At 39.3% G+C, this 249,850-nt stretch overlaps 19 protein-coding genes across 19 annotated transcripts; 10 read left to right on the top strand and 9 right to left on the bottom strand.

Annotated features, from left to right (window-relative positions):
* Positions 1 to 19,872: 19,872 nt before the first annotated feature.
* Positions 19,873 to 21,369, bottom strand: LOC128718322 (somatostatin receptor type 2-like). The gene has a single exon (XM_053811952.1). It carries the CDS (start codon positions 21,367 to 21,369, stop codon positions 19,873 to 19,875), a length of 1,497 nt encoding a protein of 498 aa, XP_053667927.1.
* Positions 21,370 to 38,176: 16,807 nt separating this feature from the next.
* On the bottom strand, positions 38,177 to 42,478 carry LOC128718323 (uncharacterized; the record flags this gene model as incomplete). The annotated part of the gene is made up of 3 exons (XM_053811953.1): positions 38,177 to 41,551; positions 41,625 to 41,887; positions 41,971 to 42,478. Coding segments are annotated over 3 exons (4,146 nt in total), but the record flags the coding sequence as incomplete, so codon positions are not given.
* Positions 42,479 to 52,566: 10,088 nt separating this feature from the next.
* Positions 52,567 to 53,644, bottom strand: LOC128706991 (2-methoxy-6-polyprenyl-1,4-benzoquinol methylase, mitochondrial). The gene is made up of 4 exons (XM_053801936.1): positions 53,196 to 53,644; positions 52,994 to 53,126; positions 52,841 to 52,929; positions 52,567 to 52,780 (listed from the first exon to the last, which is right to left on the bottom strand). The coding sequence occupies exons 1-4, from the start codon at positions 53,642 to 53,644 to the stop codon at positions 52,567 to 52,569; spliced, it is 885 nt and encodes a 294-aa protein (XP_053657911.1).
* A 3,497-nt stretch (positions 53,645 to 57,141) lies between these two features.
* LOC128708739 (uncharacterized) lies at positions 57,142 to 60,536 on the top strand. Its single transcript, XM_053803719.1, is given in 5 exon segments — positions 57,142 to 57,196; positions 57,199 to 57,380; positions 58,503 to 58,751; positions 58,845 to 58,866; positions 60,370 to 60,536. Coding segments are annotated over 5 exon segments (675 nt in total).
* LOC128708740 (general odorant-binding protein lush-like) lies at positions 59,209 to 60,003 on the top strand. The gene is made up of 5 exons (XM_053803720.1): positions 59,209 to 59,274; positions 59,339 to 59,414; positions 59,529 to 59,623; positions 59,720 to 59,834; positions 59,915 to 60,003. The coding sequence occupies exons 1-5, from the start codon at positions 59,209 to 59,211 to the stop codon at positions 60,001 to 60,003; spliced, it is 441 nt and encodes a 146-aa protein (XP_053659695.1).
* A 2,609-nt stretch (positions 60,537 to 63,145) lies between the features above and the next one.
* LOC128718324 (dmX-like protein 2) lies at positions 63,146 to 78,759 on the top strand. Its single transcript, XM_053811954.1, has 19 exons — positions 63,146 to 63,232; positions 64,328 to 64,545; positions 64,634 to 64,779; positions 64,856 to 65,059; positions 65,144 to 67,522; positions 67,583 to 69,531; positions 70,186 to 70,272; positions 71,343 to 71,462; positions 71,535 to 73,186; positions 73,217 to 75,159; positions 75,250 to 75,366; positions 75,520 to 76,087; positions 76,147 to 76,246; positions 77,527 to 77,796; positions 77,874 to 77,943; positions 78,035 to 78,109; positions 78,187 to 78,320; positions 78,384 to 78,467; positions 78,559 to 78,759. Exons 1-19 carry the CDS (start codon positions 63,146 to 63,148, stop codon positions 78,757 to 78,759), a joined length of 10,404 nt encoding a protein of 3,467 aa, XP_053667929.1.
* A 2,469-nt stretch (positions 78,760 to 81,228) lies between these two features.
* Positions 81,229 to 84,675, bottom strand: LOC128718325 (RNA cytidine acetyltransferase). Its single transcript, XM_053811955.1, has 6 exons — positions 84,473 to 84,675; positions 83,301 to 84,399; positions 82,713 to 83,234; positions 82,130 to 82,646; positions 81,427 to 81,982; positions 81,229 to 81,358 (listed from the first exon to the last, which is right to left on the bottom strand). Exons 1-6 carry the CDS (start codon positions 84,673 to 84,675, stop codon positions 81,229 to 81,231), a joined length of 3,027 nt encoding a protein of 1,008 aa, XP_053667930.1.
* Positions 84,676 to 84,914: 239 nt separating this feature from the next.
* Positions 84,915 to 86,971, top strand: LOC128707114 (asparagine synthetase domain-containing protein CG17486). Its single transcript, XM_053802060.1, has 6 exons — positions 84,915 to 84,974; positions 85,034 to 85,442; positions 85,511 to 85,707; positions 85,767 to 86,188; positions 86,253 to 86,433; positions 86,498 to 86,971. The coding sequence occupies exons 1-6, from the start codon at positions 84,915 to 84,917 to the stop codon at positions 86,969 to 86,971; spliced, it is 1,743 nt and encodes a 580-aa protein (XP_053658035.1).
* A 344-nt stretch (positions 86,972 to 87,315) lies between these two features.
* Positions 87,316 to 88,812, top strand: LOC128707055 (transcription initiation factor TFIID subunit 7). The gene is made up of 4 exons (XM_053802000.1): positions 87,316 to 87,399; positions 87,463 to 87,678; positions 87,746 to 88,681; positions 88,771 to 88,812. Exons 1-4 carry the CDS (start codon positions 87,316 to 87,318, stop codon positions 88,810 to 88,812), a joined length of 1,278 nt encoding a protein of 425 aa, XP_053657975.1.
* Positions 88,813 to 90,990: 2,178 nt separating this feature from the next.
* LOC128707345 (partitioning defective 6 homolog beta) lies at positions 90,991 to 92,932 on the bottom strand. The gene is made up of 5 exons (XM_053802297.1): positions 92,870 to 92,932; positions 92,536 to 92,761; positions 91,686 to 91,813; positions 91,521 to 91,618; positions 90,991 to 91,420 (listed from the first exon to the last, which is right to left on the bottom strand). The coding sequence occupies exons 1-5, from the start codon at positions 92,930 to 92,932 to the stop codon at positions 90,991 to 90,993; spliced, it is 945 nt and encodes a 314-aa protein (XP_053658272.1).
* An 840-nt stretch (positions 92,933 to 93,772) lies between these two features.
* Positions 93,773 to 94,692, top strand: LOC128719270 (serine/arginine-rich splicing factor 1A). The gene is made up of 4 exons (XM_053812895.1): positions 93,773 to 93,939; positions 94,031 to 94,400; positions 94,469 to 94,536; positions 94,602 to 94,692. The coding sequence occupies exons 1-4, from the start codon at positions 93,773 to 93,775 to the stop codon at positions 94,690 to 94,692; spliced, it is 696 nt and encodes a 231-aa protein (XP_053668870.1).
* Positions 94,693 to 97,448: 2,756 nt separating this feature from the next.
* On the top strand, positions 97,449 to 98,614 carry LOC128718326 (peroxisome assembly protein 12-A). The gene is made up of 4 exons (XM_053811956.1): positions 97,449 to 97,568; positions 97,628 to 98,121; positions 98,209 to 98,430; positions 98,494 to 98,614. The coding sequence occupies exons 1-4, from the start codon at positions 97,449 to 97,451 to the stop codon at positions 98,612 to 98,614; spliced, it is 957 nt and encodes a 318-aa protein (XP_053667931.1).
* Positions 98,615 to 99,045: 431 nt separating this feature from the next.
* On the top strand, positions 99,046 to 100,333 carry LOC128707848 (probable RNA 3'-terminal phosphate cyclase-like protein). Its single transcript, XM_053802807.1, has 2 exons — positions 99,046 to 99,855; positions 99,971 to 100,333. Exons 1-2 carry the CDS (start codon positions 99,046 to 99,048, stop codon positions 100,331 to 100,333), a joined length of 1,173 nt encoding a protein of 390 aa, XP_053658782.1.
* A 564-nt stretch (positions 100,334 to 100,897) lies between these two features.
* Positions 100,898 to 102,111, top strand: LOC128710367 (alcohol dehydrogenase class-3). The gene is made up of 2 exons (XM_053805420.1): positions 100,898 to 100,918; positions 100,999 to 102,111. The coding sequence occupies exons 1-2, from the start codon at positions 100,898 to 100,900 to the stop codon at positions 102,109 to 102,111; spliced, it is 1,134 nt and encodes a 377-aa protein (XP_053661395.1).
* A 244-nt stretch (positions 102,112 to 102,355) lies between these two features.
* Positions 102,356 to 104,429, bottom strand: LOC128708523 (zinc finger protein 569-like). The gene is made up of 2 exons (XM_053803502.1): positions 104,265 to 104,429; positions 102,356 to 104,197 (listed from the first exon to the last, which is right to left on the bottom strand). The coding sequence occupies exons 1-2, from the start codon at positions 104,427 to 104,429 to the stop codon at positions 102,356 to 102,358; spliced, it is 2,007 nt and encodes a 668-aa protein (XP_053659477.1).
* Positions 104,430 to 104,940: 511 nt separating this feature from the next.
* On the top strand, positions 104,941 to 106,790 carry LOC128718327 (endothelial zinc finger protein induced by tumor necrosis factor alpha-like). The gene is made up of 4 exons (XM_053811957.1): positions 104,941 to 105,102; positions 105,170 to 106,235; positions 106,299 to 106,418; positions 106,498 to 106,790. Exons 1-4 carry the CDS (start codon positions 104,941 to 104,943, stop codon positions 106,788 to 106,790), a joined length of 1,641 nt encoding a protein of 546 aa, XP_053667932.1.
* A 1,101-nt stretch (positions 106,791 to 107,891) lies between these two features.
* LOC128709343 (atherin-like) lies at positions 107,892 to 108,529 on the bottom strand. Its single transcript, XM_053804340.1, has 4 exons — positions 108,434 to 108,529; positions 108,284 to 108,361; positions 108,133 to 108,216; positions 107,892 to 108,032 (listed from the first exon to the last, which is right to left on the bottom strand). The coding sequence occupies exons 1-4, from the start codon at positions 108,527 to 108,529 to the stop codon at positions 107,892 to 107,894; spliced, it is 399 nt and encodes a 132-aa protein (XP_053660315.1).
* An 8,325-nt stretch (positions 108,530 to 116,854) lies between these two features.
* LOC128707756 (small conductance calcium-activated potassium channel protein) lies at positions 116,855 to 219,885 on the bottom strand. The gene is made up of 15 exons (XM_053802715.1): positions 218,983 to 219,885; positions 217,565 to 217,594; positions 216,373 to 216,450; positions 155,192 to 155,328; positions 154,793 to 155,021; positions 142,743 to 142,838; positions 141,258 to 141,574; positions 141,058 to 141,162; positions 128,533 to 128,668; positions 122,694 to 122,804; positions 118,783 to 118,910; positions 118,208 to 118,277; positions 118,032 to 118,133; positions 117,778 to 117,950; positions 116,855 to 117,188 (listed from the first exon to the last, which is right to left on the bottom strand). The coding sequence occupies exons 1-15, from the start codon at positions 219,883 to 219,885 to the stop codon at positions 116,855 to 116,857; spliced, it is 2,949 nt and encodes a 982-aa protein (XP_053658690.1).
* LOC128707757 (odorant receptor 67d-like) lies at positions 164,351 to 164,682 on the bottom strand. Its single transcript, XM_053802716.1, has 2 exons — positions 164,608 to 164,682; positions 164,351 to 164,539 (listed from the first exon to the last, which is right to left on the bottom strand). Exons 1-2 carry the CDS (start codon positions 164,680 to 164,682, stop codon positions 164,351 to 164,353), a joined length of 264 nt encoding a protein of 87 aa, XP_053658691.1.
* Positions 219,886 to 249,850: the final 29,965 nt, after the last annotated feature.

Consider the following 249,850-nt stretch of genomic DNA (forward strand, 5'->3'; position numbering starts at 1 on the left):
AAATATATAGTTATGCATTGATTTCTTTTTGTTTGTTGAGCCAATTTTTATGATTAGAAATATATAGGCTTAGTTCTCTACGTTGATCCGTTGTGGCTGCGAGACGAGACAAGACTGCTAGCACGACATCTAGGAGTTCCGTTGACTGCCTTTCCCACGGTACCATGCTGTTTGGTGACATTCTTAGAGCGTCAGGTTACATGCTGATATAACCAAGTAAGTATTATTTTTTATTATTATTTTCCATTGAGACGGCCTAAGGCCGTATGATCGACAGAGTTTGCCGAAATAATACGTTGCTTCAACCAACGTATCCAACGAATTTCATTTACTTCACATAATTGTACAGTTTTTATCTACTTGTAAAGAACGGCTAGGCCGTGTTACCAAATCCAATGGAATATTAACCTAAGGTATAATTCACTATAGTTCACAGTTTTAGTTTCGAGACATTTCCTTCTCTAAGCAGTGAAATTTTTATCCTTTATGCACGCAAAGTTATTAAAATAACTTTAATAATAATTGTTTTATCAAAAATTAATGACTCGAAGAATCTCGAAAGCTGTTGCTCGTAAACCGCAGTCTATGGAAGGGTAACCAGTAAATTAAACTTGGTTCATATGAAAACTAGAAAATAATATGTTTTGGTTTTATGTAGCACGCGACTTTCAAATTTCTTGTTCTTATTTGACTCTTACTCTTAGGCAGCCATTTGCTAGCGATGCCAATCTTCACACGACAGGACCTTTCTCATACGGACCAAACCCCATAGCAGCATGTACATAGCAGCGTAAATAAAGTCGAAGAAAGCCAGAAGTGACAGGCCTGGACAGCCTTTTCAGGTTGTCGTTGCCAGTAAAGATGAAGAAGATTTGACTCTTAAACTTCCTGCTATTTTAATTTTAACCCACTGACACACTGTTAAATCTGTTGCAAACTAAAACAACATAAACTTATATTATTGATAAATGTCCAATAGCCAGATTTTTAGTTTTACGTAGGAGAAGCACGTTTCAGAGCAGCCGAATTCGTAATAGTTTTTTTTGTACAACTGTACGCTACTTACTTACTTAGAAACCGTAAAACTTAAAATATGCAGAATCGTACATGAAATTAAATGATGCGTTTCAGTCGAGTATCGTTAGCTATATAATGCACTAACAGTATTGTCAGTGTAAGCAGAATGCAACTGAAACGACCCGTTGACATGTTCATTTGGCCCAATTAACTGATATCAACAAACGGTCAACACGTTTAGAGTTGGATCGCCGGATTAGTTCGGGCAAATAATACGAAAATTTATGTGTCTGGTAAAAGCATCAACATTCATGGCAATAATTCGTAACGATTATTGAACAAAGCTACGAAGGAGACTTACGTTAAATAATATTTAGAAAATATTTTTCTTGTTACTTTACGTATTATGTAGACTAACCTATACTTCGTTTAAAACAAAGATTTGTCGAAACTCGAAACTAAAACTAAACTGAACCATATATCATAAAAAAATATGGTGAAAAATTTTACACTACTTTTTTACCTTTACCTTCCTTTACACACACTTTTTTAACTTCTTTCGTATACAAAACCTATTAAACTATTTCATTTTTATCGTATGAAGATTGTAGTGATAGAAATGACCAGTATAATTGATGTTTAGTATTAGCGGAACATAAATCATGTAGGCTTAAAATGTAATTTACCACAGATTTTTCAGATAGGCATTTCTTTAGTTGAGTGGAAGAATGTGGGCAAAAAACAGAACATTCATATTCTAGCATCTTTCAATATGCTTTGTATTGCTTATATAGCAGAATCATCGATGCATCAAATTACGCTACCGATGCATAAAAACTCGAAACGAAAAATTCCTAACCGACTCTTCATCTAACGCCAGGATACGTGATCGAACGTGAGGGGAGATGTTGCTGTTGGCCTTGTAACAGACAGAAACAAAATCCTTGTGAGTTCTTCTGCAAGAGCAAAAACAACTTCACCGTCCGTATGCTTCCGTTCGTTTGCAACATTCCAATCAAGCTGATGTCGGAAGTATCCCATAGAAAGGAACACTTCTTGCGGTAGGTAGTTCGATGAGAGATAATTTCTTTCAGTCGGATACGGTTGTTATTTTGCTATTGACACTCTCTTCATCTGTTCAACGGTTTCCACCTGAGCGTGGCGGAACTATACGATATACGTATTGCTCCCATAGCGCTTATGCGAATAAACCCCAGTGATAAATAAAAGTCGCAAAAAAGAATCATTTGCTACGAGCTGAAAGACGTGCGCCGTTGGTTTTATACCCGTTCAATCATATCCAATACATCTGTGTTTCCAATTTGCTTATAGAAAGATAAATAATAACACACATGATGGATCTTAATGTCTTATGACCGTGCCGAGCGTAATGACAACCTACGTTTTCCTTCTATAATATATCATTCCATTGTTATAATTTTATGAGAAACAAAATTCCTCTGTGGAACGCAATACAATAACTTACAAGGGAGAAAAATAATTATTCATACAATGCCTAAACGTATTGAAAAAGCAAATATTGACGTTCGGAAAATCGAATCACAACAAAATGATATTAATTGCAGCGTGAACTTAGCCTATAATTAAATCCTATCCATCATTTGCAGGCATGCAATCAAATACGGTAAAGAAATGTTTTATACAAACAAATAAAACCTTTCGTCGCTCGTGTTGAAGACGGAAACAAATGTAGGATACAAATAGTTTCTCAGCCCAGTCTTCGTGTGGCGACTGTTGGCAAATTTACTCCGACTTAAGCTATCAACTTTGGCCACAAGCCAAACTGAGTTACGCTTTTCTATCGACTTGTATTGATTCGGCAAACAAGCACAGTTACAGCTAACGGTAGTCATCGGCATATGCGATACATTTGGTGAAATATGTACTTCATGTAAGCGGCAGAGAAATAATCTTCAAATTGAAGTTGTACGTTCCGCAGGGCATCCTACCCGCAGGGCTTATGCAGTGAAGCTAAACTGTAGCTCGAAAAGTCAAATGTATCTCTCATCGTGGATGTCGGTTTAAGCATCTGCTGTAAAGCATTACCCATGGTTTGAGAGGATTCGACCAACAGCGTAAACATACCATGCTTGCTTGCTATATGGAGAGCTGTTCTGCCGAAGAGCCACACACTTCAGCGAGGGAAGTTGCAAAATTTTCATCCAAAGCTCATGATATGTGAATGCTCTGCTCTCAGTGATTGTAATTTGTGAAGTTTCAATATGCATGGATGGTATTGGAACAAGTAGATTTCATCAAATACTTGGAATTTGGCAGCACATAGGAATATTTCATTCGAACTACAATTACTGATCTACATCCAAAGCCCGTTCACATTTCTATTTCTTGAAGTTTGATTGCTGTGTTGGCAAACGTTTCAACCTAAGCATACGAAGCCTAAATGTTGCAATTAATTTGCATTGATTTCATTAGGATATCATTGGGACGTTACAAATTATAAAATCCTTGTATTTATTTTGGATATTACATTCTGTTCGTAAATTTGATTTTCGTATCATTGATGACAGGGTATCTAAATGTAAATGATACCAGTGCTGCCTTTCGGTCGAAAATACAATCACGAAGTAGGTAAATTTATAATAAGATGTACAACCTATATAACTACATTGAGCGCTTTTATCATAAACAGAGATTAATGAAATGTCTTGTTCTAGGAATACATATGTCCATGATGTACATCATGAAATGCTTTGAAAATCGCTTTTATTCTATAACAATAACAATGAAAGAAGTATGATAGTAAATAATTATTTTATTATTTATTCAATAACTTAATGATAATAGTTAAAGCATAAAAATCCATGAACAAATTAACTTATAAATACAATTAACGCACAGATAATTTATACCGATAGTGTTACTGTAAAATGTATATAGTAATAAATGTAACAATGCTTGCGCATTTAGACGGTTTGTTTTGTAAAACACTAATCTTTTGAAAAGGTTCGGTAGTTTTTACTACTTACAAAAAGATTCCATTTGAATCTAGTTAAAAAGAAACAAAACCCTTTTAAAACATTTTGCAACAACTCAACCGTAAGCCTTTTTTATCTGTTTTATCCTTTAAACTGTGGAAAACTGAAATCTTCAAGTAATTTTGGGATAGAATACGTAGAACCTTGTGGATACTATTTAATGATAAGACAATCTTAACATCCTTTTCGAAGGATTTCTGGTTCACAGCTACATGAGAAGTTAAAAATCAGAAACATGTTTTCGACTTTTTGAAAAAGTTGGATTACCAATTTTACTTAAAAGTTTCGTTTTACTCCCGGCTAGGTTTAACATATCCGTTTCAAAGTGACTTCTAAATCTTAAGTTGGGCATTCTTGTTCCTTTGCATTGACCAAACACGTGGACACCGATCGATTCAACGGACATAGATTTGGAAAGTTTCCGCTTGGCCGAGAATATTGCCTGGTCACTATCCTTATCATTACACTTGGATACAGTTTAAGTTTCTTTCCACTTGTCACCGCTTTCGCAAACGAAAGGGAACTGGGCAAAACGCTTACCACCGTGTCGAAAGAACAAAATTAGGTCAACCCATGTGAGCTTTCCACAGTTGCGGAAACAATTTTACGATTATTACTACCGCTCCGTCCCAACGACCCTGAAAACCCCAGGCGTGCGAGCGCGATTTAAGTGCATCCTTGCAGGGTCATCGTTTTGGGAGCTGCATTTTCTATTTCTTCCATGCCCTGTCTGGGTAGAGCTTAAATTTTTACCGCTTAGCGCTTATTTTTCGTTGGTGTTGGCAGATGAAAGAATTTAACCACGTCCAGTACCACGTGGAAACCAGGTGCTGGTGGGGAGAGCTTTCAACAGCTCAACTTCCACGAAAAGAGAACCGTAAAATACGGCTGCCGGCAAACACTTTGGAACTGATCCGTAAATAATGCAGAACTACTGCATTCATCAGAACATCCGTTTCGTGGAGGGATGAGAATGGGCGAGAAAACATTTCACCATTCCTAGCAGCTTTCACCGAACGACGCATGGTTCCACGTGCAGATGGATGATATTTTCTCCCTTGGGAGAAATGTGCTTCACATAATAATTTCTTCACCTGTAGTATGAATGCGGTCCACCTACCGGCTGGACGTGGCAAACGATTATGCGAATCGTTAATGTACTACGAAATCAGCTCGGGATACAGATTTCGCTAAACAGTTGCTGCTGCTGACTTTTTCCAGTCGTTTCAAAATAAATACGAAGAAATTATGGCGCAGCGTTGAAAAATAGTAGAACAACAAAAGTTTTGCATTTCCGGCCTGGATTGATTCAGCAAGGTGTTTCGTATACAAAACTGGGCACTACTTGGAAATTCCATTACACTACATCAAGATTGTGATTGAAATAATGGTAAACAGGACGTGCTTCACAGATCAATATGATGCGTAACAAAATCGAAAATTCTACCAAGTTAGGTCAAACTAACTGATCTCTGGTTTCAAGTTCACTAGTCTAGGCAGTTAGTGTCCGATCTCACGACGAAATCAATCACTATTTTTTCTCAGTAGAATTTTTTCTCTATATTGAGAAACATTTCCCCTTGAACTGATAACTTGAAGTCATTCGTAAAGCAAGCACAATATAAAGCCTCCAAGCAAGCACAATACAATATCTAATCCCTTCGTGTTGGATCAACCGTAGTTGATGTTATCACTCTTATAGCTTTTTTTATCTTAAACAATATAACAAATTTTGATGAGATATTTTATATAGAGAGATTTTTTTAGAGATTTAGGTCTCCGTCAATTCTAAAATATAGCATAGGTTTAACGTTTCTTCACTGGAATGAATTTCATATTGTTTCACAGTTTTTATTAACGAAGTTAACATACAACATGATAAGACGTAAAGTTATCAGTTAGTCAATTATCGTAGAGTTAGTTAGACAAGAATGTATGGTTCAGATATATTACACCACATTACGTATAGTGTAGTTATAACAACTATATACTTTGGTCCGGGTCTCATGCCTTTCCGTTCAGTCAGTTAAACTGAAGGTTTTGTATTGAATTTTCAAAAGCCTTCGTAAAGATCCTTAAGCATAACAGGAGATGAAAACCTACAAGGCCTTCTAAATGAGATGAAAAGCTTGAAATCCAAAAACCTGGAAAAAATGAGTTTATGCGTTTTGTTTTAACTTGTTTAAAATTATTATTGGGTAGGGGCGGCCCGGTGGCATGATGGTAGCGGTCTTCACACGAACGAACCGGACCAAAATCCCATCCGGGCCAATCCCCCGTAGCAAGGACTGACTATCCGGCTACGTGGTAAAAAATAAGTCGATACGGGCAGGCCGTTCTAGCGAAAAAAAATATATATACATATATTATTGGGATACTCAGGATATATCTTATTCTACGAGCCACCGATGATTACCTCGAAGAAGTAAAAGTTCAGAGACTCTCTGGCTCACTCATACAGCCAGGACAATGATTTCGTGAACTTTAAATATGATTATTGCGTACAAAGGGTTCACAATCTACTCTGCTATTATTTTTTCTCTTAAATCAATACATCCCGAAAGTTCCTGTGCTTAATGATGATGCACAGTGTGCCACTCTTTCTATCTTTGTTATCAAATAAACGTCAAGCGCTTCATTTTCGTGACCAAACTTTGCATAAGGTTTCGAGGCGACACAAAATTGAAAAAACCTGAAAATTGATTCCCAAACTCGTTCGGTCGTAAACAATATCGAAACAGTTAATCTCTAGACGCAGCCCCTTTTTATCGACCGTACCATCTCAACGAAATCAGACACCGAACCGGTGCTCGTTACTCTAAATCAGATCATAAATTACCGTGCCCAAAATGACCCAAAACCAATCTGGGTCGCCATCCAGTGCCGCCTTGCAGTTTTCTGGCTTCGGTTGCGAAAACATAGTTCTTAATTCGCTTTTCCCCAGTGTCCATTAAATTACCATTTTGCTACTGCTTTGACCGGACGGGTCAAAAACGGAAATCAAACGCCGCCGGTTTCGGTGTCTCTGAGGGGGTCGATGCTTGTTGAAAATGTTGGCAGAACGTCAACTGATGGCCGACGAAAATGTTGTAAAAAAACAACTATCGTTAAACTCAAGAACCTCTTAAAGATTGCCTGGACACTCCACAAGTTGGTGGTTTCCGTTTGTCAGCCATCCGGAAAGTTATCGATTTAATGAATAAAAATGAAACAAACAGCCAGAATTGCTCTCTCCTAGAGATTACTTTCTCAAAGTAACGTTTTTATTTGCATAACGTCTCGCTGGTGAATCGTTTTCATAGAAGCGCACACATTCCATTCAATATGACGTTTTTTTAGATGAATCTTTAATACACACAAACACCCATACGTTGAAAAAGTGTAATTGAAAAAGGTACAATTCTGAAGAATTCTCCACAACTTTAGTGAGTGATTTATGGCCTGGCATTCAGGAAACAATCATTCAACAGATGAAAGATTTTAAAAATCTGTTTTTTTTTTGTTTAAGAACCAACCCCTAAACACAACTACTGCACTTGATGAACGTCCGCCTTTTCTAACGAAATTGGCAGGGCTATACCCGACACTGGACAAACATGACGAAAGGAAAACAATTACCAACTTTACTGAATGAAGCTTCGCAAAAATGACGTAAAACTTGATGGTACGGAGAAAATGAGAAATAGTTGATGGAGAATAATAAAAAGTTACTTTCGCAAGTGTTTGCCAGGAGAAGGAACTTGATTGAAATTTACTTCAAAATGATAATAATATCATTTGTTTTTTTGTCTTGCTAGTTCGGACGGAATTGTTAGAGTGTTTTCCAATGTAAGTGTGCAGTATTAAATTTTAGTGTTAACATACAATGTTTCTCCTTTCGTATCTTAATCATTAGTTCTATGTCAGTGAATCTCACAAACCTTAAAAATCATGTAGAAAAAATAATCGCATGGAAAGAAGCTGTTACAATCGCGCTATTTTTGTGTAAGGATTGTAAAGAATGTAAGTGGAACAACTTTAAGTGTAATAATAATTATATGAGGTATGCAAATAATAACAACACATTATCAAGCTATAACTAACGTTAGGCATATTCACGATGCGCTTGGTCGAATAGATACCCATTATCCTCGTGATTGATGTATTTTGGAAGAGTTTTTCATATGCCCAATTAAAAATAAATATTAATCATCGGCCTCATGAACGAAATTGCCTGGATAAAAACACAATTAGCTACTTCTTGAATGGTCACGCACATTTACTGCTTCACTCTTTCCATTTTCCCTTACCAGTGGTAATCAGACGGATAGTAACCGGTCTCCGTAAACAATTTATTTTTAAATGTTTCTCGCACTTTTTTTGTTTGCTTCTTCTTGCCTCGGTACCGTGGCTGGTAATACCGATGGTGGAATGTTTTACCAGTGCAAGACATGATGGTGGATTAATGTTAACCAAAACCATCACTGTCAGCGAACTGTACCAAATGAAATCCATCATCATCCCCAGCATAAGTACGCCTTCGCCTAGCGTCTTTCTGCTCGTGCTTGCATCGTTTTGCTATTCCCGCATTTGCAGAAGTACATGCGGCCCCCACGGACCAGGTCACCAGCACCCACTTGAACGGTGGCTACTCCGTTACAGTTACATTTCCCTGATCGATTTGTTCAGCTTCTCTCGGGTGGCGCTGACAGTGACGAATGATGAAGATGGTCTGAAAGATCCCCACATACATGCGTTGCATTTTGTTTGGTGGAAAACACCGTACGGTAACTAATCTACCGACAACGTGGCAATGTAATTTGTTTTGCTTCTGTGCCTTGCATCATACGGGTTGGATTCTTTGACGGTGGTTTGTAGTCAATCGAGTAGATTGAGTGAATTGACACTAGAAAAAAAGCGATTGTTTTACAATCGTAATCTAAGTTCACTAGTGATTGATACAAATAGTGACCAGAGACTGGTGTTAGTAGTATCACTGCACTAACACTATATAATCTTTTTTTAAATTGAATTATTTATTTGACGACGACGGCCCCTGTAATAGTAATTCAATTAATTAATTTTAATAATAATTACTTGTAGTTTGCCTTATCCAGGGCATACTCGTTTGAAACAAGATGAACATATCCGAAGTATAAAATGTTATAAAATTCTGTATGTTCTGTTTGAATTGATTTTTTTTCTCATATTCCCAACAGTATTTTATACCAGTATATACCGCAGAGCTTAGCAAATTGCTTACGGCATGTAAACAAACCACTTTCTAAGAGCCACATAATTAGCTAAATTCACTAAACCTTCAGCTAACATTAGATCGTAATCAGTCTTCTCTGTTTATCCAGCTGAGAATGTGGTTAATCGCTGGTTCGTTCGTAATTAGTGACCGCGACTTCAGCCATGCATACGCAGTTTTTTCTTCTAGTACACCGTTTTGATGTGAAATATTCCTGTATTGCGGAAATAGCACAACGTTGTGTATAATTTACATCAAGGGTTTCGGAGTATATTTCTACGCCAGATTTACTGTCGCTGTTACGATTCACAAAACTAATCTGTTTGATGTTGCAACCGATTTATTTTCCAAATGATGGTGCTTACGCCCATCGAACTTTGAATAATGTACGCTGACGTTTTATTTGGAAAGAACATTGACTAGATTTTTTCAACGAATCTATTCATCCGTTCACCGAAGTACGATTGGTCTAAACAACTTTTAGTGTGTTATTTATACCCAACTGAGGATAAAATCTCATCCGAGTATTGATGAGTATTCCAAAAGGGACTGCAACAATAGCAAAAAAAAAAGCGAACTGTTCAATAAAAACGAATGCTGAAAGCTTTGAAGTGGAAAAAACCGTCATGATCCGGTTGTGACCTTTGTCAGTGTGACAAATCGTTATGATATGCGTTTGTATGGCAGAAAAATGGCTAAGGATGTAATCATTTTTCACGACAGGTAAGAAATAACTTTCCAAGCAAAAAAAAAATAAAATGAATTGTCACGCATCATTCGCCGAAGCAGATGGACTGTGTTTTACGGTAACCGAATTTTCTTAACACCATTGAGGCTATTTAAGGCTTTTCTTATCTGTCGTTTATCACCACGTTGTCAATAATCTGTATCTGATTTGCTACACCACAGTTTCATTTCGATGAAAGTTTTTCAACTACACAACTGAATGTAAATGAACTGAAACTGAATGTAAATGAAACTGATTGTAAACAAAATTCGCATAACTTATTCATTGTTCACTGTTAATAGAGTTATCAATATTCTCATTTTACATAATTTTTATACATAACTTACTGTTATTTTATTAATTCACATAAAAAAAATTACACAAGAAAATAATATAGCCGGATGTGTTATGAATGGTTAAAACGTTGGTTTTCACACGACTGGAGCGGTAACAATTCCCAACCAGACTATTTCACAGTACGGAGAGCATTTACACATACGTAAAGTGGAGCGATAATTTTCAGTGTCATAGTATATGTAGTATATGACAAAATTTCTTTTCATTTATTATGCAACTCAAGAGCGAACGTTTGTTTCCATTATTGAAGGTGGCCTAAAGTATTTATAGTTTTTAATAAAGTAAGCTTCAAAGTCACGAAGAATTCCACTTATTACAATTCATATTACTTTGAATATATAATAGCTTTTAATTATTAAAAGTATGATAAAGTTCATCAAAACTACTACACAATCTTCCTTAAAGTTCTTTTTAACCTTACTATTCAACATTTTGTTTTATTATATAAAAAAACGTGTATCGGTATGTTATGTTACATCTGAGCAAAATGGCATGGCAGAAAACAGCATAACCAAAACGAAGAATAAGGAGATAAACAGCAATGCTACCGGCGGATATGCCGAAAAATCCGGACAAATGTTGATTTATTCAGAGGAGATGTTCAGATTGGTGATCTCATCTTGTAAGTCATCTAAAATACTATCTTTGCACTAAAGAAACGCCTATGGGTAACATTTGTTTTCTATAATCTGGATAAACTTCTACACTCAAACGCGATGCCCGATGTAGATGTGTCAGGCCGACTTTTCTAATAAGAATTTAAAAAAACGAATCGTCCGAGTACACCCGGGATCAGATGACCTTTCACTAGTTATAACCAATACGGGTTGGCCGTTCTTGTTTAATGGCTGGCGAAGGTGTATTTATATGAGCCTTTTGTAATAATCATATGCGGCCCAACAAATGCCTACATTCATGGAGGTTGGAGGAATCAATAAAATGACGAGTTCTATGATTTTTAAATGAATGTTATAATCAATCTAACAATCTTGCAGGAATTAATTGTGTATTAGACCCGTAATGTATCAATGGTCATGTCCATAAAATGATTACGAACGAAACAGCCTATAAATTATTATAAAGGCGTCTACATAGATTGAAGAGGCGTGGTAATTTTAAAAAGAGGGAGATTGATAACGTTGATGCGGGCGTGAGAAAGGATGGAACATTGGTTAGCAGGCATTGAGTGATTCTTTTTGCAGAGTACTGCTAAGCGGTTGTAGCATCCTATGATTCTTAATCATTGCAGAAAAAAGACTTGATTTACTTTTAGTCAGTTTTGTCATTGATTGCTCACGTTCAAACGCTTTTTAATAATTGTTTTGGATTGTAAAAACAAGATATTTGAAATACAGAATTCTATGCCAACCGGTACATACGATAACCACCATGCATGTAAGTGAATCCTGCATGCATGTATGTGAATGGCAGGTACATGCGATAGCGAAAGATCATATTTTACTTTACCCGACTCATCATTATAGATTTTGAGGAGTAAAACATGATATATTGTATTCGTAAAACATTGCAGGGTTTTAAGATACCATAAAACCGCGAGTTTTTGGAGAACAATTGATTAACTTGAAATGTTATATATTTATATAGGTTTTATTTAATTTGGCCTTGAAAATAAAAAAAAAAAACATTTAAATATGTTATAATGTAACATATCAAAGCAGTCAACACTTTTTTACGAAGATAACAATAATTTAAAGTATTGGTATTATCATATTTACCACGAGTTAAAACAACCCAATATTTAACATGTATTTTTATGAATAAAAGGAATTGAAAAATATTGATTGTATAACTTAAAATAAATATACAAACTAAAAGACTACACAAAAAAACTTAAACAAGTTTAATTTAATTCGCATCTATCTGACGAACGAAACAATAACACAGCCCAGATAATAGACAGCACGATAATAACCACTGGCAAAACTTTAACCTAACCCACCGCTATCAACAGCAAATTTTTCTTCGCTCAAGACAGTCTTTTGTAACTGAATTAATACCAAACAGATACATGCTGTCCAAGGTGGTGAAAACTTGGAAGCAAAATAATCGCTACTCTGTAAGAGAATTATTTTTTTTCTTTCCGGCCCTTATTCCATTAAAACCTTCACAATTCGAGGGGAGTTGGTTGATGGTATACTAAAGTCACCATGTTTTTTACATATTGCGAAAATCATTAAAATGCATAACATCTCGTTAAGGTGCAATGTGTTGCAATACCTGGCATATGCAAACGCAGCTATATAAAAGGAAAACCACTTTCCCGGTTTTTAAGTTTTTGCACTGCATTTTTTCTTCGCTTATGTTTAACTACTATGTATTTTCCACGTGTCCTTCTTCCTATGGCAAGGGCCAAGCATAGAAAAACCAGATTGCCGGCACCTTTTGCGACAAGCCTAAAGTACCTATTTACGACAAATGCCGTCCCGCTAAGAAAGCTTCACAAAAGGGTTTGCAAATTACACGAATAACGCTAAGCTTATCACCAGTTTTCATCCTGAGCATGTTTTGTGGTACAGCAACATGAAAAGGGAAAAAGCATACACAACAGGCGCACGGGTTACACAAAACATTTCCAGCGGTATTCGTGAGGTTTTGCCACAAATTTACTCACACGTTCGTCCGCTTGCAATGCGATAGTTTTTATGCCTTCCTGTTTTGATTCCCCGGCAATCCGCCGACTCTAGCGCCGTCTTCTAACTTGGTACGGATCAACGCGGCTGCATTGATATGCATCCCTGACAGCGATAATGAGAGTGGGTTGTGCTACCTTAATAATGCAAAACGGCCCCATTCATCAGGTTTCCGACGATGCACGGATACGATCTGAAATGTAGCTCAAACTCCCATCCGGACGACCATAACGTGTATGTCGGATGAGGTTGGATTTCACCTTGTTGCATCCGAACAGAACGTGAAGCGTTTACCAAAGGGACATGTCAAGCTAAGAAATATGCTTTTGGCAAAATAGCGTTTACTGTGTTTGAGAGTATGTTTTCAGTTTATAGAAATGTCTAGTGTTTAAATATCACTGATGATACACTGTTACCTCATCTTCAAGTAAATTAACTAGTAGTAACGTATGCTGTAAATAATTGTAATATAATTACATGTACTGATCATATTTATAATATGTTGATAAATCATTATACAGGAATTGTTACACCGTTCAGGTTAGATTGCTTAATGTGGCAAATCTCTCAAACTTGTTAAACATCACGTACGAAAGTTAGATTAACAATTGCTGCTTGTACTGTTCAACAGCGAAACAGTAGGATATCAATCTGAATGTAAATCTTACCCACATTCGTTTCAACCCGTTTACTCCCGACTTGCCGCCATTCTCCCTGTAAAGGTCTTACTCTGTTCTAGACAACGTGGGACATTCACTACCGGTCAGTAGTGCCATTGTTTTCTTATCGGATATCACTTTCGTTCGTTTTCCACTGTAGTATCCTGGTACGCTTTTGTAGAATGCGTTCCGAGGACGATTTACCCCCGACTGGAAACGCATCCAGTGCTGTTGTGCTACAGTTGGCAAGGAAACCTTTCGCTGTCGCCAATCCGCCCATGAGTTGGATAAACAGCTTTGACGCTTGCAAAAGTGGAACTGCCCGGTACACACCATGTCCGGGTACAGATGTGTATAGCAGATGAGTACAAAAGACAAAGTTAAAATACATCTGCAAACTCCCCAGATTTGTGCATTTGTTGATCTTCGTTCGTTTTCCACTGTTTTCCGTTGCCGTGCACTATGGGGCGTTTTGAAAACAACCGTAGTCATAAAAGTTTTAGTTGAACACTTACTTACCTGTCGAGCGCTATAACCAATTTGCCACCATGGTTTCCTGCAGAAGTCCGCTTATCCGGTCACGGTCGAATGTCGTCATCCGCCAATCTGTTTTCCCGGTCATTTTTTGAAAAGCATCAACATTTAATTTACACTAAATCTTCTTCATAAAAAACCGATGTTGTTCAGATATAAATATTATTAATAAATGACATCAACTTTTTTTAATTCAAATGAAATCTTTATACAGAACCACAGGAAATACCATAAAAATGGCTTACTGAAATGAGGTCGTTCTATTTAATTAGGTTGTAAAATTACTTGCTTAATAATATACTTAATTATTTGTGTCAGATCTTTTAATGACCTTTTTTTTATTTACCTTTACCTAGGTAGTCCACATTGCCCAGGCATGACTAGTTCGGATCGAATTATATGTCGGTTCTTCCGTGTGAAAAAGCAGAGTCTCCACCACCGAGCCGTTAGGAGCGCAAATAAAAATGGAAAAAAGGTTCGTATTAACTGGTACATTTACACAATACTTCACTACCTGATAGATCAAAAGAAGTTTTCATTGCAAATTTTTTTATAGGATCTTGTAATTTCTCTTCTTACGATAGGTTATGTATGTCAATATTTAAAAAGGAGGAATGGTAAGGTTTTGGAATTAGCCCTGTCGTTTGAAAGTGTCTCCATCAGCTACCGCACACAAAATATGTTAATTTTTCTTCATTATTTTATAGTTTGATTCTAAAAAGCTTGTAAACTTTACAATAATGTTCTTGAATCATTCTACAAATACTTCAATTTAGAAAAATAGTATCTCACGTGATTCTCACACTGTGACCACTGTGACCACACTGTGAAATTACAGACCTGAAAAGTGTTGTTATGACCGGGCTCATCCGATAGTGCATCATAGTATCCAACTGCTGAAAAAAATTCGACTGCATGTCGGTACAACTATCCTGCGGGTTTCTTTTGCAACACTTCCTGTTCGCTGTAGAAGAAAATCAATGACAAGCCAACGAAATAAAAGTATTGATCCTATCCAATTGGTTGAATCAATATTGCCTGCAATATCGGTGGCCATCGTCTCGGGGGGAAACTCTCATCGATGGTGCAGCAGTCCCTATTTCTACCACGTCCAGGCAACCGCATTCGTCGCATACGATGACAACCACGGTGACAACCGATGGTGACACACCGCACTATCACAGCGCCAGCAGGTTTAAGCTGCTACATACCCACTAGGCGCTTCTCGTCGGATTAATCCAATCAATTCGGTGTCGGTAGCGTCGTGTCAGAAAGATAAACACGTAAAGTTTGCAGAGGGGCAATTATTTCCAGCTGGCAAGGTTATTATGACTTTATTGACACACACTTGACACTTTTGGAAAACCCCCGGTCCAGATCCCAATGCAATGGAAAACCCCCGGTCCAGATCCCGGTGCCACTGCCACTGCATACCGCTATGGATCGGAATTAATTGGTCGGTTGGGCATATCGTACCGGCGGTCGGAGTCCGCCCTTCTGCCATCTGAATACTGAAACCGATGAAAAACTTTGCAGACTAATGGCATGCCATTTCGGGATGACGTTCTGGAGTAATACGATTGAGCTGTTGGATAGGTTTCGTAAAATAAATCATACATTGATTTCGTTGCACTTTTTCGTGTATTGTACTGCGAGGAAAAAATGTTTCTCCGAATAAGCTTTCGGAGTTGAATACGAGAGAAACCATTCTTGCTAACAATCAGTTCATGTTTTGCCAAAAAATATCCTATTACAACAAATATTATCGTTTGGACTTTTTATCACATATCACGATTTTCCTAGACAATTCCATTCATTGTATCTTGCACTAGGATTCAATTTAATAAATTGCGTATGACGCTTAATTGATGCGCCGTCGTTTACTTGATCTTTTGTGGAAATTGTGGGATTTTGTTCTTTTCATAAATCTGTTATGTAGGCTTACGTTAGCTGGATGAGTTAAATCAATAAAAAAGGAATAGAATCATTGAGCTGAATACTGCCCTTTATTCTTTCCTCGTGGTCCATTATTCCCAGGAACCTTGTTAATAATGCTTAGTTATGAAACTATGTGCATGCATATTGGACCTTTACCATTCTACTTGATGATCAATATGAATGATGGGAATAAATTTTACAACATGTTTATGACACGACCCCATGCGAGCTATACGTTCACTATGTTAACATTGCGTGACATTTCCCGTTGTGTTGAACATTAAGCGTAATTTGCAAAAAGGGTGTGCTTTGCTAGGTAAGCTTTCTCTTCATCCCATATGGCTTGCATGTGCGTTTGCCTATCCAATTTTGCACGTGACTAATCAACCTCTCAAATTGCTTGGCTTTGTTGTGCTATCGGCCACATTGCATCGAAACAATGCAATAATTCCTATTTGTTTTTTAAGTTGTAAAATATATCCTGCAAACACAAACAACAAATTGTTGGCAGTTTACATTTCTCATGAACTAAATGCTGGAAACAAACACAATAATTCAACCAGGGGATTTAGGTCACATGAACTATAAGAACCTTTAACCCAGATGCCTAAACAATTTACAAAATTCGGTTACACCATAACTTACGCACGCTATTTATCTTCCATCTAACGTGTAACGCTTTGATTGTGCTGGTGAAATAAGATTCGTGACATTCTTATCTCGAAAACGAGAGCGCAGATCTTCCTGCTTTTATGAAACTTCATCGGAATTAATCACACGCATGCTTTACAGTTCAGTTGGAATGCAAGCGTTTGGTGTACTATTTTCGGGGGTATCTAGGTTTTCGGGATGATCAATCGCCAAACTATGCGAGAGCGGTGAGCAGATCTCCGGGCACATGCCGTTACGAGTCAACGATCAAAGTTATTCGTTTAGTTTCATGCCATTCCACCACCATTGCCACATCCTTTGCAATGTATGTCGTCGGTTAATGCGAGCCGGTAATTTACGTGCAGAAGATAAATCGTCGCCCAATGGTAGCTGCAACTGGAACCGACCGGAAGCCAGTCGAGTAGAAACGGAGAATCGGAAGGGATTTTGTAGCCATCCAATTTATTTCAATCCTGTCTAGTGGAATGCTTCCGACGGAATACTGATAGTAATTAGTTAATTTCATGCCCTAATGGTTTCGTTTCGATCCTTTCCTTTAGCAAAGGATGTGAGAGAAACTTGTATGGGAACGAATCCAAATATTTCCGAGCAAAACATACGTCGCATACACGCAAATAATAAATATAATGCATTAACAATACTTTCCTAAGGTAATGAAGGTTTCGATGTCACACAAACTTCTTCATAACATTCTTCTGCGATAAAGTGAACAGAGTACTGAACAGCAAAGAAAAATTTCTAAATATTTATGTAATAACAACATTATATAGTTTTTTTATGTCAAAATCCTAACTTACCTGAACAGAGCTTCCAAAACAATGGTGAAAGAATACAGGACACCTTTTACGTCCTTATAATAGCTTTTATTCCATTCAATGAAATATTATTAAATTCGGTACAGACGTTTGATATTGTTTCCTTAAGAAGAGGAAATTTATTCCATTCGAATACAAGAGAACGACAATCGAACAATTCCGCTACCCGTTGCCCTGTACCTTTATACATCAATGGTGTGTGAATTACCTGTTATAGATTCGTTTCCTGTAGAAAAAACGCAATTTATTGTTTCAGCAGTGATTTGTTGTTGTTGTTTCCTATCTTTGGTTAACCTCCTTAAGGGAAAATAGCTGCATACATACACCGACGTTTTGTATCACCTTTCCGATAAAATGTGGATCACAATGTGCGAAGGTTTAGGTTTGATTTTTATCATTTAAAAAAATACTGCGTAAGATGTTCTAATTACCCACTAGCTTACGTTAGGTATGGCTTTGGTTTTATGAATTCTAAAAACCTATTCGTTGGGTTTCGACGCTCGCTAATTCGTAACACCATAGCGGGGAGGAAACTTTAGTTACTAAAAATTACATCTAATCCCCTGTCAACCATTAGCACTGATGCCGTACGTTTGGACAAAAGGAACAGGTTTGTTCTATCGATTCAAAAATCTCTTCGAATGCGCTCTATTACACCGCAAGCAACATCTTTCGAAATTGGCTCAACACCGACAAGTATGTTTTGTGTGTTTGATGAAGTATGATGATGCACCAGCTTAATTGATCTACCACCTCGCTAAACTATATCCGTTCGTTGATTAATATATTCTCCAACGCCCCATAAACATGCAAACCAAACGTTTCAACTGTCGATGTTCTACCTTCCTGCCTTCTCCTTCTCCGCTACACCGCTCTCTAATATTACACCGCTGTATTGGATGCTTCCAGCTGTAATCCATCCGAATAGCAAATGGGAAAAACTAATGTCTTCTTGTTGGTGAGGTTTCTGTCAGTCGGAATTCCACCCAAACAAAGCTCCATTAACCATGCGATGAATTCCGATGATGAATGCATTTGATCGAACCTGACGCCGGCACAACTCAATCAAATAATTTTAATCGAAACCTATCGAAACACCAATCGCACGCAAACATAACGAATCGGAAATGAATGGCAAAGTTCGATAGGCCATTTGAAGTTCGTAGTGTGAGGACAAGATGCGTTATGGAAAGCGAAATGTACACTCGCTCTCGCTCCCGTACACACACGGGAGGGGGAAAAATCTATCTCAATCAATAAATTAAACAAATCCGCATAGCTTAAACCCACTCGACCCCATTTATAAAAGCGATAAATATTTCACGTGCTACCAAGGCACTCAATGAACACCATCATCAACATCATCATCATCCCCGTAATCGTAGTCGTAATTTATGCCTGTAAGTGCTATAATTTTGAAAGATGTTGTTCTGTTTTTTAAGTATATGTGAAATAGTGTGTTTTGCTGAATCCTTCTTTCGATTCTGCCGCATGCCCAGCGTTTGGTACGGAATTCGTGAGCTCAAGTTTGTGTAACCGAATTCCGACCCGATCATCTAAAACGAAATGAATGTGTTTTGCTGTGATGCACGAGTTGCAACATGTCATCCATCATAAATGTTTCCCCATTTGCTACCGGTGCGGCAGAATCGAGGAAGAAAATTCCATCCTACATCTGACTCCATGCGATGCATGACCGACACGCACGACCTCTACTGCTATTACGTACGGCGCGTGTGCATTGGCTCGCTGCCATCGTTTCACACACGATCACGCACGATCGACAGCGACTGAACAAACTGTTGAACGCATCCAAAGAGATTGTAACGAAGCGATCATCGTTGGATCCTACAATCCCAGAAGGATCGGAAGGATCTGATCTGATGCTACCACAAAAACACATGTATTTTCCATGGTTTGTGACATCGTTAACATTAATTTATCACATAAATAAGTTTTCCTTACCACTTCTTCTCCTACAATTGCGTGCATCTTTGCATTTTCGGTATGTTTTCTTCATTTTGGCAATGTTTAGATAACAAGGTTTGTAAAATAACAAGTATTCGATTCTAGATTCGTTCGACTGCTAGTATAGCTGTTTCCTAGTGAAATCTGTTTCCCCGTGGATTGAATGTTTAACAAAACAAACATACTGTAACTACTGAATAAAATTTCGACGATGTCGGCTTTAAAAAAATCAAAATGTTCTAATCTCTCTTGGCGCGTACCATCCGGAGTAAGCCTTGCACGAGTTACGCTAGTTTGACAAGTTGCTCGTCCATACCGTTTCCACACGGAACGCTTAAATTTTGATTTGCATTGTAAGAACTGCTAGTATGATCACTCTTTCCACTGCTGGGATTGCCATTGTTTGTATTGGTGGCACTGATATCATTATTATTGTTATTGTTATGGTTGGTGTAAGTACTGTTACTACTACCATTGGTGGATGCACAGGCATGTGTACCAGGTACGGTAAGGAGATGATTATTTCGCTGCGGCAGAACAGGCGGGGGACTGGGATTTCTGGATGAAACACATGAAGCCGCCGTCGTGGTAGTAGTGGCGGTCGTCGTCGGTTCCACTAGCAACCGATGCTGCACTTTGGAACCGGTAGTTAACTGCGTCGTGTCGGAGTTGGTACGTGTGCGTGAGCGTTTCGGCATGACACTGTTCTCCAGCTTCAGCTGTGCGTTCACTTCAGCCCGTGCTGCACAGGTACAGGCCTTCAGGAAACTCTTCTTGAAGTTCTCACTCAGATATGCATACAGGATCGGATTGATGGCGGAGTTAATGTAGCCGAGACAACCCACTAGTAGGAACAGTATCAGATCCAACCTTGTGCTGCATGTTTCGAAGTCAGATGTGATCAGTGCCACCTGCGATATCCAGTAGGGTAGCCAGCAGAGGATGTACACGGTGATGACGGTCAGCACCAGTTTCGTTACCTTGCGATGCGACCGCCGTTTTCCGCGAGATTTACCCGTCGTTTTGGGACCCACATTCCGCAGCTTTCGTATCACCAAACAGTAGAAGGTCATGATGAAGCAAAGCGGAATTACAAACCCTAGTATCAGCGAGTATAGGGTAAACGTGTAACCCGGGAGATGCCCATGTGTTTCGGGCCATAGTATCTGACACGAGTAGGTGTTTGGTTTCTGTTCTATCACGTCGGCATAGATCATAATCGGTAGCATGATCAGAGCGGAAGCGAGCCACGCCAGCAATGACACTATTCGCGATACCAGCGGTGTACGATATTTGGGTGACGAGATGTGATGACAGATGGCAATGTACCGATCGGCGGACATGATGAACAGGAAAATCGATGATGTGAACTGCGTGACGGAAGTACTCACCATGTACGCTTTGCACATAGCACCGCCCAATGTCCAACGCTTCATATGCATGGTGGCAATAAGGAACGGAATGCCGATCAGGAAGCATTCGTCAGCGATCGCAAGGTTTAGTATATACATGTTGGTAACCGTTTGCATGTTGGAAAACCTGAGCACCACATAGATGACGAGCGTGTTGCCCAGCACGCCTACGAGGCAAACGACCGCGTACAGGAACATGAACAGATAGTAGGTCGTCGGCATGTCCGTCGGGGGACAGGTGAAGTTGCCAATGAACGTTTCGTTTAACTCACTATCCGCTAGGTAAATGCCGAATGCGGATACATTTCGGTCTGTTAATGAATCGTACTCTCCAAGGAGAAGGAATGACGTTGTATTTCCCTCCTCCATGGTGTTCTTTGTATGATCTACTGCGTTATTAAAACTTATCACCAATGTTTAAAGTTCCTATGCTTTTTTACGCCATTCCTAAACTGCCGTAATATTTATTTTCATTCGGTATCGTAGCGAGACCTAAGAGAAAAGTGAGAAAAGAAAAAGAATGTATTATTTTAAACATTTAATATTTAAGTTTTTTTGTGTGATAATGCTTACAAAAGAAAAACACTACCAAAAATGTTAATGACGAAACATCTTATGCAAAGATTCATCTCAAGGGAATTCATACCGTCGGAATCTCAAACCATCAGACATACGGTTAATGGTTTCTTAATTATTCTACGATAGAACCTCTAAAGCTTCCCAAGAATATGCGTAGGCGGGCAGCCTCTTTTGCATAATATTCATAATTGGGAAACCATAAGCTGATTGCTTTTTCAATCTTAAAGTGTTCCAATAAATTATTGGAATCGACACCCCATCGATATTAATAGGAGCCTATTGTTGCGGAAGTTCTGAAAGATTCTGATTATGAGTTGATTATTACCTACCATTAAATGATGCGCATGGTAGAGTTCTTTCATACCACAATTTGACGGTTTCCACAGAAAATACTTTGCTTGTGAAGGTTTAGGTGGTCCTTTCCTATCGGAACAATTGCTATTACCCATTGCGTCAGCTAAAGCATACGGTTGGGTAAAACCATTGTTTGTTGCTCGCAATTGCTACATCTTTTACCCATTCACCGGTTCAGTCATCGAAATTAATTAGTTTCTCGTTGTCTATCCCTTCTATGCGATTCACCGTTTTTCGCCACCTTTGGTACGACCCGGTTGGTATTGTGTGCGCCCGTAGCGACTTGAGGTTAATTGGGAGCCCTTTTCCTCGAAATCAATAGAACCGGACGTGTAGTCAGCCCCGTAACGTGAACGGGTTTGACGGCAAGCTTCCGTTCCAGTACAATTTGATATAATGTTCTGGTGAACTAGCGGAAACAATTTACTGGAAGCTAACAGCTGGAGTGCAAATAAACACCGCGTAATGTAATATCTCCTGTCTGACAAAGTGACTGCGAGGTGAAACTTTATTCATTTGCATCCAAGCGCAAGGGCTTGGTGGGTAATGTGGAATTGCTTTCAAATCGGATTAAGTTACAATTTGAATGACATTCTTCTAGCGAATTGCAACAAGAAGATACAATAAAGAATCGGTGGAGTCAATTAATGCAATTGTTTGTTGATTGATGGTGTACATACATGATTTTTCATTCTCTCGTTACGTGCAACTAGTGCGCATTGTTGATTATTACGGAGCTCGTATTTATCAACAATTTCTTTACCTTCTACTTTTTTTTTGCTCGCGGAAAAATATCTACTGCCATTTAATTTGTTCTTTGTTCTTAAAAATAGACCAAATCCCTGTGCTCAGTGTTTGCATGTGCTCCGTTTCTTCGACATCCTGAGCGTAAACAGTGTACGGCAGTGATAAACCTGACACAGTGGTTAGCCTGGTTCGCTCTCAAGCGCATAGGCGCGTGTACGCATATAGGCACGATGTACCGAACTCACCGTCATGATCGATCTAGCAAGAAACAAACAATTGGAACCACACCATCAAACTGATTCCGTTCGAAACGAGTCGCAAATGCGCACCGATTGCTAGCAAATACTGTCTGCATCGTTTTCGCTAAAAATAACGCCCACTTCCGATGGACGGATGATGACGGGGTTGCCATAAACGGTTCGGTCGGGATTTACATGCAATTTAAAATGATTACCGTTGCACATTAAATGGCCACTGGAAATGGTATTTCCAAACACGCAAGTATAATCAATCATAAATGGTAAATAATAGGTTAAGTTCGGTACACGGCTGGTGCTTTCATATCCTTCTCGTGGTCGTTCGATATTATCCCGATCCGTACGGCAAATGAGTACCGTGTATACATGATTGTGCGCATTAATGGGTCGTATGTAGGAGTGTGAGGGTACATGTAAGGGGGAGTGGGGGAAGGGGAGGGAAGTTAGGTGCCGTTGGTAACGATATGGTATTGCGATTTTTATTCCGCCTGTTCGACCATCTGGGCTAGAAGATAGTGTTACTGCCTGGTTTATGAGATACTGACACCCTCAACTCATTTGGTACCAAACATGTTCAGTTGCTCCAGTTTCTTATAGGAGTTTCTGATAAATTAGCATAGGCATAGGTTCTATTATCAACAGCAATAAGCGCAACAACATCACAAACTATTTCAATTATGTTAAGCAATTTTGTCGTAGTTTTGCAAATTGAATCAATGTTTTGATAAACTATTTTTATTGATTTACGTTACAAATATCTCAAAAATATATGTTATCATGTTTATTATGCTCCTCTTACTTAACATAAATGGCAAGGATAATAAACATCCAAGATGTATTGATTTTAGCTATAGCTTATTTAATCTACGATAAATAAGTACGATTCCAATTGGTTAAGAGACATTTTTTCTCGTAACAGTGAAAGGGCACCATATCCCGGATGTACTCGACCTAAATTAAGAACTAATTGTAAATTAAAATAATTGAAAAAAATTATTTAAATGTTGTTGAATACCTGAAACATATTAAAGGAAATATAGCAAAGCGAAAAAAAATAAAGAGAACAGTATCACACGTAGATAAGGAAGATCTGTATTGTTGAATTGAATAACACTATGGTCGGTGGATGGAGTATCAACATTAAGTAGTAGTAGTATTATTGATTACAATAATATTCTGTGTTATGGGTACACGGTTTTAGTTTTTGCCACGGCATAACGGGTTCGATATTGATACTCTCCTCATTGTTGTGTAACTAATTAGTCTGGCTGGTTTTTACAAAAATATACCTCGAACTATTTGTGATTTTTAATTAAACATTGTAAGTGAAAAAGTATACAAAAAACCTTTAATTATTTTAGTATCAACATTAAAAAAAATGCTTTTGCTTCCGTTTTTTATTACAACAGTGGACATAACTATTAGTGGCTCGTATAAAAAGTATTATCGTATATTTTTGGAAAGGAGCGGCCCCACACGACAGGACCGATACAAATTCCCTTTTGGATCGGGTATCCAGCTACGTGGAAAAATAAATCTCATAAATAAATGTAAAATGATAAGCACGAGCTAGCAGACCGTTACAATAAAAAGAAAAAAATAAATATTATATTTTTTTGTCATAACCAGTCCAATATGCTGACAGTTGTAGATCGGATATGTTTTAGAAATATGTCCAAAAGTAAATTTGGAAATAATTGCAATAAAATAACAAGCCAATATGCAATAATTGTATAAGTGTGATTTTTGTTTAAGAGATATTTATAAAATGGGATTGAATCTTGTTCATGCACTTTAGATTGATATTTCATTTAAAGTATGATAGTAGCTACGACCATTTTTAATTAATTGTAATCCTATCCATTTTCCGAAAAACTGAAATAGCGGGGTTGCATCAAATACCAAAGCGTACCGAAAACTAAACAGTCTTTTGGCAAACATAGCTCCACCGCCTTTGATTGCGAACATTATCAAGCAATCGAAAAGTGAGAAAACTTGTTTGTTTGCCTATCCATATTTGTCCAGGCTTTTAGTTGCCACTAATTTCGCCACCGTTCGCGTTTCGGGCCCTGAATCCAAACAGTGATTTTCCGAAATACCCTGCGGTGGACCGCCCGCATTCGCCGAAAAGGTCATTGTCATTTCAGCAATTCCAACATATTCCACAGAACAACCGTCGTGATTCAATAAATCGATTACAAACACGCAGATCGACTGACAGTCAATCGATTGTGACCAAAAGCATCACTAGCCAGCAAACAATGTAGATCTTCAAAACCACAGCACAAGTCTTAAGGTTTTTTGGAGTTGCCACAGTGCAGGATGAGGGGAAGAGTGAGAAATTCCATTTCCATTCGACATTCCATCGTAAGTTTGGAGAAATTTTCAAAAAGTAATAAAACGAGATTGCACAGCGCTAGAGATTGCAAAACTGGACTGCTGCTAGCTGCTGCTAAACGCGTCACAAATCAACTGTGACCAACGGTTTCGATAGCTCTTATATTTTTATTGCCTCGCGAGTAAAGTGGTTATTAAATATTTATGATATTTATGAGAAAATCGGGTTTGTTGCACGTATCAGAAACACAACAGCAAAACATAGAAGGATGCGTATACATTGAACTTATTGGAAAGTTTTATCGACTTGCAAACGAGAGAAAGAAAAAAATGACTGAAATTCTTCAAATCGTAGCGGCAAATAGAAACTTTCAATCGAGCCACTTAAGCGTGCTGCTTATCTCTGTTTTTTTTGGTGTCTAACCGTTTACAGCGAATTGGCGATAATAATTTGCAGAAAGTGGGTGGCTCGTTTGGAGAATAAACATAAATTGCGTTTCACGTGGTTACATTTCGGCGCTGGAAAACACTCGTTACGGACGCCTGTTTCAAGTGTCCGAGTGGGAGTTTTTTTCTAGCTTCTTTTTTTCTTCGTTTTGTCAGTCACGATAGAATTTAATGCTTCACCATAACACTGTTCGCTCGTTCAACGCTCGTATCATCCAAACAATATTTTTCCATTTGCTTGAAACAACGATGGATACAGAGAATAAAAAAATGCACGCACACACATATACACACCAGCATTTCCGCAATGTCCGTTACAACAAACTGGGTCACGTGCAATCGATCCATCCAGCGATGGTGACCGACCTACACCGATGATCCGGAATTGGCTTCCGGTAGGGCACGATTGTGCAACAGTCGCCTTATGTCACCCCGGGGCAAGATTTATGACACCGAACCTGTAAACCCGAGAAAATCCATAGTGCTGGCGTCACATTCTCTCCCCAGCCCCTTGCCGCGTTTCCCGATAGAACAGCAATGCAATGCTCATAATTTCCACCCGTTCCACCCACCCAGTCTGGGATACTTCGCCCGTACAAACCGTTATCAAGATTTGACTGGGGAATGGCTTTTTGTGGAGCCAAGCAACGCTTTCATTAAATTAAAACCGTAAAACCACCTGTTTTGGGATCAGCTTAGGAACTTTAATTTTATCTTCCGGCGAAGATAATACCGCGCGGACGTCGATCCAGAGATCGGAACTGATGTTTACCTTCGGGTCGCATAGCATGGCGCCAGTACTAATAGGTTTACCTTTGCGGAACAAACAATCTGTGCACACGGGCGATGTGGAAAGCTTAACGAATTAGTTCGCTTTCGACGCTGGTGGATCTGTTAATTAAAGGTTTTCCACACCTTGTTTCAGACGTTAGGTACATAGTACCAAAGAGACAATCGGAGTTGGTTTGTACATGTTGTACTACAGCGCTAGTTGGGGGAGAAAATACAACCCCTCCGATTGCTTTATGACCCTGACGGAACTCGGTAAGGTACAAATGATTTAGAAATTTTTATTAAATCTTCACGAGGCTATTAATCAAATCGCTTGCTTTTATGACCACGCTGTAAAAGATTGAAGCCCTTCGCACAATGCTCTTCAACTTAAGCCAGGCTCGCAACGGTACTGAATAAATTTTCAAGTGATTCTTAGATGATGCTCAATAAAACAGAGCTACCTAGACACGCTGTCCTGCAGGATTGTGATAGTGGTTTTCATGAGTGTAATGCTCAAAGTTCGTAGGTAAATTTTACCTGCTGCTTATCGATACTTGAAGCATTCAAATAAAACTCATGCTAAATTTTTAGTATCTTTCTCAAATCAATTTACTTTCGACATTTTCGACACTGTGCATAAACGAGCACATATTTTTGCCGCTTTATCTTCTCTTTCTCCGTCAATATTCGACTGACCTGCCAAAAGATGATTCTGATAGCCATGCCGTTACAACGTGTGGCACTTCGAATAAAATGCTGTCCGCGTTACTTAACTTCACGAATGGAAAATGGAAAATCTATTCTCAGATCCCCAACTGTCCCGACGTCCGTACCGGAGACGAAACGCTATCTCATTAGCATATAGAAAATAAACATTACAATAACCATCCCGTGGCCGCCACGCTGTCACCATTTGACAACTGTTCGACTGAGTGTGCACGGCGAAATGTTCACTTTTCCTCGCCAACACCGACGGGGGTGTGTACTCAAGCACGCATGTACAACGTGGGTAGGTTACACACGCAAAGGTGGGTAGCAGTGGAGATGGTCTTGTGATAGTACCGAAAAAACACACACTCTCCGCACCGCTCATACACACATGCAAGCAATCGCAGAAAAAAAAAATACATAACCGTCGGAAAATGTATCTCTCATCGCCGCAAACTGTGCATTGTCTGCGCAGGGTATGGAGAGTACTAGTTGAGTGATGTTCATTTGACGTTTTCACTATCCATCAATAGTGCCATGACGTACCATGGATGGAAAGACACACATATTAACGGACATTTCAATTTATGATTCGCTTACACCGATTCACGCGATTGCACACAACGCTTTAACACCACGGCCTACCCTGACTGGCCATTAGTTTTGGGCCATGATTTGGTAATGAAAAATAAACAGATGTGCACTTATGCTTCAAGGCAGTAGGTAAACAGAACTAAAAACTTACTGCCGTGCAAATATTGCAAAGCGCTATTGATAACGCTCTTCCGACACGCTTAGGCCATCCTTGTCCAACGCCAAACATTGTGCACCCAACTAGACAGCAAACAAAATGTTAATGAAAACCACCCACAGACCTTAATTACAGCGATTCCCCGAAATACATTGCTATTTCGTCGGAAAACACGGAACCGAGCGAAACAAACGCACCCCTCTTAGTTAGGTCCATTCTGGTGATCCTTTCTTATTTTTTGTTGCTCCAGCACGCTTTTGTTTGCCTTAGCCTGTTGATGATGATGATGATGTTTATTAGTAGCGCAGGTCCTAGCTTTTGTATTCTCTCCAAGGAAAAATGTGTCCGAAAACTTCATGCATAGCTGAGAAAAGATGGGTTACAACAATGCCAAGCCCTTTTGCAAACGCGGTATGCTTAGGTGTTTTTATTATTATTGAATTTCCATAGAGCTTCAGCAAATTGTTTGTGTACAGGTCAAAGTTAGTTCATGAAATATCGTCCACGATCAGCAGGTTTAACAATGCACGAAATATGCTATTTTCTGGTGGTTGGATGCCATGCTTCCCGGACGCGTTTTCGGTTCCTCGGTAAGGTGACTTTAATTGGCACTCATAAACGCATAGCTGTGCCATATTAAAGTTCATGTTTTTTAACTGTAGGTTTTTAGCTTATTGTATCATTTCGTTAATTCCACAGACTCAAATTGATGTTTATGAACTTGCTAGTAGGTTTGTTAAGTTTATTAGGTTTACAGCCTTACATAATTGATCAGTATTACAGTGTTACGAGTAAATTCAAGTTCTTTAACGTCTTTAACTTGAAATGCAACTCGCGTAGTGCACAGTTATGTGCGTGTAAATATGACATACACTTAATGTTCAACGGACCGAAAAGAAATAATTCAAATGTGATAGAACGAGATATTCTTGTTAAGTGTGTTTACTCTATCATAAAAAAGTGTTAACGAACCAATGCACAATATTCCATCTGTTCCATCAAACGGATCGGTTCGAAGTTTTGCTTGTTGTTTTAGGAACGCAGTAAAACCTGCATTCTACTATTCTCAAGTACTTTTGCCACTTTGTTATGATGATTGCTGCGCGCGTTCAAGTTTATATAGTGCGCCGATCGTTGCACATTCCCGTGTAACATTAGCAATAAAAGTTTAACAAGTCAAACACCTCGGTAAATCCAACAACAAACAACTGCCGAAATCTTGCTCTAGCCAACTCACAGCCAACGTTCACTAGAGCTTTCAATTATTCCATACATAAACAGCTTTGCAAACACATTCCAACTCGCATGAAGCACGGCCGAAACCCTTCGCCCTTCGAAATGGGTCATTGGGGATGTTTCTAAGCATAACACACAAAAAGAGAAACAAACAAAAAACAAAATTTACACCGGTGAGAATGTTGAATCTTGGTCATCTGCATCGCACGGGTAGAGTTTGTTGCATTTTGCGCTCATCTACGGTTTTGCTAAGTTTCCTTCGTTTTTGTACAACAAATGTTACCACCGGAAAAACTGTAAGCCAAAGTAAAGAAATGTTTTATCTGTGAAAGTGCTCTGCATAAATATAGCAAAACAAAATAACGAAAATTGTACAATGGATGGGCTTTATTTTAGACATTTTTTTTCCTTACAGTCAACAGTGGTCCCTAGTTTCGATTTACTTACAGCGTTGAAACTAACGAAACAATGCTTGTTCTTTTAATTTCGTTGCTTTCATTAATCGTTTATTCCAGCATTTTTATTCCCGTCTTAACTTATGGAACATTCTTAATTGTTTGTAATTTGGTTGACAAAACTAGAGTAAGAGAATGATATGGAAAAAGATGAATCAAACATATTTTATTAATTAAATTAATAAAACCAGTATAAACCTTACATATATCAGTGAAGAGCAACATTACCTGTTAGTAATGAAATGTCACTCTACTCGTTAGTGTTTCATAGATAGTTCAGTGGTATGGTATGTGGCAATAAAAACCAGACACAAAACCTCGTGATAAGCTGGGGAAAGTGTGTTCGCAGAGCGTCTGACATAAATTATGATTTATTGGTTCGTATTTCGGTCACTGCGATCAGTCTGTTTCTTTGTGCCGAGCGACTATTGAAAGCTCTTTTATTTTCTCTTAAAATCATCAACGACATCATCGAAAAACGTTACTTTTTTGTGCAATAGTACACAAGTGGGAACTTGCAATAACTATGACAAATTGATGTTGCCAAGAAATATGCATTCACTATTACTTACATTTTCATTGTTTGGCACTGGGCGGGAACGCACGAAGGCATAAATTCAGGTTGTGCCTGTTTTCCTTTGGCATTATCTTAGCATTGTGTTTTTCTATCGACTTTCGTGCATTCTCCAATTTCATTGTCCTTAGTTTACTTTCGCCAAACCGTGCTATTACGCTGGTTCAGATTCCGCCCGTATGGCACGAACCATGCACAAAGTTCTTGAAAACTTCCATTATGCTGTGAGCATCCTCATCATCAGAAGAAGCTAAAGTGCAAACCCATCAAAAGACAAGCTTTCTGGGCCTTTTTCCGATATTGTAAATAAAAAGCAGACTGCAGGAAGATATGTACAACTTTTGCTTGGCGTTTGAAGCCACACCTTAAAGAGCTTGTCGAGCATGTCGTTGGGCTGATCTGAAGAACATTCATTCGTTTGTTGTCCGTCCATACAAACGAATTGGTTCGTTGGTACGATGGAAGCTGCAAACATCATCATAGAACGTGTCACTATCTTTCGAAACAGTCCCATCTGCCACCGCTGCTGCTTCCGTTCCAAACTAGCCTGGTGCGCGTATCGTTCTTCGCCATTTGTTATTGTTATTTTTGTTTTTTATTCACAAAACAACCACTAGCAGGCTCGAGAGCCCATAAAGTAGATGTAACAGCATAAGGAGTTCATGTTGAATACATTTCCTTCTGAGCCATATTTCACTTTTTTGTTGTTCCCTGTGCCATTCGGAGTTCACTGGAGCAGTTTTTGGTTTGCTTCTGAGCACGTAGGCACAATAAAAAAATAGTTTGTAGTATGAGCAAAGAACCACAACAGCTAACGACTTTAGTAATAGTGTAATATAGTGTCGTTTTGTTTTTATGTTTATTTTCCAATGCGCCTTTATTGGACGAGAAAGCAAATTTGCATACAATGTTTTCTATTCAAAAGCCGATAAATAAAAATCGCATCCGATCGTAAAGGATGGCTGCCATGTCTATGAGCTAGCTGTCTAAGAAACAAAAAAAAATATCATGCTTTGATTTTATTATATACGCAGGTCACTGATACATAGTGAACAACGGGAGCTATTTGAAAATAACGAAGCACATAAATTCACATTAGTAAAACTTCGTTTTCCAATAGGCAGAATGAGCTGCTTCATTTCGAAAATGGGTAAAGCACAATTATCCTTGCCATTCCTTGTGCACAGCGTCCGATTTGAAGAGCTTGAAAATTCCGTAACCTCTTACAAATGACGGTCATTTGTACATGCAGCCAGCCCGTACTTGTCCTTGTGTTTCACACGCAAACGACACTCCCGAAGCACTTACTGTGATGACCCCAAAACAGCGAACGAAGCCACCATTCGGTCACGCCGGCAGCGAAAGTACGAAACAAACTTTAAATTTTCCATATGTTACCGAGTGGGTCGTGAACTAACTTTATCAGATGGGGCGAGATCACTCTTACCCCGATGAAGGAAGACTTTGCATGGTGGAGAGATGCTGGAAAACGTGCTAAAAGCTTTCGTTGGCAGTGGTACAATCCGTGTAATGCTGGCTAGCGCAATCGGGTGTAGCTCTAAAATCATCGGGACCAAGCGGCGGCGGCTCACTAGTGTCCCTCGTTGCACTTACGTCAAATGCACGGAGCGCTGGTGTTGCAACCGCCACATACAGTACGTCCAGTCTTCACGACCATATCCCTATTCGAAACCATTTTCCGCCCCAAAAACTATCTCGTAAGAAACAACTGGTAAGAAATTGGGTCACACTGTGTTTACGTTTACGGGGACTGGTACGGAAACAATTTTACGATTATTACCGCTAGCGCTGCGCACGAACGAGTTCCATCGGACGAACTCGGACCTGCACACATTTCAAGTGCATCTTCTCGGGTCACTCGGATATCTGACGATTGTGCTTGGTGTCGTCGGCCAGCTGGTCGGCCAGCTCATCCCGTTTCATCATCACCCACTCGCGGGAAAGAATTTGGATTAAAGAAAAGAATTCTTTCCAGCACAGGTGTAAACCATGCCTGCATCCATCGCGTACTCACACAAACACACACACACATACACTATGAAAGGTATGCTCGCCTTTTTGTCAGCACACGAAAAGTTGCTCGTGGAATGTGCCTTCGGTATTTGGCAGAAAGCAGCACGCGTCACTCACAGCAGCATTCACCGGAGGACATCTTAAAAGGTAAAATCGGTCTGGGATATTCTTTTCAACTTTTCCGCAGCATGCTCATCTTGGACAACCTTGCTAGTAAGCACCAGAAACGAACAACAAAAACATGTAAATGTAACCCGGTCGCTTAAGATGGAGGACAACAGAATAAAAAGAAGACACAAAAAAATATGTGCATGTGTTTTCGTGCTCGCGCTCGTGTCTTTGTGTGTATGTGTGAAGTGATGAAAATCTAAACAATTCCACACCCGTAGCACCTTTGCATGTTGCCGTTGAGATTTGTGATCGTTAGCGAAACAGCCAAACAACGTTGAACATCTTTCACATGGTGAAGGTGATGGAGCCGCCTGGTAGTTGATGATTTTTTAACGCAGCGAGCAAAAGTTAACATTTTTTTCGTATTGTTGTATTAAAATCAATGGCAAAAAAAATCACTATCAGTGCATTATGGTGAGTAGATTATTCGCGAGTAAAATTTTAATTAAAAGTACTGTATTGCAAAAAATATTTAAGTATGATTATATTACCTATAACCTTCTGTATGAGCAATAGTAACAGATAAAAAACGCATGTCCGTCACTTTTATTTTTCATTTCATCAAGAACGTCCAGGCCTACATTGCTACATTTTTAAATATTGAAACTTATTATGACTGCAATGAATAAAATATTGCTTCACATGGAGCCGCCTAGCAGTTTTGAATAAACCCAAACAACATTGAACAGTTGTACTTAAAGCTTTCTCTAGTACAACTAATCATCCAGACAAAAGTAAATTTAGAAGCATTTGCCGTATATTTTGCCCCATTGACAATCTTTCATTTTTTTCGATCCCTGTCGCAAATTTCACAATCGACAATGACGAAGGCTTTAGAAATCAACAATCATGAACAAATTTTCACTCGAAAAAAAATTGAAATCGTACTTTTTTGAGAATCTGTATAAGGATACCCCTATCCACACGCGAAACTAAATGAATGATGCAGTTTTTTCTTCTCATTTTTTCTTAAAGTATCCGTAAAGGACACCTTACAATCGAGAAATTGAGTGTATGGTTCTTTTCGTTCAAAAGATATAGCGTTTGATACCTTGTGCGGATGAGCACATCTCTGTTGAAGTGATTTGCTCACAACACAATAAATTATGCATGCAATAATTAGGCAATAAAAGTATAATCCTACGTAATGCCTTTAGTTTCATAAAGACGTAGTTTAAGTAAAATGTATTTTAAAATACACAAAACAACCAATTCGTCCAGCAACTGCTAAAGGCTATACTATTAGAATGGGCCAAACGGAGAAAATATTTGGAAGAACATGACCAATTCCATGCCTCGTATCAACAAGTGTTAATGAATGAAGAAAACAATATCAGGATCTAAAATCATGCTCAGATATGATATGAGTTATCCATACTCTTATTTAATAGTTTTGGGGAACCAAACAAGGATATTCGCTTCTAATCAAAAATTGTAAAACTGCTTTTATAACTACAAAAAAGTTCAAAAAAAAAGTTCGGCGGAAAAATGTAACAGAAATAGCCATTTAAGTAGAACAAAACGAAAATTGTCCTTAGGATTATTTTAGAAAAGCTATTTCTTTTAAACAAAATGAGCTAAACACTCAATTTCTCATGTTGTACGATGTCCTTAGTGGATACTGTAGGAAATATATTCGAGAAGAATAAATCTCTGTGTACATTTCACACATATCAACCTAAGTAGGAATTAAAAAATGACGGAAAACTGTAATCATGAAAATAAATAAACAAATTGGAAAAAATTAAATCTACTTTAAATATTAGCGCCATGAGCTAATTTCTTACTTTTATGCATAAACAATAATTAAACGATTATGGAAGAGCTTTTCTGCAGTGTGTTAAGAAGGCTTTTCAAAGTTCGCTACATGAATGTATTGCATGAAGTGTATCATGAAAATAATAAGCATATAATTTCCATTTCCAGGTTTACACAACAAAGGCAACATTTTCACAATATGGTATCTCTTACATGTTATATGTTAATGACATTACATTTGACCTTATCTAGTTTATAACTTGAAATATAATAAGAAATGATTATTTCAGTGCAAGCCGTCTCGGGTCATCATTGAAGATAGGTCGTTTCGTCCGTATTTCAGTTGATGGTATTTAAAGCAACTCAAATAAGTATTAATAAAACACTTTTCAAACATCAACTCGCTTCTGAAACGGACATAGCGCACCAAGCAACACCGTACTTGTGTTAATATCCACATCCGTAGCGCTCAATCAACTCAACATAATGCACGAAGATTATCACTCACAATCTTGGCAGATCTTCATCTACGGCAAAGGTAAAGTTGCCTACTGTGAGTCGGTCACTCAAAATTGCTCACTTATTTTTAAGCTACCGTCTGCTTCTTTCGCCACAATATGACACACCGCAACCATGTGCACGTGCTGAGGCGTGCGTTACGGCGACACACCTGTAGCAGCAGTAGCAACAGCAGCGCCAGTTTGTCCTTGCCTTTGTCTGTGCCTTGCGTAAATGTATGTTTCTCATCAGCACTGTATGTTCACTTCCTGTGGCGAACGGATTTCACCGATTTATGGCTGCCTAATGGCGATGACAACCGGCATCCGGTACAGGGAGGGTGGAGAGGGAAAGGGCTTCCCTTCCGGATGGCTTTTATAACTTTCCCGTCGAAGTATTCTTATCGATCAAATTGGAAATCGTGACACCCCCACTACCATCACCGCCGCGGCCTGCTGTTTCGAGTGGGTCCAGGGTTGGCATAACAAAAGGACTTTTGGAATGTTAACGCGCGTCACCGAGGATATCGTGACTTTCGCCGAAGGCTGCGTAGCAACGCAGTTTGCTTGCCGTTGCGAAAATATCTTTTACCGATTCACTCCCAAGAAGCACTGCCGTTACCCGTGTACTTCTCGTACGGAAGTCACTTTGTTTAGAGGCCTTGGGACACAGGCGACACCCTCCAGCATCAATCCCTCCCCCGCGGCACATATAGACTCACACACCCACCTTCTCCACCCGATCGGTTAAGCTCGTATCGTTTCGATTTAATTTCGCGTTTCTTTCCGCTGATACCGATTGCAAATTGGAATTTCTTCCGATATGATACGACAGCCAGCATCAAGTTTTTGGGCAAACGAGCGTGAAAAACTGGTTTCCCAGTGTCTTTGTGTGTCCATCCCTTTCTCGATTACTTCTAACGATCTTTCCTCTCCTTCCCCTGGAAAATTCAAGAAAAAGCGCCACCCAACCACCGAACCGTGAAGCACGATCACAAACGATTAGGCGCGCAGACTTGGCAGAAAAATATGCTGCTATCGTTAAAAACTCATAAATTTTCCATCGCCGGCACACATCGTAAATATTTTGCAAGAATACTCCCGTGATGGCTATTTATGTGTGTTATTGCGCTTGTTGTGTGTTTGTCGGTGTGTTTTTTGGCTTTGCTCCCTCCTTCCTTCGCTTTCTTTTCTCCCTACCCTTCTCAACTCAGCCGCTTTCTGGCTACATTCTACACTTACTGTTGGTGATTTCGTTGCCTTTTCACTTTCGACCCGCATCACTTGCGCTTTCCCATTTCGTGCACTCTGTTTTCTTGCTAGTGCATTTCCATTCAAACTGCATCCCCACGGCTCGTTTAGTGTTTATTTTTATTCCTGTGGTGCCACGGTTCACACGGTGGCAAACGATCACAAAATGGACTGCTATAGACGATGGATGGCGGCAACCAGTGACCCGGTGGTAAACCTTCACTACATTCGCCCAGGCGTAGGTGGCGCGGACGAACGGTGTGTTCGCGTCGCAGCTGCAGCGCACTTGCTAATTATCTCTTCATTTTCCGTTCACAACATATACGCACAGATGGGAGAGAAAAAAATATAGCGTAAACGACCCAACACCACATGTGTCTTCCAGCACATGCAAAGACACAAACACGAGCACCCACACACAAACACACGCTAAGCCGTAGCACTAACGCTGCGCGCAACGATCCCGACGGGACCTTGGATAACGGTCAATTACCATTCATTGTGTGAGCGGTTAGAGGAAAGAACTGAATGAAACTTCGCGGACGGAATGATACAGTGTTTTGTTTTCTGCGCTGCACCCACCACTATCCAGGCACCGGTAGCAGTAGTGGTCAGCGCGCACCACACATTCCGCTTGCTGCAGTTATGCTGGAATTCGAAACGCCTCACTAACGGTCGATGGATTTTCCACGCTACCGCACGATGTACGGAAGGCACCGGCTTCTGTTACGATCTACGTAATCGAAAATTCCACTTCCAATTCCGATTAAACACACTAACCGAGCACTATCTTTATCGACCTCTACACCTAGCACACACCGCTATTTCACAATCATCCGGAAGGAATGCACTCGGCAATAGTTCCATGCAAATATGCACCGTATGCAGTTTGTTCGAATATTCAGACGGAAAGTGTAATCGAAATCATTGCGTGCAACGAACTTTGGACGCACGCCTCGACTGGTTGGGCGATGAGCTGCTGGCTGCCAGTAGAACCGGTTCCGTTGACAATGGGAAATCGACTGCCCGTTCTAAATGTTATATTTGCCACCCAATTTCAACTACAGCACTCAGTTTAGCGAACGTGCACGAGTGATTCTGAGTGCTATTCGAGCGTCCGTTACAAATCGAGCGGATGCATTGTGGATTTCAAACGTATCTTTTATTGGAAAAGCCGTAGTAAAGATGTAAGTTTGTAACTTTCCAAAATAAAATTATACGTTTTTTCAGGTTTCACTTTTCTTTGTTTTATGTTTACAATTTGAATCTGAATGTAATCTAGCAAAAAAAAAATACAACCGTCTATATCGTAGCACTCATTTTCACGAACATGCACGAGTTTATGGTGGGTGCCTTCTCCCACAACCTGCTGATTCGAACTCACGCTTCACGTGTAAACGTAACTCCCTAACATTATGGTTTGAAACAAAATAAATGATACGGTTTGTTCTACTGTGGACAATGGCAAAAACATAGTTTAAATTTTATAGGAATAAATTATATTTAAATGTTATGGCACGAGCGTTTAAGACGCTCAAATGGTAATGGATAAATGGATGATGAACGCATTATGATGTGGTATACAGTAAAGTATCTAAAATTTAATATTGATACCAATTGTATCAAAATTACCCCTAAACCTTGTTAGTACGGATGAAAATGTGCAAGTCACTGTAGTTTTTATTCTACAGAATAGATTTTTTGTTTCGATCGAATGTATTTATTTATTTTTTATGGAACAATCAATGCAAAACAATCAATTTATACAACCACTTTTAAACGTTAAATTAATAACATATGACTTGATACTGCTAAATTTTAGTTCATAATTTTTTCCCACTCCATGTTTTTGACCCTGATTGACACGATAGAGTATGGCAAGTAAAGGTTCTTAACTGCCTCACAAGATGTTTATTTTTACCACGTATCCTGATAGGCACTTGTGGCTTCGGGCAAACGGTCCTGATGGATTTTGGTATCGATTCTGTCGCAGGAAAAACCGGCTCAACTGTAACGCATAATACATATTGGGTAATCACAATAAATGGTTAACAATTTTATTACAATAATTTTCTATTACATCTTGATATAAAATTTCAATACAATCAATCAATACAAAATTAAGATGTAGAGTAAACTATAATAGCGACCTATGTATTATTAAATAATCAGAATTGAATCATTCGGTAGGATAGCTTAATCAACGTCGAACATACAAATTATACAATTAAATACGATGGGTTCAATTACAATGCAACTTCCAAAGCTTTTACATCCATAGGCAGTATCTTAAGAACTGAAAAAGTAATCTGATTAAGGAGAAAAGATTTGCAAGAAACGTTATCTTCTACCGTGCTTGATGCAGAAATAGGGATCGACAACAAGATTTTAAACCTATCTAATGCCTTAATTTGTTCTTCATAGTACTTTTGATATCCTTCTTCTAACACTTGCAACGAACCATGACTGGTAAATTGTGCCTCTCGTTTTGACAAAATAAACCCGTTGATAAAACACATTTGAACTTCCAGCAACACTTGGTCCGAAAGTATCGGAAAAGTTGGCGGAGGAACATAATCTTCCTTACGATGCAAAATTAAGAGGTGCTCGTACAATGCACTTAATTGTTTAAATTTTGCACTACAGTGATCGCAATCGAATTTTACAATATGCGTTGCTACATGCAAGCCCATACTCAATTCGTCTTCACACTTTTCAGAACATGTACCACAAATGTATCTTATTATTTTGACCTCTTCATTATTAGGTACATTAAGCTTTTTCCCTAGTGACAATGCCCATTGAATGAATGCATCGTCAATGTGATCAAATGGAGATATATTCTTCAGGTCATTAGTATGGAACTGATGGAAATGATTGCTGAATTCTTTTTCATTCCCAGATCCGTTAAGATAAGCACAAAGACCACATTTGAAGGCGTTCCAATAGTCAAGGCATATGAATGTTTTTCCATCATGTTTTTTATCGTGATGCATTCTAAGCGCTGAGCATGTGTCTTGCTTATCACAGTAAAAGCAACGAGCAACACTAAACAACCGAAATCCCGTAAAGGATCCTATTATTGGACTTGTGTCGGCATTTGAGTCATATAGAAAATTTTTGCTTATAGTACCATGCACAATTCGAGAATGCATGTGCAGTGACTTATAGTGTTCAAAACTATTATCACAAAAGATGCAACCATATTTGGTACAGTCATTCCATCGGTATGTTACATCCTTTTTGACAGCAACTCGCTTAGACGCACGGCGCTCCATGGACAAAGCATTCATTACCGTGGTTGGAGACAAGCTTTGTTGTAGTTCCTGTTCTGTGGTTATTATGCCATCTTCTTGGACAGCAATATTGGTCAACACTACGTTGGCTTCTGATGAAACTGGGGAAGTATCTTCAACTGTAGCATCTACAGTGCTATCAATGTACGTTGTTTTTGTACAATTTTCAATTTTTACTTTCACATTAACGTGCTCAGCTTTTTCATTATTTTCTATTTTGGAATAGCTGTGTTCCCTTAACACCGACCATATAGGAAATAATTTCTGATCATTGTCCGCTCCTTTTTCGAATTCTGTATGCATATCTTCTTCATCTTCCGTATGATCACTTGACGAGGAAATTGAATATGAGTCTATAACATCGTCTATAATTTGTAAATCACTAGAAGCATCAGAATCCGTGTCTTCATTATTTGATGAATTTTCTATTTCTGTTTCGTGATACATTTCTATCATTACCACGTCCTGGTTTGAATGATTCTGCTTGAAATGTTTGATGCTTTCCTCTTTTGTCAACGTTCGAAAGTTGCACAATGAACACATGAAACGTTCTCCTGGCAAATCGTGAACGTTTTGCATGTGTTCCATAACAGTTTGTCTAAAGGGAGATTTCAATTGGCAGACGTTGCATTCCCACTGATCCGTTGATTCACGCAGCACGTTTATCTCACACTTCGGAGGATGCGACGCTGTCTTAATGTGCATTACAACGTTTTCAAACAAAAAGTGATAATATGGACAGCTCCCACAACCATACAAATTTTCTCCATGATAGTATAGGTGTTCGAAAATTTTTTCAGGGTTTTTGGTCCAATTTTTGTAAATTTTGTTGCAATGCGCACATAAGTAAACATTGCGTTTCTTATTTGGACATTCTTCTATCAGATGCTTTTGAAATGATAATTTACTAGTTTCAATAGTTTGACACAGTCCACATTTATACAACAGACTGTAGTGAGATTGTTTAGGATAAATCGAATTTTCTTCAGCATTCATTGTAGCACTATTATGCAATGGCATAGAAAACCTTTCAAATGTTGTGTTTGAATGTGTTTGGTTATTTCGGAAAAGTTGCTCCCCGCGGGTTATGGTTTCTTGGATGTATTTAAGTTTTTCATCTCTTGTAATTGCGGCGGGCATTACAATAATGATGTCAGATAGTAAATCCCTCCTTGCAGGATGTGCAAAAGATAGTTGTACCGAATTGCAGCCATGTTCCACGTTCATGTGGGTTGCGACAGTTGGGAGAAGAAAATGACTATAGCAGCAAAGAAAACAGGCATACTGATTGAGACTATGTACCGAAAGATGGTACATGTAATTAGTGACGTTGTTTACTTGAAGGGCACAGTGGGCACATACTATTGTTAGCGGTGTTTCTCTTGTTATTACACCATGACGAGTTTTCATGTGTTGAAAGAGTGCGTCATGATTTTCGAAACGAAGAGTACAAGCGCCTATTCCACACACAATGATATCCAGTGGTGTTATCTTTTTTTTGCTCAAATATATACTCAATTGTCGATAATATGTGTCTATATAAGACAGAAACCCCGCCAACCGGAAGCTTACTGGGTTTCCTTTTTTCCCTCTCTCAGAATAATGATTAGAAAAATTAACAGATTTATCGTGATCAGCAGAGGTCACAGCTTGTTCTAAAAAATTGAAACTTGCAGGGCTATTTTCACCAGAATTGGCTGCCATACTTAATGCCGTAAAGGACACAGCATCGTTTAAAGCTGCATATGTATTGTATTTTACGCCATAACTATCTGTAGCATATCCACTGCTTCTGGGTTGAACAGTTTTGATTGGGCGTTGTTTTTCACCAACATCACGGGTATTTGGCACATTGCTAAATGTTGGTAATGCTATAACGTCGGTTTGTATTGCATTGAAGGTTTTCGTTAAAGTTATATTGGAGTTTGCGTATAACTTTAGTACTGTAGGATCCAATCTTGCTCGTTTACCCGTGCCAATAGTAGTCGAATCTGCTGTTCGTTTTACGCTAATGGTAGGGCCAATGGTTACTTCCTCATTCGAAAATGACAATTTCGTACAGCGTGCTTCACTCGGTAATGTTTGTTTTGCAGCAAGAACTACCCCATTATCAGTGACTTTAATTCCACCTTGAACATCAACAATTTTTGGAATTTTTATATCGTTATTTGGAGCTTCATTTGCAATGACGCCTGGTTTAGGAATATTACTATTTTCATTTACGATAAAGGTTGTTTTTGGATTAGCTTTCAAATATTTCACATATTCAGCAGGAACCAAATCTCTTACATCTAGTAAATATTTCTTTTTTGGAAAATGCGCATCCTGTAAAAAATAAATGAAAACAAATAAGAGTTTAGTAAATTAGTTTTGTTCTGTAAATCAGTTTCAATCCTACCGTTACTTCGCGCCTTTTAGAACAAAACATTGGTTTAGTAGCATGAACATTGCCTAAATGTCTTTGCATCATTTGTTTGATATTGCAGGCGTAATCGCAATAAAGACATTCATACGTTCCAATATAATGAGTAAGCAAATGCGCAGCTGCATTATCCTTCATTATTTCCTTTCGACACCAACAACATGCCACGGACGTTCCAAAATGCACCAGATTTATATGTTGTATGTACGATGATATGGCCAGATATTGCTCGTGACATACTGAAAAAACGGAGACAATTATTACTGTTACTCATTACTAATTGTTCTATACAAAATGCCTTACTGTAATATTCCTTACATACCTGTGCATTTCAAGACCTTTTGTCGAACTTTCCCTTTAACAGCTGCACTCATATATTCAAGTCTAGGTATCTCGTGGTGTTCTGGAAGTTCAATGATGGATTGTTCAGCGCACCGTTCTTCTTTGTGATATAATTTTTGATGATTAAAAACGTTTGCGGAATCCAGTGAGCGATAGAAACAATAACTGCACTGATATCGACATTGTCCGTGTTCTATTTTAATGTGTGCAATTAGTTCATGTATCTCCTTAAACGTAGCAACACAGTAAGCACATTTTAAAATGTCAACAGAAGCTTCGTGTGCATGCAGATGGGATAACATGGCACTAGTATCGTTCGTATTGAAGCTACAATAACTTCCCATACACTTGTACAGTTTCTTTAGAGATTCTTCATCGAGCATTGAACTGCACCAATCCCAACATTTCGTCAACGATTCTTTCGTCCAGGGTTTCAGTATATTTTTAATGTGTGTCGTTTGTTTTGTTGACTTTTGCAACTCCATTGTAATTATTTAGTATTCTATTGCATTATCTGAAAAAAAACAAGTAAAAGGAATATTAAGTAATTTTAAAAATTAATGATTTTGTAAAACAAAATTTATATTTTTTATTTATATATAAGAATTGAAAATTTAAGAATTTTAAGAAATAGTAGTTCAACCAATGATTAGATATTCGGAAAATTATAGACAAAAATTGGATGCAGTTGTCTAGTCGAACTCGTAACCTCACAAAAACAGAAACAAACACCTCCACACAAACCAGAGTACAATATCAATAGAGCTGTCGACCCCGTTCAATTCTTGCTATATGATAAAACCTTAAGCGGTGAAATGTTGGAAGTAGGAGTGTTTCCTATAATAACCTACCTTATACCTATAAATACCTACCTAGAGAACAAATATCCTTTCATGCAATAAATCGAACAAACATTTATGACGTATTACTTTAAATGGGCAGATAAAAGGACAACAGCATTAATAATTTCGCGATGAAGTTAAATCGCAAATGAGTTTAAAAAAACTCTTTGTCATTATTCGAGTTAACTCACTCACTAAGAAGTTTTAATTCATTCATTCATTCTGACTCATTATGCACATCTCTATTAGCAGGACAACAAGGGAAATGGAGCAAAGTGGACTAAAATAACATTTCTAAAGCACTCTTGCCCAGTAGAACGAAACTGTGGAAGTCCACTGCTTGGGAAAGCCCGGATAGCTTGTGGTGACTTGAAGCTACTTTTTAAAATAGTTCGTCGTTCAGCATCTGGTTAAACGGTGTCCCACATCAAATTGCATCACCAAAAAACGGCGTAAAAATAACCATTAGGATTTTCTTTTGAAAATTGGAGTAAAATTGTACGTATGTATTGTAGTGTATTGAGTTAACTCAATACGTATGTAACAATTGTGGCGACCTGAGCGCCCTGCTTAGCTAGGACACGAAAAGCGCCATCTAGGTAGATTAGGGTGTACTAAACAAAATGATAGTTGGGAAGTCGTCAGGGCAACCATGAGAACAATAAGTTCCTTGTTTTTAGGTTGACCGAAACAAGGAACTCGGAAAAGTAGTACAAAAGGACAGGGATTTACGGAACGACTATTTCGCGGAACACACAACACAAAAGAACACATTCCAACACATACGAGGTAACAGATGGACAAACAATGGTATAAAAACGACACAATGTCCGTATTAAAAGTAGTTATCGTTCAGCACTCCGACGGGGAGTTTCCGTCCAATCGTCGATCGAACACCGACGTGGTAAAGCAGTGGTTCCGCTGGGCACGGTATCCATCAACTAGGAAGGGTCAATAAAAGAAGGATGCAACTCCGATTGGACACCCTAAAGAGTAATATAGTGTATTGTTTACATTGTTTTTTTTTTTTTTATCGATGCCAGTTTATAGAAATTAAAAAAATGTCGTTATCTTATCGGCACGAAAAGGTTTTTACAAACATGTGGAAAATCGTCACAGCGCCAGATGCTGACGAAACCTAAAGCACTCTTCTTATAGATTTTATTTGTTTATTTATTGTTCGCCTTTGAGACTGAACAATAATTAACTTATTTATCTAAAATCCTAACAAAAGAAGGGAAAACAAAAGAGAAAAAAACTAATTAAAAAAGTAATAGACAGCATGTAATGAAGATACAAACGAGAATAAGTTACATTACAAAAAAAAGTTCTATTGTAGGGAACTTAGAGAGAGGATAGGGATAAATGGAAATCAAACAAATGGGACGATGAAATAAAAGCACGCACCTCGCGTAGTAGTGGATCACTGCGACCAAAAGCGGTGCGACGATTAGAGATGCTTAAAGGGGACACATACGAATGAAACGAGAAGGAGCATAAAGTGGGATAGAGGCAAGAAGAGTAGGAGCATCGGTTTAACCGATCAGAAGGGAACCAATTAAGGAAGACTGGAACGAATAACAAATCTGGTGAACGATCTCTGCATCCGCTCAACACGATCAATTGTATACTCTAACCCAGGGGTCTCCAAACTTTTCAGCCCGCGGGCCGCATTGGTTAAAACTCTTATAGCGTGAGACCACTTACACATTACAGGGCTTTACATTAGAGAGGATATGGCGAATCCAACTTATCGAACACAAACAAATAGGATAAACATGATAGATATTCCCACAACAAACTTTACTGAATCGCTAGAACTGGATATGGTTAGTCAGTTAAGTATTTCTTTATTGCACAATTTGTTGATGTGACATCACGTTGTCAATTTAGGGTAATGGGTACGATTAATAATCTTTTCGCATTGATAAAATTTTTGCTTTAGCGTAACCAGGTGTTCTGTTTTTATAATTAATGTTTGGACTTGAAAATGTGAGAAAAATCATTTGCAAAAAAACTCACGTGCAGAAAAAAAATACTAAATTAACTTACATCTACAGAAAACCTCATTTTCCTACATTAACTAAACCTACTAATTTTGTAGAAATGAATTTGTACTAATCTGGCATTTGTTGAACGAGATATATACGAGAAATATGGTCGATATAATTAACAATAAGAAGGGAGTTTGTTTTCTGTGCAGATCAATGGTGCGATACCATGGTGGTACATTTAAGATAATTTTTAGTAATTTGTTTTGACAATTTTGTAACTTCTTTAAGTTAGTTTTGGCACAACTCTTCCATACAGGAGCAGCGAATAGAACTGGATATGGTATCGGGTACACTGGTATGGTATTTAGTGAATGTCAAATCCGGCCGGACTGTTTACGTACAAGCTGATTCAAGAGTTGTACTTCAAAATTAAGTAGGAAATTAATCATAAATAATATCATCATCAAACATAATTTTTAATCGACATTTTAATCAAGCCTCGTGTAAAATTTCGTACATTAATTTTATAAACTTTATCTCAACTTTTGAATCCGGCAGGTACGTAAACAGTCCGGCCGGATTTGACATTCATTAAATTGTGCCCCCGAAGCACTAAAACTATAAATTTTACCGAACGTAAGGTAGCCGGACACGCTAGCTACAAGTAGCCAGCTACATTTGACAGCCAGCGATTTTCCTTTAGTCTTCAACGGGGTTCATTGACGTAGGTGCAGCTACACGTAGCTAACCCAAGGGAAACATTTAGACCTAGCGCCAAACAGAACTTAGAAGTGCTCGATCTAACTGCTATTTTTCTCCCGCTTGCATCCGAACGGAATGCTAACGCTCATCGATGGGTCGACCGTTTTAAGAGAATTCTCTCACGCTGTGCACTTCTTCTCCCTCATTCTCTCACACTTGTACACGTAGCGCACATCGGTCTTGTAAGTATAGGTGGGTTTAATGAATGTGTCTTCCTTGCACATGTCTTTCTTCTCCGTCACACATAGGCGAATCGTCCAGCTGAGCGTTTTGGGACTATGAATTAGTTTGTGACCCCATCTGATAATGCATTAGCTCCACACGATTTGCCTTGTTTCAACCCAACTTTTTGATCGTGGATTAGCCTGCACCAATGCATCGCTAACAACAAATATTTGAAACTATGCAGTGCAGTTAGAAACGGATCATGCACTACGCAAACTAATCGATCCTGGAGGCCTCGAGGTGCAAGGGGCTCCGAGCATCAATAATACCAATACCTGTGACAACTAATTTCCAAAGAGCATGATCTGCTATAGAGTGTAATTTTGCTCACTTAATGCACTTAAGCTTTTCACGCATAGTGCGAAACTGTGCGTATCAGCCCTTATCCGTCCGCACGTTTTTGTTTCCTCTTGGTCCTTCATTGCCCAGTACAAAATGCTGACACTTCTTGAATAGTGGGCTTCTTTCTAGCACACAACAGTAAAATGTATAGTGCTGGAAGTATTGCGTTGGGCACTGCGCGTGACTCATTGGAATTTATACAGTTCAAGTAGCAGATGCGCGTAAGGAACTGGACATACAAGAGACTTAAACAAGGAACGGGAAGGATATGCATCCCTACGAGTCTGACCGTACAGGCCATAAGCCTTCAGCTGCAGCCTTCAGTCCCAATAAGGATAGATCATGCAATAGATCACCACTTATATCTGTGCGCTATTATCATTAAACCGATGGTTTTCTCTCAACTCCACATTGGTGTCACTGGTGCTGTCATTGGTGATGCCATGGCCAGAGGATGGTTGAAGCATTTTACGTCTTTACAGGTTACATGTTACAGTTACAGGTACAGGTACAAACAGTCAAACAAATCAAATGTAACTTCTAGTGTTGTGTAAACAGGTTTGTTCTCACCTGCTGACTTTTACATATTTCAAGTTCGATGTGTTTAAATGTAATGGTTAATGCATACTGTAAAATATTCAGAAAACTAACTATACAAAGCATACTATATGCAGGTTAAGCATACTGCCTGTAGCTATAGAACAGTACTCCAGTAGTGTACAACAGTAGTGTAGAGAAGTGTATAAAATAGGTAGGGGAAAGGTAGAGCAGAGAAACATATATTTTTTTGTTCTCTCTCCCTGCGCAGGGGAAAAACGCTCCAAAGTCCAAACGAAGGAGATATCCGTCGTAAATTTGAGTAATAAGTCCCAAAAACGGCTCACTCAACTCATGAGTCCATAAAATTTGGGTTCCTCGATGGCCCAAACTGCTGCAAACCGGAACTATTCGGGACCACATTTCGGAGAACCAAACTTTATTGAGAATAGTTCCCAAACTCCGGATTTTGTTCTCTTAGGTAACATTGTTGGCCCTTCTGCGGTCGCTGCCGCTGTGGATGTCAATCGTCGGCCAAGCGACATGTCGGTGTGTTTATGTCGTGAAAGTTGATGGATCCGATGACGTCTTCAATAATAACGAATTCTTCATTTTAACAAACTATTAACACTTAGTTATACAAGTTGTAATTACTATTTACTTTCGAATCTATTAAATTTTGAAGAAAACATTCTTGTTTAGACGAACACAGTTATCTGATGTGTATACAAGTTTCCGTAGTACGCGATTATGTTAATATGTAATGTTTTGTTTCATCTAGCGACTTTACCAGGTTAGAAATACAATTAACGAGGAAATTCTTTACATGTAATTTCTTTCAATGTTCAAAGGTAAACAGTGCTCTGCGCTAACCAAGTGTATTATTTACGAAATTACTTCCACGCAATAATTTCCCATATAAAACATGCAAGAATTGGTTGGTAAACTGTAGTGTGGCCTTGAAATGCATCGGCAGCGTTTGTGTGTATACTGTGTTTAACAAATAACATACATTCAATAATACTCGCCGTGATGCTCCTGTTAAATCATAACAATTGGAAAATCATAACAATGTTTGGTTTCAAAACACCGGTTTCAACGGCGGAAATTCAAATCCGCGAATTATCTTCTCACCGAACATGCATCAACTCGTTAACCCGACTAGTATAACCTTTGCGGTCGCTGAGCTGTCAGCTGCGTCGCTGGCTCGTATTCCGCATATCTGGGATACAAGCCGGCGACGAAAGAACAAAGGAAAGCTGTAGACGTCAAATGTAGCTGGCTACTTGTAGCTAGCCTAGCCGGACACGTAGGATTGACACCTGTAGGATTGACTATCCAGCTACGGGTAAATAAAGTCACAGAAAGCCATAAATGGCAGGCCTACTTGAGACCTCTTGAATAGTGTTGGGCAATGAACAGCTGAGGGCCTCACTGTGGGTGAGTGAGTGTGCATTTCTCTCTCTGTTGGATGAGGTACCTCTTTGAAGTCATATTTTTATGCCGAGAATAGTCAAGCTGTTCACATTTGTTAATGCTAGATAACAAAGATTATTAGAACAAAGCTTCTAGCTAGCAAGTGATCGACAACCAACGCACGACTTGGTGTGGTCTACTCGTAAACCAGTAGACAAATTTGGCCTTGTGTTAGTGCTCTGAGTAATACTAAAAAACAGGACTCACAAGCCTCATCAGAAAAAGGGACCTCACGAAAGAGCCTCACAACTGAGCTTCAGAGCAAATGAAGCAACTCATGATACCACCTCACTCAATGACCTCAATACCAGCTCTCAAATGAGCCTCACTAAAGCACAGGCAGCAGACGACACCACCTCACTCAATGAGCAAAAGAGGGCCCTCTTTTTCTCAGTTCTCAAATGAGCCTCAAAAATGAGCCTCACTAAAGCACAGACAGCTTACGACACCACCTCACACAGTGAGCAAAAGAGGGACCTTATTTCTCAGCTCATTCAATAGAGTATTTTGCTCAGCTCTGCTCATCAAAATGAGGTAGTTGGTCACAACACTACTCTTGAGATTGTTGTACCGGAAAAGAAGAAGAGGAAGAAATTGTGCCAGTGACTCCATATCCAGCTTTTGCGGTTCAGTAAAATGTGTTGTGTTTCACTATCAATCGCCCCGTTCATCTTATAAGCTTACGCGATTCATTAAGTTGGACTCGTCATTTTCTATCTGTTGTAAAACCTTATATCTTGCGGGTAAGTTATACAGATGTTGCGCTCGAGATGGTTTTTTCACATTTTATAGTATTAAATGCTACTAACTATCACAGTACTTAATATTTGAACAGTTAAAAAATATTACGACTTTCCTATTCCTTGTATAATTAGACATTTTCATTAAAATGGTAACATCAGCAATAGCGTAGCGGGCCGCACTGGAGACTCTCGAGGGCCGCATGCGGTCCGCAGGCCGTAGTTTGGAGACCCCTGCTTTATACGGTGCGTATTCAGTAGACTTCTCGTAAATCACAAATAATGCACATCAATTACTCAAGTAATGTTGAGTTCTCATACGTCAAATGCTTTTTAGACACTAAGCTTGTGAGTTTCCAATCACAGTTCTGTTTCGGATCAAATGAAAAACTAAACCGTGCATCTACACCTAGCGGTCTTCCCAGGTGCGATTGCCAACGTACATGTCATTTACCATGAGGCTGGGTACGCTACCAGGTATGTTGAGAGCTTCCCATGTTTTGAGGGAGACCAAAATGACAGGTACGTTGGCCTTCGTACATGGGAAGACCGTTTTGGGTGTAGATGCACGGTAAGGCATCTTTTGAACACAATATTATGTAGTACAGTCTTTTCCCGAGTTTCGCGTAACTCGTATTTCCTTAATTATGTCGTTTATAGTTTAATATCCAGTGATAGATTTCTTCTTTATACGTTACGAAGCACATTAACAATTGATATTTTTACGTTTATTTCGACAATTAGAGTAAAGTTTTACCAAAATTAACGTTTAAATACAAAATGTTTTTACATCAAAATGTAGCGCATTTTTGGGAAAATTTGAAATTTGATAAATACAAACTTCAGTTCCACATACAAAAACACTCGAATTGTCAAAATTTTGGTATTCGCGTATCTCGAATTCGCGTAACTGAGTGTCGCGTAACTCGGGAAAAAAACTGTATTACAAAATATGTCAAAATAACTTAAAACTACCCTATTTGACAGAAAAACACCACACACCATGTGCAATAGCAATCAGTTGGTGTTTTTCTCTGCTCCACTCACATCATAGTGTATAGGAGCGTCCAGACTGTAGACCATAACAGTTATACATAACAACATTTTGTTAAAGAGCGTCCAGACTGTAGACCATAACAGTTATACATAACAACATTTTGTTATGTTATACTTGTTATGCGCAACAAAAACAGAATAGCGAAATGTTGAATCTGTACCATAACATATGCTCGAATTTGGCATATTCGAGTTGTTTTGCAATGGAGGCAAGTTTTAAACGTTGGCGATTCAAATAAGCACAGAATTAAACTTTTTTTCATGGTCTGGGTGTGTACTACCTCGAATCTCGGGGGAAGCCTGTACATACTGAATTCTTTTTACCATACCTTGGTAGAATCTATCTAACCGATTTTGACATATTCCACCATGGAAAACCCACACAATACTGCATAATGTAATCGGGGCTTTACGATGGTATCCAAAAAATACAGCCGATTACGCGAATAGTGTTCACAATTGGTTTTTTTCCGACACGATGAGAGAAAAGATGCTCAATGTGTAGGTACAGCATGGTTTTAAACCTCATATTAAATCGAAAGAAAAGTGTTGTACCGTGCTGCATCAAAATACAGACAGCTTAAAATTCCGGAGATTCTTCACTTTTAGCTGAATATGTTCATACCTAAATTACAACCTTATTAATATTAATCATTAGCTATTAATTTTACATGATTGCCATAATATTATGGAATCAATTTTTTAAGTTTTTGGCATCTTTTGGGCAATAATTTTGGAATAAATAAATGTTTTCCATCGATCGCTACCGCTCAGTTCACCTCTGAAGGTTTTCTTAGCAGTTCTGCTTGAAATAGACTCGACTCGATAGAATCGATAATTAACAATGAGCAAAATGTGATAATCTATAGTTTTACTCTCTGAATTCCACAAAACATCCTTTTTAATTTTGCCCACAATTCGAATCACCATTTTTTATCTTATTTTTTATTCCGGACATTCAAAGAAAATTGTAATTACATACAGACTCCCAGAAGAAAATCACTATAGTAGGCGTAGGAATGTCACCGCGAGGAGTTTTGCTTTGTTTACAAGATTGAACAGAAGGAACAATAATGTGACCAAAATCGCGGACAGGCATGTCTCTTTATGTCTATTGGACGGTGACAAGTTAAAATCGAGATAGTTGTGCTTTTTTTTAGCACATCAAATGAGTGATTTATGAACCCTATTGACGAAGTTTCGATGCTGTTCGCAATATGAATCGAAACGTCCGTAATATGAAATATAGCATCAAAAGTGTCCGTTTTTCGAACCAAAACAACGTTGCAATTTCATAATTTTTTCAAACATTTCGAGCTATTTGATTGGAAATTCTCATTTTTTTTTCTTAACTAAGAAGGTATTGTCAAATCGGATTGTGCTAAGATGTGACAAATTTGATTTGTATTTACTACATAATATTATGTGCAAAACTTGCCTTAATTGTCCGTAATTGGATGCAATACGGTACCTGAGTTAATTATTCGTTTACTTTGCTCAAAAAAGAATTTTATCATTTTCAATCGTAAAAAATGACTAGCTCTGCTAAGCATTAGATGGATTGCAAACCACTGTATTCATCGCCTGCGGTTGAAATGTCAAACCCTTCGAGTACATGAAAAAATGACAGACCTTGAATGACGTTCTACAATTGATTGCCCCTCTTATAGTTGCCTTCAGTTTCATAACATACCTGTTTAGTGCGGAAAAACACTTCCAGCAAATACACTTCACTATTATCTAATGATTAATCTTTTCTCGAAGCACAATATCACTTGATAGCTTTTATTTGCAATATTATTACGCCGTCTACTAGCGGGAACCGGAGCAGCTACAGAGCGTGCACATCTGCGTCTCTCAATTATTGTAATGACAACAAATGTCAATCCGTTGACGTTCGTGCTTTCCTCCAAGGAAAAGTTTGGCTGAGTACTTTTTATTTTTCATTTTTTAAATTCACGTTTGATATTAACAATTTTAGTAATTTTTATTATCGTTTATTTTATTTTTTTTTCGCGTAGATCTGTATTGCTATTGCGGCCAAAATAAATCGTGTGTCGAACATCAACATACTGGCTATAGATAGTGTAGATTTTATTTGTAATAAAACTGTTGAAGCGTTGTACCTTTTGATGACAGTGATGACATATAAGGTACAGGCAGATTCTTTCGGAAAATGCAATTTTTTTTAAATATGCCCCGTTCTAAAGACTTTCCTTCAAGCATAAATGAATGCCATATGGTACAACAATTACTTGGAATGTGATCAAAACAAAACTGGACGGAGCTGTTTTATACGTAAGAATGACTATATGACCATACTTAAAGTTAAAAATATCCTGACAGATATTACTAACAAAATGACGTGTTGAAAGCAAAATGAAATTGTTTTTATTACTTAGAAACATAGTACGATTTTGTACGGATTCATGCGATTGCTGCTTAACTTTTCAGAAAGATACGCGTTTTTAATCTGTTAACCTTTAATGTATCATTAAAGTATGCGTAGAAATCTATCTACACATTTCAGTCAACACTATACATTTATTTATTAAACTAGATATATTTCATTGTGATTTTTGTGTCGCATCCCACATTAGTCTCATAATTTAAAACCTGAGTGTATTGCAACTACACCAAAGGTCAAATTTTCGAATTGAACACATTTGAAACCAGCGTTTTCAATCATTTTTTTGAATTCGTTTTGTAAGGGAAACTTTCGGATGCTCTCTACCAAGTACTGGTATGGTTGCCATTGGTTGGCTAATATTTGACCCATTGGGGGTATTACTTGAAAAGAATATTGATCATATGCCCTAAAATATAATAAAAACATTAATATTCAATGTGTAACTTAACTATCGTATTAGTATTACCATTTCAGATATTCGTTGTTGACATGACTGAATTCAAGACACATAAAACGACCTCCCGGTTGAAGCACACGATATGCTTCAGCAAGAACCTAATGCAATACAAAAGTGTATGATTAGAAGCAGCATTCATATTAATAAGTTCGTAATACATACTCGATCTATATGAGTACAATTTCTGATACCAAATGCAATAGTATAAACACTGAATGATGAATCGTCGAAAGGCAATTTCTCGGCATCTGCACAGACCCATTCAATGGTATCGCCGGCAGTTGGCAGATTCAGTCTACAAAAAGAAGGTATTATTTTTTCATTATTGTGACCCTTTAACTATTTATATCATTATGTCACATACTTCTCCCAACGTTTTTGTCCCACATCGAGCATATTTTGATTAATATCACAAACCGTGACATGGCTCGATTTTCGATCGATCGCTGGAAGCTTTTGTAAATATTTCATGTACCGTAACGATATGTCTCCGGTTCCTCCAGCCATATCAAGCAGCCGAATTCCATTTCCGATGGGTGATAACCGTTCTATGAAAATATCTTTCCATATTCGATGAACACCCATAGACATAGCATCGTTCATCAAATCGTACGATGCGGCAACCTCTTCGAAGACTTTGTGTACTTTTCTCCATTTATCACTTTCTTTTACCGTTTGGAAGCCAAAGTGCGTGTCCGAATCGTTGTGCTTTAAGCTGTCTTTGGTTTTTAGTTCCTCGACAATGCTAGAATATTGAACCAATTGTGGCCTGCTTATTCGGCTATGGAGCGCAAACCTTCGTAACAGCGACATTATGCAGATTTATTTTACCTATGCTATGATCACGGTATGTTTATTTTGGAAACTGTCATTCGACGTATCTTATTATGGTGCGTCTACACGTATCAATAATGCGACATTTTGACAATTGTGACAGCTGAGTGACAACCTCCCCGGTATTTAAAATACGCTTCAAAAACGCTTAACCATCTTGATCCCAACTAATTTTTAATGTGGCTATGTAATGCAGGAAATGTAATGTAAAGGAACATGTGGATTACACGAGTACAACAAATTGAGGGCGAAAAATGAAGTGGAAGGATGATGAATTAAGTATAAAAGCGAACATCGTGTACATGGAGTTACACGAATGGAATTACGAAATGTACACGTGAGGGTATCTTTGTCACCAGATGGAGTGCGACAAGTAAGAATTACAGTGGAACGGCGATTATCCGTGATCATCGGGACTCGTAGGATCGCAAATAACCAACCTAATTAAAATTGAAGTATTCTACTGCTTACAGACTGCTTAAAGAAAAATCGAACCGTGAGAGAATTTAAGGGTTATTTAAACCGCACACGGTACATGTTCCAACTTTGAGGCTTCTTATTGGTCGGTTAGTGGTTCGCAATGGAATTATGCGGTTTGTTAAGAAGCACACGGTACTCGATAGAATTTTGTTTACAAGCTGATAGCACTACTGTTAAACGCCGGGTCTGCAAAACGGGAACGGGATTCGTTTCGGGAAGTTATAAGTGATAATTAAAGGGTTTTAATCCGAATCAAGGTCAATCCAGACAGAAACGTGCTGGATATAACAAAGAATACCCAAGGGGACAATATAAAAATTATATCGAAAATTAATAGCAATGCAGTCTTTTCCCGAGTTACGCGACACTCGAGTTACGCGAATTTGAGATACGCGAATCCCAAAATCTTGACAATTCGTGTAATTTTGTATGTGGAATTGAAGTTTGTATTTGTCAAATTCCAAATTTTCCCAAAAATGCGTTACATTTTCATATTAAAAACATTAATTTTGATAAAAAATTACTCTAATTGTCGAAATAAACGTAAAAATATCAATTATTAATGTGCTTCGTAACGTGAAAAGCAGAAATCGATCAATAAATACTAACTATAAACGATATTGTTAAGGAAATGCGAGTTACGTGAATTTCTCTGGCACGCATTATTCGCGTAACTCGGGGATGACTGTTTGTTTTCTGTTTGACACAAAAGTTTGTTTTTATGAGTTACGATTACAGTTTGCATTTTCAGGCTGCTGGCATGAATTGATGATCATCAATATGTGCCCGGCAAGCTCTATACCGTCCATACCCGAGATACGCGGATAATGCGTTCCAGCGAAATCCGCGTATCTCGAGTTTCTTCTAAAACATAGTTTATATGTCGTATTAAGGGGTCGACTTCTTTTCCCACGTTACGAAACACATTCAAAACTGATATTTATACGTTTATTTCAAGAATTAGAATGAAATGTTATGAAAGTTAATTTTTATAATGATGAAATTTAACGTATTTTAGAAATTAGCAATTTAAAAATTGAATTCTGCATGCAAAACTCCATGAAATGTCAAATTTTTAAAATCCGGACATCCTCGAATCCGCGTATATCGAGAACCGCGTAACTCGGATATTGACTGTACAAGGAGTCAATCCATAGCTGCGTCCGATCTTTGGCATGCTGAGCCCCGGTTGATCTAACTTGCTAAGTTACACTACGCATCGAGCCGAAGCTAGGGCTTACGGTGGTGTTTCTCCTCATGTGCTCTAGTCATCGTATCCTTCCGTTCGCGAGGTTTTCTACTCCGGCAACCTAGGTAGTAGTGGGTTCTGCTCCGCAATTAAGGTTCACAAACTTCGCCAAAGTTAGTTAGTAGCACCCGCCGGTCGAAGGAGGCAACAAGTGGGATTCGTTTTTTAGGTGTGTTTTATGCGTTACTGAATAATAAAAGGTCGATTTAACGTTGCTTAAAAATATATACACAATTACCGCCAACTACTATCTACCTATAACTACTATCTTTACCAATTAGATATTGAAAATGTGGGGCGGTCCGGTGGCATGATGGTAGCGGCGCCGGTCTTCGCACGAACGGACCGGACCAAAATCCCATCCGGACCAATCCCCCGTAGCAAGGATTGACTATCCGGCTACGTGGTAAAATAAGTCGATACGGCCAGGCCGTTCTAACGAAAAAAAAAAAAAAAAAAGATATTGAAAATGCCATATTTCTCATATTAGTTAACTATGTTGTACATTCACATATTCCAATTTGGACGTACTTTTTTTTTCGTTAGAACGGCCTGGCCGTATCGATTTATTTTACCACGTAGCCGGTTAGTCAGTCCTTGCTACGGGGGATTGGTCCGGATGGGATTTTGGTCCGGTTCGTTCGTGTGAAGACCGGCGCCGCTACCATCATGCCACCGGGCCGCCCCAATTTGGACGTACTATATCTTTAAAAAAATCAGCTTGACAATCAATGTTTTAAAATATATGTGTATTATAGATTTTGGTTAAACAATGTATAATGTAAGCTGCTTTCTCTCTCTTTATCATTTTTAGTACCATCAAGCTAGCTTTCTATATTTTACATAAATGAAGAAAATACAACCTCACTAACATGCAATGCTTTTATTGAAGGATCGCACGAAGATAGTGCTTTTCCAAGCGTGGCGTAGAGTTGTAATGCGCAAGTGGAGCTTTTTTAATATCTTACAAAGGCATACCATACGTACCTGAACACGGCGTCCTAAGTTCCCTCCAAAAAGCTCTCTTGTTTATCGAATTTCCCCATTCGTCCTTCAAACGAGTGGAAAGCGTTCCACAAGCTGGGTGGTTGGCTGCCTGGTATCAAGTGTTTTCGTTTTCCACAGACATCTCCAGGGAAGAGAATGCTCGAGAGATACGCTGGCTAACGAGTAGCGCGGTTCTCGGATATGGGAGCGAGAGAAAAATCTGTATTTAGTGGCAATTGAGCGTCCCATGCTCTGGTTATGCGTTAAATGTATCACAGCTAGTCGGCCAGAATATTCGTCGCGAGTAGTCGTAGTGCTAAATTGCGTGCAGCTTAAACACAATTTGTAGTGTGTTTTAATCGTGTATTCACAGTCACAGGGTGGTTTTGGTGTACAGTGAAGCTAGGCCTAGACATTTTAACAGTCAAACGAGTACAATATTTATACGCAAGGGATAACTTTTAGCCTAGCGATAGCGCGGATTGCAGCAGCCAACCACAGGAACGGAAAAGCGGGGCCTAAATCGACGAAGGATTGCCAGTGCGTTCCTGCAATCCTGCCAATACTGATTTGTGTTGAGAGGTGAGAGCGCTGACACGCGATGATTTTCAATCAGATAAGAAAATTGATTTTTGTAATTGAATGAGTGAGTATTGAGCCAAAAATAGACCTAGGCTAGGGATGTTTATCTTAAAACTTGGTATGTAGCCTGTGACAAAACTTAATGTTCCCAGCCAGTGAAAAGAGAGCCAGTTTGCACATGATAGCAGAGATAAGCAAGCCCAAGAGCGTTAAAGTGGTAGATAATCTGGCCCACTGACGGCATAGAGGTTGCCAGTTGTGCACAAATCGGTTTCTCACACGCTAGTGCTACAAGCCAATTGTTGGCTACGCGCATCAAGTGCATCGTACTCACACGATTTACGCCAGCAGAAATCGGCATGAAACGGGGCGCACGGAACTAGTGGTGGTACACACAAAAATGAACAGGTAGCTCGTGTGAGTGTAGAACGAAGAGCATCATTGTGTACTTCAGACGCAGTTGCTACTCACGACTGGTTGGTTGTTTAACGAACTAAAAATGCACACGAGAGGAAACGTGAACGAGGCAGCAATAGCAATTTCGTATGTATCGAAAAGAGGAGGAAGGGAAAAGAGCTGGAAACCAAAACAAATGCACGGTCGCTATCTACATTACCTGGCGCATATGAGCAATCAGCCCGAGAGCCCATCTGTTGGATACATCAGCTCGGTCTACTGACCAGCGACCGACTGTGTTGAGGCAGTGGCTGGATAATGAAACCGGTCCAAGCTAACGGAAGTCTCCGGCCAGGGGCTTGGAGCGAAATGAGATAATTTCTCCCTCGTGCCTACCAGGAACCAAGATATCCCACACGTTGCCATAGCTAGTGGGCACACACTTGAAATACACTGGAATACACCAAGATTTTTTTAGCAAAACACGACAGCATGCTTCCAAAGCAAAAGTTTACCCTAGGTCAAGGACAATTCGAAATGTGCGTATGTGGCGGCTATGCTGTGGCAAAGATGCTTCCAATGTAAAGACGATGTTGCATTAGACATGTTGTGTACATCTTTCACATATAATATTTAATGAAGCATCATTTTAAAGGATTGTGAGATTGTTTTTATGTCATATTTATGATGTAAGTAATAAAGCATCATGAATGCACATAGTTTAATGTGTTTTTTTATTGTGGCACGGCTTATTGGGTCTTCACACAAGTCAGAGGAAAGAACCCATCCGGACCGTTCTCTCGTGATACCGCTACGTGATAAATCAAGTCCATGCGGCCTCTAACCTCCATTCTAACAAAAAGGATTTCTTTACCTGTAAATGATAGATAAATTATACATTAACAAAGCATGTAACATCGCTACATCACGGCACGGAACTCTATTGTAATATAAAACAGACAAACTGCTACAAATATTACACCAGCGCTAAACAATGTATGTGAGATGTTTGTAGTTTTCCGCCCTGGAGGAATTTTAATTGATGAATTCAATTTTCTGGATAGTACCTATATCAAAAGCATAGCTAGTGTATATTTAAGATTTCACGTTTGGCCATCGTTCTCATCTTTCCCCACTTATCAGACGTATCAACGTGTGCTAGAAAACCAGCGATTCATTCATTTTAACTCAATCAGGGCTACAGCAAGTAACTATTCCGTCACAATGCGCGTGGAAATGAATCTCGACGTACAGCACTGTCATGATGATATTGACACCAGAATAGCAGAATTCAAGCAAGATTCAGACAAAATGAACGAGCTGAATCTGTTCCTCGACAACGTACTGGAAGAGGCCCAGAAAAATGCGGAAATAAAGCTACAAACCAAGCTGGTAAGCTTCAATGGCGCTTGATGTTATTAATCGATTAATAGGCATAAGCATTCGCTCACAATGATATTTCTTTTTTGCCCTTTTTTCATTTAGGAGGAAGAACGACCTAAAAATGGTAAGTAATGCTTTTATTTGTCCACTGCAATACATGTTAAACGACGCGTTAGCTTACCGCCGATGTTCTGGGTGCATTTATGACACTCAAAATCTAATCAGAGCTGCTCAGTATCAGTTTAATTACCATGTCTTACTGCTGTTAATGTACAACTTTTAATTTGTGATTCGACGTTTGCTTTGACAACGCGATATTATTCCGTATAATCGGGAAATTCTATCGTAGTACTGTTCACTGTCGGTATAAAAGCGATAGCTCAACGGTGTGACAAAGTTTTCTGATGCGAATCATGCTCGATAGACACTGGATCGTGTTTGACCGGTGAACAATGCATTTTGTAGCATGAACAAGGTGGCGATTGTGGTGACATTTTGTGCTCAGTTTTTAGTCCAACATGCTAACGGAGCTGTAAGTATTTCGAACATTCGTAACACGAACGGATTAGTAATGGTCATGTTTGTTTCTCATCCAGATGACTATGAAACAGCTAACCAACTCGATGGATATGATGCGTTCCGCATGTGCTCCCAAGTTTAAAATTGAGGAAGGTAATGATAAGTGGTTTTCATGTCTGTTAACTAGTAACTACAACTGTGTTCTGATGTAGTGTTTGTTATTTTTGTTTCATGAACCTGATCTTTTCGGATGCTTACGCTTTAAAGCGGAGCTACACGGTTTAAGGAAATCAGTTTTTCCTGCCGATCCTGATAAAGAACTTAAATGCTACACCATGTGCATAGCACAAATGGCGGGAACTGTAAGTATACCATCATATTTGTTGCAAGACTCAGCAATTTACTGTTTGCAATCGATATCAATAACAATCATTTCTACGCTTTCTAAATTTGGTTAGATGACAAAGAAAGGCGAAATTAGCTTTTCCAAAACAATGGCTCAAATTGAAGCAATGCTTCCACCAGAGCTGAAAACTATGGCAAAGGAAGCATTAAGCCATTGCAAAGACACACGTACGTATAAAAAATTCCCTTTAAGCCTATTGGGAACGTGGTCCGCTGCGAGTTGTAAATATTTCTCTTATGCTTTACAGAAGCTGCCTACAAGGATCCCTGCGATAAGGCATACTTCTCTGCAAAGTGTGCTGCAGATTTCACCCCGGACACTTTCATGTTCCCCTGAAAATGACGCCATGGGTTTGATTCCACGAATACTGGAAATGATAAACTTTTAATCCAGTATAATATTCCTCTGTTTTGGACTCTAATTGATCAATTTATTGTGATAAAAATAATCTTTGTGTTTAGTTTGCACACAGCACACCAGTCTAGACTTACATTTTTTGTAAGATTAGAAGACAAATATATAATCTTGAGGAATGTTTTGTTGTGTTCGTGTTGTTATTATAAGTGAAATAAGTGTAAGATTATGCTACTAAAAACATGCTTATCGATTAAAATTACATTGTCACAATGATTTGAGCTTATAAGTGTAGCAAATGTGAAGTTGTTATATATTGTTAATAGTTTCTCCATTCTACCATCGCAGGTAACAAACTTCTTAGTGGCATCAAGCAACACAGAATGGTGACACGCACAAGGGGAATAGTTTTACGAATCTTCGAGGCTATTTGCAACTGTACGAACTCCGCCACCATTCCTGGCCAACGGCCAACAACAGCACCGGCAAACGTTGGATCCACTTCCAAAAACTAAACATCCGCATGTATCGTCTGACTGTCTACCTATTTATACATCTACTACAACAAAAGAGCTGATGGCTTTGAATGCCGATATGCATGTTTTATATTATGTTGTAATAGCGAGGAAATTGATAGCTATGGGATTTTATTGGTACCAAATCAAACTATATTGACGCCGTTCGTCGAGCATTATTTTGTATCAATTTTTTTTTCAAAATATACAAATACAATATTAACCTGATCGTAAACCAATGTTCATACATTTGAGCAAGGTGACTGTTGCATATACTAACCTTTGCGATAAAGTGTGTATAAACATACCATTTACATGATCAACGCCATATCCTTTTTGATATGGATTCTTAGCGCGAATCAAAACGTATACATGAACTACAAATCCCACCAGATCATTATATTCCCCACCAAAGAATCTCTGGCCTTGCAATATTCCAATCTATTCGACTTACACTCTATTTTTTAACAATTTCTGATGAAAGGTTTCAATAACAAAGCGTCTTTTTTAACGAGAAACAGAACAAAAATTAATCACAATCCTGAGAAAAACAAAAGCGCGGGCAATATTGACACCAGTTTGAAAAACATGCATGTCACTAGATGGATTATCGTATGTTATCGACTACAAAAAAATCGCCCAAAAAGTTTCTGTCTTAACCGCCACAGAAATAGTTCGAAAAGAATTGGCTATGGCTATCGTATTCGAATCGTACCATTTTTCCGGTTTACAAAAATCTGCACCATAACACTACTAATGTATATGATGTAGTTCGGTATGATGTTGGGTAACGTTACAAACAAGTATATATATTTAAATCATCATTAATTTTACACTTATTGAAACAAGTGTTCATAGACTTAACTTTCAACTTCATACGATTTTCTTTATCATTTAACATGGTTGACAATCAAAATTGTGAGCAATATTTTCATGTTAAAGAAACAAGATCTTCATTGGAGCAGTTGCGTAAAATTCATTGAATGCTTGTTTAGTGTATTTGAGTTAAAATAGTGTGTTGTTCAACAAATAATGAAAAAACAAGGACTCTTTCGGATTTGTAATGCAGTAGAGTCATGTATGTGTAGTGGAACAATAATAAAGTATGTATAAACAATAAATTGGGAAAAGAAACAACAATAAAATTATTAATTTTCAGTTGAATTCAAATTTCCTATTTTCTTTAAGCTTAGTTTTTAATTGAACATGATCTTGATGAATCATGATGCTGCTGTTACACTTGATTCAGGTAATGTACAATGATTGAGAAATAGTAATTAGCTGCTTAAAAAAGGAAAGTGTTGCTAAATGTTGCTACTAGCAGGACAACTTAATTGAGACGTTCTGCCAGTAACAGACCTCTTTTCTATTTTTTCCCAGAGCAATGAGCAGAAATTATACGCGTGCCAATTGCAGGAAAGCAATAGACATACGCTTATGGCACGATGACTTTTGGCTGGTAATTGTGTGTAAACATCCACTGTTTGGTGTGGGAATCATCGTCGTCCTCAGGCCGATCATTTCAACAGTGATGTTTCGTTCAATTAGATATGAATAAACCATGGTTTTTGTTTTAGAAATAAATTAATGACAAAAAAACATTTGTGGGCCAGGCTCAATGTATTACACGGCCCAGGTGGAACGTTGCGTTAAAGTGCGTTTTGACAGAAAATAACCAGCCAAAAAGCCCTCGTGTAATACGGGTTTTATGGCATCCAAGCAACCGCTTAGAAAATCGTGCTTAGCAACCGTGTGTGTAGACGGTTATCATTTTGATTTGTGTTCTTATGATAAATGAAATAAAATCTCAATTGATGCATGAGAAAATGTGCATCAAATAATATACAAAATGTTATATAGCGTGTTTCTATTTACATCCAAAACAGTTGTGGTGGAAGCGCAGCCTTTGTGCGAGACCGCCTCCATCTCAGCTTTCGAGGGAGTATGAGAGCCAGGTACCCGCACGGATCCTTCCTCGTTCCTTCCTCCTTACTTTCACACTCCCTCGATGGGCCGTACAATTCTGCTATCCGGCCCGTTATCCGGCCCAAAAACCGCCAATCTTTCGCTCCGTGCCAAATTCAATACTGCTTCCAGGGTAACCGTGGAATTCCGTTGAATGCTACAGGGTGTCTATGCACTTTTATTTGCTACCAATTCGTTTCTACTAAAATGTTATAATCTATTGTTTTTTTTGTTGTTGTGTGTCTTGGTTCAAATATTTAGATAGTTAATCTTTGAATACTTGTACAAATAAAGGTTTATGCTGGAGATTTTCTTTGAATAAAAAATAAATGTCGTCTTGGTAGTTTCATAGACCACCACCTTATATTTCGAAAACGTTTTGTTGTTCGAACTTCGCAGCTTCTTGTTTTGCGTTTATACTTTTACGAATCGAGCTTAGCTCTTCATTTTTTTTCGGGGTAAAAAACGCAAACCCACGGAAGAGAAAGAATCCCAACACTCGGTGTTAGTGGTGTAGTGTGAAAAATCGTCCGTACTCATTGCTTTTGGGCTAATAAAATTGTGTCCGTGATGAAAATTACACCCACGCGGGTGATTTGTAGTTAAAATATGTACAGTTATTACAAAACCAACCAAAGAAGAAAATGAATTGTCATCAAATTCTCAGTGGTGCTTGCAATGCTGGCGATCGTTGTTTTGCTGTTGGATCCGTCGAAGGAGTTCCTTTCACAGTACGTGCCTCAGAAGTCGGGGTTTGATTAGCATAAAGGGCACACTGGCCACGAAAACCCCGTGATCGGCGATGGTGTTTCACGGTCAGCACGAAGGACTACGATATAAACCTTCTGGTCAAGTGATACGCTGTATGTTGTAATGTGATATGAACTGTGCGATAGCAGTTGGCAACCAGGATTAAGTGTGGCTGTGTAAATAAACTAAATGACGGACTAATCTCTTTCATATAGGCAAACTAAAATACGCAATTCCCTATCGATATCCTGGTGGTACAGTTCTAGGAAGGCTAGATGGTTACCCTACGTGTGGGGATGTCCAAACTACACCTTTTGTCATGTGCAGAAATAATCGTAAAACGTGATGAAATCCATATGGGTGACAAAATAAGTTCAGTTGTTTGTGTCGTAAATTCTTTCAATCGTAAAATGTTGATTCATTGCCAAAATATACCCTATTTTCAAGTGGAAAGAGTGGAATAATCGAAAAATGGAAAAACGGTGACGTTTGATAGTCACTTGACTGATAATTTTTCACTCTCTCGGTTGTTAACGCTCTCCCAATATTCTCATCGATATACGCACGCACACGCGCACATACTTTATGTGAGCCCACTTACGCGAAATAACAACGATCAACATAAAGGGGTTGAGCAGGGGATGGCAGAACAGTGCCATTATCTCCATATGATATCAATCTTTTGATTACAGCGAATAGTAGGTTCTGTTCGATTTTTTTTCTACCCGTGAAACGAACTTTTTCGTAGCTGATTAGCGAATTAGGAGATGCTGTAGCTGTTCATTTCGCACAATAGATAGCTATTCAACATGCTCCGCACGTGAATCATTGTTTGTGTTGATATCGCGCGATATGTATGTTTGTTAAAAGAAGTTCGCCATGATAACCCATGGTGGATGAAATGACTGCGAGACCATGGCCTGTCTGTTTTGTTTATTCATCTCGTTACCGTCTATCGTTCGGGGTTGTTTGTTGTGTCACTTCGCGTCGTGAGGAAAAGAAATTTGAATTTCATCGGGTTGGTTTGCTGCTGCCTATCTGATACGTTCTTACCTTTTTCCGTGACCTTTGTTTAGGCGTACGCGGCAGGATGCAATATCGTGGTGCTAGCAAGCAACTTTGAGCGTGTCCAAATTATACCCGGAGCGGTGCACAATTATATTCGCATCTCGGCACTCGATGCCAGTACAGACACCGGAAAGATAGCGGCCGCTTACGAGGACAAGGTATGCATCTTCGAACCGACACCGCTAATCCATACAGAAAGGGCGTCAACTCACGGATTGGAATACAAGTAAGTTGAGCTGGCAGTTTGTTAGGGGTTATCAGTCAGTTCACAACCAAAAAGAATCGTTTATCATTTATTGTTATCTTTTTTCCAGATGGGTCCAAACTGGAAGCTTGCAAGCATCGTCGCATATCAGTTCGCTTTCGTGGAACCTCGAGGGAACACGATTGCTGACCGGTGGGACGGTGCTTCAGCTGTGGCACGAACGTTTATCCAAGCAGGATGATGATGAACCAAGCTGTATGTGAACGAACAAACAATCGAACCGTCGTTTATGATTTTTAAAGCTATTGATTCGTTTTTCTGTTTTTTCCAGCGGTTAAATTCGAAATCGGAGGAGAACGCGATCCGAAAACGCCTACCGGTGAAGAAGAATCCGACAGCAGCTCATGGGATTGCGTATGGAAATGCCACACAGCAACACCCGTTCATCATATGGCGTTTAGTCCCGATGGTACATTGTTCGCAACGTCTGGTAAAAGCGATCGTTTGGTTAAAGTGTGGTACGAGAACAAATACAGTAAGTATACAGCCCGTTTTCAGCGACGTTCGACAAATATTAATTTCTATTAATATTAATATTAATATTAATATTTTTTTCTAGCCCTTTTCCCAAATAAGAGCTTCGATCAGTCCCAATCGCAACAAAGCTTCGTTGGTGCGCCGGAAATTAGTTATGGATTCGTTTACGTTGCTCACCCTCGCGCCGTCACGCATCTGTCGTGGCGCAAGACGAGCAAGTATATGCCAAAGGGATCTGTGTCTAACATGCTGGTGACATCTTGCCTGGACAACATCTGTAGAATTTGGGTAGAAACCGTGCTACCGGAAGATGGGTTGGTGAACATGAATCAGTTCGATCCGTTGGCATCACAGAACCCAAAGTTTCGTACCCATCGCCATAAGCATAGGTTCATGCAACGTTTGAAGCACATGAAAACATGTTTCCATATTCGGCGGCACGCGAAACATAGCGGCACAGCAGGAGCGAATGGACTGAATGGGATGGGTCCCGGGTTCGGAGGACCTGGAGCCAGTTCAGGGTTTGGTAATGCACCCATTCCAACTCTACCATCGACTTACAGTGTGCACGATTTCCATTCGTACGGATATCACGGTACTGGGATGAGGTCTGGATTGCACTTTCATCTTGCTGCTTCGATTAACGCCGAGACTGATATACCGTTGGTACCGTCAATGCATACGACCGACCCTTCAGCACAGCCCAACTTTATACTGCATTGGCTGAACAACAAAGAGATGCACTTTACACTTCAAGCAGAAGGGATATTACAAGAGATGACACGCAAGGTGATCGAAAAGGAGGAAATGCAAAATGTCTCCGGAAGCAATAGTGAAGGTGGTGGAGGAGTTGGTGCAAACGACCCTGGTGGAAGTCTACTGCTGGAAGAAGGTTCTTTAACTGAGCACCATCGAAAGGGGCAACTGAAAAGCACACTTTCTCAGGAGGAAAGTAACAGTAGTGAAGAACATCCACCATTGCACTCGCAGCACCGTTCACATTCGATTGGAGCGGGCTCGCACGTCGGGTTGCCCAGTCATCATTCGTTATCGAACACTACGTCCATCAATTCTTTAGCGAACGACGGTAATTTACACGTAACGGATTCGCTAGACATGAAGATCGACTGTTTGTTACGAGACTGGCAACACAGCCCGGACCTGCTGTTTTCCATTCATCCAATTGACGGCAGCTATCTTATTTGGGTGGTAGAGTGGTTGGACGAGTATCATCCTGGTTCGTACCGCCAGGCACAGGTTTCATTTTCCACCCGCATTCCGTCGGCTTTCCCGCTGGGCGATGCTATGTCGATGTCGACGACTGTTGCGCTGTACAACACTGGCGGAAATCTAGGTTTCCGTGATATGATCATGCGCGGTCCCAAATCTTCGTGTTCTACCGGTGGACAAAACATGGTCGGCGCACAATTAGATGTCATTAGTGATTGTGTAACGTCTCTTCCGAGCGTTATGGAGGAGAATGAAGCTAACGAAGAAGATAATGCTGAACAAGCGAGCAATGCGGAAACCAAAGATCCCGGTGGTGAAGGAACAGGTGATCATACATCCAAAAAAGACCACGCAGCAGGAGCAGAAGGTGGTCCACTGGAGCAAGCCGACATTCTAACTGCACCACCCTCACCCACCATCTCAATGGTAACAAAACATTCAAATGGAACACTTAATCTGTGGCAATTAACATTTGCCGATCGAAGCAAGTTTTCGCAAGTGCTCAGTATCGGTCACGCCTCACGCGCCTCCGGACATCGGTTCCGCGTAAATGATATAACGTGTCATCCAGTACTGCCGCTGCTGCTAACTACGTCCCATCACAATCTACCGGACATCCCGGCTGGTGACAAACCACAGTCCGGTAACGGCATTGATAATCGTTCCTTGGGAATGCATCGCTCAAAGGATGTATGTGCTCCATCTGGATTCTGCTCCGAGCTGATATTGTGGCGGGTGGATGCTGTTGGACCGTTGTCGCAGTCCGGAGGTGTTAGCGAGCTGGCTCGCATTAATTCGCCAGAAATTTCCGCTTTCAGTAACGTTGCATGGATACCGACTTTACTGCCCAGTACGACGCTTGGCAATCTTAGCAACTCTCCATCTGCCTGCTTCGTCGCAAGTGACGGTGAATGTCTACGGGTGTATCAGGCGGTCATTGACGCACGCACATTACTGGCGGAGATATCAAGCTCCGAACGACGGTGTCGAAGAATGGACTCGTTGATGTCACTATCTACCGAGTCGTCGGAGAATGCAGGAATGTTGCCACCTATATTACACGATAAGATTAAAATCGTGTCTCAGCAATCCACCGCACGTCCTGGTTGCATTATTCAGCTCGATGCGATCGATGACGCAACACACGATTGGCAGAATACACAATTTTTGCACGTGTTTCAGGAACAATTGATCACGGGAGAACGAACGGAACCTTCTATAGATCCCTTCGGTGCTTCAAGTACTGCCTTTACTATCGGAACCGGTGTTGACGCAGATGGTTTAATTCCAGACCTTAAACCTACTATCGGCCTGATGGATGGCGGTATGGGAGCAATGGTGGATTTGCAGCGCAACTCTCAGTTTGAGCAACCGTTCTATCTGGTAGTGTTGGAACGTACTCAAAATGGCACCACTTTGCACATGTGGCGTATTGTAATCGCTTCCCAGCCTGCTGCCTCCGACGAAATGAGTAGCAGTATGATGTACGTACCCGATAGCAACCTTGTGCAGGATTTGGATGATCCGGAGAATGTTCACCGCCCATCAGTTGTGCCAGAGGATATACCCAAGAGTTCTGCCCATAATCGTGCTCCGTTGGATCATGCCTCACATGTAAATATATCCACGACTAAAGTGTGCACGCAAGAGCTACCGCTTCCGGATGGAGTGGATGTGATTCATGCTGCACCAGCTGCCGGTCATTTAAGTTCTTCTTCAATTTATCCTGCCTGCTTTGCACCTTATATAATCGTTACGGCGTGTTCTGATTCAACGGTGCGCTTTTGGAAGTGTAAAAGCATCCAGCGTAAAGAAGGCAAACTTGGTAGTGAAGATGGTAGTAATCAAGTCCCTCGGTACGAGTGGTGCGAGTGGGAAATGATCCGCAAGGATCAAGAATCGACAATCGATGTAAGTGGACAACTGTTGCATATTAGTGCGGCGTACTCGGGACGAATAGCTTGCGCATACAAGTACGGTAAATCCTTTACTCGGCCCACGAAGAGCAGCGATCCAGAGACACGTTTCGTGAACTTGAGTGTGGCTATTTATGAGTGCGAGTCGACTGGTGGTAGTGAATGGGTTCTAGAAGATACAATACACCTGAAAAATATTCACCTTCCACGCATACAGGCGGATCATAACTTGGATTTAAGCTACCTGTATGACACACGTACGCTTCAGAAAAAGCAACGGCTAAATCAAGTGCTTCATACGCTCTCACACGACGATGCTAGATCTCCGCGCTCTGTGAATGGAGATGTAACGCCTGAGGCTCTAGCAAAACCGGGAACGGGCCTGTTGGCTGTCCCAAGCTTCAGCACTCTGCAATCATTGCGTAAAAGCATCACTGAGCATGGCAACACATGCCCTATTACGCAGAAACATCTGGTACAGTTGGACTGGGTATCCAAGGAAGATGGTTCACACATTCTTACCGTTGCGGTCGGTAGTAAAATCCTTCTGTTCACGCCTGTGTGTAGCGATTTGGCACAGTCTAACATGAAAGCGATGAAAGAATCCCAATCAACGAACCGTCCTCTGCTACGTAAAGCTAGCTCGTTGGCGCAACCACATTTTAATGACGAAATTCGCTGGATGAAACTGCGCCAAATAGAGCTTACTACAGCCGATGGTTTACCACCATTGCCGATGCAGATCTCCTGGGTAAGGGACGGCATATTCGTGGCTGGAATGGACTCCGAGATGCATGTGTACTCACAGTGGAAGCCACAGAGCAATAGTTTGTACAACGTGAATCACCAGCTAGACATTGACGATATGTATGATACGCGTAACTTAAAGGATGAAGATCTTCGCTCGATGGCGCAGGATAGCACCCAACGTCGGCTAGCAAATGTGTCCTCAATGCCCGTACTATCACGCGTTAGCTCCATCAATCTTAATCAGATGCTTTCGTCTGCTGACGCTAACAAGAAGAAAAAACCTCTTGGTGCGGCAAGCACCGGACAGATTGGAGCCGTGGCAGCTGCCGCAATGGCTGCCGATCAACAGCAATCTCCTGGGCATCACGATTACATGACCGATTATGGATTATTCGAGGCTTCCCGGATTGCCTGCCCGGTACTTCCACAGTATCACCCTAAACAGTTGATGGAACTGTTGAACTCTGGTAAAATCCGCTGGGTGAAGGCGATTCTAGCACATCTCGTCCGTTGCATCAGTGGTTCGTATACCGTGCGCGGTTGTGGAGGAGACGAAGAAAGTCTTAACCGACAGGTATGCTTGATTGGTCGATAATTCAATCGATTAATTTACTACACTTCCAAATTCCCTATTGTATCGTATTACTACACTCCTGGCGTGTGCAGTCATATTTCATTACACGTCTCTGCGATAGTGCGGAGCAATAGCACTTGACAGATACTTGGCACCCACCGACGGAACAGTGTGCGCGTGTGTTTGTGTTTGTGTATGTCGCTAATATTTACCTTGTGTTGCTAATCTTCTAGTGCAATTATTATCATCCTCAGTTCGTTCGATCAAGATGCTCGTGATAGTAATAACAGTAGCAGCAGCATTCGTTGAAATCATCGTTGAAAGCATACTTTGGACCATTTGCACCAACTATCGTCATTCATAAATTACTATCTGCAACAATCGCTTCTTCTGACTGGCATGATTGATCGATCGATCGTTCACGCATTTGAGATGGTAGATCTAGGTCTTCAGGTCATACTTACTTTGACATTAAGCGAATCTTCGAGCATAGCTCAAGTCGTCATCTCATCAAAATTTTACGTTTTATTTCATTCTTGCACTTTTTCATACGTATTTTTCAACTGCACGTAATCGCTTCCTATCTCCTCACTCTACCACTTTTCATATATTTCCATTATCTTTTCTTTATTTGTTTTATATGTGTGTTTCCAGCGTGGTTGGTCTAGAACTCGCACTCTTTCCATTAGCTGTCCGGCAGGCACCGTTAGTCCTCTTGAACCAAGAGGATCGACGACACAGGTGCGGTTTTTCATTATTTTAACTCTTTCTCTCACTTTTCTACATTTCGGCTGCTCAAATTCAATATGTTTCACTTTTTTGTGTAATCCGGATTGTTTTGATTTATCTACTTGGGGCTTTTGATCTATTTTTTGCTTTCTACCTGTGGTATGGTATTGAATAATTCTCACATATCCCTACTTTTTGCTGTTTTATTTGCAAACAAATGTTTCGTTAGCTTTTAAGACCTGTTTACCTAAAATTAGGTTTCTAAAAGAGAGAGTATCATGAAAAGGTGTTTTTTTTTTATTTTCATTCTAAACTGATTGTGTTTGGATGTTCTATATGCTAAGATAAACCAAAAGAAAGCGAACAACATTCACCAAAAATATTGCGATTATCGTAATCCCTGTAATTTCAATGAAAAAAATCAACACTGTTCATTTTATATTTTGTAATTCACGTTTCGTCGAGATTATGAGCAAGAATTTCATTTGTTCTGCTCATGTATTGTTCCTTTATTCTGCTTTACAATTAATGTAAAGCTGCAACCTTCATTATTATCTCATATTTATGTAAGTTCGGTGGAAACAAGAATGGTACTCCAAATTTATGTTTTATCATTTGGTTTATTCATCATCCCTTTATATATCACATTGGGTTTTAATCTTATCTAACTTTATGTACTTTTGTTTCCTGTATCTGTGAGTCTTACTTCATCTGTCTTTCTTCCTCCGAGGGGTAGTGTTTTCACCTTCCATTGTTGGCTTTACAGTGAAACCTACACAAGTATATGTAAGAAAACTTATGCTTTCTCGGATCAACTTAGAAATCATTGTTCCATCCAAATAAGTCACTAATGTAATAGCAAACTGTAGTAGGATAAAGTGGTTGCAATCAATTTCCTATCCTGGTTAATGTTATAGATAAGTAGAGTATCTAATCTGTTGTAATAGATGTAACGTTCGAAAAAGCAGCACGACCGATACTATATTTTATAACGGTTTGTTTTATAGAGTTAAAAAAAGAGCTTTGCTAATACATTATAACACAATGAATTACAAATTAAAATGCTTCAAAAACTGTAACAGATCCCAGAGGAACTTACGCTTGACTATGCGGAAATCACATCTATTCCTCCCTTGCCGTTGTGGACTCTTCTTGCTGCAGATAAGGAATCGACTAGTAGTAATTTGCAGCAAAATGACGAAGTAAAGGTACGTCGCTTAAATTTAAATTATTCTGACAAGATTAATCAGTATATCTCTGCTATAACTTTTCAGGATTACAATGAACTATTCGAAAGCAACACGGCAGACGAATCGCTCGATGACTTGTTAGATGATGAGAGCGGTGGTGGCGAAATGAACCGACATACTGACCGAAGATCGTCGCTTCCGGAAAAACATTACCTCTCGCATTTTGGACCCCGTCAAGGACAGCTACTTTCGCGTCTACTGACGCACACTCATCTCCCAGGACTTTCGTCATTGGATCAGATGCACTTACTTGCGTTAGCCGATACGGTGTCGACATGCAATATAGACTTCGCCGAGCGTTTTGCTATCGATGCAGCCAAAACGGCAATAGCGAAAGAAAATTTGACCGGTGTACCAAATACGGAAAATGTTTCAACCGATTCATTAGATGACTGTGGGCTGCGATTCCTGCTGGCAATGAAGCACTATAACTATTTGCTGCGTTGTCTTCCCATTTCACAACGCCACTCGTTCCAGAAGCAGGGTGTCGGTACGTCGAATATCGTGTGGGCATTCCATTCGGAGAGCGAGGAAGAGCTGCTTAATCTGATACCGTCGTATGTGAAAGGGCAACCAAAGTGGCACGTGCTGAAAGAGCTTGGTGTTGGATGGTGGCTTCGCAATAACAACTTACTTCGCCAATGCATCGAGCGCCTGGCAAAGGCATCGTTCCAGGCAAATCAGGATCCGCTTGATGCGGCGATCTACTACATGGCGATGAAGAAAAAGTCAGTTGTTTGGGGGTTATATCGGTCGAAAAAAGACGAAAAGATGACGTCGTTCTTCGCAAACAATTTCTCTGAGGATCGCTGGCGGAAAGCGGCATTGAAAAACGCGTTTGCACTGCTGGGAAAACAGCGTTTTGAGCACGCCGTTGCCTTCTTCCTTCTTGCAAACTCGCTAAATGACGCACTAGAAGTTTGTTTGACAAAGCTGGAAGATTTGCAACTAGCCCTGGTTATTACAAGATTGTACGAAGGAGAGCACGATCCGACACCACCTAGCTTCAAGAAACTGCTGTACGAGGAGGTGTTGGGTTGCGATAAAAATGGTGAAAATCAGGACCTTAGCCGTGCTCACCCAGATCCGTTCCTTCGTTCCATGGCACTGTGGATTTTGAAAGACTATACGGGTAGTTTGAGTACGTTGTTGGACAGTCAGATTGGTAGCATGCATCCTCTATTCGATGACGAAAGTGCCGCCCTCGGTAATGTATCCCATCATGACGCTAGTCACTCAACGAACCCCAATGTGTTCAATTTTTACGTGTACTTGCGCACACATCCACTGCTCATAAGGCAACACATTGCCTCGTCAGCACAGGACAAGAAGCGAGCACAAGTCGTGATTGCCGGTTTCAGCTATGGTGCTGCTGACACTAGCACAACTTCCGGTGGACTAACGACGGACAAACAAATTCAGTTAGAGGACTCCATTACCCCACTCGAACGACAACTTTATTTTACCACTGCACATGCGCACTTCAAAGCGGGATGCCCAGCCTTGGCGCTGGAAGTGTTGAGTAAACTGCCGACCAAGGTAATCGATCAAGAAACGAGCAACGCGCAAAGCCCAGCTAGTGGACCGGATATAAAAATACAGGATCAAAGTACGCTCATTGCAACGGGTACTTTAGATTGGAGTAGCCAAACCAGTGGTAAAGAAACAGCCACATCGTTCGATTGGGGTAGCAGCATGGGTAACAGTACGACCATGGACTGGGGCGCACCAGTGTCCTCTCAAGTAAACGGAGAAGATGATTTTAAGATCGTATGGGACGACGATGGTGCAGCAGCGGAAGATGAAAGTAGTGATGACGATGGAGGTATACAGATAAAGAAAAAATCGGAACCAGAGAGCCTTCCGCTCAATAAAAATGCTGAAACAGCATTAGGAGACGAGGAATCCGTTACCGGTGGAAGCCTAGACATAATGGCCCAGCAGTTAAAGTTTATTGCATGTTTAAAGATTCTTATGGAGGAGCTATCGACACTTGCCACGGGCTTCGAAGTCGACGGAGGTCAGCTACGATATCAACTATACGTATGGTTAGAGCGTGAGGTGGAAGCTTTGAAGCAACTGTGCAATTATAGCACCGGTGACTCGGAAAATACCGCCATTGAGGATACCACGACGGCTGAGGCAGTGGATCGCGATACACCCGTACTGGCGAACAAATTCCCACACGATAAACCGACGTTACATGAAATTCTAATTCAGGAGAAGCAAGATTTCGAAGCCAAAGTGCAAAGAGCAGCAAGACGCAAACGGTGGTTAAAGGCCAACGAAACACTGCTTCGTACTTTGCTAAGCTACTGTTCATTGCACGGCGCTAGTGGAGGTGGTTTGGCGTCCGTACGCATGGAATTAGTGCTGTTGTTGCAAGAGTTGCAACAAGAAAAAACGCAACAGCAGTTGCTGAGTCCGTTACCGTTCCCGACTACTTTGCCACTGTTGAGTGCTTGCGTTGCTGGTAACAAAACAGTGATCGCAGACCCACTACGCTATCTGCAATCGCACACGCACGACATGCTGCAAACGATGGTTAACATGCGTACACCGCCGCATATGAACCGTGCGTACACGTTCCCGAGTGGTATCTTCGTCCTGCGTGACCTTGCTGTGGCGCTTTCGGCCTGCATCTACCAGTCTCTGTGCGACTCGGACACGTTCAGTGTGAAGCAGTCATCCTCGTCAATCGACGGTGGCAGTCAGGGTTGCCACAGTCCTGGCATGGAGACTATCGCAAAACTAAACGCGAGTTGCCAGAGTACGCATTTGATGGCTAACGCGGCTGCTCACCAGCGACGCCGCAAGTACTCAACCGATGAACCACTGGCAGTCAGTACACCGCCCTCCAAATGGCCCGGTGTGACCAATCTGCGAGCGTTGCTGGCACGAGAGAAGGACGAAGATACTCCACGGTTAAATGTACTGCTGTGCGAATCATTCGTGGCCGCATACATGGCCTTGTTCGTGTACGCTCTGACCACTTGCGACAGTCATATTCTGTATCGCCTAGCCGGGCAGAACTTCTCCGACAGCTCCTGGTCGACATTGTTCGGCGGTGGTGTAAAGAAGTTGTTGCGTAAGGCTACCTCGCATGCACAAACAGCGCAAGCAGTACAAGCACAGCTGCAGCAGGAAAGCATGGAGGCCGCGGGCGAGACAGGAACCAGTGCAGAAGGTAGCGTTTGGGGAGCGGTAACATCGCTGACCAAGCACCGTGTGAAGCTAAACATGAAATTGCTGGGACCGTTCGCCGGCCCACAGGGTGCGTCCAACATGAAGGAAGACAAACCAACCTACCGGGAACAGTTTGTACCACCAGAAATGTCCATGGTGTCATACTTCCTCACAAAACCAATTCCGAAGGGCCTGGGAACGGACGAAGAGGAGTACGATTCGGCAGATTCCGCAGTGTCTGATCTAGATGATGAAGACGAGGACGAAGATGTGTTCAACGATCCGCTGAACAATGATCCCAAAGCTTCACAAGTATCGGCTGCCGTCAGAAGACATCGACTCGAAAACACTGAACACTCCAATCCGAATTCCTATTCTTGGTGTATTATGCGTTACGCTTTAATCCGCGTGGCGCAGAATCAATTGCAGTCGTACATTGCTATCGCTGGGATTGAAATGCAAGGCAGGTTTAGCTTAGTTTCTATTGTTAAATGTCCGGGACAATTGTCGAACAAAAACTAATATGAATATTCTGCAATATTTTACATTTTAGAGCTTCCTGTCAGCAGTCCATTAGTGCATGGGATATTGCGAACACTGTCATCATGGCAAGATCTGCTCAAAGAGGAGTTAGAAAACCGTGGCCCCGCATCAGTTGATTACATTCCAGGTAAGTAACATTTGCCGTTGTCATAATAAGAGAATAATATTTATTCGAAACCTTCCTTCATTTTTTACTTTCTTTATGCAATAGGTTTGAATAGAGGCTTTTGATTGTGTAGCAATATTAACATATTTTAACTCTTTTTTATGTTTTCTCTAGGGTGCTTCATTGAAACCGAAGCGAAAGGCCCAGCGATTCACAAGTATCGTTCACTACTTGAACGTTCAAATACCCCATTCAGCCCTTGTTTATCTGCATCAGCACCGGCTAGACGGCTATGGAACTATTTGGTGCGCATTGAATCCGTGCAGGAAATTTTCATTCGGGCTGTGTTTGGCAAGAAAAAATCGACTGCTAACGCGTTCGAATCTACTATGGGTGGTGGATCGGCTTCAGCTTCGATCAACGATTCCGGAACACCAATCGGTCATGAAAATAATGGAAACGTAGCTGGACCTCACCAGCAACATAATCAAAACATTCCAGAACCAGTACGGATCATACACAAGGACCAAGAACAAATATCTGCCTTCTGCCTCAATATGGTAAATCCTGGTTTGCTCGCACTTGCAACACCGAGAGAAGTGCAAGAAATGGATATATCACTACTCCTTGAATCGCCCAATTGGATGGAAGACGAGTGTGAGATGGACATTATGAACCTGTCCAAGGATATAGAATCACTTGCTTCAAGCAGTTTCTTGGTCATACAAACTTCAACAGATAAGTAAGTAAAATGCAACTTATATGGTGCAGAGTTCGTTATTGATTGTACGTATATTTTAGACATCTGCTTAACCAAAACATCAGCAGTGCTCAAAACTACGGGGCCCCTTCAAGTCCTCAACCTGGAATTGCTGGACAATCAGGCCGTGGAGCATCAGTGGTATGTATAGCTCTGTGACAATTATATAACTTTTGTCCAAAGTTCACTGTACCACTGTGAAATAACTGTAGCTACAGTGCGTGTGTGCGCATTTCATCCAAAAGCTTTAATATGGAGCAAAACTTATGTCTGAGACTTGTACAAAATACTTCGACAATGTGTGCGTTTTTATGAGTAACAATTGCTTTGTGTTTTACGTCTTGCTCTAACCATATTCATGTTCAGCATTTTCAGTCTCTTTTAGTGCTCTTTAAAAAACTAGTCATTTGGATTCCCAGAACTCAGCTGAAGGGAACTAATTGATTTTTTTAGCAAATGAGCAACATTTACGTAAACATAACTACGTTACTAATCGATGTTTTATATTACAAAATTTTAAAGGTTAACCGGTAGATAATTGTCTAATATAATAATATTAGACATCAATTCTTCAAATTAAACAGACATTTGATAAACCGTTCTAATTTTTAATGATTACTTTTCATTTTGCCAACTAAAATGTTCTGCTGTCTAATATATTTTTGTAGTACCAAGTTACGTAACTACTTTACTCTTTTCTCTTCATTCTACTTATAATGCAAAATCACGGATTTATGTCGATTATATACCATGCCTATCTGCCTAACACATCATATTTAATAAAAATACAATCTAACATGGAATATTTGTCATAATACATCGTGCTACACTAACATTATCGTTGGAAAAATTATGAAATACGTGCAGATCAAAGGAGCAACATTCCCCGGTAGTCAGTGCCCACGGTTCTGCAAGCTGGTTATCGATCGTTCCAAACATTTATTGAAACCGGTACATTAATTTGTCGAGTAATCATAATTAGTGCTAGGCATTTGAACAGTTGCACTTTACCTGTACTCGTTGGTTTTTGTTGTTGTAATAATTATTCAATACATTGTGGCACCTCTTTTTTTACACTTACACCACCTTCTTTGTTTATTGAAGCCTTTCCATGTTAAAGCAGCTTAACATCGGCTAACTAGTATAGTGATTGTTATTTTAGTGTTTTATTGTTTTGTGTTATAAAGATTCGATCATTTGTCATCATTTCAAGTGCGTAGTTAAATATGAATTACTGCAGGGTAATCGTTCATGGTTTAATCACCGCATGCATTTCGTGGACGTTGATTGAATATTGCATTTATTTGCTTTCATTTGTTGCGTTTTATTGTTCCGTATTCTGCACGTATGTGTGAATCATGTACAAATGTTGGATTTGAGTAGAAATAATGTGTACTCTTCTGTTTCATTCGCAATCAAAGGTGCTGAAACATAAAGTGGATAATATTAAACGTATGAGTGCACATCCGTTGATGCCATTGTATCTTACTGGCGGACAGGACGGTTCGGTACAGATGTGGGAATGGGGCCACCAACAAGTTGTGTGTACACCGCGTTCGCCGGGGACGTTCGCAAAAGTTACTCGCTGTCGGTTTTCACAGCACGGCAATAAGTTCGGTATTGCAGATGGTGATGGCAACCTAAGCCTCTGGCAAGTGGGTCTTGCAAGCCAAAGCAATCGTCCCTTCTTCGTAAGTAAACATAATTCACGATCGTTTTCAACAAAATTAATTTTTAATGGTAAACCTTCTTATTTTTAAATACGCAGACGTATCAATGCCATAATAAAGGAATCACAGATTTCGTATTTCTCGGATCATGCAGTTTGGTGGCAACGGGTATGCTTTTTCTTTTTTATTTAGGAAAAATGCAAAAAAAATGCATATGTTCTAACTCTTTTATTTTTATAACACATACTTCATAACACAGCTGGTCACAGTTCGGAAAGCAAAAACGTAGCTATATGGGATACACTTTTGCCGCAAAAGAAAGCTCTGGTAGCCGGTAAGTGTTAGGTCGTGTGGATTGATTGATCGCTTTTCGTGTTAGTAATATGAAACTTTTTCCATCAAACTTTATAGCCTTTACATGTCACGATCAAGGTGCTTCTAGTCTAGCGTATGCACCTCAGCATCAGTTACTTATTTCAGCTGGCAAGAAAGGTGATGTTAGCATTTTTGATGTTCGTCAACGTATTCTACGACACCGGTTCCAGGTAATTATAGATTTTTTCTCCATTATCCATTAGCCTATATCGATGAAATTGGATTTTTTTAAGGCACATGACCATCCAATTAAATGCTTGGCAATTGATCCAAATGAGGAACAATTTGTAACCGGCTCGGCTGATGGTGATATTAAGGTAATTAACGGTTCTTTACGCTTGCATAAAGCTGCGAAATCAATTATTAAGACTAAGATTTTTTCTTTTTACCACAATGCATAAACAAAAGGTTTGGGGTCTATCAGTCCATACCCAGCTGTACAGTTTCATGGGAGAGCATGCCCGGAGCAGCTTTTTCAAGCACATTGGCCAGGGCGTTACTCAGCTGCAAATAGACCAAGGAGGACGATTATTTTCCTGTGGCGCAGATGGTTCGATGAAAGTGCGACAGCTACCTGATCGTGAATCGATTGTTCATTCGTTGTATTAAGAGAGGTACATTCTTCGACCCCAAAATTCTCAAAGACCCAAGGCTGGCTTACGTAAAGACAAAAAAAAGAAAACAGGAATAGAAACGAAAAAAAAAACTTTAAACAGTAGAAAGAGACGAACTGTAGAAATTCATTACGAGTATTAAAAAAATACAAGGGCAGACAAAGAAGTTGATCAGGTAATCCTGGTCGAATGATTGGTTTTGAACCGTATTAACCAAAACCATAATTGGGCTGTTTACATACATGAATCATTATTCGAACCACCTCAGTGTAGAAGAGTTAAGAACGGTTTATATGATGTTGTTTTATTCCGAAAGCTTTTAACTAATTTTGCTCTATATCTGAGATTTGTTCTTAGCTTGGTTCACCTGTTTTCGTTAAACACAACTATTTAAGGTTTATTTTGCTTTACCGTTGTTATCCGCATGTAGCATAAACATTTAACTTAAAGGTAAATGAAGAAGAATGTGACTGACATGCGAGGAAGCGTTGGTGATGAAATTGAATAAAACAAACCGAAAGCATTACTTTAGATGATTCAAGTGAGATGCGTACGCTCCCATGCATTGAATGATTGCAATCGTTGTGAGAGAATGCTTCGGAACAATAATGAATGAGGCATAGGATTTAAAACAACAAGAATTGCAACACACCGCAGACAATACCGCTATTGAGAGATGATAATGTTATACCAAAAAAAATGGATCCATATTAAATTAAAATTAACTGCAGTCCGCGTACAATTTAATCGAACACGTAGGAAACGAAAAGCTCAGAACGCTTTTCGGAAATTTATAAACAGTATAACGGACCTGTAGTATTCATACAATCGAATGGCTAAGCAGAAATGTAGTTAAGCATAAAGTCGCGATCGTGTTACATTCGTACTATTGTGCTGTTATGATAAAGGTCAGATAGAGCATGAAATCTAACTATACGCAATGAAAGGGTATGTAAAATGTTAAGCTTAATAGTTAGCACTGATAATCGACTAGTATTAAGCAATTAGTTGCAATTCCTTGGAGTATTGTGTACGTCAACATTATTCCTGCTATGATTTTATCGTTGATACTTCTATATTAGCATGTTATTTTGGAATCGTCCATAGCTATTTTCTGTTGGAAATATTTATATTCGTCGCTACCTATCAGATAAACTGGATTTGCGTTGTTTGAAACTATGCTGGATAGTTAATTCACTGTTGATTTTATGCCACGATGTTTATTCCTTCTTTCGCAAATTAGTTTGCTATATTTCCTGGTTTAAATGATACCTAAGCTAGTTCCATCATCGAATGTTTTAACGGTAGCGATAAATAGGCACGAACTGCTATCAAACCAATAACTGTTTGAATAACTGATGCTCCAAATGAATTTCAAAAAAAAAGTTACATAATTGCCGCACGCGCACTTGAGCGGTACATTGTTAAACATAAACTCTATTGTTACTCTTTATCTATCCTAAACTAAAGAAATATTGAATGTAACTGGTACAACAGGCAGACATGATATACAATGCAAGAGCCGGTAAAACTCTCGTTCGACACGACACTAAAAGTAAAATAAAACTACATATACACGATATGATACACACGAAAACCGAACAACGTAATGATGTCCCACATATGGTTGGAAATGCAAATGGAAGAACATGTTAGTACATTTTAATTGGAAACTGGATATAGGGGTTTTGGGATTGGAATCCTGTATCGTAAATAAATCACTTAGCAGCAGAATGCAACAGATACCCAGACCGTAGGATTCAATAGTATTGACCAGATTATGTTAACTGATGTGTATGATATGGTACAACCAAATCAGAACTAACTACTTTTTCTTCATCTACTTTATGTATGTCGTATTCCACCAAGTTGGATAAAGCCTACATAAGCTGCAACATATACTCCTGATTTGTTTTACAGTATGTATAATATCCTTTAAAGCTTTTGCAGACTTAATAGATTTTATGCAAAACACTTGCTAAATTAGTGTGGTCATACATTCATCTGGCATTAATCATCAATTCATTTTTTTTTACAGAATGTTGGAAACCATGTGCAATCGATGTAGTAATCCTTTCTTCTATAAATTTGCGCCTAACTAAGCACAATGTCATATTCAAAATGCAACTCATAATACATAAGGATCACACAGAGATAATGCATGAAATGATTGATGTAAGATTATATTTTAAGCAATTGTTGTTTTTTTGTTTTGGTTTATGTAGTGATGTTGATCTATACATCTGGTTTATTGATTTATTTATTTTATTGACAATAAACGTTATTATATGGTAGCTAAATAATTGATATATAATTTTCTCTCTTCGTTACGTACGAGTTTCGCATGTTTTTATAAATCACACAAATTAACTTAAAATGTACCATATGTTTCATATATTTTGTTGAACTTAGTACCTTAGCTTAGAAGCGCCAAACCCGCGGTGTCTGTTGTGAGGTGAAATGGTTAGTCTTTGCTATTGCGAGACTTTTGCTTCTTGCCGAATTTTGCTTTTTTCTTTTGAAATGCGGAAACGTCCCCACCACCGGATGACATATTGGTATCATCAGTAGTTTCTTTAAGCCGCTTTTCTCCACTGTAAATGTATGAAAAATACAAAATCTCTTACTACGTATTATGGCAGGGTTAATTTTTTCTGTTTACCTTTTAATAGACACTATCGTGGATTTGGTGTTAGATAGCACTTTGTTCCATTCATCGTCCGTTCCCTTGATTGCGTATTGATCAAGGTTAAGCTTTTTCAGCTTGGCCAACTCCTGCTTTTGCTGCTTCTCTAAGGTTTTTACATCTTCAGCAAACTCTTCACCAAGGCTCTGCTTCAATGGTATCAAATTTTCTCCCATATTTAACTCGCTTGGCTTTGCCATAGTTCTCTCAATCGTATTTTCCATCGTTTGCAACATGTAGTTTGTTAGCTTCTTAATGCAATCCGCAAACTTTGCCAGTATCTGATTGCTGGGCATATTCAATTCTTCCATCATCTGATCGATCGACTTATTCTGCAATCCACACCCGAGTAAAATTGCTTTATGTAGCGTCTCAAGACGAGCTCCGGCCATCTTGTCTTGAAAGTACAGAGACGCAAGATCGGTAGTCAAATCCCAGATCAGCTTGTATTCAACTTGACTGTTTATATACATTTCCAGTCGTTGTACATCGTGCGGAAGAAATATTTCATCGATTGTCGTTTGCGTCAATGCTAGAATAAACAACCATAAGTTATTGTTATTTAACCTTTTCAACGCCGTTTCAAAATCCTGCAAGGCGATTTCCACAGAGCATCATCCGATGTCGATTCCGGTGATGTGGTACTGAACATGTTAAGTAGTAGCACACATTAACCTACCTTTGCCTTCCATCTTAACTGCCCGATTTTCGAGTAAAGAAAGCGCCATACTGGTGGGGAATTTGTTAAACGACTTTCCAAGCAGTTTTAGTATACGTCGACGGAAATCGTAAAAGTAATGATTCAACCATTCGTTAGTTTCTACCCGCTCAACGTTGGAGTTGATCGGACTGAGCATGATGCACGAGTGCTCTCCTGTAAGATCATTTTCCTTCTGGCTTAGGTATACGGGAACAAACTTTTGACTCTTCCAGAAGCGCAACAATTCGCCGGTCAGACCATACGATGTTCCAAGGTAATCCAGCAACTCTGGTTTCCGTTCAGTGAGCGATTTCAGCAATGTTGGAATTTTCTTTCTCGGCACAATTACTTCTTTCAGCAAATCTACGTCCTCATCATCAATTGTTTCGATACCGTTGTCGTTTCCTTGCTCATCATCGATTCCATCCGTTTCGATGGGGAACCTTCCTTCGTAATAAAGCTTCAGCTGATTTAGAGCGCGTTTTCCATACCCCATCTGTAAAATAGTTACGTTCCGTGAGTCAACTTCTCTCAACAATGTTGTATTCATTGTATAACTTACACGTTGATAGTTAGGATGTGTTGCTATGCGTACAATTCGCGCTCCGGACAATTTTGGGAACTCATGATCACCAAACTGTTCCGCTATATTCCACGGAATTAAATCACCGGACGCTTTCATACCGCGCACGAGCGAGTTTTGCATTGTACGGGAAGATATTTCTCCCTCTAAACACACCTGAATCACGACCAGGATTTCTGGCAATTGATTCTTTTTTACGATCGGACCTAGAAGGCAAAAAAGATGATGTGATGGAGCGTCACTCATCATCTGCAAATCATTTGGACTGTTCTTATAATGTGACGATACGCAAATTGATACAATCCTCTGAAGGAATGTTTCCGCCGCCCGGTGGTAGGAAAACAGTGCGTCTCTGTTCACATAATAAAGCTGACACTCGTCCGGTGGCGGACAGCCGGAATTCAAATTCTGCACAATTGTAGCGTCGAGACATAACAGTGACGTAAGCCATGATTCGACGGGATCGCCTGGACTGTAGCGAATCGATTCATCAAGCTTAATCTGTGGAAATGAACAATAAACGGAACAGTGAGAAAAAGACAAGCGCAAAACTACGATTACGCTTACCGGTAGTGGAGCATTGTTTTCCTTTTGTAATTGCGATAATAGCTTCAAGCTAAGGGATCGCCCAGTTCCCTCATATCCATTGATTGTAGAAGCCATAAATACCAGATACGAACCCAACATTGCTTTAACCATTGGCAACGGGATAGCTGCTGCTTCGTCAATGATCAGTAAATCAGCGGCGTTTAGCAGATGTGCATCCGTCGGGGAAATGTACTGAATCGTTTGCCGGTTGTTTCGTGTTACGTTGATGCGAATGATCGCTTTGTTGAAGTTTGGGTTCGTCGAGCGTATGATCGTATAGTCCGTGTGCTCCTGGTACTCCAAAACGTCGAATCCTTTGAGTATGAATTCGAATAGAGTGATCAAATTTTCCGGCGATGGCGACGTTACGTACACATTTACGTAGCCAAATGCTATCGAACCAGCAATAGCAAGACCCATGGCGGCAGATTTTCCACGTCCGCGACCGGCAGTTAGGGAAGTTGGAGGTTTCAGTTGCTTTTCAGCCAGCGCATCGATAAACTGAGCTACAGCTTTCGCCTGATCATACGTTCGGCACAAACTCACCAATGGTCCCGCTGGTGGTGCATCTGCCAAACTTTCCTTCAGTTCTGCAAGTTGCTCACTATGACTGGTTTCGATCGAAGCAATATCGATCGGTTTTACGTCAGCCGTGCGAGAAGATAATGGGAGCACGGTTAAATCATCATTCACCAGCAAACAACGGGAACAGTCGGCTAGCGATAGAATCAAACGTTCGTTGAAGCGACACGTTACGTTCTGGTGTGCTTCCGTCCGGTAGCGCTTGTGCACATCCATGCTCATAGTGTAAATCTGCTTGAGGGACGAGATCGTTTTAAGCAGCAAAATGATCAAACCACCCCCCTCAACAGTTTCGACAGTACGTGCCAAAAGGTTTGGCGTAAGGGCTTCGAAATCTTGCAGTACGCACACACCATACGTTTTACCAAGAATGGTATGCGTATCCTTATAGTAACGGCCATGGATCGTAGTAGCTACCCGAAATGCATCGAATAGATCCGACTCGTTGATGTCGATCTTGCCGGCTTGTATCTTTTTCGCTCGCTTTTTACCATGACTGAAAGGAAAAGGCATGGGTGTGTTCGTTAGTAATCATGCAACCAGTAAGAAAAGCTATGCCAAACAATTACTTTGAAATTGCTTCGTCCTTATTCTTGTAGCACCACAGCACCGTAGGTCGCGCTTTAACAGATGCCTTAGTCAGGATATCGTAGAGTATGGGCACCTGATCTCGGGCTTTATTGCCAACTATAACGAACATTGTACGGTGACCCATCTTGACACCATTTTCGATCATCACACGGATACGGTTGTCTATCTTTTTCTTTACCATTTTATCGAAAAATGCTTCAATTTGTTAGTAGCTCGAAGACCGGTTTCACGTGGGACGTCCTGAACAAAACAAATGCGGTTTTCAAAGTGACATATACAGGGTGTCTCACAGAAATGTGTGAAAAGTGTTTAATCGATTATTTGAAAACGCCAAATTAGACATTGGTAGAACGATTCGACGAATTAGCAAAGAGTGTAAACAATCTGGAACGTGTTGGACCTAAATCACCGGTTTTCGCGATGTGCGGAATATTTAGCTACATCTGCACTAATAACAACTCGACTGAGGCCGAGGAAATGGTAGGCATTGTTTTGCAATGACATTCAAACATGTGTAGATGCGTTCTATTGATTTTCAGCTCGAATCATGTAGAAACATCCTCAAAAACCGTGGCCCCAACTATGAGTCTACATTGTGGTATGATGCAATGGTATTGTTTTATGGATCGGTGCTATGGCATCAGGGAGTATCGTTATCCCAACAACCGATGGAAAGTGATCAAACGGTTCTGATGTTTAATGGGGATATTTTCCAAAAGCGAGAAGATATGAGCCGGAGTGACACAATGTGGCTGTTGGAAAGAATTGAAGCTTGTGCGGACGAAACTGACCTTATCAACCTTTTCGCCAGCTTGCATGGTCCGTTTAGTGTTATTTTTCTCAGAAAGGAAGAAAATAGAATTTACTTCGCCCGTGACTCTATTGGAAGAAACAGTTTGCTCATCGGAAGGGGACACAATGGAAACACTTTTATTTCAAGTGTTGGAGGTAATATTCTGCCGGTAATAAACAAACTGTAACGAAATGTACAAACAAATTTGTTAATATCATTACAGGAAACGTTGGGTCCTATGTCGTCCACGAACTTCCTCCCTACGGTCTATATTTTATCGATTTAGAGCGCGTGAATGAATCTAATTCGGTTACTTTGCTGCCATGGACAGATGATTGTACCCAGTTACAGCCGATCAATCCAATAACAATACAACCAGCGGTTCAATTAAAAATCCCACAAGCTTTAAACATAACACCGGTAAGTTATCTAACTGTAATCTTATTTATGATAGAAATATTACTTACATCTCTTTTTAGTACAATTTTAATTTTTATACCTTACTAGAAGATGAAATACCTTTAGGCGGAGACGTTTTCGACTGTCTGTTTAAATACCCAGAGATAAACAATGTTTGCAATCAGCTTCTTGGTACTTTACGCAATGCAGTGGAGGAGCGTATCACCAACACCATTCTGTACTGCAAAATGTGTTTAGAACGGCAATCAGAATGCATTCATCCAAAGGTTGGAATTTTATTTTCGGGCGGAATAGATTGTACGATTCTAGCTTTTTTAGCAGATGAATTCGTGCCAACGAATTGTCCGATTGATTTGATGAATGTAGCCTTTGAAAAAGTCAGACGTACGAATGTAAAGCCAGCGCAAATGGAATGGAACGTACCGGATAGAGTGACTGGACAGGCTTCGCTGGATGAGTTGCGCCGTTTAAGGCCTAATCGGTAATGATAACAACAATCGTGGTTGGCTAAAATAGTAATTTTTTTTTTTTTGTTAAAATGTTAGTACGTGGAATTTTGTAGAGATAAATGTTTCTCGATGCGAACTAAATGAGAAAAGAAAAGTCATTTCTAATCTTGTGTTTCCTCTACGAAATGTGTTGGACGAATCGTTGGGTGCCGCACTTTGGTTCGCTTCTAATGGAGTTGGGCAGATAAATGGACGCACTTATACCAGTACCTGTCGAGTAAGTAGCTTAGAGAGGTCAATACACAATGATGTATCGCTGAAATACGGATTTGTTTTTACAGGTACTGCTGTTAGGTTCCGGTGCCGATGAATTGTTTGGTGGGTACACCCGACACAAAACTGCATTCGAACGAAATTTTGGCGGTTACAGTGAAAAATGTTCATCTGACCTTAGGTCACACGCGTACCAGAAAGCATATGAAGCACTGGAGGAAGAATTGAATTTAGATTGGAGGCGCTTGCCAAGTCGAAATTTGGCACGTGATGACAGAGTAATCAGTGACAATGGTGTAACACCTAGAACTCCTTATCTGCAAGAAGATTTCATCGCGTTGGTTCGTTCCTTGAAAGCTTCCCAACGGTGTTATCATCCTCTGGGACTCGGGATTGGGGACAAGCTTATATTACGCTTATGTGCCTATAAACTCGGGTTAACACAAGCATGCATGCAAAGAAAACGTGCATTACAGTTCGGTTCCAGGATAGCAGACCGAAAACAAAATGCATCCGACCGTTCAACGTACCTGGAAAATTAATATTTAATATTACCTCGGAAAATACCCTGTAACAAACAATTTAACGTTTGCTCATAAATAAAATCGTACAGTTAAAGTAATGAAGATATGACCAACTCTGTAGTCACCAAACTATAAATGCAGATCAATTTACATGCTATCAATTCACATATTAGACTTTTTCATTTTTTCTAACTTTGTCTTCCACGCGATTGTTCAAGATTTACCAACTCGATATTGAATTTAAATCGAGCACAGCTTTGGCTATACACCTTGGTTGTGGTGGCATTTGTAAATAAAGAAAAAAAAAATAATATTTTTCTGGGGTATATACGCGTTTGCAGGTTGCAACAAAATAGTTAAAAATGCCCGATAAACCCGCGAAACAAGACAGCAAGAAGGACGATGGTGCAGAGTTAGAAACGCAGATTATTATGCGAATGCCCAAGGTAGTGTTTCAGTGAAAGATCCTAGTGTAATGAGTACGTTAAATTGAGCCTATTCATTCACAGGAACCTGCAGCTGCTCTACGCGAAGCGATACAGAACGGTGCCAACAATCTGAAAGATCGACTTTTCATTCGTTTGGAGAATGAATTGCGCTATGGCGAAGTTCGGTTTGATCATTGGTTACTGCACGCGAAAGTGGTTGATCTTCCCACGATAATCGAATCGTTGAAAACGATCGACTCGAAGAATTTCTACAAAACCGCGGACATATGTCAGATGGTATTAGACTTTTCCAAAATCTGTAGAACTTCGTGTTATGGACCTTTATCAATTTTTCTGCTTTTAGATGATATGCAGGGAGGAGCCCGAACAGCAGTCAGCCGAAGAGGAATCTCCGAACAAAAATAAGAAAAAAGATCCTAACAAAGTAGACAAAAAGTTTCTTTGGCCGCACGGAGTGACACCACCATGCAAGAATATACGGAAGCGTCGTTTTCGTAAAACTCTTAAGAAAAAATATGTCGAAGCACCGGAGATAGAAAAGGAAGTAAAACGTTTGTTACGGGTCGACAATGAGGCGGTTAATGTAAAGTGGGAACTGATCACTGAAGATGAGGATCCAAACAAACCCTCGCCAGGGTCGGGTACGGAATCGGGCGCACCTAATAAAAGCCCATCGAAGAATACGAAAAAAGGTGACCATAACAAGGACGTAGGAGAGCATGATATCTTCGGAGAAGAAGTGTCCGATTCGGACGAGGAAGATAATCCGATCAACAAAAATATCGACATTGATGAGAGCAGTCGGTTGTCGGCGGAAGCCGATGATAGCCGCTTGTCCGATTCCAGCTCTTACCAGGGTACGCAGCAGACGGAGCGAAACCCTGCACTGGAGTTCAATAAAAGCATGTTTAGCGGTGCTGGTTCGAGCAGTGGTTACCGGGCAGCCAGAAGACCCGAAACGGGAGCTAGCAGTGCTGGCGGATCTAAGTCCATGTCCTACTTTCAAGGTGACAGTTCCCGGTTGGATTCCGATAACGATTCATCAGACATGCCACACGGTGGGTTTGGTAATAGTCAGAACAGTAACGCCAATAGTGCAACCGCTAGCACGAATAATAACGCCCGTGCTTACGAGCTGCAGCGCCAAATAAGCGATCTTAAAACGCAGCGTAATCAAAAGGAACAGGAAATTCGCACGATCGAAAATCAAACCTTGCGTCAGCGTTTACAAGATAAGCTGGACAGCTTGCTGATGGAAATACAGGACAAGGAGAAAGAGGTAAGTTACGAATAGACGAAAGATAGGAACCTTTTGCTTACCTGTTGTACCTGTTTACCTGTGCTTACCTTACCTGTGTGACTTTTCAGATACACGATCTTCAATCGGGAGAAAAATATAATCTGGACTAAAGTACAGTATTGCGAAGGAATACAGCAGATAACCCAGCTATATTAAAGTAACGATACTACTCCTAGTTCATCTGTCCAAATCGGTAGGAAAACGCCAAGGACTAGAGTAGAAAGACAAATGCTTACTTACCTACTTTGCCGGCGCTAAACCGCTCGCGGTCGAGGGCTTTCGTCTGCCAATCCATTATCTCGGCCTTTTTGTCGGACGCATCAACGCCATCACTCCATCTCAATTTGGACAGAAAGACAAATGCACTTTCCGCAAATTTCATCCATAAAAAGTTTATAATATATATATTTTTTCTTTGTAAACAATTTGTAAGACCTTAACGTTTTATCTACGACTGTGTACGGAATGTGTGTTTGAAAGAACGGGAATGTTTAAGTATATGGTCCTATGTTTATTTCCTTTTTCAAACGACTCAGGACGTATTTCGTTTGTAAGGCATTCGGGTATTTGTTTTTCTCGACGATGACTACGTACACACGCCCGATCACGTGAGAGGAAACGCCATGACACGATAGTGTGTGCCGATCGAACATGTGTATGCTAAACTATGCCTAGTGAGTATAAGTCACAAAACGTGGGTGATCCTCTTATTTTGAATACCGAAAAGTGGTGTTTGTTTTGCGTTCCACTATCGTTCTATTTTTTATTCTATAACTAAGCGAATAATAACAAAAAAATACTGTGTAATAATGTTCGCACATATGAAGGTGGAGCAATACTCTGGAAAAAATGGGTGAGGGATGAAAACAAGACGAATTGCTTAGGACAGTCTAGTTGAAAGAAAACACCAGCTGGGTATACCAGAGATCGTGACTCGTGTTCTCACAGTGAGGGTTGGTAAAAATGTAGTAACGGCTATATTATCGTTGCATCACGCCTTGCATGTTTTCTTTTCTACCAGCAGCCAAAAATTATGAACATTTCCAGTTTTGCATTGCATACGTGAATGTGTATGCACCGTTGTCGGTGTACGTGACTTTTTCGATTTTCCTTTCGTCAATAATAGCATAACTGTTTCCTTGTTTTCCATTGTAACAGTGGTGTTTGCATAACTACGCAATGTTAAACCATGCATCTTCAAGATACATTAAATACAATTTGCCACGACTCTGTTCACTCCTTTTAATATTTGGTATTGCATAGCAGTTATCTGTTGTTAGTTTTGTTTTGTTATGATAACCAAACTGCTGATATTTACTCGTGAGTACTTATTGCAGCTTCATTTCAGATCTTTGACGAGCAAAAGTTTCGTTTATAGGAAAATCAACACTACTGTCCAGAATATGATCGAGAAACGTGAAAATGTTTTTAGACTGCCATTCTAGTCAATTGTGTAATTCCCATTCCCAACAGCAATACTGTTTGGGTTTGTATGTAAGTACTGTTTGTTAATTTTTTTTTAAATCTCGAAGTACATCGGTTGAATTAAAGCAAAATTGCTTTTGATTGAGTCGTAAGCTCTCTGTGTATGTGCTTATATGTTATTTCCTATGCCGATTCGCTTAAGCAACAATACGGGGACATCCGAGGCTGGGCAAATCTCTGTCTTGTATATCAATCGCTTATGCAGACAGACAATTTAGGAAGGCACGGTTTGCATACAATAACTTCAAATATACTGTTAAAATTTGTTTCTCTTTGCTGTTATTTTTCTTTACGCTTCTATCACAACGGATCGACGATCCACGTTCGCTAGCCATTAGTGAACGAGAATGAAAACCTTCCAAATGTCTTTTTACCCTTGGCATGTAGATATAAAATTGCATGCTGATTTTAGACCATAAATTAGAATGTGTTTTTGTTCCGCACATGTCTGTTTGTTGCATTAAGTAACGATTTTAATTAAGTAGCACCTTCCAAACATGTACACATTCAATAAAACTCCTATAAAAGGAATTGACTTCAACGTCGGATGACAACTGCCAGGCACTTTCTGTAGTTTCCATTCGCTAAAATACAGTGTAGCACGCATAACTGAACACACAAAACTTCAACAAATGCAATTATGAATAGCAACTGCTCTTTGTGTGTGATTGTGTGCGTTTGTTTTTTTAAACGTTCCGCCCACTAGTAATATTCTTTTTGGAGAATGCCTGATTTGGAGAAGACATGACGAACGCACCCTAACAAACAGATTTGCAAATGTTATCGTAGATAAACAATTGAGCCTACAAATGCAGCACACCATCTTTTTGGGAGATGAGATTGCTCTCCTCTAGCGTGACCGCTTCGATTAGGTCCACTACCTCATCCTGATCGTCTTGATCATTTTCGTCCGAACCCGTCGTATGGTGCGACTGGTGCGACCCACCAGAAAGCTGACTATTGCGTGAAAATGATCCGCGCCGGGGCGGTGCAAGGGTTCGCTGGTTGGCGGGTTTTACAGTGATGATAAGATTAGAGCTGTTGGCCACCATCATGTCCGTCACTTGATCCAGCGTTTTGCCTAGCACCTCTATACCGTTTACCTCCAGCACCTCATCATTGACCGCCAACAGACCGGTACTTTCAGCTAATCCGCCAGGCACGAGACGAGAAATGAAGATGCCAGGTAGCTTTTCTAGCCCTTTAGCGGTAACTCGCACTGATGTACCATCACTAACAGGAAGTTAGTTGAATCACATGAAAAAAGGATGTTATTTAACGTTCGAAAAAAAAGCTACATTCTACAACTAGTCCGCCCAATTCGAATGCTTACCGAATGTAGAATCCTAAAGGTTTTTCACTGCCATGTTTCAGCAGACGTACTCGTCGGCATGTTTCGGGCACAATATCGACATCGATGATAGCGGATACCTAAAGATATGAATTAGCATTGGTGAATAGTGAAATCACTGGAAGAAGAAACAGTTTTAGTGCATACCTGTCTAAAATCGTGCGGATTTGATATCGCCAAAGCTTTCGGCTTCACCGGTGTTTGTCCCAGAATGCTGCTGATGAGATTTCTGGGTCGAATCGTACCATATCCCGTTCGCTCTTCAATACTGTCACCTGTTTGATTGACAAAATATATTAATATTTTTTCGTTTGAATACGTTAATAACGATGTCCATTGGTTCATGTCGACGATATTTTTATTTTATTTTAAATGAGACTATAAGCGTTACCAAGTTACTGATCAACGATATCCTATTATGATCACGACACTGACTTACGCTTTCAGAGCGTAATTTTGTGGATCACAATCTTTCACGAAACCGCAATGGGAAGCGAGAGAAGCAAAATTAATTAAGAAAAATAATAGCGGGATCATTGGCAGACCCAAAACGGTGGACGAGAGAGTATTTTTCTACTGAAACGTACGAATCATTTCGATTTACGATCTCTGCAATCTGACCTCGATCGATAGCAAGCTCATCGATGTGGTTGTATGGGCAGATGGTACGCACAGTGAACTATACTGTATACTGTACTATACTGATAATCATCCCAACTTATACCCCACCCTGGAATTCAATCAATCAACCAGCTTCATTATCCACTATATGCTAACGCTAACGGTGCACTTGCCGTAAACGGAGTAGTCATACGCATACCCGCCCGACGGTATGAATCATTTGGGACGGTATTGCAACTAGCCATCGTTAGAAGGGCGTTCTTATCCGTACAAGTGTGTAGTGTGACATTTGCTAGGGTTGCAATTGTACGTCGATAGCTACATTGAAGTGGAATTCATTTTTTTCCGGTCGTCTCCATCCTTCTCATCCGCTTACCTTTCTTCTGTATGATTACGCGCAGCAGGGGTCGCGCCGTCGTCAAAGCCCTTCCAAAGTTGTCGTCATTGTTGATCGGTAGCAAATCGTTATCCCGCGGATCGATGTAGGAAACGAGTAGCTGGGAGCGGTCGAGCTTGTGCAGTCGTTCGATTAATGACTGGAACTCTTCGAAGGAATGTTGTTCGGAACGTTTTACTGACCATCGTCGAAATTCAGCATCGAACTGAGAATTAGTGTACAAAAAGGGGGATATAATGCAAGACGCACAGATAGGAGAATTAAGAGGGCTGGAACATCTTCGAAACAGTTAAAATTGTTATACTGGGTTTACCTTTGACTTAATTTCTACACGATCGCTGTCGATTTTCGGATGCGCTGTTTTGCTTTTCGACATTCTTCACTTATTTACAATCATTTAAATCGCACAATGAATAACTTAAAAACTTTACACTATTCACAACGGACAAAACGGAACTGGGCAATGCGAACAATACTATGTGGGCCACAGTACTATTTCCTTTCGGTCACGATCATGTATTTCGATTTCTATTGCAAGGTGTACTTGGCCATGCGAAAATTTCACTCTTTACTCCGATTTGGCCCCGGAAACGATGCTGGACAAAATCACGTATAAAACTCAATCCGGATTTTTCGTAGATATCACGAGACACAACTTACACGATGGTGAAACTTTTGCAAAGCGGATTGTTGGTCGGATTTTCCTTGCCTTAGTACCTTTCCCGTTGCCAAACACGGTGCCACACGATAATGGGAACAGAGTGATGTTACTCACAATCGCCGGGGGAACACTTTCGCATCTCGAGTGCAGCGAGCACACACAAATCTAGACATATATTATCACAGTATCACCTCGCTAGACAGGCGGCCACTCGGATGGAAAGGGGTTAAAGCACGTTCATAAGCGGAGCAGCTAAAAAATAATAAACGAAAAACAATTTTTTCACCGATAGAAAACACATACGCGCTACTGCTGCTTCATTACACGGACCTCCGTCGCCTTTTCTCCTTTACTTCGAGCAAGCTGGACCACGAAAGTCATACTTTTAACGAAAACGTCAAAAGCACCCTTTTTAACGATATGTCATCCATCTTCTTTTAACGAAGAGAATGTCAAAGCAAGCCGATACCGTGAGGCGTTCTTTGTGAAAACAGAATAATCGAAGCCATAGCAATTTTTGTGGGAATAAAGCGGAAGATCCTGTAACTTGTAATAATGTCTCATGGACGTAACGAGTGTCGTATATACGTCGGTAATCTTCCACCGGACATCCGGACGAAGGATATTCAGGATCTTTTCCACAAGTTCGGTAAAGTGACGTTCGTGGATCTGAAAAACCGCCGTGGGCCGCCATTTGCTTTTGTAGAGTTCGAGGATGCACGGTACAGCTTCACTTGATGCAAATATGCACTATGGAAGGAACAATGAGTTAACTAGTTTGATCGTTTGTTATTGTTTTTTTTTTTTTTACAGCGATGCTGATGACGCAGTTAAGGCTCGCGATGGATACGACTACGACGGATATCGATTGCGTGTCGAGTTCCCACGGGGTGGGGGTCCCGGCAGTTACCGGGGTAGCCGTCAAGGGAACAGTGACCGTAGCAGTAGAGGCGATCGTGGAAACCGTGGTCCGCCGGCACGCCGTTCTCAGTTCCGGGTAATGGTAACAGGGTTACCATCATCCGGATCGTGGCAGGACCTGAAGGATCATATGCGAGAAGCCGGCGATGTGTGTTTTGCGGATGTTTATAAAGACGGCACAGGAGTGGTGGAGTTCCTACGACATGAAGACATGAAATACGCGATCAAAAAGCTTGACGATTCACGCTTTCGTTCCCATGAGGTAAAACAATTTTCATGTAGACAGTATCAAAGACTATAATTTTGCCCATAAACTCTTACATGCTGCAGGGTGAAGTTGCTTATATTCATGTACGGGAAGATTCTGGAAATGACGAAAAACGTGAATACAGGGACAGGTATTTGCTTAGATACTCAGATCAGGTTTGAAAAATGTTTATTGTATCGTTTCTTCCTGTCGTAGATCATATTCGCCACGTCGTCGTAGGGGAACACCGACCTATTCACCAGTGAAGCGGAGCTTTTCACGATCACGTTCCCGTTCCTACAATTGAGCCGGCGGGAGGGCTGTCCTCCATGAAGACTAAAGTAAATAATTCGCTAAATCTACTTCTTTCTTCAGTTTTACACAAATGAACACTCAGAACGCCTTGACTGCAGTGTCCGGCAGAAGAACAATTGGCCATTCACGATTGAGTTTAGTTTAAACATTCGTTTTAACTCGCATTTTTTTTTTAAAGACACGCCCGAATCTTTCGGAAGTGTTCATCTTCAACCTTCGATCCCTAACGATTGCTTTCACAATCAATAGTGTAAGAATAATTTGTCTGAAATATGACATCAGTAGTGTAAAATCATCCTGGTAAAGTTTAGTATAGAAGCTAAGACGGATTTAGTTGCATCTGTACCCATCACAGAACCACAACAAGCAATTCAATAGGCTTAAAACAAACGAAGGACGCATGGCAGAAAGTGTAAACAACATTCCTTAAAACAAGGAAATTGAGCTCTGCCTAGAGACGTAAGCAAATACTTTACTATAATCAGGGACGGAATCGAAATGACGACAGCAGATGCGATTGCGAGGGTGCTTCATCTAAAGGCAATATTGTGCGTATTCATGAGATTGTGTGTGTGTGTGTGTATCGGTAGAACTGTTTAGTGCATGCAACAGCGTCTTAATTATATCGTGATTAGTTATATTGCCGTGCTACCACTGCACATCATTACTTATCCAGCATTCAAAAGAACATCATCCACCGTATTACGATAATAATGGGTGATGGTCCAAAACGACTATGTCGAATTTTATTCTACAGAAAAGCATAAGGCGAGAGACAGTCGCAAAAAGGAAGGGGAAACACCTGGGATAAACGACGGCTTTGATCATATTTACATTGAATAGCAAAATCGATAAATATTCAATATGATAAGAAGATATATTAGCTTCATTTGTAACAGAGTAAAATTTAACATGCTATTTTGTTTTTTTTTCTGACAGGGTCTAAGAGGATTGATAGAATGTGATAAATTTGAAATGAGCGCAGCACAGGATAATAATGTACGAGGTGCAATTGCGCGCTATCTCATCGATAACGACGGGAGTCATATCGATTAGTGCTGCGGCTTGATAATTGTTCACCTATTGCACAGGTCACCAGCGGGATGAGGATGAGCCTGGTTCGTATGCACAATGTGATCATATGATCTCACTTATTGTGCGGAATAATGGACGGTTCGTTCATAAAAAAATAATACGATTGTTTTCTCAGTTGCACGATGTGAAGCATTAGTACCGATTGCTTTCCATGCTTTGACAGCCCAGTACAATAGGCGATTGGCCATGAGAATTCGTATTCGTTTACACCACATTTTATTGATTTGCAGACTTCCTCATCGGTACGGATGTATATTAGTACCGGTAGCATAACTTGTCAACAAACACCTCTCTGGGAATTCACCTTACCCTATTTAACTTTTTTTTTGACACGGTATATTTTAATATCGTATGCTTGCTCTAGCGACACTCGTTTATTGCTTTGGAGGCAAGAAAAACGAAATCGCATCGATGATGTAGACAGACGATGAGATGATGGATTCAGGACATCGTGGGACTGACTATGCACAGAAAGGAATGGAAGCGTATATTTGAAAGCACTGGAATATTCGTGGAGGCTGGATTTGGATTTAATTTTGCATGGTGATTTGGATTGATTGGATTCGGATGGATCGCCGTTGGAGAAAGGAGATTTCAAGGATAAGGCTGTGTTGGTTCTGGAATTCGTTGTGCACTGCTGCAACATTCTCATCATCCATACCGCACTGGGCAATCTGTTTTCCCAACGCTGGACGACGAGGGAGGTGGATAATAGGATTGATCACAATATTCCGGATCGTCGTATCCAAGTTTTGATAGGTACCGTTTGTATCTGTAACGAGTGGATTGACAATGTATCCTTGGACGCATCTGCTGCGCTTGTGCCAACATTAAAAGCGGGAAAGTCATTTGGATTATCCTTGTCCAAGGTTGGATCGACGTTGGAAATGGAATGTGCAATCATTCGGTAAACACAAATAGTTTTTTTTCTCTCAATTAACACGTTTTACCTTCCTGTAGCATTTAACCAAATTTCTTAACTGTTTCTATGTTAAACCCTCTGGAATACCTTTCGCTGTATACTTCCTTATTCACAGCTTTATACCAGAGGATTTAGACGGGATAAATGATCTTTCCACCTTTCTGTTCGCCTTCCTTCAAAATGTACAAACATGTTTCGTTCTCCCATGTCCATCGTGTTTGATGATTTGGACAATTAATATCCACTGTATTAACACTCTTTTAAATTTGCCCCTTAAACGATTCAAACGGAAGTGTACGGAAATAATCCATCATTTTAGCAGCATACACGTTTAGGATGATTTTGATGGTAAGATTTGTTGTGTGACAATATTTTCGAACACTGGATAATGATGCAGATGGGATCGGCACCCGGTGAATGGAAAATCGTAAAAAAATGCCACAATAGTGAGTAAACGCACGCGAGCAGAAACACACCACAGCAGCAATACGGTCAACTATACTGGATGATCAGGCACTTAATGTTTATGTGAAGAAATATACAACATATTAAAGGCAATAGTATGGACAATGCTGTTTGTGTGCTGGTTACGCCAATAAAGTAGCGAATGAGTATGATTTTAACAAATCTAAAATGTCTACTTTTTTGAGTGAGAATGTTTACTGAACAAATAGCTACAACAACTGCATTGACAGCTAGTCGCAACGTCGGAAAATCGTAAACAATCAGCAATGGCAGCAAGAGGTGCACACATAACACCGAATGTGGAGGTAAACCCATCCTTGTTTGAGGTTTTAGCGGCAGATTCATTAAATGGTACTTTCTATCCTGCAATTAAACGTGTTGTCGATGTAGGTAAATACAAATCTTGCATTACCGTGTCCTTGTGTCTAATTAGCAATTGTATTAGTTTTTAGCTACAGTGAAACCTACGGTCTTCGGAGTCTTAGTTCGTTATTATGACGAATTCTATTTGATGTTCAATAGTTTCGTCCAAGGGTACTATTTGCAACGCTATGGAGGATCGCTAGCAGAAATATTTTATGGACTAACTAGAACATCGCTGCGAAGTAAAACATTCAGCATGAAGGATCGCAATTGGTCGTTCGTCGTGCTGGTGCTGGTACCGTACGCTATGCGTAAACTAGAAAAAGCATGCGACCGGTGGAAAGAGGACTATGAAAACGCGAAACATTTACCGGCAAATCGGAAGCTTCTATTCCGTTTGCTACCGTATATAAAGGCTTGCTACGAAAGTGTGAAACTTATTCATTACGTGTCGTATCTGGCCAATGTTACCCAAACCCACGCGCCGTCTTTGCGAATTTTAGGCCTGGGTTTGACTTATCTTCCTGAAGAGGAGGATAGTTGGTCATTTAAGGACCTGTTACACGGAAAAGTAAGGTGAGTAACGAATTGGTTTTTGTTTTTGTCTCGCTAATATTCTTTACCGGATGCTGTTAACGTGCTCCTAATGCATTGCTCTTGAAGGGTTGCAACGATGCTCAGTACCGCTCTTTTGCGTTGGTTGGAATTGTCTGCATTCTTTCTACAATTCATCGAATGGTGGCAAACGGAAGCCAATATTGGAGATCTCTCAAAGCTGCCAATTCCCGACGCTCCCGAACAGGATGCCAATGCAGAAAAGTACGCTAATATATGCCCTATCTGTCTGCAAAAGCACATAATTCCAACGGCGATTTCCGTGTCTGGGTAAGATTTGTTTTAGTCACATGGTTTTTACAAGTTGTTAAAGTCTTGTTATTTTTGGTGCAGGTATGTTTATTGCTATCGTTGCATCGCTACTCATCTTCAAACGGAAAGCAGGTGCCCTGTCACCAAATATCCGGCCACCATTAACGATTTGATCGGAATTTTTAGCGGAGACGATGCTTGACACGTTATATTAATTGGTTAGGTTGGTTCTAGCATTGTATTTTATGTAACAAAGGGTGGGTTTAGTAGGTTAGAGAAAGAATTTCGGGTACATGCGGGTTATAAAACTTTAGGAACACGTTCGTTGCCTAGAACGTGGATAACAAGTTTCTAGTTGTTTGTGAAAGATCAATAAATTAAAATTTCAACCTCTATAATAGTCACAACGGCGAAAATATATAATTTCTTGTTAGGCTCTTATTCAAAAGGAATTTGTTGATCAAATGTACGACATTATTTTTTCTTTCAACATGGCAGATAGTGGAACCCGTGCTTTAGCATCTTCGAAGCAAATCGTCATCCAAAACAACAACCGTCTGACAGTTCCCCTAACAACAGAAAACGTGCTCCGCTAATTTACCAACGGTGCTCACTCTTAGTTTTCTCTCGAAGATGACCTGTGTTGGGAAAGAAAACGGTTGCCTTATATACCATGGAAGTAATTTTCTTAAACAACGCCTATTGCTATCTACACTGAGTGGAAAATCAATCGAAATACGAGAAATACGACCACACCGCGAAACCAACCCGGGCCTGCAGGAGTACGAAACGAATCTGCTTGAGCTGCTGGACAAACTTACAAATGGCACGATTACAAGAGTGGATCGCGATGGATGTTCGTTTGTGTATCAACCAGGGCTGTTGTACGGTGGAATAATTCATCATGATTGCAGCACAGAACGCGGAATTGGATATTATCTTGACATGTTGGTAGCGCTAGGGCCTTTCTGCAAGAAGCCGCTACAGGTTACACTGACCGGTGTAACGAACAGCAAGGAAAGTCCTTCGGTAGATCACATAAAGGCATCCGCATTGCCAGCTCTGAAGCGGTTCCTGGTTGTAGACGAGGGTCTTGAATTGAAAATACTGAAACGGGGTATGATGCCGGGAGGAGGTGGTGTAATAACATTCCGCTGTCCAGTGCGTAAGTCACTAAAACCTATTCAATGTACGAAGCAAACGATGATTAAGCGCATACGAGGTACAGCATACTGCTGTAAAGTCAGCCCTGCAATGGCCAATCGTGCCGTGGAACACGCGAAAGGCGTGATGCTAAACTTCCTGCCCGATGTGTACATTAACACAGACCAGCATAAGGGTAAACGGTCGGGAAATAGTCCTGGATACGGAATCAATCTTGTGGCAGAAACAACTGACGGCACAATGTTTTCTGCGGAAGCTATCTGCAAATCTATGGATGAGGTAATTTATATGCGGGTCATGTTGGAAGCTTTATAATAATTCTGAAAGCTTTACAATAATTCTGTTTTTTGGTTTGGTTGGAAAACCAAACACCAAATTTGGTTAACTTTTGCAGCAACAAGGTAATCCATCTATCCCAGAAGATGTTGGCCGGGAAGCAGGAATGAAGCTGTTGGATGAGGTGTTCCGAGGCGGTTGCGTCGAGTCTGCGTTCCAGTGGCTGGTCGTTCTGTACATGGCGTTAGCACAGAAGGATGTTTCCAAGTTTCTAATAGGCCCGCTTTCCCAATATACCATCCATTTCCTTCAGCATTTACGGGAATTTTTCGGCATTACATTTAAGTTGGAAAATGCAAACGGAGATGAAAATGACAGTACCGATGACCGAGAAAATGAAGATCAGTTGTCTGGATCTAACAAAGTGATGCTAACTTGTGTTGGCGTTGGATACAGTAATTTTAGCAAACGTGTCAACTGATCTGTTTATGCTTTATATCTGTTGATCGTGGATGTTAAGAGAAATAAAAAAATCGCTATGGCGCTTTGATATAGTTGTTAAATATTATGCTTATACATCAATGTGAAAAAGAGTTCGATATCCATCGACCATTTGTTCTGTAGTACCTCTAGCCATGGGTGAAGAAGTGTTCAACTTCACCCTGTTTCGGTCACAGTAATTTTCCAGCCAACTCTGAAGTGAACAGTGATTTCGATGTGAGTATTATTTAAAGCAAAATATAATTCTGCGCTTGTATAATGAGCCATTCAACAGAAATAAACTTCATGGTGTCAAATTTATTCAAAACGCCGCTATTTTACGGAAATCTAGATTATTTTACTATTTACGTGTTTAAAATGTCCGTGTGTCGTACTACGATGCAGTGCAAATATCACTGTGTCAACGTCAAGTGATATTTGTTCTTTGGCCATTTTTCGACAAAGAAGAATAATTAAAAACCGGCTTATCACCGCTTTCAAGGTTGATAACAGATTTTTCTACCAACTGATTCTCATTTGGAGTTTGTTCGGATAGACAGTAAAGATGGCTTCAACCGTTGGTCTGGTAATATAAAGCATTTTCCTACTACATCCTTTGCAAAATTATGCCTGCGTACTAACGAAACCAATCGTTTCTTGTTGCAGGTGATCAAGTGCAAGGCAGCCGTTGCATGGGAACCAAAGAAACCGCTCGTGATCGAAACCATTGAGGTTGCACCTCCCAAGACAGGCGAGGTTCGCATTAAAGTGGCAGCATCTGGTGTGTGCCATACGGATGCGTACACGCTAGGTGGGTTAGACTCGGAAGGACTCTTTCCGGTGATTCTTGGGCACGAAGGTGCTGGGGTTGTAGAGAGTGTGGGCGAGGGTGTAACTAAATTTCAACCGGGTGACCATGTAATACCGTTGTACATTCCGCAATGTTTCGATTGTCGGTTCTGTAAGAGCTCGAAAACGAACCTCTGTCCGAAGGTACGCGCTACTCAGGGGAAGGGTGTTATGCCTGACGGTACGACACGGTTTACTTGCAACGGAAAACCAATTTACCATTTCATGGGGACGTCAACGTTCTCCGAGTACACCGTGGTAGCTGAAGTATCGCTGGCGAAAATTGACGCCAGCGCTGCGTTGGAGAAGGTGTGTTTGCTTGGCTGCGGTATACCTACCGGTTACGGAGCCGCGCTTAACACGGCGAAAGTCGAGCCTGGCAGTTCCTGTGCTGTATGGGGTCTGGGTGCAGTTGGTCTGGCGGTCGTGATGGGCTGTAAAGCGGCTGGAGCAAGCCGAATTATTGGAGTCGACATTAATCCGGCCAAGTTTGAGGTTGCGAAACATTTCGGCTGCACCGAGTTTGTCAATCCGAACGACTTCGAAGAACCCATTCAACAAGTGTTGGTCGCGAAAACTGATGGTGGATTAGATTACACGTTTGAGTGTGTTGGCAACGTTAATACGATGCGTGCTGCATTGGAGTCATGTACCCGTGGCTGGGGTGTTTCGGTGATCGTTGGCGTTGCCGAGGCTGGCAAGGAAATTGCTACGCGTCCGTTCCAGCTAGTCACCGGACGTACCTGGAAGGGAACGGCTTTTGGTGGATGGAAAAGCGTAGAAAGTGTGCCGAAGCTGGTCGATCAGTATCTGCAGAAGCAGCTGAAGGTGGATGAATTTATCACACACAATATGGGGCTGGACAAGATCAACGACGCATTTACGCTGATGCATGAAGGCAAAAGCATTCGCTCCGTGGTGAACATGTAACAAATACTTTTTTTAACTAACCACGTTAAGCTCAGGAAACATTGCACAACATGGCCCAGTCAAATATTACCCAATCGAATTTTTAAAATTTCGCAAAAGATGCAAAGGGGGGAAATAAATGGTTTGTAATGAATCGCTTTTATTCTTTTATTTATCAACATGATCGTCAATGTAGGTAGCAAACTTTTACTAATATTTTTATTAAATGTCTTCTTTCTTAATATCTTGCTCACGGTCCTGCCGTTCACGGAGAGGGTTTGGTTCGCTTCCCAGGTTTAGAAGCAGTACCGGAACTACGAGGCTTAAAGTGAATTTTTTGATGCGTTATGAGGTGCTGCTTGCGCGAGAACGATTTGTTACAAATCTTGCATTGATACGGCTTCTCACCGGTGTGCAATCGTACGTGCCCAGCCAGGATACGTTTAGCTTTGAACATCTTGTGGCATACATTGCACTCGAACTTATTTACATCCTCGTGTGTGGACGTGTGATCACGGAGGTGACTGTTCGTGCGAAATTTTTTATCACACAATTTGCACGCGTACGGTCGATCGTCTGTGTGAATACGGCAGTGATTGGTAAGATCACTCTTCTGACCGAAACTTTTATTGCATTCCGTGCATACGTACTTACGCGAGCGGTAATGGTTCTTCAGATGGTTCTTTAATGTGTCGGCACTGGAGAGGGTTTTTTCGCATTGTGTGCACTGATAGTTCTCATCTTGTGCTTTCGCATCTTCAACGATGCTGGTTTCCGTAACTTCGCGGCATTGCATGTGCTTTTTTTCAAAGTGGCGGGTCATGCGCAGGAAGCTGGCGAAGATCATGCCACAATCAAAAATGCAAATGAACGAGTCCTGATGGAAGTACAGATGCTGTCGTATGTAGGTTGCATCCGGAAACTGAGCATTGCATATCCCACAGATGTGTATCTTGTCGAGATGATTACTTTTCCAAAGCATATGGACGTCATCGGTTTTATCGTCCTCTGTTTCGTGGATAAGGAAATGTTGGCACATTGCTTCGAAACCGTTCGTTGTATATTTTGTGCATCGGCCACAATGATATTTGTTCGAAATTTTTTTGAATGTTTTCAACCTTGGTACACATACATCCAGCCCGTTAAGATAAAACGTTTCATGCCTTTGAAGATCGGAGTGGTAAACGTATTCTTCAGATGATATAGGTTTGCAGCTAGCACAAAAGTGTTCGATAAAGTGCATTTGAGATAAAAACACCGCAAAGCAATCGGAGCATCGGATATAATGTATCGACTCTAGACAAAGCTCAAATGTGGCTTTGTGAATTTGAAAGTGTTGTTCCAGCACTGCCGGACGACCGGACCAGTTGCAGTAGATGCAATTTACTTGTTCGGTTTTTGATCGGCGAGAAACTCTTTTTTGCTCACAATCAATGGTAGACTTAGGCATTAAGCTGCCTTGTTTGAGGCGTTTAAGTTGCTTGCTTGGGATGGTCTCGATAATCAGTTTCTTTTTGCAATCCGTCTTTACGGGGCGAAGTGTGAAACATTCTTCCTCATTCGATGCATTTGCTAGTAAGACCATTTCATACTTGTTCTCATCGGCATCGTCATCATCATCATGATCACCAAAATCCATTAATGTGCATTCAATGGAACTTTCGCGAAGTGGATCAGTTTCTTGGGATGATGCCTCTTCATACTCTTTTGCAGTTATCGGAGTTATTGCTCCTTCATCAATTTTGATTCTTTTACTGGTGGATTCTTGAACATTTAACTTTTCCGGTTCAGGTAACACATCTGTTTGGCAAGCAATTTCGACAGTCTCATTGGCACATTGCGTTCCGATCTCGTTCATTTTTAAAGGTTTCGGGAATGTAGCAATCGCCGGATCGAGTTTGATCTTTTCTTCCAATGCTTCCGTTTGACTTCCGGTATGCTTAATGTCATTTTTTCGCGCATTTACAGGATTCGATGGTTTAATGGCGAATATTTCGTACAGCAGTTTGTTCGATTTTTGCGCCGTGCCGATAAACAGAAATAGCTCTCGTAGCTTTCCTTTACACTCCGGACATACATTGTTTGGAAGTTTGTCATGTTTAACAAGCTGAAATAGTGTAATGCAATGATTAGACTGTTACCAGGGTAATTAAATAGTTCGCTAGTTCGCCTACTTGTTCTCCGACCACCAACTCCAACACGCTTGGGAACGGTACGATGCGCCCATCCAAAATTTCATTACAAAATATCGGTTTAAGCTGCGTTTGATCGACCGCAGCCAGACAGGTGCGGCATATCTCCTCGGCAGAGATGCTAAGTTCCAGATCTTGTGTGTCCATCGAGCTACTAATATTAGTAGTTTCTACTTGTATGAAACAATGCCACAGGACAAAATGACCGATATAAGTAGAAAATGTAAAAGATTTCGCTTTTGTTACGTTTGTTTCTTGTACCTGTGAAGACTAGCACTGATTCAGCCTAATGTTGCGTGGTTATAGTACCGCGCTCAAAAGTCCGTTTCTTATGAATGTCTCCAAAATGAAATCAATGAAATCAATCAATTTTCGTGACCATCGTAGTTTATTGTGTATTGATAAATGGTTGAGAAAGAGTTTTTTTTTAATTTTATAAACATTTTACGCAATTTTTTTTTACAAACATCACTTGTAGTAGAAATAAACGAACTAAAAGTCGCATCAGCATACGGCAATGAGTTGGCTGGATGCATCTACATGCATAGAGCCATTTGACAGTGTGAATTGTAGCAAATTGTAAACAAATCAGTACGAGCAGCGTTTTAATTTAAAAAGTTTATAGATTTAGAAAAGGTACAACGTTAGCAGAAGCAAAATGAGTGAAATTTGTTTGGACATTGATTTGTACAAAGTTTGTAGAATCTGTTTATCGCAAACAGATATGAACCATCCTCTTTTTAGCATATTTACGGACGCAATAGTAGATGGCATGTTTGTGACTGTTTTCGAAGTGATGGAGGACTGTATCGGGATACGGGCAAGTATTCCAACTAAAATAAGTCTGAACAAAGCCGAATTAACGTTTTGGGGTATCTTTTCCACAGATAAAACACTCTGCGGAGGTGCCGGACAAAATATGTCAGACATGCAAAACTACCATATTTCAATTTTATGTGTTTAAACAAAAATGTCATCGTTCAGAAAATTTATTACGATCGATGTTGGAACATCGGCTATCACTTGCCAGTGCTGAAAGAGCGAACGATAATGATTCGGAAGAAAATGATATTGCCGAAGCGGAAAGAATGAGTAAACCGTGTATCAATCAGGAACTTCCCCCGTCGGTGGAATATGTGGAAGAAACAATCGAAGAAGAAGTTATGGGGGTTATAAGTAATGATAACGAAACTTTAATTCCTCACCGGTGGGAAAATGTTGTTGCCTTGTCACCAGATATATTCCGCATGTCCAAAGTTCCTAATATTCATATTCTTAATCAAGTAGCGTCATCTTCCTTAATTTGTGAACAAAATTCGCATTCTGATACAGTTTCTAAATCATCCAACTTTGAAACAGAATCATCAAAATTTGAACCTGTAATGGATACAAGTTCAAAAACAATCGCAACAATCAACCGTAATGTTTGTGACATATGTGGAAAAGTAGCAATCTCCAGATCACGTCTGACCAAGCATATGAAGCTTCACAATGATTCTAAAATTGTAGTAGATCATATGCGGTTTTTTTCTTGCACCTTTTGTGAATATGTGTTTCTTCGGGAAGAAAATTTTAATGACCACAATATTCGGTGCACTGGAAGATTGACGATTACTCTAAAGGATAATGATGCAAGTCACGTGGGACAAAGTTTAGAGCGCACTAAGTGCAACGTCGGCAGCGGTGTATGTGGTATCTGTGATGCGAGGTATGAGAATATGCTACATCTGAAACAGCACATAATTTTCCATCTGGACAAATTTACATGCCCCTTAGAAGCATGTGGGTGTGAATATGCGTCACTGGCGAGATTAAACATTCATATTAGCACCCAACATGTGGAATACCTTTCGCCAAATTGTCCCCACTGCAAGGAAGAAATCGATCGGATCGATATCAGACAACATGTGCGACTGTTTTGTAAAGCCAAACAATATGAATGCAACCATTGTGGTAAGTTATTTATAATAAGCATAATTTAATGTGCTTAATAATAGTCTTGAATGTCGGTTCCAGATAGGAAATTTCTTTCGTGGAAATCTTTATCGCAGCATTTGAAAAAATTACAACAAAGCTTCCAATGCACACAGTGTGATAAATCATTTTCCTCACAGGCATCATTGAAACTGCACGAGCGTAAGTACCGATACACGAACAGTATAGGAAGATATTCGGAATTTGTAATGGAATGTGAAATGTTGTCGCTTCTTTTCAGGTACGCATACCGGAGAGCGCCCATATGTATGCACGATTTGCAATAAAACGTATAAAACACCAGGCATGCGAACAGCGCACATGGATACGCATATTGAAGGAAAAACGTTCAAATGTGACATGTGTGGTAAATGTCTTCAAACGCGTGCCTGTTATCGAAACCATATGAAACGACATTTAGAGCAGCGTAATCACGAATGTTTCGTGTGTGGGAAGAAATTTTTCCAAAAATGTACACTCCGTGTACACTTGAAGATGGTGCACAGAGTGTCACGTGATGAGATGAATGAGTAATAAATCAATGATACGTAAGTATTTCAAACATATCTTGCGCTGCGATGGGGAATTATTTAGCATACCGAAAGATTATTTCCATGTTCATTTGCAAGTAACGTTTTGCTAATAATTTATCTTAATTTTAAAATAGTTTGGGCTAGTTTGATGCAGTTATAGAAAACGGTGAAAATTTACAATTCGAATTGGGGTAACATTTTTAAATGTAATCTAGTAAAAGGTTTGTATAATAATACTGCATGATATTATAGTTGATCCAACAAGATTACTGACTAGTTCGACTTGCAGAAACGGAAAATAAAGCATTGAACAGATCATTATCGCGTGGTAGATCACGCAGGAGAAAGCGGAACAACAACTGCACTTTCATCGCTTTCAGCGGAACAACGTATTCATTTCATTTCTCTAATCACATATCACAGCATATTGAAGTTGAAAATATGACTAAAAGTGTTATTTTTCAATTTTTTTCTATTAAACATGATAATTAAAATTGGGGTTACCCGTTTATGTATGGTGGTGTTGGTGTCAGTCTTCACTCGACAGGGCCGGTTTAAAATCCCATCCGGACCAATCTTCCGTACGCGGGACTGACTATCCTGGTATAGGTAAATAAAATCAAAACGTCATAAATGGCGGGCCCTAGACCTTTCGAATTCGGTGAACGGTTGGAGCGGGTTTCCTTTGCATATTTGATACCTGGGGGAGGAATGTTAGCATTCCAATTTCTCTAGAGACCCCTTATGTTACACTTCGAGGGCACGCTGGCATACTTCATACACTTTTTCTACTAAACAGCTTTTCCGTGTCTCCCTAAACGGCGACCCTACCGCTCCGCATGCTAGAGGGCCAAATATAGAATTGATTATTCTCCCTGATGATTCTTGACAGGAAATCTCCCCCCCCCCCCCCCACTAGAATTTCAGGTCGTTTTATCTTGTTTGCTTGCATGTTAATTTATTTGATTGTAGTACATATGGATATACTATTTGTCACCCCTCTATATTATATTATGCATTACGGGTACTTTGGAACGTATCACCAGCAGGCCAAGTACAGAGGACAAAGTTGAGTCCCACTTGAACGGTAATGCAATTCTTCCTATCCAGCCTTACTGGGAAGCTTTCCTCCGGTTCCCTTGGCGGCTCGTTTTTCCCGTGCCATCGATATGTACGATATTGATTGTAATGTCGGCAGAGTGTTTGTCATTTCGTTCGATGTTCTTGCGTTTCGACGGGATCTCTGTAAAACAAATGCCAAAAAGGAGGAAATGTGTGTTTGGATAGGACATAAGATGAGGGTTCGGAAAAGAGTGTACATTGCCGTGGGTAAAGAATCAAACCGTCTGTGGCATTTGAGGCGGTGGGGGTGGCGGGGGAGGAAACTGATCTTGTCCGGGAATTTCAGGTGGAGCTTGACGTGATACCTGTGAGAGATAGCAGTATGAAGCTCAAGGCACCAGTTGTTTGATTGAATAATGCATTCCGACTTACCCGACTGTGCAGCATACCGGGTGGCTTTGGAATGTCACCAGGCCCCGGGAAGTTAGGTATTTGCGATGCATCCGAAGGCTACCAAACGAATGAACAACGATTGTTTCAATGGTTGATAGAAATAGTGAACACTTACATAAGCCAACTTACCGTCTGAATTTCACTTGGCAAGGCTAATACTGCAGTATGATGGATCAGACAAACTAGTCCAGCGAAAAGTGCTGCATGTATAGTGAAGCGAGCCATGTTGCGGGGGTTTCTGTTAGAATGAGGGTGTTGAATCCGGGTTTTTATAGTACAAATGTTACCAACGCCATTGAGATTCCCACTTACGATTTGATCAATTAGAGGCTTATTAACGAGTGTAAATCATCCTTTGCGTGTCAACGGTTGTTGAGCTGTGGACAGAATTCGTTCCGATCTCGATCACACGTCTCGTTGACCGGATGGAAAACATGTTACTTACGGTATGTTTATTTTTTTCTCCCAAAAGAAAGGTCGTGATTGTATGTTTGTGACTGTTTGTTGGCTGCCACTTGATTGGAAGATTTAACGTAGCGGGAACTTGTCAAAAGTGTAATCTATAATTTTCCGTAACCTTCCCGGGTGATAATCACCATTCTGTGGTGCCTTGTACTGTAAGCATGATTTAATCTATTTCTCACACATTTCATACGTACCTATTGTATACTCAGTTGCATGACAATTGACACAATAATGAGACATTCACGCTGGAAGTCTATTTAAATTTTATAATAATTTATTTAGTTTTTCTCTTTATTAGAACTATTTAACAATATATACAGTAGGCAATAAAAATCATGAAATGTATCTTTCTATATTCTGGCAACGTAGTGAAGTGAACGTGAATTGAAAGTAGAACATAAAGCACTAAACCATAAGATTAAGACATCTAACTCCACTATGAGTATGTCGGATCGATGTTTTGTCATTTTTGCATCGCATTCTTTATGGTTATTGATATATGTTTATGCTATTTTTGTTTTTCGGTTGCTTTTTTAGATTGTACAAGTATTGTGAATGGGGCATGGCATGGTATTCAATTGTTTTGTTTTTAGTTTTGTAGAGACTTATTTATTATTAAAGAGCTTATGTTTTCTTTTCGTATGCATCGCCTCCTCTACACACTTTTATTATGTGTTCTTAAACAATAAAAACAAATAGAAAATTAAACATGCCTTTTCTAGTATCTACCGCTAATGCTTTGGATTTTAGTTTGCAGATTTTAGGCTTTAATTAGACTGGTTTCACACTAAAATCTACATTTTTGTTTTGTTTTCCGAATTGTTTTTTTTTTGTTTTATTTTCATTACTTGTTTTAAATACTATTCCTAGAAGTGTCTTTATTTGTTTTGCTATATTTTGAATTTATTTTCGTTTAGTGTACCACGCCGTATGGGCATTTATCGAGTGGAATTTTCTCTTTTTTCTACTCTCATTCCGGCTCGCAGCACGTTTTCGCACTGTACTCGCAAAAAAGTGTAAGATGTTATTCGATTTGCAGGCGCTTTGATTTGCCTTTTCGCGGTCAATCCGTAATGTTGCCACTATTTCCTAAACACCCTACTGATGTTCCTTTTGAGTAGTTTATTTTCGTACCGTAGTGTTCGTTTTGATTGCTTTGTGTGCGTGTCGTTGCTGCAGTTTTGGAAACGGATGAGACGACAGCCCACAAAACGTTTCTAAAATGTAAACGCGAATGAACAAACTACACTGGTCCTAGGTAACTAAACTAATTTATCTAAACCTAATGTGTTGAGTATGAAATTAGAAAAGAACGATGAATACTACTATCGGCATAACTGGCAAATATTTGAATACAAAAACTTATGCTATACAGAGATATATCAAACATTTCCTGCTATTGCTGCAGCTGCTACAGATCCGTTATTAGAAATTGGTCATTTCGTTTCCTTCATTGGTATTTGGTAAATTTGGGTTTTATCGTTTAACTTGTAATGCCGTCTTCGATTTATGTTCTTCGTTTGGCATTCCTTTCATTTTTGTTCCATTTTCTGTTTATCCTGGTTTAATGCATGCGTAACGCGAGAGGGCGATGAATACGGTACTGCAGAGCAGTGTTCATGCATGTGATACATCTCCACTGTGCACTGCATTCCTTTACGTGTGTGGCGTCATTCATAAGGACCTCTTTGTGTATGGTACACATCTGTGTGTTTGTGTGTGTCAGGGCCATATGCTTTACTTTATCAATGTATGGAGTAAGTTAGTTGTATGGATTCTTTTTACGGCAATTTGCATGCCATTTGGTTGTTGTTTGTTTTCCTTACATTTTCAGTACAGTACATGGTGTGCTATGCTAATGTTGTTTGAAGAAGATTAACTTGGAAAAGGGTATAGGTGTGTATAAAGATGTATCTATGTAGGTAAGTAGATATAGGTATAATGCTCATAGGTAGGTTTTTAGGTAGGTAGGTAGGTAGGTAGGTAGGAGCAAATGGTGAAGAAACACTCCCAATTGGTGTAGTAACACGATGACACAAGTAATTCGAAGATGGCTAAAATGTCCACAATTGCCAACGGTACAGAGCTTCTTTTCTTAAGTTTTCACATTTCTGGCTCTAATAGATAAATGTGTGTCGTTAATTTCCATAAACATGGATCACCTACGTTATACGCTCTAATGATCATCAGATGTGGAACATCGAATCTGTTCTTTTGTTCGAAAGAGTCTGTTTAAGATTAACAAAATAACAGCATTTACAAACAGGATAAAGGGGATAACAACTCGCATTATAGTTTATACCACGCTTTGAATGTGCAACAATTATCGACATGAAGATTGGGAGCATATGCACGATCAAGTTCAGTTTTATATCCTTTCGATGGATGATTCTTCTTTTATGCTACTTGAGCCGGTTCTATCGAACTGTGATAATCATCAACGATCATCGTAACATGCATGACATTTGTATTCGTTAATTTTTTTTTCTCAGGCCCTCCGGTCTACCGAGTTGGGACCTTTTATATTGTTCTTACATGTAGCTACACGCAATAAATGTGTTAAAAATGGTGTATATGCTTTAAAATTTGAGTATTGTTTTTAACAGCTTTTATTTTCTGTTTAATTTTTTCCTTTTTTATTTTTATTTACTAGGTTGCAGCTAAAAACTGAATAAATAAATTATTAAAGAAACAGTTCGATACGCTTATGTGTCACGCCTAAACACCACCAGCAACCCATCTCTAGCAGCATTTTTTTTTATTTTGCCCGCACATGATTTTTAGGGCGACGATCATAAGATAGTTGATATTATTCCCATGCGAAGAATCGAACTATCATCACGTGTTTTGGGTTTAAAGGGTTTAAATATTTGCTTTACTGTATTCGCAAACATTAAGGCTATTTCAATGTACTTTTAGCAAGAGAACCGCTACTCGATACATAATCTCCTACGATCACTAATAGCAAAGGTGGCAAATGCTTAACTGGATTCGGGTACTTTGTAATCTTCCGTCTCTTGTGTTATTCACGTGATTCATAATTCTTCTAGTCGCAAACTCTTACCTGCCCACGATTAGCAGCTAGTTGGTGCGTGTGATGTGTGTAGTGTGTTTAATGTGTTAAAGTGGTTCAATGTGAAACGAATTTTAGATTTCCTTAACGAGGGTGTCGTTTCATAGCACGAGTTTATCGGTCACATTTTAGAAACATGATCAACCGATTCCTGAAACCAGAACTGAAGCTTACGCAACTTAATCTCTTGTTAAGAGGTCATAAAAATGATCGTTCTTATACGTGTTTCTCTGCCGCTATTTCCGCAGTTGTACTTGCCCATTGTTCATATTATTTGCACTGCTTTGGCAATTGTTCCGCGGTACGTGGACAACATGGACTTTGATAAGAGTATTTGCTATCGCGATGTTACAGTTCGGTTCTGTAATTGACATGTACACATGTATAGCTTAATGTAAACGCTTGGTTCCATAGTCAGCTGTATGATGGTACGATTATTTGAGTGACACACAGTTTTCGCAGCGGCGTTGTCAACGGGAACGGGTTTTTTGTGTACATCTGACGGATAGCATACGTTTATAAGATCGTATTGCATCAAAACTTGTGGTGCCGCCTTTGGTGTAAGGTTATGTGGTTCGCATTTTCGCTTGCCGAAACATACTTTTGAATTGTGGGCTATAATTGGTTGTCTCTATCTTAAACGTAACCTTATGAATGTAAAATCTTTTTTCTCAGGAACGACCTAGGGTTTTGGTTTTCTGTGTATCTATATGTTAAATTACCGCACTTTTGAAAACAAACCATACCGAAGAGCATTTGGCACAAACACACGCAAAATACTATTAACAGTATGAACATAATATGCAAATTGGAAAAATGATTAATTGCACGTAACCAAACTGTATGAAGAGCAAAGTTTATTGATTAAATTATTACGGTTATTAACAATGTGACAAATGATAAGTACAAAAATTTCAGATAACAAAACTTCTGCTTTATCGGCACAACAACCTCAAGAGGTCTAGGTCTGTCATTTCGCCTTTGACATTATTTACTCCCGATGGTCACTCCTGCGTACCGAGGATTGGTTCGGGTGGGATTTTGGACCGGCCCTGTCGTGTGAAGACCGGCTCCGCTACCAATACACCATCGGGCCACCCCATAACACAAGGACTACGGAGTAACACGTAGGACTTGAAATCGGTAAAAACGTTATGCATTTGTGCCGGCTTTATACACTCTGGTATACTGTCTTCAAAATGGGTAAATTGATTCCTCCGTTACATTAGTTAAAGCAATATTACCAAGACATTCTTGTTGTCGACTTATATTTAACTATTTCGTGTATTTGTTTTACTTTGACTAATATGTAGCATTGGAGCATTTGGTTTAATGCATAGAAAGAGCCTAATGGGGGATCCATTTAACAGTTGGGTGTTGGGTGTATGATTCACAGCGTTTCTTCGGCTCAATCACACAAACTTCCTTCGCAGTGGGTTCCGCTTTCATCAGGAAACCGACTAGTTACTTCTAGTGGATGAAAAGATCCATCGGAAAAATAAATAACTATCGCAATCTACTGCAGCATTTCCTTGCTAGTTAAGTTATTCGTTGAAGTTAAAGCGTTTGAATGGTGGACATATATTGTTCACATTGAAGGTGGTCTTTTACAGCTATGGTCGGTTTATCGTTTTGTTCTGCATGCTCTGCTTATTTTTTATATGCTGTTGCAAGGCGGCAGAGAGAGCTACCATTATGAAAAGCTTTCGTGATCCGTTCATTTTGAAATGAGTAAAAGTACATCAGTTTTTCAAACTATTTGTAAATTTTAAGTCGAATTTGGTGATGGTTTTTTTTTCTCTTTTTCGAAACTTGACACACTCTGTGTCCCTACCCGTTTAAGCTACATTTCAATACAGTTGCATACGCCTTTTGGGAGTTTTCTCAAACCAATCGCAATCGAGTAGATCATCGCGTAAGTGTTGGTCATGAAAGTTAAGCTATCATTTACTCGACGAAGCTAAAGCTTTTTTTACTTCCTTGTGCACAGCCTGCAATGGGTTATCTTGAACCATAGAAATTGATTATTCCTTTATTAAAAGTACCAGAAAAAGCGTGAAGCAACAACTGAACAAAAATTTGAACGATTCGATTAGGCGTCATAACAATGAATGTCAAAACATTCATGTTTTGCTTGAACTTCAAGCGAGGCACTTAAATAAGAAAGGATGCAAAGTATAACAGAAACTTGAACGTATCAAATAATCGAATAACTTTTACAATCGTTAGAATAACAGTAATGAACTATGTAAAAACACAGTAAAACATTAATAACGAAGTACATTGTTAGCAATTGGCTGTATCATTCACTTGTGATATACTAAGAATTGGAAAACCGTTTCTCTAATATTTATATTATCAAACTTGCTCTAGGCGAACGCATCGATCGTGGGTATCTGTCCGTTCATTGGACTGTAATGCCGTTGAACATATAGCAAAATATACGATTAAAATAAGATGCGCTATTTGATGCGCATTCTTTTGCTACGAATTTCTACATCATTTATCACATTACGCATGGTGTGTACAACGACGGACTAAAAACGTTCTCCAGCACTCTGCCTTACTTGAAGTGCAAAGAGTATTATGCATTTTACAGTAACTCATGCTAAAGCTTTGTGGGTATGTTTTGAGTTTCATTTTGTTCATCTGGTGTAATGTCATCGTGATACTCCTGTATACAAGTCCCTCTTTCGCAGCGACACAAACTTGGAGTACAATGCAATCCTAGTAATTTTTTCCGGCTCAGATATCGCAAGATAATGAGCTGGATTGTGTAGCATTTTTCAATAGTTGAAAAAATGTGTGTTCACTTCTAATAACATTTTTAATGATCAGTTAAAGCTGTTTGGTTTGAAGAATAATGAATGAATGGCATCTAGAACCTTTTCGCAATATTATATTAAGGTTCACATTACTCAATACAACAAAGTTTGAGAACAAAATGCCTAGAATAGTCAGAAAAGATGTGTTAAGAGAATCATGACAAATCGATATAGATGTGCCAATGAAACCATTTGCCCATTCGATTTAGACCTCCCTAGATGATCTTCGTTGTAAAACGTCGGACTAATCGGACTAATCGGAAGATCAGATACAACAGACAAATTGTTCGTTGCTAGTTATGCGAAACAATAACGCTACACTTGCTTCTGTTACAAGTTTATAGCTAGCGTTGTGCCATGTAACTCAATTGGTTTAGTTGAACTATCTCGTGCTCGTCGTTTTACCTTGGAGTCAGTGGAGGCTTATTCAGTGTAGTATGCACTGCTTTAATGCGTACGCACTGTACTAATTCAAATTCGCTAATCAGCAGCTCCCAAATGTTCGAACTCGAATTATCTCAATGGTTGCTCGCGCGAGTTAGTTCACCTGCGACACTTAGCTCGCACTCATTTGTTCACTTCGGTAGTCTGAGATTTCGAGCTAGCTCAGCAGTCCATGACACAATGCTATATATAACTTTTAAATATGTAGCAAATTAGCTGAAATCTATCGATACTCTGGATGCAAGGCTCATTTATTGGACAATCCGAAGCCAGCAGTTGGAATCCGTTGGATATCATAATTGCTGGTTGTTTCAGAATTGTTTTTTTAACGTTTTTTTTTACCATCCAGAGCTATATTTGATTACTTAAGCCTAAGAGCTATGGGATTCTATCATATTCGTTCGAGAGAATTAAACAAACATTGTCTGAACCATCGTAACAAGCCGATGTAACTAACACAACGGTTCAAACCTGAATAGCTTATTTCATACACTATTGAGATGGGTGATTACTATTGAGATGCTGTCTTTTGCATGTCTTAATGTGCTAAGTTTTTCCTATTGCAACTACAGCTTGTTGTCCGATGAAATCATGCTACTCGAAACCGTTTCAGGGTGGTTTAGTGAGATGATCGGTGTTTTTGAGTTTTGTGCTGTTTTGCATTATTAGTGTTTTCTGCATCTCATACATACTTTCAACCGGTGCGAACAATGATCCAATGATCAACCGGTGCGACCAATCAATAATGATCGGTAAATTCGTTACTTATCCCGAAACTCATGTACATTAACGGTTTAAGTGGAGCGAGGGGAGTATTTGTTTTATTTTGTTTGTTTTTTGTTTTTGTTTTTGCACTTTAAGGCAACACAAATGTTATCCGCAGGGTTTATTATTTCGTCTACAGAATGATAGATATTTTTAACTACTTCTTCCGGCAAGCAAACCGGTTAGGTGCCGTTCTCGATGCGTCAGGTAAGGTTCGTGTGTACTCGATAGTATCATTCTGCTAGTTTTGCAGTTTTTTTGAATTCCATAATGGAAATTCTGCAATGCTACTTCGACTTGAACGATAGAATGAAACTTAGCCGAAGATCGGTACTACTGTATTATTTTTTTTCCTTGCATTAACTTTGTGTTAACGCAGTTTTCCTCTTCATTTTTATCGGTTGTAATGTTTGTTTCTGTTGGCAGCCACCTTCTCCGTTTTGCTCCATGCGTTTCCTGCCCACAGTTCCTACATCGTCGATTTAAACGCTATGTTAGTAATGGATTAATAATGCACCTCTATTAGTTGCTGTTCTACGACGGGCCCCGTAAAGCAGAATCCCGGAACTGATAGGTTGCCCGTATTGGTTCTAATTCTAAAGTATTCGTTTACATCACTAAGTAGTCTTTTTCCTTTTTAAGTGGCGTTCGCGGTTGGTCAGCTCCAGTCCTATCCACGCTGCAAACACCTGAACTACAACCACCGTACCATCGCAGTATTCAGTGTGGCTATCATTGGTCAGCCCAGCCAGTGCTACCCGGTGCACTGCGTACCGCCGGATACTAGAATCGAGAAGCACGTTCCCGCTGTTTAGTGAACTTGCTGCCCGTTCCGGCCACCGGTCCCGAGGCGAGCGAAGGAGTGACATAGCAGCTGGTCGAGCTGCCGGAGGAAGATAGGAACAGGTCGGAATGGAAGGACTCGGATGCGATCGGCGGTGGTGGGTGTGGGGGACGGTTGGGATCGGGTAGCTCGATTCAGCTGCTTGTCCGATGGCTGCCCATATGCGTGTCGCCGGTGGATGACTGTGCGTTGTTGTGCGCAACATAGGAAGGTGCCGTTGTGTTGCCGTATGCCGACTGTGTGCCGATGTTGTTGGTGAACGAAGCATTCGCCGTCGCAGGTACGAGCGCCATCGACGAGGACGAGGCGGACGTTGCGTGTCCAACGGTCGAGGCACTCGTCGTCGACGGTGGCAACAGTGTTTCCGGTACGAGATGGGGTGTCCTGCTCGAGATGGGCGGCAGGATCGGGCTGGCTGGCCATGGATAGGCCGGTGTCGAGGTCGACGGAACGCTCCTAAAAGAGAAACTGGTTTACGAAAGATGATGAGCAACACAAACACACCGAACATCGACTTGGAAGTGAACTAGAAGCCGTTGCCGTTGAGTTGATTCGGTTGTTGGAGGTTTAATTGTTGGTTGTTTCTAAATGGTGGTAGCAGGAGTGATAGTACTGGAAGTGGTGGGTGTGATGATTAGTAGTAGTAGTAGTAGTAGTAGTTTCTGTTGTTGCTGATGTTATTGCAGTTTAGGTGGATGTAATGGTAGTGTTGGTAGTTGGTTAGTATTTGCTTTTCACGAAGTGTTCCGAGAGTTGCGCGAGGCAAATACCATTTTGCGATTCCACCGTTGAATAGGGCGGATATTATTTTTTTTGTCAAATAGGCAGCTGTTTCGGTTCTGTTTCGTACTTCCAAACCGGTATTCGGTCCAGACGATCTGCGCCATGCGCCATGCTGATGCATACTGGTTGGTTAGTTGATTGGTTGGTTGGTTGGTTGGTTGGTTTTGTTTTGTCGGGTGGAGGTGGGATGGTTTGAGCGAGCAACATTTGGACACTTTGGACGCTGGTGGAACTTTATGAAAATAGGAAATTTTTGCGGCATGCTTCACGGTACCTGGAGTGCGGCAGCATCAGTGGCGAGCCAAGGGGTGGCGCCGGCGTAGGCAAGCCGGACGATGAACCCGTGGCCGCTGCATCCGGGTGCAGGAAGTTACGGCGCTGATCCACCCGCTCCTGATGCTGCGTTAGGCATCGCGTTAACACTTCCGGAAGATTTTCGATTTGTGTCTAAATGCAGAAAGAAAGAGCGAGCATTATGGTACCATGTTTGGCAAAACTGTTCTCTTGGTCGTAAGCTATGATTTTTACCTGTAAGGATGTTAACTTGTCCTCTAGACTGGTGATACGTTCTTCCAGAGCATCCTGTCTGGTTGACATATCCGATACGATCTCGTACACGGTATTTTGCGTCTAGATGAATATAACCATATATACATAAGCCATCCATATCAACACGTGAAATGTATTTAAAAAAATTTAATTACCTTTGCCATGTCGGTGATGGTGTTTGCATTGTCCATCAATTTGCGCTGATCCATTTTTACTTTTCGAAGCCTGGAAATGGAAAATGGAAAAAAGGAGTACGTGTCCATTAATATCATATTGGAAAACATGCATCAGACCTTTTATTATCACTTCAAAATTCGCCACACTCTTGACATCATTTGTTGGTATCATTTAATGGATAAATGATGAACTGAAATGAACTTCGGGAAGGCAATTTGTCTCAAATTGGTAAAGGCTGTGTCTTAATTAAAATTTAATCAAAAGACTTTTTTGTGGCTTGTGACAACAGACAACTGTTTACGGTTTGGTGTAGAAATGTAAGGAAGTTTGAACCCTTGCGGCTATGTGTTTGTTTCGTATCTAATCATCCATTCTAGTGTCAATTGATGATGAGATACTTTAGCTGATATTGCAGAGAATCAATACTATAAAAAGCAATAGTAATGGTTAAACTTCTTATTGCGGGTGCCATACGACTTAACTAGGTGATCTAATCTGTTGTTTGTTTAATTTGGGTTGTTCAAGAAATAAATAAGATTCTTTAGATACTTACGCGTAAATCGCTAGAAGAAACTTTCGCTGATGCGTTCTTACGCGCCCGGGATTGACTCGTTTCACCAGACGGGTATGTTTGTAGATTAGCCAGGTTTCCCGCAGTACATTGGCGGCAGCATTTTTTAGCTAAAGAAAACAGACATAAGCTTACTTAATACCTATACAATTGAAATGAAAAGTATATAGCAAGTGATTTATCGGAATATTGTTAAAATAACTTTCACCTCCAATAAGATCACAAGTGACGGAATGACAAATAGCACGGATTTTTTGTTCAATTCAGTACGTAAAATTTATGTCTGTGCTTACGTTTAAGCCTGGTCTCATTTTAACTACACCTGAATCATTGAAAATTTGCTATTGGCTTTCGATTTTCTGCATGAAGGCAAGCTAAAGACGCGAATAATGGTGGTCGCATGGTCAGCTAGGTACGCAATGGGGGGGACCCAGCAACTTCAAAAAGCCATCGCCGATAAGTTGCTCCCGTAAGACGTATGACATGACATCAGCCGTCGTTCGTTTCCCGTTTGGCAGATGGTCGGTAAAATAGCGCCATTAAACCTAACGACAGCGATGATAGGAATCAGCCGAAAATGGCATTCCAGGCAAGCACCGTGATCCGTGATAAGTTTATAATGAAGTGGAAAACCCGACCCGAGCATCCAATAGGGGATAGCGTGAACAAAATACGAACAGTGGTTCTTAAATTATCTTCCGTTCTGTCGACTTGAAAACACCCAACGGACGGTTTTTGTGGATGCGATGTGGTATGTGATGACACCGGACCGAACTGCTTTTCCTGGTAGGGTTACGTTTGCTGTCCTTCCAGCGTGGTTTGAAGTTGGAACAGCATATCCTCGCCGAATGCTTACCAACACGAATAGACGATGGCTAAACGTAGAGGTCTGTCCTTGCCGTAGGTAATTATTGTGCCGCAGAATAAATGGGTACGTAATTTTTCTTCTACCTTCCCATGGGGTTAGTCATGCGTAGGACATCGTTCAGTTTCAGTTTTTGTCGAAGAACCGTGAATAGGAACCGATGACTTTTTGGCCATTGAAGGCAGCTGTATTTAACGAGCATTGCTGTTCGAATTTCAGTATTCTTGCACAATGGGTAAGGGTGAATGTGTTTTTAGGTGGATTCTAAATAACTTTGAGTAAAGTTTACTAAAATGGATTTTTAAAGAATTTTGCTAACGAAATTATAATATTGCTTTAGATGATATAATTGGAACCATTGTCTTTTTTAACGCTTCGTGTATGTCATTAAGTCAGCCATTTTCTACTTTAGTTTTGTTATGATATTTTGCTTTTTTTTTAAATACGCCCTGATCTATTATGAGCCCTGTGGTGTATTTTAGGGGCGACGGTCTCCACACGACCGGACCAGACCAAAATCCCATCCGGATCAAACCTCCGTACGCAGGACTGACTATCCAGCTCCGGGTAAACAAAGTCCAAGAGGGCGAAGAAATGCCAGGCCTAAGCCTCTTGAGGTTGTTTTTCCCGATAAAGAAAGATTTATTATGAATTAATACATTTTTAGATTGTTGTTTCGATTTCTCAAGTCTTAAGTCTTCAACGACAAATTTTCTAGAATACGCATTGCGGTCATAGGAGTTGGAAAGAGTTAATGAGGAAAGTTATGAGCGGCGTTGTTCGTTGAAAGGTTTTGAAAACCAAAAACCTTATCTTGTTTGCATGTAACGCAGTTGATCGTAGTATAGCTGTCGTTTTCTTCGAACGGAATTCATAGCTTAGACATGCATACTAAGTCACACATTGTGCATAGGGAAGGCATTGAGTTTTAAACATTGCTTTGATTTGCTTTGAAATTTGAAAAATTTGAATTTGAAAAAATTTGATTTGAAAACATTTGCTGTGATTGACATTTTGTTCTTCTATTTCTAACACATTTTTTCGTGGTATTATTTGGCAATTGCACTTGTGAGCCATCGAGTAAAAAAAACTCTTTTTAAAAGTGTTTAGTATCTTTTCTTTTTCTTAAGAGTTTACTATTTGAATATCATCAGCCGTATCGAAATGAAGACGTACCGAACTGAAAAATTTCCAGCAAGTTTTCACAAGCGTAGCATACAGCTGTCCTTTACTGTTGCAACACGAACGGGGGTTTAAGATGTTACCGCTTACCGACACCGGTGTGTTCAATGAACGGAAATTGGAACGACACTCGAGATCAGCACTGGTTTCAAGCAACCACAAACGGAAGCCCACAAGCTTTGAAATTGGATTCAAGTTCGTCGAATTCAGTATGTGCACTCGCTTCCTACTAGTCGAGGCATTTGATAAGTTGGTCCATAATTAGCTATTGGTTAGGAAGTGGTTCCCTGGAAGTATGCTGGTGCCTATCTGGGATAAGTTAAGACCTTATTTAATTTAAGATTCTGACGGTAAAGGTGTTTAGTTTTGTACGATTGATTATTTCATCTCACCGTATGATAGCTTAATGTCACAAACCATTGTATAATCTTCACTGGCTGTAATAATTTCCATAACCAGTGACATTCTCTTCAACTCAAAAGTAATGTGTTACGCTTGACTTTCTCTTTGTTACCTTTCATTTACTTGTTCGTTTGAGTCCATTATACAAGTCCAAGTTACAAGTTCATGCTAATTTATGTCTATTGCGTCCTGTTAATATTTATAGGTCCTAGGGTTGTCAAGCACGGAGTGCAAACAAAAACGTTTACGTGACATAACTCTAAAAAAATCCCCCCCTAACCCTAGCAATCTAACAACGTTTATTATATTTTTAAACAAATTTACTTAATTGAAAATACACGAAAATTGACGGCTAAAATAGATTATTACAGTGAGGTTCTAAAGAATATCTACTATTCTTTCGTTAGAGCACCATAATTAAAAAAAAATACAGTATTCACTGGCGTTTTGTAAAATATCTTCGGAATTTTATATTATAAAGATTTTATGAAATTTTTTTCTTCTTACTGGTGGAATATTTGGTATTTTGTCTATTGAGTTTTTTTGAAAAAGTGTTTTATTAACTAAGCCATAAACATAGACAGTCTCTATGAGTCTTTAATTGTAGTTGAAAATTGCTTTAATTTATTGATAGCTTGTGGATATTATATGTATAGCACTCAGCAATGGATTTTTCAGTAAATAATCGCTCTATCAACTGTACATGGGTAAAGCAGATTGCTGTTTAAGCAAGGATGAAATATGAATAATATCACTGAATCAGACATCAATTTACTTGTATTTCACATTTAGTACTAAAATAAAAAATCGTTAACATTTTGTTTTTATGTGTCCATGTGATTTGCATTTCTTGGAAACGGTGAATCTATTTACGCATTACGATCATGCAACGTTTTGAACGTCATAAACGAATGATTACCAACGTTTGCTGATTCAACAAAAAAGGCATAGGATTTTGGCATAGGATTATTCATCATAAATCACATTGAAAATTCAGTAGACATAACAATTATAGAAAATAATTATGCCCAATAACGCATAAAAAGGAAATTACCTATAAGCAATAACCATGCGTGGCAAAGAAGTGGTACTCAATGCTCAAGACTGTTCCCCAATCAAACATTCTTGTAGACTAAACTTGATACTGATTGGATAGAAATTGAGTTTCGTTGGCAAATGATCAAACTGTTTACGGCTGACAATTTGTCAGATTTGGCACACCGTACGTGTGTGTAAATTGTTGCTTCAAGAGTTTTTCAAGGGCGAAGAAAAACTAGCACAACTGGCACTGAATATCCATCGAGTACATCTTTTCTGTACAAACTATAGTACGTAGCTCCATTACGGTATGGAATTTGAAAACGAGGCGCTAATGTTTCACTTTTCTCGATAGCATCCTGTTGGGTAAGTTACCGATATGCAGTTTCATCAATTTGCCACTTACCCGCTTGGTGAGCTGCGTATCCATCATAAAGTTGTGCACGTGCTTTTCCGCTCGCGTCAGCTCAAGCTTCCGGGAGACGACCGCCACTAGCAGTGCCGTACAGCCAGCGCCCTGCAGCCCGGAACCGCCATCCAGATCGTTAAAAGTTAATTAGATTATAGGCAGGCGGGAGGGGTGGAGCACAAGAAGAAGAAGAGAAACAAGAAAAAAACACCACACATCCGGAGGCGTTTGTTGGCGGGCGATGAAATTTTCCGATCGTATACCGTGATTGGAGTCGAGGAAGCGTCACAGCCGCGGGGGGCACCATGCGAAAGGGGGAAAGAAACAAAGAGAAAGAAAAAGAACAGAAAGAAAAAGCGAACATATCGCTGATCAGTAATGGTGGCCGGTAACGTTGATCCTGCGAATGTTCTGATGCTCTTCCCTGCTGTAACGCGTTGCTGCTGGGGCGTTACAGGGATGAATGCATTTTGTGGAACATCTCGGCGAGCTGATTAATTTTTTTCCATTTAGAAGTTTGGTGTTTTTATTCGTACAGAGTATTGTGTAGTATCGTTTTCGGTGTATTTTTACTTTGGAGCTTGTTTATTTCGTTTCCAGGTTAGATGGACAAAAGAGATCGGTGGGATGAGGGAGGGGAGTAGGGTACGTGGATTTTTTGGGGATGTGTAGTGTGTACGTATGCATGCGTGTGTAATGTGTGATACAGGATATTAAACCGGCAAATGAGCGACCGTGCGGAGGAGCAAGCAATCGGAATGGCACACGTTACGCATGAACGGGCACAATGCAGGAATACAAAAAGAGGAAAATCCAAAACAGAACAAAACAACCGTAGGAGAATCACGTGGCGCGCACGAACTTTGTTGCGTTAGTACACGTACACACACGCACGCACATATAAGCGCGATGCTGCTTCGTCCTGCTGCCTGCTGCTGCTACTACTTGGTGAGTTAAAGTTTTTGATTATGTCCTTCCTTTGTGTCGTACGATGTGTGGCGTTGTGCGTATGGCTGAATGGTGGGTTGTGCGAATGGATTTCGGAATAAATGTAATCTTTTTTGTGTTGTTTTACTTTCAGATTACAGTGTTAAGTGAGAGCATATGTTTGGGTGTGCAAGTACCGAAAAGAATGAAGCATAAAATCCAAATGTTTCAGAGGTCCAACGGGCAACGGGGAAGGAAAAGTATTATTTGTTTTTTTTTTTTTTATCTTCACTAAACTCATCTCATATCTCCGCAGTTATGCAGCTGCTGTGGGTGTTATTTGTGGTCATGATTGGGAAGGTGAGTTCATTTTGTTTCCAAGCACAGCATCACTGGTTTGCTCTTAAAAATTGTAGGAGGTACTGGAAGGTTTCGGCACCACTTCCGGATGGATGGTTGTGCGTTGTTTTGAAACTGCACGACAGCGCGCAAAAGATTTACGATCATTTTCGAGCGTGAAATGAGTAAAAAAAATGAGGATGTTAAAAAAAACGCACCCAAGCAAAATTAAGAGTAAAAAAAATCATTGCGAAGTGTGACGGGTACTCATGCGGGGGCATTTTAAAAATGTAAAAGTTCATCGTTTGAAGCTACGTTTAGACTTTTGCTGATGTGCTCTTCTATTACAAGGATTGTTTACAGTTTTTGTATTACAAGGGTTGAGACGAAGTTCGTTTTATGGCCAATGTTTAGTTTTAATTTGGAGCAGTTTGTTGTACTTTTTAAGCTTTTGTCATTATTATTGTAAACATATTGCAAACATTTTTTTCTAGAATTTTAATCTTGCAGTTAAATTCTAAAGAAATTTGAAATTTCACGGGTAAGTTCACACATACGCTTAAATTAAACGAAAACCCGTGTTTAAAGCAATCCAATAAAAAAATGGTTTACAAGTTGACTTAAATGTATTAAATGGGATACCCATAAGTATTGATTATCGTAAGGAGTTATGAATGAATATAAACCACACATAATGTTTAGGTGCACGTAAACTCACTTGTTATTGAAAATGTGAAATAACGACTCGCGCAGCAGTTTTATTATTTATCAGTGTTGCGCGGAAATATTAATGGAATCATAAATACCACCCTCGATAGGAATCTACGCTATGAAGGTAAACATTCCATGGCGCCAAAACATCGTCTTGAGACTTTGGAGCACACACACCGTGCCTGCATGATGGAAAGTTTTTCGGGTGCGTCCATACTACGTTAAGACTCTGGGTCGAAACCGAGGAAAGAAAGCTTTAAGACAATTTGACATTCGTGCCACATATGATGAAGCCATGAATATTTACAACAATGAAGAGATTTGGCGAAGGCGCGTATGCGGTGTAAGTTTCGGTACGCATTGTTGGAACGAGAAAAGGCGAATCCAATTGTTGAGCGGAACGGGGTTGACACACCATTGGTTGGGTCCTTTTTTCCCTGTACGCTCATCGCGTCTATTCCGTTAATAAGAGCCGAGCATCCGAGGGGAAACAGACCTCGCTATGGATAGGAAATCGTTTCATAAATCAAACACTTTCGACCGGCATCATCATAAGCAGTAGCGTGCCTGCTTTGTCGGCAATCTTGAAGCAGTTGACCAGGAGGTTAGTTGGTCGGCGGATATGGCCGGTAGAGAAGGGAAGACGAGAATGCTTGTTTGCCGGTTGTGCAAACAAAACTAAGCGGGATGAGATCGTTGTTTTTATGAATGCCAGAAGAAAGACAACATCCGCGGTGGATGGCGCCTGCAGAATGGCAGCCGTGTTTCGCCAACGGTATCATCAAAATGCGCACCGAGTACACCATTATACGATTATCTTGCCAAAGTTATTCCACATTTACGTGGTCATTCATTTTTTCCGCCGAAAAACAAAGAAGAAAAATATCGGCATGAAATGTCAGCGTGAGTTTGCAAAAAGTCTCGTTTAGGAAAGATGGAAGCGGAGAAGGTGGGCAGCATTAGTTAGCCTAGATAGCTCGGTTGGTTGTATCGATGTTAGTAACGACAGCGACCGGGTGTACTAAGGCGCGATCGTTTAAAACGTGGCGCCCTCTTATCAAGGTACTTCGTAGCGGTTAGATGAGTTTTTTCTTCTGCCGTACGAGAAAAGTGCAAAGTAGTTCCCGAGTGGAAATGTTGTGCACAGAATGAATGAAGCGCACCCAAGCGAGCGATACCATAAAAGGTACAATGAAGCAGCTCGTTGAATCAGTAAATGTGCGTGCAGGGAAAGAAAATTAGTTTTCACACCAAATGCTTACCGTTGGGTAAGGATTTGGTTGATTTGTAGCACAGCTATGCCTTTGAGTTCGTTTACATCCACCCAGAGCAGATTCCAATGCTCATGACCGGTTGTAAAAGCTATCAGTCAACTCAATATCGAGCAATTCTAGGCAGCAGTTTTTAGTTTTTAGCAGGTCTTTCAGGGTTTCTTTCATTTTTGTAAAGCCCCACCTACTGGTGCCTAGCGGTATGAGCTCACCCACTGTAAATCAGCTCTCATTAATAACAGTTATGCTATTGTGCGTAGTGCTTCGTATGGGAAGGGCAGATTTCAAGTGGTCCAATAAATTAAGCCACATAAGGGCCCTGAATCGATCCTGATCCTGTCGATGGCGGAACACGCTGCCGGAGGAAACCTGTTACTGTTTATGAAGCGACGGGGTATCTTAGGTGCTCTTACAGATCGGCAAGGATTGTGGGAAGCTTACGACACTATAATATCACGCCATTCCCGACCGTCGCCATTGTAAATGCTATTGTCGGGAAAGGCATTTACATAAATTTGCATAGTTTCTGTCCGTTGCGTCTTCTAGACGTCAGATTTACTTCAATAATTTATTGGCAACAACCGACGGGCCGTAAACGACGTCTGGGTTCTACCGTTGGGTTATGTGCGTGGCTTATATTGAGCTCATGTGTGCTCATCAATTCTGGTAGAATCTCGACTGGTTTAGTCTGAGATCGCCAATGGCATTTGGTTCGTCTGTGTGTTCTTTTCTGTTTTTGTAAGTGTTTGTACTCTCTTTGTTATTCAGCAGATACGGTTCAGTGGAGTTTGGATAAAAGTAGATTATTTAGAAGTAGCCAATTAAATATGTCCCATGAAACAGCGAAGAGCCATAAAATTGGACTGTTTCTCTAGTATTGTTGCGTAAAGCAAAGCGAACGCATGGTATCGAGGGTACTTGGGATATTGAGGGAAGAAATTTAATGGAGCATTTCTTCGCTATCGCTAGTGAACAGTTGGGTAGAAGAGCAATTGTTCCAGCTGAATTGCTGTGGCGTCAACTTGTTGAGAGGGATTGTTCCCATCCTATGTATGATGGCAACCGTGGCCATGTGAGTAAAGCTCCGCAACGAATATTGTTGTGTGGCAGGCATCATCGAGAGTCATAATTTACGGGCACAGCTAGTTGTATAAGCACGCACATGCATATTCATTCCACATCTGGACATACGTGACACACCGTGTCTGTTAGCCAGCATCACATGGGTCACTTTGTATGCAGAAGAAAGAATGAGACTCATTTCTCAGGGCGCATCAACGATCTTGGCTTCTGGTACAGCCACTCAGGAACTCGCAAGCGCCCGTGGGAAACCCTTCGGCTAACCATAGCCAGACTCACTATCTCTTTCTTGGTAGTCGGTAATGTTTTTCTTTCTCTCCTTTGGTGACCTTTGGCGCTTGGGAGATGATTGCAGTTTCTTGTACCATTATGATCGTCTCGTTCGCCCAAAGCGGCTCTTGCCTTTCCGATGGGACCGGGCAGCACACTTCGACGGGAGGTTGTGCTGATTGATCTCCGTCGGGCATGGTTTGGTTAGGTTTATGTTAGGTTGTGCAAGGGAGATTAATAGCGAATCGTATCTATTTACACCCAGGGCAAACGGGCACGATCTAAAGGCACCGTATGGCTCGACAAGGATTGACACGTTTCGTCACAAAGGCAGCATAGAAGGTTGTTTAGTTTCCTTGCACTCACTTAACGATAAACACGAGCAAGCAACCTCCATCTTAGTGGAAATGAATGCAGAGTTGATGCATTGGACTGTATACAAAGAAACTTATCAGACACAGTGGAACGTATGGAGAAAATAAAAGTAACTTCACTTGAGGACGGTACGATACTTATTTGTGTGACATTTTCTATGCAAAACATGCGATCCGTGTATCTAGGACGCTAATAAATTAAATGTATTTTTATGTAAAATGTATTAAGATAATATTATTAGCTTTAATTTTTGTGGCATGATTTAAAAGTGGATGGTATGCCGATGTTTAAGATTAATATGAGTTTTATTATCATAAATTTTACACCACTAGCTAGAAGCGGGTTATGTACTATTTTTGTATACATGTTTTATTTATAGTATTTATTATAAACGTATTCAAAGATTCACGGATATTTTGTCAGGTCAGATGTTTTAGGCGTTGAGGGATGTAATATGAGACCTAAGTATACATATGTACGTTCCTTCTATGGGAAAGAGCAGAAATATATGGCTTATAATAAAAAATCAAAATAGTGTAGAAGTATAAAATGTGGTAAGGATAGTAGTAAACGGAACAATAATCGAAGTGTGTCGAAAGATTGTTGCTGCTGAATACTTGCTTAAATATTATTATTACTTATAATTGCTTTAAAATTGGTTGTTGTACGTTTGAAGATAGATGTTTCGGAAAATATACAAAGTTAAAAAAAATACTCAGGAAAGGAGAAAATAATATTGGTGAAACGATAGACTTCAGGGAGAGGAAGGATAGACGCATGTAAGTAGTAAAGTGTGGGTCGGCGGGGTATAACATAAAACAAAAACGCATGATTGAACGAAAAGATTGTTTCATTAAACTCACCATAATACCAGTACTGACTGCAATACCACGGCCACAGTACGTGTTGGGTACGATATCGCCAAAGCCAACACTTAGAAAGGTTATCGCGATTAACCACATGGCGTTCAATAGATTGGCATGCTCTTCATCGTGAAACCTGTAGACAAATTGTTTGACATCCAAATTATGCGAGGTTTGTTCTTGGTGTGATGGTGGATAGTAGTTTGTATTTTTTGCTTAATTGTAAGTAATATTTCTTTTGCAAAGTTGGGAGCAAGCAGTGGATTGATCTTGGTGATACAGAGACAGAGAGAGAGAGAGAGAGAGAGAGAGAGTAGGAGCAGAAGGGAGGTTTAAAAAGAGATAAAAATAGCGAGAGATAGAGAGAGAGAAAGAGAGAAAGAGAGGGTATGTGGGAAAACGGAAGGAAAAAATGACCAAAGTGGAATGCGTGAAATGTCACCATTCAGTATTAAGGGCGATAGTAATGAAAATGGGGGGTAGGTGATCGAAGAATATAATAACTTAAACGAACGAACGGTTAGATTTAAAAATATGGACATATTGCTATGAAAGAGATAGAGGAAAACAGAGTACAGAAGAAGTGAAAGACATAGAGAATGATAAAAAATATTATACAAAAACTGGAAGAGTAAATAGTAGTAAACTGGTTTTACAAATTATAAAAGAAAATCAATAAATACATATCGAACCACACTTGTACGGTGCAGATTGTTCCTAATCCAGCGTATAAACCATGGATGAATTACATAAAAAATACGTCAAGAATACAGAGAAAATGAAAACATAATTCAAACGAGGGTAATTTGCCATAGCGATGCTAATGGAAGAATGACAACAAAATTTTTCAACTAACGTTATTTTGTTTTGTCTCTGATTTGATATCGGAAATTGGATTGCTATGTTTCGTAAAATTGAATTTTATTTTCTACACTCTTGCGCTTTGATGGGCCTTTGATGTGCTACAGCTACTGCCGCATTAGCCAATATCGTACTGTTTGTACAGCTACAGCAGTGAAATCAACCAACCAACCAATATATTCGATCAATTCAGCGTAACATTATGTATTTACTTTTCGCACTGGGAGCTGCAACAGCAGAATCGCATAAAAGAAGTATTTTGTCGCATGGGTTTTTTTGTCGAGCGCAAATGATTTAACCCAAATGAAAATATGTAACACTAGATAGCACGCTTTTTGTTGGCATGTTTTTTACCATGTAAATCGACGTTCGATTGAAGTATTGAGGTAGCATATGACATTAACGGAAGTGTTACGCAATCGAGTGATTTTCAGTTTGTACGTGTGTGTAATTTCAGTGTTAATTCAATGAACAAACAAAACGGGGTGAAACACAAGGAAGGTCGGTAATACCAACTGTGTAACATAATAAGCACCACAAGCCAATTGATGGGTTAGAACAGAACACAGAAAATCGTAATAGAACGTATAAAGCGAAAGAACAACGGTAATGGTGAGACGAAAACAAACAAAAACACAACACAAACAAACAAACATATGACAACAAAAACGCAACCATTGAACGTCTGCTACCCACCCTGTATATTCCTGCACAGCTAACGTACAAATGTTGGGCATATCATTTTGTTTTGACACACTTTGCACAATTGTTTGCAAATGGCGTCAAGATACACTGTACATTAGGGAAAGATTTTCATTTGTAGCATAGTTTGTGTACCATAGGTGGTGTTTCTTTTATTCCTTTTTAAAAGGAAAGCAGAAAATAAAAATCAACCACACCTACACAGCAACACATCCACACATATACACCGCCTCTTGAACTTTCTTTACAGCAATTGTTCTCGTATGAAGCGGTTCTTTTCCCTTGCTCTTGTATGTGTATATTACTTTTTTCATATCTTGCTTCCAATTGTAAAGGCACATAAAACAGCATATCCATCTAAATGAGAAGAGAAGCACACAACAATGTCAACAAAACGGGCTGCCGAAAGCCACCCAGCATGTACAGAGAGCGCATATGGACCGAGAGGAGCAACACAGCAACAGCAGCACGAGTGAGGAACACACAGGAAGTGATAGGGATGGCTTGAGCAACGAGCAACGAGAGCAAGCAAGGAAGGGAATGCAGTGGGAGCACACGTTGTAGGTGGAGATTGTTTTCCGCTTCGGAGCATTATGTTAGTTTGTTATCCTTCATAGCTTTTTGTTTTTCATAATTAACACCGTGTATGCATAATGCATTCCAGCGAAGGATGATTGTGGCTTTAATGTTGTTCTTAAATGTTTCTCCAAATTCCAGAAATACTAGTAAATGACGGAAAGTAGCGGAACAATATCCAACCATGCGAACTATTCAGGATTCAGAAACGGCATGTTGGCTTCATTCACAAATGTTAATGCTTTGCATTGGACGCAACAAAGATGTGGATCGCCTTCCGAGGTCTGTGGTTGTCACTTTTTATTTGTTTGTCCAAGGCTCCATCACAGAACGTTCACAACAGTCGATTTTTATCATGCGTGTTGTTAGTATAACGCACAGCGATTGAATTTCACACCGCAGAAGCCAGGTGTTTGGGTTAGTATCAGTAGAAAGTTGTTGTTCACAAAGTTCACAAGTGTAAGTGGTGTTACGGCAAACATAGAGCTGATTGGTGTTATTCTATCTATCACCACTTAAGATTTTACACCAACTTTAGAGTGCGAAATATTGTGATTTGTTTGAGTGTGTTGTAAAGTGTAGAATATTTGTATCATCGTGCATTGGTTTTTGGGGTGAAGGTGATAGCAGCACAACGACAACAGGAAGAACACCCGCATACAGCGCAACGGGAAGCTCTTTTAGCTTCGGCACATCCAGCGGAGATTATACCAGTCGCGGCCAGGTTTAATGTTTGCGCGTAAGGTCCTTATGCTTAGTGTCCGCTTGTAATGGTAATAGTCGTATTTAGAAGTTTCGAAAGGCACAGCTGAGAGCGTATCAGGGTGTGGAAGGAATGTGTTCGTCTTTGCAGTTACCTGTTGGTCAGGGTTGTTCTGTACGTCAAGGTGTACGAATGGGAGTCGATGTTTTCTTTTTGATGTAAGGTGGGAATGATACCCTGATTTGACCCGTTCTCTACTTACCACCATTCCGCAGGTTAGCGTGATTCCCCTTCCGCAGTACGTGTTCGGGACGATGTCTCCATAACCGACACAGAGAAACGTGATCGCGGTTAGCCACATGGAGTTCAACAAATTGGCATGTTCCTCATCGTGAAACCTTCAGTACCATCCACCCGCCCCCGATTATGTGCAGGTTTCGTATATGCCGAAAGGAGTTTACGGCGCGTTTGATTGGGACGGTTTGTTTTTTTTTATGCGTATGGTTGTTGTTTCGTTTCGTCCAGGGTTTTATATTTTGTGTAATTTTCAACACACACACACCACCGCCAGGCGCCACAGGTGTGATAGGGGTTGTTTATGTATGTGTGTAGGTGTGTTTACATATTTGTGTAGCAATTTGTGGTTTGTTGCCGAAATTGCACGTTCGCCACAAGAAGAACCGAGATTTTTGAGTAATGGTCGAAACGGGGATATACATGTGTGTCGGTTGTCAAGTGTGATATGCGATAATGTTGTGCATCACAATGTGAGAAACACCATTTATCCAATAAAAAGCACCCAACCAAGTACATAGAAGGTAGGCATGTTTGGTTTTATATGTTCGTGTTCCGTTAATTGATTGCAGAACGCAGCGTGTCGTACGTATTGACACAATGATGTAGATGTATTTATCGCAACAAACAGGGGTCGTTGTGTGAGTGTTTGTAAAACATTTTAGCAGTGGTGGTCGTGGTTGTGGTGGTGGTTGGTGTTGTTTACACGATGGAGAAAATGTGATATATAGAAACAACGAGCAACGGATGTTAGAATAGTAATATAACTTTGTAGAGTAGATTTGATTGTTTTTTTTCTGAAGAGGAAATGTTTTGGGAACAAAGAATTCGAATGAATATGTTGGTTTAATTTTGGTAGAGTGGTAGATGTTTAATTAAGCATCTTACATTTATGTATGAACGAGAAACACCAGTAGAAATTCATTATTAATAAAAATGAATTGTAAAAATGATGACACAAAAATTTATATGTTTCATTGTTTCAAGTACTAATTCGTTAACTAATACTTTCAGTATCTGCAGTCTATTGAAAGCAAACAGTCTTTGTAGTACTTTCGTTTATCATAAACATATTCATTCGAACTATGTGCCCAATAAATTTACACACAAACACAGAAAGGACAGAGTAGAAAGATAGTAGTTACAGTCAATGTTAGGCACATAGAAGGAGATCTCACATGAGGTTTTACTGATTAAGCGAACAGAGACTATGAAATAAGAGACCGCATGAGCTGCCGTAAACGATCAACCAAGCAAATGGTAGGTTGCTTGGTTGAACTGTACAGTAAAGAAACAAACTGAAACACATTTACACACATCGCTTTTGTTTTGAAATTCTCACATCGAATGGTACAATAAACACATTGAAACATTGAAATAAACTATGATAATTCACTATACAAATTTTGCAATGAGTAGAACAGCATGTCTGAAAACATTATGGTCTCTGCAGTATAGATATAGTCGATGAGTAAAAGGAGAAGAAGATAGAAAGTGAAGTATGTAGTCATGAGGATAGAATCTGAGCAAAGCCTTTAGAAGTGATGAGAGAAGAAAGGTATAAAGAAGGAAAGATCGAAAGATAAAGAAAATTATAGTTAATATTTGTAATGGAAGAGATGTGGGATATGATAAAGGAAAGCTTGTGTTACCGTAATTCAATGGAACAAATTAAATTTGTATTTGGTAGTATTTATCAAACAATGAAACAAATACCGAATGAAATTAAAAAAATTAATTAAATTATAAATTTATAAAATTTAACAAAAAAATGGAGAAATTATAAAATTCAGCAGATATATTTTCAAAATAGTAAAGACATGATGTTAATAAATCGACTCCAGTTTTGCTACAGTATTAAAATTTCAGAGTTGTAGACAATCTTGTAAATAGTTTTTAGAAATAGAATGAAAAATATTTTATGACTTCAAATTTTAGTGTAAAGTAGTTTGGGAAACTTGGAATTGGAAATTGTTTCTGGTTAGTAATAAAATATCAAATAGCGATTGAAAATTACTTTAGCTATGAAGTCGAATGCCTTGGAAAACTCATTGACGATTACCTTTTAAGTTACATTAAAATAATTGCAAAACTGGGGTGCTGGAATTCCTGTGATAAAAGGATTGTTTAACTGTGGATTTGTTTCTTGGTGTTATTGATTTGACAGAAAGGAATAATTCGTATTCGTATTTATTTCGTACACGTTATTAACCCAAGTATAACATAAAAACAACTAAGCGATGAAAACTAAATTATCAAACTGTATGATAGTGTGGCTATATTGTGTTATTGCTCAGTGGTACGCATGTGTTCTGCTGTTGTTCAAATTGTGAAGTTGTATCGCAGATAAACATATTTGTATTAGACATCAATCACACGTTAGGTAAACAATGTAGGGCCTGTTCTGTGTGCTATGAATTCATGTTCAGTGTGCTATGAATACCTAAGGTCAGTTCTACGATTAATAAGCATTGCAATAAAGCATTTTGAATGGTGAATGCGTAATGCACTATCAGTAAAGCTTGCATCGTATGTTATTTTTGTGTTGGTACGCTTTATGTATCTGTTGCTACTGTGATATAAAGCATTTTTGAAGGTAATATGAGATACATTGTTTGCATTTTTTTTGTATTGACTCAATTTCAATTTCTTCAATTCAATTTATGTATTGACTGTATGCTGTCTGGCCAATTAATTTGGCCGAAATATACAATTGAGCCACTTGGTACACTTGTCATCTACAAATTCAGCTGAATGAGATTATTTTTACTGACAAATAATCCCTACGACAGATTTGCGCTACTAGCACAATAGCAACAAATAAAGTATTGATCTTAAATTTAAGGATCAATTACATATTGACGTGTATTACAAAAATTCTTAATCATAGAACGCTTAGGCTGTAGTATTGATTTAATGAATATTTTGTTATCAATTTCCGTAAATGGGGCAGATCATACCATAAGTTAAAAGGCTTAAGTTTTAAGCATGTAACTGTTAAATAATCCAGGTACCGGGCTGTATTACTATGTACAGATTCGTAAAGTACATAGCTTTTTGACTTAATTAATCACATAAGGGATCATTTTAGCGGAACCACAATTTTAGAAAAATCGATTAAACTTTAGAAAGTTAACATTAAATTCAATTTATTTGAAACAAAATATAAGTCTGATTATTAAAATAATTCTTTTTGTTAAAACAATTTGTTTACATTTTTCGCACACGGGAAATATGGCCTAACCTGGTTAGGCTAACCAAATTCTTTGTTTTGACATTTGTTGAGCTTCGGCCAGCTGCTTTCACTAGGAAACCTATCTAATCGGTTTTTGCTAGACTTAACTTGGTTTCTCATGTATGTAAGCGGATAAACTTGGAAACGTCAAAACGCATACAAAAAAAAAAACAGGCTTGGAGTATGATTCCGGCCAATATTTGATAGTATTGGATGCAGTTTTTAATATCGTATAGTTCGAGCATATGCAAAAAATACGATACAAGGCTTTGCTAACGTGTAATAAATATAAAAACACATGGAATATCGCTGCTTATGCGATACAAACAAGAGACCTTTATTATTGGATCAAACTGACGCATTAGATTGTAGGTCAGGATGATTTTATCATCCGATATGAGTAGGCTTTTCGATGAAATTATTAAAAATTAAATTTAAATAAAATTTAATAATTAAAAAATAAAATAATTAAAATAAAATATGAATTTAATAAAATCGTATAAAAACTATATGTTTTGAAACCTAAGTAGTTTTGCACATAAATATCTTTTCAATAAAAACACCAACATTAATGTTCAGTTAATTAAGTTTACTGTGTTGGGGCTTTAAAAATCGTTGTTGATGGTTGGAACATTTTCAAAGAAAGAAAAAAAGATCAGATAAAGTTATGCAAAAACATCTTCATCAGACACTGTCTGACATAGACTTCTTTGTCCAGCGTCAAACAAAATTAAAACACATAAACTCGGAAGTTGTGGATCATTTGCATAAAATTTAGCTTTGAGAAATTTTGTGAACGATATCGAGATTTTTCTTTGTTGATTAAACTCATTTTGGTTAATTTTGAAACCAACACCATAATGGATAATTGGCAAACGTACAACTCCATCAACAAGGTTAATCAAAAAAGCTATAGCCATTCTTAAAGCAATGAGTGGAAGAAATTTGTCGTAAAAAAATACACACGCCTCCGAAGAGTGATCAGTAAAGCATGATGAAATATCTTTCAGGTAAATGTTTAGTTATTTCCCGTCTCGTAATAGGGGAATAATCATCGTCAACAGTTAAACCTATAATTTAATTTTGTATGACTATCAGCGCAACACCCGTCTTATACGATAACCATTAAACAGATGGTCATCTTAGTATGGTAGTAACTGTGTAGTCTTGTTGTGCTCATAGATTTTATTTCTAGGTTTGGTCATGCGTTGGGTGTTGCGTTGGGGATGAGTTCATATAGAATCTTAAAAGATATTTTCATATCTTCAGCAAAGCATTTCTATAAATCGATGAACACTTCGCTTTCCAGGTTCTGAATTGCAATACCAGCAATATGATTTTCAACACCATGAGCACAATATGTATATGGCTTATTTCGAAATACTTTGCAAATACAAATCTTATGTAAACATAGAATCGAATAGTGAAAATAGAACCTATACATTTTTAATGCTAATCAATAATCTTCCACACGTCTGATGAAACTAAATAAGAATTAAACAACTGCAATCTATAATAGGGATGGAATACCATGCGCCTCCATTGCTTATTAAAAGTTAGAGTACTAGACGCCTCCATGTAAAATAAATATTTTTACCGTTTCTAAAACGCTTTTGTTTTAGTTAGAACGGCCTGGCCGTTTCGACTTATTTTACCACGTAGCTGGATAGTCAGTCCTTGCTACGGGGGATTGGCCCGGATGGGATTTTGGTCGGGTCCGTTCGTGTGAAGACCGGCGCCACTACCATCATACCTCCGGGCCGCCCCAATTTCGAAAACGCTTACTTAGAAAAAAAATCTTTTGTAAGGGTTTATACTATTGCTTCGTTTCAGTTTCGTTTTCGTTTCAGTTGTACAATCGTTAAAACAAAAATTAAATATAAAGCATTTTAGAAATTAATGTGGATTGATAATGAAATGCTATTGCATTTTGTATGAAATTTAGTTAATTAAGTTAAAACAGCTAAAGCTTAAACTAAGCTTGGTTATACTAAATATGATTCTGATTACATAACATAAAAGGTATGCGTTTAACTATTTCAATTTGAAGTTGCAATAGTACAACTTGTTCTTTTTGCACGAATTGGTATACAGCGTACGAACAATTTAAATCTAATTAAAAAATGCTTTTTTTGCTGCAAAAGTTTTCTGAATGTTTGAAAATAGGATGCAGCTGACCTTAATGTAATGGTGGCGATAGGGTCGTGCAGACATGATTTAGCGCTGGCAGTAAGTTTTACGCTCGAAACCTATCTAGTTTCCTGCCAGGGGGAAAATCGCACAAAGTATTGATTTCTTGTTCCCGTTTTTTCTGACACTAACGAAGATTGACTGTTGTAAGAAAATGGCAGTTTGGTAAAATGTTGCAGCTGCTGCAACCAAACTAGAGGAACAAATTGCATCTCGCAGTATGCCGGAATGCCGATGGCAAAGATGGATGGTGATGGATTAGAGCAGTTTTGTATGTGTTGTGATCATGTTATTTTGTGCATTGCTTATCTGATGAATGTCATTTCGATAAATGCAGCTTGTTTTTACCAAAACGATGATAATAATGTTATTACTTTAGAGCATTTCTGTAGTTTTTTCTTTTCTAATACACGATGCAAGGACACGTAGTGTCTAGAAAACTCGATTTAGTTTGTGAGTATTGCATATAGCAAAAATTGGGAAACAAGCTTGTCGCTTATCAAGCGAAGGTTTCAAATATGCTCCAGTTTTTTTGGAAAAGGACTGGTAACAACCTCTGAGTGCGATAAATATGTCAAGTATTAGTGTCAAGAGTGTGAGTTATTTGTAATACATCATTAAATCATGATGCTGAAGTATAATTATGCAAGATGTGTTATTTTGTACGGAATTGCAAGCGGTCAGTGATGTAAAGAGTGTGTGACACTATTGCTATATAAAAATACATAACACTTGCTCTATAATTGTAGCTGGCTTTGTGATTTTTCCGTAAAAGAAATTGTCGAGCACTTGTTTTGCTTTGAATGAAAAGAAAGAATGAACAGATAGACCCTTCAATGTATGCACTAGCGTTAAGCAGTCAAGTTTGGAGAGTTGTTTCTACTGATGCTTCTGCTGCTGCTGTATGTTCATGAAGTGGATGGTTGTATAATGAAACATTAAATCAGAGCCGAACATGCATGCGGGTGAAGCCACATGAAAATATGAAAGCTGCTTGGTTTACTGATTATTCCGGGAAAATGGTCACTAGTTTAAAGGGCCCTCTTGACTCAACACCATTGAATGTGCGCCAAATGAAGTTGTGACATAACACCCAGACGATTCGCATGATTTTATTCGTAAGACAGTTCGAGGGTGTAAGACAAACTAATAGGTTTGAGGAGGTAGTCGATGGAGGCAGAAATTTCGTGGTAAACAGTATTTGAAAAAAGCAAACATCGGTTGAGATTATCTGAATACCATTCTGGGCGTTGGTCCGTCGGTGAGGTCATAGCAGTATTGGTCATGGCAGCAATTGGATTGGAAAACAAAAAAATGTAATATTATGTGCTGTTCAAGGACAGAAGCAGCTATCGGTAAACGACCGGAGACCAATGGTTCCCGGATATGTAAAATTATTTTTATGCAACATTACACCTATTATGATAACTGGTTTACACATTTCACTTGCCCGAAGGGCACTGCTGCCTTTATCGCCAAACAATGCAGTTTGGTGCCATTATTCGACCGGGCCATCCAGTAGGAATGATTTGGTATTGTACCAATCTATTACAGAATCACGATAAGCGTCGGTCATTAGTTTATTTTGTGTCATTTTACTTGCAGGTGGTGCTTGAACATTACGTGTGCTGGGTAATAGCTGTGATTTAATGGTTCCCTTTTAGATAAGCTACAAAATTCATGGGTTCGAAACATATATTATACGTTTAGAATATGGAAAATATGCATTTTCTGGTTTGATCAAAGACAAATTGAACGATAGAGCCAAGTTTATACAAACTTAAAAACTTGGGAGGGATTTTAAGTTGTTTGCTTGCTGTTGCGATTTATTTTTGCGTTACGATTTTACGGATTCTAAAGATTAGTTTGCATATGGTGTTTTAGTTTTGCCAACGTAATAATTAACTTAACTATTCAATTCGATTTATATCTCAATTAAGGAAGTTCGATAAGACCTCATTCATTTCTTGAACAAAAGTCCGTAAAATAAAAAAAAAAAATAGAACATATCTCTGGGGTGGGGGTGAAATGTTAGTAGCGGCGGAAATCTTCACACAGCAGGACCGGTCTCAAATCCCAACAACACCAATCCCTTGTACGCTGAACGGTTATCCGCTCATACGGTTATCCGGCTACAGGTAAATAAAGTCAAAGAAAGCCAGAAATGACAGGCCTAGACCTCTTGAGGCTGTTGTGCCGATAAAGGAAGAAGACCTCCCCAGGTAGTTGTGCCGATAAAGAAGATGAAGACAACAATTCAACTATGATTTTTTGGTTGGTTGGTTGGTTTTTGAAACAAAAACAAATTTTTGTATATTATCTTAAATTATAATTCTTTTCATGTTAATCAGATCAGAAGAACCAAATACGTCTTCTACCTCTTCTACATATGTGAGTTTTGGGTATGTCAAACGATTTGTTGCTCATCTGTTTATATGCAGAGGCTTGTCTTTATTTTGCCTTTGGACTTCTCGAAGCCCCATCGGTGTACAATCAAACGACAATAGTTCAAAATTGGTTTGATATTAAAAATACAGTGCTGAAACGGGTCTGCGAAGTGTATATAGTAATCAATTTTTTTCATGTAATGATAATACAGATCTCAAAAATCATTACATACGGATTTTTTGCTTATAATCGGTAACAGAAAAGACAATTTTGTATTATTTTAACTAATACATTAGAGACAGCACGATGCAATGTGGTACGATCAATTAAAAAGTTATTTCCATTGAACTGCTTTACGAGCATTGTTCAAAGTAATAATTTTTAACCGATGGTTATACAGCTGTATGCTACATGTTTTTAAATACCTGACTTTTACACAAAGTCAGCAAGAAAAGCGATTAAAACTTGAGATTAAACTGTACAAAGAAGAAGTTCAGAAACGTTCTCGAAAGATGTTGGAGAAGATCCTTTGGAAACTCAACAGAAAGAAAAATAACCATAAGCAATAGTGAAAAGAAGGCATGCAACATGACGTGTGTAACGTGGTAGAGTAGAGTGGAATTAGAAGAATACCATGTTGTGAGAATGTGCGACTCACTGCATTTTGATTTTGATTTTGATTAGTAAGGTTGGGGGATAGCACAAAGTATATGTAATAGTTTGTAACACCTAAGCTGTATGTGGTAAGTGAAGCTGTAGTATGTTTAGTATTTAAAATATTCTACATACTATAAATAACTTTTAGCACGTGCCAGAATTACATAAAGATATGTGAAGAAAGCTAAAGTTGTGGAATTTTAATTATTTTTGTAAATTAAACCAAAATATTGGGGTTAAATGTAGCATGTTGTAAAAAATATTAGCTGAATTAGTAAATAATTGACTAATAGTAAATGCGCGAAAAGCAAGTTGCACAGTTTTTACTTTGAATGTAATAGTAGTACTTGTTGGTTGTATTTACAAAATGTATGAAGAGTTATTATAATATAATTCATATAACAGTGTTAGTAGCATTTTCTATCCATGTACAGTAGTGTTACAATGAATGACTGCACACATAACAGAGAACGACAACAAGTATTTAACTTCTTTGTACGGGGTTGGAATAGATGTAAGGTTAGGAAACGATCTAATAAACGTATATCATAAAACAAAGAACAGAGCTAACATTTTTTGGAAAAAAATAGGGAATAGAACGACAAGAGGAGTGGACAATACGAATTCTAATGACATTGAGTTAGAGCACAGACAGAGAAAAGGAAAGAGTTTGTGACAGTGAAAGTGAAATAGAGAAAACAAGAAAGAGAGAGGAGGAGAAAGAGAGAGATAGACAGAGTACGCAATAACATGAACGTAGTGAAGGAGCGAGTACAAGACGATCGTAAAAGATAGACCGAGGAGGTATGAGGAGCGCACGAAAAGGGAGTAAATGAGTGAGCGAGACAGAAAGATAGAAAGAGAGCAGAAGAAAGAACGAGACAGTGTGATGAAAAATTGTGGAAAATGTGATAACTACCTTTCACACTGCCGTAGCGTCCACGATGCAATTATCCACAGTGAAACCATGAACACTAGTAAAACCGTCCCGGGGCATATTGTCATTAGTGTTTTCAGCACAAATCTGTAAAAAAACGGAAACAGAAAACATGAACATATATCAAACGCTTCCGACTTGCCGTGTGTATATATCGCACGGAAAATCTGAGCGGTACGTACCGAGTGTTGAAATTGATTCGATTTAGCGCACCTATACTACGTGACGAGGCATCGGTAAATAGTTTCGAATGTAACAGCATCACACGACATATCAGGTACAAACGAAGGAACATTGGCAAAGATAACGCGACGTCGTACGGAACTAGTTCACCCCCGATGGCTTTGTTCTTATTAGCTAATTTGGTAGTCCATAGAAAATAATATTGACCTGGAATGGGATGCACTGCGCAGATAAGTAATTCTAAAGCTATTTGGCTCATTCGCTGCCAGGTCATCGCTATTCGCCAGTCATCTGCACAGTTGTCTATCATAAAAAGCTGAAAGTAAAAATTAAAAAAAAACAGGAAATGTAAATTATTATACTTTTATATTACCATTATTTGTTACCTTTAAATAACGCGAAATGTACGATAAAAATTAAAGATAAAACACATGAAATTATGAAGTTGCCATTTTTAGTTTTTCGAGTATAAATTCGAGTATAAGTATAATTCGTACAAGGTTTATGGATAATATTATTTGCAACATAAAATCGATTGGGGTTAGCTTGTGCTGTATTTAAAACATCTACAAAAAATGACACAGTTAAAGATTGCAATAATATTAAACGTAGCATGGTGGGTTTCTCTGTGCACCATATATGGCAAGTTATGATTACAAAAACAAAAACATGGGATAAAAAAGGAGCATACGTTATGAAAACATAATGAATCTTCATTACCATCCGGTACTGATACAAAACAAGCAAACAAAAATGTTCCTGGTCGGGCGATTATTGTTTGGCACTGTGCCAAATGTCATGTCTTGCCAGTTTACTTTTCCACACTGTAGAATGACTTGAAAAGAGGACATGGGGCAGAGGTGTGAGTTTTGAATTTTCATTTAGTCAGTTTTATAGAGCCATCGTTCAGTTTCTGCCGTGACGGAATTATTGTGGTCGATGCACTATGCCAGTTACACCATGAAGTTGGCCCTATGAAGGTGTACCATACTTGTTTACGGGTGAGTTTGTCGAACCCCTGCCATGCTGCTAACTGTTTTACGCAGTTTGCCCTAAGCAGAGCTAATAAATTTTCCAGATTTATTTACGAGCACAGGTTGATGGTCAGCTGGTTGTTGGGTTTAGTTAGTGTTAACTGCAATAACCGCAGTCACCCTGACAGGGCGTTGCTGTTGCAGCCCCACAAATGCTATATAGTCCCAAACAAATCAGACCTGAGGAGACATTTTAATAACGTTGGTCCTCACACCGACAAGATTTACGGTCTTTTGTCTGGTGCATGAGTTGTACTGTATAGTGAATGCATTGAACGTAGCAGTAGTACAAACACTCATCAAATTTCAACTAGCTTAGTATATGTTTGTCAGTGCAGCTAAAAGAGGATTTAATAACCTTAGCAGAGGCATATCGGACGTGGGTTTTAAAAAATTGTTACCTAACCAAAAGTTTGAAAATAAATACGATAACGATAAAGTTTCACTCACCTGAACTTCCAAGGCGTGGTAGGCTACGATGAGCCCTAGTAAAATCACAGTCGATACGGATATTAACGTTTTTAAAGCGGTCGAATAAAAAGATGCCTGAAACGAAGTGAAACGGAAGAACGAAACGAATTATCGAAGGAAATATCACTTTCTTATTGTTTTAAGAATAATTTGTTTTAAAATAAGTAAATTTTGCGCACTGTTGTAACCAGGATGAGAGCAGAAGATTAATTGTTTCTGTAATGGAAACTGATAGACCTGGTAAATTGAGGATATGATTGGCCATAATATGATTATGTGGTGAATCTGTAGAGTGTCGTAATACAGTTAGCTCGAGAAATCAACACAAAGGAATCATTAAGATTGATTGTGCAATTAATGGGATGATTCGTCATAAAGAAAACATATGGTACGGAAATAGGTCGGCATACGGTTGGGAAGAGAATCGTGACCTAAAGTAAAGCTAATTGAATACACGTGTTTTGCAACTCCTCGTGCTCGTTGCGGAAATTAAGCAAGGCTAGCGCCTAAAATTGGCATCTAAATTGTAGTTTCTCCTGCTGAATGTTGTGAATGGTTTTGAACTAGAAGAACAAGAATAGCTCTTTTTAAAAATCTTATAAGTAGTAAAATTTGTTCATCCGTGTTTCAAAATAACGAGTGCTGAATTTATTTGAAACTTTATGTACGAAATTGATACGATTTATTTAAATCTCGCTGCAAATATGAATATTCAAGTAGAGGGTTGATTTGTTTATAGTTGTATTTTAAATCGATTACGTTAGCATATATCGAAATGCAAATGAGGTGTCCTAAAAAACTTTTGACGACTTAAAAATGCTCTGTTGGGTGAATTTAGTTTGCAATGGTAGATGTAATACCAATTGGTTTGATGGAGCACAACTGTCCTTGAAAATTTGTTTCATCGCTAAACTAGATCGGAAATATAATCTGAGTTGTTCCTTTTCATTTACGTAAATTTCCATATTTTACGGTACACACAAACATCAGTCCTAGTCACTGTTTTTACCTGATTGCTTCGCGTATGCGGCTAAATTCACCATTTCATTCCATTAGGACTGATTATTTACTATGTAGTCGGTTGAGTGATAGCTGTTTCAATGATTATGCTTCCGAATATGATTACGATCCATTAGCAACGGTATCCGTTACCAGTATGACCATACCTAAGCCCTCCGGGAACATAGTTATTTATTTGCTGGTTTACCAGCATCACTACATCTGCCATTTTTAGTATTTTGCCACGATCCAAAATATTCCGTTACAGGAGGGTTGAGGGGATAGACATTTAAATTTCACATGATGAATGTAGATTATTATGATATGTATCATGGCCGGATATTTACTCTTCCACGAAGTTCAAACCGAGACCACGTCCGGCGGACATTTTTGCAATTCCCCCACAGTTGCTTTGGAAGCATTACACCCACAATCGGACGTAACATCTGGACGTATGTTTATTATTGTTGCTAGCCGATGGTTTGGTTTAGAGATGATAGTTGAGGCGAACGGATGGACGGTGGCATAAAATTGAACTTACTAGCAGCCGATCCAGAAAAGAGGCCTCAACATCATCGTCACCGTTTATTCGGCCGTATGCCTATGTTTACAGCTCATCGGTGCTAATTACCCGACGTCTGTAAATAATGTCGGGGAGCTAGTTGAAAACGATCTTCCTCGAAGCAGTGCGCTGAGATTTGAAGAGTAACTAGCAACATCAAAGGATAAACGTTTGATGCGCGTTACATATCACGACTGTTCGCTTCAATACCATTGATTAATTGCCCGGTAAGACGACCGCTTAGCTAACGTGCGTGTTGAAGTGTCTATGGTCTATTTCCGGAAAACCTCATGCAAACGTCCGCCAATAAAGCTACTCGAAAACTTCCGTCGCAGTGAAAGCGTCAGCTATTTGCAAACCCTTGAGCCATGCATTACACAGAGTAGCAACAGCAAACCGTGGTCAGGAGCTGAATTGAAGGAGTAATTGAAATTTCAATACTTCCTTCCTATGACTTTCTGCGCTGTGGTGGTGTTCTTTCCATCGGTCGCAGAATCGTTTTCAAGCATGTGCTTAACACTGCATTTGCCGTGCCAGGACCAGGACCGAGTCGACGTGGGATCGCGTTTCCGGGCATGCAGGGCGCTTAACGTAAATAAATTTCCTTTTGCATATTTTATTCCACCACATTCGATAGGTTGATGGTCGATGCACATATATAGCGCAATTGTACTAGCCCGGTGCTGGCCAACGGATAGCACTGCATTTATTACAACCATTTATTCTATTATCATATTTCTAGTACGCTTCCACTGACCTAGTTATCCAAACTGCATTACATTATGCTACGGTGGTTGTGCAAAAGAAATAAGAAAAGATAAAGTAACACAGTAGCACGCTGCATTTATTCTTCACAGTGCCGTCGGAACAATCACTCTCGGGAAAGGCGAGCATTTTCAAGACTAATCTATTGTATCATTATTCTTGCTTTTTGCTACTCACATATTTCCAGAATACGAGAGCACTGCTCATTTGGTATGTTGAGATAAAGTACATTGGTTTTATCGAATGCAACGTGATCTAACAAGGTAAAACAACTGCTATAACCCAAAAGGATTATGAACATCGTTATCGATATGAACTACAGAAATTATGAATAATTATGTTGTTAGAAGCGTTTTCCAGAGACCATTCAATTGTCTTAGTAAGAGATATAGGAATTATGAAACGGGTTATGATTCCGCTGGTGTTTAGGTAATATGCTTTCGCCAACATTTGGACAATTGTAACGAGGGTTAGAACTGGGAACATGTTCTCGTTCAAATTTTATGTAAATGTATGAAGATTAAAAGCTACATCAGTAATTCATGGTCTGGCCTGGTTCTTATTTGTTTGGGGGTTGTGACAATTATGTTCACTAAATTTGCATGGTTGCACGAGTGCTCAAGGAAGAAGAGATCGATTCACTGCAAACAGTTTTTTTCACACAGTAGTCAATATTTTTCCTATTCGGGAGCCTCATTCCTCTTAATTCAGAATGCTGGGATATGTGAAGTCATCGAAATATTTTATGGGTCTTGAATTTTTTGTATCTATGTGTGTATGTATATTTTATGTATGTTTTAAAAACTTTATTTATGCAATACTATAAACAATATTAATAATAACTATAAACCATGAAACTTTAAATAGCACGATAGGAGTTTCGCGCATTCTATAAAAAAATAGCATAAAAATTTCAGTTTATTAGTTGGATCAACATACGTTATAGTGAACACGAACCAATTAATAATTATATTACGATTTTTAACAGCTGTAGGCGACAATTAGGGAACGTTTACGTCATTTGTAATTATGTTTCAGTGTTAAAATGTTTGTATTGCGTTTAGTCCACTGGTTTACTTAATTTTAACAATCAATTAGATAACAATATATCCGTTTAGTCTGTAAAGAAATGTACAAATATAGTTATGAGTATGATGCAATTTTGCCTTTTATTTTATGGTATTTATGAGCGCATCATTAGCTAGTGGGAGTGTACGAGAGTGACAGGTGGAATAATTTAGTTGCTCGTCAATCAATCTTTCGGCAGCGTAGACGATTGCTGCAGAAGCAATAACACATATTGCAATATTTGCTGCTAATGTGGAACAAATCACAATTTTATGAGTGATACGTGTTTGGAAAATTAAAATGATAACCATTGTGCAGGCAACACACGCTGCGCCAAAGGTGTCGAGAGGAATTGTGTTGTTTTTTCTTTGAATTAGCAAGGTATATAAACAATAACGATGTTAAGTGAACCACATGACGGGGAAAAATACTTTCTCTCCTAAATTTCTCTACCGTAACGAGTACACCATAGCGTGAGTGAAAAGGTATCATTTACGTTTTGAAACTGCACCAGCACAAAGTGGCTAGCGTTATGTATGTTAGATTTATTGCAGAAAATTTTTCTTTGAGATTTTTTGTAGCAAGCCATTTTTGGCGCACAAATTGAAATCGGACAATGAACCTTAAAACAGAAAGAGAACATCAGAGTGGTTTGTTAGTATTTTCTTACCAGTTTCGTTTGAGAAACTCCGCATCAAATCGATATGTTGTGCAAAGTTGTGACTAAGTTTGAATATTAATGCATGCATTCAAGGGACTGAAATGCAATATTAAACTCTTTGCAAGATGGTTAAAGTAGATTTCTGGTTATGGTTTAAAATAATGTATGTATTTGACATTGATTACAAATTGACAAGTACCATTGAATTAAATTGTGTCTTAATATAATGATATATTATATAATGAATATATTATAAGCCATACGGCTTTACTGTTTTTCTTGAATAAAAAGAAAAACATAATAAAATAACACAATAAAATTTTTATTGTCGTACTAAGCAGAATTGTATTACGGTCGAGTACAATGAAATGGTAATATTCTTCTTCTTTATCGGCACAAAAACCTTATGAGGTATAGGCCTGCTTTTTTCGGCCGTCTGTGACTTTTGTAATTCATATTTTAACGGTCAGTCATGCGCATGGAAGATTGGTTCGGATGGGATTTTGATCCAGTCCTGTTGTGTGAAGACAGGCGCCGGTACCATCATGCCACCGGAACGCCCCGGCGTAATGGAAATAATACCATTGTAATGGGGGATTTTCACATAACCTATATTTTATTCACAGGGCGAGTCTGAAACTAAATTTCAGTATTAGTTTCTCAGTTTTTTCCTTATCAAAATTCCTTACTCACTTTTCATCCCACTTCTTAACTACTTCCGAACTTGCTTGCTCCTTCTTGTTCACGCATTCGTTTACGTGGGAATAATGATTAATTGCGAACATTGCAACATAATGAAATGAAACCTGCAAAAAAAGTTTCGTACTAGGAAACAATTCATCGTTTGCGTCGGATGCATTTTTTATGTAATGCACCTCACTAGGAAAGAAGTAGTTCATGCTATTGCATTAATTGGTATAGAAAAATTGTTTTATGTTTTATATCATTTGATTTACATCGGATTGAATAATACAAAGTACCCAATCGTTTGAAGTAATTACAACAACTCATGATGTGTTGCATTCAATACACTTTTCAGTAGTATTAATACACTTCAGTAATACAGTGGGCATTTTAAAAAATTTGGGATAACATTACAGGCAGTCCCCGAGATACGCGGTTCCTCTCACACGCGGGTTCGGAGATACACGGTTTTTAGAAATATGATAGCTAAGTTAGTTTATAGCACAAAATCTAGGCAAAGAGATGAAAAATTGGTCAAAATACCTTCGTTCGTCATATAAAACATTTGTTTTTAATCTTTTTTGATGGATACTTTCAAAAAGTCGTCTAATTTGCTATAAATAATACATAAGTATAAATAATTTTATTATCGGATTCCGGATTACGCGGAAATTTGAGATACGCGGATTTTTCGGTCCGCTGTAACAGCGTTTCTCGGGGACTGTCTGCATATTTCAATAAATCTCAAGTTTTTATTAATTATTTTTATGAAAGAAAGAAAATTTATGTTTAGTTTAGTCCTTAACCATCAGGCCCCACCGTCGTACACACATCACTAAAACGTAGATGCACGTTAGTTGGATGCTACCTCAAGTTCTTTATGGAAGGTTCTTCTTTATCGATACAACACAACAACCTTAAGAGGTCTAGTCTAGGCTTACCATTTTTGATTTTCTTTGATTTATTTGATTTTATTTACTCATAGCTGGATAGTTTGTCCTGCGTATGGATGATTGGTCCGGATGGGATTTTGGTCCGGTCCGTTCGTATGAAGAGTGGTGCCGCTACCATAATGCCACCGGGCAGCCTCTTTAAGTAAGGTTACGCTGCTGTATAAGTGTAAATACAACAGAAAAACAGATGAAGAGCACACATAGCTTTGAAAAAGACCGTTATATGCCGTTGCCGTTGTTTGCGGTAGTGGGGATGCTTTGTCGTCAAATACTGGTATTATAACAATGGGGTAGATCATCCCAAAAGTTAGAAAGCTTAAGCTTTAAGCCTGTATCTGTCAAACAATCCAGGTACCGGGCTGTATCATTCTGTACAGATTCGTAAAGGACATAGCATTTTGACATTAAGAATGACACAAGGGATCATTTTTGTGAAACTAATATTTGAGAAAAAACGATTTAAGTTTAGTAATTTGATTTTAATTTCAATGCAATGAAATAATATACAAGTCTGATTATTAAAATAATCTTTTTTTAGTTGTTTTCTTTAAAAAAAATTGTTTACCTTTTTCGCACACGGGAAACTTGGCCTAACCTGGCTCAGGCCAGCTAGCAAAATTCTTTGTTTTGACATTTGTCGAGTTTGGGTTTTGGGTACTTGGGTGCTTTCATTGAGAAACCAATCTAATCCTTCTTTCCTAGGCTTAACTTAACTGCCATTTGTATGGCGAGCTGTAAGCGGATAAGCCTGGAAACGTCAAAACGCATACAAAAAAACTGGCTTAGACCGTGATCTACCCCAATGTTAGCTGATAGTCCAGAGATGGTCACTGGTGATTTATTTAACAGGTTTTGATGCGAAGAAGACTATCAATTGCCAAAGGTATTTGAACCATCAGATGGTTATTTGCACTTGCAATTTTTAATTCAGCAATAATTTATCTGAATCCTGCATTGTCCTGTAAATCAGTATCAGAACTGAGATACTAATGTTGCTGATGTAGGAACCGTGTGACCGAATTAGTGTTTCCAGAATTTGTATCAATTCTAATTTCAAAACATAAACGTTTTAATAACATCCAAAAATTTAGACTCACCTTTAGTTAAAAGTCTTTTAAACAGTGAAATTGAACTGATCACCGGATTCGATGAGTAGAGAGCACATTTTCTAGCATGCCTTGTCCTGTGTCTCCTGTAATATTTGTGACGACTTTTGGCAGCTTCTTTATCCAAAGCTTGGTTAAAGATTGGTGCTGGTACATTCATGACAAATTCATCAACTTGGACAAGAAATTTATGAACTCTAGGGGGTGCTTTGTAGCAATTGTAATGATACAAATGGAATGAATACGTATCTTTGCACAATTTGCTAATAACAATCTCGCAAGGCTGACATTGTACCGAGGGCTGACACCGCCCTTGTATCTGACTTTAAATCAAATTGTCAAATACAAAGTTACAAAAGTTAAAATACAATACAAAATACAAAAGTTAAAATTTTTCATTTAAAACATTCGTCTGGTTGGGTTCCACTCAACATGTACAACATGTTTGGAAAACGCAGCATGAAAAAAAATTCTCTAAGGGGACGCCTAGTACTTTGTGTATCTGTATCCTCAGCGAGTTGATTTGATAAACATGAATAAAAATCGCGTTCACAAGCTTTCAGTTCTCAAAATGTTTTTTTGCAGAAACTGAAAGTATTTATTTGACATTATAAATAAATTACAAATTGAGTACATATACGAAAAAAGAATTAAATTTTTTGCTAAATCACGAAACCATAAAAAATCCGACAAATTTCAAATGTTAGCCGGCATCGCGAAAGAAATCTTTAAAAATTACGAGTCATTAAAATTTTATCGAAGTTGTTAAAAGTTGCTCGACTTTGGTAGTGCTAACGAAATGAATGAAATTGACAGTCGTTTAATATGAAGCAATAGTTTACGTCATACAGATTGTAGCACCAGTTATTTTGTTGTCAACAAAGCAGGCATTCTGTGATTCAGTTGGGGACACATATCATGCTGCAGAAAGGCTAAGAAGATCTTTTCAACCAGAAAGATTGACTGATTTGTAGTTTGAATGAGTATGCAATATGCACCGAAGAACGATGCATGATTATGTGACCATTTTTAGAATAAATGTGTAATTGTTTATTTTGCAAAATACTAAAAATGCAGATTTCAAAACTATATCCAACGAAAATATCGTTAAAACAGCCGTTTCGTTTCATTTATTTGTTGTATTGTATAGAAAATTAATAAACATATCTATTTGTTAATTTTAACAACAGGCTCTGAGACGTCGTTAAATATACGGCCGTCAAAACCGTTCGCGATACAAAAATTAAAGTCGTTCAATATAATGCTCGAAAATTTTACACGAGTTTCCAATGTACCTTGACGATTAGTCGTTAACTTTTTTAACAGTCGTTTATTTTAACAGAAATGAACAACCATTGCGTTCTGTTAAACTTAAATGAACTTTTACTGTTATGCTGATTTACTGTTTAGTGTTTTTTTTTATTTATCTGAAGAACGGCCTGGCCGTATATCTTTTTAGTGATTTTAAAGACTGTTAAAATTTGTTAACTGCTTCGCGATACCGACTGTTGTTTTGTAAATTGTGTCGTACAACGTAGAAAATTTATTATTCTGGTTATTTTTTGGTGTGATTGTTTTGTTAGCTCGATTATTTGCATTATCGATTATTTGCGATGCACTTATTCATGTAGCCATTTTCCTTTGATATTAAATGTATTTTCCTATTAAATTAAATTGATACAGGACTTGTCGCTGTATTTAATACGAACAAGCAAATATCATGAAAATGCACATTGCTACGCATACGGGTCGTTTATGTTGGGTGTCTTTCGCTTTGCACTCTACAGGATTTTGATGTTTCTGTTTTTACTCTTTCCACTAGATAGAAAGCTCGGCTCACTATCGGTCTCAGCAAAATGGCACGATTTGCGCCCCATTGTGGTGTGTTGCATTAATTATGCAGGCAGCGATGCTCGATGCTGCACATAAATTGAATTTTACGATTCACTAGGCATAAGTGTGATGTTGAGGGAGCGCAGTTCTAGACAAAGGTATGATTTAATTGCACTATTTTCAAATATTTCATTGCATTTTATAGCTGTCGTTGCTAGTGAACTGCAACCTGATCGAAACGGATATTTAATTCAAATATCATGGAGCTGAATTTGATATTTTTAGTTGAGCGATAAATTTTTGCCAGTTTGTTATACATAATAAACTACTAGAAAATATCAACCAACGATATCATTAAATGTGTTATAAACCACAATTAAACATTGCCTAAACCTGTTTAAATGTACCTCCATCAAATGGCATAATCAATTGAATTAAAAAACAATCATTAACATATATTATTATTATTATTATGACGATTCTTTGCCGCATTATCAGCCGTAAATGCTTGCGAAGGGGATATATCTCAAGGTCTCCTTGTCTTTTGACTTATCCCGAGAATGCTCGATTATTATCAATAACAAATCGTATGAAATAATGTCATAAAGCAGAAAGTAATGATAATGCTCATTTGTTCTCCGTGTTTTGGTGCTTTGATCGGGTTTTACCTTGGTACACTGTTGATTGGTTTTCACAATACAGTATACAAAGAGACCAGTATGTTGCAGGACCTCAAAGTGAAATGTGTAATACAAGATAACGTGATCTTTGAAAGGGGTATATAAAACGATATTATCGACCAGATATTAGATTGTCCCCAAGATTAGAGAATCACACTAAGTGGTTCCCATGGTAAGCATTTCGTACCGTAGTGGTGGACAACCGGTTGAAAATTTTGTGTCTGTTTATGAGCAATTTCTTACTCTCCATAGGTTTCCCAGAAAGGTACAAATCGGAGATAGCAATAAAGCATAACAGACTTTGTGAAAAGACAATTTTACAAGACCTTGTTTACAAAGCTTTATCTTGTGAATCAACTGATGGTTGTCCTCAGAAGGAAAATCTTTCGTTGTTATGGTGCAAATTTTTGGGTTAAGAAATGTAACAATCGTTCTGCTGAAACATCAGACACATGCGTGGTGAGTGGTGTTGGTGTCCCAGTTGGAGATTTTGTGGAACATTGAAGTCTTTTTGTGAAGGCATTCTGAGGTTTTCAGTGTTCTGTGCTGGTCTTGCAAAGCAATTCAGCATGAATCAGAGAACAGTTGCACGTTCTGTTCGGGACGGCTTCGCTTGAAGATGCATGACGGTTCGTGGTGTGTCTTGGTTGACCGTGAAATAATCGTATATTTTTACGACAGACAAAGTGTGCTTCATTTGTTCCTTTGCCTCTAGTTTACAGCTTTTATGGACCCTTGTTAACTGAAGGTCCCACAGTAATTGCTAGGGTTGTACTGGATCTTACACAGATTTGGATTCGAGCTTCAGTGTTGCATTGCTTGGGTGTGAAAAAAGTTTTGCTTGTCAGCACTTCAGCTTGTAGAAGGAAAGTGAGAAAACAAGATTTCTGTTGACTATTGTTCAATTGATCTATCTGCTTCAAATCCTTACACAGCAACATAAAACCGGTTGTGGTGTAACGGGTTTACCCAAAAAAAGCGCTATAACGATTTACTTATCTAAAAAGCTATAAATCTTGCTACATTCGCACTAGATCTTAGATAATTCATAGTCCCTTTAGATAAAAGAAGAAAAATCTCAGAAGTGGCTGTAGTCGTTCTTTGTGTTTTTTCCATATGTCTATAGTCGTTTAACTATCCTAACCCTACCACACGTAAACATATAACAGTCGTCGAATAATTCTGTTTGTGATTCATGTTTTCGAAAGCTTTCACTTAACCCTGTTCCAACGGTTTTGCTTATGTTTAATTCATTATACCACATAAAGGTAGCAATAAAAGTCATACCACATAGTAATGGCTTTTTTCCGTGAAAACGAGAATGCAGATGGTCTTTTTGTTTTCTGCGAAGCTAGTAAAGGATATAACAGTTTAATTTTTTGCCAGTTCGTTGGGCTGTAACCACACGGAAAGCAAATTTGTTAGTCATATGATGTATATCGTGCTGTACATATGTTGTACGATACTAATTCAGATTTTATCATTCCTTACAGAATCATCGAAAATGTTCAAAATTGGGAATAGATTTTTATGAAAAAGTTTGTTGGGAGATAGATCGAATTTTCACCGATAATTGGTTTAACGATGAATTATGGGAAATTATGGTTATGAAAATTATGGACTTCAATGGTCGTGGTATTTATACATCGTGGTCATTTTTGATTTTATACAAACTATATTGCTGAATGACAACAGGAGTTTTTTACTTCTATTGTTGCATCATGTACCGATCGTAAAGCTACCCTTGTGACAATACAAAATAACCGTTTCATTCATGAACAGAACATCAGAATCGGACGAAAATAGAAACAATTCGGCACAGTGCATTTTCCTTCATAAGACTATTTTAGGAAGTGTTTTAGCTCCGTATATTCGTAGCAAAATTAACTTGCTAGCTCCAGGCAGACTGTTGAGACAAAGGCAATTTTTACGGCTTGATTTTAGATCCACAAATCATAGCGCTAATAACTAATTTATAATTTATACGAACAAACGACTGAACGAATGAATAGAAGCAACGAAACTCAAAGGGCATTTAATACCGAACCTATGTTCTAAACTATTATGCAAAGTGTTGAGACTGTTGATTATCATAATGGCGGATTCATATTTCATCATGAACAAAACGAAGTGTTCAACGTTACGTTTTAGCCGTTCGTCATGAAAAACAAAGTGTTTATCAATTTGTTGACATACTGCTCGGTAGAAATGGAAAATTTTGGAGACGTTTTGGATTGACGCGTTATGCCATGTATACGAAATTAAACTCATGTAAACTCATTGAACAAATGCAGTAAGAGCAACAACATCACTTTTATTTTTATATATCTGGACAATCTAGCATTGCATCTAACAACAAAGTCAAACATATTGTGGCACTGTGCTCTGATGTTTTAATAATGGCTGGTATTGGAGAAACGGGTTGCGTTCACAATGACCCGTAAAGCATTTGCCTTGAGTAGCATTAGTAAAGGAATAAAGGAATTAGTAGTACCATTAATTCCTTTCTTGCTATAGTATTACAAACCATCTATTCAGTTTTGGTAACAGAGTTTATGAGGTGTAGTTTTTAAATGAATTTTTAACGAAATGTGGAACAAAAGTATATTATATCCAATTACCACACACCTGTGCTAGCGAAATAAAACGAAACGAAAATTCGTTCGACACCAGCACAAAATTGTAAACTGCATCTCGATGGCATGCATTACAACCTACCTTAGTATATACACCAGCGCTACTTAATTCGTTTTCTATCACCATCACAATAATGCCAAACATTCCCATGACGAGGGCGTAATCACTGATTCGCTTCCGCTTTTCGAACAGCGCTTTCCGCCGGCCTAACCGGTATCCTACATTCGGTTTGTGCTTCTGACCGGGGCCACCTTGTATCGTGCCGGGACCTTTGCAGACGCCGCCACCCAGGCCTCGCTCCTCCATGTACCTGTAGCAACGAAATGGCGAGGAAAATGATGATGGAAAATTAAAAGCTGATTAAGTTTGGCTGTGGTGAAAGTTTTGCCGCTTCGCTGGTTAAAATTGGTGGGCATGTTTGTACCGTTCAGCCGCGCTAGGTGAAATGTTGCGCATGGCGGACTGTTGATTAACACTCACCTGGGATACTCTGAGTGTACGCCCACGAGCGCGATGCCAGCTTCTTCTGTGCATGCAGCCGATACTGTTTCCCGATTACCGGCGCACGGTGTCTTCATCGAGCCGGGAATCGACAACGTGGACACAGGCTTTCGGAGCTGAACAGGAAGCGAAGAAGAAGAACAGAAAAAGTAAACGTTAGCACCGTCGCAAGGATCAAGGGATAAATGTTGTATTTTCTTCTTTGGTGTGTATGACTATGTTGGTGGGAAATTTTGTTTGCGCACCGTGCTCTACTCGTTACGGTTGCTGGGGAAGCATTCACTTGGTGAAAGAGAGCGTGTGAGGTTTGGTGGTGATGTGTGAACGACATGAGCTTTTTCATTCGGTGGGCTAAGAAGGTGATGAACATAGGTTCAAGTCGACTCTCTACGTTGGATGCTAGCATTCTTGGCGCACGGATGAATACAACTTCGGCGAAGCGAAAAGCAAAGAAGATAACGTGATCACATAACAACGTAAAATGAAACAGAAATTAAAGAGCAAACAACGGGATTGTTCAAGCAATAAATGAGAGAATTCAATCACATACGCCAGCGTGTATGTGCAGTGGTGGTAAAATAATATTTGCGCGTACAGTACAATGAATAAAAGCAGAACAATTGATTGGTTCTAGGTTGGGATAAACCGGCATAATGCAGTGTGTGAATCAGTGCCTAAAATGGTCACCGGAAGTGGAATGGAAACGTGCTTAACAGCACGAATGAAATATGGTAGAGTGTACGATCCGCACATGTCCGAGGATAGTTGCGAGAGGCCGTTGAATTTCATTGTTAATGTTTAAGCAGGAAACATTCTTATTCATATTTTTATCATTCATACGCGGATCCTCGAGAGAGATAAAAATGAAAAAGAGGTAAGAAAAACCTGACACAGATGCAAGCATAATGGACGGTTTCGAAACTGCTTCGTGGTTTAAGGGTTACCCTTAGTCTTCCGTTTATAACACCGTTAGCAAACACCCAACCCGATCGGTTGCGGGCAGTGCGCAATGACCAACGGATATTACGGATGACTGCAGCTCATTGCAACCACAGCGTGAACCATAACCTTCAGTGGTCATTTTACGGTGGAATGGTGCATCATCCGTCATTTTTTCGAACCTTGTTGGCCGAAAGGAATTGTGTCTGAATGAGGTACTGCGAGGGAAAAAGTTAATATTTAACGATTTTTTGTTGGCCATAGGACAAACGATATGATCATCCAAATAATCCAGCAAATAGTGGTGAGCGCTTGTTATGCGCCAGTAAAACATTCATTCCAGATATATATTTGCTTTGAGATATGCGAGATGTAAGTGCAGTGTAAGCTGTGATATGGTAATAAAATAGGGTTATTTCAAGTAAATTGAACTAAAAAGTGGATATGTTTATAAAAATGCTAGCTTATATAAATATAAATAGCTAGCTGTATACAAAATGCCAACACAATACACACTTTTACAATTGTATTACATTTGTTTGATTTTGGTGTTGGTGCAATCATTCCTAATATAGGGAGTGTGATAACGTGTGATCTAAAGAAGCAGAATAAGCATTTTTTTGAAGCAGTACTTTTACGCTCTAAACGCTGAAACAATTACTAACAACCAGTGCAACATCATATGGTACACCTTGAAAGACACAGCTCTACGTAATTTTATGTATGTTTGGAACAACCACTATTATATTATACAATAAAAAGAAGCAATCGAATAAGGTAGTTATGATGTTTTAGTTAACAAACAACGAAGAATAGCAATTTTTCTACTGCAAAGAAACGTTTATATGATACATGCATTTCAGTAAGATTAAAGCAGCAGTTTCCTTGCGATTATGTGTCAAAATTCGAATGGAACTCGTAGTACTGGTTGGTGAGTTTATAAATGCTTTCTGGTGGGTTGAAAGCTAGTAAAGACATGCGTTGTACTTGTTAGTAATCGATAAGAACTTAAAACTGACAATCATTATGTCATTTTTAATTCAGTGAGTACGGGCTGGTCACATAGTTTTTTTTTGTAAATTGTTATTAAAAGAAACAGAAGTCAATGTAATTAAAAAAATGTATAAAATACGATTAGTGTTGGGTAATGCAATTATTATATTAGATATCTAAAGGCGATCTGGTGGTGTATTTGATAACCGCGTCAGTTCCACACGACCGGATTGAGACCACGTTCCATACGGACTGTTCCCCCGTATCAAAGAATGACTATCCGGCCACGTAATAAAATAAGTCTAGTTAGCCAACTATGGCAGGTATGGTCCAGTAAGTCACAACGCAAAAAAGAAGAAACTGTGGATATCTTTTTTATTAGAAAAATCTATGCCATTCAATTAAAATTATGTACAGCTGTCTCTTAACAGTAACCAATTTCTTTCATCAAGGGTGTAATTTTGCTTCTCAACCATCTGTGCCTATAAACCCCTTAAGTGAAATGTTCATCAGCTTAATCAGATAAGGTATTGCGGCATAAAATGAAGGCGTTTGAACAATAGCAACTTGCATTGATGGCCGCACTTTAGTGAAACGGCAGTTCACTTAATATTGATGATCACCGATTAGGTATAGATAGTGGCAAAAGAGCGTTTTTCCGTCATGGCTAAGAACATGCCCATACTAGGTTTATGCCTTCGACATCTATACAGAAACACCAGCAGACCATTTGAGTTAGTAAAAGTACTATTCCTTCGCGTCGTACCGGTCAATCTTGCTCATGTTCACCGAACAAAACAGTGGTTGTTGTCGAAAAGGCGTGAGAATAAGGAAAAGTTTCGTATTTTTTTTAGGTATAGTGGTATCGAGTAAATCTCGGTAAAAATAAACCAGCCTTACGCTGTGGGCTCCGTCAACCGGAGGGCGGACGCACAACATGATGTGGGTTGAATGCGAGAATTTATATTGAAATTCTTTCGGTTCACCAACATTGGATACCTCCCGGTGAGCTTACCGCAAACGGTGACGATCGGCACCAGTGCCAACGAGCGGCAAAAGCAATCATAGAAATAGTGGAAAAGACAAAATTCCGGCGCGCTGTGGCGGTATCATAAAGTGGCATTAGTGTGGCCAGAAAGTTCATGTTTCGATTGGTGTTCGTGTGTGTGTGTATGTGTGTGTATGTGTATGTGAATTTAGGGCCCCGGAAAAGATTCGGAAAACAGAAACAGGTAACGTGAGGTTCCGATGTCTTAAAGTCTTCGGGCAAGTTTGTTTGTTTGTTTGCTTCATTGCTCGGTTGCTCGTTTGGTTGTTTGAACGGTCCTTGGAGTGGAATGGATGTTGTACGTTTGTTTTCCTTGTTGCTTTTTTGTAGGGGTGTGAGCGACCGTGGTCCCCATCACCAACCACCACCAGCTTGTTGTTATTGAAATGGAGCGTGCCCGACGAGACGACGTACACTAGGGATTGGTGGTACAGCATCGGAGGATGTTTCGTGGCGTATGGATGAAGTAACAATTGTGGGTGGCTCAATCAACTACCTCCTAGACACAGCCGTACCACGCGTATCATATACTTGAATACTTGAACCCCTTGAGTGGTGGAAAATTTCATCAACCTCACAAAACATTTCCGAGTCGTTCGTTTCAATTATTATCTGGCTATGTTTCTTAATTTTGCGCTTAGAATTTCATATCCAAGATTATTTGGAGCTACAAACCTTGGAAATATATGAACCTATCTATTCGCAGTTCCGCAGCAACGATGAATCGCTTATAGCGGTTTACTTTTCGTCATCGTTGACGAACGGATTTAGAACTGCCAAGACAACTAACCTTTACCAAGAAGAAAGTGAATGGCACCATTGCCCAACCGAATAGAACGTTTGGATAGAGATTGGGTGAGCAAGGAATGTCAATGGTTTCCTTTAGCATGTAACGTTGGAGTCCCATCGCTGCGGATTGTATCGGTTTGACTCCTCCTTGTTGTGGTATTTTCAAAAAGGGGTGTTACAAATGTGCATATGTCCACTTGGTTTCATTTGCTTAACTTTCACTTGTTTTGTTTGTTCTATTTCAGACAACAAACATAATGGATTGTAAACATTTTCATTTTCTGCTGTGCCTTGTGATCAGTGGAAACGATTTTGGAAAATCAAATTCTGTACAATATAAATGTTTGTATTTTTATGATGTAATATATGCTTCTGAAATTAAAACACTCAATACTATAAACAAAACTTGAGGCGCTTTCGATGCACACGATGCACATTCACTGCTTTATTCAGCGTAGAATATGTCTGTATTTTTGGGGTTTTCTTCTTTCCAATGTGACTGAACCGTCGTTAGACATAATGCACGTGATACGAGGCTCTATTTTATTCGTTTTATTCAGTTTGCAAATTGATCAGACGTTTTAGCCTATCACATACCTGCTTAGGAAACATGATATTTGTTTATTCTTGGGACATGGAACAATGTGTTTAACAGTGCACTGTAATCAGCTGTGTTAGGTCAGATAATCAATAATATTAGATAATAAAAAAACATAAATGTTGTCTAGTATTGAAACTATTAAATCTGTTTCTTCATCGGCACAACAAACTCAAGAGGTTTAGGCCTGCCGTTTCAGGCTTTCTGTGAATTTATTTACCCGAAGCTGGATTGTAAGTCCTGCGTACGGAGGATTCGCCCGGATGGTCCGGCTCGTTTGTGTGAAGACTGGCGCCGCTACTATCATGTCACCGGGCCGCCGAAATTGTCAAAATATCAATTATTACAATTATTAAATGAAAACACAAAAAGGAACTTTGTTGAGCTTTTAACAACTAGACAAAAATCCTGTATTCACACGCAAAAAGCAATTTTAGCATGTACTAGATTAATTGGTAAAGGATTTTTGGGCACAATCAGTGATGTGTGAAAATGAAGTATCATCACTAGAGTCAACATCCAAGAAATGGTATAGGTATTGGGAATTTCGCTCGATGAAGACTTTGTCACGAAATAATGCTGTTCATTTTTCATCGTACCTCTCCATGCGTCCGGTCGCGCACTGATCTGTTTCCGGTTCGGTTATGTTAGAGCCTTTTCAACTAGTAAACCTTTTCATTTTTCTTCGATACATTCTTTCCATGCCTTGGCGGTACGTCTCGTGTAGCTTCCAGATGAACAGGAATTCAGAAATTAATGGGAAAAACTCCCTGGTAAGTCTTGGACGGTGCAAATAACATGGGCTGATAATCGCAATTGATTGATTCGGGGATTGTGCTGATGTTGCACGTATAATCTATCATTTGTCAATGGTTCGGTGACGGTTACCAACCGATTTCCGGTTTGACGCCAATAAAGATTTATGAACCATGCTTGGTATACAATTTCTGTTTTTCTCGAGTTTTTTACTGCTTTGTTTTCATAATTGAAATGTCTGGGTTTGCCCGTCGTAAGAGATTGCTGCTAAGAAATCAGTCGCATTTATCTAATGTTGAGGTAAAATGCGCATCGGCTAGAGTAATTTTAATTTATTTTATTCGTGATTAAAGTATCTCTTCAATATCAAACATACAGGATGTGCGTACCAATATCGAGTAATTATAACGGATAGAAAGTTTTGCCAAAATGCCGTGTTTTTACATAAACAGCTATATTAACTATCTTATTCAAAAATCGATAATCGTTTCAATGTAGGCTTAGATACTGAATATTACCATGGGGCGACGTATAAAGGTTGCCGGATGGGGAGAGAAAGTCAAAACCTTGCGGATAATTAAAAAGAGAAGCTTTTTCTTCTGGTTCGGTACATTTATTTTATAAGCTTGGGATATTTTTGGTTCGTTTTTATCACTTTCTTTTTCTGAAGGAGGATTGTAGACGCAGTGTTTGAGTGTTTCATTTTCAATTAGTGGACAATTTTACCGCACCCTGTGAAAGCAAACCGATGTAATGTTTTAATAAGTATAAAGTAACAATAATATCAGTAATGAACACCTCTTTACATGTCATTGATTGATATTTTGATAATTGTATGATTATTATTTATAATTGTATAAATTGTTAAATCACTATTGTAATTGTTTTTAAGCAAGAGTTAAAAATGATATAGGCAAACTTTATAATTCGAGAACAGTCATGAAATCAGGAATCTTTACTCTCATAAAATACCAGAATATTGTTTGAATGACGTACAAACAAATAAATAAATATTAATAATGGTCTTGTATTGGGGGAAAACGATAAAATATAAGTCATATTTTAATCAAATAATAACAATAATTTGATACAGTTTTGATATCATTACAGCAGTACAAACATTACAAACTGTGAAGTTTCTTTGCAACGTATGCTAATGTAAACAGAAAACAATATTATAAGGTAGTACGCTTACTATTAGTTATGCGGAAATCCCTCATCTCCAAAAGCAACAAACACAGAACCTATAAAAATGTGCTCCATACGTCGCAAGAAAGTAAGTAAAATGTTTCCAAATAATACCAGAGCTCAATTTGCGTTGGTTTGATTAGTTGTTTGCTGAGCCACCACTACCGATTAAGATGATTAAGATTATTCGTCGATCGGTAACAAAGGGGAAAAAATCCTTAGTAGATTAGACTTTGATGAAATGTCACACCAAATCTCGCAAAATGGACAATGGAATGGGAAACAACGTACTTCGTCACATAGGAGATAAAGCGAGGTCAAGCAGACTGTAGGCAACATACTCAGAAAACTTCACTGATTTTTCGCCAATAACTTGGTTTTGCCATTCTTTTGCTTTCACTGGAGCTTAGAAGTTTAATTTGAACTAATGGGCAACGTTTAGTCGCGTTTATGTCCCGCTGGGTGTATCATCGTCCTATCATGCGAGGCGTCGCGGTCCTTACAACAGTTGAATTTGACGAAAAGAATGGGAGAGCAGCGCAAAGAAATTAGCATTTTATTTTCTTCACAGATGCTCGATTAAGCAAAATTAGTTCCGCCGTGAGTGTGGGTCGAGCTCCGACACCGGAATGAAGACGTGGATGCTTAACCGGTAGTATGTTTAATCTAGCGGCAATTTCCCGATAGTGCCCCAACGGTGGAAAGTGTTGGATAATTAAACGCAACTCCCGACGCCCGTTATCCACTTACAATCCTTTTGAGATGAAAGGTTTGTCGTACATGGTGCAGGAAAGGTGGTGTCGCTGCGGTAGAATATAGTTAAGATAAGATAATTGCATCTCTTTTGTACAGCTCAGCAGAGTCGCGGTAAGTTTTACGGTCGAATACATAAAGAATCTTTTAGCATAGGTACTGAAAAAGCAAAAATAGTGTATCGATTTGTTATTTTAGAGCAGAAATTAACTGAATATCTGGTATCATAAAGGTGTGTTAACTAAATATTTTTAATTTACGCAGTTTATAGTTGTCGACTTTCGAAACTATTGATAGCACCGTTATAAAAAAATACTTCAAGAAAGAAAATGAACTGTGATAACTGTCTCAATATGTAAATCTTGTATTCTTCAATTTCATAATAAAGCGAGGATCAATGAGTAATTATAACACGCTTCAAACCAATGAGATATTACAGATTCGTGTAAGTTTAAAATCGTTAATTAGTTTTTGTTCAGGAATTCGTAAAATAGATTTCTTAGATATTCCAATGTTATAATACTACTTGGAAAATTTCATCAACATCAATGCAAAGAAGTAGATCATTTGCATTATATATAGAAATATATATTTTATACATTATTATACAAATATATATTTTCAATAAATACCAACCACTAGGCATACAGTGATAAAGAGGAGGGACAATCAAACGGGCCCATAGACATACAATATTCTGCTCATGATGTCGATGTTCATAGTGAAATCTATCCAAGCGGTTATACATGACTTCAAAGAACTTGCGGTAGCGTAGAGCTGTGTAGAATTTAGCTACACCCTAGTAAAAGGAAGTCAATCATTCAACAAATAGCTGAACACACTTGTTAAAATTGACTTGAATTCAATTTGCAACCGTTGACTAAAATAAGCAGTAGGACATAGATCAAGCAATAAGTACAAGCTGATATTTTTTCTATCTTTATTTCATGTGTTATGTATGCTCATATGCTCTACAAAAAACATGGGATGTATCACACATGTGATCATTTTTATTGAAGTTAGTATGTCTTGCATAACTGAGATATGCAAATAACTAAATAATATGGCAATTTGCGATAGTTTAATGTCACAGTAAAAGTGTTGTTTTAGGGGTGGCCCGGTGGCATGATGGTAGCGGCACCGGTCTTCACACGAACGGACCGGACCAATATCCCATCCGGACCAATCCCTCGTAGCAAGGACTGACTATCCGGCTACGTGGAAAAATAAGTCGATACGGCAAGGCCATTCTAACGAAAAAATAAAATAAATAAAAGTGTTGTTTTATGAATAGATACGCTTGCCATAGTTTGATTTTCTTCGCCGAGGTAATAAGTGGAGAGTGGGAAGCCTTAAAACGATTCACTATGTCTGAAAAATTAAACCATTACCATTGTTGAAAAAGATAATGAAAAATGTTTATAAGTTACAATCAATATTGCCATGTTATACATGCATTATACATGTACAATCTTCAGCTGAAAAAGCGTTTGATTGATGGGTTAATGTGCAAAATGATGTAAAAAAACTGCTTTAAACAAAAATTTGTTAAAAATCAAAAGATTCCTTTAACATTTTTGCCGTAAAATATGCATCATATAAAAACACAATTAATAATAAGGATTGAAAACTTAAGTAGTCGAATTCAATTCAACATTTTTAAGGGAAGTTGTGATAACGAGTACATGTGTTCTGATAAAAGAAAATTTTAAAGCGAAATTAACGGCATACCTTTTATTTGAACGTGCGCGTTGTTCTTTTATTTATAAAATGATATTATAATATTTATTAAATGAGCGTTCGGTTATTTTTTTATTTTTCAAGCAAAGATCTGGTGTAGTTGCTATGTTTAAATCCATTTCAACATCAATCTTGAAAGTGAATATTTTGGATCTTTTAAGAAGTTCCTGCATAAATGCTGCAGATTTGCAATTAACAATTCTTCAATCGTATATTGTTACAGAGCTGTTGTAACGATTTTATGATTTCATTCAAAAAAGCTCATCAACATCATAGCAAAAGCGTAAATCTTTTGCACTATCTGCAAGAGTAGAGGAACATATGAAATAAACATTTAATTTGAACACATACCAGTTGTTACACTTACAGCGATAAAGAGAACGACATTTAATGGGGCCATACTTGCAACAGTCATTTCGATAGCATGTTGACTTTTGTGAAACATTATCATAAAGTCCTTTTTTTCTATGCGATCCATCAGATACCACAACGAGTTGTAGAATGCTTGTTCAATTTCCTCATTCTATAAACAAGAAGTGAATTATTTAAGAGAGATGTTAATTACACACATTACACATATTCCATCTTAACCTTGAAGCTGAGAATGGTTCCGAGGAGACAGAGCTCAAACAGTTGAATAAAAACTGCGATCGCTAACGCGTACATGGTAAAGCTATTGCTCACATAGCAACCAAATAAAGCACCAGTTAGATTGAAAACGATCGATGCTACCTGTACCCAGTTGTTGAGATAGTAACGCTTCTCAAGGTCATTTTCATACCTGGAATATCGGAGAGAGTTTGCGGATAGTATGAAAATGGATACACTCAGATGCAAACTTAGTAAAGCATAATCACTCTAAAACGCGTTGATGCAGTAGCAGTATCTCACGCAGTTTCGATTTGACTGCAATTCGATCGTCGGAGTTCTCTGCGTCCAGGAGGGTGTCGTTCATTTCATCAATTTTATTCTTTAGGACATCGGCATATCCTGCCATACTGGTGACAAACAGTATTAAAACACTTTCCGCAGCTAGGAATCCGGCAAGTCCTACTACCATGAGATAGTACTGTATGGCAATATTAAGCAGAAAGTGTGATGTAATTTCCGGGTCGGTAAAGGCAATGATAATGGCGTATGGTAACACTTTTTCCCCTTTCAGTATGTATTGCACAACCGGAGTTACAGCTAGAATTAAGCCAGATGCAACGAATTGTATCTTGATCAGCTTTGTCACCATACAAATCCGTTCCATGAGTAAGAGAAGCGTTGCATTATTCTGCTCATGATGTCGATGTTCGTAGTGGAATCTATCCAAGCGATTGTACATGACTTCAAAGAACTTGCGGTAGCGTAGAGCTGTGTAGAATTTAGTTATACCCTAGTAAAAGGATGTCATTCATTCAGTAAATAGATGAATACCCTTGTTTAACTGCTTGTGTTACCTGTATAAAAAGGCCATATATGGCTGCAGATTCCATTAGTTTGACCAAGTTAGGCCAGTAGTACCATACGGTGTAAAATTCACTTAATAAAGAGATAGCAGTTCCGATCATTGTGACTATGGTTAATATATTCGGTTTATAGTTAGGCTCCATGATATCCAGACCGACAAATGCAGCGTACCATCGTATAGAGTTAAGATTTTTCACATATAAATCGTGTGACAGTTTAAACTTCATTTTACTTTGACTCTCAACCATTGACTGAAATGAGCAGTAGCACAGAGATCAAGCAATAAGTACAAGCTGATATTTTTGCTATCGCTATTTCATGTATTATGTATGCTCAAATGCGCTACAAAAACATGGGAGGTACCACAGTTGTGATCGTTTTACAGTCACGTGTGATCCAAGTTAGTACTGCGTTGAACAAAAAAAAATCTGCTTATTGTACAACGTTAGTTGAAATGTGACGTTTTAAAATGATTTTAATTTTTTTTTGTGCAGAAACGGTTCGCACAACATTATTTTTTTATAGAGATATTGCATAGAAAATGCTGCCACGTGGTAGAGACCCAAGCACACTCTCCTTTGTGTCTTTTAAAGTTGGGATGTCGCTCGAATTTAGGGAGAAGGCGTTCTCGTCATCCATCTGGCATACCGGAACTGTTTTTCGTGAATTCACGGACCACCGAACGACTGACACCACACAGAATTTTTGGCACCAGACATCACGCGACCCTTGTGCTGGCTCACGATTGTGATCATCCCGTGCCACTGCCGGTTTCAACTTCGGTAAAAAGGACCACAACAAACTCGTGGAGTCTCTATCGCACATTGACTGGTCCTTCATCGAAGATGCTGACAACTTCGACGACGCCGTCATCTTGTTCAACCATGTGATCGTCGCAACTTTCCCCCTGTGTTGTCCTTCCCTTAAACCTGCTCCATGTCCCCTATGGTCGGACCGAACACTACGGGTTATAAAGTCAAATAAAAATCGAGCGCTTCACAGCCACCGCCGTAACCGTACCTCTATCTCTCTACGCATCCGGCGCCTACCGCGCTTACAACCGGCTTTGTTACGCATCATATGTAGTGAGATTGCAAAACTGCTTTCCCGTTGACCCTAGGTCTTTCTGGTGCTTCATGAACTCGCGTCGAAAACAAAATGGCATCCCTTCTACGATACCCTTGAATGTCGATTATGCTTCCACTCCCTCCGAACAAAGCCACCTTTTCGCCAAACATTTTTCCAGGGTGTTTGTTGACTCAGCACCTCAAGCAGAACATCGCCTCTGGTTGTCGGTCTCTATGACACTCTTCATGACGTCTTCTCCCTAAATCATGTTTCCATTGATCTAACTAATGTGCTGTCCTCCTTTTCTAAACTTGAAATGTCCTACTCTCCCGGCTCTGACGGCATACCCTCGTCTATCCTAAAAAAGTGTGCTCCCTTCTTCGCCCCCTCTTGACACGCATCTTTACCAGATCAATTCAAGAGGGTTCCTTCCCATCTATCTGGAAATGTGCATGGCTGATCCCTATCCATAAAAAGGGTGACCGCTCCGTATGTTCGAATTACCGCGGTATCTCATTGCTTTGTTCCCCATCAAGGGTCCTGGAAGCCACAGTACATTTCTTCATTCTTCCTGTGGTTATCTCCCACCGATCCTCTCAACAACATGGATTTATCCCTAAACGTACTACTTCCTCCAACCTTATGTGTCTTGTATCCTCTGCCTTCGCGAATATGGTTTCCGGCCGCCAAACCGATGCAGTTTACATGGATTTCAGAGCGGCCTTCGACAGCCTTCCACTGGATCTTCTGGTGGCCAAACTTGAAAAGCTTGGATTCGGGGGTCGACTACTGGCCTAGTTGGAATCATACCTCAACGACAAATCGTATAGAGTTAAGGTGTTGTCCTGTTTTTCGGACTCCTTTATTGGTTCAGGAGTCCCACAAGGGAGCGTCCTCAGTCCACTCTTATTTTTGTTATTTGTCAATGATTGTATGTTCTCCCTCCTACCCGGATGGTCATCTGCTCTACGCGAACGACCTCAAAGTTTTCCTTCCTGTGAAATCGTCAGCGGATTGCTGTTCCCTACAAACTTTCTTCAACAACTTTTCCGTTTGGAGTCGTAATAATGGCCTGGTACTTTGTCCCGATAAATGTTGTGTAATTTCGTTCGGAAGATCTATGGTTCCATTCAGCTAAACCCTTCATGACACTGAGATAAGTCGAGTGTATTCAGTAAAAGACGTGGGAGTGTGGCGGGATGAATCACTCTCTTTCAATGCACATGTGGATCACGTTATAGCCAAGTCCAACAAATCCCTAGGTCTATTTGCCAGACTTTCCTCCGAACTGAGAGACCCTTTCTGTCTGAATGCTTTGTTCTGTTGTTGGGTTCGATCCTCCTCGGACTATATTGCCGTTGGCTGGTCTCCTCCAGGCTCGACAGCAATGGTCAGACTGGAGAGTGTGCAGCGAAGATTCACCCGAGTTCGTTTCGTTCGGCTGTTCGTCGCTTCCTTACGGGTTACCAACTGGCTCCTCCTTCCTTCCTTTCCTCCTCTCATCCATCCCTCTTTACGCCCCATCTCGCTGTCTGCGCGACTGACCCCCCTTATACATCCCATCCCGCCATACGCGATACAGTTCAAACGCACCCTTTATCAGAGCGCTTTCTGACTTCAATAGCTCATATCACCTGTTCGAATACAATGTCCCTGCGTCCCACTTCCTTTCACTTCTACGCGAGTCCACCTCCCATCATCCTCATTAGTGTTTTGTTTAATCTATTAAATTCCTTTCTTCCCCACATCCCTTAGCTAATAAGACATATTTGTAAAACCCTTGCGACAAATTAATTTCAAATAAATAAAAATATTTTATTGCGTTATTTATTAACTTATTCAATCATTTTTTCACATAATTTCCGCTAAACAATTTCAATCAAATGTTTGTTTTTATATACGGTTTATTTGATTCGTCCGTTTGCTAGTTTGATGTAGACTAGCGCCTTGCTGAATGGAGAGCAGTATGAAATGTTCGACAATAGTTTCGGACAATCAAGAGCGAACAAACTAATACTGTACTAACATGTGGGATGGCGAGCCTTGGTGATATATTGGTAGCTGCGCCGATCTTCACACGACAGGGCTGGCACAACTAGCATAGATAGAGCTCATCATAGAGCTCATCACTGTAGCGACTCCTTCATTTCCGTCCACACTTACTGGGTCAAAAATTCTTCTGAGCATCTTACTTGGCATACGGCTGAGTAGAGATGTTTCATCAGGCTGTAGAAGGACCGGTTTGCAGCCAGCACCCTAGCGCGTATCTCAACATCAATGTTGTTGTCGGTGTTAACATGTGACGCAGGTGTACATGTAAAATACCATCTTTATTGGGTCTCAGTACCGCTCAGTACCGATAAAACTATTCTATAGTTCTATAGCCAACTTAAGGTAAAGCGCGTCGGTCAGAAATACCGGGATAATGGAATAGCAGACAACGACACTTGACCGTAAACAGATTAGTGGACTTCTGCCCCAGGCTGAGACCACAAAACGGTTGTTGAGCCAGATGAAGTAAGTAAGAATGATTTTTTATTATTATTACTACCAAGCTGAAATAGGACAATAAAAGTCTTGCTAGGACAATAAAATGTTAAAATAAAACAAATCTTATGTGTAGCTGTTATGTTTCAAATTCTAGAAAATAGTATTATTCCGGTGGACGTTTGGAAATATAGTTAAAAAATAAAGTTGTTTCTATGTGTACTATTACAAACAGTTGTGATGTATGAATTCAATCAAAAAGGCTCATCAACATCATAGCAAAGGCGTAGATCTTTCGCATTATCTGCGGAAAAAGGAATATTGGAACATATTAGATTGATATTCGATTTTACTTACACCTCGTGGTACTCTTACAGCAACGAAAAGCACAATATTTAACTTAGCCATATTTGCAACAGTCATTTCAATAGCATGTTGACTTTTGTGAAACATTATCATAAAGTCCTTTTTTTCTATGCGATCCATCAGATACCACAACGAGTTGTAGAATGCTTGTTCAATTTCCTCATTCTATAAAAAAGAAGTGAATTATTTAAGAGTGATGTTAATTACACACATTACACATATTTCATCTTAACCTTGAAGCTGAGAATGGTTCCGAGGAGACAGAGCTCAAACAGTTGAATAACAACTGTGATCGCTAACGCGTACATGGTAAAGCTATTGCTCACATAGCAACCAAATAAAGCACCAGTTAGATTGAAAACGATCGATGCTACCTGTACCCAGTTGTTGAGATAGTAACGCTTCTCAAGGTCATTTTCATACCTGGAATATCGGAGAGAGTTTGCGGATAGTATGAAAATGGATACACTCAGATGCAAACTTAGTAAAGCATAATCACTCTAAAACGCGTTGATGCAGTAGCAGTATCTCACGCAGTTTCGATTTGACTGCAATTCGATCGTCGGAGTTCTCTGCGTCCAGGAGGGTGTCGTTCATTTCATCAATTTTATTCTTTAGGACATTGGCATATCCTGCCATACTGGTGACAAACAGTACTAAAATACTTTCCGCAGCTAGGAATCCGGCAAGTCCTACTACCATGAGATAGTACTGTATGGCAATATTAAGCAGAAAGTGTGATGTAATTTCCGGGTCGGTAAAGGCAATGATAATGGCGTATGGCAACACTTTTTCTCCTTTCAGAATGTATTGCACAACCGGAGTTACAGCAAGCACGAAGACAGGTAAGACAAATTGTAGCGTGATCAGCTTTGTCACCATACAAATCCGTTCCATGAGTAAGAGAAGCGTTGCATTATTCTGCTCATGATGTCGATGTTCGTAGTGGAATCTATCCAAGCGATTGTACATGACTTCAAAGAACTTGCGGTAGCGTAGAGCTGTGTAGAATTTAGTTATACCCTAGTAAAAGGATGTCATTCATTCAGTAAATAGATGAATACCCTTGTTTAACTGCTTGTGTTACCTGTATAAAAAGGCCATATATGGCTGCAGATTCCATTAGTTTGACCAAGTTAGGCCAGTAGTACCATACGGTGTAAAATTCACTTAATAAAGAGATAGCAGTTCCGATGATTGCAACAATGGTGAATATATTCGGTTTATAGTTAGGCTCCATGAAATCCAGACCGATAAATGCAGTGTACCATTGTATAGAGTTAAGATTTTTCACATATAAATCGTGTGACAGTTTAAACTTCATTTTACTTTGACTCTCAACCATTGACTGAAATGAGCAGTAGCACAGAGATCAAGCAATAAGTACAAGCTGATATTTTTGCTATCGCTATTTCATGTATTATGTATGCTCAAATGCGCTACAAAAACATGGGAGGTACCACAGTTGTGATCGTTTTACAGTCACGTGAGATCCAAGTTAGTACTGCGTTGAACAAAAAAAAATCTGCTTATTGTACAACGTTAGTTGAAATGTGACGTTTTAAAATGATTTTAATTTTTTTTTGTGCAGAAACGGTTCGCACAACATTATTTTTTTATAGAGATATTGCATAGAAAATGAGAGACATTATTGAAACGATTACAATTCTTTGAAAATTTCATATAATAAGCCGTTATATCACTTAAAACATACAGTGTAAAAAGTTTAGGTTACAACGTCACATACATCAACAAGCGGGGAAAAAAATTGAAAATGTTTTACAACTCATTCAATCATTTTTTCACATAATTTCCGCTAAACATTTTCAATCAAATGTTTATTTTTATATACAGTTTACTTGATTCGTCCTTTTGCTAGTTTGATGTAGGCTAGCGCCTTGCTGAATGGAGAGCAGTATGAAATGTTCGACAATAGTTTCGGACAATCAAGAGCGAACAAACTAATACTGTACTAACATGTGGGATGGCGAGCCTTGGTGATATATTGGTAGCTGCGCCGATCTTCACACGACTGGGCTGGCACAACTAGCATAGATAGAGCTCATCATAGAGCTCATCACTGTAGCGACTCCTTCATTTCCGTCCACACATACTGGGTCAAAAATTCTTCTGAGCATCTTACTTGGCATACGGCTGAGTAGAGATGTTTCATCAGGCTGTAGAAGGACCGGTTTGCAGCCAGCACCCTAGCGCGTATCTCAACATCAATGTTGTTGTCGGTGTTAACATGTGACGCAGGTGTACATGTAAAATACCATCTTTATTGGGTCTCAGTACCGCTCAGTACCGATAAAACTATTCTATAGTTCTATAGCCAACTTAAGGTAAAGCGCGTCGGTCAGAAATACCGGGATAATGGAATAGCAGACAACGACACTTGACCGTAAACAGATTAGTGGACTTCTGCCCCAGGCTGAGACCACAAAACGGTTGTTGAGCCAGATGAAGTAAGTAAGAATGATTTTTTATTATTATTACTACCAAGCTGAAATAGGACAATAAAAGTCTTGCTAGGACAATAAAATGTTAAAATAAAACAAATCTTATGTGTAGCTGTTATGTTTCAAATTCTAGAAAATAGTATTATTGCGGTGGACGTTTGGAAATATAGTTAAAAAATAAAGTTGTTTCTATGTGCACTATTACAAACAGTTGTGATGTATAAATTCAATCAAAAAGGCTCATCAACATCATAGCAAAGGCGTAGATCTTTCGCATTATCTGCGGAAAAAGGAATATTGGAACATATTAGGTTGGTATTCGATATGTAGCGTAGAGTTGTGTAGGATTTAGCTATGCCCTGCTAGAAAGGACATCAATCGTACAGAAGCTGTTTTTTTTATAAACTCTTGTTTTATTTTTTATCCGTATAAATGTACCATAAATGACTGCAGATTCCATCAATTGGACTTTATTAGGCCAGTAGTGTGCAAATGGCAACACAGTGACTATGTTCGATATATAGTCAGGCTTCATTATATTCAGACCGACATATGCAGCGTACCATCGCAGAACACATATAAGAAGTTTTGTCTGTTCAACATTAAGGTATATTTTTCCTGCATGGTATGTGGTATGTGGGACCTTCATAATAATAATACATAAAATGCATTTGCTACTCTCTCGAGCATTGATTTAGTTTAGCACTTACTGACAAATTGCCGGTTAATTCTGCGTAGGTGTTTCGAATGAATAATTAAACGGTAGCAGCGATTAATTAGTGCGGTTGGTAGTTCAAGTTGTGTTACAGCTGTGGGAAACCAGATCAGAAGAGTGACTTGCCTTGATGTTAGCGTTCGCCATAATTTATGACTGTTAGTTGGATAGCACTTTCGTTAATTATCGTAGATGTGATGTTAAGACGTTTTGTGATAAAATGTTAATTGGTTAGAAACAAGAACGATGTTGTAGTGATGAACCTACATAATTTGTTTTTATTTATTTAAAAACGGACAGAGCGTATAATACCTAGGAAGGTGTTATAAGTTGTGTATTATTTTAACCATAACTGCATTATTGCACCCACATCCTTCTGACAGTTGATATCTTTCGGGAAAGCTATTTGTTTTGGATTCACTCACGTTGGTGTACTCACGTATACTAAATTTGGTAACACATGTAACACACCAAAGCTAAGAACTGCAATGATTTCTTTGCATTAGAATCTAATAGTAAAATTACATGAGGGCTCATCCAATTATTACGTAACGCATAAATTCTCAATTTTTGACGCCCTGCCTTATCGTAGCAAATCGTAACACTCTATTAATTAGCAACCTCATCTATTACCTTCTTAATATTTCGTCAACTTGCTAAAAAAAACTAAGCTATCCATTAAATTTGATCGCATTGCGTAAATGCAAAACAATACAAACATATTGTTTTATAAAATCTGTAAGTTACGTTAAATTGTAGTTTATACGCTGATGCTAATAATTCGGTTTACGGTAGCGGTTTTACGATAGTGTTTGTGTTTGTTATCGGTTAGTTCATATCTTTCATCAGTGCAATTGTCATGATAGCCCTCGATCAGGCTAACTAAACCGATGCCAGATTCTTGATAGAGAAGGCAATTTCCGGAAGACATTTCGCATCCCTATCTCCAACCATCACAGATCCGAAAGGAACGACCATTCCGCAATCACTGATCGTCAACCGCTAAAGATGATGCAGATCTTTGTCATCCATTAAAACAAGAGATTATGCGAGAACTAATTTATTTATGAGCATTAGTGGCTAGTCTTTTGGTAATTTTCTTCTAATAATTGTTTCAAAATTATAGAATGACTATGTCCACTATGGTGCTTTAATTAAAATTTTAACTTTAAATAAGGTTGTGTGGTTTAGCAGAAAATGTTTATAAGTAAAACTTAAAAATTTAAAATACTTGTTTCTCCTGCGTTGGCAAATAAGTGAAGTCGAGCTGGATTGCAACTTCAATATTTGTTTAGTATGTTGGAACAAACCTGATACGTTATGGAATTTTTCTTTCTTAAAATACTTCGAGGAAACTGCCATTTGTCAGACCTTGACATTAAAGCTATGTTTGCTATGGATAGCAAAAGCTCTGTAACGATCTTTCTGTTCTTCTATCAAGAGTTCGATGTACAGCGAATGGTGTGGCGCAAAAAAAGAGAATTTTCGAAAAACAAATAAAAGATGTTGTCTGTTCAGCCTCAAGTGAACTAGTTAAGAACATACCACTGTATGTGTGAATGATTGGTTGTTAAAAGGAAGATTGGTGTGCTGCAAAAGGATTTAATTTGTCGTGAATCTGATTACAAGCACGGATTTCTTGAAAATCTGTCACATCTTTGTATGAAGAAATCGCTCAAAAGCTTCTCAGTCACGGAGTTCTGATGTATTTGCTATAGCAATCTCTTAGCAAAATGACCCAGAACAAAGCCTTTTTATTCAATGGCATCGTTTCAATCTATATGAGTTTTATTCTATCACAAACTACGTATCTCTTTTGTTGGGAGCGGCGAATTACTTATAGTGTGATTGCTTGTTTTTTTAAATATGAGTTTTTTGCTTTCATGGTTGGATTAACACTACTATCGACTGCGGCGTCCGGTTTGATGTACTTGTTCAACTAATATTCCGGAATTTGAGCATGTACAAAGCCAAAAAAAAAGATTGTCAGGAGAGTTCGGTTAACGTGGAAGAATCAGATGATTTTAAAAATATATAACTAATAGAAAAACGATTCAAGATATCCCTATTACAGCAATGACAATATTGTATCCTATACCAATTTAAAAGGTAAAACGTTTCTAACCGCACCATGATGATCTCACACAAATAGAACTGTGAGAAGGAAGGAAGATATAAAACTGTACGAGTTGTTGTTGAGTCTTCATGGTTCAAAATGCATGGTTATTGATGAACCCGGAAAGGAAATGGGTCATTTGAGAATGAAACCGTCTTCGCAGGCTGATGTAAATCGTTTGCCGCTGTGCAATTTATTTCCAAGGGTCAGTTTCTGCGGGAACTCGACGTACGTGCATGTGTAACAAAATATTGAATATTGTTGGAAATGTTTTCTTACCCTCAGTTCTTTGTAATGTTATTCTGTTATCAGGTATTGAGAATGGCAAAATATTTTGGTATGGTATTCTGTAAACATATGCTTTCTGAAACCAGCGATCCATTGAGATTCAACGTTCTTATCGATTTTTAAATAATTTATTACTGTGTCCAAAAAGTAAGGTGACATTGGATGTCAAATTTCGCGCGCCATAAGAAGATAGATATGTATGTTTTTGACAGATCTGCTACGTTTCAAGTCACAACATCAACACGGCTAGGAGTAACAATTTGTTTTCGGAGCTGCGCCAAGTGTTTTTGTCCATATTGACCATGTCCAAGTTTGTGGAGCAGCGCGCATGTATCAAATTGTATATATGTATCGCATGTATCAAATTGTTTGTGCAATGAAATAAACGCTGCGGAAACATGGCGGATGTTACAAAAAGCCTTCGGGGAAGAACCTATGTCGAAGAAAAATGTGTACAAATGGTACAGTGATTTCAAGAATGACCGTGAGAAGATTGAAGACGAAGAACGTCCGGGGAGAGCATCCACCTCGACCGACGACGCCCACGTTGTCCAAATCAAGGATTTGGTGGTCAACAATCGTCGGTAGACGATACGAGACCTTTCGGAAAGTGTTGGGATTTCCAAAGCCTCGGTCAACACCATTTTGAAAGATGTTTTGGGGTTGAAGCGGGTGAAGTCTCGCCTGGTGCCGAAATGCCTGAATCTGCTTCAACAGCGGAATGGCGTTGAAGTCTGCAAAACAATGCTGGCAGACTACGCTAGAAAGCTGAAATCGATTATATCTGGCGACGAAACGTGGATTTACGTATACGACCCGGAAACAACGAACCAGTCCAGCGAGTACCGTTCTCCGAACAAACCGAGGCCCAAGAAGTCGCGCCAAAGCCGGTCGAAAATCGAGGTGATCCTGACGGTATTCTTTGATTACCGTGGGGTGGTTCACAAGGAATTTCTTCCGAAAGGGCCAAATGGTGAACAAAGAGTATTATCTAAGCGTAATGCGGCGGTTGCGGAGCTTCATCCGGCGAAAGCGGCCGGATTTGTGGAAAAACAACAGCTGGTTTTTGCACCACAATAATGCGCCTTCCCATATGGCCATCATTTTGAGGGATTTTTTCGCAACAACGGGAACCCTTATTATTCCGCAACCGCCGTATTCGCCAGGCACCAGCCGACTTCTGGCTGTTCAACAAACTAAAACGGCCGCTTCGGGGACACCGTTTTGACACTATCGAGGAGATAGAAGCCGCAGCGACGGCGGAACTAAAGGACATCCCAGCATCCGCGTTTTCCACCTCCTTCGAGGAGTGTGAGAGGAAGAGGTGCATTGCATCGGAAGGGGATTACTTCGAAGGTGATGACCTTCATTTGGTCTAAAAAAAACCATTTAAGAAAAAAAACGTAGTCATTTTATTTTTCGGACACAGTAGCACTAATACATTTTTGCAAAGTTTCAAGCTATTCGTAACGTTGAGTTTCTCATTGAGATTTTATCATTATTGCGTCTTCAATGACATTTCTATGCTATTCTTTTCAATTTGCATTTTGTCCCGTCTAAAGTCTTTATAAGCCACGTAAACAACTACACTATCATGTAATTTCTTTGTTTTAGAATACGTTTTCTGGAATTATTGTTTCCAAGTCATTATTGATTCTCCCGAATCACCTCACAAACAGATGGTTAGCCACAAGTGCCTCTTATCGCCTCGTAGCACTATGCTCAGCTGTTCATCTAGTTGTTCACAACTCTCCAAATTCACAGAAAGTACTACGAACTTGAACGAATGTTGCAGAATGTATCTCTTGCCAGTAAAATAATATACTCGGCTTCCTTTTGGCCAAAAAACAACAGTCCAACACCACACGCCCATCGATAACGCGTTCAAACGAATTCACTGCGAATGAATCGTATAAACCTGACGGACGAACCGGAATGAAATTCATTTGTGGAAGGCGCAAGGGCAAGGGCAACAAAGATCTAGAATAGGGCCCGCCACTGGTCGCTCGTTTGGGATAGAGTTCTCTTTTTACATCCCTCTGGAGAATGGGACTGATAAGTTTTATTCTATCCCATCGGCCCATCGTGCGCGTTTGTTCGTAGCGCTGGACCGTTTGCCAAATGCTGGGGTTCAGCAACAGCAGCACCAGCAGCATAGCAGTAAAAGGATGATTCGAGATGAGAAGAAGGATAACGGGAGGGCTAACGCGACACCTACCGATATCTCGATGGTGATGACAGGCAATCGGCAGGCGGAAGTATGTGAAGCGGACGGGTCAACTTAAAAGGACGGCCAGTAAAATGTGGAATCTCGTTATCATTCATTACAACGTCCCGTCAGCTTCGTTCTTGTGCAGCTCTTAAGATGTCCTTTTTTTTGCGCTGCCATCCGGTATGTAGTGGTATGTTAGAACGTTGTTGTATTCGTCGAATTCTTTACCCCGCCTTTTATTTCTTTACCGAAGAAAATATTTTTTTCCTGCATTTGCTTTCGATTCTTAGTCACTTGCCACGCTGAAAAGCACTTTGGTAAATTTGAAATTGTGTTTTCCCTCTCACTTTTACATCAGTTGTTTAGTTTTAGCGGTTTGTATGTGGAATTTCTGCAACGATTTACAGGTTCTGTGGAACCTTAGTGAGGTTTATAAAAAGGCACGAATTTTAATGGTGCAAATGGCTGCAAAAGCATTACGTTGTTTTTGTGGCGACGATTGAATCGGACGGGTAAAATTCAATTTTTGATAAGCGAAACATTTTCTTCTTTTACCACGTGCGGTAACCTCGCATTATAAAGTATTTAATCCACTGCGCTGGTCATACTTTGTTTCATTCGATTGTGTGTTTTGATATAATGATACAATAACTAGATACATAATTTTAATAATTATAATAATATGAGCGTTTCAAAGACTTTTTTTGTACGTCCTGTTGTTATAATTTACAATATTATTTCAGTAAAAACGTATTAGATTTACTTGAATGAGTTAATAATTGAAAACTTATTTAGTTTATCAGAAAATCAGTGTGAAAAGTGTAAAAATAAAAAAATAAAATTTGATAAAATTAACCATACCTGTGTTTATATGTTTTTCTTCTTCTTCTTCATTGGAACAACAATCTCCAGGGGTCTAAGACTGTCATTTCTGGCTTTTTTTACTTTATTTATCCATAGCTGGATAGTCAGTCCTGCGTACGTGGTCTACGGGGATTGGTCTGGATGGAATTTTGGTCCGGTCTGTTCGTGTGAAGACCGGCACTGCTACCATCATGCCATCAGGCCGTCCTTCATCATATGTTTTTACTTTGCTTTATTTCACTTAAACATTAAATTTCATGAAGTGTAAGTGGGGTTTTTATACATTTTTGTTTTGCATCACTTTTTTATTATGGCAATCGTGTATGGTACATATATTAAGTAAAATTTCTACGCAACGCTATCTACTTTCACACGAAATGTGGGTTACTGGTACTACATTGTTTTTTATGATGGAAAGTTTCCTGTGGGATGAAAATAAAAATTACTTTCAAACCAACAATGGTGACTACCTCCTTGTTTTTACCAACCACCCGAAGTTATTAAGGCGTAACGAGTAACGGGCACTGTTGTCAACACTGTGGTACGGGGTTTAAGTACATAAATTAAATTTACGACTTTCGGGATACCGGCCGGTCGGTCTTCCTTATCTACCACATATAATGGTTGAATGCAAAGTAATGAACATCGGCCTGCGGTCGGAGGGCTTTTGCCGTGGGTCAGTCTTAAGTGGACCGGATTTATGGAGGATCAATTGCGTGGTGAAATATGGTTACACAGTATCAGCAGCCTTGTAGTGGGTTGAAACGGCAATCCCTTTCTTAGATGACATATGCTAGACTAGGTCGTGCTAACCGTGAATATTTTGCAAACATTGCTTTGCGCATCGGTAAACTTATTGGACGCTTTCATAGTTTCAGACAGAATGTGCAAAAAATTGTCTAAAATTAGTGATGAAACGAAACATTTATGATTATTTTTTCTTTTCCTTCTATCGTTGTTGAAATTTTAATGCGGGTCAAGCGAGTGTTAATCTTGTTTGGTCATAGGTTGTTAAGCATCTTGATTTAATTAGACAGCGGGTGGAAACACCGTTTCTTGTCTTCTCACAGGGATATCAACTATCAAAAGCGCCTCGTGAATAGTATTGCTAATATTTAGTCTTCACGGTTCCCAAAACTGCTGATTCAAAATGAAAAAGAAAACAACAATGCTACCATTTTTGGCCTTTGACGATATGGTAAACACTTTGCATTTAATTAGAAAGTTACCCGAAAGTTTCTTCAAGTGTCAGAATACATGAATGCCACGTAGCGCACCATTTATATGTGTTTTCCTTCGCATACTAACGGTGGGCTGTGTACAAAGAGAAACGATTTTAATAAACCATATATCAAAGCATTCTTCATGCTGATGTTTATTATTAAAATCAACTGGCATCTTCAACATGGCAGGACAGCCGAACTTTGTCGAAAATGGTTTGCAACCCTCATAATGCTATTCGTCGCATCGGTTTATTTGAAGCCCTTCTTTGCAAGGATGCTGGTGTGCTGCGACCGGGTGACTATCACAGTGTAAAGGTGATACTCACGTATGGGGCGTTAGGATAGTTTCCGGTCTCTATTAAGTCACTCAACCGAGAGAAAAATGTTGCGCCATGGTGTTAGCTGAAATATTATCAGTGGAAAGTTTGCTCACGAAAATAGTTTCGCTTTGTGGATTGATTTCACAGCATGGACCATGCCTGCAGTCGGTGATGTATTCGTAAATGTTTTGAGAGCTGCGAAAGTGATCAAAGAGGTTTGTGTGAATGAAGTCCACTGTGAAACCAAAGTGTTCCTAAAATATCGGTATCGGTATAAATATATAGTACCGTAAACATTTACGGATGCTTGCAAAATATATTTTATGGTCTATTTTTTTATTATAGCAAATTGTGTGCTATGTTGTTCATATGATCAAATCTTTATGAAAAAAGGTTGCTATTTACATCGAGAAATTTTTAATTTTTCTATACTTCACCAAAAAAATTCTTATGGTTTCTTGTTGAGTTTTTGGATACTTTAGAAAAACGTCGTCGTACCAGAATAGGTAAAAAATAGTTTAGTAAGAAATAATTTAATTGTATTTAAAGCATAGAATGGTTTTGTTAATATAGATTAATAATCGAGATTCTGATGTTCAACATAATTCTATCACTAATAAGATACATCATCCACGTTTTTAACCGCTTCCGATTAAATGTACCTAAATATAAAAAAGAATTCATACTTTGTCGACTATCTTCTAGACAACGTCAACGCGATTAACCGCTAAATCAACGTTCAATAGCGTAAATACTCAGGAAAGCACGAGTGGAATCGAGCATTATGAATTTTTCCCCGTGGGTTCTACTTCGATCAAACCCATTAATCATACAGTCTTGGCGTTGGTCAATCAATCATAATTTCTCCAACGTTTGAAGCACCTCTGTCCGAGTTGAATGGTGCTGACCGCTGACCATCGACCACTAGGGTGATGTTGTGAGTAAAAGAAGTTTCCTTCAAGCTGACATTGACTGACAAGTGAACGGATTAAAAAATGCTATGCAGGGAGAAACGATCACCGTTAGCAAATGAAAGGTAGAAGGAAACTTTTGGAGTCATATTATTTTCGGTCACGATATTACGCTGATAGTCGCCAACATCAAGTTGGAATTTTCTATGCAATCTCAATGTCAGTGCGGTCGTTATTCATACTCTAACAGTTACTAGCAGCATACTAACATTTGGTCAAGTTGAATCAGGAATAGTGCTGGTTCTGTAAAGTCTCGGTTTCGTACTCCGGTAAATCGATCGACAGAATGTCGACACGAATAAGGGCACGTCTGGTACATCGATCAGTAGTAATGTTAAATGTAAGTGGTAGAATGTCAGCAGCGGTAAACCCGTAATTGCTGCTATCTTTCGCATGAATGACCACGGTTAAACAACGTCAGCTGACCTTCGGGTAATCGTTATGTAACCCTCGGGGAGTGTAACCGCACCCAGTAAAGTGATCTGGTCGAGTTGTTTCTTTTTTTTGTCGGACATTAAATAGAAGCTCTGTGACCTAATGTTAGGAAGGCATTTTTGCTGATTAATTCATACGAATTTCGACTCTTGTGTGTGTACCAGACAGTGGTCCCTAGTCCAGTGCACTAAAGAACGAGCAAATGCAGCAAGGTGTAGCAAATATTAGCATCTAATAGGTTCACTTGATGGGCACATTAATTTTTGTCACAATGACTAATAACGACGAGTATGGGCAAGGGTGGACTGTAGATACAGCCATACCAAATGGGAGTGCGTACAATGGGTTTGGCTTACTGTTTTTATATTTTCGGTGTACGATACTAATCACGTAATAAACTGTGATGACATGGCAGTGTGTACATGTTCATTATTCTCTTTCAGCATAAACCAGATAAATATTGAAACGATTTTTTCAGGCAAAGCAAGATGCTGTTATAATCCTTGTTACCTATTATAATCACAGTTTCGAGTGTTAATTGTTTTCATGTTAGGATTGTCGCATTAAGCTACTTATAGATTACATTCTTCATTTTTTTATTGCAACTCAATAAATACAGAGTCTTTAATCATTACATCCACTCGATATTATTTGTCATCCGTGGATTTCGAGCAGGTCGTATAAATGTCGTACAAGAAAATCCTCCACAGTTCGTAGACCGGGAATAGTAATGGTGCTAACTTGGGATTACGCTCGCATAGCTATGTTTTTCAACGATGCCGTCTAAGAAAGCTAGTGATAGGGAAAAAAGTGATCGGAACAAAATAGATTACTTCCGGGCTTGGATAACTTGCCCAATGTCACAGTGCCTAGTATAGAGGGGCTAGTAATAATCCGACAAAACTTTCGCTTAACTAGCCGCCGCTGGTTTTGTAGCAAACGTTTCCAAAGAACTTGGGTTCGTGAAAAATTGAACAAAAACAGCTAGCGGAAAGGAGCGCTGAAGAAATCGGAAGCCCGTAAGCTGCAGCAAAAGACAAGAAGTGTTATGGGAATCCGAAAACTCCATTTGCCAAGTGTAATTACATTGGACACAGGGAAAGGGAAAAAACTTTCTCCTTGTTCCGATGCGTCCTATTTAGGTGAGAGTTTCACGAGGAGCGCTTTTCGCGGCGCGTAAGACACTTGACGATAGTGGTAGCGGATATCCAGCCACATCGGTTCATTTCGCTTTCTTTGTTATAGGGTACTAAGATCATTTGCCTGGCACTTAGCAACTGGGTTGAACTTTGTTGGCCCGATGGGTTGCTCGGTGTAAATGTAATATCGTTTTAATTCAATTTTGAATTTTAAAACTTTATTTATAGTGAACAATACCAAAAGCAATGGATCATAGCAGTATGAGTATGCATATGTTGTACAATGTTTAAATGTTTGATTAGTTCCTATGGGTCGCTAATCTATAGTCCCTTTTCTATAGGCTTAAACCAGATTTGCGTTTCGTCGATCGGTTATACACAAGAAAAACGCACACCTCCATGAGGAACTGCAGTTGTATGGAAATTTTAGTTTTATGTTTTCTCTCACTGAGATGCACGATTCCTGATTTCCTGAATAAGTGTCCGTTTCGTGAATCTCGGAACAGTTGGTTTTATTACGCCATACCGTTTGATTGCATCGATACAGTCTGGGATGGGATGGGGAAGTTTATTGCTTCCTGCATTCAGAAACGGTAGGATGGGCATTGCTTTTTAGCGACTTTTTCCTACCATTGTTCAATTCTTTGAAGTACTTTGGGTTTTAGGAATGAACGAGGAGACAAAAAACGCTGCAGCTTGTCATAAACAGTGACACAGTTCTAAATTTCATGAATTTATAGTCTCTTATCTTTTCGAAACCGGAAGTGATGTGCAAAAAAGAATAATTCAATGTACAAGAAAAGAAAGTTCGTGTAGTAAAGAAAACAAAATGACACACCGCTGAGCAGTGTGGAGAAAATTGGATATTTTTAGATGGATAGATTTACGGGTTGATCCACACCAAAGGAGTCACGTTTCCCTTAAAGCAAACTAATTCTGGCTAGCAATGGAAAACGACGAAAAGTTCAAGCGGGGTCAAATACAATGCGGGGGAAATGACAATGGCAAATCGCTCCATCATTGCGTATACAATTAGTTGAATTTTGATTTCGAGCTTCGTTGCACTTGGTAAGGCTATCGTCGTTTGGCAAATCGCTGTCTAAGTATGGAGACGATCCACAGAACCAAAGTATTTGACGAAAAAATAGCAATGAAGCACAAAAGCTTGGCACGGGGATTGAGATTGAATCGTTAGGTAGTCGTTGCTGAGCCATCGACAAAAGTAGCACAGCTACTGGTTTCAAACAGCACCCCAACATCATCCACTGTGGAATTGCCCGGAAGCATTATCTTCCATTCACGGAGCAAGAGCAAGTCCCCAAACGAAATTGGTAGCAGAAATTTATGACTTTATTTATTTCGCTCAACGATCTACCACCCTGCAGAGCTTAGCAGAGAAAATGAAAATGGAAGATTCGATGCAGATAGAGTCGAGCATCTCACAAGCTTTTTTGTGCTCACCTTATCCCGACCGACGCTTACTTCGAAGACGGCTTTATTCTACTTGAGTATGAGAGTATCGTAACAGTTGAGAAGTTTTCAAGACAGCATAATTCGCTGAAGGTTGAGTTTGTCGGTTAGTGCACACTGCACTTTTGATGTGTAATATTTTTTATTTGGTGAAAGGTTCCTTTGTTGATACATGTATTATGTTTTTGTTGTGTTTTATGTATGATTAATTTCACGATTAATCAGTGGTCATGATAAACATCGATCTTGCCTCTTTGGGCTTAAGAAGAATGGAATGCAATTAAGTAAAAGCTAACCAAGCATAAGCAAGAAAAAAAAAACAAAAAAAAAAAACAAATAAGTTCCTCATTGCATAGGCTCCAGTTTTTCGCGCCATTTGTTTTCCTTTGGATGCGAATGAAAATAACAAAACCATTAAATTATTTGATACTGTCTTAAGCCTCGGACCGATAGCTATGTGAAACGTCGCCTACCATTGTACCGTGAACAGTAAGCCAACGCGTCCGAAGCCTTTGGGGGCTTCTTGGAAGACACTCGCAGATCTTGGAGCTACAATTTCATTTGTCTGCGCCAATTTAAGCGAAACGCGTCGCCGTTGGTCTCTCATGTTATGGTTCGAGTTTCATCCGTGCCAAAATTTATGGTAATAGGTCGTGAAAGGGGCCGAGGTTCTAAAGCCACACACTATCTCATTGCATCACGGCATGACGATGGGACAGCTAAGGCCGCGACGGCGGCAAGCTTCCATCTTGGACGTTTTTGTTCGCTTCGCATGTTTGTTGTTTGCATTTATTTTTCCTTTCTCGGGGAGTGGTTGGTGTGCCGAGACTTACGGCTTGATTTGGCGGTACAGTGGCTTTGGTGTGGGAGTCAGAATGGAGATGACGATGACAAAGCGTTCCTAGCCACGTTGGAGGATGCGTGGGTGAGATGTGCGAACAACGAACCCGGCGGACAGTAGAATCTTACGATCGAACTGAGAACAAACAGGCCAAAGTTATGGTGCAAGAAGAAATTATTGTTATGATGATTGTGGTAGTAAATGGTTACGATTTTGCGTACGATATTGAAGCTTATTGAAGGGGTTTTCTGCTGGTTCGTGACCAGCTCGTTCGACCTTTCGGAAGGAGTCCTCCATCGTGCATGGTGAATGGGGCGCGAAAAATAGTGAATAATCGAACACCGACCGGAACCGGGAGAATCGGTGAGCGATAAATGGTAACGACCTTATGCCTCACAGCATTAGCCGTAAACCCAAACCTTTCATGCGCGAACCGAAAACTGGTACGCTTTCGCTCCAGTGCTTTAATGTGCCTGGTCGGGTTGGCTACACTGCTTTATTTGTATCGAACGATTTGTAATCGGTTTGATTAAACTCCCTATGGACGATACGCCAAGTAATCTTCAAATATAAGAATAAAAAACAACCCTTGTACACAAGTAGTACGGTATGGTAGCAGTGGCGAACTTAGCACTGCAAAGCATAAAACAATTCCAAGAAACAGGAAACAGGCTTGCAAATCGTGTTCACGTACGGGACGACGGCCATGGTAACTTTGGCTCCCGGATACACCTCCCGGGAGAAAACAAAATGCCAATGAAACCGAGCGAAATAATGCTGAGGCGTTTGAAGTCAAACAAATCGAACCAGAAGCGGGAATAATAGAAAATGTCACTTCTGCTTGAAAGTAAATTGTTTATGAACTTTCTTCCCTCTCATCTTTGGTCTGTTTTGCTAGAAAAAAGTTGTCCAAGATGTTGTTAGATGCCTTCAAGATGGTTTCAAGGCACATGGCAAGAGGAAAATCGAAAGGTTACACCTTTTGTATGGTCGTAAGCAATTGTTAGCCGTGTGGTTTATGAAGTTAGTTATGTTTTACAGCATAGATTTCCTGTGAGCTTTGAACGCATGCAATCATTATTGGTTCCGAAGGAATCTTTTTGAGGCAGGCTTTTTAAAAAATTGGTGTTGGCTAGTTGGCTTGAGTTTGCGTATTTATAATACAATGTTCCTTTCAACAACGTTTTTCGGAGCTTATATTTATCCACTTGCACATTGCGCATCTTTAGATTTCACCTTAAAACAATGGTGTTTAAATCAGGTTAGCACTTCAAATCTATAGTTTTACAGAAAATAAGTGCATTTTTGATATTAATAACGTATTGAATTTATTCAAGTTCTCTTCATTCACCCGTTGCATGAAAAATATGAGCAAATTAGTTACCGTTTATGAACCTGTAAATGTAAATCAATAAATATTTAAAATAGATTTATAGATTTCATTCTATAGCCTATGTTTCGATATCGACACGTTGCATGAGTTTTTGCGCTTTTGATTTTGTTTAAAACCATTGAAATGTTTCTCCAATCAATTCGTTAACAAAACTATATTGATTAGTTCTCTGCAAATGTCAACATCGCATTTCATGCAAATCAGAATTTAATTAAAACTTTCACATGTTTTCGTTTCATTCCGCTTTACCAGAATTTGGTAAAATACATACAATAAAGAAGGCAACTCCACGAAAGCATTGATGCGACGCTGGTCGCATGGGCATGGAAATTGATTGATTGCCAATGACAGTAGTGAAACTAATTGTCACGCAATTCTGTAGAAAAAAATGTCCTGAAAGACAGAAAGGAAAAATGTACTGCAATGAAAATGAACAGCACTAAGCTCGATCAAAGTGCGAGTGAAAAGTATTTAGTCCTTTCTCCATTGAAAATGGTAGCTTCGCATTCGGAAAACCCTTCATGCCCGTATTCGGAATGTAACATACACTAAAAGGTAGAACAAATCCAAACCGTCGAAGCGAAAGAAGCTATCGACAAACGGCTTCGGAATAAATGGACGATAAGTTTCGTGACATTATGGCCGCGCGTTGGATTAGTTAGGACTAACTGGTATTGATTTTTTCATTAAAAACACTCTTACGCTTTTAGCATGGTTCGGCATGGATTAAAAGATGCCTGCGGGCCCTTTAGAAAGAGGGTATGGTATTAAAAAGGTTTTACCGATTAAAAGTAGATTAAAAATCAATTTGATCGAAAACACATTCAGGTGGTGTTTCTTTTCTTTCTCTTTATTGTTTGTTTTCACTGGGTTTTTTATAATTATAATGGTTATTGGCACAACTTTTTCATCTTTTGCTAACCATCTTAGTTATATGTAGGGAATTGCACTTAAAAACCTTTCCACATATTTTGATTTGTAATGGAAATACAATCTAAATTTTTCTTAAATGTAATTTTTAAACAGCTGCGTAAAAGTTTATAGGAAAGGATGGTTACCTTCGAAAATACACTGGCAATGACATACAAAACAAAACCCTTTTCCTTTTCTTTACATTACATTTGTTTTTCATTACATGTACACATCACGCAATTCATAAAATTACAAACAAATTTCAGAAATATCATTCGTTTTACTTAATATATACACAATAAAAATATAGGAATCATGACTGATTATTAACACAACTATATAAAAAACCTCTACTTATAAGAAGGGGATTTAAATTTTAGGCGTTATTTATAAAGGTCGTTTAATGAAAAACGTTGAATAAGCAAATAAAATAAAGTAAATTAGAAAATATCGGCTATGTTCCTATCAGAAGCTTGTGGACTACATACCTTGAATCGTTCTAGTAAATGTGTATCTATTAATTGATAAGATAAAATGATTAAGTTTACTTCAACTGGATATGTAATACATCGTTCTTGTTTCTCACACAGGCTGTTATTTTACTTGTTACTAAGCTACTGTTTGATTTGATTAAATCTACCACGAATTCGATCGTAGGAGGGGAAAAGAATGATTTTTGGTATCATAATTATACGCGGGACGTGTTCGCCTTTGTGTAACAGCGAAATTTGTATAAAATGAATGTCCACAAAGGGTGGAAGATACATTCCTGTATTGTTGGGAATTTTGGACGCCAAACATTGAATTGCCTTACAAGGGAACATTTAGCTTGTGGGAGTTTAGAATATTTCACTTTCGAATGCTACCGTTGAAGTAAACTTACCTTGATCGTGGTACGCGACCGGGTGTAGAGTATTTGCGTGCCGTATTTGGTGGCCATTTTGCAATCTGGTCAGCAGTTGGCTTGAGGGCGGTTGGCACGAGTCTGTGTTTGTCGTTGTCGTGGCGTATCAGTGAGGTAAGGTGTACAGTGTAACGCCTGCTGGACCGTTTCGTAGACGGTCTATGGTCGATCGCCTCAAAGTATGATCGGTACTGTACAAAAGTTTGGTCACTGTTTCCGTATTTTATACCAATAGTTAAAAAACAAAAGGTAATGCGCTGTGTTGCATCAACTTGGAATCATATTTTTAACGTCTGAGAAAGGACCAATTCGTCCTGCGCTGCATTGTAGTGTATCCTAGGGCACGTGAACGATTCGAGCTGATGTAGTTATGAGACAGAAGTTTTGTGTAGATATTCTGGTGTCGTTGAAATAAATACAAAACCCTGAAGGACACAGAATAGTGCGAGGTTTAATCTCGAGAGTTTGATGGAAAATGTGGAATGGTAGAAAACTAGCATATAGCAATACGGCCTGGCTGTTCTTATTGAATAAAAAAGAACTTGCATACACTCTGCGATATTTTTTTAAGTAAGCCCACGTTTTGGCAATGCACAGTTTCTTAAAATGTTATTTGTCACTTCCACGCTTTCACGGATCTCATTGAAAATGTACCATTTGCATTTAAAGTTTTGTCGTGTAAATAGCAACAACTGAATCGAATGAAAAAAATGACTATCTCATAATAACTGCGACAACCGAGTTGTAATGCTTTTGAATCACAACCACTGAATGCACCAGTACATGAAAACACACTAGACTCCATCAAGGTTGGTAATTGCATTTTAATTTAATCATATCCGCGAACAGGAGTTATGGTATCTGTCGGTTGTTTCATTTTTCTTCCCATCGCATTTTCGCGTCACCAATCATGGCAAACATCAGCATCAGCAAACAGGAGCATCAACGCAACGTGTAGCTAAATTACAGCTTAACCACAGAAGACTAGCAAATATGTAGATGATAAATAGATGGGTAACAAGGGAAGAGTGAAGTAGAGGAGAATTATAACATTGCAGAGAATTTCTACGACAATTTTTACGTTTGCAGTACACTAAGGGAAGAAAGGTACAAAAACACACTACTAATAACCAAACATGTAGATCATATTATTCACAAGAGAGAAACTAATTTTAATTTCAGTGTGATGAAAAATAAGGGAAGAGACAACATTACAAAAGTACTCATAAGGTGCTTTTTGGACGAAATTTGTATGATATAATTGAAAAAAGGTTGTCCTTCTTTATGTGTATCGCAACAATCTTTTGACTGCTTTTTTAATGATAATTTATGAAATTGTAACAGTCAAATGATCAAAAGTCAATTATTTTTTTTTTCGTTAGAACGGTCTGGCCGTATCGACAGAAGTCAATTTCATATGAATCACAAAAGTCAATTTCAGATGAATCACTTTTGTTTTCTACACAATGAAAAGGCCTCTTACAAGCAATGTACCAACGCTGCCACAGAATTGGTTCAATAAATTTTAGTAAAAAAACGCTTATTCAATTAACTGAATCGACATATTACGCATGCTGACAAGATTACTTTTCAATGAATAGTTCCTAGCAAAGTGAATATAATCCGTGAGGCTTAGTCCACGTGTCTGAGGATTGCTGGAAACACTGTTGAGTTTTGTTGTTTGTGAAAACGTGACGCTTTGTTCCAAGAAGGATAACTGGCAAACGCTATCATAATTTGCACATGGTGGACAAGCTCGTTCTCACGAGTGGTCTTACCATGATTTGCCTTTTTGTTTTTTTTTTGTATGGACAAATCTTCATAAAGCATATGCAATAAATGCAACTTATGTTGCATGATGTACCTATTTGAATTTAGGAACGGTTTGGAATTTGAGTGCTAGTGCTAGTGAAGTAGCGTAAAAGTTTCATCCATTCCAGCATTCGCACCATCCGAACCACAACATACATGGGAAAAGGCATTGGAAGTAGATGATCTAGTCCCGAAAATTCAGTACTCACTCAATGGAACTATCTCTAGGTGGATGCTTCTGGCGAACTTAAACTATTTCATATATCCTTTCAACCTAGTATCATGCATAGAGAAGCTGTCCATTAGCACCCATAGATGTTGTCGTAATGTAAACCACAGCAACATTTCATTTTAACTCGTAGCAGGCTGGAAACTGCTTACCCATTTGGTGGAGGTTCGCGTCATAACCACAGACTGCGAGGAAGGTGTATAGGTGCTTGTGATGAGGTTGCCGGCTGCTTGGTAGCCCGGCATGCAGTGTTCAGATTTTGTGAGAAAATGAAGTAATATTCTTGCTTGCCCGACCGGGTTAGGGAAGGGAACAATCCTTGTTTGCATGTATATAGTATATGCGGTTGCAAGAAAGGTGTCAATATGCGGAGGAAAGCTCAATGAAGATGAAGCTGAGGCAAGAGGAGGGTAACTAAAGTCTAATCTAAATAAACATGAAGTGGCGCTTATCAGCTTTCGAACCGGTTGGTTGAAACTACATATTTCTTCTCACCCTGGACAAGTAAACTAGGGCCGCGTGCCGACCACAACCTTGAGGTAAAGGTAATCTTGGTGCGAGAAAAAAACGGGTAAATGTAAAAAACATGTACCACCCACTTCTGGTTTCTCACATCCCCTGACATTCGCCTGGTTATAGGGGAAAGTCCTCATCCTCGACAGGTCGATACTGTGGTTTTGGTTATTTTTAGTTGATTGAAGTGGTTTTTCGGACTTCACGTTCTTAGGAACAGGAAGTGAACAACAACGACCTTGATAGACACGTACGTTGATGTAGGTGATCGGATTGAAACTGCCAATGAAATAGATGGATTGTCGGTTTGCATAGATGGGATTGGTAGAAAAAAATGGGATGGGATGAGCGAATGGTGTGATACATGCTTGAAGAATAATGCTTGATACCTCTTGATTTAGGAGCCAACACTGGATAACTAAATCATAATCAATTCAATTGGATTGAGTACGGTTGTGCCTTCCAGTATAGGGTTTGACAAAACTGTACTTGACGTGCATGTTTTACGTATGGTTTAACTTCAGCAACCGAGCTGTTCGTTCAAAATCTAAATCGGATTAAAAATCAGAAAGAGTTTCTGAAAATGAGATATCGTTCCAAACAATATACTAACATCTTGAAGGTATTGTTTGGCAATGGCAAAAAACTGGTTTTGGTTCTTACTGAAGGCACGCGGTTGTAGCTGTGTGTTTTTTATGTGCACCGTATAAGTTCTACGTAAGCCAGCAAACGTACGGAAGCCTTTCAAATGCTGTAAAACTGTACAAGTGTCGAAAAGTTTGTCAAAATAGAAATGCATACGAAAATCTGCGGCTCTATTCGTGTATGTCGACTAATGTTCCTAACATCTAGTACAACTACATACAGCTTACTTGTTTTGACGATAGATGAACAAGAATGAATGGCGAGTTGTCGAATTTTCGACATCGATGGAACAACATAGCATTTAGAGCAGATTCTGCGTTATGCTTCTGAAGGATAAACCATTGAAGAATGTACCATGTAGTCATGGTCATTGATCGATAAAAAATCTGCTGATAGAAAGAATTAAAATGACCTGTCTTCGAACAGGAATGCAAGAAAGTACTGTGTTTTTTCACGGAGCGCAGTGTATTGAAAAACGGTACCAATATGAAACCGAAAAAACATACTGGCGTTTCCACATAGCGTTTGTATCTTGTATGGTTCATTGGTTTGGTTTGGCCTGTTTTTCTGATTCATTTGTGTTTTTATTTTCTTTCAGTTCTTTGCAGGAGGGCTATAGTATCATTCGGCTAACGATACGGACCGTTGGTCGATGACAGCTCATAGTGCGGAAATGACGAGCAATGGTCAATAGCGGCTGGCATGGACAGAGGACGAGTCCTGGAAGCTGTCAGGGCGAACGTCAACAATTGCAAATGACAGTTCCATCGTACGTTGCTATCAATGTTTGGACCAGGTCTGGTCGTCTGCTCGGTGCTACTGGTATTGGACAAAACTGTCATTTTAGCTGCGGTCACGATCGGTTTCATTCTGATGACCTTCCCTCCCTGTTGCTGATTTCCCGGCTTCACCTGACCCCGTTTGGTTTACTATCCACATACATGCTATGTATTATTTCCGCCAAATCGGAAAGCTGTCGAGTTGGTAAAATTTTGTCATCGTCGAAATGGTACACATAACAAATGGCGCCGCGTATATTGGCGTTCCTGGTCGTTTCTTCTTACCCACACGATTCCCACCTTCTAGCGTCTGTGCCGGTGCACAGCGCACGCACCAAAAAGCTTGGCTCAGGCTGCCGGAACGCAAATATCGCCTGGTATCTGACAAGGGCTTAATGTAGTTCCCCAGTCATTTACCCATTTTCCCACGGGGCAACGCAATCAGGTTCGTCGAATTCGTTTACGTTTCCTTCATTACGACACAACCCCTCTCTGTCTTCTTCTCTACGTTTCTAGGACACAACTGCGGAGAGGAAGATGGGAGTCTATTTTCTTGAGTAGAGCTTGTGTGGCGCTGATGCTGCAGGAAAATTTGCTACCGGCTGCAGATACATCCCAGAGTGTCCCGCAGTATGTACGAGATGAGTGTCTGATCAACACGCACACAAACCCTCCACTGTCCGACATTTGAGCAGGACTCGGGTGTTGTTGACGATGATGGCGCTCAGCTTGATGTATAAAATGGTGCAAATTGAATGGTAAGATGTGCGATGCGACGGAAGGAAGAAATTGGAAGCACAATATTGTTAGCAATAAGTGAAACTGCGCGAATTCAGAAACAACCATCGCAACCGACCGAGTATCACATACGGTTTAGGTAAGCGCGTCCATTGTAGCGTTCGCACCCAACCATATTACTGGGGGTCGTGCCAATGTTTCACCGGTGTATGTACACCGGTTTTATTACCGCATGTCTGATTGCGTTCGCGTACTTGTTTTGGCACTCGAAGGATATGGCCACGGCTGCGAAGATGAGACTCCAAAATTGAGATAAAAAGGTAATGTATATTGTTTAAAAAAAAAGTAGATATGTAATTTCTGCGAGTAGAAAAAATTAATATCAACTATTTACAATCTTGCTGATATTGTTTGAAATTGTGCTGCTGAAGTGGAAAAATTGCAGATTTTAAATGTTCTTTTAAATGGCTTGTTTACAAAACATAGTGAAAGTGTTGGGAAATTGAACGAGCTATTTTATGTTTCAGTTAATTGTTCCTCATTTTTGTCGCAATTAAAGCAAAAAATGTTCTTGCTGATGTAACATAATGCGATCCATTTTAGGTGTCTTAACCAACTCCAAAGCAATTCATCATCGACTACAAGCGGCGCTGTGATTTTTATGAGATTTAGACAATGGGCCAGAAAGATCGTTAAATCACTGCTAGACAATCAATAATAAAAGCATTTGGATGACTTTTTTTCTTTGATTAAATGCCTGACTCCAAAGTAAGCAACGATAATCTGGCAAATTCATTCTCTCATTCCACTATCACCAAAACAGAGCCCCTGGTCTCATCACCATGGACCACTTGAGACGGGTCTGGGCTTGTGGGATTGTAAGGAAAGGCAAAACAAAAAGTTTGAAACTCGCCTTCGTAAGGGAAAATTGGTGTTATTCTTTGAATACAGTCGCGAGCCCATCGATAAAGTGGCTATTTCGTAGCTGGCACTTAGGAAAAGTTAATGGTAATTTAAATAATTATCATGTTTTCTCAGCCGTAAAATTTTTATTTTGACTAACCGTTCAATAACTTTTGCCCAAACTGAGGGGGATGTAAATATTAACCAAAAAAAACCTTTCTGAAATCCCTGTTTTTGTGAGAAGTAAACTACATAAAAATAATAAACCGGGTCCCTTGGTACAACCCCACCCGTTATCAATGTTGTAAGCACCGAATCTTTTACATTTACGTTGATTTTGGGGGCGTTTCCAGAACTCTAAAATGGGTCGATGATTCCTCACCAAAAGTTAAACGATTTACGATAAGAACAAGGAAATTCTCTAAAAGAACACATAAATCGTTCGCTACGTCGCCGATACTTTCGGCATCCGATCTAGTCGGTGCACCTTTTCCCACTATTGTATACCGGAACAACAACGGCGGCAAAAGTGGTGTCATTGTTTTGCTTATTGTTGAGCTGAAGTCATAATTGAGTGATAAATTTTAGCGCTAATTGAATCTCGACCGTAGTGAGACACGACGGCGATACGGCTTTGACAGCGAACAGAACGTGCCGGACACGGGAAACAGCATGGCTTTCGCATGTACAGGAAAGGTATACCAGGTTGATTTGCACCTTCCGACCGCTAGAACATCCCGCCGGAAAATTATCACTTTTGAGACTGTGGTGGGTGGGTGGTTGTTTGTGGAAATGGTGAAACAAATAATTCTGAACCGCTCGGCGCCCGCAGCATGATACCGTTGGTAAAAGGAGCGGTAGGTGTGGTGCAGCGTTTGACTTAGAAAGAAGAAAAACGGGGAACTACAAATTTATGCTAATCTTGCTGGCCGCTGGCGCACACCTGCAAGCCTTACGAAAGATAAATATCGTCACGCTTGCGGAAAACTTAGCTAGAGTTGATGCGGACAAACAATCGTCTAACAGGTGGAAAGAAGGTGCAAAGTTTAAGAAAATTTTGCTCCAAAATCGGTTATTCCGTTTTTGCTCTACCGGTGAGTAGTTATCTTATGCTGCGGAAAGCTATATTCGTAAGGTGTTTTGGGTAAGACGCGTAAAATCCGTGCAAAACAAATGGGACATTTTTTGTGCTATTTACGTCAAGTTGACAAAGTTTGGTTAAAGTTTGTTTATCACTTTAAGTATTATTAAGATTTGATTTGATTAATATTTTGTCATTATTATTGTATCGTTAGTGGAAAGCAACCAGGCTTCACTCACAAGTTAAGAAATTTAAAAATGAAATAAGATTTGTAATATTAGAAGTAAAGCTAATTGAACAACTGAAAAATGGATATTTGGTGTGCGACTTATTTGACTGGTTTTTCCTTGTGACCAATGATTGTAAAATAAACTAGTATTAAATATAATTTTGATGAATAATGACTACATCCACTTTCCAAACCGCCTCGCATGCGGGGGTCGTTCTTGTGTTGTTTTACTCGTTCATTCTGTTCTAGTCCCGAAAGCACGGCAAATAACATCATTTGTTATCCTTATGATACGTAATTCCCCGATACGTGTGTGTACAAGGTTAAAGTATATCGCCTCAATATGCTCCACTTTTTCCACCACAAAAATGCTCACATGACATTTTGGATGACCGTAGAAAGCAGAGCGAGATCAGCAATTCTTTATACTTATGCCTTTTACGCATGTGAGGCATCCAGCGGGAAAGAGTGAGCTACAGTGTAAGCGAATGAGAATCAAACATAAAGATGTTTTATTAATATCTTATCCCTGGCCCAATGCTCACACACATGGCCACACGGTGGCGTTGCAAATGGGATGAGAAACGCAAGCAAGCGAATTCCGTTCCTGTCGGTCGTGCTCAATGACCGGTAAGAAAATGTTGTGAACGAATGATCTGTTGCCATAGCCGAGTGGAGTCTGCGATCGACCATCTGCTGGTGTCTCTATTTTTTATGTTTTCCTACCACCCTTTTTACGCTCACCATCCGTTGAAGATGATGATGTGTATCGTGTGACATCGAAGAGGCATGTCCGTACACCGCGGATGTACGAATCGACGTCGCCCACGTGCCAAACGTCGTTTGGGTATGTGACCAACACGAAGGAAGATTCTGCACGTTTGTACGAAGGAAAATTTTCGAACAGGTTCTACGGGTGGAACAGTTTGCCGTTCGATGGTTTTTATTCCAGCGTCGTTTCGTCAACTATGGCGGGCTTGGTGACAGCGCACGAAAATGGATGTCGGGTGATTTATGAACCAGCTAGCAGCTAATGGGAAACTTACGTCTTGTTAAAATCGACGGCAAAAGCCTCACAATTGCGGCCCAAGTCGGCACGCTGTAATATGTGACAAGCAATGTGTTTCTCAGCAGAAATGGAAACGCAATGATAAATATTTCTCACCTCTATGACCCACCCATAGTGTGACCTTCTGCTAAACTCGATTGTTGGGTAAGGAAATACACAAGTACCACTACGTGTAAACACATACACGAATGTGGTGCATGAAAGAGGCGAAGCAAATACTGTTGTCATAAATTTATCACCGTAAGCGTGAAAATATGTGGGTTGATTCGGTGCGAAAGAGACCAACAATAGGGCAGTTAAAAAATTTCATTCAAAAACTTAATTTCTCCAAACTTTTTCCATTTCGAAAGCTGATGTTTTTGCTTGCAGTTTTTGGAGCGGTTGTGTCTCGTAGGAGGAATTGATGCTTAGTAAATTGAGAAAATGTTTATGATGGACGCAAGACATTGCCAAGTTATTGTGTTCGTTGGGGACATTGGAGAAAAAAGGTGGAATCGAAAAGTTGTATGATGAGTTGCTGGATGATACGAAAATGAGCAAATGTGTCCCTTTTTTCTTTGAAACCATCATATCGAAGATCTTTATACAGGAAAATGGATTTAAAAATGTTTATTTGTAAAAAAAAACATAAAATATAGAGGAAGTCACATTTTACATAACTTCCGTTAACTATAAAAATTTGACAAAGTGATCCATTCAAATGGATAGCTCTCACTTGAAACTATGACTATCGATAAAATGTGTGTGCTAATTACACCCTGAAGCGCTATAGAAGACATAAAAACGCTGTCTGTGTGCCGGAGTGCGCTTGCCTATCGGTTCCACTTCAAGGTGACGGAAAACATTTACTAGTTAGCGATGGTTCTACTGGCATACATGTGCCCTTGCCAAGACATAGGAGACACTAAATCAATTTGCTGCAGTCGAGGGATTGGGTTAAATTTTTTCCACTTTGGGTTAGTTTTCTTGCTGGAAAAGAAACTTGTAGTCAGTTTATAAATCAATATTATAGTGATTTTGTCCATAGCTGCTAACGACTATGGTATATAGTTTGCGTGAAGATTTGTTGACAAGAGCATTCTTCAAGTTTGTAAAATAATGTATGCGTAAAGAATGAAAACTAAACAAAAGTAGTGTTGAATTGGTTTGATCCCAATATAAACAAATGATTATTTTACAAATTAAACCTTACCAACCTAAACGAGCAAACCCGGGATAAGGCTCATATATAGGAAGACATGCCCAGCGACGTTCAATTTCGGCAACCAATTTTAAACAATCTTTTGGATCCTGTGATCATCTAATCATCGACGCAGACAGAAATGTGATAATTAATACTTATAATTTGTGTCACAATGTTTTGGAACGTAAAGGATTTTTTTAATTATTACTGCACGTATCCTTACATCATCAAGAAATATTTTTATTCCTGCTGGCACTTGATGTAGACTATAATTGTGAACTATTGGCTGCGTGCGTGGAATGTCTTCTAATCGGGGGTTTCAACACTCCACGCATCGTTTTACCAGGTGCAAGTACAATCACCACCCAGTAAACTTAGGTTTTTCGTTGTTTCGTTCGTTCGTTTTTAGTGTATCGTGGTGTCTTGCTTGTTGTGTATTAAACTACGCTTCGGCATGTTTCCATTAAGATGATGTGACGCACCCAGCATTGGATCCGGCGGGTAAACAGATAGGGCCGACATTCGCGAGAGTGAATATCGTAAAAAAGCGTACGTGATGTGGTACCGTCTGGGTTAGAATTTCATTTTTTGGCAGCTGTTTGATCATCGTTAGTCTGTACAAACTAAAACTAATTAAAGCGACTGCTCGTCTGTTCCTGGTTACATAGTAAATAGTATCAGGACGCGTTCGTGTTTGCTTTCCTTTCGTTGCATTGTTCTGCAGCCCCAGTATTCTATGTTCCGTCTCATCGGCCATAAGAACATCACACGAACGGTGAAAAGTTGTAGTATTTTAATTAAGGGATCTGCTTGTTTTTCCCTTTTTTACTGCTTCTTGTTGCAAGCGACTAGCCAACGGCTGGTTCTCGGCCCGTTTCTCTTGTCTAGCTGTCTGGTCGAGTACTTCGACGAGGGAACGAATGAGTCCAACTGTACTGAGAATGCAGTCATGAGAGGTATTTGCAAAACAAAACGAATCTAGCATTGCACCAAAGTTAGAACAGTGGAACGCACTGCTATAAGTTTGTTCGAAACATTTGTAGGAGCAGTCAGAAGGAGGAGAGCGTGTGGGAATGCCGTAGACGTGGTCGGTGGGAATCTAAAAATAATAATTTCTATGTATCTTTTTAATGCTGTATACACGCCATGACACATTTAAATTCGATGACGAATGAGACGGATAAGAAAGCGGTTTCCTTTGACGGGTACATCAGGAGCGACGCGCAGAATAGGTCGGAATCCATCACGATTGGCCATTAGTCATCGTCAAGTATCCTGGCATTTCGCAGGCAAATGAGGATGCGTCAGACTGTCCGCATCCTTTGCGCGTAGCAACAATTGCTGTTTCGCATGGTTGCGCACATGACCACGGCAGACAGGATTGCGCTTAATCTGGCACCCCGCTTGGTGCTCAGAACGATGCGTGACAGGTAGCAATATGCTAATAACACATGTCACAGCCGTTCACCGTACTGGGTCGGTGAACCGCTACTTAGTCGTGCAACCGTGCGGAATAACTGCAATGACAGTGCGAATGTCAGGAAGCTTGTTAAATCGAGAGAAACCCGAGCTGTCCGAGACAAATGCGTCCAATGTGGGTCAACGTTTGGTGACGTTTGTTCATTTATGTCCGGAAGAAAAGATTTGTCGTAAGTTGAAGATGGACGTAACGCAGGAACATGTGAAAGATGTATGCAGCATACCGAGCACTTCCTTAAGGCCTCAAGTTGGAATGATTTTTTTTTATCTTCGTTGCAATTGTTTATTTAAAAAAAGTACTTTGCGAAAGATTCCGTTCGTAAGGTGGCACCTCGGTGTTTAATTCATCATAATTCATCGGTATTTCAATCCTGTGTATTTCCTGTTCGAGTTATGCAACTATTGGCAGGATAATACTTTTTTTCTACATTCTGCGCTCCACGGGAAATCACTAGCTTTGCCGTATGGAACGTAAAAAGAATTCAATTGTTCTTTGGCAGTCACGGAAAGTATGCACATTTTATGTTAAATGGTGCATAAAATGGTCGCACATTCTCTTACTGTATGATGGCCATTAATGATTGCGGCCGGAAATGGTATGCTCAAAAGCAGGACTTTTCGTTTAAGTTTTTTTATGTGTGCTATGGTGTCGAGAACGAGCTTCTTACAACAAAAACTTAACGAAGATCGTGAGAAAGCTGACGCAGATGGTGGTAAAAATTTGTTTGGGGCATAAAACAAGTTTCTCGTTATGTAATGTGCTTAGAGAATGGAGCTACTGAAATTGACAGTCGTTTCATATCATTCATTCTTTTCAATTTGTTGAATATTCATGGTACCTTATCGGCCGAGTACACCCGGGATAAGGTGACCTTTTACTGTTTGGAGAAGGAAATGTCTTAAAACGAATGTGAATTGTATCTTAGATTAAGCTACCTTTAGTTATAAGCAATGCGGCCTTGCCGTTCTTCTTGAATACAAAAAATGGTACCTTTTGATCACACTGTAGTGCGAAGTGATTTTTATCGCAAGGTGTTTTATAATTTTTGTTTGATTATAAAGGGTAGCTGCGCACAGTGAATTGATTTATTCCTTCACAGTTAAAGATGTTTTTTTTTGTGTTCGTAGGATTTGTTAAGTTTCTGTCTCTATTGAGCGAAGCTGTTTGAGCACCCACAATATTGATATGAGTTCTTCAATTTTCTTCGGTCTCCTACACACTATCTACTAAGGTCTCAAGCGAACTGATGTTATAGATAAAGAATAGCACCATTATATTGGGAGCAGAAGCTAGAGCTACACTAATTAATTCACGATGGAACCGATACCACTCGACCGTAATTGGATGAAAATCAATAGAAAATGGCGAAAGACACTTAAAAGTGGCGTCCCCTATACTATCCTTGGGCAGGTTTCACGAACAGTAAACTACAAACATTGATGGATGGATACGGATCGATGCTAGCTCGAGCTCTACTTTCACCATCACTACCTTTCCTGGCCGCTTTCGTGGATTCCAACGTAAGGATTACGTAAGGTGCACTCAATTATTCAGCCAGTTTAGAGTTTTTTTTTAATACCTCCGCGTACCTCTTTTCTTCCTCTACCAGATCAGGATACTAGTGTAGTTTCGTTGACAAAGGAAACGTCACAGCGGGTTCATTTTTACCGCATAACTCATTCTGGGTCTGTTATGGATCTGCTTCATCAAAGGTAAGTGTAGACGGGACAGTCCATCTTATCGGAACCATAATTTCCACCTCATTCTTTCCAATGACCAAGTACGCAAATAGGATAGAGTGCACTTTGGACGCAGTTGGGAGCATTTATAAACGAACGTAAGGTAGAAGCAATCAAACGGAAAAAAATAAACTGTTTATAGCTACATGTGATTGTAAACGATCGCTTTCGCTAGTACGCGACAATCAAAGTGTCTTTATTCCGGTGTATTGATAATGGTTGTTGTTGATTTTGTTTTCCTGTTGTTTAACTAAATTTTTTTGTAATACAATATTCTCTACGAATATAGAATATAACTGTACTATCGAACTGCAGATCTTCCGATTGACTTTTTACTAAACATCTTATTCAACATTCCAATAAGGTTGAAGGGAGCTGCAATGGACGAACTATCAATTTAAAAAATTGAAAAAAAAAAATACAATCCACAACAAACTCGATGCTATGCGTTCAGTAAGACTTGTTCGACACATGTACATGTAAAATTATAATGCTATAACAGAAGGTACACAATACAGATCTCGAGAAACTATATTCTTACGATTCGAAGGTGTTGTTTTCTGTTTTCTCTACAATCATGGAAATCATTTACCGAACTTTTACAATTAAATCGTAATTTAACACAAACAATAAAAAATACGTATACACATTCCACAAATCATACAACAGGGCATATCAATCGGAGGAAAAATAAAATTAATCGAAAAAAAATAATCGAAGTTTTACCACAGTAAGCAAGTATGTAAAGTATGTATTCGCCAAAAAAATCAATTTAATATGCCTGACATGTTCAATTCCAATAATAAAAATTAGCATTATCTTATATAAGGAATAAATGTAAATCAAACATAATCGCTCAATTCTATTTAGAAGCTTAACTTTGGTATGTTTTATACTTCTGTTTCAGAAAAAGTTGATGTTATGTTATAGTATTGATATAAACTTATGTATTTTTCCATAATGTAAACAATCAAGTGAAAATTTGAATTCAATAATGTTTCTAGCGTGGCTTCCGACTTTAGCTTTCGGTTCGTTAGTAACAAAAGAACAACTAATTAAGTAATCAAACAATAAAAGTTAAGAAGGAGTCATCGATTGGTCTCAACTATTTAAAATTGGCAGTAAGTTGTTGTACCGTTGAAAACAAACGTTGAATTTAATACGATTAATGAACACTAAACATTTTACTTTGTACTCCAAAAGGGAGTCCTTTTATTCAGCGACAACGTTGCATCAGCCGCGATTACAAGCGCCGTCACTGATTCCCCCTGGGGTTTGATGGGTCTAAACACATATCCATCGCAGCAGTGATTATTAATTAATTGACCAGCCCATCACTTATGCAACGATGTAGCATTAAACAGCCAACCCAACCTTCATTCACACTCACCGTAACCGCATCAGTCACGAAAAAAACGGTAAGAGCGCCGAACAATGCCACCTTCGCCTGTGGTAAGGTTCTGTTTACCATGAATGTGGTGTGCGTTTTTTTATATGTCGACATTTGTTTGCTTTTTTGCGCTTCCCACCTCTTAGGACCACGTTTCACTTGCTCGATCGCTGTTTTCGTTGATCATCGAACATTGTTGATGTGGAAGAAATGTTTTAGTACGGTTTGGTCGTTCGTATATCCGTGCGATCGACCAAAGATCTGCCCTTTTTTCTATATATTTCGCTTCACTTGCTACTCGTCTGGTTGTGTCTATTTTTGGCCGCATCGCTTTACTCAAGTGTTGGGAAAAAGATCTTCTCCAATAATATACTAAGACACGTAAATTGAGTAACGAAAAAAAAACAGCACACTTTCAAGGATTTCTCTTTCCCAGCGATTACGGGTGAAACACCGGGCAATGCAGCAGGCTCAAAATAGTCTTCAGAGAAGAGCAGCATATTAAGATGTAATTGAGGTAACAGATGCACTTTAACGTTAACAGCACCAAAACCCAGGTTCCATGGCGATTAAACATCAATTTAATTGCGAATGTGTATGGAACGGAAGATAAAACCAATAGCAAAGTATAGTACGCAAATAAAATACAACAAACCAAGATAATTGCTTACATCAACCGTTTGGCACATTTGTGTCAGTTTTACAACTAATAAATAATTATTGCATATGAAACTGTTAACCACGATCGCGACACTGTTTAACTTGGAAAGTAAACCTGGCCTTAGGATCCTATTGGCGCCGGTTAATATATTTCTGATAAAACTTTTACTAATGTCATCTTACCATCACGCACATTGCATCAGTCAGCCGTTTTTGGACAACGGTAATAGAGTGCTTGGATTTTTTTTTATTAGACCACTACTGTTGCCCTCGCGAGCGCGGAAATTTTGAAGGGTGACTTGCTGCAGCTGGCAAAAAAGCGCACAAACGCCAGCAGAAAAAAGAAGATATCGTAAAAAAGTAAGAGTAACCTCTCCTAACTGGCCCATTGATTGATCGTAAATTTTACATTAAACACATGAAACATAAAATTTAATACCACTGCCAGCAGACGGATTTTCTGGTTTGCGTTTTGGTACGATATGGCTAGCGCGTTGTACGATATAGGTCGGACAAGTTTTCCGACGTGTGCAAAAACCAAGCTTCGAATCTCGTACTCAATTTCTCAACGAACAAGCTTTGGATTGCAGCCTTTTTTTTGTTGTGAATTGTGAGCACTCGTTCAACCTTGCCATTGCGTGAAATTCGAATGGTAAAATAATCTCTTTGCCGTTTGGTGGGTTGGAAAAATGTTCGGTACAAGGTGGAAAAGCGATTCGACCTTGTTAAGTCGCCTAGTCAATGGGTCCGCTATTGTTGTCCTTATACGCATCACTAATTGCGTACCACGGACCAGGGAAAATGTATACTCCATTTTTATTATTTGCCATTCCGCGAGGGTATCGTACGTTTAAAAATTTAGAGACAGGTTCGGGACAATAAACGAACTGAAAAATGGAAAGCGGTGTCCAAGAGTTTGAACCGTTGGTACCGTCGGAGTTCAGGAAAGAATGTGGCTTCCGATCTATAACATTAGTTATCGTTGTACGGAAGCACACGAGCAAGAGTTAGAGCAAGCGAGAGAAAGAGAGAGAGAGAGAGACAGAGAGAGAGAGAAAGAGAGAGAGAGTTTTCTGTATGATTATCATACGATTGAGATATAAAGGTCGCGATTATCGACACAGAATTTCTCTGTAACCAATGGCACATAATTGTGCTTTTTGATTAGTGCTAATATTCAAAGTATTTTAGGTGTGGTTGGTAGTTTATGTACTTTTTCTTCTTTTTGAATGTCTTTTCTTCTTGAATCGTAAGCCAATTACTTCAATAGAAATTTCGTAATCGACGATTGCTCATGTAAAAAGTGGATTAATTAGATGTAAGCGCTAGAGCTCACTAATTATTTCTCCTTACTTCTGCGTATGCCATAGTCAAACAGTGGTGTGCAGTCGGTCTACTTTCAGGCCAACGTTTTCAGTAGCAGCTGTTGAAATAAATCACCTTCCACCTTCCGGGCTGCTGATCGATTTCGTTAGATGAAAATCGTCGTCAATGTGGGTATCATTGACCCAGCCGAACCGAAGGCAGTAGGAAACCTTGGGAACGGTCAACGGAATACACAACCGGTGCAGGAAATCGGTACCAGTTAGATGTAAAAGAGGTAAGCGGAAGGCTTTGATCCTGGTGAGACTATAAAATATACGCCGTTGGGTGGTGACTTGTTTTTCATTAAGTTTCGATTATGTAAAAGGACCAAGTAGGCCAGATTTTACGATTCTACGTTCGTATTTGGAACCAGGGACATTTTCTTTGAACAGCTCGTTCCGGTGTAAAAGTTCTTTTGTAAACATGATAAACAATTGGAAAGAAACATTAGGCAAAGCAGCTTAGAAAAAACATATTAAGTTTTCATGCGTTATTCTTTTTAAGTTGTTTAGTCGGCACAAAATCAAAAACATTTTGTGTTTATGAATAAATTATAAATGTATTTTTTGAAGAAAACATGAACTAATTCTTCATACATAAACCAACGTCAGCATCTTAAGCGCACAGTTTTTCCACCGTGCAAAAAGATGAAATGCCGAACACAGGAAGCAATACAAGTGCATCGCATCGTTGCGGATGAATCGTGCTTTGCAGTGTTTTAACTTGCACGAAGGTGTTACCCAATCTCAGCTGTTTGCTACCAAGCTACCAAGGCGTTTGAAACCGAAATGGCTTCCCGTGCGATATTGTCCCTTCTGTACGTGGCACCAAAGGAACAGCGAACGAACTGAACGTATTTCGTTTGGCAAAAGCTCGAAAGTATTTATGCACCTCATTCTTGCTCGCACCGGCTGGTACTATAGAGTATAAGGAAGAATTTTCAATGTCCACACCTCGTTGGTGCTTGCTCTTCGTGACAGGTTTATTTATTTAATAATCACTGCAACGCAGAGTGGTACTGTATGTCTCCGCTCAAAAGCTTTCTGAAGCATTACACATTTAGTACACAGCATGAGTATCTCCCCCAGCGCGGGTTGATGGATGTAGCGTACGGTCTCGGGGATTATGTGATGGGTTAAAACGATAAATCCATGCACTAAGTTCCAAAAAAGAGAAGGAAAAGAGCATTGAAAACAATAAGCGATTTTTGTTCTTTCTCGTACCAAAACTGTTGGCGAATATTGAAGTCATGCAGAAAGCAGCACTAAATAATAGATTGTGGTAACGATAAAGAATGTAAATGAAATTGCATTCAGCAAACTAAACGAAAAACGTCACTGGAAGTGAAGTAACTGAACCCAATTGTAGGCCTTAATGGAAAGCGGACTCATAATAAGATTGAACAATTGATCAAAACACTGGGCTAATTAAAGCAACTGCATAGTTGGAAGAAATATGAAACAATTTAAATTAAAGATAAACTTGCCATCACACACCGCGCAAGAAATTGCCCAAACATTGAAGCGATTTGAACAAAAGAAATAAACCAAGGTACATCTCAAAAAAGCGATTCCAGCAACAATGATAGCAAATCGAGAACAATAAATCCAACAAGAAGAAATGTCTGTAATCACCTTGTGTTATGGGGTGCGGCAGATGTGACAACGTCAAGACATTTATCTCTCGCTTGCAATCGATCGCTTCGTGCTGGTGGTAGTGTTCATTTGCAAAACGTTTAACGATCACTGGGCAAACCGAGAAAATGCACTTTTTCCACACTCCGTATAGTTTTGCCCGTTTACCGTTTACTTTCTTATTAGAATGATGTTTGAATGTTTTTCGATCATAGTATTTGCAAATTGATGAGTTTGGTAACTTAAAGACAACCACTAGTCATTACGTGTCTTGTCGTCAGATGGCATGTTCATCGCAATTTGGGGTTCTCTTTTTTCTTTCCACGAACAAAATCAACTGGGAAGCACTGTTTGGCCAACTATGGGTTTCCGAATTACGTTACGGGCAGGTGTAACAAGAATCTATCCACTAACCCGGTTCGGTTTGCGCACAATGTGAGAAACCATACGGCTCACCTGTTCGAACGGAGAAAAAACGTGTATCGCTTTTGTTCCCGATGTTTGGCCGGTTGTGCGTAGATTTAAAGTGCGTTTTCTTTTCCTCTGTGTATCACGACCACAGCGACTGGTGTTATTTTTCCTAGAGCACACAAACTTTACGACGATGGAAACTGCACACGATGGGATGGGATGAGTTCGCGATTAGCTACGATTAGAAGTGAGTAATTAAAAGAGCGGAATTGCTGCTGTTGATGCTGGAGGTTATTTTTAAACTTTTTTGTGCTTGAAACGTATCTGTTGGCGAATGTGAGTTTGTGGATGTTGTGTGAGACGTATGGGAGCAGTACCGCACGTCACCCAGATTTCACTAAAAACCGTTGATTGCGATTCGTGCATCTCGCTTCTTCAAGTAGTTTCAGACCCCCGGACACTAGTGGACCCAGACCAAGAATAGCGATACCATCTTGTGGTAATGCGCCAGTGACCATTTCAAATAGGGTTCGTTGTACTGACGATGGTCAGCGAAATAGTGTAACCACTAGTAAAATAATGCTGGCGCACGAGACTTCTCCGGAAGTGGGTGCGAGCGGTCAGCGCATGTTAGGTCCTTTTATCCAAGGTGGGAAAACCGGTTGCTGTCGTCATAGCTATGACATGCCGTAGAACGACGTGAAGCCGACTGTAAAACAAGTGTATCAGGGCTGTAAAGTCAGTGAAACCCATTCTTAGACTTGTTGGATTGCAAAAGTGTATATTTAGGATGAGACCGACCGGTATTTTCGCTGCATGGTTGTTGCTTTCACCAGCCCCTGGACGAGGTCCGTCGCTAATAAAGGGTTATTTTTAGCGAAGCGACATGAAGAGTGCGTTTCGGGCGAGATAGACTTGCTGGATGTTGTGGTATGGATGAAACCGGGAGGACAGCTTTGACTTCCCCGGGAAAACATGTGAGCCCATTAGAGACACCGTGGACAACGATGGCATACAGTTACGGTAGCCTTTTGACGGGTGTATCACGACGTGCGTATACATTGAAGACAAAATCTAACCTGTGCGGACGCTACTGGCTAGTGAGTTTCACGCTAAACATCATCGATTAACGTTTCAGAAACAAGCCATTTGAACTTGTTACTCCTCATTGGACATTGATGGTTACATGTGTGTATGTGTGGTGAGAAACACCTTTTGCTGTCACACACTGTCTTCTTCTGCTGTCGATTTAATGAAGAAGCGCCTACATCGTTCACAGTTCCGTATTAAAGGAGCGAACGCGAGAGCAGTGCTGGTGGAAGTAGGTCGAATATGGAGTGGAAATTCATTACAAAGTCATAGAATCTCTTAATGAATTTGTTTTGATATTTGATGGAAGTAACAATAAACCAAGTGGTCCGTTCGTAATTACATCCGAGCTAAAGGCGCTTGTACCGTTTAAATTACTGTGACTTCAATTAAGGTAGGACATTTAATAATAGTACAACGCACCACATTGTGGAAGGCAAATAATTTATTGAAAGAGTCACAACCTAACTGATGTTAAGATTAGGTAAAATATATAAATATCGATAGGTTTCTTTGCAATGCGTTACGTAGCAACTAAGATAGCCAGCCAGCACATCCAGAATCCATCAATCTTGCCTTGAGGCACAATGAATATTTAACAACGACTCTGGGACACCAAAGCGAACACACGCAAATGAGAACAAATGGACATTCCGTATCAGATTTCAATTCGCAAGTAAATCAGTGATGGATCGCCGCACGTTGTACGTTTCACAAATAATAACGGGCTGCAAGAATGGTGGTTTTTGAGGTGGACGAAAGTCCGTCGGGATCCGTCGGGTTGGCAGAAGAATCTTTAATGGCCTTGCATTTGCTGAACCGGTACGGTTCGATTCGACTGGTGGCCCGGGTGGTGTGTCCCACATTGGTACGACCTCGTGCAACGAGTGCGCCACAATCGGATATGATTGAAGGCCATCAATAATCCATCGCAAAATGCATATCGTGACGGACGTGATTAGCGTAAGGGAAATGTCATTCGTGTGCGTAATGTCCTAACGGGCCTAACGGGGCCGCACTATATTCATTTGTTGTTTGGAAACCGTTCAGGAAGTACAGTAGTTAGAATGCTTTTGTGAAGATTCCACATAAAGATTTAAAAGTTATGCAAGACGTGCTTGCAGCAAGTAGGCTTATATGGTATTTACAATCTAATGTTAGCTAGTTCCTAAAAGTTAGTATACATGGCATTCACAGAGCACAGGGGAGTATGAGATGATGATCAATGAATTATACAAGGTAGTGAGTTTTATATGTATATTTATGAAATAATCCTCCGAGAACTATACCAATAGCATATGGCGATGGAGACGCCCGGTGTTTTTCGAAGTTAATATCATTTAAGCAATTAGTTTTGAATGTAACATTACTTTTGTTTTCGCAGACATGGAGTATAATGGTAAAGAAATCTCATTTCAATATTTAAGCTAATACGTTACGCTCGTTACGTACGTTGAGTATGGATAGATTTGGAATAAATTTTACAAAGAGTAAAATATAGTTTTCGGAGGCCGTTTTTGCAGAAAAACAACATAAATGAGCTACCAAGCAGTGTTAGAAAGATAAACGATATGCAAACTACAACACACTTGTACTAGGCTACGTGAAAGAGAAAAAAATGAGTGTGAAAATTACCAGAGTAATTATCATAAATTCCACACACTATTCAATCTTTTAGGAACACTTTCGATACTCATGCCGTAGTCGGAGCACAATGAGGGACAACGTGATGGGAACGTCAGTCGTTTCTTAGCGCGTAGTGAATGCCAAAAAGATGTTTCTGCCTCTTTAGATGTTTCTTTTATCTACTGGAGCAAATTGGAACGATTTTCCGTAACACACATACACACACATACACACACAGCTCGGCTACGAGATACACAGCACAACACAACGGCACGAGCTGAAATAAAATGAAACTTTCACTTTCACTCACGCACCTTGTAGGGCATTATTTATTTCCCTAGCTTCACCATTGTTTACTATCGCACCACTCGTTGGCGTTGTGTTTTTAGCACGCAAACCAACTGGACTCAGCGCTGAAGGTTGCAGAGAACTCCTGAAATGGTGCCGTAGTGTAAGTATTCTGACATTTGTATCAAAAATATGTTTCCCACTGGTTCGCGATTCAGCGGCACACCTCAAGGGTGGCACTTTTTCGAACGAAAAGTAGAAAATAAGAACACTTAACCTAAGCCTTGGAGTCGCCAAGGGAAAGTAAAATCGGAAAAACGCTGGTGGCACCACTCCAGCAGTTCAAACGGCTTGCTTGCTATCGCTCAGATCGTAGTGAGGAAGGTGATACTATTTGCCATTGCTTGCACTTAAGCCATAAAAATAAGCCGTCGGAATTTCTCTCACACGCTCAGGCTTCTGTTATGGTCCGGCAAACACTCGAAAACTTTTAAGGGTATTCTAGCACCTTCCGGTAGTGGTTCGGTTATGTACCCTCCGATAAGCAGCAGAAAACTCTCAACCAGCGTCCCTAAGTATTGAGCAATTTCGATTAGTGTTGGTTTTTCGTTGGAGATCTTTACTGGAGACAGTGGGCGATAGCCTAATGTGGTGCTCGGTAGGTGAATATTAACACTACACTGTAGGGTAAGGTCGCAGTACGAACCTTGCCAAATTTTTGCACAATGTAACAAACAAACACTAGGCACACAACACTAACGCACTCACCCACTTGAGGGCAATTTGCTATTGTTTCCTTTAACTGAAAACAAATTAAAAATATGAGCTACCGACACGAAAATTTTACCGAGATTACAGAATCGTTTAGCTGTTAAGAAGGCCTGTATCTTGTACCTTATGGAAGCACACAATTGTTCTTGTAATCAGTGAGCTTCACAGTTGCTATCATCCAACGGATTATTGTCATCGTTATGCTCGATGAGACCATGCCGATTAAGACATTGACTACAATGTCTGATTGATTATCCTTAATTATTGAGGGACTACACGATATTTTTGTGCTTTGTTCACATTGAGCAATATTTGTGACGGTCAAACCACCGCACAATCATTGGACTACAAAACCACTACACTATTTCGAGAACAACTGCCTACTGTGTTGGCCTACAAGTCAGTGGCTATGCCATCGCATGCACTGTGTATCTGGACAATGGCAGTAGCAGCATATTGTTGGGTTGGGCGGGTTAGGTTTTGTAATTTTCGCGACGGGACTACCTCACGCTCTCGCTTGCCACAATTACTCCAACACACACACAGACACATTCTCCGTTCACGCGACGTGAAGTATGGGAAAGGAAGTTTCGCTCACATCATCCGTCTTCGAACAGTGATCAACTTTCCAGTAGCGGATTCGACGAGTAATGTTCAAATGAAACGAGAACTATTGTAAACATATATGCTTTGCACATTAAAAAGGCTCCACCGCATAGATTCGTGTATCAGGAAGTGTATCTTCACTATAACAGGAGGAGTTGGCCACTATTTTTGTTTCATGAACCGCTGTTGATACTGTGGACGGTGATGATAATGGCACCGTTTGTGATGCTGCATTTTCTCCTTACTCTCGCATAAACGCAAACACCAACACACGGAAAACCTCGCAGAGAACCACCTCACGGTATTGTTGGTAGTGATAGGAGAAACTGATAAGAGCGAAGCGTCTGAGGAATTGTTGGAAAGACCACACGACTGCACCTTTGGTGTTGCGTCCAAAGTGACAGCTTTGTGAAGATTTGGTGGGTTTTCCGCTGCTATTTCAAAGCACAACATTTTATATGTGTATTTTATAAGTTGGGATATTTCTGCACCTTTTCGTTAACACGTACTGTTCAATTCTGATGCAGTTTTACTACAAACTGCCCAGTTTTATCACAAAATACGAAAACGACGGGCACGAGCGGTCCCACACCGAAGCTCACCGAACGCTAAAGACAGACTAATGTATCCATGAATGAGCATAGTAAGTAAAAGTGGCAAATTCACGCTCACCAACCGCCTTGAAACTCGCTCTCTTTCATGGTCAGTAATCCCATCAAGGCAACGATACGCTTCTGCTCTTTGCAGCTTTGTCCAGCCAGTGGAGAGAATATTTCAATGCGTGCTGTTTCCACAACAAAGCCGGAAAATTCGTACTCTGAGAGTGTGTAAAATCGACTGTAAGTAAGACAAGGATGAAGGTTATTCAAGTGCACGGGAAAAGAGAAAGAGACCTCTTAGATCTCTACCAGATATAATATGATCCGTGAATGTATAAGCAAATACGGAGGCTTTTCTCACCATTCGTTAACTTTTAGTATAAAATAAAATCGCATGTTCTTCAGCAGATAGTCAAGCAGATAGTTTTTATAAGTAGCTGATTTCACAAGAAATAAATAATCGGGTACATGAAACAATTGCTCAAAATGCTCTTCACACTGCGCCATCACATGTCCGATAACAGTTTACAAAGGGTTTGCCGTAGCAACTATCTCATCTCTCTCACCGGCTCCTTACCAATGTTGACTGTGAACGGTAAAGGCGCAAATGTTCGAAGTCAAAATATCACCACATCCTAGCACGAGCGAAGGAAATTCAACGACATGCTCTGAGTAAATACATACATATTTTGGCATTGCTAGGCGCTCGTGCTACACACCAACAGCGAATGTGAATTTGTAGATGTATCAATGTACATATTCAGCTGTGTGCGTTTAGCCGTTCGCAAAAGGAAAACAAACGGAAAATGCGTGAAATCGTTGGCACGAGCAGGCGACAGGTGGTATCTTACTGTCATTTACGATTCCGGATAGATATTTACGATTCCATCATTCGAGCACCGCTCAAATCGAGCTGTAAGGGATACATATTTATTCGAGCAGCGGTTGTTTGGATTGTTTTTCGAATGCATTACGGTACGGTTGAACATGGTTTGCTTACGCAGTCTCGCAAGCGAAGATTATGAAATGTTGTGGTCCTACCGAAATAAAAGGTTAATTAGAAATGTAACTGTACCAGCACCGATTCCGAAGCGGTCACAGGTGACCCAAGTGTTCCATTAATGGTAAGTGGATTACGTGCAAAACTAAATATTTTATTTGCCAAACCCCATTTCACTGATGCCCTTTACGGCGTTAAAGGCACACGTTGTGTTCGTCCTTGGTGGTTTTTGGGGTCTCTATTATCGTGCGGACTGATGTGAACCACCCCTGGGGAACGACATATGAAAGCCGGTGCTTGCCTTCGCTGATCGATCCTGGCTCTGATGACTGTTCGCATTCGGCGGAGACGGATTCGACCGCAAGCCTATTCCGGTGGGCATAGCCGGGTGGGTTTAGGGTGCGTTGAATTATGAAAAATTCCATATCCACCGGACTTTTTTAGGATTGCCTTACGGTCCGTGCGGAAAGCGTCACGCAAGGTCATGAATGGTTTGAGTTTTTCGGTAAATTTTTGATATACCCCTTGAGTCCAAATTTGTTTAAGTTGCACCTGCCGCACATAAATGGAAGTATAAGCTAATCACGCAACCGATCTTCAGCAAAGTTAATTCCTCCGAAATATCTGGCATTTGCGTGTTAGTGCGCATGTTTGAATGGCTTGTTCCTCTAAAGGGAGAAACGATCCCTTTATCAGCTACCGGGCTAATCAATTCAAAACAACAATAAAACTGAGATAAAGTCGTCCAAGCTCAGGATTTGGCGGAGGTTTTCTTTTGTTTTTACTTTTTGCGATGCAAACAGATCGGTGTAACAGAACGTGGCATGTGACGTAGAATAATAAATTCAGCAAATATTTACATCGACAGCTGCGTAGGAATCACTAGGCGCCATTCAGGGAACCGCATCGCAAGACGACCTGCTGTGCCATAATGCCGGTTGAAGGGAGTTTTCCGCCAGATGGAAGTAGCGTGCTAATTGGACACATTTTACCCTGAATATATGTATGCGGTTGTTTGAAATGGGAAGGTAACATATCAGAAGCAAGAGTATAAAATCGACGACTAAACTATGTTGATGCAATGATGTATCTTTCGATGCGTAACTGGCGACTCAGTTTAATGTGGTTTTGTGTCGTTGTACTGTGTTAATTCCAGCCCACATTTGTTTCATAGAATGCATGTGAATGCCCAATATCTGTTTAAAATGGCAGATTTTATTTCGCATAATCCCATACACACACACCTGCATGCATCAATTGTAATTTGAAACTCTTTGGAATAATTCAGCAGCTTTTGATGATGGTGGCCTTCTTCAGCGGAAAAAAGATGTAAGAAAATGGTACATTTTAATAAGTTAGTTTACCCTAAGTTTTATTTTTTTACATCACACTAATTGTGGAATATATGCGCCACTAAATTATTCTAAAATCTCTTCACATATAGGAAAAATCCGGCACATTTGTCATAATACAAATATATGGTCAGCACGTGAAACTGTTCCAGCAATACATCGTAGCTAAAAAGCTCATTTTGTTTCATGTTCTTTGGAAAAATCAATGACAATTGAAATGATTGCTTCACGTCGCTTGCAGTACTAGCTGTTCCCAACAAAAGCTATGAAACAAATGTCCACGAAAGCTTACAACCAAGATTAGGGTTAGGGCCATGAGCTGATCGATTTCCAATATCGTTAGTATTCGTTGGCATTTCCAATTCCTGATCCACAATTTGTCCTTGATTGGCCCTACTTAGTGGTAACAAATGGAAGAAGTAAAAAAGTCTACACAAGTACATCCCAGCTTTAATCGCGTATATGGAGGACGCGGAAAGCGAGACTAAGTGTGAGAGAGAAGACTTTTGGCGTACAAATGTAAACAGGGGTATTGTGGGTAAATCCTTTCACGTAATGCACGCCAGCCATTTGAAGAAACTTATGATTGAAATGTATTGAAGATCGCATTCTTTGGTGGAAGAGGAATGTAACGAATTCACCACTAAGCAGACAGGGTAAAATGCCACCCACGACCGATGTGATTCGACAAGGAATGTCTATAACATCATTAATCATGCACAGGAAGTAATTTCAAATAGAAATACCTTTCGAAGGACGGTGTGAAGGATCCTGTATTATTGTGGGTCGTGATTTGCACTTAAGTTGACTGCTTTATCGTTGTGAAAAGCTACAATAACATATATATATATATAACAACTTACGAAACTGCGGTGATAATTGTGTTGTACTTCGAAAGGTAAATTTGCTTAGCATTTTGTAAAGATAATTCGTTCCTTTTTTGTATTATGATTGAAAATAGACACTATTTCATTTCAATAATGCAATCGTTTGAAGGTAATTGCATTAGTTCGGTAGAATATTACAACCTACTACTGCATAATAATTTGGATCCGTTAATACATGTTAAGTCTTTTCGTGTATTCGTCAGTTTAACATGTCTTGTAACTCTTTCGTTAATTTTTTGAATCCAAAACTCTTCGAAATTGAACAGCAAAGCAATCGATTGCATTTAAATTGGATTGCATTATGACAGTTTTAAACTCCAAGAAAACGCTAAGCCATGGTTGATCCTTGTTTTATGATAATTTGATAAGAGCATTTAATCTGCATACCAGTTTTTTTAGCTGCAAGCGCTATGTCTCCTTTTCATTACAAATGCATTTCCACACAACCGGTTTATGCATGGATTCGCGCTGAACATTTCAACCGTCGTCCGCTGGTGATGGGCATGTGTGGTTTTGTGGAGGTGACGAACAGATGCGAGACAGATATGTTGGAGCAAAATTGAATTCGCCACCGTGTGTCAGAGATTCAGCTTTGCGACTTTTGTGGCGTAACCTAAACCCTTCACAGACCCTTTACGAGGCTGAACACCCGTGTTTCAATCTAAAATTCATAAGCTCCACTATACACCGCATCGGTAAAAAGTTCTAAATTCTTTTACTCCTTTCTTTATTTATGAGCTTGGACTTAAAATCAACGACGTTGTCGTGTGCTAGCGGGGTGAAAATTTACTAAGCACCCAGAGGGTTATATATATACCGCGTTTTCACCTTGACCGCCACGTTTGGAACAATTTTAATGCACGCCTTGAAAACTGATGAACCATATTTTTCCACAGTGCTGCGGGTTTCTTCTATCTTTTCGAATCTTTCTCCAACATGTACAACAAAGGCATCAATTAATGAGACGACAGAGTGGTGGAGATAACCCGAAGGCACTGTTTCTTCTGCTCCGGAAGCTAGGAGTAAAAGTCAGCGCTCAAAGCGTTCGCTAGAAATTAGTCACGATCACAAAGTTTGTCTTCGCTATCTACTGTCTGGTGCTGATGCTACCGTTATCTTGCGATACTTAAAAAAGGTGTAAGAACGGAACGGTGTATCGATGCGCTTCGATACATCTGCCAATCGTGGTGTGACGGTGTATCGATATAGTGCAATGGGTCAGCCGAGGATACTATTTCTCCGCCGCGTTTCGTGGATTGATGAAGAACCTTGCCGGTCGTGGAAAGATGGCAAAAGAGCTGCGAATGGTATCAGTAGATTAATTTTGAACTTTGTTTCGATTTTTCTTTATCCTTTCGCTCCGGGTGATAGTTGCGAAGCAAAGTTTTTTAATCAAATTCACCAACTTGATCTGACTGTGGAGTGCTGTGACTGACGCTGAAGGTGGACATGTTTCATAGCGCGGTTTAACCTAAGCTCACAGAGGAGAAATAATTATAGTTCGCTTTAGATTTTCAACAGTTCGACCCACATCGAATTTAGAGTTGCGAAACTAATGCATAAACATTAAAATCAAGCGCTTAAGCTATTTTAGATTATTGAGGAAATGTGTAAATGTGTACATACAAATCATGTACATAACTGTTCAATATATATTTGGATAATTTGGTTTTAAAGCTTATAAACTGTATTCGGCTGGTTTCGATTCAAATAAATCGTAATCATATCGTAAATCAATAATTGATAGTTGTGTAACATTCATGTGGAAAATAATTTAAAAAGTAGAAAAAAAATAAGGCATTATTAAATGCATGAGTCTTATGAAATACTTGGTTTCTATACTAAAATATAGTATCCAATTGTTTTCATTACCATTGGAAGAACGGTCGGGTCGTATGTCTAGCATCAAATTGTTAATGTTGTTTGAATTATAACAATATTTGAATAAATTAATATACAAATGTTACTTTTGCGAAGAAAGTGCAACAAGCATGCTTTTCTCGAATAGCTTTAGCTGAAATTACTACGTACTATACACTACTATGGCTTTCGTGAACAACAATCTTAATAAATTTAACATTATTACAGAAGCTTGCAATGGGTATCTTTGTGGCACTGACATGCTTGTCTTTTACAAAAATTGCTATACAATACTCCTGAAGGTGCAATGCGTATTACAAATTTATCTGACTGTGCCATGAAAGGATGATGAAACATAAAGAGTTATGCATATTTTGTATAATCCTAAAATGTTAGGCTGCGATCATAGTTGGTCTTATTCACTCTTGTACTGGAATATGACTTTTCGGTATCTACCAAATACTACAATGAAAATAACAAAAGTATACGTTACTAGTTGAACTGTAACATTTAAACTAACTAGCAGCTAAGCTACCGAAGGATCAAAGGTAAGCGATTTGATAGATACCGCGAGCTATCACTAGCATTGATATCCGTCAAGAAATACATCACTACCAATCTAATGACGTGCCATACTCTATGAATTTGTCACTATCAACCTACAAACGAGATACTTGGTCAAAAGATGCACATAAATAGAGCTGAGGCTGGGATCGCCTGGTGGCTATCTTAATAGGGGTTCAAGCAAGCTCTAAAGTAGAAATAAACCAACTATACCGTTCTAGCGTAAGTCATCTCATTCGTGGCTTCCGTGAAGGCACGCCTCAAGCGCGATCGCCGGCTTTGCGACAGAGTCTGTGGGCAGAGTAGCACACCCTTTCGATGTTTTGGGTTGCAGTGTTGGTGTGAGGTTATATGCAGTTTGTTTAGAAAACAGGAATTCGATCGTGAGTGTCATCGAGTTAGCAGGGCAGTCGTCCATCGTGACGAGTAAGATAAGGTAGAGAAGCGACAACAGTAGTACGTTAATCCACGAGCAGTTGATCAGTAGCATATAAACATTAAGTTGGAAAAACCGTTTATGAATTCACACAGTTTTAGCGTTTGAGAGTTGATTGAATTGTTTCAAGCACAAGCATAGTCGTAGACGATGGTACGGTATAAAGGGAGAGCAAGATTGAAAGAGAGAGAGAGAGAGAGAGAGAGAGAGAGAGAGAGAAACAGAGAAAAAAGAAAAAAAATGGAAAAGAGAAAGGAAATATTGGTAGAGATGTCCTTTTACGAACGTTTTCTAATTTAACTGTTCTAGCTAAAAAGCATTGCTAGATGACATATTCCGCATCTAATCGAAAAATTCTACATAAAACACAAAAGCAATCATGTTTAGGTCAAGCTTATTCGGACCTTCATCACACATCCACCAGCATTATAAAATTTATTAATTTCTCTATGATTTCTAGTTACTTACCATTTATAAAAAAAATATTTGCACTCAAACCAATGAAATAGAGCAGCAATACGCACTAGATTTCATTAATCAAAAACAATCAACATAAACTTAAAGTCTATTCAGAAATAAAAAATCTAACGAAGCTACTTCCTGATCACATGAAACACACAACTAGGTTGTGAATGACTGTTTTTGCTTTGTTTAACTTAAAATCTAACTAGCAGCACATTTTATTTACAACGCTCGTTACTTCTCAACAAATTTCACTCAAGCCGAGGGCAAATTAAAAAAAAAACATAAATGTAAAACAAATATTTTCAAAATTTCGAAATGTTTGTGCTTATTGGTTCAGTTTGCTGTAGTACACGCGTACATTGCTACATAACACGCGTGTAACCTCTGTCAGCGGTGCTTTAGATCGATTTTTGGCAAATCGTCTGATCATAGGCGGGTGCACCAAAATATTAGCGTGGTGGTAAAGTACTAAAAATGTGGAAGCATGGCACGAAATGCACACACCTGATCCTTTTCGCGCTTACGAGCAACCAGCTAGTGACAGTTGTACCAGTAGTAGTAGATGTAGAGTGGCAGTAGCAGTAGTAGTATTAGTAGTAGTGGTAGAAGTAGTAGTGGGAGAAGTAGTAGAAGAATTCGATTTGATTGATAACGGTGGAGGCGATGAGATAAATGATAGATGAATGTTTAAAAAGATAAAGAGAAAGAATGTTGGTATTGGTAGTTTTAAAGAACGAGAACTTAAGGCTGATATGTTATCTTATGGTATGGTTCATGGCAGTAGAAAATACTAGTCGATAGACGAATCACATACAAAACAAACAAAAAAGACAGTATAGTTCACTAAGAACTTATTCTCTTCGGTGTGGAATTGTGTTCGGTTTTATTGATCACACCAGTTGTCTAATGTAATAAATCCCTTGAGATTGCGTTCGACCAAATCGACCCAATGGAATAACATTTTAGGAAATACCGCATCGACGAAAGTGTGATAAATTTGCTCTATCGATCATACCTACACCGGGTGGATGATTTAAATTTAGAAAGCAAAAATAAAACAACAATGTAAAACCTTTTCCGAGATGTTGAAACAATTTGACCGTTAGATGGTACAACACCAGAAACGAGCTAATCAACTCGTTACCAACGTTCTCAAAGTGAAACCAAATCGAACCTGCACGGTCATCCCGTCAGTCACATGAAGTGATTTGGGATAACGAGCAAAAACATGTCATCGAATTAAAGGCACACGGAGAAACAGGGAAATCAAATATAAACAGCACAAACTTATAGCCACGTGTTCACACACAAACACACTGGATCGATACTGAGCACCGTTTTGCAAGTCAACGGATAACGGATGTGGGGATGTGCGCACTGAGACAGGGATGAAAGAAACAATGGTACGACACGGACCATCAATCATTATGCTAAGAGTGCGTATTCCATTGTTACGGTCGTGCGGTGCGCTGTGGAACAAATTGGCGTCCTTGAATTATGGTATGTCACTCAATTTGCCTCTCGCTATCGGGTGGCAACGATTTGCATCGATAGAATGATTAAAAACATGATATTCCCTTTTCCACTGCTGCCTTTAATGTTTTGCAACAATTCGAACCGGTCGAGATATATCTTGTGCCGTAGCGTATAAGTAAAAATATGCTGTCGGGTTGCACGACGATTCCATCGCTGACGATGGGAAAATTGCCCCATAGGCAGTAGCATCGTCTGGCGTTTGGTGTGTGGCGGGTAGAACGTTTCTATTTCCGTATTATGGGGTCGTTTATTTTTGAGCAATCGTACACGTGCTCAGTCGTGTTTTGGTCGCGCTTCTTACACATTCGGCTCTATTTAGCCGCCATTGCTTCGGCGTGTAAAATGTGACGCCATCGACGTGCAACTTGCATGCAAGCAAAGCTTACCTGTTTGAACTGCCGCATGCCGCCGTTGATGCGCATGGAGTCGGCCGCTATGCCGGCGATACCATCGCCCGGTTCGCGAAGCTGCCGCAATGATGAGCTTGGCATGGAGCAGGCATGCGCACACTGGTTCGCACAGCAGGACAGGGTACTTGCTTCAGGCTGTGAGCTTTGACGGATTATGCGTGAACCGGACGTTGGCGACGAGGTAATGAGCACTGGCGGGATGGTCGAGTGCTGCACGGTGAGGCGGCTGTGCAGTGCGCTCCGGACGCTTTCCTTCGAAACGGAACGTGTGAGCTTTAGCGAAGACATGGGCGTAGTTGAGGCACGTCTATCACAGTTACGACAGGCGCGACATCTGTTATACGGGATCAGCTGATAGCCGCCCGTACCGGAACCGGTCGAAGCGGCCCGGTCCGAAGCGGCGATGCGACCACCGCTTCCACCATCGCTGTGACAGGAAGCGGATACAGCGATGGCCGGCGCTTCCAGCCGACAATGCAGCTCGATATCCGGTACCGAGCGTGCATTGTGCTGATCGTCCTCGCCCGTTGCGCTCTCCTCCGAACCGCCTAGCCCCGTAGCAGACAGTTGCGGACTGGCCAGGTAGGTTGAGGTGCGATCTTGACGGATGAGTATCGGTTTGTTGCCGGTGCCGGTGGTTAGTGCGGTTTGGTTGACGCCGCTGCTTGGACCTGCGATTGCACTGGTAGCTATTGTTGGCCCGTTGAACGAAGAGTGGGACGCCATTTTGGACTTGTTGATGGTGGATATGATGCTGGAGCCGGAAGTAGTGGTCGTGCTGCTACTGTTGGTGCCGGCCATCACCAACAGTGAGGCGGTTTCGTCTGAGCTACCATAGCCCGAGTTTGTCGCCGGATCGGTATCATTCTGTAGGGACATCTTTTCCTTATCGCTAATTCCTAAACGCTATTCGTTGCCTACGGTTGTGGTCCACTGGGTGATGATTTTTTGTGCGGTTGGGTTGTTTACTTATGTTGAATCCTTTGTGTTACGTATTGGTCTGCAAAGAAATACGAGATTAAAAAGTAGATTAATAGGTTTATGTGTTTTCAGACCATTCTGAACGTAGGTAAAACACTACCAGCTGATACTTATTGAAAATGCAAAAGACTCAACAACAACTCAAAAGCGACGCAATGTGGCCACTTCCATGGAACAAGACCCTTTCATGAATGTTTTTTTTCCACGAAATCTCCCATGAGTTTTGAAAAACAACCGTATAGCACTAAGACATTGCAAAGCACTATGCCACTAATGGGCAATGTATGTGTTTTCTGGTAAACTCCGCAATGTCTGCACAGTAATTTTGTGACGAAAAGGGTTGCCATGAATTTGGATAATTTATGAGTCCAAATGGCTAGATGACAAATGCTACTTTGCGAAAAGTAAGAGCCGTAAAGCCTTACTTGAAGGTAAACGTGATTCCTTCAAATAAAGTTCCACGAAAAATGAAATTTTATTGCATTCATAAAATGAAATTAAAAAAGAGTAATTTATTTTATATTTTAAATTTCTTCTTCAATTTTTTCTGTTAATGGTATAATAAAACTTCCAACAAAATGTCCATTAAAATGAAATAGAAAAACATGCTGAACCGAGTGCGCGCAAAAGCCTACAGTTTGTTTGAAGAAATTATTACCATTGTTGCGGTTTTGCTAGAACGCATTCCATTGTGCTGAAAGGGAAAGATTAAATTACCGTCCCATAAACGACAGGAATATTAGGGAGTTGTGTTTCAGAGGGAACGAAGCGGATAGTTGAAACATGAAGAAACACACAACCATACAATGCCACTAAAAGACAAAACAGCAAAAAACACGAAAGTGAAACAACCCCCAACCGAAAACGTGGCTGCCATCCTTCCCAAAACAAGAATGATATGATTACGTGCAAAAGCTTTCCACTGCCGGTATCGATTTTCGAGCTCGTTTACCATGCCAGTGGCGGGAGCTCGTTCCCCTTTGGGACTCCATATCCATGGTTTACCCTTTCGCGCCTTCATCACCCCGATTGCCAAACGACCCCGCTTCGAGCGTGGTTTTTTGGTAAAAAGTTTCCAATTGTCTAATTGGAAGCATGCTGCATTTCCCCCCAATGTATTGAATGGAAGTAATTACGGCAACTGAGACATTTACGTTCAGTCGCAGGGCAATGGACCGACCTAGCAGAATGAACGAGGTCCAAACTCAATTAATAAACGGCTCGCGGTTTCCGTGGCGGGTAGCGTTTTGTGTTCATTTACGTCGCTACTTTCATGCGAAAACGCTAAACCAAACCTTACTGGTAATGGTGGCTTATAGAACCAACCAACAGATTGAAATACACCTGGAAATCTTTAAACTGCAGGGATTGACATCATAAAAGCTTTTTGGTACCATTGTCTTAAAAAGGAGTTGTTTTGCTGGTATACCCTTTGCTAGTTATCAGCCAATTTACTATTCCTTTCACTTAACAATAGTTGTCGTCTGTGTTCTGGCGAATCTTTGTGGTGTGCGAACCTGGCACACCTTTGCACCGCTATGGTGTGGGAGAGATTTGTAAGACTCAGTGAAGAAAAAAAGGGTGAGGTTCACTAAAAGCGTGTTATGGAATTTGAGCTGACATTACAAGATAGATGAGAACCGCGTACGTGTACTAGAAACATCTGTTTCACGGCGTAATGAGGCGTGCCCCGGACGGGTTTTAGTTCGATCTAGACCAAAGGTAAATACCTTTTTCTCGTTAGATGTAGATGAATTCACGCACGATGAATTGGTTGCGTACGCGCTTGATTTAACGCACATCAAACATCAAACGTTCCGCCAGTGAGGTCGATTACATTGTCCCTACGGTACCTGAACGAGAACGTTCAGCAATTCGTGCTGTTTTTTAACCCAAACCACGAAATGAGCTCATCGTCAGTGTTGCGCTAAGTAAAAAAGGATGCAGTGGAAATAACATCAACTGAATGAGCGCAAGAAGCATCAGTGGTGATAAATTTTCCCTTCAATACCTCTATGTTTCTCCTGCAAAAATCAGATCGAAGGAAGAAACATCATTAAAGTACGGAGATAAATAAAACAGAGAAAAAAGTTTTATCATCATCATCCTTCAAGTTCGATGATCATTGTTTCGTTGTTATTGCTTGATCAGTCTTATTTCTACGTTCTACTTCTACGGGCAATTCTACGTCTATAGTAATATTTGCATTGTCTTCAAGGTTAATGACGTTGGATAGTATTTTGAGAGGTCCGTAGAGTGAACGAAACATGTTTTATAGATATCATGTAAACTATTGTGGTTTACAGTTTGTTTTTTCTTTATTCTTTTAATAGATTTCAATCCGACGACCAAATATTTATGAATGCGCATAATTTAACTTGTAAATGAAGGAATCGGTGCTAGTAATGAGAATTCACGAGAATACAATGAGAATTCCAAATTTCCCTAATGATTTGCAAAATTATTTACTTCTACGTAATTTATCATTCGCTTAAAAGTTGTAAAACATGATGGCCACGAGAAATTAAGAAAAATAACAGTTTTTAGTTCTAGTTGTTTTTTTGCCGTTAGGTACCAGCTCTCATAGTGCACCGGCGAAAGTAATTATATTGCGCTACGACAGAAAAACTCTCTCAACTTGACGATGTTCACCGTTCACCGTGCGATGTGAGAATGCAAACTATAAATTGCTAGTACACGATGTAATGTTTGTTTTACCAAGCAGACGGTTCGTGGTTGATGGAATTTACTACGTTATAAACTTAACCTGTACTTAACTATGAACTATTTCGGGCGGTGGGTTTTGACAGCGTAAAGCATCATGGTAAAAAGTATCGTAAATAAAATGGCTTGTGTGATAAAATTTACGATCAAATTTTAGAACTCGTTTCCGCACTGACGTAATGCACACATACCAATATTTCCTTTTCAATTGTTTCCTTGAATCTGCAATCCTTACATCTAACATTTTGTAAATTTACCTTATAATTTCGTTTAAAAATGATGACAACAGATGAAAGCAGTTATAAAATTGTATTAAATAGGGAAATTAGATCGTTAAGTATTGTAACTTTCCTTACACTTAGTAACTTTTTAAGCAAAAGGGCACATAAAATCCATTCTATTATTTCAACCCATTTAATTCTTACATGCTTTATTCTGATAAGTTCTGCATTACACTTCGTAAATGTTTTTAAATTAAAAATGTGTTTCATGTAAACATACTTCAATGATTTTAGAGATATGCTCACTTAGAGATATGCAAAGGTAAATACCAATTAAGTAATTTCAATACACACCAATGCTGACCTGCTTAACGAATGCTTTATCAAGGGAGTGCTCGTTGAAATCACAATAAAAATCCCTTCTATGTCCGGTAGCGAAAAAAAAACAGAAAACAGAAATCCTTGAGCCTAATTTCTCACTAACCTACCATAATCCATCTAGGAGCGATCACAATCATCTGCACAGAACGTTTGCTACTTCACCACGTATTAGGTACTTCACAACCGTGATCCCCACTTAAATGCGCTGACATTTTCCCACGCCCTCTCGGGCCGCACGTGACACTGGTGCAACGGAGGGATTAAGCTGTTTCTCTTAGGACACGTCAGAACGTATTCGAAACTGATGGGCATGGAATAAAAATCCCTGCTTCCGTTGTTACTGAAACCTTGTCTCCGAGGTCCTTTTGGATATTGAATGAATTCGGGTGCACGTGAGAGATACAACAAAATGAACGGAGAACCGAACTGATTTGTTTTTTTCGGTTTTTGTTTTTACGATAAGAACCGTACAATTCGACATTTAGAAGTGTTCAGTGAAATACAATCTGTGTGGGTGTGCCGTGCGGTGAATGTCTTGCAAAAACTTGTGGCTTCAGTTACGTTTGGGGCGAATTCGTTTCAATCGGTATGGATTGGACTTATGTTTACGATCCTGCCTATGGGAGATTTAGGAAAGAGAAATGAGAAACGGTGCCAGTTTGATGGACTATAATTCGATCACGTCCGTCATTCAACCCTCGAACAAGTGAATTGATTCAAAAACGTAACTGGTGAAGATAGGGAGTTACAAGGGAAGAAAACATATTAAGTAAAACAATATGTTAAACATTCTTGTTCTATTAAACGCATACTATGCGTTTTGTTTTTGTTTTGCTAAATATATTTGCATACATTGAATTACAATCATTGTTCTTGATAGTCGCTGCTGATGTAAATACTTATATAAAGCTATATAGTCTAATAGTTGGTCCTTGCTTCGGGGAACTGTCGGAATGGAATTTTGTCTCGGACCTGTCGAGTGTGACCATTTCCGGTACTAAATACACCACCGGCCCATCCCGTCAGTAACAGAATGTTTTGATTTCAATTAATTTATTTATTTCTTCCAAAATGACGGCATTTGCCGTATTATCAACAGAATGGAAAATATAATAACTAAAACATTATGTTGATAATACGGCAAATGTCGTCATATTGGAGGAAATAAATAAATCAAATAAAAAAAAAACGTTTTGTTACAGATAATTCGGCTACGTGATAAAATAAAAAAAATCAAAATTATAAAACTTTATACAAGTATTTACTTCAGCAGCGACTATCAAGAGCAAAGATTGTAATTCGATGTATGCAAATATATTTTGTAAAACAAAACTAAAACGCATAGTATGCATGTGCTTTAATACACTAGATGAGAAAGATTGTATTAATATATTTTGGAGGAAACGTATAATTCAATAACTCTGCTTTGAAGCCCAATTTCTTCTTACCGTGGTTGAGACTACTGACTGCTTTTTTCTTTCCAAAAGTCATAATCGACCTGGTAAGGGTCTTATTTACTTGTCTGAGGTGGAGGCTTCGGGTTCAGAATATGTTTCATACACTACGTGATGATGATTTAATAGGCTCTAGCAAGGAGATTACGTAGAAGTTATGTAGACAGCTTTTTAAGTGAGTTGCGGGTATAACAATGCAGCAGAGTTTTCGGTCGTATTAAATTATGCAAAACATTAATCCAATTTCCATCAGTGGGATCCAAAGTTGGAGGGAAATTTGGAAAAGATCCTGCCGGAAAAGTTATGCTTGAATGCGATTCGCATGGTATACAACTCAATCAAAATTATCTATTCCCGATGGTACGGGTAGGAAGGAAATGTCCGTTGTGCTTTGCACCATGACTGAAAGCACTGTAGTGGTGCGTTGCTCGAAACCGAGATGAAGTTTTGCTCGCCATGAGAGCCGTCCTGTCATACTATTGATGGATGGATTGGCAGTGACATGGTCAGGTAAAGTACAAGAAAAATCTGTCAAAAATTACCAATAATTGAAACAGTGGCATTGGGTTTTGGAAGATAAAACTCTATACTACAGTGATGGATTGTTTAGGGGTTGATATATGCTAAAATTGATCGGTTTAAGCACAACGTGCTCAAAACATCGCAATAGTCTTTTCATTCGAACTTATTTATTTATTTTTTTATTTCTTATGCATATTCTTCAAATATTCCGCGGAGGCAGCAAGTGTCCAAATTGTCATCCTACATTTCGCAGAAGAAGTCCGTTCGCAGTAAAAGTTTATCCATATTTTTTGTTGTGACTAATCCAGGTGTTTGAATTTGTTAGAGCATTCTCATGAAAAATTTGTTCGACCCAAAATAACGTTTTTTTATTCTAAATTGATATAGCTGCATTAATTCAACTACTAAACTCAAAAATAAGTAAAATCAAACCAGAAACAAAAACAGTTGCAATGCCTAAAGAACACTTTAAAATTATCAAAACTCAAACGCTAATTTTACCATTTTAAAGACGAGGTTTGGATGCAAAAGCGTAGACATTTTTAGATCAACAGATGTCTTAGGTATAGGGGCAGTACCTCTCAACGAAAGGAGCTGCATATTTTTCCAAGGGTATAATAAACATTTTGCCAAATAAAAAAAGAATAACTCGAATTTGCATTATTTGAGCTTCTTAAGATCCCAAAATAAATCGTGAGTCAAATTTGAGACAAAATATTAGAAATATGCAAAAATTAAGTATTACTTATAATACAAAAAATGCAAAAATGTACTTGTATTAAAAATGTTTGTACATTAAAGTAATGAACAATTTTCAAATGTGTAAAACTCAAATTGTTACTGATATTTTATTCTTTTCTTTATTTTATTAGAAAACTGAAATCGTCTTGCTTAGTTCCAAACTAAATGAAGCCACAAGTAACAAAACGAAAAAGAAAACAAGGAGCAAATAATATATTGTAATATCGCGTGTAGCATATGGCATGCACTAAGTATCGGGAACTTTGAAAGCACTTTGATTATGTTAAATCGATAAATCTCATTGCTCGGGAGTATAAACTTAGCTTTGTGCAAGAAAGATTTCGCGCCATCCATTCCTAACCGCTATTTTTACGTCACAATAAGTGGTTTTGAATGGCTTATCGGGACGAGATTGCATAGAGCCACAGCCCATGGTACGGATTGAAGGAAATGTTTTTTGTCAAAAAATTCATGTCTTCGAATTGGAAACGTACGTACGACGGTGATATGATTTACCGTGCCGGTGTACGAAACGCGTACACTTATGTTGTGGAATTTTCGACTGAGAAAGTTCATGTTTGAGCCGCCCTGGGATATCGTTGAAACAGAAAGATAGCTCACACTTGAGCACGTACCGGCAAGGAAGTAGTTGTCTGATGTGTTTCCAAGTGTTATGCTTCGAAAGGACTGTGACTATAGCTGAGGACATGTATGGTAAGGACATGTACACTTCACGATCGCAGTCCGTTCCGTATTTAGCCTTCGACCGTGTATGCTTAGATTTGGTTTTCTTGTTTCACCTTTCCGCCTGACTGTTTGATCATTCTTAAACCTCGGTAGTGGGTAGGGTTAGTATGCTACATAAATTTGCTTTATTTATTTTTATTGTTTCCATCTTTTCCATCAGAGAATTGGAGCAATGTCCATCGTCCATAAGGAATGTGCATAAAGCGAAGAGTACAGAATGAGAAGCTGTAAAGTGAAAGTCATTTCGAAAGATTTCACAGTAAACCAGTCGGTGGAAATGTAACGGAAAGCATCAATGTTGGATTTTCCTTACTGCACGGGTCCCAGGAGGTGTCCATATGTTTCAGCTTAGAAGCACAAGATAAAAATACAAGCCAGGAGTACATCGGTACTGAAGCAGAAAACGGTGCAGGCGTGACGATAAAATATCAAGACGAAACGATGTCAGTAGCACTAGGGGGATATAGTAAAAACCAACCTGACAAAAAAGACAAAACATCAATAGCTTTACGCTGGCAATAGTTGTCAGTAGTTGAAAAGAATACAGTATTTATACAAAGTTACTTGTTAGTCTTTATTGAATCGCGTGAACGAGTCAAAAATAATCTTCTAAAAAAAACATAAACATAAAATGTTTCCGGAAGTGTATTTTTTGTGTTTGTACATTTTTTTTAATAACTGTATTTCAAAATCGTCATATAAACGTAGTTTATGCTTCGATAATTTTTTGGATAATTTAAACAACTAACAGACGTCATCAAATGAGAAGCACGCCTGCAATGAGCCTTTTTTGGCGACAACATAAATAAATTACCATTTTATGCCACTTGTGGTTGCTCATTGATATGGTAAATTTTAATTTATTTAGTCGGCATAAGGTACGCGTTTCACACGCTTGGTTTGTTTTAATGTCACATTAATTTACTTTCAAAGTGCTCGAGCATGTTAGACGTAAGCAGCTTTTGCAACAAGTCAAACTTCGTCTCGTTCGATCTACGGTGCCGGCAAAATAGACGTCGCGTTGCTATTTCTTGCACCGATCCAGTAGTATAAATAATTCTGTCTCATCATTAGCACAGATTGAATGAGCAATGAAGTCTATATTTGAAATAGCAGCCACATAACTTACGAAACAACCACGCGCGAAGTCATCCCACACACTTTGTAACCAGTTCGAACCGCGACATGGGCACATTGTTTTGCCTTTGCGTTGTCCGGACAAGATACTTCTTTTTGAGGGGAAAATTTATCACCTTTCAAAGATTTTTTTTTCCAAAGGCTTGCCCTTTGCTGTTTACAATGTTCAGTTTCCGTTAGGGTGCGGGTAGCACAGTGATAGGGATAACATCTTTGGACAGTGTTGTTTTTGTTGGGTTGAAACATGTTTTTCGTGTCAGTTCAGAAGACACAAAGATGCGGTAAGGTAAACGAAAGATCGTAAAAAGTCTTACGATGAATAAAAATAGTACTAAATAATCCTCATTTGCACTGAGACGCTTGTGCTGGTGTTAATGGAAAGGGGTTTGTTTGTATGTCATTAAACGTCGCTTGGCCATGGTTTACAAAAATTTGTCCGCAAATACGCATTTTTCCGCGATCTTTTGCGGTGGGGGCGTGCAGTGTGCCAATTTTAATGAAATTTCATAAACTAACCAGGGCACTCATAAAGCGAAGGGTTAATTGCGAACCTGACCTGCAAAACGTTGCTTTGCTCGAGGCTTTTTGATCGTTTAGGTTATGTTTGTACAGCAGTCGAAAAATTGACGTGAAATTGACATAATAAAAATTAAATTCATGTAGTGCTTGTTGTGCTAAAAATCCTTATTATGAGAAAGATGTAATTTTTATCAAGTGCAACGGTAATATGCTGTTTAAAATGTAGCAATGTTATATTTGTTAGTTTTAAAATTCAACGAAACGAATGAAACCTGCTTCAACTCTACAGGTACCAAGACACATACAAACAATCGGGCAAATGGTTTGGTAAATATAAAAAAATAAAGTATGAGTTGGTTGGATTTTGGTCTTTCAAACTATCTTATCGACCCTACATAAAAATCCGAGAAGAACCTATCAATGACGATTCCATGAAACATAAAGTAAACGAAATAAGGTTTATAAACTTTGCCAGTTCCCAAATTGTATCAGAAACATCATGACGCTTGTACTGCTAATATGGTATCTAATTCCATGCAGTCTACAAAAAACAAAAAAACATTTCCATGACACCCATTAACGAAACAAAATACAGAGCTCGACTCTTCCCCTTGGCTACTCCGTACGACGAAGAAGACACATACCTTTATGTTCAGACACATGGCACAGAAAGTTGCCGAGAGTGCAAATCAATAGGTCCTACAACTTTTGCTATTAGGTAGTTCGTGTGTGTTTTCGATGCTTCGGTAAATTTGTAGCATGCTTTTTTCAGTCTCACATTTCCAGCCTTTGTGCGCGGTAGAGTGTTTCCTTTTGTTTGCTTCGTTACATTCGACTACCCGTATAATAAATTTATATATTTTGCCGTACCAAAAACTAGGCGCTAGTATATGTTCCATTTGTTTTGTGGGAGGTACAAGGAAATGGCGCTATAATGAAAATTTTATTGATTACTGAACTTATATTCCTTTCGTACTACCATGAAGACTTTCAAGGCTCATGTGTATAGGGTGGGCAAAAAGCACCTAAGGGTTCATAATTTTGCAACAGATATTGTTGTGTGGAAAGATATCTGAGTTCGAGATTGCGGGATTGAAAGAAAAATTCGTTGGTATCAATTGCCATAAATGGCAGTGTCAAGCTTGATTTCCATCAGTATTATGTACAATGGCACATTCGGCACGCGTAACATTTAACCTACAGCATACTGGTTTTACGAACCATGGACGTTTTTACCCCAAGCATTGAAAACTATTTCAGGCAGTGGCGGATCTGACGGTAGGCGGAGTAGGCGGCCGCCTAGGGTCTCGCCGTGTAGGGGGCCCAGGAAAAGCTGTTTAGTAGGAAAAATGTATAAAGTGTAACCCATCAAAACAAACAAACAAAAATACAAAAATACTATGCCATCACTTATCACGCTATAATCCAACTTCCTGTCCTTCATACCGAAATAGATGCGAATTATTCGGACTAGAATCATTACAGTACAGAAAAATGCTGTGTTTCTTCTTTGACAATAATGTACCAGAGATCATTAATGTCTAGTATATTCTAAATTTCCGTTCTTCATTATGTTTAGTCAAATAATTATAAAAGAAAAAAAATTATAAGATAGAAATGAAGTACAAAAATCAATGCAACTTTTTTCGATATTTTGTATAATTAAGAATATTTTGAAAGAAAATAAATGTTGCAAAATAATAAATTAATAAATAAATATTCATTGTTCCTTATAAGTTAATAGAATTTTATCAATATTGTATTATCTTATTTAATGAATTTCATGTCAAAACACGGAAGAATTTCCTTGAACTCTTTTGGTAGTATATCCATCCATTACACGTTCCCATCTGTTAAACGATATGGGTTCATTATGCAGCTACAACTTCTGCTTCACCGTCTGACCCGTACCCGAAATGGTGTGAAATATACTACAAATCAGCTTGCCGTCGGCGGAAAAAGCGAACGATTGTTTATATTTATTTTAAATTTTCATCAAAATCACTTCAGCCGTCAAAATCCATCAGGAAAAGCGAGAGAAATGGTGTCAGCTACGATGTGCGGTCGAAAAAGCAGTGAAGCTGAGAATCGATCTTTCATTTTGTTTTGCTTAAGTGTTTTATTTTGTTCTCGTAGCAGATAACTCACCCTCAGATGAAGGGATGCCTCAAGGATGAATCTTGCGAAGGCAAAGATGGGAAACGATTGCGAACGGATAATTGAATCGATGCGAGAAAAAAACAAAACAGTTAACATCTGCTCGCAACTGATTGTAATGATTTTGCGAAACAAACAAATCTGAGTACAGTGGTACGGCGTAACTTAAAAACGATAGTAACGAGGAACCAAAAGCCTCCTTCCTACTCAACACTGGAGGATCAGGTGTCGAAAATTGGCATCGTCCCGACTTTGCATCATTTGTCCATTCGTTCGTGTGGCATTCCATAAGACTTTGAGACCATTTTCACGCATCAAGTTCATGAACTGTGAACTTTAGCTGTTCACACCCGCAAGCAAAGATCCGAAAAGGAAATGGCAAAAAACGCGCTCGCCCTGCGAAACCTATATAACACACTCGCTTGCGCCTAACCTTTGCCATTTTGGGGCTAATCGGCAGTTGTCGGCTAAAATGGCTACGAAATCATTTTAACGACCCGGTGGCAGTAGGGGAGGCTAGTGAGTATTGAGCATGTGAATACGTAGGACAAAGGTAATCCGCTTTTTTTTTAAGGGCAGCATTAGTTCAAACATCACGTCAGTTGACATTGAGCACGATTCGTGCCAGGAACGCATGTTTCATTTGCGCTGTTATTCTGTAAACGAAGGATCATTTATATTGAAGCGACGATAAAATCAAAATTACACATTCCAAACCAAATTTTGCTGGAATCTGTCGGAGATCGATATTTCAACTCTTGTGTGTGCGATATAGCATGGTTTCGATAGTTACGATAGAACGATAGTTCCAATTTACAAATGTGATCGGTTTTTCGGTATAGTAAATATGGTTAAATACCATCCGGACCAAGGAAATTATTTGTCTATTTCTAACCAAGGCGAAACTATATCTTCAGAAATTTCATCTTTAACTTTAACTTTATCAACTTTATCTTCATAAAATTATTCAGAAACTTTATCTATCTTTATACTATAGACATTCGAAGATTAAGTTTCGCCTTGGTTCGAAATAGACCAAGAATTTCCTTGGTCCGGATGGTATTTAACCACATTTCCCATACCGAAAAACACGTATCAATTGAGCAATAATAGAATGTGAGGGTTAAGTTTATGTGCAATAATTAGATTTTTGTATGTTTTTCAAAATCATTATTTCATTACATTAAACACTAATATTCTACCTAAATTTAAAAAAATATAGTTTGTTTTAAGCGAAAGTGTTATAGGAATTTTTTAAGAAATCCCATTTACCTTTTTTTCTCCCATTCCTCAAGAAATGGAAAAAAGTAGACATACAAAAATAGTGGTCCGTTCTGTTCCGGACACCTGAAATACGTTCGTTGTTTCCCTATGTGTGCTACAATTTGCTATTTCCCTATTTCGACTTTTTGTTATGCAATGAATACTCTGTAATAATTCTTTCGAACACATTTCTGGTGTTTTTTTTTATAATTATTGTATACCAATCATAGAAATGGTTGTTATCTTAAATAGCACTACTAAATATTTTCAACTTGCAAGACCGAAACTCTGGTAAGAAATTTTAGTGGTGATAGCACATTGCCATCGGTAAGTCTCAGCGCCCAGCGGTTGGAATTTTTGCAGTGAATACCTTCTTTATGCAACACATGGCATCATCATGATATTAGTTTCATTTTTAAATACGTGACATATTCACTACACATGAACACATCAAACATATTAGAACAAAATATGTGCCAATAAAGTGTATCATCCGCGGAGATGCCAAACATGAATACCACAAACATGCGTACCGCTATGAAATATCTTGATCTTCGTGATTTTTTTGTTTATACTGCAAACATGAAAAACGCAACAAGAACACGAAGGGAATGCGCATGGCGGAAAAGCCCGGGTTATACACGTGAAAAGAAAATTGAGGTGGAAAAACTTTACCATAAAACTCCTCAAAAACAGTATTTATTTGCGAAGCGATTGTATGACATATGAGAGGGAACTTATTCAACCATTGAAATGTTAGTAACTTCGCGTTGTAGGCTAAAACATTTTCTCTGGCATCGTTTCAAGTTTTTGGTGAATCAGTATCTTATAATCAGTATTATACCACTCTATAGCGAACCTTCTTTAAAAACTAACTGCATACCTTTGCAAAAATATAAACCGGCTATTCACGCAAAGGGTAGTTTCAGTCACAGGTTGTCACACCATTAACCAAGGACAAAATGGGCAACGATTGCAAAAGTAATTTAATTTTATACAGAATTTTGAGCATATTAGACTGTTTGGATCACATACTGACAAAATTTCGATATTTGTTCACTCAATCTTCTTCTATTTTCTATAACAATAGTTTTAGACTATCATTAATTTAACATTTTTTTTACGGCCAAGTGGACAAAAGTTCAACGGACACACATGACGCACTCGGAAACTAATACAAAACATGCTTCCGCTAAAATGCAGTACGGTAGCTACGGTGCAAAAACCTTTCAGGAAACACGACACAACTGTCATAACGTCCTGTTCAATGTGACCGCAAAAATGCCACGGTTATGCAGCAAGGGCAAAAATTATTCAGCAGGTTTAAACTATCCAAACGTGCAGCAATTTGACGCTTGTGTACTGTTGGAAAACAGCACCAATACGAATACACTGACAGCTTACATGGGAACCATGTCAAGATAGCTGCCGTATTGTTGTTTGCTCTAAAGGGTCCTTAAAGCCTAGAGAGATTTCTGCTCAAGCGGCGCAACGCAGCACGAGTGCAGGATGTGTACAGGGACTGGTACAAACCAAACATTCATCTATACATCGTTCTTCTCTGCATTTACTATTCAGCTAAAGTGTGAGCTTCCCCGTCACAGTGTGTTCGTTCAGCAGGCACTTGTACAGTCATTGGAATTTTCAAGTAAGCATATAGAAAGGACATGACATCGGTTAGTAGTGAAAAGGTCAAAGTAATCTGATGGAACACAGTTGTACAAAGGTGTGTTTTAACTGGAATTTTAATAAAGAACTCCGACATCGACTCCGGATTTACAGACCTCTGTTTAGTGTTTTCAATTCAAACCCTACAAAAGATATTGTCGATGTCACAAACTTCAGTAAACTTCCATGGCAAATGTTACATTACCTTGATTATTTATAATCCACTTTTGTGGTGACACAAATTCATAACCATAAAAAAAAGTCCTTGGTTATTAAACAAAGTACCTTCACACTTGGATTACAGCATAGAGAAATTAATTTTTGCCACAGTTTAAAAGAAGTGGTAGCAATTATTTCTTAGATCCTCAAAATCAGATGCCATAAATTACCGTGCCTTTGCACTGCATTCGCTTACAAGCGTAGCATTAACGCTATGATTTTGACTTCATTTTTATTGAAATGTTTTAACCGATGACTGATAACAAACAGTGGGAGGCTATACGTATAAATAAGGCAAAACATTGTATCACTGAACGCCGGGTGTTCTTCCATTTCAGGATGGTTAGATACCAGGGCTCGTGCTGCTTATAATCCTGCCAAGGTATTCACAGCCGGAATATGGTGCAGCCAACCAGTAATGACCGACGACATGCGACATCAGTTGGTTCGGGAAAAGTTAAATCAGTTCGGGTTGAGGATTCAATTTAGCAAGAGAGCGAGGACCTAAATGGTAAAGAACGGCGGTAAAATGTTACCAGAATGCCAGCTTACTTCTAATTCCTTTCTACGATGATGGAAACGGTAAACTGGTGGTACGCAATAGAAGGAAAACTTTTTGTCAAATCTCTCCCAACAGATCAGCATGGCGTACGGCGTATAGTCACGCACGCAATTTGAGTTTTTTCTCACTTTTGCTTTTTTGTGTGCATGTGTGTGTGTGCTTTTGATGGTGGCCCACTTTTTACACTTGTTTGTGAGTTCCAGTTCTTCGACTTAATAACCAAATGTTTTGCGTGCAACGGTAATCCATTGTTCAACCTGGGCAAACCGTTGAGCGGAAAATGCCATTCGTCATGATTAGAAATAAATTGGCCGGAATCTAAACCACTAGTTTGCTCCCGCTTTTGTTCAACACAATCCACCGTTAGGAAACAATTTTTATTCTACCGGCGGTTTTGGAAGGACGGGAAAATATAAAATGATTGAAATTCCATTGGCACACTTTGTGTTTTTTTTTTGCTTAACGCATACGTTTCCTGTTCTATCATCCACCGCACGACGTCTTACAAATGAGGTTCAGGTTGAGTAAAAGTGCATTCTCACAAAAGGAGCTCCCAGCTGCCATAGGAGTCAGCATTGTGAGCGATCGGGAGAAGATGGTTGGTCGATTATCGATTTCTATATTCCAAGAATGAAGCGAAACAGCATGCCCTCAACAACTTCAACCTTAAGATGATGATTTCATGTAAATTATTCATCTAACGTAGCGTGAGGTGCGGTTGCTGCTTCCCTAGACCTTTCGTTGGGCGGTGACATGGATCGATATTATGTCTCGCTATGGCTATGTGCTTTCATCAGGAACCCATTTTAGGTGATCTTAACCAGCGTTTTGAAGTATCAAACTTGTTGATGATAGCAACACGATGAAGAAATGCAAGTAAATTTATGTACAGGTATACTTGCTTGTTTACGCATAATTATAGATAAACATATAAATGTGATGTTAACGAATTATTTATAGTTTTTAGAAAGCCTTCGTAGTTCTCATTACACAAGGCTTTTTTATTTTGGTGTTTAAAAATAAGCCAATAACCAACGTGTTTAGCGGAATTCATTAATTACATGTACTCATGTTTATTCTCCTCATCCACAACGGGTTTAATTATCATGCAGAAAAAGCAATGATATGATAAATGAGTAGAACGAATTGTGTTACGCCAAATATTTGCTTTACGCAATGTACAAAGCGTTAATTGTGTTTCGTTCCTCAAGCTCCACAAACATTAAGCATCATCAACATTCAATTAGAGTCCAGATAATAGCGCTTCTTCGCATGTACTGATGATGCGCCAACTAAGAGAAGGAAAAAAAACAAAGCACAACATTTTGAAACGATAAAGAATCATTCAGTATGGACAACGTTCTTCAGTTTACTCCATGTTTGCGTAGCAATTGGGTGTAAACCATCATCGGTGTGTATGTGTTGTTTCGGTGTTCTGCCTCGGAATGCAGGAGCGTCTGCGTTCCGCTAATGAAAATCAAACATGCAACGGGGCACTTCAATCAAAAGGAAACAGGTTGTCCTAATGGCACGTCTCGGGGCGCAAACCGCCACGCTAGCTTGATGCACGTCGGAAAAAGAATACGGAGGGAGAACGACATACTGGCACTGTCTGTGTCTGAAAGTGTAACCCGTCGTATGCCGGGAAGCTTAAACCGACCAACAGCGTGGAAAAAACAAGAAAAACATTAAAATATAAAAAGCGCTTGTCCTGGACGGAATATGTAAATAATTTATGCGGAAGAATCGCAAACTGTACGTGTAATCCAGGCAAAAGGAAAAATGGTTTGCCAAGCGAGACTGAATCCGAGAAAGTGTTCGCGCGGTTTAGAGTGCAGGATGAATAAGAACGAAACAACATCAAGACGCGATCCAAAGAAGGCATAAATCGGGGCCATATTATTCGGGATTGGAGGTGGGGTAGCAGACGCGGGAGAAGAATTGGACGGGAAATTTACAAACGTTACCCAAGCCAGCCCTTTACGCTGTAAAGCATGATCACCGTTACACGAAAAGGGCTCTATTTCCACGCATTCCGGCTTAGTCGTTCTGTATGTTGAATCCCTTGGAGTAACTTTAAGGAACAAAATTATTACCCTGGACTGACACATCACTGGCAGACAAAACGCTATACAAAACACGTTGGAGCGTGGCGCGAGATGCTTTCTTTTGAAAGCAAGGTAAAAAACAAACCTTACACAGTGAAGGTTTACACCACAGAACCATCCTTTGAGAGTAGATTTGTGTACGCGGGGGCAAAGTTAATTCTTCAAAAACATCCCATAAAAATTTACAACCGCAAGCCACGCCTCAAGACGGTAGGGTCAAGGTTAAGGGTGGTAAGCGTGGGGCAAGCTTTAAAACAGATGGATCTTGGATCTTGGATCAAAGCAGCGGAAAACCAAAACGTTAAGCCTTGCCAAACATCAGGTTCGCTTACCTCCCCCCACCCACACTCATCTGCTCATCCCACAAGTTTTGGAAATTAGAAAAGTATCAAAAGCTACACTTGTGCGGTTTCGCGAAACGGTCTAAGCCACGATTTGATGGCTCGCGTTTCCCGTCGCATAATCGCGTTGATGTGTGCTAAAAGAGTATATTTGTCGCTCAACGACAGGGTTAATGATTTTTTATTGCTTTGCTGTCATTGGAGCCGTTACCATTAATAGCAAACGAGAGCAGAAATCGGCAGAAACATTAATTTTTATCTCACTGGTAAATGTTTCCGAGGCTGCTACAAATGAGAAACGAATGTACATCAGTTATCGCATAATGTTTCATGATAGGCGATGCGCAAAACGGTACCATGATGGATAGACAATCTATACGGCTTATTGCTTTATTAATGATTCTACCAACAGTAATTTGTACTTTGAAGAAAATGATAAGGCTAGGCTGTACTTTGGCTAGAAAAAGATTAGAAACATACAGCTTCTCACTAGTCTAGTAAACTGTACTATATGTATTTAAACCGTGTAGAATCTGCGAAATGCAGATGAAAAATTTAAACGAGACAGTTTATGGTTTACCCTTCGTTGTGTTCTTTGAATTTGACTAGAATAATACAATTATCCAAACTCCTTCCGTTGGTTACTTTTGTGTAGTTTTATTACAACCGTTCACCACCATCAATCGATTACAACTGTAGATAAAAATAACCTTCTTTTCCTGACTTTCTCATACCCGTTAATGTACAAAAGAAGCATCTTTTTTCCTCATGAGTCACAACATTGCTTTCAAATAGCTATTCAAGTAGCAACAGAGGTAATACGTCCCAGCAATGCAATATAGAATAATTCTATTCGTAATTCGTGAAATAAATAAATTAAAGCTCGCATAATAGTAGGTAAAACGTTTCATGACAATAATCGAAACAAGACATCATTTTGGTGAAGCATGTAAAAGAGTTTAAGCTTTCCTTTTCAATGTTTGCTCAAGCATTGCTGCTGGCTTGCTTGTATCTCATGAAGGCAAGTGGAAATTTCCAAAAATTGGATGCTCTGACGATTGCTGAGAATATCTTTCATCAGAATTGCTGGAAAATAGGATACACGAGTTGGTAGAATACGGTGCAAAGTAAAGTGGGATATACAGTTTAAGTTTACAGATAAACTCCCAACATGAAAAGAATTTGTGAAACATAATCTCGATCTTGTTAAAAGCTTTTTAGAAATTAGATATTTTAGTGTACTCATTTCTCTGCGATTGAATAGGGTAAAGTAACGTTGAATGAAGCGATGGCTGTTGTTACTTCATTATAATCAATCTATTCATATGTTTTGTTACAGAACGTTCAAACATGTTGAGCACGCTAAACCAGTTGAGCATAACAATTTTCAATTAAATTCTAATTCAATTTGAATTAAAAGTAAATCTATTGTGTCTACAAATTTATTTCCAGGCATTTCCAGAAATTTGCAGATGGTAAAATAATCTCAAGTGTCATTTTAATTGGTTAGATGTCTATTGGTAACATGGCATCATTACATTTGACCATTTTTTTCGGCGTATTGTGTTGTTTTTTCAATGCAGAGGCAAGAGGTAGGGCATCATTATTTTTTTCTATCAAAATCATGGAAAGTGTACGTCATTAGTGGGATACCTAACTACTATAGTTTTAAATAAATCAAAATGCGGCTGAATAATGTTATTTGTATTAGGTAACTTTTGAGCTAAAAGTATTGCTTAGTCGACGTGTCGCGAAATTTTGCGAATGAAGCTGATATTTTGGCTATTTAAATTTTTTAAACCACACGAGTACGAGGAACTGGGATTTTGCTATATCGATACCAAATTCGAAAAACCATCTGGATTTTTTGTGATAAAACAATAAGATTTTGTTCGGATAAAAGCATAAAAAATTAATGCTAAACGTTGAAGAGTGAATACAGTGCGTGTTGAAACCAAGGCACATCGTACAGTGATACTACATGCTGACGTATAATATGCAATACAAATCTTTTGATGCATTGACAAAACTCGTTTTTAATAATATCAATCATTGATACAAAAAAAACCGCCCCCACTTCAAGCAGCAATCAGAAAAGCCCTACCAAAAACGTGATAAAACGAATGGTTAATCATGAAAAATGGTATCATCGACCAATTTTACGACCACATGGAAAATCAATAAACACGCAACCGGTAATGGGGGGGATGCCTACAAACAACCGAAGCAACGATCCAAGCGAAGCTACAATGTGTGGTTCGTTGACGACCCATTTTGGGATGCTTTTGCACAAGCACATGCAAAATAATCAGATTTTCGTGCTACCGTCACTGCCCGGCTGGAGCACACTTGACAGAAATACCGCGGGGGATCAAGAAATAAATCTTCAACTTTGCTCAAAGTAAGGTTAACCGTAAGAAATTGAATTTTTGCGATGGGTTTCACGCCGGCTGTTATTGTACGCTTCGTGTTTAATGAGCTGTCAGCGTATGCGTCTTTGTAGATGGTGATGGGAATAGGGCTCTTTGAAGTGTCAATAATACTTTAAGTATTAAATTGGGCGACAGACTTTGATTAAGATATTCCGTTGATGATGTACACAACTGGAGGTAGCGTAAATACACTGTGGTTCTTTATATAATATGATTTTGTTGAAAATGAGTTTGAACATAAATGTAAAAAAAAAATATTGTTTTTCTTGTTCATTGTTAAGTTTTTATAATGCTTTTTTTCTCTTTTTTACAATCGATATGAATAAAATATGTGAAAAAATTGTCCTTATGGTCATCAGTATCTTATAGAATCGCTATGGATATGATTCATCCCTGTTGACAGGTCTGGTGAAAATTAAAATGTGGTTCTGCTTTCTCCTTGATCCTTCTCAAACTTTATATGACAGCTATGACATAAGTTTCGAAACGCATGCAATCCATTTCTGTGTATCAGGCCTCAGTAATAGATTGACAGGATGATCAAAGCAAAAGTAATGCACACAAGATAATCCGCTCTTATTATAGTTCTCCATGGCACGCGATCAACAGGTGATATATAAACGTTGGTGTTTTGCATATCGTACGGATTGGCCGAATGATAATTTTGGATTGGGCCACGAACAACTATACCCACCCAAAATAGAAGTTGCCTCATAGATTGATACAGACGGTTTTACTTTGTAAAAAGGTTGCTGCACTGAAAGCACGTTTAAATCTGAACAAAAAAGAAACAAATTCATATCGCATATCGTTCGACTTAAATCGCGTGTGAGAGAGTACTTTGCATACAATATTCATAAACTTTCAAACGAACGATATGGTTGAAACCTTAATCGGTGGGGTATAAAAATTGAAACTCAAAAGAGCCATAACTCCCAAGCACAGAGTTTGCGTTCACTTTCATCTGATCAACGTATCGGTTTTCTCTCGCCTGGACTATCATAATTAGAAGCATTCGACGAAAGGCAAGGTTCACGAGAATCCATTTGCAACTAGGCATGCATGCATCCATCTGGTCAGCGATAGGGTTTTAAGATGTTTCTCTCCCAGTATTCGTCAGTCAGAGTTGGTGATTGAAGCAAGGCAAAGTGGAAAGATTCCCGTCTGCAATGAAATCCGAACCCCGGGCTAAGCTGAAGCACACTAATTTCTTCGACTTCTTGTTGCCGAGAGGGCCCTACATTGCGTCTCCGTCCCTACTCTGCTAGCTACTGTCAGCTAAACTAAAAAGAAACCTGCACGCCCCAGGAGCGTCGGGGAACCGTCGATCGTGTCGATTTTCCGGCATACGCTCATCAAATTGAGTGAAATGTTCGCAAAGTTCAAGGTTGCCCCGGAAAACCCCGACAGTAGGCCATGTGTGCCGCGGGTGGAAGATTCGAAGGTCTATTTTTCAAACATCCAATCACGAATTTCTTATGATAGTGATACTACCTCCCGTTTGTCTTGCCACCATCATTACCACCAGCACCACGTAGAGCGCTTGGCAGATCTTGTGTATTTTTGTGTTCTTTATAAATAGCCAATTCGTTCGTCATGAAGGACGCGGGTTCAAAGGGGCACTTCCAGGTTCTAGAAGATTAACGTTAATACAACGTTACCTTGGTGGAAGCGATGTGAGGTGGCGAACACTGCCACGATGGAGGCGAACGCAGTCAAATTGAGAGTATCTAAAAGAGAAACAAAAAACTTACAACGTTCCAGGAAAAGGGAAAGTCAATGTCTGTGATCCAACGCGTGTACCATTTGTAACTCGCTATCGAACGTTCTATTTTCTTCAAACCGAACCAACGATGTTTCTCTTCGTGATGTTTCTTTCTCTCACGTGATGTTCGTATGCCTTTTCTCAGACGGATTGTTTCGCTTTTTCACAGGCATGTGTCAACAGTCGATACGATAGGGTACTGTTTTGGGTTTACTTATTAATAGAAATATCCTCAGCATTGCGGCACAAGGCATCAAAGTGAACCAACTTGTGATGGGATCGAAAGGCCGGCTGACAGTTTACGAAACGATTAGAGGCTTTGTAGCAATGGCTTTGTGAATTTCTCTATAATCTGTCCTTCTTGTTGTTGCATCGTTTCTTTATGAATAGCGTCTTATCGATCTCATATCCAATGTTAGCGAGGTAAGGTTATCAACGGGAACACATTCTATCAGAAGCAGTATTAGACCAAGCTACTTCTTGTACGATAATGATGCATAAAACAATCCTTTATTTATGTAAATAACAATAGTAGAGTTACGTGCAGTACAATGCTTTGGTATGTTTCCAGTTAATTTAGTCCAACATCAAGCATGATCTACATAAACTTAGGATTATGTCGTGTATTTTGTATACATTTTATTTGGGAAAAACGTAGGTTAAAACGGAGTTTGTATTCAAAACTACCTTGTTGTTTTGAATACTAATAAGGTCCTAGCAATAATCAAAATTGTGTCGAAATGTCTGCACATGTCCTTAAGGGAGTATTACACATTTTGAATATCTGCCTCTATCAGAATATCTGCAAACGGTACAATTAAATCCGTTCCTCCAACTGAATCATTCTCTTGTGTATTACCTGTTAGCTTTGTAGAGAGTGACCTTAATAGTGCACATAAATAATAATACTACTGCTACTTCTGCCATTGCGATCTGACCCCTCAGTATGTAAACCCTAGTAAGTGGTGAAATTGAAGAGGTTTTGAGGAGAACGGTTCGAACGCATTTGCACAATGCGAAACACAAGCTTTTCCAAACACATCATTCTCCCGGGGGTGAACCCGTGGGTAGTAGAGAACCTAGTTCAGGTCGGTAGAACTCACCTTCCAAATACAACGTGTGAAATTTCATGAGCCGATGGGGAATAGAAAAAAAGGAGTTGTTTACTGCCGGAATGGGAAACGGGAAGGGCAAATATACTTCATCCAGAAAGGTCAAAAGGTAGGAACAAATCAACGTTTTGTGTAAGAGCGCCAAAGAATGTGCCGTATGGAATATGCTTCCCATCGCCTTTTTGTGGACCATTCCTGTATCCAGAATCATACTTTTTTTTTTCTTATCGACTGTTCCGCAGCGATAAGCAACTCGGTTTTCTACGTACAGAAGAACACAGTCGCTGCATGCTGTTGGCAGCCGGGTAACTCTCCACGGGAACACCAAATGGAGAGGTGGAATAATTTTTCGATTTAATTACACATTTTCGTTATATTCTCGCCATCCAATTAGTGAAATAAAACAGCTGGATGGTGTTGTTTGTCTCCCATTGGGATTCGCTATACCGTTTATGTTGCCGAACGGATAAGTTACATAAGAGATTAATTACGAAATAAATATAACAATTGCCGTCCGTGTCTAGGTTTTTTTTTCTCTACATGAATGACGCTTGACATATGTCTTTTATTAATGAGGACAGATTGTTTGGGATCTATTTCCTCTAAAATTTCTTTGAATAACTCTCAGTAGCATGAACATTTCTTTGCTAGGCACTAATGTTGTCTTATGTTATGAATTAGGTCTGGACTTCTGTGCTTATGTGCACACTCAATGTTTCGCACAATGATACAATCACACAATGATGAGGCAAATTAACATAAAATCATTTTGGAAAGGGTTGATGTTGTAACTTACCGTATAGATTATAAAAAACTGGAGCTTTGCTCAACATCTATTGATAAAAAGACGATACATCCAAAGGGTAGGTGCAGGCTAGTGCAAATATATCCACAGACGGTCGATAAATATAGCGTTTAGCCAAATGGCGCTATAAACACTGAAGAACGTGCACCAACTAGCAGCACGTATTAATCATTGTGATAAATTACTACACTACGTACGACTTGGTTGGTTAATATGTTACACGGTACTGCACTTCTTCTTAGCAGATCCACAAAAATTTTGGAATTGGGCGCTGACTCACTGGGTCTAGTATAGATTTTACGGTTATTTGCACTTTTGATCTGATAAGACGATTCGTTGTTACAATGGTTACAAAAGCCGGGTGTTTTTTTTTTGCTGGTAGCACGCAATACGATTTGTGTAATAACGACCCATTTAATTGAAATCTCACTACAAAAGTGTTTTATTCACTGTATTTTTAAAATCTTCGAAATGTGTTTAAAGACTAACAAGATGCTTTTTTATTTCACTGCATATTTGGGATCTATCAAATAATTGTATTATATCTTGCCTGAACACACCGAACTAAAAAACTTTCCATTCAAGTCACTGCTCTAATGTTTTCCGCCGAAAAAGATGTAAAAACAATGAATGCCAAAAGCCGCTTTTCCTATCACACGCCACAGTGCGTGTGTTCGGTTGATATGCGTTGCACTCTGCTAGGTAATGCACACGAAAATACGCTAGAACGGAAATAAACGCGTTGTACGTTAAGAAACACATCCGAAACGGGAGACCGGGTGAGGCGCGCAGCTTATTCGACCAACAAACACAGAAGCGTCTCGCACCATTGAAACCTTCGCGCGCCCAAAATAAATCCACCGTCGCGAAGGTTTTCAATTATTAACTTTGTAATGCTGTATTAAAAATTTAATTTTCCACCTGAACAAACGAGACGGGACTGGGGAACGAAACTGGTTCGGTGGTTGAAGTCAGGTTTGTACCAGGTAGGCTGAATCACGGTGGTGGGCAACAAAATTGCTTTTGGAGTTGGGTCCCGGAAAACCTGGAATTGAAAATGACCACGTAAGCACGATCCTCGGTGAAGGACGACGCTAGGACAGCCGGTCGTTACACACGTATTTCAAATCGAATTGATTGTATGACCTGCAACCACATACACGTGCAAGCCGGTTGCGACTGTTAGACCCAGTAGAGCTACGGTATCGATAACAACGGTCGAAAACTATTCATTTAGCAGTTTTATTGTATCGAGCAGGATCTGGTGTTGTTACGATGTAATTTCACGCATGGCACTGACACTTCACATGCACTTTTTGTGTGTTCGTGTATCCTTCCACACAGCGCGTTGTTTGTTTCGTCTGGCTTTATCAAATATTTATAACCCCCGTTACAATCTGTTTACGCTTCACCTAATAACTGCACGTGATGCACCAATTTGAGCCCAACCAATTGGGGTAAATCCCACCGCTTTGCCACACTGGACGAAGCGTCATGTTCTGCTCCCGGCAGAGAACGTAACATAGTTACACAAACAGAAACGTCTCACTTAGCCAGCAGAACTCGACGGTACGGTGCTAAAATATTCAGATTGACCAATATCCTGTTCGCAATGATTTCTGCACATTACTCGCGAGCAATCGCCTGTAAACCCGCATTAACCCCGCCGGTGAGTTTTGGGGTCGAACTACATATGAGCACTCACTCCCTTGCCAGAATTTCCGTATCCTCTACAGTCGGAAAGGACGAGAAGGTGTAAACATGCCGGGTGAGCCTGAATTAGTACAGGTCAATTGACCATGGTTGCATCAACACACAGCTAGACACATACACACACATACACATTCTTTCCGCTCACGCAATATAGGACATTCTACCTGTCGGTAAAAGCACCCTGAAGGTTTTCCGGTGCACAATGAATGGTCGATTCTGTATCCAATGGTGTTATCGTCGTATTCTCTACACACTGCATCCCGGAAGGATCGTTATCCCTAGTCTTGGGCTTACTAACTCACTCGCACGGTATGTCGTTTGCTTGCGTGATCGTTGGTGTTGCGCGATGAATCAAACGCAGGCTTGCAAAGGTATGCAAGAGAGAAAAGGTCGAATAATGAGCACAAACCGTGGGTATTGGTAAAAACACAGACGTGCAACGCAAACGACGACAACGGTTATGCTACAAAATGTCTGGTTAGCGTAAAGTAGCAAGTAGGAAAAACGAACCCCTTTTCACTGAGGACTGCGAGGCGCAGCGGTTTGGTATGTCAACTCGCCGGATACTGAAAATAAACTGACTAACCGAGCAGATTGGATGCTAGTGGTGGGATGACAGAAGCGGTCTGGCTGTGTGACTCTCCTTTCGCTCGGCCGTCGTTTGCTACTCGGTCGCTCATCTCTCTTCGGCTGACGGCGAGTAGCTGGTTTCACTTTTGTTAGGAAATCATAAGGCAGGCAACCGTTCTCTACGCAAGACGGTACTTGCCGCTTGTTGATCGCGAGTAACTCACCTACGTAAAGTTCTCTCAGCTGTAACGCTTGCTCACCCCCGGATGTATTAAATGTAAGTTGTGCTGAAATCAATCACCCTTTTGTGCAAGTGTGCGGGCACATCGAAACAATCAACTACATTACATTAATTGTACGTAAAAATAAATCATTTCAAAAACGAAATTTGGTAACTCATTTGATCAACGACATGGAAACGTAAATTAATTATACTTATGTATAGGATTATTATTCATTCTCCAATGTTATTATTTGTATATATATATGGCCTACTCGTTCTATCTTGTATAAAAAATAGCTTTAGTATTGTGGCAAAGTCAATACAACAAGAGAAATAGTTATATATTACTGTTTAATTGAAAATCAGTAAGGTACATGAAGTGAGTTGAAATTGAAACATTAAAATCCTAAATTATCGAATGCAAGTAAAATGTGTCATTCATGTATGACATACATAGCAACTTATACATTTTCCTTTAATTAATTACTGTTAATTTTTAATTAATTAAATTAATTAGTTAATTAATTGGGCTGTCTATTTACAGGCATTATAATATGTTTTTATGATACGCTTTCTACATGGTCAAGGAATATCCGGGGTAAGCACATGCTAGATGCTAGAGCATTGATGTTCTTTGAGCAGTAAACTCTCAAGAGTATGATTTTTAGTATTGATGGTGTAGCTCCGTCATATGTTATTGATTATATCCTTTTCACATAAAATACACTTTGGGAAAGCCAACATGTGAACGTAATACTATACCTCTGTGGTTTCTTAAACGAGTTGATGTTTGGAGTATTCTGGCTGCCTGCCTTAATTGCATAAATGGTGTTTGTTTCTCAAACACCATAATAATACAATTTTCATACGCACTTTAAAATATTATTTAAAACAAACACTGAATGGAGACGCCTAGTTGTTTGCTTGATTTTTTTCTATATGGGAGCTAGACTTGTCCAGTTTGTTCAGCAAATCATTTACAGAACTTAACAATTCTATTCGATAATGTAACTTCCATAATGCACACAAATGTTCAGTTTAAACGACTCTCAAAGGATTTCAGGCCCTTCCTTAAATTCAACCCCTTTTATCCATCACAAGGATCGAAGTGCTACGTCGAGCGTAATCTAATAGTCCTTGTGTTTGTCTAAGCCTAGCCAAATGGTGCTTTCAACCTATCACTTTCTGCAGTCACGTTTGGGCCTCCGGCGGAAATCCCAGTGCAATGATCCTGCGCCATTGACCGTGGTGTTGGTTTTGTTTTTGTTTGCATTCTACCCCCTTTCTCACTAAATTTAACGACTAGACCCAGGGCCAAGCAATACATGATAAGGGTTGGAGACTTGGTGATTATTTGATGAAGTGACATTTCGACTATGTCAACAATGATGCGTGTACCGGTCTAGAAAAGGTTCGGCGAACCAGGGGAAATATCAAATGAAGCGTTAAAAAGTATCGGAGTATGATTAAAAACCATGAATTAGTTATAAATAATGTTTCCAACAGCATCAAGAACAGAACTTTAAACAAAGTAACTAAGAGGGCTAAACTCATATGTTAAGAATTAATAGCAATTAGCAATTAATTAAAAGCGCCAAAAAGTGAAGTGACGCTATTGTAAAATCATAAACTGTTTATCTTATTTTTTTATTGAAGGAAATTTAAAACAAACTGCTACCAAATGCGAAAATCTTACTCAAAATCTAATTTGAAATCATCACGAAAGACTTGAAAGGCAATCATGAATCTTATCAACTGCTTGAGTTCATCCGTGAAATTGTGTACAATGTGATGGGATGAAGGATACGCTTACATTTAAATCAATTGCTCTGACAGGGCTATTTTGTCGACAATGTAAAGGACAATAAGGCTTACAGAAGCCAAGAAAACAGTTTACCCTTGAAGTACCCTGGAATATGCCGATCATTTTCTACCGTAACATCTTTAAGGTATTCACGGCACACCGTGACAAAGAATCGCTTGACTGATAAGGATAACAAACGAATAATAAATGGGTATGTACATCATTCGTATGGTAGCACGGTATGGTCGGAAAGTAAGGTTATCCTTACGAATGGCACAAGGCCATTGAGTCCAAAATCGATACCTGTCGTACACCTTTTCCATCGCTCCGTGACATGATGGGTCGTGGGACACGGCATTAAAGAATGATGCACTGAAATTGAATCAGGATCCCAAATTTGGTAGTCATGTGTGATTAATTATCCAAACCAATTGGGTATGATGTAAGACAAAAGCTATCCTGAAAAAGATTATCGTTGCAGTACGAACCTGACAAAAATACCCAATTTATATGTAATGCTTCTGAAATAAAATAAATGTTAATTATGCTTTTCCTTAACTGATGTGTTGAATGTATTTATATCAAGTGATAATTTAGATTAAGCTGGTATATTAACGGCATGAACTTCATGTTCAGTGAAGATTCATCGATGACCCACTTAGGCAAAACGCACTACAAAACAAAAAAGAAACCCCTTCAATCACCAGTGTAGTTAGTTCATATAGTCATAATTCATTCATATCTATCGATTTTCGATTTCTAGCCATCGCATGTGGGGTGCCCTCGAATCAACAAGCATCGGACTCAAATTAAACACGGACAAAAGCGGGTGGTCGGAAGGTCTGGGTGGTTTTTATTGATTTTGCTCAATATGATTGTAAAGCATTGCTTGGTCAATAAAGGTGTATTCCACGATATCACAAACAGATAATTTTCATACACACATGTTGTCATTTCTGCCTTCAATGAGATGACCGTTAACAAGATTGAAGTTGAAAAACTCGCGTGATCAAATAAGATCCTTTATGTTAATTTTTCGTTCACATATATAGCTAAAAAATCCAAAACAATGATACGAAACAATACAGTTGTTAGAAAAACCTGTATTTGTTTACTACGATGTTTTCTATGTAACTGACCTATACAGTCACTTTGTGCTTCCATGGTTATCTCAGCTATTTTTGAGTTTAGTTCAACTTCGTCGCTGTCTTGAAATTGCTTATATGCTCCAACCTGATTTATTACCACTTATCACGAGCATGTAAAGTAGAAAGGAGCAACGGTGATTTAAGCGATGAATGTAAACTAGCAAGAATGCAGAAACCTCGCCATACTATGGTTCGTTTTGCTGCGGCAACATATCCAGGAAATGATAATTTTGTTTTTCCTCCTACGGTTCACAGTTTTACACAGCGTTTGTACGAATCTTTTGCAGCACGAAAATGGTCGTATTTTTGTTGCTGTTACTCGGTTATTACAGCACTTAAGCTATTCTCTGCATGAAGGTGGCAGCAGAGTAGTTTTGCTAAGTTCTACATCGCGTACCACCCAGTGTTACACTTTACAAAAAGGACATTGAACCTTCCTTTAACTGACCCGCATCATCATCGATCCGTCTGCGCTAACGTTGTCAGACTGCATTACCACCGTTTAATGCATTGCTTTGTACAAAGTGTATATATTAGTACGCAAACGAATTTTCATTTTTTTTTTTAACATGAAATGCGCGGAAGTACACTTAAACAACTGTGGCAGCTGTTGAGGGTAATGTTGTGCTAATGTGCTACAAATGACTTTTGATTAAAGCTTAAAAATTACCATGGGGATTTATGTGCTGATTTAAATAGAGTATTTATTGGCCGGTGGAAAAATTTACAATAATTTGCAAAACATGATACCGCTGAACAGACAGAATCCGTTGCTTAGAAAAAAACCACTCAAACGATATGCTCGATTTGAATGCGCCATTATATTTCTTTGAAGAAGATATGATGGAATTTTCCAACGGCCCACAACGAGGTCGAATGGCAAATTCGTGGTCCATATACCACCTCGTAAGCCATTGCTCGGATGAGGTCCTTCCAGGAAAAGGCAACCGTTTTCCAATACCAGACAGAGAGATCGAAAACCAAGCGAACGAAGAAGGCAAACGCACGAGTGGGTAATTAATTGTGACCTTAATTTGGTACGCAGGCGGAAGAGCAGGAATCAACATGTTCCCTGTCTGACGATTCTGTCCGGCAATAGGCAACCCGGCTGGAAGGCGCTGCTTTCTTTTATAGCTATTGATTTTCCTTCGCTCGATGCGCGGAAACAATAAAACTACGGCGAACAGCGCCGGTTAACTTATCTCCTTAAAACTACAATAAATGTTTTTGCTCGTGTTTGACTTGACCAAAGACCGGCCCATTAAGCGTGCTGTGCAGCGAATAATGGAAAATAAACTTCCTACGGGGCGGACTTCGTTTTTGCAAATGGTGGGGTTTGATTATTTTACCGACGGCGTCAGCGAAGGCAAGTCCAGAGCTCAAAAAGGATACCTAGGTGTCAAACGGTTGCTTAACAGTGACAAACGGTACGGTACCGTCGGTCGCCTTCGTTCGCGTTGATACAAATATTCGGCAAAGTGACGGTTATACACTTCGGTGCAAAATGTGGCTCGTGCAAAATTGTTT

The sequence above is a fragment of the Anopheles marshallii genome, chromosome 2, assembly GCF_943734725.1.
Source record: "Anopheles marshallii chromosome 2, idAnoMarsDA_429_01, whole genome shotgun sequence".
NCBI classification, from domain to species: Eukaryota; Metazoa; Arthropoda; class Insecta; order Diptera; family Culicidae; genus Anopheles; species Anopheles marshallii.

Excerpts from the sequence above, each read along its gene's own strand:
- LOC128718322 (XM_053811952.1), bottom strand. The coding sequence starts at position 21,369 with ATGGAGGAGGGAAATACAACGTCATTCCTTCTCCTTGGAGAGTACGAT.
- LOC128706991 (XM_053801936.1), bottom strand. The coding sequence starts at position 53,644 with ATGTCGCTGTTACGAAGGTTTGCGCTCCATAGCCGAATAAGCAGGCCA. Across the intron at positions 53,127-53,195 it reads GGACAAAAACGTTGGGAGAA|ACTGAATCTGCCAACTGCCG; the intron begins GTATGTGACATA and ends TTCTTTTTGTAG. Across the intron at positions 52,930-52,993 it reads ATTGTACTCATATAGATCGA|GTTCTTGCTGAAGCATATCG; the intron begins GTATGTATTACG and ends GTATTGCATTAG.
- LOC128708740 (XM_053803720.1), top strand. The coding sequence starts at position 59,209 with ATGAACAAGGTGGCGATTGTGGTGACATTTTGTGCTCAGTTTTTAGTC. Across the intron at positions 59,275-59,338 it reads TCCAACATGCTAACGGAGCT|ATGACTATGAAACAGCTAAC; the intron begins GTAAGTATTTCG and ends TTTCTCATCCAG. Across the intron at positions 59,835-59,914 it reads AAGCCATTGCAAAGACACAC|AAGCTGCCTACAAGGATCCC; the intron begins GTACGTATAAAA and ends TATGCTTTACAG.
- LOC128718324 (XM_053811954.1), top strand. The coding sequence starts at position 63,146 with ATGAATTGTCATCAAATTCTCAGTGGTGCTTGCAATGCTGGCGATCGT. Across the intron at positions 65,060-65,143 it reads GTGGTACGAGAACAAATACA|CCCTTTTCCCAAATAAGAGC; the intron begins GTAAGTATACAG and ends ATTTTTTTCTAG. Across the intron at positions 67,523-67,582 it reads ACCTTCTATAGATCCCTTCG|ACCTTAAACCTACTATCGGC; the intron begins GTGCTTCAAGTA and ends GTTTAATTCCAG.
- LOC128718325 (XM_053811955.1), bottom strand. The coding sequence starts at position 84,675 with ATGGTAAAGAAAAAGATAGACAACCGTATCCGTGTGATGATCGAAAAT. Across the intron at positions 81,983-82,129 it reads AGTTAAGATGGAAGGCAAAG|CATTGACGCAAACGACAATC; the intron begins GTAGGTTAATGT and ends TGTTTATTCTAG. Across the intron at positions 81,359-81,426 it reads ACGATAGTGTCTATTAAAAG|TGGAGAAAAGCGGCTTAAAG; the intron begins GTAAACAGAAAA and ends ATACATTTACAG.
- LOC128707114 (XM_053802060.1), top strand. The coding sequence starts at position 84,915 with ATGTGCGGAATATTTAGCTACATCTGCACTAATAACAACTCGACTGAG. Across the intron at positions 85,443-85,510 it reads TTTTATTTCAAGTGTTGGAG|GAAACGTTGGGTCCTATGTC; the intron begins GTAATATTCTGC and ends ATATCATTACAG. Across the intron at positions 85,708-85,766 it reads AAGCTTTAAACATAACACCG|TACAATTTTAATTTTTATAC; the intron begins GTAAGTTATCTA and ends ATCTCTTTTTAG.
- LOC128707055 (XM_053802000.1), top strand. The coding sequence starts at position 87,316 with ATGCCCGATAAACCCGCGAAACAAGACAGCAAGAAGGACGATGGTGCA. Across the intron at positions 87,679-87,745 it reads CCGCGGACATATGTCAGATG|ATGATATGCAGGGAGGAGCC; the intron begins GTATTAGACTTT and ends TTCTGCTTTTAG. Across the intron at positions 88,682-88,770 it reads TACAGGACAAGGAGAAAGAG|ATACACGATCTTCAATCGGG; the intron begins GTAAGTTACGAA and ends GTGACTTTTCAG.
- LOC128707345 (XM_053802297.1), bottom strand. The coding sequence starts at position 92,932 with ATGTCGAAAAGCAAAACAGCGCATCCGAAAATCGACAGCGATCGTGTA. Across the intron at positions 91,814-92,535 it reads CGTAATCATACAGAAGAAAG|GTGACAGTATTGAAGAGCGA; the intron begins GTAAGCGGATGA and ends TCAATCAAACAG. Across the intron at positions 91,619-91,685 it reads ATCCGCACGATTTTAGACAG|GTATCCGCTATCATCGATGT; the intron begins GTATGCACTAAA and ends TCATATCTTTAG.
- LOC128719270 (XM_053812895.1), top strand. The coding sequence starts at position 93,773 with ATGTCTCATGGACGTAACGAGTGTCGTATATACGTCGGTAATCTTCCA. Across the intron at positions 93,940-94,030 it reads GTAGAGTTCGAGGATGCACG|CGATGCTGATGACGCAGTTA; the intron begins GTACAGCTTCAC and ends TTTTTTTTACAG. Across the intron at positions 94,537-94,601 it reads AAACGTGAATACAGGGACAG|ATCATATTCGCCACGTCGTC; the intron begins GTATTTGCTTAG and ends TTCCTGTCGTAG.
- LOC128718326 (XM_053811956.1), top strand. The coding sequence starts at position 97,449 with ATGGCAGCAAGAGGTGCACACATAACACCGAATGTGGAGGTAAACCCA. Across the intron at positions 97,569-97,627 it reads CAATTAAACGTGTTGTCGAT|TTTTTAGCTACAGTGAAACC; the intron begins GTAGGTAAATAC and ends CAATTGTATTAG. Across the intron at positions 98,122-98,208 it reads CTGTTACACGGAAAAGTAAG|GGTTGCAACGATGCTCAGTA; the intron begins GTGAGTAACGAA and ends TTGCTCTTGAAG.
- LOC128707848 (XM_053802807.1), top strand. The coding sequence starts at position 99,046 with ATGACCTGTGTTGGGAAAGAAAACGGTTGCCTTATATACCATGGAAGT. Across the intron at positions 99,856-99,970 it reads TCTGCAAATCTATGGATGAG|CAACAAGGTAATCCATCTAT; the intron begins GTAATTTATATG and ends TAACTTTTGCAG.
- LOC128710367 (XM_053805420.1), top strand. The coding sequence starts at position 100,898 with ATGGCTTCAACCGTTGGTCTG. Across the intron at positions 100,919-100,998 it reads TGGCTTCAACCGTTGGTCTG|GTGATCAAGTGCAAGGCAGC; the intron begins GTAATATAAAGC and ends TTCTTGTTGCAG.
- LOC128708523 (XM_053803502.1), bottom strand. The coding sequence starts at position 104,429 with ATGGACACACAAGATCTGGAACTTAGCATCTCTGCCGAGGAGATATGC. Across the intron at positions 104,198-104,264 it reads AGTTGGTGGTCGGAGAACAA|CTTGTTAAACATGACAAACT; the intron begins GTAGGCGAACTA and ends ACACTATTTCAG.
- LOC128718327 (XM_053811957.1), top strand. The coding sequence starts at position 104,941 with ATGAGTGAAATTTGTTTGGACATTGATTTGTACAAAGTTTGTAGAATC. Across the intron at positions 106,236-106,298 it reads ATATGAATGCAACCATTGTG|ATAGGAAATTTCTTTCGTGG; the intron begins GTAAGTTATTTA and ends TGTCGGTTCCAG. Across the intron at positions 106,419-106,497 it reads ATCATTGAAACTGCACGAGC|GTACGCATACCGGAGAGCGC; the intron begins GTAAGTACCGAT and ends GCTTCTTTTCAG.
- LOC128709343 (XM_053804340.1), bottom strand. The coding sequence starts at position 108,529 with ATGGCTCGCTTCACTATACATGCAGCACTTTTCGCTGGACTAGTTTGT. Across the intron at positions 108,362-108,433 it reads TGCCAAGTGAAATTCAGACG|CCTTCGGATGCATCGCAAAT; the intron begins GTAAGTTGGCTT and ends TTCGTTTGGTAG. Across the intron at positions 108,217-108,283 it reads CCGGTATGCTGCACAGTCGG|GTATCACGTCAAGCTCCACC; the intron begins GTAAGTCGGAAT and ends TATCTCTCACAG.
- LOC128707757 (XM_053802716.1), bottom strand. The coding sequence starts at position 164,682 with ATGTACGCGTTAGCGATCGCAGTTTTTATTCAACTGTTTGAGCTCTGT. Across the intron at positions 164,540-164,607 it reads GAACCATTCTCAGCTTCAAG|AATGAGGAAATTGAACAAGC; the intron begins GTTAAGATGGAA and ends TCTTGTTTATAG.
- LOC128707756 (XM_053802715.1), bottom strand. The coding sequence starts at position 219,885 with ATGTCCCTACAGAATGATACCGATCCGGCGACAAACTCGGGCTATGGT. Across the intron at positions 216,451-217,564 it reads GTAAGCGCGAAAAGGATCAG|ACTCTGTCGCAAAGCCGGCG; the intron begins GTGTGTGCATTT and ends CTCTGCCCACAG. Across the intron at positions 155,022-155,191 it reads GTACACTCAGAGTATCCCAG|GTACATGGAGGAGCGAGGCC; the intron begins GTGAGTGTTAAT and ends TCGTTGCTACAG.